Source organism: Molossus molossus, unplaced genomic scaffold, assembly GCF_014108415.1.
Source record: "Molossus molossus isolate mMolMol1 unplaced genomic scaffold, mMolMol1.p scaffold_m16_p_14, whole genome shotgun sequence".
Lineage (NCBI taxonomy): Eukaryota > Metazoa > Chordata > Mammalia > Chiroptera > Molossidae > Molossus > Molossus molossus.
The window spans coordinates 57,231,008-57,519,365 of NW_023425349.1; the positions used below are offsets into that span (position 1 = coordinate 57,231,008).

The window sequence follows — 288,358 nt, forward strand, 5'->3', positions numbered from 1 at the left end:
TTCGTTTTATGAAGCCAGCATAATTCTAATTCCAAAACCAGAAAAAGACATTACAAAGAAAGAAAACTGCAGGCCAATATCCCTGATGAACATAGATGCCAAAATCCTGAACAAAATACTAGCAAATCGAATCCAGCAATAGATAAAAAAAAAATTATTCACCATGATCAAGTGGGATTCATCCCAGGGATGCAAGGCTGGTACAATATTCGCAAATCAATAAATGTGATACACCACATAATTAAAATGAAAGACAAAAATTCTTTATCGATTTTAGAGAGGGAGGAAGGGAGAGGGAGAGAGAGAGAGAGAGAGAAACATCAATGAGAGAGAACATCGATTGGCCGCCTCCTGCATGCCCCCCACTGGGGATCGGGCCCACAACCTGGGCATGTGCCCTGACCAGGAATCGAACTGGTGACCTCTTGGTGCATGGGCCGACGCTCAACCCCTGAGCCACACCGGCGGGACTATCTGTCATTTCTTTAAAAAATTTTGGTGATTACTTATACAGAGTCCTTTTTTTAAAAAAAAACAAAACACGTTTGTAAAGAAAATCTAAAAGCCACATCCCTTCCTTGTTTCCCTTCCTTTCTCTCCTTCGCTTTCTCAACTGTAAAATTAGAATGACACTAACAGTAACTGTCTCTGCTGATGTGATGACATTATGAGGAATTTTTATTTTCCTTATTCACTTTCTGTATTTGTGTAAATGTGTATTTCTAAACACATTTAACATTGTAAATCTGAAAAAATAATATTTAAACTTAATGTCTTAAATTGTCTTATTTAATTTAAGCTGCAAAACTTCTTTAATATTTGAAATGTAGGGAATGTATTGTCTGTCTATTGAAAATCAAGTCACACAAATATCAAATATAGTGGTTTTTTTGCCAAAATTTTTATACGTACAACCCATGTTTTTTCCCTTACGTCAGGTGCAAAGTTTCACCTGTGTTTTTAACGGAATCTGAAGTGAAACTAAAAGATAAGTCTACTAAGCGAAAGTTCGAGAAAGCACTGGGTTTGCCAGCGTCCTGTCTGCTCAGTCAAATGTCACATTGGCGCCTGCACACAACGCATGACTGGGCTGTGAGGGGCATATGACACGTATGTGATGGGATGGGCCACTCCGTCTTTTCAAGTCGTGCTCTGGGGAGTTGTCCTCAGCACCACCCTCCTAAAAGCAGAAGATTCTAGGGGAGGGAAGGAGATGGGTCTTTCCAAAGCACAAAATCATCTTTGAGTGTTCTAAAATGAAGAGAGGGAAAGAATGGGGAGTGTTGGATGCTGGAACCTAACATTTGAAAGCTGTTAGGGAAAAAGGTCAGTCCGACAGGCTCCGCTACGGCCCCCAAGAGGCTAAATGAGAAGTTCAGGCTGAGGCTGACAGAGGCGCTGCTTTTCTGAGTGTTCATTGCTGAGATGGGGATTCACTGCACTATCCCAACAGCATTTCCTCCCTTTCACGGCTGTTGTGCAGAAAGGGCCCCAGGATCTATCAGGGTCTGTCTTGGGACTTTGAACCCCTATTTAGCACAGTGTGAGATACTACAAGGGATACAAAGTCTGTATTAGATATGCTCCAGCTTGAGGAATTCACAGGGAGCTGGAGAAATAATCACACACAGGAAAAGTTGTATAAAAAAAACAGGACCATATACAATTGAGTGTCTGATGAGTGGAAACAGGCCATAAGACTCAAAGGAATCCAAAGTGGGAGGGAGCTCCGCCTGGGAAGGAGGAGCACAAGAGAGCGGGGAGGGAATGAGAAATGCCCTGGACCTGGGAGATTTTCAGTAATGGGTAGAGAGTAGATAAGTAATGGGGGCAGAGCTGACATTCAAAAATGGCACCAACCTGCCCAGCAGTGGTAGTGGCCAATCAGAATGGACACTAATCCAAATGCTGGGGAGTCATCCTGGAAGCTCCTAGCTGAGCCTGGGGTTACTCCTGGGTTGTTAGGTCATGGGCTATCAAGGATCCTGGAGGAGGGACATGTCTCAGGAGATGGCCGTGGGGAAGCACTCAGGGTGCTTGGGGCACTGCTTATTTTCTATCCAGTTCTATCTGCCATAATGATGCGACCATGCCAGTAAGCATCTGCTGAAAATCAGCCTTGAATTAGGGTAAATGGTATAACAAGAACATTTAAAATATGCTTTCACCTAATGTTATTTCATTTGATCTACCTATCTGTCAGTCAGTCTACCTGTCTACCTAACTAGACATCTATCTATCTGTCTGTCTCTCTGTGTACAGATTTATCTGTGTGTTCCCGTATGTCTGTCTATCTAAATGTCCATGAGAGAATAAAAACACAGTAAAGGTACAAAGTGAGAATGAAGGTAAATCAGTCATTCAGTCATTCCTCTAACAAACTCAGTGTCCCCGGGTATTAGCTACCTAGCTGGGCCCTGAATTGAGGAGCCTGCCCAGGGTTGGAATTGTCACATGGGAACTGGGTGTCGTGCAACAAGTCTTGATGTATATCCAGGTCTGAAACTGAAAATGGCAACAGAAGGAAGCAAGAGAACCACAATCTGAGTATGGATCTATGCTGGGTGTCAGAAGAGGTAGGTCCAACAGGTAGGCGAGGGCAGATCAGAAACCCAGACTGTGCTGAGTCAGGAACTGATGGGCTAACAGCCATTGTAAACAGCAGTAAGAGAAGGAAGTCAGTCCTAAATCATTTGCACTCAACATCAGTAACAAATCATCATCATAATCATAATTTAGATTTCTGTGGCAAGTTAAAATTTGCAAAGTATTTTCAAAGGTCTTCTTATAGTAGCTGAGCCTTACTGACAGCTGGTAAAGAGAGTAGGGTAAATGTTCTCATTTTGTAGATAAGGAAATGGGTCAGAGAAGTTAACTAACTTGCTCAACTTACCCCACATCCTTTTTTTTTTCTTTTTCTCAGTGATAAATATTTACTAAACACTATTCTCAGTTATTGTTATACATTATTTAAAAATTAAGTCATAAGTAAATTCAGTTATTATTTCTCACTTTACAGATGAAAAACCAGAGGTTGAGAGAGCCTAAGTAACCTGTCCAGTGTCAGACAGTAAATGCTAGAATTCTAACGTAGTATGTCAAACTTGAGATAATTCATAAATCAGTGAAAGATTTGTACCTATCCCACATCTTTTAACAGTCTCTTTTACTAAATTTCTTTAATTTTGAATCTTTTTATTTTTATTTTTTATTGATTTTTAGAAAGAGAGGAAGGGAGAGGGAGACAAAGAGTGAAACATTGATGTGAGGGAGAAACATCAATCAGCTGCCTCCTGCACACCCCCTACTGGAGATCGAGCCCACAACCCAGCATGAACTCTGATCGGGAATCAAACCAGTGACCTCTTGGTGCATGGAACCACATTCAATCCACTGAGCCACACCTGGCTCTACCCCACTTATATTTTTTTCCACATTTTTTTTTTTAATCTTCTGATAGAGTAGGAGGGAGGGGGAGAGAGAGAGAGAGAGAGAAACATTGATGTGAAAGAGACACATCCACTGGTTGCCTCCTGCACAGCCCTGACCAGGGACAGGGACAAACTGCAACCAAGTTATGTGTGCTTGACCAGAATTGAACCCGTGAATCATTGGTCCATGGGCCGACGCTCTAACCGTTGAGCCAAACCAGCCAGAGCGCTATCTCATATCTTTTTAAGTAGCATTACCAGTCTGGTAGCTCAGGGAGATGTTATAGGCACAGAATATCTTGACTTTTATCACAGCACATCACAAAGCGTTGCACTTATATACATGCTAATAAGTCAATATGATTGGGAGAAGAGGTCAGGCTGAAAAAGCAACTACTAAAAAATTATCTGGTTTCTGTTTACCCCTCTCTTGCTGTAGCTGGAATGAAGACATAGTAGATTAGCTTATACCATATGAAGATGAATAAATCAGGGAGAATATTCAGTTAGATATATGAGAGTTCCCTAACTTAAGACGCCAAGTTGCATCTCTAGGTCAAGAAGGTAGAAAATAAAATCTTGCTTTTGATTCACATATGTAAGATAGAAAAAGCTTGGTTTCTTAGGAGTTAATGGGAAAAGGGAGCTTAATATAAAGTAATATACAAATGTACCACAGCTTCAAATGTGATCAAATTGAAATCTAATTGCTAAAAAGCTGAGGTGAACTTTAGCATCACTTACAGTAGGATACTGTTCAGAACTGGGAACAGATTGTCTTGCTGTGCCTACTATGTCTAGAACAGCCTGTATGTAGGGTATTTTGTTCTATTCTCTTCCCCACTTGCTAATTGGAACATTGATAAATGAGACTAGATCTGGGGGAGGCACCCAAGGTGGTGATGGAGCTGGAAACGACCATAGACTAGGAATACCTTCTTCTGTTAGGAGACGAAACTTTATGGTCTCCTTCTTACTCTAAGAGTTTATGATTTTTCAAACTAGTCATTTTCCTTCTTTCGGGGAGGGGTGGGATGAAATGGCTCTTGAATTCCCTAACAGTTCAACCCTTCTTCAAAGCACCTTGTTCTAAAGTGAACCTCACTCATGTTTTACAGCAATACCAGAGACAGGAATCTTTCATCTTCAACTTGGCTCCCAGTATCTTATCCTCGAATGAACTTTTCTCCATCAAGTGAAACAAGCCCTCAAAATCTTCTAGTCCATATATCATCAATGAGCCAGGTTTCCAAACCTCATTGGTATGTTTCCTTAAGAACTATGTCAACTTGCCATATTCTTTTCTCAATATTATTATTATTATTTTCCCAAATTCCCGTTTTTAAACTCAAACACCTTGTTTTTCAAAACTCTTTTATCTAGAAGGGTTGCTTTCACCTGGTGGATAATGTCAGGATTACAGAAGGGCTGATGCAAAATTTGGGGGTTGGTTTTGAGTCAGTAACTCGAGATGATATTGCCTCAACAAATCGCCTCCATACAGGTTTGCTAACTGCGTCCTGGTGTGCTAAGAGGGATGCTGGGAAGTCCCTACCCTTCCCCCTACACACCCCATTTCACCATCCTTCTGCCTGAACACTCACTTTAGAGAGAATTTCAAGCAGGCCTCAAAGTTGATTTAGATTTTAAGATCTTTAGGGGCTATTTGTTTATTAGTTCAACCAGAGCAATATACTAAGACTAGGGAGGAAGGGCCACTTTTAGGAGGTAGGGTCCAGGGATATCTTTCGAAGCTACAGGTATGGGAAACCAAACTGTTATCCTTTTTCATTTATTTTACCACTGATTTAGTGCTAAGCACTATCCTAGACGCTAGGGATGCAATGATAGTAAAGCATCATCTCTGTCCTCAAGAGACGCAGATCACAGGATCCTTCTCTCTAACCTTCTACACAGGTGATATGCCAAGTGAAAAGAAGAGATGGCACAAGGTGACCTAACTGGGGGAAGCAGCTGGGGCATGCATGGGGTGGGGCAGCCTAGGGCAGGGCCTTTACCCTGGTGATGGTGCCAGTTCCTTTAGTCACTAAGGCGAGTAACCAGAACCTGCTGGTTTAGTCAGTGGTTTGGTCAGGGTCCCAAATCAAGGAAGGGAAAAGTGATCTTCTAAGGACTAGATCTGAACCTCTCAGGGAAGTACTGGGCCATGGATTTTTGCTGTAGGGTTTTATGTTTTCTGGCAGTCATTTACAGAATTGAACAGGAGTTGCCCTGGGCAATCGTGATAAGGGTGAAGAGCTAAAATTTCCTCAGAGCTTTCTTTGGGAACCTCAGACAGCGGAAGGCAGAAGAAAGAAGTAGCCTGTTGCAGTGGGTCTCAGACTTTTTACCCAAAAACACTGAAAGATAATTTAACACTCCCCATTAGGAACAGCGGCTAATTTCTACAGATACTCACAACCATTCATGGCACATGGCAGAATGTCATGGGGAAGCAGGGCATGGGGAATAATTTCACGGCTTCCTAGTTGAAACATATTTTTAGGCTTATAGGTACAGGCCTGACTTGAAGCCACTAATCAGCTACCTAACCACAGACAGGTCATTCTCTGTGAGCTGTAGTTTCCTCATATATAAAATAGTGAATCTTACCTGGCAGCATTATTGAATAGATTAAAGATAACATCACAGTTAATATAGAGACATATAGCCAGAGCTTAAAAAATGATTAGCTTCTAGTATAGTAATTTGTCTTAAAAACCATATTGTGGGCCTGGCCGGTGGGCTCAGTGGTTGAGCGAGGAGATCAGTGCACCAGGAGGTCACCGGTTTGATTCCCAGTCAGGGCACATGCCCAGATTGTGGGCCTGATCCCCAGTGGGGGGCATGCAGGAGGCAGCCAATCGATGGTTCTATCTCTCTCTTCCTCTCCCTTCCTCTCTCTCTAAAAATCAATAAAGAAAAAAAAGAACTATATTGTGGTATAATAGAGTCTGCTCAGCCAGCCTTCAGGCAGCAGAGAAAATCCTGGGATTTGCAGAAAGTATCCTAACAGTAAATGCCCTATGTATTGAGGTATACCAGCTTAGACTGGGGGAAAGTATTTCATGAAATCTTTTCTTTTTCTTTTTAATCCTCACCCAAGGATATTTTTTCCATTGATTTTTAGATAGAGTAGGAGGAAGGACAGGGGAGAGAGACACACATACATCAATTGGTTGCCTCCCAGACAACCTTGACAGGGCCCGGAGGATCAAATCTATAACCAGGTATGTGCCCCTGACTGGGAATCAGACCCGTGACTCTTCAGTCTTTGGGCCAACACTCTACCAGCTGAGCCAAGCCGGCAGGGCTTCCATGAAATCGTAATTGCTAAAAATAGGAAGTTGGAGTGTAGAGGTAGAAGAAGCCGATATTTCCAAGCCACAGGATTTTTTTTTTTTTTTCATCCTCACCCAAGGACATTTTTCCATTTTTTTGTTCAGATAGAGTGGGAGGGAGCGAGAGAGAGAAACATCAATGTGAAAGGGACACGTTGAGTGGTTGCCACCCACACAAACCAACCAGGGCCAGGGACAAACTGCAACTGAGGTACGTGCCTTTAGCAGGAACCGAACCCGGGTCTCTCTGGACTGCCGGCTGACACTCTAACTGCTGAGCCAAACCGGCCAGGGCAAGCCACAGGATTTTTATTTATAGAAGGAAAATTTAATTTATAAAAAATTTTATATATGTATCTATTTATTGTTGAAGTAATATTGGTTAATAACATTATATAAGTTCTGGGTATACAACATTGTAATTTGGTATCTGTATATACTATAGTGTGCTCGCCACCAAAAGTCTAGTTTCCGTCAGTCACCATACATTTAACCCCCCCTTACCCATTTCGCCCTCCCCTACCCCCCTTTCCCTGTGGTAACCACCATTCTATTGTCTGTATCTATGAGTCTGTTTTTGTTTTGTTTTGTTTGTTCATTTGTTTCTTTTTGTTTGTTTTATATTTCATATATGGGGGAAATCATACATTTTTTGACATTTTCCATCTTACTTATTTCACTTAGTACCCTCAAGGTCCATCCATATTGTCGCAAATAGAATATTTCATCTTTTTATGTCAGAGAAGTATTTCATTATGACTGTGTATATTTCTTTTCCCTAAAATAATATGTCCCAATAGATTGTTGGGGGGGGGTAGAGAATTCAATAGCTTTTTAAATCACTTAAATGTAAAACCATGATTCTAATCTGAAATTGGAATGTTGAGACCATTCATTTATTTATTCATTCGCTGAACAAATATTTATCGAGCACCTGCTTTCACCCCAGGCCCTGTACATAAAAGACACTGATCATGTAAAATGGTTGAGTTTACTGTGAGCAGATTTGCAGCCCTGACACTGGGTTTCCTTGGGGTCACGGTCAATGGACTCCTGTCTGCAGGGAAACTGCTCCTTCCCACGTGGCAGCAGGATAGGGACCGATGGGCTCAGGGTGGGAGAAGCTGTGGAGGGTCCAGGTGGATATTCTTCTTTCCTGCGTTGCTATTCCTTTCCGTTATTCCCACATCTCCTTCAGTGAAATTGAGTTAAGTATGACAGTCTGCTCTCTGTTGTGAGGAACCACCAGGTGGTTCCCTGAAGGAGGCATGCCTTAGGAATCCCAGAAATCTGTGGGGAGAAGTCGAGCTGGCTTGCTTTTTTTTTAATCCTCACCCGAGGACATTTTTGCATTTCTCTTTAGATAGTGCGGGAGAGAGAGAGGAAGGAAGAGAGAGAGAGAAACATCAATGTGAGAGAGACACATCGAGTGGTTGCCACTCATGGCCCCAACCAGGGCCAGAGATGAACCGCAACCAAGGTACGTGCCCTTAGCGGGAATTGATCCCGGAACTCTCTGGTCCACGGGCCGATGCTCTAACCGCTGAGCCAAACCGGCCAGGGCGAGCTGGCTTTCTTGATGTCATGTGAGGGGATGCGGCTCAGAGTTATTTGGATATTAATTAGAAGTGTGACCCTTGGAAGGCTGCACACCTTTGTTACATGTTTGTCCCTGTGGGGGGCTTGAAGGAGCCTCACAAAGCGACTAGACACTCTCCCATGGTACCAAGTCCCGGGCACATTTCCAGGGGATCAAGCTAGGCAGCTCCCTCTCCACTAACGTGAATATTAAAAATGCAAGTTACTTCACATGATGGGGTAAAATGTCCTGAACCAGCTGACTTGGGTGGATTACAGATTGCCAATCCAAGCTTATTTCCTATGATTCCTGGCTTTTCCTTCTTCTTCTTTTTTTTTTTAATCCTCCCCGAGGACATTTTTCCATTTTCTGTTCAGGTAGAGTGGGAGGGAGAGAGAGGAATAGAGAGAGAGAGAGAAACATCGACATGAAAGGAATACATCGAGTGGCTGCCACCCGCACAACCGACCAGGGCCGGGGACAAACTGCAACCGAGGTATGCGCCCTTAGCGGGAACCGAACCCGGGTCTCTCAGGACCGCAGGCCGACGCTCTAACCGCTGAGCCAAACCGGCCAGGGCCTGGCTTTTCCTTCTTTACCTACCATCCATGCTTCTCCAAAGTTCTGGCCCAGTTGTCCACGTGAAACCGAAGAAGAAATTAATACACTGGGAATCTGCTGTGCTACACTGTGTGAGCTGTTCTGCATAAATTATTTCTTTTAACCCCTTATAACAACTTGGTCAAATAGGTAGGATTATCCCCAGTTTTCTGATGACAAATGGAAGCCGAGAGTTTGATGTCCAAAGTAATATACAGCCTTTAAGTAGGTGAAGTCCTGGGATCCTAATACTTCACACAAATCTCAAAGGAAAGTGTATTTTAGGACTAATCTAAGCAAAACATAAGAAATCATAAATAATTGCCTATCAGTGGACACTGACTTCCACTTGTAACTGAAACCAGAGCTGCAGGGGGCCCTGGTCGAGACACTTCCTCTCCGAGAAAACCGCCGCACAGGAAAAAGAAGTGAAAGGCAGCTGCAGGCAGATCATGGCAAAATCAACTCAAGTTTTTCAGGTGATAGGAGTAAAGGAGCCATATGTGTCTGTCCTGAGGAATCAAACAGTTGCCTAGAGGTTAATAGAAATCTGTGGTTTTAATCCAGGTTGTTTTGTACGTCTGGCCCAACAGTTTTTACTTAAAATATATATCCCCTACTCATGCAAAATTATGTTTACATATAATGGCAGATCTGTGGTCCACAGTTTGGTCATCCACAGCTCTCTTATGAAGGGCTGGCCAAGTAGATCCTTGCAGATCAGTGACCGTTTGTGGATTGGCTCGAATGCACAGATCACACCTGGAGAAGCACTGATACTACTTCCCTTTCTGCTACAACAGCCTTACTGTGGGTTACTTCTGAGATAAATCTAACCATTTGACTCTCAATGTGGTTGTAAGGAATTTAGCAGCCACCGCGAAGGGAAAACGAACCAGAGAGAGGCCAACAAAGTAGATAAAAACAGGTTCAGGTTTATTGGGTACACTCCGGGCGGGTTCACGGACTCGGGGGACAGGAGTCCGAGAAGCCGCGCTCAATGTAGGGGCTCATGTCTTTTATATCTGCCTGTTGTAGCTGGAATTTGTCCCTTAAGGTTTGGCCCTGCGGGGGCTATGCATGGAGCCTCTGGAATGTTAATCAATAAGAGCAAGATGGGAGTTAATCTACAAGCTCGAGGCAGGCCATTCAGGGTGGGAGGCAAGGCTGAGCAAGAGAGACAATGGTCGAGCACTTTGCCTGGTGCCAGTCCCCAGGCTATCGGACAGTGGTCTCTACCTATCAATTCATTGCCAATAATTTCTTTCCTCCTTCTCTTTTCGTCTTTTTTAATTCAAACAACCTGCTGGCCTGCTTAAAGCAGTCTTTAATTACTGAAGACTTTCTGAAGTAAATAAGGGAGATTAGAGATCTAGATTTTATGTTCTTTCCAATGATTGCTGTGTAACTCTGAGTAAGACTGTTATCTTTTATTAGTTCAAAAATTAAAGTTGTCTCTGACAGCACTAGGGTAGAACCTCAATATTTGCATGTTTCTTCTGATGTTTCCCTTTCCTGATCCTACAGTCACATTTTAGAGGCACCAGATACCCATGGGGGAGAGAGAGGGAACATGTAAGCAGAGCTACCAACTTGTGGTAAGCATTTAAATTGGTCTCTTTGTCGTTTTCTTGTAGAATTTGATTTAAAAGCCAAACCAGACACCACCCTCTTGACCTTCCCTTTGTCATCCTGTTTTGTGGTAACATCATTTTCTATCACAAAGTGATGATACCATTACAACCTTAAGGCATTCTATGCTGAATTACCAGAAACAGTTTGGGGGAATAGTGTTATTTCTCATTTGCTTCCTCTCCCCCAAAGGTCCCTTCTGTGCACCTCAAACTTATTCTTCAACCTGACCTCCTTTTGAGGGGAAATTAGTCAATGGTTTGTAAGGAGATAACCTAGCTTTGACCTCAGTGGCTCGCCAGGACCAGAGCAAGTCTCTTACTCAGTCAAATTCAGTAGTGATCTTCCACAGGTGCTGAAGTCCCACTTGAACCTGGATCCCCTTTAGGATTCTCTTTGGAGAAAAAGAATCAAGGAAATTCACATGCAGAGAGTTGAGCAGAGAACAGAAACTCCAGAGTCTTCCATCTTCAACTGTTCCTACTGTTCTGATGAACTGCCTGGAGCTGGAAAGGTAGAAGACCTAGCAGAGGAAGGATGATGGCTTTTAAAGGTTTTGGGGAGTGCCCAGCCAGTGTGGCTCAGTGGTTGAATGGCGACCCATGCACCAAGAGGTCACCGGTTCGATTCCCCGTCAGGGCACATGCCCAGTTTGTGGGCCCAATCCCCAGTGGGGGCCATGCAGGAGGCAGCCAGTCGATGTTCTCTCTCATTGATGTTTTTTTTTCTCTCTCTCTCACCCTACCTTTCTCTCTCTAAAATCAATAAGTAAAATAAAACAAAGGCTTTGGGGAGGGGATCTCTGGGAAAATGCAGGTATCAGTGCCTGACAGACAGTAGGTGCTCAATATATACATTAAATAATTGAATGGTTGAATGAATGACAGGGCAAAAGGGAAGAAGCAGGACTGATGAGGGTGAAGCAGGGCTGTGTACAGATGACACTCACTTTCCTTTCTTCCTACAATCTTTTTTAGGGTTGTTTCCATGTTTTTCCATTTGCTCCAGGATGCTGCCCAGATACCACCTTCAAGGTGACAGATTCTTGATCATTTCACTCTTCCAACCTTAGTAATTGCTAGACTAGGAGTTCTATACCTCCTAGGTAAGGGCTAAAATAAGCAAGCCTGGAGATTAAGAAAAAGGAGAGAAAAGGAAAGGGCAAGCAGGAAGTCTGCATTCTCTTCTTTCCATTTTAATTCGCTCATTGTTTGGGGCAAGTTACTTTCTTTGCCCCTTTGTTTTTCATAACTGTGAATTATAGGTAATATCATGGAGGTGCCCTGAAGGTAAATCTGTTGATGGTAGATTTGTGAAAGCATAATGAAAATACCATGTTTGGCCCTGGCCGGTTTGGCTCAGCGGTTAGAGCGTCAGCCTGCGGTCCACAGAGACCTGGGTTCGGTTCCCGCTAAGGGCATGTACCTTGGCTGCAGTTTGTTCCCGGCCCTGGTTGGGTCGTGTGGGTGGCGGCCACTCGATGTGTCCCTTTCACATCGATGTTTCTCTCTCTTCCTCTCTCTCCTTCCCGCTCTATCTGAGTAAAAAATGGAAAAATGTCCTCAGGTGAGGATAAAAAAAAAAATAGAAAAAGAAAATACCATGTTTGGTAATATTTAGAGAATATGCCTTCAAAGCAAATCCTTAATTCTCATCAGCTCTCACCTAAACCAGTACTACTCAGACTTTAACATGCCCATGAACCACCAGGGATCTAATTAAAATGCAAGTTCAGATTCAGTAGGTCTTGGATGGGGCCCAAGATTGTGCACTTCTAACAAGTTGCTTGATAATGACAAAATTTTCCTACAGAGCTATACTTTCAGAAGCAAGAACATAGAGTATAGGTCCTATATCATTGCTATACTATCTTTCAACTTTAAATTTTGCCATATCTCTCCCATCCCTACTGCTCCCCGCCCCACTTGGCACTCTGCCATCATCAATGACTTGCAGAGCCCCAAACATGCCATGTTCTTCAAACTTGTGTGGCTTTATGTATCTTCCCTCTCCCCTTCACCTCCCTTCACTGGATAGCTCCTTCATGTCTTAGCTTACATGTCACCTCAGCTCCAGGAAACCTTCCCTGGCTCCCTATCCTACCAGACATTCAGGCCCTCTCTCCTCTGCCCATCCCCCTGTACTATAACATGCTATTTACATGTGCAGGGTCATAGAATAGGGTTGCTCAGGGTATGCCTTTCATAAGGGTCCCTGGCCAAGGAGGCAAGAAGGGCCTGTTCTCCACTTGCCATGTTGAAGACATCGTGCAGAGCTGCCTCAGTCAGGAGGAAGGCGCCAATGGGCTGATAGCCTGTCTTTTCTACAGATGTGGGGTCCTTGAGGAAGGAATCAAATCCCATCCATCGCCGTCTCTCGGCCTGTCGGGATTGGTGCAACGCAATGAAACTACAAGCACATGCTGCTTGGAGTGAGGGGGAGCTTTGCAAGGCAGCAAATACTCCAGTTCTCTGGACGCAGTCCCATTTATTTGCATATTGATACACCCAGGTCACAAGTAGATTTAAGTAAATTATTTCCTTGAGATGGCATTACTGTAAACATACACCCTAGCTTTCTCTTTTGCTTTTTACGGGAAGAGACCTTGAAGCCAAAAGATAACAAACCCTTATTCACATGCAAATGAAGCACCCAATACACCTGGGTGGGCCAGGTCCCCCGCCCCCCCCCCAACCTGGGATTCTGAGAATGCATTAACACAAGGTTGAGAGTGCTTAAAACAAGGTTAAAAAACATCCATATTCCAACCCCCAAAACCCACAACCCATCTTTATGATTCTACCTCCTAGCACAGTGCCTGTCAATGAAGTGTTTGAATGATTCAATGATGAGAGAGAAAAATGAAGAGCTACTGAGAGGAAGGCACAGACATATAATATTTTCATTCAGTTGTAAAGGTAAATCAGCTGCATTGTAAGCAAGAGGTCTGGAATTTGCTATTGTGCTTCTGAAAAGGCAAGATTCTAAAAGCCCCGTTTTACTAAAAGGATTATCATAGGTATTAATGAAAAGAGGTGTACAGGCTGCAGACTCATCAGCACCTGGAGAAAAATAGAATGCCCAGAATCAACACCAAATTGTCATGTCTTTTTAGATCTAAGGGAAAATGAGAGAGACTTTAAGAATATTACTTGGTCATAAGATTTACAGGCTACTGAAGGCAGCAGTTTCTATAGCAAAACCATCCTGAGAACAAGAGATAATGACAAAACCATGAATTTGCCCAGAGAGGAGGAAGTCAGAAACAAAACACAGAATGTGTTAGTTAGTGAAAGTGAGGTTCCCACGACTGCTTAAGGGCCTGGGCTTGGTTAAAAAAGGCATAGCTCTGAACATAAGGGTACATATATTCTTTCTGATTGGTGTTTCAGGTTTCTTAGGGTATATTCCTAGAAGTGGGATCACTGGGTCAAATGGCAGTTCAATTTTTAACTATTTGAGGTAACACCATAGTGTTTTCCACGGTGGCTGCACCAGTCTGCATTCCCACCAGCAGTGTACTAGAGTCTCCTTTTCTCCACACCCTCGCCAACACTTGTTGTTTGATAATTTGTTGATGGCGGCCATTCTGGCAGGTGTGAGGTGATGTACCCCTATGTTCATAGCAGCACTATTTACAATAGCTAAGATCTGGAAACAACCCAAGTGTCCATCAGTGGATGAGTGGATTAAAAAGCTTTGGTACATGTACACAATGGAATACTATGCAGCTGTAAGAAAGAAAGATCTCTTATCCTTTGAGACAACATGGAAGGACCTGGAGAGTATTATGCTAAGCGAAACAAGCCAATCAGAGAAAGACAAATATCACATTATCTCATTTATTTGTGGAATACAATGAACTAAACAAACTGCTGAACAAAATTAACCCACAGACATAGAGGTGGGGTACAGACTAACAAGCCTCAGAGGAGGGGGGTTTTGGGGGTAAGAGATAAACCACAGAACTTGCATGCATGTATGCATGACCAATGAACATAGACAACAAAGCTGGGGATGGGGTGGGGGAGAGGAGAGGAGGGTGTCAATGGGAAAAAAATGAGAAACATCTGTAACAAAAACAAATTAATAAATAATAAATTAAAATTAAAAAAAAAAATAAAGGCATAGCCCTAACAAAGAAGTCTTGATACAGTATTTTGTATTATATTTCTTGGGGTGACATTGGTTGATAATATTATATCAGTGCCAGGTATACAATTATATGATACACCATCTGTATCTTTTTTTTCCTATTCTTTTTTTTATTAATTTATTTTTGTTACAGATGTTTGTCCTTTTTTCCCCATTGACACCCTCCTCCCCATCCCCCCACCCCGTCCCCAGCTTTGTTGTTCATGTCCATCCATTATGCATACATGCATATAAGTTCTGTGGTTTATCTCTTCCCTCCCCCCCATCATCTGCATCTTGCACTGTGTGCTCACCACCCAATGTCATCTCCTTCTGTCACCATATATTTGACCTTCCTTACCCTCTTCACCCTCCTCCCATCCCCCTTTCCCCTCTAATAACCATCCTTCTGTTGCTTGTGTCTCTGAGTTTGTTGGTTTATTTGCTCATTTGTTGTTTTCTGTTTTATATTCAGTTTTTTTTAAAGTTTGTTTTCTTTTATTTATTTATTTTTATTTTTTAAATCATCACCTGAGGATATTTTCCCATTTATTTTCAAATGGAGTGGGGTGGGGTGGGGCGGTGAGAAACACAGATGTGAGAGAGACACATTGATTGGTTGCCTCCCACACGATGCCAACCAGGGCCAGGGACGAACTGCAACCGAGATATGTGTCCTTGATCGGCCATGTGGGTGTCTCTGACAAGACTATAAGCTCCTGGAAGTTGGGACCAAGACTTAGACACCTTCTATTTTCCTGGGACTGTGTGATCTCTGTAAAGTGAAGTAGGTACTGGATTTGCAGGGAGTTTACCCTAAAATAAGGAAGTGCCAAGTGCTAGTAATCTTTAGTCAAAATATCCACAATTATACTTTGGGACTGTGATAGAGACTCCTCTCAGAAACATTCTGGTACCTTGCGAAAATCCAGCCTCTGCTTGGCCTCTTACATCATCTTGTTCTCATTAAGGCCAGTTTCTGAAGTCAAGACTGTGGTTCTGTAATAAGGGGAACTGAGAATCTTGAATACTGTATGCTATCATGTGACTTCAGGATAAAACGTTGTTCAAAACAAAACCTAAATTAAACACACACACAGACAGAGAAGTAAGATCTCCAAATTTCCATCTGTCTCTTATGAAAATTGAACCCCTGATCTTTATCATTTGGAGCCACTACAGCAAACACTTGATAAGAGTTTGAGAAGTGCCCTAGCCGGTTTGTCTCAGCCTTTAGAGCTTCGGCCTATGGTCCAGAGAGACCCGGGTTCGGTTCCCACTAGGGGCATGTACCTCAGTTGCAGTTTGTCCCTGGCCCTGGTTGGGTTGTGCAGGTGGTAACCACTCGATGTATATCCCTTTCACGTCGATATTTCTCTCTCTCCCTCCCTCCCACTCTATGTGAACAAAAAAATGGAAAAATGTCCTCAGGTGAGGATAAAAAAAAAAGTTTGAGAAGTGCTTTGGGCCTGATCTTTTCATTTGAAGAAATTTCTCGTCTAGTTATCTAGAACCAGATTATGTTGAGTAATTAAGTAAAAGAAGAGAGATAAGGCCTTTCTGACACAACATCGATAATTGCCAGATTATGTTGAGTAATTATGTAAAAGAAGAGAGATAAGGCCTTTCTGACACAACATCGATAATTGCCCAGGAACTGTGGGCTATCCTGGAGAAAAGAATTGAATAATTGCAAAATTTCCTCCTTTAAATGCAGTAGAAAATGCTGACTTGATGCGCTTATTTCCTGGGTCTTTACTAGAAGAAAGGCAGGATAGCGCATTTCTTTTTCCCTCCCCTAAAAAAATAGGCCAAATAACCAAACATCAATTGTTTAAAAGGCTTTCAATTATTTTCAAATGCAAGCTCAATTTAGAAAGCATGAATTCAAAAAAGGATCTCTCCAATGCCACCAACTAGCACAACCTTACTAATATCTTGCTGTAGATTTTCAAGTCATAGAGAAAATCAACACATAGAAACCTCATTCATGTATTCATTAAGTGGACCAAATATAGGCTATGCTCTTACACTCTGAGGACCAGTGGAGTTGGGTAAGTGAAATAATCTGGAAATTTTAAATGTCAAATTCAAAAAATAAGAAAATACATAAATATTGATCGTTATTTTCAATGAATAATTTGTCACGGGAGTTTGTTTTTTTTTTTTCAAACAGGTTGAAAAGGTTTTGACACTATTGTTTGCTGTTCTGAATCTTGGAGGAAAGCTAAAAGCACCTTCTCAGATATTGGTTGGCACCAATAAAAATAAAAAAAAAATCCATTCAGGAAAGTTAGGGAGATCTCAGAACATTATCAAGCAATTCAGATGTATCCTTTTGAAAAAGATTGACTCTGGAAATCTAATTCCTTAGAATGTCTGTTAGAAGCCATTTCTCCTGAATATCCATAACATTTTTTTTCTTCTGACCTGGTTCTTCCTTCTTGATTTCTTTACCCGGTTCTCCCAAGAAATCTGAAGTGATCTAACTCCTCTGGAGACCTCTAAATGTCTTACTCTATGATAAGGAATTGCTTTGAAGCTATAAAATAACAGCAACAATAATAACAACAAACATACAAAGTTCTTACTGGGTGTTAGGAACTATTCTTTGTGTTTTACAACTACTCATTCATTTAATCTTCATAACAAAGTCTTGTAACCTCCTGTGAGCTACATACCATTACTATTCCCATTTTCCAAATGGAGAACAGAGAGCAATTTTCCCAGAGGCACAGAGCTAGTAAGTGGCAAAGCCATGACAGGAACCTAGCAATCTGTCTCGGAGTTCATACCTCCAACCACTACACTTGATTGTCTCATTTAGCAATCTGTTTGCCCAGGTGAAAACTCATATTGACTCCTCCTCCTCCAGTTTATCCACTTGAGTAACTCAATGCCAAGTTTAATACGGCTGCATTCTCTAACAACGCTCAAAGGCCCACCGGAGAAGCTGGCTATTTGCCCATGAAGCTTTGGTCACTCCCTATTTGAAGAAGCATGATGGAGATGAACCCTGTTTGTGGTACTAGGGAGGGGAAGGTGAGAATTCTTGTTCACTTAGCCAGAAAGGTCTCTTAGGTTTAGGAATTTCCTTCCTCCTCCCTTCAATGTCACCAGCTACAGGTGAGAAGTCTCCTAGGTATTAATTTCACAAGTTCTGCCTCTGACAGAGACAGGTTATGTGCTCCAGATACAGCAACCCCTTGCCCCCAGCTTACTGCTAACCACACATTCATCTACAGGACGAGTTTAGGGAAATGAGCAGGAATTATAGCAATTTTGCAACTTGGTGATGTAGATAAATTGCATTGGCTTTCATTTTTTCATCTGGAAAGTGAAACCAAGATCATTAAAACAAAGGAAGAAACTGTTAATTATTGTATTACCAATTCTGTTCTTTGGATGAGACAACATGAAACCTTGGGATAATAAAGCTGGAATGTCATCGCCCATGTTTTACAGATAGGGAAACTGAGACCCAAGGGAATTCACGGCACGCTCATAACACAATTCATGTTTTACTTTAAAAATATATATATTTCAAGGGTCAATGGGGGAAAAAGGAGAAACATTTGTAACAAAAATAAATTTAAATATTTATATATACATATATACATGTATGTATATATGTATACATACACACACACACATATATATACACATATTTCCTTTTTGGCTTATTTTCTTTTTTAAAAAAAAGAACAAAATTGAAATTAATTAGCCTGTGTGCTCTCTGGACATGGTTCGTGGAATAAGCCTCCTGACATGAAGTCAGCATTTCACTGTTACACAAAGGAAACTGCGTTACCGCCCCCAGCCCCCAGAGGGATTGTTCTAGAGTACAGGACTCACCCATTGGCGTGAAAGTGGTCTTTGGCCTCTTAGCTACTGTGCCACTCGCTGCCCATCACTGGCTGGTCCTTTAGGATCTGTTGGGCCTTATTGTCCTTGGCAGGCTGCACAGATGCTCCCAGAAAGGTCCTCTCTTTTGGTCACAGGTCTGTCACAAGGGATTTTGCCATTGCTCTTGCCCAACTGCTCAGGCCAGGCCACCATAGGCATCTATCCACGCCTCTGCCCTCAGAGATCTCATCCTCTTTGGACACTGTGCAAAGTGCAGTCAGCTCCAACTCTTACAAAACCTACTGCAAATGGAACCCTCCCCACTCCCTATCCATGACCATCTCATATTCTCCCTCCTCCTTAGGATCAGGCCACTCACTTATACCCTCCCAGAGACTTTCTAAAGAAAGGTTATAATGCCTCCCTGAGGGTAGGAAGCCCGGACCTCCAGGACACAAAGTTGGGTTTATACTCTTTCAGGGGAAGTGGAGAGCAGAAAACAAAATCTCTGAATGAATTATTTGTATAATTGTATCTTTAATGTCTGACTCTCTAGATTATAAATGTCATGTATTGAAGATTAGGATTAAGAGTTAGATTTAGGATCCTCCCGTCTTTATTTTTTGCATCCTCTGTGCCAGCTCAAGGCCTGGTAAATAAGGGTCATACAATACATATTTGCAAAGGGAAGAAAGGGAGAGAGCAGGGAAGGGAGGGAGAGAGGAAGGAAAGGAGAGAGGATGAAGACTGACTGCAGTGGCCCATAGAAATAACAACAGTCTGATTGTAAGTAGTCCCAGAGGAAAAAAAGAAAAAGGGATGAAGTCCGGCCGGTGTGGCTCAGCAGTTGAGCATCAACCCATGCACCAAGAGGTCGCCGGTTCGATTCCCAGTCAGGGCGCATGCCCAGGTTGTGGGCCCGATCCCCAGTGGGGGATGAGCAGGAGGTGGCCAATCAATGTTCTCTCTCATCGATGTTTCTATCTCTCTCTTCCTCTCTCTTCCTTTCTCTGTAAAATCAATAAAGGGGGGAAAGGAGGGATAGAAATTAAGTTGAGAACTATTAAAAAGAAATAATTTACAGGGCTTGATAACAAATTTGCCATAAAAGATTTGAAGGATGATCCTGAGATTTTTTTTTAAAAATAGACTAACCTAATTGTGACATGTGGTGATTGTGAGAGGAAGACTGGGTTTAGTTTTGTTGGTACAGGGTGGTGGATGGTGGAGGGCTTGTGAACACAAGTCTAGTTTGGAATCTGGATGCTATCTGGGGAGGATGTCCAGCAGGCAGATAGATTTGTGGGTCTCATTGTTTTAAATAAGTACATGTGAACAGGAAAACAAAATGAAATTGTGAAGTGGGCAAAGTTATCTTTAGGAATTCCCTTCTATTTTAGAACCACTTTAGGTCTCCAGTTCCCTAATTTCTTCATCCACATCTGCTCTTAAACAATCTGATAATCTCAGGTAATCTCAGTTGAAAAGATAAACCATTGATGAGACACAGTTGGCTCTCTCCTGATGCACTTGTGGAGGGACCCTCAGCAAGATTAAAATCACAGCCCTGGCCGGTTTGGCTCAGCGGTTAGAGCGTCGGTCTGTGGTCCAGAGAGACCCGGGTTTGGAGACCCGGGTTTGGTTCCCGCTAAGGGCGCGTACCTCGGTTGCAGTTTGTCCCCGGCCCTGGTCGGTTGTGCGGGTGGCAGCCACTCGATGTGTTTCTTTCACATCGATGTTTCTCTCACTCTCTCTGTTCCTCTCTCTCCCCACCCCCACTCTACCTGAACAAAAAATGGAAAAATGTCCTCGGGTGAGGATAAAAAAAAAAGATTAAAATCACATTGTGCAAGTCACTGTAATGCTATGTGCTCTACAAGGAACTTACTTCAGATAATTTAATCTCTTTCATTTTCATTTTCCTCATACATAAAATAAGGAGAAATGACCCATGTACAAGATTACTTCTTGTAGGAAGTTTTTTAAATAGCAAATGACTGAAAATGACCTAAATGTCTATTGATAGAAGACTGGCTAAAACAATGACTGTATATCCATAAAATGCAATATAATGCAGCCATGAAAAGGAGTAAGTAAATCTTTATATACTACTCTAGAGTGACTTCTAGAATATATCATTACATAAAAAACAAACAAACAACAACTACAGTGCTAACCTGAATTTATATAGTGCATTACAATTTGAGTAAACAAGGGCAAGAGTAACATAAATATATTCATTTATGCTTCTATGGGCATACATACAGGAAACCTATGGTATTTGTTGCTTCCGGAGAACTGGGTGGGCAGGGAACAGAGAAATGAAGAGAGGGCCTGTACCAGTTCGGATCCCAGCAGGAAATACATGACACACTCGAAGGTGTAATGGAAAGGAGTTTAGTGAAAGAATGACATACAAAGGTGTGGACAGGGCTCAGGTGCCCAGCGAAGGATAGTGATATACCCATCCTTGAGCCAGCTACATTGGGGAGTAATTCCCATGCCTAGGCCCTGAGGGACAAGGTAAATGGTTACCTGAAGCCAGAGAGAGAGAGCTGTAGGTATAGAAAGGGCCACTGGACAGAAGCCATGGTCTTTTCTAGATAAACCCATAGCCAGCAGGGAAGGAGCTGGGGAAATAAATACCCTGACCACCTCTTCTGCCCTCGGGTCTCCTGCCAGTGCTGCTCCATGGGAGAACCCTACCAGAAGCCCAAGTTTGAGGACACTATCAGTGCAGCCTTAGAGATAAGCCTCTCCAGGCCCAAATGGACCTGGAAGGCAGACAGGGAATATCTACTAAAGAGACTGTAATACCCTTCATATATGAATAGATAAGTAATTTGAAAAGTAGTCAATTTTGCCCACGCAATAAAATCAATGTACAAATAAAACATAAAAGGAAGGATTAAAGCAGATGGTTTCTAAGTCTCCTCGTTTCCAAATTCTTTTCTTTTTCACCAAATCACAATCCATGGCGCCACCTAGTGTCAAAGTGGCGCTTCACTAAGTTCAGAGCACAACCTCGTTTCAGGGGAATCCCGGGACTTTCACTCTCTTCCCCCATGTGATAGTGGAAATTTACTCAAATTAAATTTTTAACTAAGTAGTTATGACTTCCCCCTATCTTTCAAACTGCTATATATAAATTTAGAGGTAAACAGCATGTGATCTAAGACTGTCCATCATCCATAAGCCCACTTTTGAGCTTGTCACTACCCTGTTCATGTCCTTAATGCAGTGGTTCTCAACCCTCGCCACAAAATAATATCCCCTGGGAAGTTTTAGGCAGCTCCTACAGGAGATTCTCACTTAACTGGTCTGAGATGGAACTCAGGCATCGATTTTTTTTTTAAAGCCCCCCTGTGGTTGTAATGGGCAGCCAGGGCTGGGAGTCCTTGCTTTTATGATTCCTTGCTGCCTACTAGGTGTGTATCCATCACTACTCAGGATGTGCCCTCTCTGCTTTAAACAAACTAGGTAAGACCTTTTCCCACCCTCTGCCTTGCTCAGGCTACACTCTCTTCACTGCTTTGCCCACTACCTCCATCTCAGCTGCAAATTCTAGTCCAAACCCCCTTAAGAGCTACCTCCTCCGAGAATTCCCCAGCCCCTCATTCCCACACAGATGCTTCTTCTTCTGTGGACCCATGAAGATTTTTTAAAATAACTTTTATTGTCTTTTTTTTTCTTAAACAAAAGTTAATGCAATAATAGAGTATTCTTTTTTATTTTTTTCTTTACTGATTTTAGAGAGAGGAAGGGAAAGGGAGAGACAGAAACATCAATGAAAAAGAACATCGATCGGCTGCCTCCTGCATGTCCCCCACTGGGGATCGGGCCCACAACCTGGGCGTGTGTCCTGATGGGAAGTGACTGGCGACCTCTTGGTGTATGGGTTGATGCTCAACTACTGAGCCACACCGGCTGGGCTAGAGAATTCTTTTTAATATCAAATCGACAACAATATTTCTCTGAGGAAAACAAGTAGGCCTTGTACGATGAGAGTGAAAATTGGTGTAACAGTTTTAAGAACAATCTGACAAAATGTGTCAGAATTCCCAGGAATTTATCCTACCCACATAATCACACATATGGACAAAAATGCCTGCAAAAGAAATACTCATTGCAGCATTGTTCATAATACCAAAAGATGGGAAATAATTGAAATGGCTCATTACTAGAATTAATTATGGTATAGCTATATAGTCGAATGCTGGTGAATCCCCCACCCCCCCAAAAAATTTGGTATATCTATATATGCAAAGATAGAACAATTCTAGGATATACTGTTAGTAGAAAAAAGATCCAATACAATGTTGTAGAATGCTTTCATTGTGGTTTTTATTTTTTTTACCAAAGAATAAATATGTATTAATCTGTGCTTGCAAATGCATTGAATATTTTTGGAAGGATATACAAGCAACTGTTAGCAATGATTGACTCTAGGAAATCAAACTATAAGTGATGAATCTGGGGTGTCAAAATAGCAAAATATAAATTTGTAAAATTTCCATATTTGAAGTTTTTTTTTTCTTTTTTGTTTATTAGAGACAGAGGAAGAGAGAGGGAGAGAGAGATAGAAAAATCGATAAGAGAGAACATTGACTGGCCACCTCCCGCATGCCCCCCACTGGGGATTTGGCCCACAACCTGGATGTGTGCCCTGATCAGGAATTGAACCGGCAAACTCTTGGTGATGGGCCAATGTTCAACCACTGAGCCACACTAGTAGGGCCCCCATATATTTGAAAATATTGAAACATACGTATGTTTTATAATTTATGTGTGAAAGAAGAAATGATAGTGAAAAATTTTAAATACTAAAAAGCTGAACAATAATAAAAAATATTACCTACATTATTCTGTAGAATACAGTTAAAATGATTACTTAAGGGAAATTTATTAATTTAAATGCTTATTTAGACAAGAAGAAAAATGGAAAATTAGTAAGCTATGTGTTCAATTTAAGAAATTAGGAAAAAACAATAGAAAAATCAAGTTGAAAACAGTAGATAAACACAGAAGTTCATGAAAAAATAAAGAAAGATACAAAGGAGAAAATACATAAAATTAAAAGTTCTGTTTTATAAATAAATATCTGCAGAGATTTAGCAAGAAGAAAAGAGAGAAAGAACAAATAAGCAACATTAGAAGTAAAAGGGACATAATCAAAGGTAAGGCAAAATATTTTTAAATGTATTGATTTAGGTCAACCATTTGAAAATTTAAGTGAAATGGACAAATTCCTTGAAAAATATAATTTATCAAAACTTACTTAAAAATAGAGAACTTGATTGTCTTATAACTACTAAAGAAATGTCATCAATATTTTACAGTCCTCTCACAAAGGAAATATTAAGCTCAGATACTTTTACAGATGACTTATATCAGGCTTTTAAGGAAGAGATCATTACAATCTTTAAAGCTGTCTCAGAGAACAGAAAAAGTGGGACTATGATGCAATTCATTCTATGAGATCAATGTAACTCTTATATCAAAACCAAGCAAGGACAGTACAATAAAGAAACATTATGGGCCCTGGCCAGTTTTGCTCAGCAGTTAGAGCATCAGCCCATGGACCAAAGGGTCGAGGGTTCCATTCCCAGTCAAGGGCACATACCTGGGTTATAAATTCAATCCCGGGCCCTGGTCAGGGTTATGCAGGAGGCAACCAATCCATGTGCCACTCTCACATCGATTTTCTCTCTCTCCCTCCCGCCCTTCCACTCTATCTAAAACTCAATGGAAAAATATCTTCAGGTGAGGATTAACAACAATAACAAAAAGAAATATTATAGGCTAATCTCAATAATAAAACAGCTACAAAATTCAAATAAAATGCTAACAAAACAAACCCCAGGAGTTTGCTTTTAAAAGGTAATAAATAGATCATAAACAAGTTGGATTTACCCAGAACATGATCATCTCAGAAGCTGCAACAAACAATACTCCTAGTGATGAAAAAAAAAGGGGGGGAGGGGGAGAGAAAGAGACAGAGACAGAGAGCAGACCCTAAAATATCAGGAACAAGATAAAAACCCATTTACTTCTATTAAGCATTATGCTTGATTTCCTAACAAGTGCTGCAAGACAAGAAGAAGTAACAAAGAACAAAGCTAGGGAGAAGTGGTAAAAGGTAGAATATTGAAGGTCTTTATTCATGAAGATATAATTGTCTACATGAAAAGCCCCAAAGAATCTGCAGGCAAATGATTACTAATAATAACAGAGCTCAGCAACATGACTAAAAGTAGACTAATACACATGATCAAATATATTTCTAAGCATTGGCAATAGTAAGAAAACAATTTTGTTCTTTTTTTCCCTCAGGATTGCTTTGACTATTCGAGCTCTTTGTGGTTTCATACAAATTTGATTATTTTTTGTTCTATTTCTATTTTTAAAAATGCCAATAGGATTTCTATGGTGATTGCATTAAATCTGTATATTGTTTTGAGTAATATGACCATTTTAACTATGTTGACTCTTCCAATCTATGAACATGGAATATCTTTCTATTTCTTTTAATAATGTCTTGTAGTTTTCAGTGTATAAGTTCTTTACATACTTTATTAAGCTAATTCCAAGATAATTTATTATTTTTGTTGCAATTACATATAAAACTGTTTTTTCTTTTTTTTTTCCTGAAAGTTTATTGTTAGTAAATAGGAACACAATAGAATTTTATACATTGATTTTGCATCCTGAAACTATATTGTATTTGTTTATTGTTTCTAGTAGCTTTTTGGTAGAGTCTTTAGGGTATATCACACTGTCTGACTTCAAATTATACTACAAAGCTACAATATTAAAAACAGTATGGCATTGTCAGAAAAACAGACACATAGATTAATAGAACAAAATTAAGAGGCCAGAAATAAACCAGTGTGTCTATAGGCAACTAATTTTTGACAAATGAGCCAAAAACATATCATGTAGGGTAAAAAAGCCTCCTCAATAAGGATGCTGGGAAAACAGGAAAGCTTCATGCAAAAAAGAAAGAAAGAAACTAGACACCCATTTGACACCATACACAAAAATGGACTCAAAATGGATCAAATACCTAAATATACAACCTGAAATAGTGAAATACATAGAGGAAAACATAGGCTAAAATTATGGACCTTGATATCACAGAAGATTGCATTAATTTGACCCCAAAGGTAAATGAAGTAAAGCAAAAATAAATGAATGGGACTATATCAAACTAAAAAAGCTTCTGCACATCAAAAGAAATCATCAACAAAACAAAAAGGCAACCAACCAAATGGGAGAAGTTCTTTGCAAACAATACTTCTGATAAGGGGCTAGTACCCAAAATATAAAAAGAACACATACAACTCAACAACAAAAACAAACAAATAACCTTATTAAGAAATAGGCAGAGGACTTGAATAGCCAAGAAGACATACAAATGACCAACAGATATATGAAAAGATGCTCAACTTCACTAGCTGCAGGAGAAATGCAAATCAAAACCAAAATGAGATACCACCCCACTCCTGTTAAAATGGTTATGATCAACAAGACAGGAAATAAGTGCTAAAGAGGATGTGGAGAAAACAGAACCCTCATATATTGTAGGTAGGAATGTAAATTGGTACAGCCACTATGAAAAACAGTATGGAGGTTCCAGAAAAATTAAGAATGGAGCTATCATATGAACCAGCAATCCCTCTTCTGGGTATTTACCTGAAAAATTTGAAAATATTTATTCATAAATATATATGTGCCCCTATGTTCATTGCAGTACTATTCACAGTAACCAAGACATGGAAACAATCTAAGTGTTTTTTGATGGATGACTGAAAAATATGTTGTATATATATACACAGTGGCATATGACCCATAAGAAAAAGATTAAATACTACCATTTGCAACAATGTGGATGGATCTTGAAAGTATCATGCTAAGCAAAATAAGTCACACAGAAAATCACAAGACCATATGATTTCACTCATGTGTGTGATATGAAATGGAAAGCAACAAACGAACAGACAAACAAACAAAAACCCCATAGACACAGAAAACAGTATGGTGGTTGCCAGAGGGGAAGCAGAAAGGTGGAAGTTGAAGAGGGTAAAGGAGGTCAAATATATGGTGACAGAAGTAGATTTGACTTTGGGTGGTGAGTGCACAATGCAATAACATGTGACATGTAATGGAATCATCCATTTGAAATTTATATAATCTTATTAACCAATGTTATCCGAATAAATCTAATTTTAAAAAACACACTTTTGAAATAAACTATAGCTTACCAGAATAATAAAAAAATATAAGCTACATCTAATGAGAGTTGTGTAAGACCTATATGGAATAAATCATAAAGCTTTATTTGATGAACATCAAAGAATACTTATTACAGAAATAAATAAGGAAGAACGTTCAATAGGAAGACTATAATAAATATGCCTGTTCTCCCCAATTAGACTCAACGTAATTTAATTCCAAATCTCAATGATTTTTCTCTCCAAAAATCTGATAAGATGATCAAAATATAACAAATACTCTTTTGGAGAAGAATAAGGTAAGAAGACTTTAGTTATAAAGTTATAGTAATAAAGAGAGTGTGGTACTGATGCAGCAATAGACAAATGGCAGAGATTCTGTAAGCAGCTCCACACATATATGGACATAATATATGACAAAAGGGGTTTTGTATACACCATGGAAAGAAAGGATTAGTCACTAAGTGGTGTGGGGACAACATAGGTAAAAAATGAAATTGCTTTCCTGCCTCACACAATATGTAAAAAGTCAATTCTAGATGGATTCAAGACTTTGGTGTGAAAGCTGGTGTGTGTGTTTATTTTTATTTTTAATTTCATTCTGATTTTTTTATTAATTTATTTTTGTTACAAATGTTTCTCCTTTTTCCCCAACTGACACCCTCCTTCTGATGCTGATTCCCCTACCCCACCAATATTGTTGTCTATGTCCATTGGTTATGCTTATATGCATATAAGTTCTTCGGTTTATCTCTCCCCACCCCCCCACTCACCATCCCCCTCTTCTGAAGTTTGTCACTCTGTACCCTACTTCTATGTCTCTGGGTCTATTTTGTTCATCAGCTTATTTTTCTCGTTATATTCCACAAATAAGTGAGATCGTATGATATTTGTCTTTCTCTGATTGGCTTATTTCATTTAGCATAACACTCTCCAGGTCTCTCCATGTAGTCTCAAAGGATAAGAGATATTTCTTTCTTACAACTGCATAGTATTCCCTTGTACATGTACCACTGCTTTTTTATACATTCATCCATCTATTGATGGACACTTGGGCTGATTCCAGATCTTAGCAATTGTAAATAGTGCTGCTACAAACATAGGGGTACATATATTCTTTCTGACTGGTGTTTCAGACTTCTTAGAATATATTCCTGGAAGTGGGTGGGGTCACTGGGTCAAATGGCAGATCAATTTTTAATTTTTTTTTTTTTTGAGGAAACACTGTATTGTTTTCCATAGTGGCTGCACCAGTCTGCATTCTCAGCAGAAGTGTACTAAAGTCTTCCTTTCTCCACACCCTCACCAGTACTTGTTTGATGATTTGTTGATGGCAGCCATTCTGGCATGTGTGAGGTGATACCTCATAGTCATTTTAATTTGCATCTCTCTGATGATTAATAATGTTGAGCATTTTCTCATATGTCTCTTGGCCATTTGTATGTTCTGTTTGGAGAGATGTCTGTTTAGGTCCTCTGCCTTTTTTTTTTTTATCCTCACCCGAGGACATTTTTTTCATTTTTTGTTCAGATAGAGTGGGAGGGAGGGAGGGAGAGAGAGAGAGAGAGAAACATCTATGTGAAAGGGACACATCGAGTGGCTGCCACCCACACAACCCAACCAGGGCCAGGGCCAAAATGCAACCAAGGTATGTGCCCTTAGCGCAACCTGAACCCAGGTGTCTCTGAACCGCAGGCCGACGCTCTAACTGCTGAGGCAAACTGGCCAGGGTGCTGCCTTTAAATGGGTTCTTTGTCTTCCTTTTGTAGAGTTGTATGAGTATTCTATATATTTTGGAAATTAACCCCTTACCTGATATCATTGGCAATTATATTCTCCCATATAGTGGGTTCCCTTTCCATTTTGATACTTGTTTCTTTTGCTATGCAGAAGCTTTTGAGTTTGATGTAGTCCCATGTGTTCACTTTTTCCTTTGTTTCTGTTGCCTTAGGTGATGTATAAGTGAAAATTCTGTGTGTGATGTCTGAAATTTTGTTGCTTACATTTTCTTTTAGGATTTTTATGAATTCACAAGTTACATTTAAGTCTTTTATCCATTTTGAGTTTATTCTTGTGTATGATGTAAGTTGGTAGTCTAGCTTCATTTTTTTGCATGTAGATGTCCAATTTTCCCAACACCATTTATTGAAGAGGCTGTTTTTACTCCACTGTACGCTCTCGCCATATTTGTCAAATATTAACTGAACATAATGTCTTGGGTCAATTTCTGGGTTCTCTGTTCTGTTCTATTGATCTATATGCCTGTTCTTGTGACAGTACCAGGCTGTTTTGATTATAGTGGCTTTGTAGTATAACCTGATATCCAGTACTGTGATCCTTCCTACTTGGTTCTTTTTTTCAAGATTGCTGGGGCCATTCAGGGTCTTTTTTTGGTTCCATATAAACTTTTGGAATATTTGCTTGAATTCCATAAAATATGTCATTGGTATTTTAATGGGAGTTGCATTGAATCTATAGATTGTTTTGGGTAGTATGGATATTTTAATGATATTAATTCTTCCAATTCATGAACAAGGTATATGCTTCCACTTTATTATATCTTCCTCTATTTCTTTCTTCAATGTCCTGTAATTTCCTGCAAATAGGTCCTTTACTTCTTTGGTTAAGTTTATTCCTAGATATCTTAATTTTTTTGCCGCAATGGTAAATGGGACTGATTTTTTAGTTTCTTTTTCTGTGAGTTCATCATTGGTGTATAAGAATGCCATTGATTTCTTGACATTAATTTTGTATCCAGCTACTTAGCCAAATTCATTAAGTCTAGTAGATTTTTAATGGAGTCTTTAGGGTTTTCTATGTACAGTATCATGTCATCTGCAAATAGTGACAGTTTCACTTCCTCCTTTCCAATTTGGATCCCTTTTATTTTTAATTTATCTCTAATTGCTGTGGCTAAGACTTACAGAACTATGTTAAGTAAGAGTGGCAAAGGTGGGCATCCCTGTCTTGTTCTCATTCCTAAGAAAAATACTTTTAGTTTTAGCCCATTCAGTATGATGTTGGGTGTAGGTTTTTTATATATGTTGAGATATGGTCCTTCTATTTCCACATGCTGAGCGTTCTTATCAGAAGCAAATGCTGGATTTTGTTGATTGCTGTTTCAGCATCTATTGATATGATCATATGGTTTTTATCTTTCATTTTGTTTATGTGGTGTATCACATTTATTGATTTGCAAATATTGTACCAACCTTGCATCTCTGGGATGAATTCCACTTGGTCATGGTGAATAATTTTTTTTTTGGTACGTGCCCCTAGCAGGAACCAAACCCGGGACTCTCTGGTCCGCAGGCCAGCGCTCTAGCCACTGAGCCAAACCGGCCAGGGCAATAATTTTTTTAATGTATTGCTGGATTCAATTTGCTAATATTTTGTTAAGGATTTTTGCATCTATGGTCCTTAGGGATTTTGGCCTGTAGTTTTCTTTCTTTGTAGCGTCTTTATCTGGTTTTGGAATTAGAATTACGCTGGCCTCATAAAATGAGTTTGGAAGTCTTCATCTTCTTGGATTTCTTGGAATAGTTTGAGGAGAATGGGTGTTAGCTCTTCTTTGAATGTTCGGTAAAACTCCCCCATAAAGCTGTCTGGGCTTGAGCTTTTGTTTTGCTGGGAGTTTCTTGATTACCTCTTCAATTTTCTTAGTTGTTATTGGTCTGTTCAAACTTTCTATTTCTTTCCAGTATGTTTTGGGAGACTGCGTGATTCTAGAAATTTGTCCATTTCACCCAGATTGTCCAAATTGTTGGCGTATAACTGTTCATAGTATTTTTTAATGATTCTTTGTATTTCTGTGGTGTCAGTTATTACTTCTCTTTCATTTCTAATTTTGTTTATTTGGGTCCTCTCTTTTTGTTTCTTGGTGAGTCTGGCGAAGGGTCCATCAATTTTGTTTATCTTTTCAAAGAACCAGCTCTTTGTTTCATTGATCTTTTGAATTTTTTTTTGGTCTCTATGTTGTTTATTTCTGCTGTGATCTTTACTATTTCTTTCCTTCTACTTGCTCTGGGTGTTTTTGGTTTGTTTTGTATTTTCTTTCTAATTTTTTAAGTTGTTAGGTTGATAGTCAATTAGAAATTTTTCTTGTTTCTTGAGGTAGGCCTGTAATGCTATGAACTTTCCTCTCAGGACCGCTTTTGCTCTGTCCCATAGATTTTGTGTTGTTGTGTGTTCATTTTCATTGGTTTCCAGGTTTTTAATTTCTTCCTTGACTTCCTTGGTAACCCATTCATTGCTTAATAACATGCTATTTAGCCTCCATGTGTTCAAATGTCTTTGCATGTTCTTGTTGCAATTGATTTCTAGTTGCATGCCATTGTGATCTGAGAAGATGCTTGATATGACTTCAGTCTTCTTGAACTTGTAGAGACTTAGTTTGTGTCCTAACATGTGGTCTATCTTTGAGAATGTCCCATGTGCATCTGAGAAGAATATGAATTCTGCAGTTTTGGGGTATAATTCTCTGTAGATATCTATTAAATCCATTTGATCTAGTGCATCATTTAGAGTCTGTGTTTACTTGTTACCTTTTTTTTTCTTATCTAGAGGATCTATCCAATGATGTCAGCAGGGTGTTGAAGTCCCCTGCTATGATTGTGTTGCTGTTGATTTCTCCTTTGAAGTTCTTCAGAAGTTCTTTAATGAATTTTGGTGCTCCTATATTGGGTGCATATATGTTTACCAAGGTTATATCCTCCTGTTGGATAGATCCTTTCAATGTTATGTAGTGGTCTTCTTTGTCTTTAGTTATGTCCTTCATTTTGAAGTCTATTTTATCAGATATGAGTATTGCTACCCCAGCTCTTTTTTCCTGTCCATTTGCTTGGAAAAATTTTTTTCATCCCTTCACTTTCAACCTATGTGAGTCTTTTGTTGTGAGGTGGGTGCAAACAATATATATATGAGTCATGCTTTATTATCCATTCAGCTATTCTATGTCTTTTGATCAGAGTGTTTAATCCATTGATGTGTACTTATTTATTGCCACTTTTGTTTATTATGGTTATGTTTCTCTTCCTATTCCTTCTGCTTATTACAGTAGTCCTTTTAACATTTCTTGGTGTGCTGGTTTTGTGCTAATATATTTCCTTAGCCCCCCCCCCCCCTTTTATTTTGTCTGGGAAGCTCTTTATCTCACCTTCTATTTTGAATGATAGCCTTGCTGGATAGAGTAATCTTGGATTCAGGTCCTTGTTTTTCATTACCTTGATTACTTCATGCCATTCCCTTCTGGCCTATAGTGTTTCTATTGAGAAGTCAGCTGATAGCTTTATGGGGTTCCTTTGTAGGTAACCTGCTGCTTATCTCTTGCTGCCTTTAGGATTCTCTTTCTGTGTTTATTTTTTGGGTTCTTTTTATTTGGAGCTCTTGGTGCTCATTGATCTTTTATGCCTTTTTTCTTCACTAAGTTAGGAAAGTTTTCTATCACATATTTCTTCAAATATATTCTCTAATCCTTATTCATTTTTTTCTTCTTCTGGCACTCCTATGATGTGGATGTTGTTATATTTCATATTGTCCTACAGTTCTCTTAGGTTGTCTTCCTATTTTTTAAACTGTTTTCTTTTTGGTTCTCTGATTGGGTGATTTTTTTTGTATGCTGTATTCTAATTCACTGAACTTATCCTCAGCTTCCTCTACTCTGCTGGTTATTCCTTCCAATGTGTTCTTTATTTCTGCTATGTCATTTTTCATTTGCAATTGGTTAATTTTCAATGTTTCTATATATTTATTCCTGCTCTTGAGCTCTTTACTTATGCTGTTGAGCTTCCTCATAATTATTACTCTGAACTCTACCTCTGATGTATTGCTTAATTCCATTTCATTTATCTCTTCTCCTGTAGAGTTATCTTGTTCTTTTATTTGGGATTTGTTTCTTTGTTTCACCATTTTGGCTGTCTCAGTGGGTTTTGACTGTCTCAGTGGGTGTTGGTGTTCTGCTGGTTGTGGCTCCCTCTATTGGTTTGAATGAGTGTAGGAGGACCCACATTAAACACCACTGTCAAATCTTACTTCCCGGGTAGATTTGCAGGCCAAGGGAAGGTTCAGTTATCCTCTAGCTTTTTGCCTGGAGGCTATTAACTCAGTTGAGCTTCGATTTGTAGCCCTTAGCTAATGAAAAATCCCTGAGGTGTAAGAGGGTTTTCAGCGGGTGGGGCACTTGCTTGCTGTCAGACTCTATACGTTAATTAGCCTCAATTTGCATTTCTCTGGCCTTGCCTGGTAGTGTTGAATTCCTGCTGGAGGGGCTGTTGCTTCTCTCCAAGGCTCTGGGAAAGGGCTCTTTGAGTAGGATTGCTACTGTCCTGTGAGAGAGTGATTCAGCACAAAACTCCTGGTGTCCTCCCCTCCAGCTCTCTCCTGAGCCAGGAGCTCTGGACTCTCTCCACACAGTTCCAGTCCAGTCCACACATCCTCTGCAAGAGCCCAAGGTGAATGGTTGTAGCTGATTTGGTGCTTTTTAAAACCCCTGCTTTCTCAGTGGGAAACGCTCACAGCTAAAACAGCCCTCAGCTGCTATCCATAGGCTCCTAGTTCGCCCTCTCGCACCTCCTCAGTTCCTAAAAGGCTTGATTTAGTGTCTGCTTTCTGTCCTTTTTATACATATTCTCTCCAGCTGCTTTTCAGTTGGTTTTTCCTCATGATTTATCTTTATTTTTGTTGTAATTCCAGTTTGGTCCTGGGAGACGGTGTGTGTCACTTCCATTCACTCTGCTGCCATTTTTCCTCTCTCCAAAGCTGATATTTTTAAACATCCAAAGAAAATATAGAATGGTATCTTTATGTCTTTGGGGTGGAAAAGAATTTCTTAAACAAAACACACCAATAAAAGCTTATCCAAAGCTAAAAATATTGACAAATTTGATCATATTAAAATGAATGATTACTGTTCTTCAAAAGACCCTTACCAAAGAATTTGTAGTCAAGCCACATCCAGTAGTATATATTTATAACATGTGTAACTAGTGCTGTCTGGTAAATATATAAAAACTAGCTTTCCAGGGGGAATAGCCATGATTTGTAGGGTTTGATTATTTCCATGGAGGAAATACTCCCATCAAGCCCTATTTCAAGCTTCCAACATAATGTTGCTAAACAGTTAGGGAGAGATTCACAAAAGTGCTCTTGTGAGACTGAATAGCCAGCTCCAGCACACTATTGCATATAACCTTAAAGGATTTGTTTCCAGAATATTTAAAGACCTCCTTCTGCATATCAATAATTAAACATCAAACAGTGCCATAGAAAAGTGAGTAAAAGATATAAAGAGAAAATATGAAGAATAGAAATGCATATAAAGGGGGAGTATGGGGTAAAAGGAGCCTAATATGTGGTGATAGAAGATTTGACTTTGGATGGTGGACATACAGTGCAATACACAGATCCTGTATCACAGAAAGCTATACCTGAAAACTATGTGATCCTGTTAACCAATGTCACCCCAATAAATTTAATTTAAAAAATAAAATAAATACATATAAAAAGATTCTCCATCTTTATTAATAATTATACAAATGTTAATTAATATTATAATAAGCCTTGGCCAGTTTGGCTCAGCAGTTAGAGCATCAGCCTACCGACAGAAGGGTCACGGGTTCTATTCTCAGTCAAGGGTACATTCCTGGGTTGCAGGTTTGACCTCTGGGCCTAGTCAGGGTCATGCAAGAGTAACCATTCAATGTGTCTCTCTCACATTGATGTTTCTCTTCTTCTTTTTTTTTTTTTTCTCTCTCTCTCCCTCCCTCCCTTCCACTCTATCTAATAATCAATGAAAAAATATCCTCGGCTGAGTATTAACCAAATTTTTTTTTATTATAATAAGAAACCATATTATACTCCTCAGATGGGCTAAAATTAAGAAGTATTACTATACTAAGTAATTGCAAAGACTTGGATCAAGGGGAACTCTTTTAAGAAGTTAAATACTGGTGTGAGTATAAATTAGCACAGCCACTCTAGAATGAATTTGACATCTTATAAAGCTGAACATTTGAATATCCTACAATGCAGCAATCTGTACTCTTAGGTATATATTGTAGAGGAATTCTTGCATAAGTGCACTAGAAAATACAAATATGAATGTTCACAGTGACATTTTTATAATAGTAAAAGCCAAATTAAAAAAAAAAAATTCAACCCAAATATATCAATTGGGGTTTGTTCAGAGAAGCAGGACCACTATGAAAAATAAACACAATAAGGGATTTATCATAGGGCTGTATGCAATTATGGAAGCTGGCAATACTGTCTGTGTGAAGTTAGTGTTCCTCTGTCTAGTGCTGGTGTGAAAGCACACAGGACAGGCAGTCAGGATGTGAAGTCAGGTAAACAAGGACACACTGGAACCCACAGGGATGGACTGGAATCTGCATTAGTCTCTCAGCACTTCTAAACTTCTAGCGCCATTCATGGAGTTAAATTTAAACACACATGATGCAAGAGCTGGAGAAGCTGAAGCAGATCTGAAAGGAGTTGGAGGAACTGTGGTCCTGCACAGACCTCCTCAGTATAAGGAAATATGGCTGTTCTTTCACTTCCATCTTCTGTATTGGGAACACAATGCCTCTTGTCTTTTCATGAGAGAAGCCTAAGAGGCCCAGAGGAGTGAAGTGACCTATTGTAACCTAGAAGCCTGTTTTAAAGAAAAATTCTTATGCATCTGAAACTCATCTCAAGAGAGTCCGTTATCAGTATCTTGGATCTGGGTACATGCTATTCTTCCTTTCCAAGGGACACTCCTGACCCATGTACCTGGGACTGTTGCCTTTGATGATATCACATAAGTAGACTTAGGTAGCTTTGCAGTAACAGATCAACTTATATTTGTATTCTCCAAAGGAAGTTCCTCATGACACTGCAAATAGATGTGACTTTTGGACTGATTTCCTCTGAATCTTTGTGATCTAGTCTTATCTAAATTTGAGCATTGTAGCCAAATGTTCATTTTATTTAAATATGAATTGCTGGCTTTGAGCTAAGGCCAAGTTCTCAAACTCTCTCCAAATCTAGTACAAAATTATCCATGCTTACTCTGTGCCTACTAAGCTGGGGTCGCGGGCACTCTTTGAAAGAAGAGTATAAGTAAGTTCCTAGCCTTCATTTCTCTATATTTGGCAACTCATCCAGGATAAAGTTTAAATCCACTACCAAAACAGAATATTAGTATTAAAATTATTTAAGGGAGAGAAGGATAAGTCTTTGCTGATGGATTTATTTTTGAGAAATAATACAACAAAGTTCCAGTACTGGGAAGGAGTTTGGCTAATTTCCTCAAGAACATTATAGCTACATATAACTGAAGTGACCTTTTCCTCCCTCTGTATCTAAAAACATTGAGCAAAAAGTAATTAATTAGAGTTTAATACAATTTTATATTTGATGTTTTGCTGTGGTTTTAGATTTTGAAAAACAAATACTTTCATTAAAATTAGTTCAGTGAGTGAAAAATCTAGTTTTATAAACAAATTGAAAGGAAATGACTTAAATTTGCAATATTTTTCTCTGCAAAACTATTTGTCATAAAAATCTTTTATTTTATTTTTTTAATCCTCATCTGAGAATATTTTTCTATTTATGTTCAGATAGAGTGAGAGGGAGGGAGGGAGAGAGAGAAACATCAACGTGAGAGGGACACGTCGACTTGTTGCCTCCTGCTCTACCTGGACCAGGGCAACTGAGTTATGTGCCCTTGACAGGAATCGAACCTGCGACCCATTGGTCTGCAGGGCTGATGCTCTAACCACTGAGCCAAACTGAGCAGGGCTGTCATAAAAATTTTTAAATATTGAGTTCCAAAACTGATTTTAAAATATGACTCAGTCCAATATTTCAGGAATGTGTTTTTTGCAAAGTGAGATGTATTGCTATTTCTTTCATTTCTATATAAGTCTCTTTATTCTTTTTTGCTACTTTACTTTGACTATTTTTTAAAAAATATGTTTTCATTGATTTTTTTTTTTTAGAGGGAGAGAGAGATAGAAACACCAATGTGAGAAAGAAACATTAATTGGCTGCCTCCTGCATGCCCCCCACTGGGGATCGAGCCAATAACCTGGGCATGTGCCCTGACCAGGAATGGAACTGGGACCTCTTTGTCCACGGGACGTTGCTCAATCCACTGAACCACACCGGTTGGGCTTGACTCTATTTCTAAGATAGTTTACAACAAAATGCCCTACCACCCACATTTTTATAAGCACTCACATTTGTGCTTATTGGGTTATGCTCTGATATGGTTATTATTCAGAGACCCTTTTTTTGTTCTTTTTAATTTTTTTATTCCTTTATACTGAATTAATTGGGATGACATCGGTTAATAAAATTATATAGGTTTCAGGTGTATAATTCTATAATACATCATCTGTATATTGTATTGTGTGTCCACCACCTAAAGTCAAGTCTCCTTTTATCACCATTTATCCCCTCTATACCCTCTTCTACCTCTCCCCACCTCCCTTTCCTTCTGGTAATTATCATACTGTTGTCTGTGTTTATGAGGCTTTTTTTGTTTGTTTGTTTTTTTGTTTGTTTGAAATCCCTTCAACTTTTTCACCTCCCTCCCCTCTGACAGTTGTCAGTCTGTTCTCTGTTTATGACTCTATCTCTATTATTTTTTGGTTATTAGATTCCATATATGAGTGAAATCATATGGCACTTGTCTTTCTTTGACTGGATTATTTCACCTAGCATAATGCTATCCAAGTTCATCCATGCTGCCACAAATGGTAAGATTTCCTTATTTTTTATGACCAAGTAGTATTCCATTGTGTAAATGTACCAAAGCTTTTTTATCCATTCATCTACTGATGGGCACTTGGCTGCTTCTGAATCTTGGCTATTGTAAATAATGCTGCAATGAACATAGGGGCACACATATTCTTTTTTTTTTTTGTACAGATAGAGTGGGAGGGAGAGAGAGGAAGGGAGACAGAGTGAGAAACATCGACGTGAAGGGTCACATCGAGTGGCTGCCACCCGCACGACCAACCAGGGCCGGGGACAAACTGCAACCGAAGTACGTGCCCTTAGCGGGAACTGAACCCGGGTCTCTCCGGACCGCAGGCCGACGCTCTAACCGCTGAGCCAAACTGGCCAGGGCGCACACATATTCTTTTGATTAGTGTTTCAGGTTTCTTCAAATATATTCCCAAAACTGGAATAGGATTGCTTGGTCATAAGGCGGTTCTATTTTTAATCTGTTGAGGTAATTTAAAAGAGAGTAGGTAAACTTCCTCTTGCAAGTGATTATTAAAACTACCAGTAAACTGAGCAAGAGATAGTTCCATATAGAGATCATAACAGTCTGTTTTGACTTCTTTTACTCTTTTGGGTTTAGACTTGAGGGTTTAAGGTGCTTAGATATGTACCTGCCACAGGGTACCTGCCACAAATTGGGTTCTCAGGGAAGCTGACTGTGAGGCAGAGATGAAGAAACAGGAAGTTTATTAGGAAGTGCTCTTGGGATCAAACCAGTCCTGGCTAAGGCCAATATTAAAAGAGAACAGTGTCCTCCACCCCAGCGCAGGGCAAGAATAATCAGGGGGATATAAGATCCAGAATTCCTCTCTATGTGGTGATTCTCCTTCAGTACCAGTTTTGAAGGATACGTGTTTAACCACAGAAGGCCACATTTTTTTTTTTATCAAGGTTCTGTAAATATTAGTAGCTAAACATTTAAAAATGTTTTCAATTTGAAATATAATCTTCATTATCAGGGAGTGATTTAGAAAAATACTTCATCGTACAAAATAAACTACATATTTATTATCTTAGAGAACTGAAACATTAGTGTTTTCTGTTTTTTGGAAAATAAGATAAATTTTCTCTAAGTTTCCTCTAGTTGTTGTTTTTATATGACTTCAAAGGGCTCCCCATGCCCTCTGCATCACTTCCCCAATCTGCTCTTGCTATTAGTTACTAGAGATATTCAGCAACAACAAAAAACCTAAGCGGGACCCACCATGCTTTTATATCCTGCATGGCTGAACTTTAATGAAAGTTTGAGTTTTTCCGAAAGTCTGGTCTTCACAACCGTGGAGGAAAAACAGTTGGGAAAAAAAAATGCTTTGAACATGTGAACCATGTAATTTCATCTGAACTAAGGAATTCCAAAAATACTTGCTTCTTGAAAGGGAAGTTGTATTTTTGTGTTGGAACTTGTTGTGGAGAGGGATAAGTACTAGTTCTTTCCTCCTTTCCTTTTTCTCATAAATGTAAAAATAAAAATTAAACACTGTCTGAGTGGCTGGGTAGGAAAATAGTGCGGAGAAGGTAAGTTGGACCATGAGATGGGCTTGCCCTAGACACTACTCCTTTTGTTGGAGATCTATCTATTCTTCTATTGAGCCCCACTCAGGCAGACAATTCTTCATGCCTATAATGATCATTTAGGGCAGTGGTTCTCAACCTTCCTAATGCCGCGACCCTTTAATACAGTGCCTCATGTTGTGGTGACCCCCAATCATAAAATTATTTTCATTGCTACTTCATAACTGTAATTTTGCTACTGTTATGTCTTAGGTGACCCCTGTGAAAGGGTCATTTGATCCTCAAAGGGGTCACGACCCACAGGTTGAGAACCGCTGATTTAGAAGACCCAGAAGTTTCATCAGTTTTGCTCACTGTTGCCAGTATAAATGTTGCATCAGTATCAAGACTTCTGGATCCCTGCTGGGTAAGCTGGTCAAGCAGAACATTTTAAGGACCTGTTTGGTTTTAGGTCTCTGTGAGATCACCAGGTGTTAATAATAACATTAATAGCTAGAATTTGGGGGAATATGTACTATGTGTCAGTTACAAGCAATACAGGGTACTTTTCCATGAATTACATTATTCAATCCATACAACAATCCTTTGTGGAATTTGAATCTTGGAAAAGTTAAGAACCCCAGTTTTGAAACCAGTCTGTCTGCAGTGTCTTTCTTCTTCCCTGTTCTGTGAGCCCTGGCTTTTGACAATGGGTCTCTGCACACCAGATTGAAATCTCAGACACCAGTGTAGCAGGTGCCATTGGGGCCCTGCCCATGTCTCCTTGGGGCTTTACCAACTGCCAGCAGCTGCAGTACCTGGCAATGGCTTTCTCTAGTTGCTAGAGGTCCAACTGTGAGCATGGAGGCTGGGTGTGTGGAAACTTAATGCCTCACAGAGCAGCCCTTAACTAACGATTGGTTAGAGTTGATGTACAGGAGTGGGCAAAAGTAGGTTTATAGTTGTGATATCAATAAATAATACAATAATAAATAAATAATAATACAAGCCCTGGCCGGTTTGGCTCAGCGGTTAGAGAGTCGGCCTGCGGTCCGGAGAGACCCGGGTTCGGTTCCCGCTAAGGGCACATACTTCGGTTGCAGTTTGTCCCCGGCCCTGGTTGGTCGTGTGGGTGGCAGCCACTCGATGTGTCCCTTCACGTCGATGTTTCTCTCTCTCTCTCCTTCCTCTCTCTCCCTCCCACTCTATCTGTACAAAAAATGGAAAAATATCCTCGGGTGAGGATTAAAAAAAAAAAAAAAAAAGTAGGTTTATAGTTGTGATATCAATAAATAATACAATAATAAATAAATAATAATACAAGCCCTGGTCCGTTTGGTTCAGTGGTTAGAGCGTTGGCCTGCGGTCTAGGGAGACTCGGGTTCGGTTCCCGCTAAGGGCACGTACCTCAGTTGCAGTTTGTCCCCGGCCCTGGTTGGTTGTGTGGGTTGCAGCCACTCGATGTGTCCCTTTCACGTCGATGTTTCTCTCTCTCTCTCTCTCCCTCCCACTCTATCTGTACAAAAAATGGAAAAATGTCCTCGGGTGAGGATGATGATAATAATAATAATAATAATAATATACAAGTATAAACTCTGTATCATGTACTCACAACTGTAAACCTACTTTTGCCAGCCCTTGTATAAATCTCCAGTTTCCTTGCTTCTCAAGCAGAGTAACTAAGAGGCATGGGTTCTACACTGATTCCCAGAATTCCCCAGAGGGACCAAGCACCTGTTACCCTAACATGCTTGGAAACACTCCCTTTATTGGCTGTCTTCCCTTCCCTGATGGCATTTCCTGAGATAACCTCCAAAATAAACTATTTGTATGTGTATTCTTATCTCAAGGTCAGCTTCTGGGAGAACTAAAATGAAGACAAAGATGAAAAGAAAGGTGGGTTTATGAAGAAAGAGAATCCTGGTGGTGGAGGTGCTGCATTACTGAGAGAGCACAGGGCTGCATCTGTGGGATGCAACCCCTCAGAGATGGTTCTCTGTTCTTGAAGGTGAAGTTCTTTGTGAAACAAATGAGAAAGGTTTTGGAGGATTATTGAATTTTGACACACTAGATGGTTCTTTGACTGCTTGGTTGGGTGGCGCTTTCTCTTTTGCTCTAGTCTTATTTTATTTATATTTGTCCAACGCTTAATAAACAGTAAGAGAAATGCAACAATTAATAAGTGAAATAATGAAACAAGATAGAAATGCCAACATGTTTGCAATAGAACAGTGAGAAAGGAATTATAAGGAAATGAAAGACTAAAAGTACATATTAATTTTGGAGGATTTTTAACTTCCCTATATAATCTGAATATAATAATGCCATGCTCTGTGTTTCACACTAACTGAAACTGAATTAAGCTTTCACCAACCTTACTACACTTAAAAGATAGTTTCTCAACTTGTGACTATGGTCTTTATTGATTAACTGGACTTCCAGTGGTGCCTAACATATATTCAGGGACTAACATGGGCTCTGGAAAACTCTTGCTTTGTTAAGGTTAATGGCATTGTAAAGTGTTAACTATTGCATTCATACATTTTAATTCCTTGACTGTCTTTGATGTCATACTGAAATTTGTCTGCATTAACTATGTTGTGCCTGAGACTAGACATTTAAAACACTTATTATATGGTCTGAATAAGTTTGTTTTGAAACTTCTGCTTGGAGGTATTGTTATTAGTTCTTCATGATGAACAAACTTAGAAATGTCCATTATTTTTATAAAATCTGTAGATAAGAGAAGAACTGTATGAGCAGTAGTAGGATATTTCGAGGTAATTTTTAGATCTCAGCACACATTCCGTATTCCTTGAGTCTTGAAGCATCCCAGTTTGCTACATTTTAACCAAACAATATTTTCACCAGAGATTTGGTTGGGTTAAGAGCTGAATAATCTCTCACTGCTTTTTAACATACATTAACAGGTAAACTGGTTTTTATCTGCTTCATCATGGAAGAATATGGATTTAACAAAAAAAAATATACACAGGCAATGGCCAACTTCCTTTTCTAATCCACATACCTGGCTGATCAAAGCCCAGGTGTTTCCCCCAACTCGGTCAAGGTAAAAACATTGCCATCCTTTGCAATTTTTTTGTCTTTACTACAGAGGAATCCTAAAACAGCCTCTGAGAACATTGTACTTGAGTGGCATTAGGGAAGTACAGATTGAGGGGAGAAGTTGGGACACCATGTTCTATTCCTCAGGGTGCTCTTGGAGGAGATTTCCTTCTCATGGGAAGCAACAGGCAAGAACACAATAGAATTCTCGGGATCTGTGAAGGAAAGTAAGAGAATGTAGAGTATTACATTTGGTATTTTTAGGAAGTGACTTGGGAAGGGAGAGAGTCTTCATTTGGTGAATCATATATTGAATGATGGGTTAATGTTATTAAAATACTATCCAATTTGTTAAGAGGTTAATTCCTTGATTCATTTATAGCCTTCAACATCATAGCTGGGTGGTGTGTTTCCTCCTTCCCCTTCTTCCTTCCACTGCTTATTTTCAAGAATTTACATAACCCTTTGGACACATTACTGTTTTAATTTATACTTAAGATACAGAGAATGTTATTCTCCAGGTGAATGTGGAAATCCTGATTTCATTCATTTTCTTAGAGTAATTTTTCTGCATGAAGGTTTGAGTAAGAAAAAATATTCTTAGCCCTGACCAGTGTGGCTCAGTTGAGCATTGTCCTGTACACAGAAAGGTCGCTTGTTTGATTCCCAGTCAGGCCACATGCCCAGGTTTCAAGTTTGATCCCTGGTTAGGAGTTTGAACCCTGGTAGGGGTGTGTGAGAGAGGCAACCAATTAATATTTCTCTTTCCCTCTCCCTTCCTCTCTCTAAAAAAATAAATACAAACATATGTTTTTAAAAACAGAAAGGAAAAAATATTCTTAAGAATTAAAAAGATAAGTTAGTTAATAACGCAGAAGTATTGTGTTTATTTAATTAGTGAGAAAATAAGTTTGTGAAAAGAGACAGTATAGTGAAGTTGTTAAGTGGTGAGGTTCTGGGTTCAAGTTTTGACTCTACCACTTCCTAACTGTGAACCTTGAGCCTTTCTAAGCCTCAGTTTCTTCATTTATAAAAATAGGGATAATAATAATTACCTCATGGAATTGTTTAGAGGATAAAAATTAAGTAATGTAAAGTGCTTAGAGTAGTATCTAGCACATGATAAAAGCCAAATAAATACTAATTATTATCATGATGATTATTTGTGTAACAGAACCAATCATTAGGAAGTTCTTCATGGCTAATCCAAAACGCACTGCTAAGGGCATGGATTACTCTGAGCTCTTGGTTTCTAGCATTTAAAAGAAAAGAAAAGAAAAGAAAAATCTGATAAGATAGGTATTATTACCAACTCCAATCTACAGATGAGGAACAGTTAAGGGTGGTTACTAGGATGAGGGTTAGTAGGGTCACATGAAGGTGATCACCATGGCCCAGGAAGCCCATCAGTATGGACTCAATCATGATTGAGTGACCTAAGGTAATTTCAACAACTTGATCTCATCTGGTCTCCATAGTAGAGTTGTTACGTCCTTCAGATAGCTCTTTCATCAGGAAGTCAAGAAAATTCAGATTTGCTGGAGGAGGAATCATGCCCCTACTTCCTAGGTATCCGGTGCACTTTCTGACTTGTTTATATGCTGACAGAAGAATTGGAAGATTTAGTAGGATTCTAGCCCACATATAGAGTAGAAAGAGGGGTACTTCAGCTTATTTACTCCTAATCAAAGCTTTATCAACCTTATTAGTATGAATGACAATCATCAGGGCATTTAGTTAAAATGCTCATTCTTAAGGGTGATGCTGACGAGTGATTCAGTGGGGAAGATTATTTCCACCTGGTACATGTGTATCATAGACTGGACTCTGATGAACCGAACTGTCAATTTATTAATGAAGCATGGCTTGTGTTGAACAAGATAAACCGGGTCAAACATTTGAAGATGCTATTGAGGTACTGAGGCAACATTCAACTGGAGATCTTCAGTACTCCCCAGATTACAAAAACTACCTACTTTCATCAACCACTGTCCTCATGTTAGAGGAAACCCCAGCTGCTGTGGTATGCTGCCTTCAAAGGAAACTGTGTATAACTGGAGGACGTTAATAGGCAGTGCTGCGGACCTCTATTTCGAAGGAAATATTCATCAATCTCTGCAGAACATCCCTGAAAACCAGCTGGTACAACCTCCTGTTCTCCAGCAAAAGGGAGGAAAAGGCAGGAAGACACTCCGACTGTTTGAATACCTTCATGAATCCTTGTGTAATCCCGAGATGGCATCTTGTATTCACTGGATAGATAAAACCAAAGGCATCTTTCAGTTTGTATAAAAAAAAAAAATAGAACAAAAGAAAAAAGAAAAAAAAAAAACTTGCCCAACTTTGGGGTAGAAGAAAAGGCAACCAGAAGGCCATGACTTACCAGAAAATGGCCAGAGCCCTGAGGAATTATGGAGGAACTGGGGAAATCACCAAAATCTGGAGAAAACTAACTTACCAATTCAATGAGCCGTTCTCCAAAGACTCACTCCATCTTATTTCTTGGAAAAAGAGATCATCTACTCACAGCATGTTAAGCCTGATCAAGGATATCTAAGTTGAAGTAACTGGAAGGCAAATTGTAATTAGACATATGCCAACTACCATGAGCTAAATTACCCTGATTGCTAAATATAGTCTTACATATTATGATTTTCTAACATCAGAAATCCCTGAACCCACAAGACAATAAAATTATAAAATTGCACACTTGAAACCTATATAATTTTATTAACCTTTGTTGCCCTAATAAAGTCAGTAGAAATAAAATAAAATAAAATAAAAAGAAATCCTTACAAATGTAAAAAAATAAAAATAAATAAATAAAATGCTCATTCTTGAGCTACATTATCAAGAAATTCTGATTCTGGAAGCCTGGGACTTAGCCAAGGAATCTGCATTTTAAATGTATCACCAGGTGTTTCTGATGTAGGTGATGAGGGAACCACATTTTTGGAAAACTAATCTCCTCAATAACCAATTAAAATAATGTAAAAAATGGCACCAATTATTTTTCTGATTATAAAAGAAAAAATTAGAAAATTCTAAGAATGAAAAAACATTAAAAGCATTCGTAATTATCCTTTTAAGAGATGACTATTGCAAACATTTTGATAGCTGTTTCTTTAATCTTTTCAAAAAATATGTAGCTGCCCTGGCCGGTTTGGCTCAGCAGTTGGAGCGTCGGCCTGCGGTCCAGAGAGACCCGAGTTCAGTTCCCGCTAAGGGCAGTTGTAGTTTGTCCCCAGCCGCAGTTGGGGTTGTGCGGGAGGCGGCCACTCGATGTGTCTCTCTCACATCAATGTTTCTCTCGCTCTCTCTCTTCCTCTCTCTCCCTCCCACTCTATCTGAACAAAAGTGGAGAAATGTCCTCTGGTGAGGATAAAAAAATATATATATATATATATACATATACATATATATGTATATGTATATATATGTATATATGTATATGTAGCCACTTTCTCATATCTCTTTTCAGGTACTTATAATCAAGTTTACTGAGTATTCAATTTAATAAATGTTTATTGTATATTCATCCTTTAGTGGTTTTTAGAAATTATTTCTATGTGTGAAATATATGTAAATTTACACTATAAAATTCACTTATATTTCTGTTGTGTCTGGAAATTGTACTATATAATATTTAAGGCCCATGGTGACTAAGAGATCCTACTTGTAAGATTCTTGCAATTCTTTGAACATAAGGATTAACTATGTTCATAATTGATGGAGAATATAAAATTACGTAATCTGAAACTTAAACTCAAAGTTTTGCCCTTGAGCTTTATCTTTTGGTGTACACCTGCTGATGTGACATAATATCAGAGGTAATATTTCTTAAAAAATGATATACAAATGGCCAAGTATGTGAAAAGATGCTCAACATCACTAATAATCAGAGTTATGCAAATCAAAACCACAGTAAGATATCATCTAGATGGCTAGTATAAAACAACAACAACAACAAAACCCAACTAACACATGTTGGTGAGGATGTGGAGAAATTGGAACCTTTGTGCTCTCTTGGTAGGATTATAAAATGGAGCAACCTTTATAGAAAACAGTATGGAGGTTCCAAAAAAATAAAAAATAGAACTACCATATGATCCAGCAATCCCTCTTCTAGGTATATATCCAAAAAAATTAAAAGCAAGAACTTGAATAGTGATTTTTGTGCACCAATGTTCATAGCAGCTTTATTCACAATAGCCAAAATGTGGAAGCAACCCAAGTAGCCATCACTAGATGAATGAATAATGAAATGTGAGATACACACACACACACACACACACACACAATGGGATATTATTCAGCCTTAAAAAGGAAGAAAATCCTGTCACGTGCTACAACTTTGACGACATTTATACTAAGTGAGAAAGCCAGTCACAAAAAGACAAATCTGTATGATTCCACTTATTTGAGGCATCTAAAGTAGTCACATTCACAGAAACAGAAAGCAGAATGGTGGTTATCAGGGACTGGGGGAGAGGGAAAAGAGAAGTTACTGTTTAATGGATACAGAGCTTCCGTTTTGCAAGATGAAAAAGTTCTGATGATCTGTTTAACAGCAATGTGGATATCCTTACGCTACTAAACTGTACATTAAAAAATGGTTAAGTCCTGCCCGGTTTGACTCAGCGATTAGAGCACTGGCCAGTGGACCAATGAGTCGCAGGTTCGATTCCGGTCAAGGGCATGTACCTCGGTTTTGGTTGCAGTTTATCCCCAGCCCTGGTTGGGTCATGCAGAAGGCAACCAGTCGATGTGGCTCTACCACATCGATGTTTCTCTCTGTCTCCCCCCCCCACCCCCTCCACTCTATCTGATAATAAGTAGAAAAATATCCTCAGGTGAGGAATAAAAAATAAATAAAAATGGTTAAGATGGTAAATTTATGTTTTGTGTTTATCACAATAGAAGAATATAAACTGTAAAAAAGTTAATAATAAAAAGAACAATGTTGCCCTGGCCGGTTTGGCTCAGCGGTTAGAGCATCGACCTGCGGTCCTGAGAGACCCAGGTTCGGTTCCCACTAAGGGCGCGTACCTCGGTTGCAGTTTGTCCCCGGCCCTGGTCGGTCGTGCGGGTGGCAGCCACTCGATGTGTTCCTTTCACATCGATGTTTCTCTCTCTCTCTCTCTGTTCCTCTCTCTCCCTCCCACTCTACCTGAACAAAAAAATGGGAAAATGTCCTCGGGTGAGGATTAAAAAAAAAAAAAAAAGAACAATGTTGCCTGGCTGGTGTGGCTTGGTGGTTGACTGTCAACCCAGGCACCAAGAAGTCACCGGTTGGATTCCCGGTCAGGGCACATCCCCAGGTTGTGGTCCAAATCCCCAGTGTGCTGCATGCAGGAGGTGGCCAGTAGATGTTCTCTCTCATCGATGTTTCTACCTCTCTCTCTCTAAAAATCAATAAAGAAAAAACCCCCAAAAAACAGTGTTGCCCTTTTATAATATTTTAGACTGTTACAAATCATAACAGTTAATATTACGGTTTAGTTTGATAAAAGTTTTATGGAACTTGTTAATTTCTACACTGTACTCATTTGGGGCTTATAATTCTTGAAGTTGTCAGATTAAATCTAGTGAAAAACATAAGAATACTGGATAAGAATAAGACAGAAGCCCAAACTATTACATACCAGAATGATTTGTTATAACCAGGCACTAAATTTGATTCTAAGCTCACTGATAAATACAGGAAATAATAGGATAGTGCAAAGAATATGAATTTTTGTCTAAATTAATGAAGGCATATTTGTCTGAATAGAGAGGGAGAAGAAGGAGGAAGAGGAGGAGAAAATAAATGTAGAGAAAGAGAAGGAGGAAATAGAGGTAGAGAAGAAAGAAGAAGAGAGATCTGATTAGAATTATGGTGAACTCTTTCTATTTCATATCATGGGGTTAAACAATTTATCTTTCCAACTCCTCTTGCTATTTTAATAAAGAATACACACAGAAAATTCATGTATAGCATTTTTATACTGAAGAACTCATTGAGACATGGTCAAGAAAAACAATTGTTATTGTTGGCTAATTTGAGTAGAATCAGGTCTGTTTCCAACAATTTAAAAAAATTTTGTTTTCTTTTATTGGTTTTAGAGAGAGAGGAAGTAAGAGGGAGAGATAGAAACATCGATGAGAGAGAATATCGATTGGCCACCTCCTGCATGCTCCCACTGGGGATCGGGCCCACAACCTGGGCATGGTCCTGACTGGGAATCGAACTGGCAACCTCTTGCTGCGTGGGTCAACGCTCAGCCACTGAGCCACACCAGCCAGACCAATTTTTAAATTTCTAAAAAGACTGGAGTTAAGAGAAGAAATAGTGACTTGTCTTCCATTTTGATTGATTAGGAACAATGGGCTTCTTCACTTGATTTCTAGTTTGTGTTCATACTCCAGCCAGAGAGTCTCATTTGCATCCATTAAGGCTTATTAATAATAAGTCATCCTGCCTTTATGGTTAATTAAATGTTTCCAAGTAATATTTAACACTATTTACTGTGAGGACAATTGTGGATAAGGTAGACTGGTTAGTCACATATGACTAGAGTTACTGAAATGTTCCTTTTTAATGATTTTTTTTTATTATTAAATTTTTTTGAGAGAGAAGAAGGGAGTGAGAGATGGAAACATCAATGAGAGAGAAACATCGATTGGCTGCCTCCTGCATGCCCCTCACTGGGGACCGAGCCCACAACCCAAGCATTTGCCCTGATCTGGAATCAAACAGGGACCTCTCAGTCCATGGGAGGATGCTTAGTCCACTAAGCCACATTGGCCAGGCTGTGAGATGTTCTTTTAATTTAAAGGTTTATACTTTCTGTTATTGAAACTTTCAACCATATATAAAAGGAGCATGAATTTCACAATAAATTCCTATGTATCCATGGTTTAGCTCCAAAAATTATCAACTCATGCCCTGGCCATTTTGGCTCAGCGGTTAGAGCATCAGCCTGTGGACCAGAGAGACCCACTAAGGGCATGTACCTCAGGTGCAGTCTCTCTCACATTGATGTTTTTCTCCCTCTCTCCCTCCTGCTCTATCTGAAGATAAATGCAAAAATGTTCTTGGGTGAGAATAAAAAAAAAAAATTATCAACTCATGGCCAACTTTGTTTCATATATATTTCCATCTTCTGCAATCACCCACAGATTATTTTGAAGCAAAACACAGACATCATATCATTTAAACTGAGATATTAATTACCAATCTTCAGAAGGGGATAAATGATAAGAGTCTGGCATAGAACTGTTTGTTTAAAAATATATATATTTATATATATGGAATATTCTAAATATATATTCTATATATATAGAATAGGGACATTTTCAGTGGTCACTTAACATATATGGTAGTGTGGTAGACACACACACACAGAGTCGAACCCAGAAGCAAATACGTCAGTTGCACATAATGAAAGTATAATAAGGTTGAATGTTAAAAGCATATTAAAGTCATAAACTAAAGCACTGTCATCTTCAGTGAATATTATCATTGGCTCTTATGGAAGTCACCAAATATTGGGAGTGATGTGCTCGGAAGTAAATTCTGGTCCCAGTACTGGGCCATCATCAGAAGTCTGTGATGCGTGAAGTACACAGGGCCTACTTTTAGTCTGGTGACTCAGGGTGCCTTTCCTCCTAATTCTCCCTTTACTAGTCTTGGGACTGTGCCTGAAACTTCACATTACTACATTATTCCCTTCGATCTGCCAGCACTGAATGCCCCACTGAAAGCAGGACAAGTGGGACATTTGCAACTTAACTCTGTTTTACATAACATTTTTTCCTTATTGCAAAAGTAATAAATTCATTAGAGACAACTTGGAAAATATGGGGAAAAAAAACAAAACCCACCAACGCCAAAAGAACATAAAAAGCACCTATAATCAGTGGTAAGCACCAATATTATAGTGCATTTTCTTCCCTTTTCTTTCCTAACCCCCTTTTTTTGTGTGTGAACATAGGATATTTTACATACTGTCTTGTTTTTTTTATCTTCACCCAAGGACGTTTTCCCATTTTTCATTCAGATAGAGTGGGAGAGAAAGAGAGGGAGAGAGAGAGAGAAACATCGACATGAAAGGGACACATCGAGTGGCTGCCACCCACACAACCCAACCAGGGCCGGGGACAAACTGCAACTGAGGTACGTGCCCTTAGTGGGAACCGAACCCGGGTCTCTCTGGACCGCAGACCAATGCTCTAACCGCTGAGCCAAACTGGCCAGAACTACATACTGTCTTTAATTTGCTTTCAATTATTTCATAGTATATAGTGAAATAATTCTATATAATTAAATATTCTTTCCTAACATAATTTTTCATTCTTCCAAAATATTCCATTGTAAGGAAAGACTATAACAAAGTCTTTTTGGGGACATTTAGATTATTTCCTTTTAGCTACACCTTTGTGGGGTACATTGTTAAAGTGAAAGCTCTGTACAGTGTTTATTTCCTTAGAAAATAATTATAGGAAAAGATAGTTGGGGCCAGGGGTATGCATATTTTTAACATCTCTTTCTTCTTTTCCTTCCTTCCTTCCTTCCTTCCTTCCTTCCTTCCTTCCTTCCTTCCTTCCTTCCTTCCTTCCTTCCTTCCTTCCTTCCCTCCCTCCTTCCCTCCTTCCTTCTTTCTTTCTTATTTTTTTATCCTCACCTGAGAACATTTTTCCATTTTTTGTTCAGATAGAGTGGGAGGGGGAGAGAGAGAAACATCGACGTGAAAGGGACACATCGAGTGGTTGCCACCCGCACGACCCAATCAGGTCTGGGGACAAACTGCAACCAAGGTACATGCCCTTAGCGGGAACCAATCCTGGGTCTCTCTGGACTGCAGGGTGACACTCTAACTGCTGAGCCAAACCGTCCAGGGCTTATTTATATTTTTACATAATTAATTTATTTATTTTTGTTACAGATGTGTCTCCTTTTCCCCACTGATACCCTCCTACCCCCCTCCCCGCCCTGTCCCCAACTTTGTTGTCTATGTCCAGTGTTCATACATACATGCATATAAGTTCTGTAGTTTATCTCTCCCCCACCACCCCCTCTTCTGGGGACTGTCAGTCCGTACCCCACTTTACGTCTCTGAGACTACACCGTTCCTCAGACTGTTATGTTCCTTATATTCCACAAATAAGTAAGATCATATGATACTTGTCTTTCTCTGTTTGGCTTGTTTCGCTTAAGATAATACTTTCCAGGTCCCTCCATGTCGTCTCAACTAACAAGAGATCTTTCTTTCTTACAGCTGCATAGTACTCCATTGTGTATATGTGCCACTGCTTTTTTATCCATTCGTCTACTGATGGACATTTGGGCTGTTTCCAGATCTTAGCTATTGTGAATAGTGCTGCTACAAACATGGGGGTACACATATTCTTTCTGATTGGTGTTTCAGGCTTCTTAGGGTATATTCCTAGAAGTGGGATCACTGGGTCAAATGGAAGTTCAATTTTTAATTTTTTGAGGTAACACCGTAGTGTTTTCCATAGTGGCTGCACCAGTCTGCATTCCCACCAGCAGTGTATTAGAGTCCCCTTTTCTCCACACCCTCCCCAACACTTGTTGTTTGATGATTTGTTGATGGCGGCCATGTAGGCAACAAAATTTCAGACATCAAACACAGCAGAATTTTCACTGATACTTCACCTAAGGCAAAAGAAACAAAGGAGAAAATGAACACATGGGACTACATCAAACTCAAAAGCTTCTGCACAGCAAAAGAAACAACCACCAAAATGGAAAGGCAAACCACTCTATGGGAGAGCATAATTGCCAGTGACACATCAGATAAGGGGTTAATTTCCAAAATATATAGAGTGCTCATACAGCTCAACAAAAGGAAGACAAAGAACTCAATTAAAAAATGGGCAGAGGGCCCTGGCTGGTTTGGCTCAGCGGTTAGAGCGTCAGCCTGCGGTCCAGAGAGACCTGGGTTCAGTTTCCACTAGGGGTACATACCTCAGTTGCAGTTTGTCCCCCGGCCCTGGTTGGGTCGTGTGGGTGGCGGCTACTCGATGTGTCCCTTTCACGTAGATGTTTCTCTCTCTCTCTCTCCCTCCCACTCTATCTGAACAAAATGTCGAAAAATATCCTCGGGTGAGGATAAAAAAAAAAAAAAGGGCAGAGGAACTAAATAGACATCTCTCCAAACTGGACATACAAATGGTTAAGAGACATATGAAGAAATGCTCAACATCACTAATCATTAGAGAGATGCAAATTAAAACAATAGTGAGGTATCACCTAACATCTCTTTTTGTTAAATGTATTGTCAACTATACTTTAGAAAAATTGCACCAAATTATATTCCCACTAAGTTTATAAATGTACCTCTGTTTCTGTGTACACTTACAAACATTAGTTCTTATAATTAAAAAAAAAAAAAGGCTGTTAGTTTGCTAGATGAAAACATGCACCTATTAACTTTCTTTTATTAGCTTAGTCTTAGTTTAGAACAGAGTTCAATAAATTTGACTAGAGAGAGATGTTGATAGGGTAGAGGAAGGAGAAGCAAGATACAGGGCATTGGAATTGCTTATGGATTTTACAAAATAAAGTTGGAACATGATACTTGAAAGTTGAAAAATCCATCCCATAAGGTTTCTACCACAATGGGAGGACTCTTAAGTAAGGGATCAAGGGGTCATGTAGAGTCAGATATTTCACCCTCTCACCACCACCCCACCCCACCACAGGGAGAAAGGCCCAGAGGATCTTCCTCTCTCCCTCTCACTGAAGGAGGCAACTACAATTTATTTCAATCCGTTTAAAAATCATTGGGTCTGTAGAAGGAAGACAAGTTCTTTTCAAACCCTGTGACTTCAGGCTCTTCCACCACTCTGGCCCTGCTTCCTTGTTAAGAAAGTGAGAATAACATCATACCCATTTTGAAGATTTACTGTGGAACTAAATGAAGCCATACATTTGAAAATATTTTGTAAACCTTAACTGTTACAAAGGAATGTAGCAGGGGAATTAAATTCTAAAGTCAGCGAAGCAAATCAAGTTAAACCTGAGTGTAACAAGTTACTCAGAAGATCCTTAAACTGTAGGAATACAGAAAGATGCTCCCACTCAGGAATTTGAGAACAAAGACCTCTGATCAAGAGCAGAGACAAATATACTCTCAGTAAAATTGCCAGTGGAATTGAATTGCTGCAATGTAACTTATTTTCATTTCTTCTCTCTTTCTGCCAAGTGCATAAATGAATCTGAGTTAGAAAAAAGTATGACGCAACTGTTATTCTTCTACAATTTTATATTGGCAAGCCAGGAGACCTAACTGGGCCTCTATTTTTCTAATGGTGTAGTTTAGCTGGATCAGGGTTTCATCCAGTATTTAATTTGACAATTATTCCAGTTTACTATTCTTTCTATGTTCCAGGCTGCTATGCTGGATGTTGGAAAAAAAGGAAAAAATAACACCAGAAAGGAGACACAGTCTGACCACAAAAGGCTGGCAAGTGGTGAGGCAGTTTCAACTTTGATTTGAGGAATCTGGTTCTTTGATCACTTCTGGGGAATGCAGTGAATGTTTAGAAAAATTATGGGAAGTTACATATTTGGTATGAATACCAACTACAATGCTACATTTGATATGGACTTTTTTTTTTTGGTATGTGCCCCTAGCGGAAACTGAACCTGGGACTCTCTGGTCTGCAGGCTGACGCTCCAACCACTGAGCCAAACCAGCCAGGGCCTAAGTTACTTTTTTTGCTGTTTATGTTGCTACTTTTTTATGTGAGTTGAGTTTTTAAAAAATGTTTTTTATTGATTTTTTAGAGAGAGAGAGAGAGGAAGGGAGAGGGAGAGAAAGACAGAAACATCCATGAGAGAAGCATCAACATAGATCAGCTGCCTCCTGCTCTCCCCCTAACCAGGATCAAGTCCACAATCAGGGCATGAGCCCTGACTGGGAATCAAACCCGAGACCTCTTGGTGCATAGGTCCAAGCTCAACCACTGAACCACGACAGGCAGGCAACTTTTGTTTTTAACCTGGGCTAACTCAAGTATTTTTGTTGTTGTTGTTAATCCTCACCTGAGGATATTTTCCATTTATTTTTAGAGAGAGTAGAAGGAAGGGATTGAGAGAGAGAGAAGTATGGATGTGAGAGAGACATATCCATTGGTTGCCTCTAGAATGACACCCACCAGCGCAGGGATCGAACCTGCAACCCAGGCACATGCCCTTAACCAGAATCAAACCCCAGACCCTTCAGTCCAAAGCCAATATTCTAACTACTGAGCCAAAGTGGCTAAGGCTTAACTCAAATATTTGCAATTGAAAAGTAATATAGCCCTGGCAGGTTTGGCTCAGCGTTAGAGCATCAGCCTGCGGTCCAGAGAGACCCGGGTTCAGTTCCCGCTAAGGGCGCGTACCTCGATTGCAGTTTGTCCCCGGCCCTGGTTGGTCATGCAGGTGGCAGCCACTAGATGTGTCCCTTTCACACTGATGTTTCTCTCTCTCTTCCTCTCTCTCCCTCCCACTCTATCTGAACAAAAAATGGAAAAATGTCCTCGGGTGAGGATAAGAAAAAAAGTAATATAAACATATGGAACTGTACAAAAAAGATACAGAATGAGAAGCCAATCTTTTATTCTACCCGTCCCCCACTCCTACTCCATACTCCATTCCCACTCATGCTGTCCTCCTATTCAATAGGCAATCACTGGGCAATCAATACTTTGAAATAAACAGTTGTTAAAGTAATCCCTGTGGTCCAAAAGTTAAAACACTTAACTACAGAATGTCTCAAGTCCAAGTCTAAAACGAAGTCCAAGTCTTTTCTGGTACATACCCCACTGAGGGTGCAGAAAAGACAGAGTCTCACCTTGTCTACCATTATGACTGGTAAAAGGACAGAAGAATTAAAAAATATATACTAGATTTAGAACTCCTGAAGGGCACAGTACAGGACTCAGGCACGTTCATTGTTGGTGGTTTATTTACGGACTGAATAAAGGTCCCCTCTAGGATGTAAACTCCATGAGGGCAGGGACTTCGCTGCCCGCTTTCACGGCCGACCTTGGCACACAATAAGGAATCACTGGGCCAAGGACCCAACAGCCTAGCACTGAGGCCTCTTCCAGGAGCCCAGGGTGGGAACGCGAGCAGGGAGAGTCACGTGACTCGCCCCGCCCCCCTACCCCCCATCTCTCCTTCCCCGGCCTAGCCTTCACCAGAGGCCTCACCAATCCACAAGGGAAGTCAAATTTGGCTGGGCCAGGGGAGGGCCGTGCACCTCAGGCCAAGACGTCTGGCGGCCGCGTCCCACCTGGCTCTGCCCACTTGCCTTGAGTCTCAGGCGATTATACCAGCCCCCGCCCCCGGCTCTGACTATTTGCTCCAGATTGCGAGTGGGAGGTGCAGAAAAGCAAGACGGGGGCAAAACCGCTTGCGTACTGACACTGCGCGGAAGCCACTCGTGAAGATTAGGGCGGAGCTTCAGCGGGCAGAGCTTGGAGGAAGGGAGCAGGCTCCAGTGCGCGCGCGCGCGACAGCCTTCCCACGCGGCGCGGTGTGGTGACGCCCGTGCGGCCCGCGGACGGGGCGGGGCCGGGGCGGGCCTCCGCGCTCCTCCCGCCCCCTCGTAGTCCCGACACTCCCTCCCCCCATCCCGTACACTGGGCCCCGTCAGCTCCGAGGTGCCTTCGTAGCCCAGCATCCCGTTGGCCCGGCCCGGCCAGCGGGCAGATGTCCCGAGCTGCCGCTGCCGCCGCCGCCGACTCCGCCGGTGGCGGTGTGGGAGGCGGGCGTCCGGCCCCGGGCCGCTGAGTGTGACGGACGGGGCCGGGGGCCGCCGGGCGCCGCGGCGTCGGCGGCTCCGCGCGGACCATGTATTTCCTGAGCGGCTGGCCCAAGAGGCTGCTCTGCCCTCTGGGGAGCCCCGCCGAGGCGCCTTTCCACGTTCAGTCGGACCCCCAGCGGACTTTCTTCGCAGTGCTGGCCTCGGCCCGCCTCAGCATCTGGTACAGCCGAGTAAGTCGAGCCGCCCGCCGCCCTCCCCGGCGTCCCGGTACCGCCCGCCCTCAACTTCCACCCGGAGTCCCCGACTCCTGCCCCTTCGCGCAGACCCTCTCGTCTGGGCTGTCCACCTCCTCGTTCCACCTTCTCGGACCCCGGGTCCGGGTGCGTCCTGCGGCTGGGGCCCCGGGCTGGATGCAGTCACTGCTGCTGCCGAAAATCCCTGTGCCTCCCCGCGTGGGACCGACAGCCGGGCACGGGGCAGACCCGCGCGCTCCTTCGGCCGAGCCCAGACTTGCCCTCCTCTCCCTCCCCCATTCCCCGAGGAACAGATTGTTTAAACTTTACACAATTAGAAATCTGGCCGCTGTTGTGCTCCCAGCCCTCTCACTTTAAAGGCCGTTGATTTGCAGTTAAGGGAAGCCTGTTGGGCTTCTTACCCAGTGCGAGACTTTACAGGCCTCGGATAACTTATTTCTAGCAACTACAGCTCAGCCAGAGTTCTTTATTTTCCCACTAAAGGTCTGGTTATACAACTCCTCGCCTCACCCCAGCATCTCCCCACTTTCTGGCTAGTCCTTTTCTTTGCTGTTCTTGGACTCTTCAGTAGAAAATTGTGTGTGTGTGTGTGTGTGTGTGTGTGTGTAAGTAAGTGAGGAGTAGAAGTAGAATTCCTATCTGTCCGCGCTCCACCAGGGTATTGACACCTGGAAATAATAAGATTTGGGTAGAACAAGAAACTGAGTTCTGTTTCTGCTTTCTGTGAATTTTTTTTTCTTTCTTTCTTTCTTGTATTGAACTACCGAGTAGATAAGAGAAAATCTTCAAAAATAAATAGTGATGGGTTACTCTATATTTTTCGTGAACTGCCGATAAAAGCTACAGAATAGGGTATAAAAGTGTTTTTGTTCTTTCTTTTTTTTTTTTTCAAAGAAGGCAGTACTAATCGATGTCAGAGTAAAGGGGAAAGTTTTTTTTTCTCCTTTCAGAGGTAGCTTGACCCTGTGGGAATAGGTTGTGACCTTGGCTTTATTAGATCTATGTGAAATACTGGCTTTAGTTAGTTAAAACCCTCAGCTCCCTGTGTTTAACCTTTTGAATGCCTACAAAGACCTTTGGCTATACTCACACACAACCCTGGTAAAAGTGAAGATGAGATTTAGACATTGCTGGTACTGTATCTCCTTTATATGACTATTATACTTCGACTGAAATCAGACTTTTACCATTAAGCTTTGGCTGATTTAAAATTTTAAAATATATATTAGAACAAAATAGGTTGTTATCAAGCTGACCATGTGACTTTTCTGTTTGGTACTTGATTGCATTTTTGAAATATATATATATCATTTGGTTCTTAAATGAATTAGATCACTTATATTGTGTATGCCAATTGAATATTTATGTTTGGGTGTATATAACTATTAAAGCACATGCAGGAAAAAATAATTATGACTTGAATTTTAAATTGTCTGCTGAATTTAGTTCACTCTAGTGTAACAAATTGTAAAGACTAAACTTTAGCTTTCCTTATCTCTAAAAAAGCAGACCTAACTTATTTATAGGCAGAACTCAATTTAATATGAGGAATGCATATACCAGAAGCCAGATTTCTTTAATCCTCTGTAAAAGAAACAAAAATATGCCTCAATTTTGTGAATATTGAGAATATCTGTTTTTTGTTTGTTTTTTGCTTTTGGAGTTACCATGCAAATACTATGTAAATCTAACGCAGTACTGGAATTTAAAACGACTTATATTCAAATTCCCACTCTACATATAGCTGCTTTCTATAGAAGTTTTGGGGCCACTACCATTGAAGTCCGTTGTACAAAATGTTAGGTTGTAGGGCAGCTATGGGTTCAGAAGTATGAGATAAAATGAAATGCAAGAATGCCTTAGGGGAAGCTGCAAAGTACTGTAGGTTGTGAATTGTTAATCTTGATCTTTGGCATCAGCTTTCTCACTTTAAAAAATGAAGTATTGGACCAGGTGGTTTTAAGGTCTTTGATTATATAAATGGGTGAATGGGAAGCAGGTGCCTGACTCTAGCTTCCAGTCTCCTCTTCCTCATATATGCTTTTTTTTCACTAAATCTAAAAGTTTTTATTTTGTTTTTTAAATTTCCAAACGTACTGAAACTATCTAAGTAAAAATAAATTTGGGTTAACAAACTTCTTTTAAATATGAAAACACCGCTGGCTAAATTGAGGAGCTGTCAGTGGCTCAATTGCGTGAGAACATGAAAGCCTTGATTTTGGAGAGGTTGTATATGCAAGTAATTTTATAGAATAAAGTGTTTGTTTTTTTTAATTCTCACCCGAGGACATTTTTGCATTTGTCTTCAGATAGAGAGGGAGGGAGAGTGGGGGGAGGGAGAGAGAGAGAAACATCGATGTGAGTGATTGCCACCCACACGACCCCAACCAGGGCCGGGGATGAACCACAACCAAGGTATGTGCCCTTAGTGGGAACCGAACCCGGGACTCTCCAGTCTGCAAGCCGATGTTCAAACCGCTGAGCCAAACTAGCCAGGGCAGAATAAAGTGAATTTTGAAGATCTAAAGGGTTTTATGGAGTAGTTGAGGTCTTAAAAGCTGCTTGAGGACTTTTGGAGACAGGGAGAGACAGAGAGATAAAATACAACACAATTTGCTTACTTCAAATTTTGGGTCTCTCTTAGTAAGTTAAACTCACTTAAGAGGGGTATATATATATTTTTTAAAAGCAATGTGTATTTATTAGTCTAAGCTGGTTAGTCATTAAACTATGGAAATGTTAAAGTGAAATCTCTAAGAATAACTTCTGTACTTTCATGGGTCTTCTAGTGAACTTTTACGTATTACTTATAGCTACTATTATATAGCCTAAGTATCTAATGGAGTCCCAGTGTTATAGAGTCATTTCTCTTCAAAACTCTTCCAGACTCCAAATTTGAGAAATACAGTGTAGAGTTTCAGTAGAAACTTTGCTTTTTTTAAATTTCATTTTTAGTGTGAGGGTATAGCTTGTTTCCAGTGTAACTTTATGTAAATTTGATTTCACTACTTAGTGATTCTACTTAGGAGTTCTAAAAACTACTCTAGTTTACAACAGGAATTATTTAGATATTTTGGAACCCCAAAAAAGGGTGCTCAAAAAAGATTTGGCATGTATATGTCAAATTGGAGTGGTAGAGGTGTGACTATTCATGGAACAATTGATGATGTATTTCTGCCAAGGGTATTATAAAAAGGACTAGTTTCAGCTTTGAGGATGAAGCTGTTATTAAAATATATTATGATTTATGATTGACATGGTTGTTTTGTGAAATGAATTGTGTTTTGTACTATACCAGAGAGACTAGAATCATTCCTATAATATACTATTAACTAATATGGAAGTCTACATATGTGAATGTGAATCACAAAATGATACCTTAGAATGCTGTAATTCTAAATTAGTCTTACCTCAACTTTCAAGTCATTGATTATTTCAAGTATGTAAATTAGCCTCAGCTGTATTTTGTAGTAGAAAGCATAAATGGACCATACATGAAATAGATGAAGGGGCTTATTCTATGTAGCAAAACATTTTATTCGAACATGTTAGTGTGTTAATATGATAAATGAAAATTTTGTGAGTTATTCACTGTGAAGATTGCTAATAAAGACAGCTTATGAAATAAATTATGTATCTTTGAGTAACTCTGAATAGAATCTTGTTCTTGTTGGTGTATGCTAATAATAGAATACAGTGAGATAGGTGTTCAAAGAAGCAAGTTGTAGGATCAGGTATCTGGTTAACTGTGTGACCTTAAGAAGGACATTTAATATGTATGTACCTATGTTTTCCCAACTCTCCCCTTTCTCACCCTTTCAAATCTATACTGTTAATTGCCTTCCTTATAAACCACTGCTTGGGCGTCTATTAGGGTTCAGCACTGGTTAAAGAATGAAGTTCAAACTCTTTAGTTTGATATGAGACACTCCCCTCTTGGAATGCTCTCTTGCCCCATCGCTGCCTATCAGAATATTATTCATCTTTTGCTTCTGTTGAAATTCTGCTTTCTATATGAGTCATTATTTATTTACCATAACCAGAAGTGTGCATTTTTTTAATAAACTCTGTTTATATTGAAGTTTGCCACACATTTTATTTCTCCTACTAGATTATAACTGGAGGGCAGAAATGATCTTATTTTGTATTATTTATAATGCTTTGTACAAAACATATGCTTAATACATATTTTTAAAATTAATGAATTCAGGATATCTGTCCTATGTGTAGCACAGAATTTTTTAAAAGTTCAATAATTGGAAGACTTTTAAGTGTAGACATGTAATTTTAAAAATATGGTATGATAAATTACAGTTCATCAGAAAAACTTCTTTAAAAAGTGTTATATAAGTACAAGTGAATTAAATACTATTTTTTACACACAGTCCAAATTATATTAGAAAAGTAGTTCATGTTATTCACAATAGCCAAGATATGGAAACAATTTAAGTATCTGTCAGTGGATGGATGGATAAAGATGTGTATATATACACAATGGACTATTATTCTGCCATGAGAAGGAAGGACATTTTGCCATTTGCAACAACATAGATGGACCTTGAGAGCATTATGTTAAGTGAAGTAAGTCAGACAAAGACAAATACTGTATGATATTACTTATATGTGGAATCTAAAAAAGCCTAAGTCATTGAAACAGAGGCTAGAATGGTGGTTACCAGGGTCTGGGTGGGTTGGGGAAAAGGGGATGTTGATCAAAGAGTACAGACTTCCATCTGTAAGATGAGTAAGTTCTGGGAATCTAATGTATAGCATTGTGATTATAGTTAATAGTACTGTATTATATACTTGAAAGTTGCTAAGGGCTTAGATCTTAAATGTTCTCACTACAAAAAAGAATTGGTAATTATGTGACTTGATTTAGATGTTAGCTAACACTATGGTGGTGATCATTTTGTAAGATACAAGTGTATCACACCAGCATGTCAATTATATCAGTAAAGCTAGAAATAAAAGTGCTACCTAATAAAGGGTTCTACTTTAATTATTAGATAATCTGTAGTTTACCAAAATTTAAATTGTTGTGCAGTCTTATAATCAGTGGGAACTGTTGGTTCCCAGTATGTTTATATAGACGTAATCAATGGACAAAATCAATGGACAAAGAAAGACACATAAAAAGGAAGTAGTATAAACAAATAAAGATATTTGACTCATCTTTAGGTATATAGTTGACATATATCTCACACATAACTTGCTTCCCAATTATATAAGAAATGCCCACAGTGCAATAAGAAAAAGGCAAGCGTCCCAACAAATGATCCATATTATAGCTAAACATTCATTCTGAGTTTTTTTGTGCACTTGATGCTTTACATGACGGGAAGCAGAGTTTCCTGATTTTAGGTCCTTCACATGTCTTATTCATGATTTTGATCTGTTCCCACATTACTCGTCCAATCTAACTCTTTTTTTTTTTTTCTTTATTGATTTTAGAGGGAGGGAGGGGCGGAGAGAGAGAGAGAGAGATACAAACATTGATGAGAGAACATCGATTGGCTGCCTCCTGCATGTGCCCCACTGGAGATTTGGCCCACAACCTGGGCATGTGCCCTGACCTGGAATCTAACCGGTGACCTCTTGGTGCATGGGTCAATCAATGCTCAACCACTGAGCCACACCAGTCAGGCTCCAATCTAACTCCTAAACTTGACATTATCTTTCAAAATATATTAATTTATATCCTGACTACAAAATGGAAAGCTAGCACCACTTCATGAATAGAGGGTTACTATATGAAATAATACAATGAAAACAGTGTTATGAATATCTCTTCCTGTTAAAGGCTCTTGCCCTTTTCTTAAAAAGAGCAGTTAGCAGAGAGATTTAAAAGTAAACTAGCACCTCTTACTGATTTCCTCCGTATCTAAATCAAAGGGTTAAAGAAGAATTAAAAAAATTATTTTCTCACTGTATGATTAAATATTTAATACAGTGTATGTATGTCACCTAAAATGGTGGTATAGGAAATAGTGTATTAAAGCATTTCACTTACTGCTAAATAAAGCATTAATTGTGCAGTTTATGAAATTAGAAAAAATAAATTTACAATTTAAAAATATTTTAAAATATTCTAGAATTCAGACTTGCTACAAAATGAGAAACATTTTATTTTTATTGACCAGCAAGCATCATTTGGTTGGAGTCAAGGTATCTTATTTTAAGTTGATTGTAATTGCTTTACTTGGGCTTGCCATTACAAATCTATCTGTCTCACCAACTGAGTTGCCCTATTTTAATGATAAATCATACATAAATTTACATATGAAATTTTGGATATTGTGGTTTTACAGTATTGCTGTGGTTTAATTTTTCTAACAGCTTTATTGAGGTTTATAAATATATAAGTGCACAGTAATTTTTAGTTAACTTATAGAGCTGTGCAACCATCATCACAATCTAATTTTAGAACATTTATAGCAACCCAAAAAATATCTCTATTTGCATTCAACCTCTGCTCCCAGTCCAACCCTGGGAACCATTGATTGGCCTCCTTTTTGTCCCTCTGGATTTGACTTTTCTGGAAATTTCATATAAATGTAATCATATGTGCTCTTTTGTGCTTGGCTTCTATTTAGCATAATGTTTTTGTGGTACTTCTTTTGTTTGCTTAATATTATTCCATTGTATGAATCTACCACAGTTTTAAAATCCATTCACCAGTTGATGGGTATTTGGGTTGTTTCTAACTTAGAGCCATTATGAATAATGCTGTTATATAAATATTTGTTTACATGTTTACATGAAACCTAGGCATGTGCCTTTGACTGAGAATCAAACCTGCAACCTTGCCCAGCTGGTGTGGCTCAGTGGTTGATCGTCAACCCATGCACCAAGAGGTTGCTGGTTTGATTCCCGGTCAGGGCACATGCCCAGGTTGTGGGCCAAATCCCATCGGGGGCATGCAGGAGGTGGCCACTCAGTGTTCTCTCTCATCGATGTTTCTAGCTCTCCCTGTCCCTTCCTCTCTCTCTAAAAAAAGGGAAAAATCAATAAAAGCATATAATTTTAAAAAAATCCTCACGGATATTTTTCCATTGCTTTTCAGATACAGTGGAAGGGAGATATATATATATATATATATACACACACACACACACACACACACACACACACCCCAATGTGAGAGAGACACATCAATTGGTTGCCTCTCGCACAACCCCTACCGGGGCCAGGGATCAAACCCGCAACCCATGTACATGCCCTTGACTGGGAATCAGTCCAAAACCCTTGGATCCACAGGCTAATGCTTCAACCTCTGAGCCAAACCGACCAGGGCAATATATATAATTCTTTTAATCTGCTGTTGATTTTGTTGAGGATTTTTACATTTATATTCTTCAGGTTTATTGACTTGTAGTTTTCTTTTCTTCTAGGATCCTTGGCTTTGGCATTAGGGTAATAATGCTAGCCTCAGAATGAGTTAGTATTCCCCCTTCAGTATTTCTGAAGAGTTTGAGAAGTACTGGTGCTACTTTTTCTTTAAATGCTGGTAGATCTCACTAGTGAAACAATGTAACCCTAGTCTTTTCTTTATTGGGTATTTTTTGGTTACTGATTCAGCTTCTTAACTAGTTATAAATTTATTCAAATTTTCTGTTCAGTGTTTGTTGGTTGTGGTTTTTGTTTTAGGAATTTGTCCACTTCATCTAGGTTGTCCAGTCTGTCAACATACAGTTGTTCATAGTACTCTCTTATAATCCTTTTTATTTTTGTAAACTCAGCAGTGCTATCCCCCTTTTCATTTCTGTTTTAGTTGAGTTTTTTTTCTTAGTCTACCCAAAGATTTTTCCATTTTGTTGATCTTTTGGAAGAACCAACTCTTGGTTTCTTTGATTTTTCTCTATTGTTTTTCTACTTTTCACTTTCTCTCTGCTCTAATCTTTATTAGTTCCTCCTTCTAGCTTTGGGTTAATTTGTTCTCCTTTTTGTATTTCCATTAAATGTAAAGTAAGATTGGTTTAACCTTTCTTTTTTAATGTAAGCATTTACAGTTGTAAATTTCCTACTTTGCACTACTTTTGTTGCATTTCATACATTTTAGTATGTTGTGTTTTCATATTTTCTGATTTCCTCTGTGAGTTTTCCCTTTCTCATTGGTTGTTTAAAAATGGATTGTTTAGCCCTGGCCGGTTTGGCTCAGAGGTTAGAGCATCAGCTCGTGTACCAAACAGTTACAGGTTCAATTCTGGTTGATGGCACGTACCTTGATTGCGTTTTGGTCCCTGCTCTGGTTGTGCAGGAGGCAACCAATCGATGTTTCTCTCTCACATCGGTGTTTCTCTCTCTCCCTCCCTCCCTCCCAGTCTATCTGAAGATAAATGGAAAAAAACATCCTCCATTCAGGATTTTAAAAGAAAATGGATTGTTTAATTTCCACTTATTTGTGAGTTTCTCAGTTTTGCTTTTGCTGTTGATCTTTAGTTTCATTCCATTGTGATCAGAAGAAATACTGAGAGAGAGAGAGAGAGAGAGAGAGAGAGAGAGAGAGAGAGAATTTAAGTTTATTAAGACTTACTATGTGGCCTAACTTACAGTCTGTCTGGAGAATATGTCCTATGCACTTGACAAAAAAGTGTGTTTTTCTGTTGTGTGGAGTTATCTGTATATGTGTATTAGGTCTAATTAGTCTGTAGTGTTGTTCAAGTTTTCTATTTTCATATTGATTTTCTGTCTGAATGTTCTGTTCTCTAGCCTCTTCTTTGAGGTATTGTCATATATGTTATATATATATATATCACTACAGTGTATTGTCTTTTTAAAAATTATTTTATAAAACCTAGTATATTTTAGAGAAATTAAAAAGACGAAAGGTAAAAACATTTATTCAGTTTTTTTATATTTATCCATTTATTTGCCATTTCTTGTGCTGTTTGTTTGTTCATTCGGATTGAGTTACCATCCATGTCATTAGTCACTAAAACTACTGCCTGGCTCAGTGATTTGCTAGGAAGACTCACAGGACTGAGTTTATAGTTATACTTATGTTTATGAGTTATCACAACAAAAGGATACAAAGCAAATATTTCAGAGGCTCATTGGGGAAAATCTGAAGGAATCACATGCAAGTTCCAATATTCCTCTTTCAGTTTAGTCATATAGAATGTGCTTGCTTCCTCTGGCATCAAATTGTGACAAGATAAGATATATGCAGTATTATGTACCAGGTAAGCTCATTATAGACTCAGTCGTCAAGGTTTTATTGGGGATGTTCTGTATAGATGTAAACAAAAACCATCTTCCTGTCCTTTTATGGTGTGACCTTTGACCAACCTCACTGTCCTTAGTAAGCATATCAAAGACTTCTAGTTAATGAGTATCTGTGTTCCTTAATTTTTAACCATAAATACTTTGGTTATTAATGGCCAGGATGATAACCAAGATGTATATCAAAATGGTGATAGTATGGCTCACCAGGAGGTATGGCCTTGGAGCTACTGCATTCTTTGTCCCATCAACCATTCATACTTGAGTTACACGATTTTTTTTTTTTTTTTTTTAAAGATGCAGTCACAGGAGTCTTTAGCAGAGAAAAATTGCAAAACTGCTGGGCCGACTGTGTTCAGGCCCAATCTTCTCTAATTAAATTGCCCTACAATGAATTCTGTTATGTTCTTTGGAGTTGCCTCCATGGTTTTTGGTATGTTTTGGTGGCCATTACATATTTGCCCCACCGTCGTATAACATACTAAATTCCATATTACATGTTTTAGCCTAAGCCATGTAGTTTGTACTGTACAAACAGTTTAGGCACAACTGGCTACTTTTATTAGTTAAGGAATGGTCAGAACGCTCCCCAAATCCCAAGTTCCCAGCTGACCAACCTTGCAAGCAGACCATTTTTAATATAGCAATCTCAGGCCTGTTTTTTTAACTCTTTTTTGCATACCATTTGATGTCATTTCCTTTTTTGGTATGCTCTGCCTATGGGTTTGAACAATAGTTTTGCTGGATACAGAATTCATGGTTGACAATTTTTCTGTTTTAGCATTTAAATGTGACACTTTATTGGTTTCTCGCCTTCATTGTTTCTGATAAGAAGTCAGCCATTAATTATATTTTTTGTTCTGTTGTACATGATCAGTTGTTTTATTTTCGCTTCTGCAACCTTTTCTTATTGTTGGTTTTCAGTGTTTGCGTATGGTGTGTTTATGTATGTATGTGTTTATCCCACTTGGGTCTTGTCAAGCATTGTTGCACTTAATGTTTTTCATCAAACTTGAGACATTTGCAGCCATTATTTCCTCAAATATTTTTTTTATCCCACTTTGTCTCCTGGAACTCCTCATTATGCATAAGTTGGTACACTTGTTGTCCCACAGGTCTCTCTCCACTTCTATCTTTGTATTTCAGATTAGATAACTTTACAAAATATTTTCTTTTTTCTTTTTTTTTTTTTTTTTTTTTTTTATCCTCACCTGAGGATATTTTTCCATTTTTTGTACAGATAGAGTGGGAGGGAGAGAGGAAGGGAGAGAGAGAGAGAAACATCGATGTGAAGGGACACATCGAGTGGCTGCCACCCGCACAACCAACCAGGGCCGGGGACAAACTGCAACCGAAGTACGTGCCCTTAGCGGGAACCGAACCCGGGCCTCTCCGGACCCCAGGCCAACGCTCTAACCGCTGAGCCAAACTGGCCAGGGCTTCTTTTTTCTTTAAATTAATTTATTTTAGTTACAGATGTTTCTCCTTTTCCCCACACTGACTCCCCCCTCGATCCCCGCCATGTCCCCAGCCTTGTTATCCATGTTCATTGTTCATGCATACATGCATATAAGTTCTGTAGTTTATCTCTCCCCCACCAACCCCTCTTCTGGGGATTGTCAGTCCATACCCCACTTCCATGTGTCTGGGAATACCTCATTCAACAGACTGTCATGTTCATTATATTCCACAAATAAGTGAGATCATATGATACTTGTCTTTATCTGGGCTTGTTTCACTTAGGATAATACTTTCCAGGACCCTACATGTTGTCTCAAAGGATAAGAGATCTTTCTTACAGCTGCATAGTACTCCATTGTGTATATGTACCACAGCTAGCTTTTTTATCCATTCATCTACTGATGGACACTTGGGCTGTTTCCAGATCTTAGCTATTGTAAATAGTGCTGCTATAAACATGGGGGTACATATATTCTTTCTGATTGGTGTTTCAAGCTTCTTAGGGTATATTCCTAGAATTAGAATCACTGGGTCAAATAGAAGTTCAATTTTTAATTTTTTGAGGTAACACAATATTGTTTTCCATAGTAGTTGCACCAGTCTGCATTCCCACCAGCAGTGTACTAGAGTCCCCTTTTCTCCACACCCTCGCCAACACTTGTTTGATGATTTGTTGATGGCGGCCATTCTGACAGGTGTGAGGTGATACCTCATTGTTGTTTTAATTTGCATCTCTGATCATTAGTGATATTGAGCATTTCTTCATATGTCTCTTAGCCATTTGTATGTCCTGTTTGGAGAGGTGTCTATTTAGTTCCTCTGCCCATTTATTAATTTGTTCTTTTTGTCTTTCTTTTGTTGAGTTGTATGAGCCCTCATATATATTGGAAATTAACCCCTTATCTGATATACCATTGGCAATGATGCTCTCCCATACAGGGGGTTGCCTTTCCATTTTGATGATTGTATGTTTTGCTGTGCAGAAGCTTTTGAGTTTGATGTAGTCCCATGTGTTCATTTTCTGCTTTGTTTCTTTTGCCTTAGGTGATGTATCAGTGAAAATTCTGCTGCGTATGAAGTCTGAAATGTTGTTGCCTACAGTGTCTTCTAGGATTTTTATGGAATCATGAGTCACATTTAAGTCTTTTATTCATTTTGAGTTTGTTCTTGTGTATGGTGTAACTTAATGGTCTAGTTTCATTTCTTTTGCCTGTAGCTGTCCAATTTTCTCAACACCATTTATTTATTTATTTATTTATTTATTTATTTATTTATTTATTTATTTATTTTATCCTTACCCGAGGACATTTTTTTGAAATTTTTTTCAGATAGAGTGGGAGGGAGAGAGAGAGAGAAACATCGACGTGAAAGGGACACATCGATTGGTTGCCACCCGCACAACCAAACCAGGGCCAGGGACAAACTGCAACCGAAGTATGTGCCCTTAGTGGGAACCGAACCCAGGTCTCTCCAGACCACAGGCCAATGCTCTAACCGCTGAGCCAAACCAGCCAGGGCTCAACACCATTTATTAAGGAGGCTGTCTTTACTCCACTGTATGCTCTTGCCACCTTTGTCAAATATTAATTGAGTATATTGCCTTGGGTCCATTTCTGGGTTCTCTGTTCTGTTCCACTGGTCTATATGCCTGCTCTTGTGCCAGTACCAGGCTGTTTTGATTACAGTGGCTTTGTAGTATAACCTGAAATCTGGTAATGTGATCCCTCCTACTTTGTTCTTTTTCAAGATTGCTGTGGCTATTCGAGGTCTGTTTTGGTTCCATATGAACTTTTGAAATATTTGTTCCAGTTCTGTGAAGTATGTCTTTGGTATTTTGATGGGGTTGCATTGAATCTATAGATTGCTTTGGGTAGTATGGACATTTAAATGATGTTAATTATTCCAATCCATGAACAAGGTATGTGCTTCCACTTTTTTTATATCTTCCATTTCTTTTTTCAATGACCTGTAGTTTTGTGCGAATAGGTCCTTTATTTCTTTGGTTAAATGTATTCCTAGGTATCTTAATTATTTTGCCACAATGGTAAATGGGATTGTTTTTTTTAGTTTCTCTTTGTGAGTTCATCATTGGTGTATAAGAATGCCATCGATTTCTTGACGTTAATTTTGTATCCTGCTACTTTTCCAAATTCATTTATTAAGTCTTGTAAATTTTTGATGGAGTCTTTAGGGTTTTCTACGTATAGTATCATGTCATCTGCGAATAATGACAGTTTCACTTCCTCCTTTCCATTTGGATCCCTTTTATTTTTTCCTCCTGTCTGAATGCTGTGCCTAAGACTTCCAGTATTATGTTAAATAAGAGTGGCGAAAGTGGGCATCCTTGTCTTCTTCCTGTTCTTAAGGGAAATGCTTTTAATTTTTGCCCATTGAGTATGATGTTGGCTGTAGATCTTTCATATATGGCCTTTATTATGTTGAGATATGGTCTCTCTATTCCCAGTTTGCTGAGCGTTTTTATCAGAAATGGGTGCTGGATGTTGTCAAACGCTTTTTCAGTGTCTATTGATATAATCATATGATTTTTATCTTTCATTTTGTTTATGTGGTGTATCACATTTATTGATTTGCGAATATTGTACCAGCCTTGCATCCCTGGGATGAATCCCACTTGGTCATGGTAAATGATTTTTTTGGATGTATTGCTGGATTTGATTTGCTAGTATTTTGTTCAGGATTTTGGCATCTATGTTCATCAGGGATATTGTACTGTAGTTTTTTTTCTTTGTAGTGTCTTTTTCTGGTTTTGGAATTAGAATTATGCTGGCCTCATAAAATGAGTTTGGAAGTCTTCCTTCTTGAATTTTTTAAAGTAGTTTGAGCAGAATGGGTATTCTTTGAATGTTCAGTAAAATTCCCCTGTGAAGCCATCCAGTCCTGAGCTTTTGTTTGCTGGAAGAGTCTTGATTACATCTTCAATTTCTTCTGTTGTTATTGGTCTGTTCAAGTTTTCTATCTCTTTCCGGTTCAGTTTTGGGAGACCATGTGTTTCTAGAAATTGGTTCATTTCGCTTAGATTATCGAATTTGTTGCCATATAATTGTTCATAATATTTGTTAATAATCCGTTGTATTTCTGTGGTGTCAGTTATTATTTCTCCTCTTCCGTTTCTGATTTTGTGTATTTGGGTTCTCTCTCTGTTTCTTGGTGAGTCTAACTAAGGGTCCATCAATCCCATGTTTATCTTTCCGGAAAACCAGCTCTTTGTTTCCGTGATTCTTTGAATGATTTGTTTGGTCTTCATGTCATTTATTTCTGCTCTGATCTTTACTATTTCCTTCCTTCTACTTGCTCTGGGGTTTTTTTTTTTTGTTTCCTTTCTAGTTCTTCAAGTTGTGAGGTTAGATAGTCCATTCGAAATTTTTCTTGTTTCTTGAGGTAGGCCTGTAGTGCTATGATCTTTCCTCTCAGGACTGCTTTCGCTGTGCCCCATAGATTTTGTGTTGTTGTTTGTTCTTTTGCATTGTTTCCAGGAAGTTTTTAATTTCTTCCTTGATCTCCATGGTAGCCCATTTATTGTTTAATAACATGCTATTTAGTCTTTGTGTTTTCAAATGTCTTTGCATGTTCTTGTTGCAATTGATTTCTATTTGCATGCCATTGTGATCTAAGTAGATGCTTGATATGATTTCAATCTTGAACCTGTAGAGACTTAGTTTGTGCCCTAACATGTGGTCTATCTTTGAAAATGTCCCATGTGTACTTGAGAAGAAGGTGATTTCTGCAGTTTTGGGGTGTAATTCTCTGTAGATATCTATTAAATTCATTTGATCTAGCGCTTCATTTACAGTCTGTGTTTTGTTAATTTTTTATCTAGAAGATCTATCCAGTGATGTCAGCGGGGTGTTGAAGTCTCCTGCTATGATTTTATTGCTGTTGATTTCTCCTTTGAAGTCCTCCAAAAGATTTTTAATATATGTTGGTGCGCCCTGGCCAGTTTGGCTCAGCGGTTAGAGCGTCGGCCTGCGGTCCTGAGAGACCTGGGTTCGGTTCCCGCTAAGGGCACGTACTTTGGTTGCAGTTTGTCCCTGGCCCTGGTTGGTCGTGCGGGTGGCAGCCACTCGATGTGTCCCTTCACGTCGATGTTTTTCTCTCTCTCTCCCTTCCTCTCTCTCCCTCCCACTCTATCTGTACAAAAAATGGAAAAATATCCCGGGTGAGGATAAAAAAAAAATATATATATATATATATATATATATATATATATATATATGTTTGTGCTCCTATATGTTTATCAAGGTTATATCTTCCTGTTGGATAGAGCCTTTCAATATTATGTAGTGGCCTTCTTTGTCTCTAGTTATGGCCTTCATTTTGAAATCTACTTTATCATATGACTATTACTACAGCTGCTTTTTTTATTTTTATTTCTGTTTGCTTGAAAGATTTTTTCCATCTCTTTCCTTTCAACCTATGTGAGTCTTTTGTTGTGAGGTGGGTCTCTTGTAAACAACATATACGTGACTCATGCTTTCTTATCCAGTCAGCTACTCTGTGTCTTTTTATTGGAGCATTCAAACCATTCACATTTAAGATGATAATTGATATTTACTTATTTATTGCCATCTTTGTTTAGTGTGGTTCTATTTTTCTTCCTATTTCTTCTACTAATTACTTCAGTCCTTTTAGCATATCTTGCAATTCTTTTTTGGTGTTAATATATTCCCTTAGCTTTTTTTTGTGTCTGGAAAGCTCTTTATTTGTCCTTCTATTTTTCATGATAGCCTTGCTGGGTAGAGTAGTCTTGGATTCAGATCATTGTTTTTCATGACCTTGATTACTTCGTGCCACTCCCTTCTGGCCTGTAGTGTTTTTGTTGAGAAGTCAGCTGAGAGCCTTATGTGGTTTCCTTTGTAGGTAACCTGTTGCTTATCTCTTGCTGCCTTTAGGATTCTTTCTTTGTCTTTAATTTTTGGCATTTTAATTACTGTGTGTCTTGGTGTGGGTCTGTTTGGGTTCTTCTTACTTGGGGCTGTCTGTGCTTCTTGAACTTGAATGCCTTCTTCCTCCACCAAGTTAGGAAAGTTTTCTGTCACTATTTCTTCAAATATATTCTCTAACCCTTGCCCATTTTTTTCCTTTTCGTGGAGTTCCATGATGTGAATGTTATTACGTTTCCAGTTATCCCATAGTTCTCTTAAGCTGTCTTCCTGTTTTTTAATTGTTTTTTCCTTTTGGTTTTCTGATTGGTTGATTTTTTTTCTACCCTGTCTCCTAATTCACTGATCTGGTCCTCAGCTTCCTCTACTCTGCAGGTTAGTCCTTCCATTGTGTTCTTAATTTCTGCCATGTCATTCTTCATTTCCACTTGGTTGGTTTTCAACGTTTCTATATATTTACTCATGGTGCTGATATCCTTACTCATGCTGTTGCGCTTCCTCAAGATCATGGCTCTGAACTCTACATCTGATAATTTGCTTAGCTTTATTTCATTTATTTTCTTCGATAGAGTTCTCTTGTTCTTTTATTTGGAATTTGTTTCTTTGTTTCACCATTTTGGCTATCTCAGTGGTTTTCGGAGCCTGCCAAATATTCCCTATGGGTATTGGTGTTCTGCTGTTTGTGGCTCCCTCTACTGGGTTTGGATGAGCCTTGGGGGGCCCACATTAAACATCACTGTCAAGTCTTACTTTTGCCGGGTAGAGTTGCAAGCCCAGTAAAGAATCAGTTATCCTCTAGCTTTTTCCTGGAGGCTAATAGTCTCTGTTTCTCAATGCCTTGGAATGTCGCCCTGGTTTTCAGTGTCCCTGGTCCTGTCCTGCTGCTTTTCTGTTGCTTTGTTCCGAGGATTTGTCTTTATTTTAGTTGTAATCCCCATTTGGTCCTGGGAGATAATCTCGTAGCTTCTATTCACTCAGCCTCCATTTTCACATCCTCTATGCCTATCTTGTGTGCAGCTGGGTCGCTCAGGCCTTTCTGGTGCCCCCACTAGCTGCAGGTCTCGTGGGTAACTGGATTGCACAGAACCTTTGGGGACCCGGCTCTGCCTATGTTATGGGCTGCTGAGTCACACAGGCTTCTCTGGTGCTTCAGCACCTTTCAGGTCCTGCTGGTAACTAGATTGCAAAGTCTCTGCTGTGTTGCACAGGCCTCTCTGGTGCCCCAGCACCCTGCAGTGCCCTCGGGTGGGTAGCTGGATCACACCAGTCTCTCTAGGGCTCTGGCTTCTCACTGCTTTTGTGGGCCACTGGACTGCACAGGCCTCTGTGGAGCCCCAGGTCCTGTAGCTGGTGTCTGGGGAGTGCTGCTGTCCTGCAGGGCTCAACTTCTGCTCACCCTTTCCTGTAGTCTTTGGGGAAGGGTCTCAGCTGCTGGTCTGTGCTTCTGTTGCTTGAGGATAGATATCTGCTCCCCAGCCTCTGTTGCTGGATATATCTAGACTCTGATAGGGCTGTTACTATGGGGGATGGTGCTGGGCTTCAGGCTGTCTGTGACTTTCGCAACCAGCACCTTGGGAGCTCCACTACTGTGCACTGGTCTGTGTTGACACAGTGTGTCCACTGGTCCGATGGTGCCAGGTATGCTGGTGGGCTCAGGTTGTTGGGCCCTAGCCGCTCCTACTGCCTCCCCTACCAGGGAAGACCTGAGATCTTCCAAAGTGTTGGGACCTCCCTGTGGCGCAGGGAGAAGCATCCTGAAGAGCCGCTTACCGAGGTAGCCGGCTTCTCCCGTCCAAAGCACAGGAACTTTCTGCTCTGTGACTCTGCAATGCTCGGGTTTGGTTGTCTACCTTCATTCAGTTCCACTCACACTCTCACATAGTCACTTACCCTCTCACACACTCACCCTCCCTCTGGTCCTGGCAGCCGCCATCCTGTCAACTTTATGAAATATTTTCATGTTTTTGGATTCCTTTGCCATCCCAAATATGCTGTAGAGCCTATATAATGATGTTTCCGTTTCAATTTTTCTACGTTTAAACTCTAGAATTGGTTAATTTTTATTTCTTTTTTGAGATTCCCCACATGCTGAGACATAATCATCATATTTTCCTTTGATTCTTTAAGTATGCTTTCTTTAGTTTCTTTAACATATTTATTATGGTTGTTTTGAATTTGTCTGCTATTCTGGGCCCACTCAGAGATAGTTTCTTTTTCCTTCAGTCTGGGTCACACTTTCTAGTTTCCTTGTATTGTTCTTTTAAATATTTACCCAAGTATACTTTTTCATTGAATTTTTAGATAGAGTGGGAGGGGAGAATGGAGAGAGAGAGAGAGAAAAGAAACAACCATTGGATGTAAGAGGGACACATCGATTGGTTGCCTCCCACACAACCCCAACCAGGGCCTACGATTGAACCTACAACTGAGGTACATGCCCTTGACTGAGAATTGAACCTGTAAATCTTTGGTTCGAGAGCTGATGCTCTAACCACTGATTCAAACTGGGAAGGGCCTTTGCATTGTCTTTTAATTGATTAATTAATTAATTTATTTATTTAACTAAAACCACCTTTATTTTAGTCTTCAAAGAGCAAACTTCTTTTTTCCAAGATAGTTATGATTAACTTACAATAATGGCATTTACTCCCGGCTGGTGTGGCTCAGTTTTTGAGATCGACCTATGCAGGAAGAGGTTGCTGGTTTGATTCCTGGCTGGGGCTCATGCCATTGTTGTGGGCTCAATCCCCAGTAGGGGTTGTGCAGGAGGCAGCTGATCTTTGTCATCAGTGTTTCACTCTCTGTCTCCCTCTACCTTCCTCTCTCTCTAAAATATCAATAAAAACATTTTTTTAAAATGGCGTTTACAAAAGTATCCCCTTTAATGGAAAACTTAGTTTCACAGATCCAGACATTGAAAGGTTTAAAAAAGATTTGCAATTATTTGTCATAAGACAAACCAGAACCTCAAGGGAAATCCATTCTTATTTTAGACCCTTCTCTAGGAACCAGCATTGTTATATTATTTCCATTTAGCAAAATCTGGTCTAATTTAGTATTTGTTTTCCCTTCTGGTGTGATTTCAAAAGTCATCAAATCCTGGAAGCATGCCAACAGTTTCCTTATCACTCTTCATCACAGTGTGAATTCTTTTATTTTTTATTTTATTTGTTTTTCAATCCTCACCTGAGGACATTTTTTCCGTTTATCTTCAGATAGAGTGAGAGGGAGGGAGAGAGAGAGAGAAAAACATCGATGTGAGAGGGACATACGATTGATTGTCTCCCACACCACCCTGACCGGGGCTAGTGGCAAACTACAACCGAGGTACATGCCCTTAACTGGATTTGAACCTGTGACTCATTGGTCCACAGGCCGAAACTCTAACCACTGAGCCAAACTGGCCAGGGCACAATGTGAATTCTTGAACCTATACACTTGTCCACAGCTCTAGAGGCAGTAGCTGCAACAGGTTAGTAGTAATGTTAGCCAGTATGGCTACACCGGAAGTGATGTGTATCCATCAATGTTGGAATGGCAAGTTTTTCATAAATAAAAGGTTCTTAATTTGTTGTTTGTCTTTGGTCAATTTTCAGATATTTGAAATGTTTGTTTTGACTTTGTTTGGTTTTATGGTTGTGTTTTTGGGAGAGGATTTGCCAACCTCTACACTACCATTGTTGGAAGTCCTTGTGATTTGACCTTTGCTAGGCAGTTTTATGTTTTAATGTCTTAGTGGGGTAAAACTGATCAAATTAGTTATTTGTGTCATAATTCTCAGTCATACATTTAAAAGAAATAATGCCTTAATTTTTCTCTTCAAGCCTATACAATTTTTTTATGTAATTGCTGCTGTCTTGTCCTTTGGGAGACTGAGCTGTTTGGTTCTGTTGTGTATGTGTCTTATGGAGGGTAGGTGATAGGGAGACAATATATTTTAAGTTTGGTTATTTATAGTACAGTAGTCAATAGCTGTTAGGTCTCATTTGTTTGCCGTTGCCATAATTGTTATCACTTCCTTTCCAGCATCAGTTTTACTTGTTTCTGAAGCACAAGGATGATAGAATTTTTGTTCACTATTAATCATATGAATTATAAATCCCATTGACCTTAAAAAAAGGAAAACAAATACAAACTAACAGGTAATGAATTCCTATTATGTTAATCCCTTTTAAAGATTTTTACCTGTCTTATTTCATATAATCTTTAACTTTGGGAGATTGGTCTTAATTATATTTCCACATAGGAAAAGTGAGACTCAAATAAAGTAATTTTATGATAAAATTATTCAGTTGCAGAGCTGAGATACTAATTCACATTTAATACTAAAACTTATTTTGTGGAGATTGTTCCATGCTGTTTCTCATATAAAATAAGAACAATAAAACTTGAAACAGTCTTAGCAACAGCTGACTTTTAAAAACATATTCAAACAGCCCAGCTGGTGTGGCTCAGTGGATTGAGCATCATCTCATGGACTGAGAGGTCTCAGTTCGATTCCTGGTCAGGGCACATGTCCAGATTGTGGTCTCCATCCCCAGTGAGGGGCATGCAGGAGGCAGCCGATCGATGTATTTCTCTCATATCGATGTTTTTTTCCGTAAAAAAATCAAAATCATTAAAAAAATAAATTAAATAAGAACATTCATAGTTATATTCACATTAAAGATTGTTTAATAAATGCTAATTAAATTCTAAGCACAGTGCTCAGAACCTTTTAGTATATTATGCCCTTTAAATGAAATGATGCTGTGAAGTGGAATAGTTTTCTTTCCATTATAAACATTTCCTTTTCATTTTATAAATGAGGAAACTGAGACCTTAAGGCAGATGGTTGGTAAGTCTGGTTTTCACCATTATTGTGTTGAACTGAGGGAAAGGTTATGAAACTGCATTGGGAAGAGGGTATGTAGGAAGAAGAAAATTCTATTGACATGGATGTATATTTCAAACTAAAATAATGTATATTATTTAGTATATTTTTAAATGTTTTTTTTTTTTTTTCTGGAATAGGAAAATTAGTTAGTCTTCCCTAAGTTAATTTTTCAGTTAACTGATTCTGTTAAAGAAACTTTAAGTCCACTTAAAAATTACCCAGTTCTGCCCTGGCTGGTTTGGCTCAGTGTTTGGCCTATAGACCAGAGAGTCCCAGGTTCGGTTCCTGCTAGGGGCATGTACCAAAAAAAAAAAAAAAATTACCCAGTTTTGACAAAACTCTTTCTGAAGTCTGTTAAGTATTTTTCTTTATATAGCATGTAAATAATACATAATAGTGAAGACTCTAAGCCATATAGTACATAAGACTTAGAGTATTCATTATTAATATCATGGTGTGCTGTTGAGGTATGTTGTCTTCTGACCTGCAGTTAACACCTAACTATTTTGTAGAAAATTGAGATAAATTATAGAGATTACTTGCCTTCAGCTCTATATAGAATTTGTGTGTAGAAATTTCCACCTCTAATTTTGTCCAATTGTGTACATACATAGCATTTAACTAAAATGCTTGTAAAAGGACCATTACAGACATACTCAGAGATATTTGTGGGTTCAGTTCCAGACCAGTGAAATAAAGTGAATATTTCAATAAAGTCACATGAATTTTCCCCTCATGTATATAAAGGTTATTTTACAGTATATACTACAATTTATTAAGTGTACAATAGCATTATATCATTTAAAAATGTACATACCTTAATTAAAAATACTTTATTGCTATAAAATGCTTACTATCATGAGAACTATTTAATGACTTACAATTTTTTGCTGGTGGAGGATCTTGCTTTCATTTTGTAAAAAACAAAAACCTGCAGTACCTGTGAAGTGCAATAAAGTGAAGCACAGTAAAGCAAAGTGCAATAAAATGAAGTATGCTTGTACTAGTTTCTTTACTTCATCAAATATATTGTTTACTTATTTAAGAAAATACAACCAATAACCCTTATTTTCTTTATAAAGGTTTATACAAAATTTAAAACATACAGAACACCTGGATACTAACCATTTGGGGTTAATTGTCAACAGATTGCCATATCATTTATTTGCTTGTGTGTGCATGTCTTTATGTCTGTGTGTGTATATTTGTGGGAGCTATTGGAAAGTTTAGACATCAAGACACTTCACTGGTACCTAAATACTTCAGTGTGCATCATCTAAAAATGACATTCATATACATCTTCATGATATAAAAATTAATACTTCCCTAATATCGCCTAATAAGGAGTTTGACTTTTTAAAATTTCCTCAGTATTCCTTCCTTCCTTCCTTCCTTCCTTCCTTCCTTCCTTCCTTCCTTCCTTCCTTCCTTCCTTCCTTCCTTCCTTCCTTCCCTTCTTCCCTTCTTCCTTCTTTACCTTCTTCCTTCCTCACCCGAGGACATTTTTCCATTTTTTGCTCAGGTAGAGTGGGAGGGAGAGAGAGGAACAGAGAGAGAGAGAGAAACATCGATGTGAAAGGGACACATCGAGTGGCTGCCACCCACACAACTGACCAGGGCCGGGGACAAACTGCAACCGAGGTACGCGCCCTTAGCGGGAACCGAACCCGGGTCTCTCAGGACCGCAGGCCGACGCTCTAACCGCTGAGCCAAACCGGCCAGGGCGTTTCTTTCTTTCTTAAAACAAAGATCTGCTCAGTGTTCTATTGGGTTATTAGTTGTATTTTGTTAGTCTCTTAACCTAGGACATTTTCCCCTAGGACATTTTTGCAGCTGTCCACCACACTATGAGTTTGTCTAGTTGTTAATGTTTTCTTGAATCCGCTATATTTCTTATAAACTGGAAGTTGTGTTTGAAGGTTTGATTAAAGTTAAACATATCTAATGTGAATACTTTGTGATGTTGTTATGAAATCATTCATTCATTCATTCATTCATTTATTTATTTTTTATCCTCACCCAAGGACATTCTTCCACTTTTTATTCAGATAGAGTGGGAGGGAGAGAAGGAAGAGAGAGAGAAACATCGATGTTAAAGGGACACATCAAGTGGCTGTCTCCTGCATGACCTAACCAGGGCTGGGGACAAACTGCAACCGAGTTACATGCCCTTAGCGGGAACCGAACCTGGGTCTCTCTGGACCACAAGCCGATGCTCTAACTGCTGAGCCAAACTGGCCGGGGCTATTTAATTTTTAATTAATTAATTTTTGTTACAAATGTTTCTCCTCTTTTGCCCAGTGACCCCTCCTCCCGATCCCGTCCCCGCCCCCAGCATCGTTGTCCCTGTCCATGGTTATGCATACCTGCATATAAGTTCTGTGTTATATCTCTTCCCTCCCCTCCTCACCGACCCCCCTTATGAGGTTTGTCAGTCTGGGCCCTACTACTATGTCTCTGAGTCTATTTTGTTCATCATTTTGTTTTGTTCATTATATATCACAAATAAGTGATATCATGTGATATTTGTCTTTCGCTGATGGGCTTGTTTCGCTTAGGACAATACTCTCCAGGTCCCTCCATGTCATGTCAAAGGATAAGAGATCTTTCTTTCTTACAGCTGCATAGTATTCCATTGAGTATATGTACCAAAGCTTTTTTATCCACTCATCTATTGATGGACACTTGGGCTGATTCCAGATCTTAGAGATTATAAATAGTACTGCTATGAATGTAGGGGTACATATATTCTTTCTGATTGGTGTTTCAGGCTTCTTAGGGTATATTCCTAGAAGTGGGATCACTGGGTCAAATGGCAGTTCAATTTTTAACTTTCTGCGGTAACACCATGTTGTTTTTCATAGTGGCTGCACCAGTCTGCATTCCCACCAGCAGTGTACTAGAGTCCCCTTTTCTCCACACCCTCGCCAGCACTTCTTGTTTGATGATTTGTTGATGGCGGCCATTCTGACAGGTGTGAGGTGATACCTCATTGTTATTTTAATTTGCATCTCTCTGATGATTAGTGATGTTGAGCATTTCTTCATGTGTCTCTTGGCCATTTGTATGCCCTGTTTGGAGAGGTGTCTCTTTAGGTCTTCTGCCTAGACCACTAATTTACACCGTACACAAGAATAAATTCAAAATGGATAAAAGACTTAAACGTGACTCATGAATACATAGAAATCCTGGGAGAAAATGTAGGCAACAAAATTATAGACATCATAAGTAGTAGAATTTTCATTGATACAATGCCTAAGGCAAGAGAAACAGGAAAAAATGAACACATGGGACCACATCAAAGTAAAAAGCTTCTACAGAGCAAAAGAAACAACCGTCAAAATGGAAAGGGAACCCACTATATGGGAGAGCATAATTGCCAACGATACATCAAATAAGGGGTTAATTTCCAAAATATATAGAGTACTCATACAACTCAACACAAAGAAGACAAAGAATCATGAAATTAATTTTAAAGACATTTTCATTTAAGAACACTTGTTAAGTGAGGTAATATTACACAGGATAAGGAAAAGTAACATGGTGAAAGAAAAAACAGTCTGATTTCAAGAGCTTAAACATGAGAATCATGTATTATTCATTTCATATGGGAGAGAAAGAAAATAGCCAAAGTTGATGGGCTGGTCCCTTCCTGTACATTAAGTTGACCTTCTCAGTTTAATTTCGGTCACAGTCATTAGCTATTACCCTTAAATAAAGTAATGCTTTAGAAATTGAGGAATGTTTGGAAGCATGTAGTTAATTATACATTATTACTGACACAGTATCAGTAGGAGAAGTATATGTTACTGATAGAAGTGCCTTGTATCTACTTTGAAAACAATACCTATACCTAGTGGATTGCCAACAATTAACCAGAAAAGTTTTTCTTGAAAATCATCTAGTCCGGCCAGTGTGGCTCAATGGTTGAGCATCAATCCATGTCACTGGTTCGATTCCCAGTCAGGGCATGTGCCCAGGTTTTGGGCCCGATCCCAAGTGGAGGGCATGTAGGACTTGGCCAGTCCACGTTCTCTCTCATAGATGTTTCTATCTATCTCCTTTTCTCTCTCTTAAAAAAACATTAATAAAGAAAAAATATTAAAAAAAGAAAATAATCTAAAATATGTTAGTAATCTTTCCCTACTAAAGTAAACAGAACTCAATATGTATGTATTCTTAAATAATGGCTTACTTATTTACTTTTGGACTTCTTTTTTGAGGTAGAATTTATGTGCAGTGAAATGTTGATCTTGAGATTTTTATAAGAGTATATACTTATATAAACCACTATTTCAGTCAAGATTCCGGACATTTTCATCACTTGGGAAAGTCTTGTGTGCCCACTTCTAATATGTCTGCTGCCCTTTCCTCCTGTTTGGTGGTTTTGCCTTGGCCCAAGCTCTGTCCTGCCAGAGAGTTTGACAGTTCTTGTCAGTGACTAAGTTATATATAGTAGGGAGTGAGGATATGTTACTGTTCTCTTAAGTAGGAATTTTGAATAAATTATTTGTAAGAAGCAGTTAGGAATTTTGTTTTATAGTATTTTAATACATCATCTGTATATTGTGCATTCACTACCCCAAGTCAAGTCTCCTTCCATCTCTATTCATTCCCCCTTTACCCTTTTCTAGTTCCCCCTTCCTCTCTATTAATCATTATATTGTTGTCTGTGTCTGTGAGTATTTTTCTTTTTTTGCTTAATTCCTTCACCTTTGTTTTATAGTATTTTTAATTAGGTGATCCTGAGACATTAAAATATTAAAACTGCACTGCAACAAATAATGTTTAGATTTATTGAGTGCCAGGCACTCTGCCAAGCAATGTTCTATTTCGTTAATCTTTGCAGCAGTGGGATACAATGAGATGGGTTCTGTTGTTACATTTAAAGATGCAGAAACTGGAGGAATTAAATTGTTTGTTCATGCTCACAAAGTTAGAATGTTAGTTGACCTCACAGTCAGACTTTAGAGCCTATATTTTTCTCAACCACTACATTTGTTTTTCCTATTAGTATGTGTGAGCTGAACAGACTTTCCTGAGCTGGTCAGGGAAGCCAATCAACAATTATAATTAATTTTCTTATAGAAATAAAATTTCCAGTAGTTGACTTGAAAATTCAGGTTGTAAAAGCTCTTTAAAAATTGGTGACTCCAGTTAAAAAAAAACAAGCAATGAGTTTGAATAGGTATTTCTCCAGAGATGATACACTTATGGCCAATAAGCACATGAAAAGATGTTCAACATGAGTTAGTTTTTAGGGAAATGTAAATCTAAACCACTAGATACCACGTCTCACTTGCTAGAATGGCTACAATAAAAAGACAATAACAAGAGTTGACAAAGATGTAAAGAAATTAGAACCTTCGTGAACTGCTGGTGAGAATGTAAAATAGTGTAACCACTGTAAAAAAGTTTGATAGTTCACAAGAAGTTAAACATAGCAGTTCTATTTTAGGTATATACCCAAAAGAGTTGATATCAGATGTTCATACAGAAATTTGTACATGAATGTTCATAACAGCATTTTTCACAATAGCCAAAAGGTGGAAGCAACCCAAATGTCCATTAGCAGGTGAATGGATAAACACAAAGCGGTTTATCCATACAAAGGAGTATCATTGACTCATAAAAGGAATGAAGTACTGATACATACTGCTACAATGGGGATAAATATTAAAACATTACGCTAAGTGAAAGATGCCAGACATAAAAGGCCACATATTGTGTGATTTTGTTTATACAAAATCTCCAGAATAGGCAAATTATATACAGGGTGGAGCGAAAGTGGGTTTTATAGCCCTGGCCAGTGTGGTTAAGTGTTTAGAGCCCCACCCCACACACTGAAGGGTCTCGGGTTCAAGTCCCGGTCAAGGGCACATACCTGGGTTACAGGTATAATCCCTGGCCCCTGTTAGGTGCGTGCAGGAGGCAGCCAATTGATGTGTCTCTCTCACATGGATGTTTCTCCCTCTCTCCCGCCCTCCCTTCTACTCTCTCTCTCTAAAAGAAAAAAAAAAATCAATGAAAAAAATATTCTTAGGTAAGCATTAATAAAAAAAAAAAGTAGGTTTACAGTTTGTATGGAAAATAATACAGTAAATAATAAAAGAATAAACTTTTGTGTACTCACAACTGTAAACCTACTTTTGCCATACCCTGTATGTAGTTAGTTTGTAGGAACTGGGGGAAGGCAAGAACAGAGGATGACTGATAATAAGTACAGTTTCTTATTGGAGTGATAATAAAATGCTCTGGAATTATATAGTGGTGACTATTGTGCAACTTTGTGAAGATACTAAAAACCAATAAATTTATGCACTTAAAATTTTTTAAACAGGCTTTTAAAAAGCTGATGACATTTAGTTTATCAGATATATTACCTATCTATACCTATATAAAAATGTAGAATAGAATTTTCTGAAGACTGATATAAGGGACTCTTGATACTATGTGATAATATAGGGGAAATAAGTTTGGGAAATAATACATACTGTGTTCTATTGAAGAGTTACAGTGTACATTAGCCTGCTGAAGATTTCCTAAACTTCTATAATGAAATTTGTTGAACTTTAACATGGCATATTTGAAGCTGAATTGGTCTCCAACCCTTTTATATAAGCAAATAATCACCAGTTCTTCTGTATATCCAGTATGGAAATCACTATCCACATTATTACAAATTTGGGTTTATTAAGAACTAAGTAAAAAAAAAATCAATTCCTTACACTAGCCATATTTCAAGTGCTCAGTAGTTACATGTGACTACTATGTTCTTTATAGAACAGTTAGATAAAAAACATTTTCTCATTGCAGAAAGTTTGATTGGATAGCCTTAGTATAGACATACAGCATGGCATACAGTCATAGGATATTTTTATTTACTCTTAGTACCTTAAGTCTCAATATTATGGAGCATTTACAAGGAAAGAATGTTAAGGGTTGATGCAGGTACCTACCCCCCAACCCCCCATAAAGATATGTTGAAATTCTAATCCCCAGTACAGAAATGTGCTCTTATTTGGAAATAGAATCTTCATAAAGGTAATCAAGTCAATATGAGGTCATTAGGTTAGGCCCTAATTCAGTATGACAATGTCTTTATAAAAGGGATCTTTGAACACAGAGACACACATGCACAGTGGGAAGACACTTGAGAAGACATATAGGGAGAAGATGATTATGTGACTGGAGTGATGCTTTTATGAGACAACGAAACACAGAAAGCTAGACAAGGCAAGGAAGGATTTTCCCATAGAGCTGTCAGAGCTGGCATGGCCCTGATGACACTTTGATTTTGGACTTTTGGTCTTCAGACTGAGACTATAAATTTTGTGGTTTTAAGCCACCTAGTTTGGGGTATTTATTTTTTTTATCCTCACCTGAGGATATGTTTGTTGATTTTGGAGAACGAGAGGGAAGAAAGGAGGGTAGGAGGGAGGAAGAGAGAGAGAAGCATCAATAGGTTGCCTCCTGTATGCGCCCTACCAGTTGAACCTGAAACCTGGGTATGTGCCCTGTTGTTTGGGAATTGAACTCACAACCTTTCGTTGTATTGGACCATGCTCCAACCAACTGAGCCACACCAGCCAGGGCAGTTTTTGATATTTATAACAGCAGCCCCAGGAAACTAATACAGAGAACATCCTATATAAGTAAATAATCTCTAATGAGCCAATTTTAAAAACACAGTGTCTTATAAAATTTAAAAGGTCAATCTGAAATCTCTTTTACAAATATATACCAGGTACAGTCATAATCATTAATCTTTAAAAATCAACAAAAAGTACTAGAAAGATGTAAACATCATAGGTTTGCAATTCTGTTATGAAAAGAAATGAGCCATATTTACCATAGGTTTATAATAGTAGTGCCAGTTGTATTCACCAAGTTTTATAATTTAAATAGTATATTGAATTGGACTGTGTAAGGTCAGAGACCCCTTCTCCACATTATTTCTTATTTTGGAACTAACTTTTTTAAAATCAGAAAAATTAATAAATTCTTTTTATGCATGCACATGTTTTCATCAGTAGGAAAATGTGTAAATGAATTGTATTATATTAATAATTCAGTACAAGAAGTCAATAAATTACAGAAGAGCAGGAATATAATCACAAAATTAAAGTTGGTGGTTATGCCCTGGCCAGTTTGGCTCAGTGGTTAGAGTGTCAGCCTGTGGACCAGTGAGTCTCGGGTTCAGTTTCTGCCAAGGGCAGGTACCTCAGTTGCGGTTCATCCCCAGCCCTGGTTGGGGTCCTGCGGGAGGCAACCAGTCGATGTGTCCCTCTAACATGGATGGTTTTCTTTCTCTCCCTTTCTCTCCTCTCTCCCTCCCACTGTATCTGAAGATAAATAGAAAAATATCCTCACCTGAGGATTAAAAAAATAATAAATAAAGATAGTGGTTATATCTTGAAGGGGTACAGGTGTATGTGGTGAGGAAAGAACACTCAGAGCTTCAAAGTATTGATGATAACCCAGCCAGTGTGGCTTAGTGGTTGAGCATTGACCAGGCACCAAGAGGTCACTGGTTCAATTCCCGGTCAGGGCACATGCCCAGGTTGTGGGCCTGATTGCCAGTGGGAGCATGCAAGAGGCAGCCAAGAGATGTTCTCTCTCATCGATGTTTCTGTCTCTCCCTCTCCCTCTACTAATATCAATAAAGAAAACAAAGCTGCAAAGTATTTTTGGTGAATTATTTTTGTACCTGGATGATGGGTTTGTAGGTATTTTTCTTACTTTTCATACCTTATGTATACTTTATTACTATTTTTTCTTTATTAATATTTATAGAGAGAGGAAGGGAGAGGGAGAGAGAGAGATAGAAATATTAATGAGAGAGAACATCGATTGCCTGCCTCCTGCATGCCCCCCACTGGTGATCAGACCCACAACCTGGGCATGTGTTGTGACCAGGAATCAAACTGGTGACCTCTTGATGCATGGGTATACACTCAACCACTGAGCCACACCGGTCGGGCTATACTTTATTTTTTAATATTAGATATCTTATTAAAATAAACTTAAAACAACTGTTTGGAATGTAGGATTACTGAGAATTTATCCATGTAGGTCCTCATTTTTTTTGGATATTCAAGGAATATAAAATCTAGGATATTAGTTGATGTAAGAAAATTAGTAAGAAAATCTGCTTTAATAGTATGAAATTTTATACCAAAAGATTAATTCATATCCTTGGGTTTCTGTTTACTGTGTTGCAATGCATTATCTAATAGACTTCTTTAGATATACATGTATTTAAAAACAGTGTGGTAATGAGTAAAATTGTGTTCTAGAAAAGATTTTCAGAGTTGGTAATTAATTGAGGGCCTTTAAATATGGTGATTTATGCTATATACAGAGTCAAAGTAGTGTTTCTTAACATCTGTGCAAAATATAAGTCACTAGAGGTGAGATTAAAGACTGATAGTTGTTTGCTTTACATAAAAACTTAGCCGTTTCATAAGCCCACATTATTGTATATTTTTCTTTTATTTTAATATGGGTGCAGAGTGAAAAACCCAGATATGGCATGCCTCTTACTCCCAAATTAGAGGTTATTCATTTTTAAAAGTGAAAAGTTTATAAAATATATAAATATTGGAATACTTTGAAATGAAAAGTTAGTAAACATACTATGGTTTTATTTTTATTTAAAATTTTTTTTTTCTTTTTCCTTTATTGTTTTTACAGAGTGAGGAAGTGAGAGGGAGAGGGAGAGGGAGAGGGAGAGGGAGAGAGAGAGAGAGAGAGAGAGAGAGAAAGAAACATCAATGAGAGAGAACATCAGTTGGCTACTTCCAGCATGCCCCCAACTGGGGATCAGACCTACAACCTGGGCATGTGTTCTGACTGGGAATCGAACCAGCGACCTCTTGGTGCATGGGTCGACACTCAACCACTGAGCCACACTATCTGGACCATACTGTGGTTTTACTTTTGTGATGAAATATTATCACTCTATTCAACTCTGACTTTTATCTACCTTTATTAATTCATAGGGACGTTACTGCTAATTCTAACAGTAGAAGTCTGTTTTAAAAACTCTTTTTCTGAACTTCTGGTCAAGATGGTGACACTAGAAGCAGCCAGCCTTGGTTCACAACTTGGCCTTTCCTGGGCACTTCCAAGCCCAACACAAGAAGCAGCCATCTGCAGACAGCTTTGTAGCTTATGCTTGGTGGGCCCAGGTAGAACACAGGCAATGGCTGACCTTGCCCCAAAACCAGCACACCCAGTGGACAGCTTCAGAACACTGCGAAGCATCACCATCCGTCCACCTCTACACGTGACATACTCAGGAAATGGATTCAGTGGGCCCCTGCAGAGCTGATCATCTAAGGTAGTCAGAGGTCGGTGGATAGTGGGCACAGCCAGTCCTTGCAGCTGATCAGCCTGAGTAAAACCTTCTCATTGATGTACCAACAGCAATCAAGACTCAATTACAACAGAAGGTTGTAAAGTCCACACAAGGGGTGCACCTCGAGGGCCCAGCTAGGAACCCAGGGAGGCTGTGCCACTGGACCCGACAGGACTCCTACTATAATAGGCCACCCTAGGAAGCCCAGAAGACATGCAACTCTACCTGATACACAGAAACAAACACAGGGAGGCAGCCAAAATGAGACAAAGAAACATGTCCCAAATGAAAGAACAGAACAAAACTCTAGGAAAAGAACTAATAGTAATGGAGATAAGCAATCTATCAGATGCAGAATTCAAAACACTGCTCATAAGGATGCTCAGTGAACTTAGTGAGAACTACAAGGATCTTAGTGAGGGCCTCAAGAGCCTAAAAAAGGACTAGTCAAATGAAGGAGGCACTAACTGAAATAAAGAATAATTTACAGAGATTCAGTAGTAGAGTAGGTAAAGCCAAGAAGCAAACCATCGATTTGGAATATAAGGAAGCAAAAACACCCAATCAGAACAGCAAAAAGAAAAAGCAATCCAAAAAAATGAGGATAGTGTAAGGAGCCTCTGGGACAACTTCAAGCATACCAACATTTGCATCTTGGGTGCCAGAAGGAGAATAGAGACAAGAAATTGAAAACCTATTTGAAACAATAATGACAGAAAACTGCCCTAACTTGGTGAAGGAAACAGACATACAAGCCGAGGAAGCACAGAGAGTCCCAAACAAGATGAACCCCAAGAGGCTCACACCAAGACACATCATCATCAAAATGCAAAAGGTTCAAGACAAAGAGAATCTTAAAAGCAGCAAGAGAAAAGCAGTTAGTTACCTACAAGGGAGTTCCCATGAGACTGTCAGCTGATTTCTCAAAAGAAACTTTGCAGGCCAGAAGGGAGTGGCAAGAAATATTCAGAGTGATGAAAAGCAAGAATCTACAACCAAGATTGCTCTATCCTGCAAAGTTATTTAGAATCGATGGACATATAGTTTCCCAGAAAAAGAAAAAGCTAAAGGAGTTCATCACCACCAAACCATTACTATATGAAGTATTGAAGGGTCTTTTTGAAGAAAAAGATAAAAAATATGAACAAAATGGCCATAAATATATATCTATCAACAATTGAATCTACAAACAAAATGAACAAACAGAACTGAAACATTCTCATAGATATAGAGAACATTTTGTTGGTTTGCCAGATGGGACAGGGTTTGAGGGAATGGGTGAAAAAGGTGAAGGGATTAAGAAGTGCAAATTGGTTGCTAGACTGACAAACCTCAAAGGGAAGAGGGGTTGGGGGGTGGGAAGAAATAAACCAAAGAACTTAAATGCATTTATGCATAACCAATAGACACAGACAGTAATATAGGAAAAGGCAGGAGAGGGGGTGGGAGTGGGGAGGAGTGGGTCAGTAGGGGAAAAATGAGGAACATCTGTAATACATTCAATAATGAAGATACGTTTTTTAAAAAACAAACGCTTTTTCTGATTGAACTGATTAATCTTGTCTCTTTTGTCACTAACATTAGAAAAACAGTCGTTCTCTTTTTTGTTTATTATCAATTGATTTTGAGAGAAGAAGGGGAAGAAGAGGAAGAGAGAGAAAGAGAGTAGAGGAGAGAGAGAGAAACATGGATTTGTTGTTCCTTTATTTATGTATTGATTGGTTGATTCCTGTATGTGTCCTGACCAGGGATTGAGCCCGCAACCTTGGCATATTGGGACAATGCAAACTGACCTACCAGGCCAGGAAAAATATAAATTATAAAAATAAATAAATATAAAACAATTTAACTTGTATCTAATGTATATGCATTTTAGTTGATAGCAAATACAACTGTTTTTATCTTCTTTCTGCCCCTCCTGTCTTCTGTCATAGTTGAGGTGTCTGCTAGGCTTTTACAAGATTCTAAATAGGTCTCCCTGTTTTTCTTCCTTTAATGAGTTCTTCAAGAAACTGTCGAAGATAATTTGTTGTAAACTTTTTAAACAGCTTTCCTGAGATATAATTGCAATAATATAAATTATGTTCACAGTATAAATTTGATTAGGTTTGGCATGTATACACCCATCAAACCATCACCATAATCATGATAATGAACATATCTATTGTCCCCAGATGTTTCCTTTTGCCTCTTTGTAGTTGCTGCCCAATGACCTCGCATCTCTAGGCACTCATCTGCTTGCTTTCTCTCACCATGGACTGGTTTTCATGTTCTAGAATTTTATATAAGTGGAATCATGCAGCATGTACTTGTTTTGTGTTGTGCATCTTTCACTTAGCATATTATAAAGAAGAAATTAAAGGGGGACAATATTATTAACTAAAGTGCAGATCTCATTGAGATTTTCCTCAGTTTTTGTACTGATGTTCTTTTTCTATTTTAGTTGTTATTTCTTAGTCTCTTGCATTCTGTAACAGTTCTTCATTTTTCCCTTGTCTTTTATGACCTTGATCCTTTTGAAGAGAACTAACCAGTTATTTTGTAGAATCTATCTGCTTGGGTTTATTTGATTTTCTCATGAATGGAATGCGGTTATATATCTGGCAAAAATACCATAAAATGTTGTGTCCTTAGTATATCATATCAAAGAGTTTATGATGTTTACATATATTATTATTGGTGATATTTACCTTGGTTAGTTGGTGTCTAGGAGGTTTCTTCACTGTGAAGTTAGTGTCTTTCCTCTGTAATTAAAGAATGATTTAGGAGAAACACTGTGCATATCCTGTTTTTCCTGAAACTTTTGCTCACTGTTTTTAGCATCCAGTACTTGATTTTGTCTGCAGCAATTTTGTGGTGTTCACCTAATGATGATTCTCTATGTCCCTGTTTCTTCTACATTTATTCATTGGAGTTTAATGTAAGGAAGAGCTGTCCCTTTCATTTATTCAGTTACTTATGTCAGTATGGTTTCATAGATACTTAATGTTAAAAATTCAATATTGTAATTACTTTGCTTGAATTTTTTGCTTACTTTTAAAAACTGACAGTTTATTTTCTGAGTTTTAAGATTTCTTTGTATATTTCTGGGTACACATCATTGATGCATGTACAGATTTGCAAGTATTTGTCACATGTCTATTTATTTTTAAGAGTGTCTTATTGACGATATCTTTTCATTTATTTTTAGATGGAATGGGAGGGAGGGAGGAAAAGAGAGCGACAGAAAGAAATATCGATGTGAGAGAGAGACATGGATTGGTTGCCTCCCACATGACCCCAACTGGGGCCAGGGATGAAATCTGCAACCCAGTTACATGCCCTTGACCCGGAATCAAACTTGAGACTCTTTGGTCTTTGGGCTGATGCTCTGCCGAGCCAAACCAGCCAGGGCACTTTTCAGAATCTTTTGTGGTTCTATATGAATTTTAAATTGTTTTTTCTGTTTCTGTAAACATTACCATTGTGATTTTCATAGGGATTGCATTGAATTTGTAGATTTTTGGGGAGTAGTATGGACATTTTAATAATGTGAAATTTTCCATTCCAGAAACATGGGATGTTTTCCCATTTGTGACTTTTTTTTTTTTTTTTTAAATCCTCAACCAAGGATATTTTTCCATTTATCTTCAGATAGAGTGGGAGGGAGGGAGAGAGAAAGAAACATCAACATGAGAGGGATACATTGACTGGTTGCCTCCTGCACAACCCCGACTGGGCCTGGGGACAAACCGCAACCAAGGTACATATCCTTGACCGGAATCCAACCCTGCAACTCTTTGGTCCACGGGCCAGTGCTCTAACTGCTGAGCTAAACCAGCCGGGGCCCGTTTGTGTCTTTTAAAATTTCTTTTATCAGTGAGTATTTTGTAGTTTTCAGAGTACAAGACTCTTAGGAGCTCATTACAGTAGTTTTTAAAAATTAATTTTTGGTGCTATTCAAAATGGGATTACTTTACTGATTATTTTCTTTTCAGATTTATTTTTATTAGTGCTAAGACTTTGTGTGTTTTTTTAAAAAATGGAATCTATAGTGTTTTCTATATATAAGATAATGTTGCTTGCAAATAGGGAGAATTTTACTTCTTTGTTTCTGAGTTGGATGCCTTTTATTTATTTTTCATGACTAAATTGTTCTGGCTATGTTGAATAGAAGTGGCAAGAGCAGGAATTATTGCCTTGTTCCTGATCTTAGAGGATGCACTTTCAATTTTTACTGTCGGGTATAATTTACCTGTGGGTTTTACATATGGCTTTTATTATGTTGAGGTACTTCTAGTCCTAGTTTGTTGAGAGTTTTTATCATGAAAGGGTGTTGAATTTTGTCAAATACTTTTTCTACATCTATTGAACTATCATGTGATTTTTATATTTTGTTTGGTTAATGTATCACATTAATCTATTTTTGTTTGTTGACTTTTTTTTTAAATCTTTATTGTTGAATGTATTACAGATGTTCCTTATTTTTCCCCCATTGACTCCCTCCTCCCTCCTCCCTCATCCCGCCTCCCTCCCACCATTTAACACACTGTTGTCTCTGTCCATTGCTTATGCATATAAGTTCTTTGGTTTATTTCTTCCCACCCCCCAACCCCTTTCCAATGAATTTGTACTTCTTAATCCCTTCACCTTTTTCACCCATTCTCCCAACCGCCCCCCCTCCCATCTGGCAACCAACAAAATGTTCTCTGTATCTATGAGAATGTTTCTGTTCTGCCTGTTCATTTTGTTTGTAGATTCCATTGTCGATAGATATGTATTTATGGCCATTTTGTTTGTTCATATATTTTATCTTTTTCTACAAAAAGACCTTTCATCATTTCATATAATAACGGTTTGGTGGTGATGAACTCCTTTAGCTTTTTCTTGTCTGGGAAACTCTTTATATAGCCATCGATTCTAAATGACAGCTTTGCAGGATAGAGTAATCTTGGTTGTAGGTTCTTGCTTTCCATCACTCTGAATATTTCTTGTCACTCCCTTCTGGCCTGCAAAGTTTCTTTTGAGAAATCAGCTGACAGCGTTATGGGAACTCCCTTGTAGGTAACTAACTGCTTTTCTCTTGCTGCTTTTCAGATTCTCTCTTTGCCTTGAACCTTTTGCATTTTGATGATGATGTGTCTTGATGTGGGGGTTCTTGGGATTCATCTTGTTTGGGACTCTCTGTGCTTCCTGGACTTGTATGTCTGTTTCCTTCACCAAGTTAGGAAAGTTTTCTGCCATTATTGTTTCAAACAGGTTTTCAATTTTTTGTTCTCTCTTCTCCTTCTGCCACCCACAAGATGCGAATCTTGGCACGCTTGAAGTTGTCCCAGAGGTTCCTTACACTATCCTCTTTTTTTGGATTCCTTTTTCTTTTTGCTGTTCTGATTGGGTGTTTTTTGCTTCCTTATATTCCAAATCAATAGTTTGCTTCTTGGATTTATGTACTCTAATGTTGAATCTGTGTAAATTATTCTTTATTTCAGTTAATACCTCCTTCATTTCTGACTATGCATCCTTCACTTCTGTCTGGTCCTTTTTTATGCTCTTGAGGCCCTCACTAAGTTCATGGAGCATCCTTATAAGCAGTGTTTTGAACTCAGCATCTGTTAGGTTGCTTATCTCCATTTCACTTAGTTCTTTTCTTGGGGTTTTGTTTTGTTCTTTCATTTGGAACCTGTTTCTTTGTCTCCTCATTTTGGCTGCCTCTCTGTGTTTGTTTCTGTGTATTACTTAACCAGAGGTATGGGGCTATCTGAGACCAGATGCTGCATGTTTGAAAAAATTTAAGAAAACCTGAAGCAGGATCCAAGACAGGCCAATCCTTCCAGAAAGCAACTGGCAACAGCTTGGGTGGGCCTGAAAGTTGGGTGGTGTGGGGACTCAGGGAATCACAAGGGCGGGCCTACCAGTGTGAGCCAGGTTGCTGGAGTCCCAGATATGGCGACTGTCTGCCGCCCCAGGGAAGGGCGCACCAAAGGAACAAAGGCCTCTGACAGTGCATTTGTCCTGGAGAAAGCCCCCTCTCCAGCCCTCGCTCCAATGCCAAACAGGTCAGTTCTTCCCTGTATGTCTCTGGTGCCCCTCAAGCTGCCTCCCCTCCAAGCTTAGAGGGAGTGAGTCTGATCAGTTTGTGCATGGGCCCTTTAAGGAGCTGCCTGGGGCTCCAGCTGCCTCAACCTCCCTGAGCCTCAGTTCCCGCTGGTTTTTCCAGCCAGAAATTATAGGGACTTCCCTTCCTGGCACTGGAACCCTGAGCAGGGTGTCTGGTGTGGGATGGGGACCCCTCAGTCCTCAGGGAGTACCTTCCCAGCCGAGGTAGCCTCCTGATTTTTATCCGCCACACGTGGGTGTGGGACCAGCCTGTCCGCCTCCGCCCCTCCTACCAGTCTCGATGTGTCTGCTTCTTTAATTTCGTAGTTGTAGGACTTCTATTCAGCTTAATTTCAGGCGGTTTTGAATGAGGGTTCTGTAGTTTAGTTGTAACTTTGATGTGGTTGTGGGAGGACGCGATCTGTTGACTCTTTTTTTTGTACATTAACAATAGTTTTTTTTTATTAATTTATTTTCGTTACAAATGTTTTTCCTTTTTTTCCCCTTGACACCCTCCTCCTCATCCCCCCCACCCAGTTCCCAGCTTTATTCATGTCCATCGGTTATGGTACGTGCATGTAAGTTCTGTGGTTTATCTCTTCCCTATCCCCCACTCTTCTGAGAGTTGTCAGTCCGTACCCTACTTCCACGTCTCTGGGTCTACCTTATTCCTCAGACTGTTGTGTTCATTATATTCCACAAATAAGTCAGATCATGTGATATATGTCTTTCGTTGCTTGGCTTGTTTCGCCTAGGATAATACTCTCCAGGTCCTTCCATGTCTCCTCGAAGGATAAGAGATCCTTCTTTCTTACAGCTTCAGAGTTCTCCATTATGTATATGTGCCACAGCTTTTTTAATCATTCGTCTGCTGATGGACATTTGGGCTGTTTCCAGATCTTAGCTATTGTAAATAGTGCTGCTACAAACATGGGGGTACATATATTCTTTATGATTGGTGTTTCAGGCTTCTTAGAGTATATTCCTAGAATTGGGATCACTGGGTCAAATGGAAGTTCAATTTTTAATTTTTAGAGATAACACCATAGTGTTTTCCATAGTGGCTGCAATAGTCTGCATTCCCACCAGCAGTATACTCAAGTCCCCTTTTCTCCACATCCTCGCCAACACTTGTTTGATGAATTGATTTTTTTTTTTCTTGTTCAGATTGACTGGGAGGGAGGGAGAGAGCGAGAGAGAAACATCGACGTGAAATGGACACATCGAGTGGTTGCCACCCACGAGACCCAACCAGGGCCAGGGACAAACCGCAATCGAGGCACATGCCCCTAGCGGGAACCGAACCCGGGTCTCTCTGAATTGCAGGCTGACACTCTAACTGCTGAGCCAAACTGTCCAGGGCTGATGATTTGTTGATGGTGGCCATTCTTACAGGTGTAGGTGATACCTCATTGTTGTTTTAATTTGCATCTCTCTGATGATTAGTGATACTGAGCATTTCCTCATATGTCTCTTAGCCATTTGTATGTCCTGTTTGGAGAGGTGTCTATTTAGTTTCTCTGCCCATTTTTTAATTGGGTACATTGTCTTCCTTTTGTTGAGTTGTGTGAGCACTCTATATATTTTGGAAATTAACCCCTTATCTGATGTATCATTGACAGTTATGCTCTCCCATACAGTGGGTTCCCTTTCCATTTTGATGATTGTTTCTTTTGCTGTACAGAGGCTTTTGAGTTTAATGTAGTCCCAAGTGTTCATTTTTTACTTTGTTTCTGTTGCCTTAGGTGATGTAGTAGTGAAAATTCTACTGCATATTATGTCTGAAATTTTGTTGCCTACATTTTCTTCTAGGATTTGTATGAATTTATGAGTCACATTTAAATCTTTTATCCATTTGAGTTTATTCTTGTGTATGGTGTAAGTTGATGGTCTAGTTTCATTTTTTTGCATGTAGTGTCCAATTTTCCCAACACCTTTTATTAAAGAGTCTGTCTTTACTTTATTGTGTACTCTTGCCTCCTTTGTCAAATATTGATTGAGCATAATGTCTTGGGTCCATTTCCAGGTTCTCTGTTCTTTTCCACTGGTCTATATACCTGTTCTTGTGCCATACCAGGCTGTTTTGATTACAGTAGCTTTGTAGTATAACCTGATGTCTGGTATTGTGATCCCACCTACTTTGTCTTCCTTTTTCAAGATTTCTTGACATTAATTTTGTATCCAGCTATTTTGCCAAATTTATTTATTAAGTCTAGTAGATTTTTGATGGAGTCTTTAGGGTTTTCTATGTACAATATCATGTCATCTGCAAATAGTGACAGTTTCACTTCCTCCTTTCCAATTTGAATCCCTTTATTTTTTTCTTCCTGTCTGATTGCTGTACCTAAGACTTCCAGTACTATGTTAAATAAAAGTGGCGAAAGTGGTCATCCCTGTCTTGTTCTTGTTCTTAAGGGAAATGTTTTTAGTTTCTGCCCATTGAGTATGATGTTGGCTGTAGGTCTTTCATATGTGGTTTTTATTATGTTGAAATATGATCCCTCTATTCCCGCATTGCTGAGTGTTTTTATCAGAAATGGGTGCTGGATTTTGTCGAATGCTTTTTTAGCATCTATTGATACGATCATGTGGTTTTTATTCTTCATCTTGTTTATGTGGTGTATCACATTTATTGATTTGCGAATATTATACCACCCTTGCATCCCTTGGATGAATCCCACTTGGTCATGGGAAATAATTGTTTTTGATGTATTGCTGGATCCAATTTGCTAGTATTTTGTTCAGGATTTTGGCATCGATGTTCATCAGCGATATTGGCCTGTAGTTATCTTTCTCTGTTGTGTCTTTTTGTGGTTTTGGAATTAGAATTATGCTAGTCTCATAAAACAAGTTTGGAAGTCTTCCTCCTTCTTGAATTTTTTGAAATAGTTTGAGCAGAATCGGTATTAGTTCTTCTTTGACTGCTCAGTAAAACTTCCCCATGAAGCTGTCCGTGACTGGGTTTTTGTTTGCTGGAGATTTTTGATTGCATCTACAGTTTTCTTAGTTGTTATTGGTCTCTTCAAGTTTTCTATCTTCTTGGTGCAGTTTTGGGAGACTGTGTTTCTAGAAATTTGTCCTTTTTACATAGATTGTCGAATTTGTTGCCATATAACTGTTTATAGTATTTGTTAACGATCTTTTGTATTTCTGTGGTGTCGGTTGTTACTTCTCTTTCATTTCTGATTTTGTATATTTGGGTTCTCTCTCTTTGTTTCTTGGTGAGTCTAGCTAAGGGTCTAGCAGTCTTGTTTATCGTTTCGAAAAACCAGCTCTTTGTTTCTTTGATTTTTTGAAATTTTTTTTGGTCTCTGTGTCATTTATTTCTGCTCTGATGTTTACTATTTCCTTCCTTCTGCTTGCTCTGGGGTATTCTTTTTGTTTGCTTTCTACTTCCTTAAGATGTGAGGTTCAATAGTCTATTAGAAATTTTTCTTGTTTCTTTAGGTAGGCCTCTAGTGCTATGAACTTCCCTCTCAGAACTGCTTTCACTGCATGCCATAGATTTTGTGTTGTTTTGTGTTCACTTTCATTGGTTTTCAGGAAGTTTTCATTCTCTTCCTTGATCTCTTTGGTAACCCATTCCTTGTTTAATAACATGCTGTTTAGCCTCCATGTGTTCAAATGTCTGCATGTTCTTGTTGCAGTTGATTTCTAGTTGCATGCCATTGTAATCTGAGAAGATGCTTGATATGATTTCAGTCTTGTTGAACTTGTAGAGACTTAGTTTGTGTCCTAACATGTGGTCTCTCTTTGAGAATGTCCTATGTGCACTTGAGAAGAATGTGAATTCTGTAGTTTTGGGGTGTAATTCTCTGTAGATACCAATTAAATCCATTTAATTGGTCGAGTGTTCATTTAGAGTCTCTGTTTCCTTGCTAATTTTTTGTCTATAGGATCTATCCACTGATGTCAGCGGGGTCTTGAAGTCCCCTGCTATGATTGTATTGCTGTCGATTTTTCCTTTGACGTTCTCCAGAATATTTATAATGTATTTTGGTTCTCCTATATTGGGTGCATAAATGTTTACCAAGGTTATATCCTCCTGTTGGATATATCCTTTCAATACTGTGTAGTGACCTTCTGCTCTGCCCAGTTTGGCTCAGCGATTTGAGCATCGGCCTGTGGTCCAGAGAGACCCGCGTTTGGTTTCCGCTAAGGGCATGTACCTCAGTTGCAGTTTGTCCCCGGCCCTGGTTGAGTCGTGAAGGAGGCAGCCACTCGATGTGTCCCTTTCATGTCAATGTTTCTCTCTCTCTCTCTCCCTCCCACTCTATCTGAACAAAAATGGAAAAATGTCCTCGGGTGAGGATTTAAAAAAAAAAATTATCTAGTGACCTTCTTTGTCTCTAGTTATGGCCTTCATTTTGAAATCTATTTTATCAGATATGAGTATTGCTACCCCAGCTTCTTTTCCTTTTCGTTTGCTTGGAAGATTTTTTTTTTCATCCCTTCACTTTCAACCTATGTGAGTCTTTTGTTATGAGGTGGGTCTCTTGTAAACAACACGTATATGTGAGTCATGCTTTCTTATCCAATCAGCTACTCTGTGTCTTTTTATCGCAGCATTCAGTCCATTTACATTTAAGGTGATTATTGATATGTACTTATTTATTGCCATTTTTGTTTAGTGTTTTTCTATTTTTCTTCCTATTTCTTCTACTAATTACAGCAGTCCTTTTAACATTTCTTGCAGTGCTGGTTTGGTGCTAATGTATTTTCTTAACTTTTTTTTTGTCTGGGAAGCTCTTTGTTTGACCTTCTATTTTGAATGATAGCCTTGCTGGGTAGAGTAGTCTTTGATTCAGATCCTTGTTTTTCATGACCTTGATTACTTCATGCCATTCCTTTCTGGCCTGTAGTGTTTTTGTGGAAAAGTCAGCTGATAGCTTTATGGGGTTCCTTTGTAGGTAACCTGTTGCTTATCTCTTGCTGCCTTTAGGATTCTCTCTTTGTCCTTATTTATTTATTTATTCAGCTGATAGTTTTATGGGGTTCCTTTGTAGGTAACCTCTTGCTGCCTTTAGGATTCTCTCTTTGTCTTTATCTATCTATCTATCTATTTATTCATTTATTTATTTATTCATTCATTCATTTATTCATTCATTCATTTATTTAATCAATCCTCACCCGAATACATTTTTCCAATTTTTGTTCAGATAGAGTGGGAAGGAGAGAGGGAGGAGGAGGGAGAGAAACATCAATGTGAGAGAGACACATTGACCGGCTTTCACCCACACAACCCCATGGGGCCTGGGACAAACTGCAACTGAGGTACATGCCCTTAGTCGGAAACAATCCCAGGACTCTCTGGTCCACTGGCTGATGCTCTAACTGTTGAGCCAAACCGGCCAGGGCTGTCTTTAATTTTTGGCATTTTAATTACTATGTGTCTTGGTGTGAGCCTGTCTGTGTTCTTCTTACTTGGGGTTCTCTGTGCTTCTTAAACTTGAATGCCTTCTTCCTTCACCAAATTAGGGACGTTTTCTGTCACTATTTCTTTAAATATATTCTCTAACCCTTGCTCATTTTCTTCTTCTTCAGGGACTCCTATGATGCGAATGTTATTACGTTTCCAATTGTCCCACAGTTCTCTTAAGCTGTCTTTCTGTCTTTTTTTTTTTTTTGGTTTTCTGATTGGTTGATCTTTTTCTACCCTGTCTTCTCATTCCCTGATCTGGTCCTCAGTTTCCTCTACTCTGCTGTTTAGTCCTTCTAGTGTGTTCTTTATTTCTGCTATGTTATTCTTCATTTTTTTCTTGGTGGTTTTATTTTCCATTTGCTTGATTTTCCATGTTTCTATGTCTTTACTCATGGTGTTCATGTCCTTACTCATGGTGTTGAGCTTCCTCAAGATCATGGCTCTGAATTCTACCTCTGATAACTTGCTTAACTGTATTTCATTTATCTCATCTTCCATAGGGGTCTCTTGTTTTTTCATTTGAATTTCTTTCTTTGTTTCACTATTTGGGCTATTTCAGTGTGTTTTGGAGCCTGCCAAATTTCTCTCTAGGTGTTGGTGTTCTGATCTTTGTGGCTCCCTCTACTGGGTTTGGATGAGCATGGGAGGACCCACTTTAAACACGACTGTCAAGTCTTACTTTCCTGGGTAGAGTTGCAAGCCCAGGAATGGTTCAGTTATCCTCTAGCTTTTTGCCTGGAGGCTATTAGTTGTAGTTACTTGAAGAGCCTTAGGCTGTCTGTTGAATGAAAAACTCCCTCAGGTGTTCCGCATAAGAGGATTTCCCTAGGGTGGGACAGATGCTGGTTGTTAATGAGCCTCAATTTGCATTTCAGTGGCCCACCTGGGGGGGGTTGAGTCTTCAAGGGAGGGGCCGCTGCCTTTCCCCAGAGTCCTGGGAAAGGAGTAAGGGCCCTGTCTGGCTGCAACTCAGCAAAAGCTCTGAGTGCCCTTCAAATCCTAAGTGTCCCGAACAGTTCCAGTTTAGTCCATCCTCCCTCTGCTGGAGCCCAAGGTGAGTGGCTGTGGCTATTTTACCGCTCCTGTCCCCGCTCTGCACTGCGGAGAGGGTTGGGAGTTTATCCCCGAGGGTGCTGCTCACAGTTAAGACCACTGTCGCTCGTGGGCTCACCGCCCCCATCTCGTGCCTATGCAATCCTACCAGGATTGATTCAGTGTCCCTGGTTATATGGTCCTTGCAAGCTGCTTTTCTGTTGCTGTTTCCCTACGATTTGTCTTTATTTTAGTTGTAATTCCATTTTGATCCTGAGAGATGGTCTGTGTAGCTTCCATTCACTCTGCTGCCATTTTGGAATTGTTAGTTCATTCTTGCATTCCATGGACAAATCAAACCTGGTGGTTGTCTGATTCTTGTAATGTGCCATTGAATTCAATCTTCAAGTATTCTGTTGAGAATATTTGCATCTCTGTTTAGGAATATTGAGCTATGATTTTCTTTTCTAGTGGTGCCTCTCTCTGGCTTTGGTATCAGAGTAATGCAGGCCTCATAAAATAATTTTGGAAGTATTTTCATTTTTTCAATATTTTGGAAGAATTTGAGGATTAGTATTAATTCTTAAAATGTTTGGTATAATTTACCAGTGAAGCCATCTGGTCCTGGGCTTTCCTTTGTTGGAAGTGTTTGATCACTATGTTAATCTCCATACAAGTTATAGGTCCGTTCAGATTTTTTATTTCTTCATCATGAGTCAGTCTTGGTATGTTGTGTATCTCTAAGAATTTATTCATTTTTACTGGAATATGCAGTTTGATGCCTTACAACTGTTCAGAATCATTTTTAAAAAGTTTTTATTGATTTTAAAGGAAGAAGAAGGGAGGTGGGGGGGGGGAGAGAGAGAAACATCAATCTGTTGCCTCCCAGAGGCATCCCAACTGGGGGTTGAACCTGCAACCTGGGTATGTGTCCTGACCGGAAATCAAATTGTGACCTCTTGGTGCACAGGACAATGTTCAACCTACTGAGCCACACTGGCTAGGGCTGATCGTAGTCATTTTTTTATGATTCTTTGTATTTCTGTGATACTAGTTTTAATGTCTTTTTCAGTTCTCTATTTATTTAAATTTTTTTTTCTTAGTAAATCAGGCCCGGGCTGGTAGTGTGTGGGTTCTTGACTTTGTGTAAGAAAGATTTAACAATACAAGTCCATGTGATTTTAAGAATGTATTTATTAAAGCTGGGCACAGTGAGAGTTTAAGAGAATAAAAATAAAAAGTTCAGGCCTAAGATAAGGTGTGGGGATGTTCCAGAGAGAGACATCCTTTGTCTTGAGTTTTTTTTTTTATCTCTCTTTTGTTGTGGGAACCCTTGGGAAGGTCTTCTGGAGGGTTTCAGTAGAATATTCATCAGTTTTCCAGGTGTGTTCTTAAATATGTTGATGTACCACAATGAGTGCATGGAGGGACTAGGGTCATTTTCTATTGAGCTTTGTCTCTGTTTTGGATTTGTTTGACTCTAATTTTTTTGTTATTTACTCCCTTGACTTCACAGGTCTTTGGGTTTGGCTGTCACTAATGGCATTAATTGGGTCTTTGTAATCTGTCTCTCTGACCAAGGTGATTTAAGCTATTTACTCTCTGGTTAGGGAGGAGAGGTGTAAACTATTTGCATTCAAGTGTCCTTGGTTAGGGAAGATAAGCTCTGGCAATTCACTAGCTGGCTGTAAATTGCTTGACTTGTTTGGTCCTATTTATCGAATCATTTGGCCTCAGTTTCCCTTTTTCCACTTGTCAAAAAAATTCTCATATTTTACTGTCCTGCCTCAAGTCTAGCTATAGATTTGTCAGTTTTGTTTATTTTTTTAAAAAACCAATTGTTTTGCTAGTTTTATATTGTATTACTATTCTTTATTTCACTTATTTCTGCTCTAGTCTGATTTAACTTTGGACTTCTTTTTTTTCTCTTAGTTCCTCGAGTTATAAAATCGAGTTGTTTTGCAATCTTTTTAAATGGAGGCATTTATCACAATAACCTTCTTTCTTTCTTTTTTTTTTATCTTCACCCGAGGATATTTTTCCATTTTTTGTACAGATAGAGTGGGAGTGAGAGAGAGGAAGGGAGAGAGAGAGAGAGAAACATCGACGTGAAGGGACACATCGAGTGGCTGCCACCCGCACGACCAACCAGGGCCGGGGACAAACTGCAACCGAAGTACGTGCCCTTAGCGGGAACCGAACCCGGGTCTCTCCGGACCGCAGACCGACACTCTAACCGCTGAGCCAAACTGGCCAGGGCACAATAACCTTCTTTCTTAGTACTGCTTTTGCTGCATCCCTTAGATTTTGGTATGTTGTATTTTAGTCTTTGTTTATTTCAAGATATTTTCTAGTTTTCCTTTTGATTTTCTTCTTTGACTCATTTGTTGTTGTTCAGGAACATAGTTAATTTCCACACATTTGTGCATTTTTTAGTTTTTCTTGTTTTTTTTTTTTGTTTCAAGTAACATTCCATTGTAGTTAGAAAAGAGTTGACATGATTTCAGTCTTCTGAAAATATTTGAGACTTGTTTTGTGACCTAACCATTACAGTATTACAGTATTCTCTATTTGTCTACATATTTACCTGTATTAACCACTTTTATACTTCTTTATGCTATTCTATTGCTGTTTAGTGACCTTTTATGTCAGTGTAGAGAACCTCCTTTAGCATTTCTGGTAAGTAGGTCTAATGGTGATAAACTTTCTCAGTTTTTGTTTAGGAAAGACTATCTTTCATTTTTCAAGTACAGTTTTGCCGGATATAATAATATTTTTTGTTTGGCAGCTTTTTTTCCACAGCACTTCGAATATATCTTCCCACTCCTTTCCTGACCTGCAAGGTTTCTCCTAAAAAATCCACTTATAGTCTTATGTGGGTTCCCTGGTACATGACAAGTTGCCTTTTTCTTCTGTTTTCAAAAATATTCTCTTTGCTTTTACTTTTGACAATTTGTAATTTCTGTTAGTGTGGATTTGAGTTCCTTTTTGGGGGCTTCTTTGGACTTCTTGTATGTAGATGTCCATTTCCATTTTCAGTCATTATTTCTTTGAATAAGCTTTCTGGTCATTTCTCTCTCTCTTCTCTATATGTATATTGGTCTGCTTGTTGGCGTCTCATAGTCCCTTTTCATTTTCTTCACTCTTTTTTTGTTCTTGTGATTGAGTGATTTCAAGTGATCTTTCTTAAGAATTTGCTGATCCTTTCTTATGCTTGATCTAGTCTTTTATTGAACTCCTATAGAAAATTTTATTATCTCATTTATTATATTCTTTAGCTTCATGACTTCTGTTTGTTAATTTTTTATATTTTCTATCTCTTTGTTGAAATTCACTTTGTTCATCCATTGTTCTCCTGACCGTAGTGAGCAAGCATATTTCTGATGGTTATTTGGAATTATCTGTCTGGTAAATCATGTATCTCTGTTTCAATAGGGTTTGTTTCTGGAGAGTTATCGTCTTTCTTCTTTTGGAATATACTTGCTTGCTTTTTTATCTTCATTAACACTGCGTGTTGGTAAATGTATGTTACACAGAGCAGCCACTTTTCCCAGTCTTCACAAACTGGTCTCATATATTAAAAGACTTCCACTAGTCAGCTGGCCAGAGATTTCTGGTGGCCTCTCAAACATCATGTTAGTCCATTGTGCTTCCTTTGTTCTTTGCAGTCCTCAGGTGTTTAAGGTATGCTGTATTCCTTCAGTGTACTTCAACAAGTGAGACAAATCATTCATCAGGCAGTCTTCTGACAAGTTGAATCCAACTCTTTTCCTCCCTAGGTATAAGCTGGGAGCTGGGGTATTTTTACCACCTGCTCTGCACTGAGCTGGGTTGGGGAGGGCCTACAGTACCCCAACCCTCTGTCTGTCTCACTAGGTCCTTGGTAACCAGGTTAGCCAGGTCTCATCTGTGGCCTGTGAAAGGCAAGACAGTACCCTTCTTTGGGCAGCCCCAGAAAAGTTTGAACATTGCAGCTGTGGACTAACTTGCTCCCCAGAGAGAAGTTGGGAGGTGGGGTTTATTGTCCACTTGCTCTGTGCCAAGCCAGTGGGGGCCGGCTAAATCTCTGTTTCTATACTCACTTAGCCCCTAGATAGCTAGATTTTTCTAAATCCTGTCAGCACTCTGAGATAAGCAAGACAGAAGCCATTCCTTTAGGTAGCCCCCATAGAAGTTTGTGCATAGGACATGTGGACCAATGCTTTCTTTGCCCAGGAAAGAGCTTTGAACTGGAATCTTTGTTCTCTCTCTGCAGAGCTGTGGGGAAGAAATATGATGACTATTAATTCAAGCCACCATCTCTATTCTCCCTGTAGTTGGCTAGATTATGCTCATTCTGTCAGCCTTCCAAGACTGGCAAGACAGAAGCCAGTCCTCTGGGGAACTTCTGTGGAAAGATTGGGGCATTGGACATGCAGCTCACCTCTTTTGCCTCTTGGGGATAAGCTGGGTCCTAGAGAATCTCTTGGTACTATGTTGGGGGTAGGAATTCTGGCGAGAGGGTGTCCTGAATCTTTCTACCAGGTTTGATGAATCTAATTTCACATTCATCCAGCATTCAGGTGCCTTTCAACTAGTTTCTGGATTACTCAGAAGTGGAATTTTTTTTTTTCTGTGAATTGTTGCTGAGTGTGTGTGTGTGTGTGTGTGTGTGTGTGTGTGATGGGGGAAGAATCCAGGTCTTTCTATTCTGCCATCTGGCTGATGTCACTTCTCCCAAGGTACTTGTTTTTAACTTTTAGTACATATTTGAAGTACAGACAGCTAATTCTAGCAGTTTTAATGTGTTTGGAGCATTGTTAGTGTCTTAGAAACTTTTGTATTTCATTTTTAAAGACTAGAGAAAGCCTTTAAGGGGATGGTATATATAACTTCAGAAAACAGTGTTTTAACTGGTTATTTTAAGGCTAAAGTAAAAGGAGCTATCCATAAAAACTAGTCTAGTTATAAATTTGTTTCTTATAGGGATATAGTTAGCAATTCCAAACTATTCTATGTATATATTAGGGTTGAACAAAGAACTAAATTAATTGTAAGACATAATAGCCAGGTTTTCTCACTGTCAGAATAAGTTACAAGTAAATAAGGGAGAAAGAAGGCTAGAGTGAACTGCCATGTGCTTGATTATAGTCATATGTGTTTCTGTGTATAAAAACATGCATATATAGAAAGAAATATAAAGTTTATGTGTATATATATGAGTTAGTATAGGTACAGGAATTTTTCACTACAAGTTAGAGGCAACACCTCACTAGTAATAAGCATCTTGTTTCTAGATCTTGTTTTCTAAATACTATTCTGTAATAAAAAGTAATAGGAGCCCTGGCCCATTTGGCTCAGCAGTTAGAGCGTTGGCCCATGGACCAAAGAGTCGCGGGTTTGATTCCAGTCAAGGTCACGTACTTTGGTTGCAGTTCATCCCCCAGCCCTGGTCGGGGTCATGTGGGAGGCAACCAATCGATGTGTCTCTTTCACATCAGTGTTTCTCTCTCTCTCTCTCTCACCCTCCTACTCTATCTGAAAACCAATGGAAAAATATCCTCTGGTGAGGATTAAAAAAAAAAAAGAAAGAAACAGGAGTCCCTGGAAAAAATGGTTGATTCTAGGGCAAGGGCATAGAAAGTATAAGATGATCCTGTGGAAACTTCTTATGTGACAGAAAGTGAATGTTCAGTTATTCCAGCACCATTTGTTGAAAAGAGCATCGAATTTCTGTTGTGTTGCCTTTTTTCCTTTATTAATAAAGTCACCCATATATTATATGGGTTTATTTCTGGGCTATTCTGTTCCATTGATCTGTTTTTTGTTTTGTTTTTTGCCAGTATCACTTTGTCTTCATTATTATATCTTTATAGTAAGTCTTAAAGTTGGGTAATGTCAATCCTCTGACTTAGTTCTTTTCCTTCAACATTGTATTGTCCATCTGGGTATTTTGCTTCTCCATATAAACTTTAGAATCAATCTACTGATATTTCTAAAATAACTTGCTGTGATTTTGTTTGGGATTGTGTTGACTCTAGGTCAGGTTAAGAAAAACTGATACCTTGACAGTGTTGAGTCTTCCTATCTATGAACTTGGAATATATTTCCATTTACTTAGTTATTTCTTTTTTTGTTCATCAGAATTTAGTAGTGTTCCCTATATAGATCTTGTACATATTTTATTAGATTTATACCTAAATATTTTTTTGTTGCTAATGCAAATGGTATTGTGCTTTCAATTTCAAATTCCTCTTTACTGCTGATATATAGGAAAGCAGTAGATTTTTATATAGTAACATTGTATCATCCAACCTTGCTATAATCACCTATTATTCCCACAAGTTTTTTTTTTCATGGTTGTTGGTTCTTTCAGATTTTCTACATAGGCAGTCATGTCACCTATGAACAAACACAGTTGTCTTTCTTTCTTCCCAATATGTATTTCTTTTATTTCATTATGTTGTCTTATTGCATTAACTAGGATTTCAAGTATGATTTTGAAAAGGAGATGGTGAGAGGTGATGTACTTGTTTGTGATTTTAGCAGGAAAGCTAGTTTCTTACCAGTGAGTATGATGTTAACTGTAGGTGATTTATAGATGTTCTTTGTCAAGTTGAGGAAGTCCCCCTCTATTCCTAGTTTGTTAAGAGTTTTTATCATGAATGAGTGTTGACTTTTGTCGAATTAATTTTCTGTATCTATTGATAGCATCATGTGATTTTTCTTATCCTGTTGATGTGGTGGATTACATTAGTTAATATTCAAATGTTGATCCAGCCTTGCATACCTGCAATAAATTCCACTTGTTTGTATTTTATAATTCTCTTTATACATTGTTGGATTTGATAAACTAATATTTTGTTAAGAATTTTTGCAGCTGTATTCATGAGTTTGGATGATGCTATCCTCAGAGAGAGAGTTAGGAAGTATTCTCTCTGCTTCAATCTTCTGGAAGATAGTGTAGAGAATTTCTCCCTTACCTGTCTTCCGGAAATATTTGGTAGAATTCGCCAGTGAACCCATCTGTTTTTTGATGATTATTAATTATAGATTCAATTTGCTTTCTTTTTGGTTATTAGTTGATTTGCTTGGACTAATTTAAGCTAATGATTTAATATTAGATTGTTATAATTTATCGCACCTTTAGAATCATTAAAATACTTTGAGTACTTTGTGATAAATTATCTTAAATTTGTTTGTATATATTCTTATGAGACATTAATAAAACACAAATGTCTTTTTACAGCCTAGTGTGTTAATCGTAACCTACAAGGAATCTGCAAAATCGTCATCTCAGTTTGGATCCTACAAGCAAGCTGAATGGAAGCCAGATAGTACAATGATAGCTGTGTCAGTAAGTGGATTTTTCAGCTTTAATAGTGTTTTCTTATGAAATCATTATATTGCATTTAAACTTGATTCTCTTAGGTGACTTCCTTTCAATCTTTCATACCCATTAGTGTTTGTTTATCTTCTGTGATAGAAATTGCTGAACTAAATCTTCTATTAAGGTTATTTTTACTATGTCTTCTTTCTTGATTCTCTACTTCCTCCCATTTTTAAATGTAGTGCCCATATCCTTCTCTATTTATTCTTCTCACTCCCCTGTTTTGTGTTTGAAGTCTATTTAATCCAGATTTTTAAAGATTTTCTCTATATTCACGTAGTACTCCCAAATTTAAACAAGTCCTGCCCTCCATTTCCAAGGATGTCTCACAGAAATGGTCATCTTTATGTTTGTCATACTAATTCTCATCTGCATTTGGACCTATTTCTATATTTCTTTTTTGTTCCATTAATGTGCTTAATTTAATTTAATGTGGTTAATTTTACCATTTCAGTTTATGTTTTGTCATTGTCATCTCTTGGACTGTCTTCATTACCTAATTTGAACTAGTAATAATGTATATGGTTAAATATTTTATTAAGCACCTCCTACATAAGTACTTTTATAACTAGTTTATGTGGATCATCTCATTTAATCTATAAGTCAGCACTTTGACGTAGATACAGTTATCCTTCATAGAAGATAAGTTTATTGAGGCGCTAAGAAAATAAGTTTTATCCAAAGTTAGATAGTGTTTATTAAAGAGAAGGAATTTAAACTTAGGTACTCAGATTCTGTTTACTGTACTCTTAACTACTACACTACTCTCTCTGCTTTCTGCCCTTTTATATCTAAGCTACATAATGCTCACTGGGTTAATCATCTGAAAACGATCCACATGGTCAAAAACATTGAGTAGTTTCTCACTTCCCACAATATAGGTCTTGCAGGCTACCAGCTATACACACCAGGTCTACCCTGCTGCTTATTTATGTATGGACCATGAGCTAAGAATAGTTTTATGTATTTAAATGATTGAAAAAAATCAAAGAGGGAGAATATTTTTGACACTTTAAAATTATATATATGAAATTCAAATTTCATTGTTTATAAACATTTCTTGGAGCATGAAAATGGTAATTTATTTACATATTGTTTATGGATGCTTTTTTTTTTTTTTATCCTCACCTGAGGACATTTTTCCATTTTTTTGTTCAGATAGAGCAGGAGGGAGAGAGAGGAAGAGAGAGAGAGAGAGAAACATCGATGTGAAGGGACACATCGAGTGGCTGCCACCCGTGTGACCAACCAGGGCCGGGGACAAACTGCAACCAAAGCACGTGCCCTTAGCGGGAACCGAACCCGGGTCTCTCTGTACCTACCACAGGCCGACGCTCCAACTGCTGAGCCAAACTGGCCAGGGCTATGGATGCTTTTTAGCTGCAATAGCTGACTTGAGTAGTAGTCCTGACAGTGACCACATGACACTTCTACTCTTTACTCAGTGACACATTTATAAATTCAGTGTCTCAAGTGCCATGCCTATCTCCATGACATTTTTTTTTTTTTTTAATCCTCATCCGAGGACATTTTTTCATTTTTTTTTTTTGTACAGACAGAGTGGGAGGGAGAGAGAGGAAGAGAGAAAGAGGGAAACATCGATGTGAAAGGGACACATCGAGTGGCTGCCACCCGCACGACCAACCAGGGCCGGGGACAAACTGCAACCAAGGTACATGCCCTTAGCGGGAACCGAACCCGGGTCTCTCCGGACCGCAGGCGGACGCTCTAACCGCTGAGCCAAACCGGCCAGGGCTCTCCATGACATTTTATATTATTTTTATTACTAGTGCATAGCTCTTATGTCAGAAGAAGGTAAAAATAGACTTTGGAGTGTGGGTTATTTTATTATTGAATTAGATGGCAAAATACTGTATTTATTATGCAGTGACACTGTAATGAAGCTAAAAGAATATGACATAAGTTGACATTAGTACTAACTTAGGAAGTACTAATCACAGTATTTCCAACTCACTGAAATTAATAGTTAGAAAATTAGAAAATTTTAAAGGAAAAAAAAAATCTCATCATAACCAGGAATTCTTCACAAAAATGAAAATGAATGTGCAACCAAAGTAAGTTTGCATGGTTCTTGATGGAGTGACAAATGTTATAGTTTTGCTCAGTTTTTTATTTGAATAATCAATGTAGAGTGTGAAATGACTGAGAATTACTACCTATGAGTGTAGAATGGGTAGAACAACTTTAGAAAAGAAAACACTAATTCAGTCAGTACAAGTAGAATCTACTAAGGTATATTTTAACTGATGATGGTAAAAATATGTGTGGAACAGATAAAGGCTTATTTATTCTTTAGTGGGACAAATTTACAAAGTTTGTTCACATGTAAGCATTTAAAGCCTGTGGTTACTTTAAGTTATTGTCAGAAATAGAAGCTGAATATCCTGACTTGCTCAACCCCATAGCTGTTTGATGGCTTAGCAGTTAGTAGTAAAGGCTTATTGTGAATGTTTTGAGCTCAGGGGCTGAGATAGAAAAGAAATTTTTTTTAACTTGAAGAAGCACTTGCAGACACTTATCAGACAGTGACTTTGGAAGATAGCTGTTGCTGCATACTTGGTATTGTTGTCTGATGACTTCAATCTAAAATGACATAGCAAAACAATGCTTATATGTGAAATGTATATATGGTAAAGTCATCTGATGACAACTAATGTTTGAATCACAAGTAATGTCAGACTGATTTTCATACTTCCACTGCTTTTAAAAGTTAAGATAAAAGAAGTAAGATTTCTATTTCCAACAAAAATTAGAAGTAGATATATTTTCTGAGTCCAAACTATACCATTTTTTCAGACCTTGATGCAGTTGCAAAGAAAATTTCCATATTTCAAAATCATTTAATTGTGAAGATGAGGAGCTATTGTAAGTACTTTATGTGTATTAAAATTATTGTACTCCTCATAAAAGTCCTCTAAATGCAGGTAATTATATTATTCCCATCATACAGTTGAGGAAAGGTAAAGAGGTTAAATAACCTGCCCCTGATTACATAGCTATGTACCTAAGATTACATTACTGATCATGGAATTCTAACCCATGAAGCCTGGTTCTAGAGTTCCTAAGTCTTAATAATTCTGCTTTACTGCTTTTTCATGATTAGCATTGTTGTTTAATCCTACTAGCTTGTGAAATAAAGTTGAATCTAGGAGATACTTTGGAACTTGATTTTGTAAAAGGTCATTGATAGCATGTGTAGGTAGGCAAGGACATACAGTTGTATGACCTATAGAGCAATAGAGCATGACTCCTTCTGCAAGTTGTTAAGTCATGCCGAAGCAGCCATCCCCATGTCATTTTCTTACTGTCTGACCTCCCCCACCCAAGTATCATCAATGTATGCTCTGACATGTCAGTTATTTCCAGAATTCTATTTCTGTATCACCAACAGAACCACAGCTACCTCCTTATCACTTGTACCTTAAAGAGAAATCTCACTGACACTGTTTTTTAATGGGGTGTGGAAAGAAAATCCTTTACCATTTTAAGAATTGGTTCTTAGTGTCTGGGAGAGTGTTTTCTCTGAATATCAGAAGTAGAATATAATTTTTGTAAACATGATACCAGGCCATAATTATTTCTAAAGTTTTTCTAAATTTTAAACAATGAATAGCTATCCAGACACAAGGAGCATTAAAATCAGTTTTAAGTATGTCTAATTTCTAGGTCTATATCTGATAAATAGGAGCACCAGTGTATTTATTTTTATTATATTTATTTATTTAATTAGAGAGAGAGAAAACCATCGATGTAAGAAACATTGATCAGTTGCCTCCCACACATACCCTGATTGGGGATTGAACCCGCCATCTTTGGTGTATGGGGATGATGCTCCAACCAAATGAGCCACACCAATCAGGGCAGCACTAATGTATTTAGGCATATGTGTAAGTATTTTCATTATAACCTTGCTTATAATAGGAAAAAAACTCTGGCATCCTTTGATTCTGCATTCCCCTCTAGTCACTGATATATTGCTAAGTCCTGTCTCTAGTTTACTGTCATCCTCTTCTCTTTATTCTCATTGCCATGACCTTAGTAAGGGCCCTTTTGTATTTTATCTGGATTGCCTAGAACTCAAAACTTTTAGCTACTATTTTTCTTCACTCAAAATGCATCTTAATTATGCATATAGCTAAGTCACAGCTCTTCTATTATTCTTATTTTCAAACCTTTCATTGGCTTCCCATTGCATATAAATTGTGTTCCGAATTACTTAACCTGGTATTCAGGGGTCTCCTGTGATCTGGCCCCAACCCACCATTCCAGCTATTTCCCACTGCTCCCTTTAATATTCCCCTTCACACCCAGCTAAATGGAAGTACAGTCCGTTTTGCTGCAAGTTGAGTGTTACTGTAACATGAATCAGAACATAATTTAGAAAGATATCAGCTTGCTTTAGAATTCCTGTTGTTTCATTGTGATTTTTTTCCCTCTTAGCATGTTAAGGTATTGAGTCACCAAATAACAGCTGAAGGAAGAGTATTCTAATGGAGTGGAATATAGCAAGTTGCAGAGCAGTGCAATACTGTACACAGTACCCATTCATCTCACTTTTCCCCCTTCATTGTGCTGTGACAAAACTGTGTTTCAGAAGTGATTATTGTGTGATTCTCCTGGATCTCTTTGAATTTTACTTTTGTAAACTAATTTGGCATCCTTAACATTTCCTTAAATTATACTGTTTTTGTTAGGATTGTTATTTTTCACATTTTTTTTTTACTGAACCATTATCTTCAAATCTTAGTTAAGGACTCTAAAAAACCCACTTGTTTACATACACTCATCTCGTGATTTGCTCTGGGTTTGGTCAAGCAGTTCTTCTAGTCTTATGCAGGCACAGTCATCTGACCACTCCACTGGTGCTTAATGGTCCAAGATGCTCTCAGTCACATATTGAGTAGTTGGCTGGAGCTGTCCACTTTGGGTTTCTTTGTGACCTCTTATTCTCATATAGGTTATATGAGGCTTTTTTTTTTTTTATCCTCACCTGAGGACATTTTTCCATTTTTGTTTAGATAGAGAGGGAGGGAAGGAGGGAGGGAGGGAGGGAGAGAGAGAGAGAGAGAGACATCGACATGAAAGGGACACATCGAGTGGCTGCCTCTCGCACAATCCCAACCGGGGCTGGGGACAAACTGCAACTGAGGTACATGCCCTTAGCGGGAACCAAACCCAGGTCTCTCTGGACCACAGGCCGACGCTCTAACCGCTGAGCCAAACTGGCCAGGGCTAGATGCGGCTTTTTTAAGTGATAATAGAAAGTTCTTCAAGAGAGCAAAAGTTTCTGCTACAAGTCAAACCATCACTTCCATTTCTTTTTTCTAAATAGCTTTATTGAAGTACAATTGATGTTCAATAAATTGCACATATTTGAATTGTACCATTTGATAAATTTTGAAACCATTGCTGCAATCAAGATAGTGAATGCATTGAACATCCCCACAAGTTTCCTTGTGCCTCCCTCCTGTGATCCATCTTGCCTCCAAAACCAGCTACTTTCTGTCACTACAGATTAGGTTGCATTTTCTAGAGTTTTATATAAATGGAATCATACAATATATACTCTTTTTTTTTTTCTGGTTTCTTTCACTGAGTATAATTATTTTGAGTTTCATGCATATTGTCATGAGTTTGTAGTTCATGCTGAGTAGTATTTTATCCTATGGATATACCACAAGTGGTTTTTCCATTCATCTGTTTATGGTTATTTGAGTGTTTCTAGTTTTGGGCTATTCCAAAGCTCCTGTAAACATTCATGTACAAATCCTTATATGGACATACATTTCCTTTTCTCTCGAGTAAATACCCAAGAGTGGAACAGCTAGATCATAAATTAGGTGCATGTTTAACTTTTTAAGGAAATGCCAAACTTTTTTCAAAGTAGATATACCATTTTACATTCCTTCAAGCAGTGTATGAGAATTCTCATTCTTCTTTGCAAGCATTTGGTGTGGTATGCTTTTTGAATTTTAGTCATTCCAACAGTGTGTAGTGGTATCTCATTATAGTTTTAATTTGCATTTCTCTAATGACTGCTGTTGAACATCTTTCATTTGTTTATTTGCTCTTCTGTCTTCTGTGGTAAAGTATTCAAATTATTTGTCCATTTTATTTATTGGGTTCTTTGCTTTCTTATTGTTGGGTTTCTAGAATCTTTCATGTATTTTGGGTACAATTCCTTTATTACATATATGCTTTACAAAGGATTTCTCCTTATATGAAAGATTCTAGATATGTGTGACTTGTCTTTTCAAGTCTCTTAACACTGTTTTTTGAATGAATGAAGTACTTAATTCTGATTAAGTCCAGTTCATCAGTTTGTTTTTTTATAGTTCCTATCTTCCTTCTGTGTCTTCTTTAAGAAGTTTTATGATTTAGGTATTATATTTAAGTCTGTGGTATATTTTGAGTTAATTTTTGTATATGGTGCAAGGTATGGATCCAAATTCATTTTCTGCATATTGATAATCTAGTTGTTCCAGACAGGTTTGTTGAAAAGATGCAAAAGCATGCTGTGTAGAAGAGAAGGGATAACCTTTATTTTTTGTTAAATTAGTGCTCTGGTATAAAACAATATAATAGTATTAGGAATAGTAATTTTTGATGAGTATTCATATCAAAAGATATTCATCACCTATTTTTGAGAGTGAGATTATAATTGTTTATCATTTCCCATTTAAATATAATCATATGTGAGACTGCACAAAGTCTGAAAGATCATATAAAAGTGTTAGATCACTATTTTAGTGGTATCATTTGGGGTGATTAATTTTATGTATTTGAACATATATAATAAAGAAATAGCCCTGGCCGGTTTGGCTCAGCAGTTGGAGCATCGGCCTGCAGACTAGAGAGTCCCGGGTTCGGTTCCTGCTAGGGGCACATACCAAAAAAAATAAATAAATAAAAATAAAAACTACCTCTTTAAAAAAAAAAAAGGAAATAAAGCTAATGCCCGGCTGGTGTGGTTCAGTGGATTGAGTGTCCTCTTATGGACTAAAAGGTCCCGATTTGATTCCCAGTCAGGGCACATGCCTGGGTTGTAGGCCCAGTTTCCAGAGGGGGGCGTGCAGGAGGCAGCCGATCAATGTTTCTCTCTCACATTGATGTTTCTATCTCTCTCTCCCTTTCTCTCTCTAGAAAATCAATAAAAACATTTTTTTTTTTTTTTTTTTAAAAAGCGCCCTGGCCAGTTTGGTTCAGCGGTTAAAGCATTGGCCTGCAGTCCAGAGAGACCCGGGTTCAGTTCCCTCTAAGGGCATGTACCTCGGTTGCAGTTTGTCCCCGGCCCTGGTTGGTCGTGCGGGTGGCAGCCACTCGATATGTCCCTGTTTCTCTCTCTCCCTCCCACTCTATCTGAACAAGAAACGAAAAAAAATGTCCTCAGGTGAGGATAAAAAAAAAAGAAAGAAAGAAAGCTAAAACCAGAAAACATCGTTTATAAACCAGTGTAAAGAATTTAAATATGATAGTTCATTATTTCAGCCTTATTTGAAATCTGACATGACAGTCTTTATCTTGTAAATTATTATAGAAATCTTTGTGATGTATCATTTAGGTCATTGGAGCCAGATGTATAAATCTCTTTTTCTTCAGAATAAAAAGGATATGCACTGTGAGTTGGAATTTTGAAGTATCTAGTGAATTCATGTTAGGTCGATGCATTGGATAATGGTAGAGGAAGATACTGGGATGGCTGCCTATAGGTTAGGCTTTAGTTATATTTAGCAGTTGATTTGCCTCATGACACAGTTGGATTTAAATTTTTCCTGTTTACAGAAACTTACTATTTATAGTGTATGTGTCATGCATCAGTCATAAAATAATTTCATTTGGGTTAGCAAGGGAAAACTTCCCAAATGCCTAAACAAAACAAAACAAAACACAAACAAGCAATTAATAATAACAACTACCACCTCTAGATTTCAAACTCTTCTTTTTAAAATGTGGAATTAGCTGAGGTAGTTTGCATAGATTTTAAAATCTCCATTACCAGATTTGCAATTGAAAATAAGTGATGTTAAACTTTAATATTCACACCTATCTGATTGAATTTTTGATGAATTAGTAATGTCCTTTTAACGTATTGTTTATACTTTTTCTTCTAAATGGCATTAATACAGACAAATCTGTCTGTTCCATCCTCTATTTAAGTAGTGATTTTCTTACTGTTTCCTCTGTATAGCCTTTATTCTTATATATCTGTGACCCTAAGTCATGAAAATATGAAAGAAAGGGACATGAAGACTTATTTAAGTTGCCTACAGAAATTGTTGGGCCTCTATGATTAAAGCATTGCTTTGGAGAAAGAACAAAAAAAGAGGGAGATGGGATGATAACAGGAAAGAGAACTCTGAGGTTCTTTATTTTACTTTTTCATTTACTTAGAAGAAATAATTGAGTTTTGGAGGATGTGTGCATACTAGAAGAAGGTATTGGGACTGTTGCCTGCAGATTAAACAATAGTTAAAAGCTTATTTGCAATATTTTGGGTTAGGAAGAGAAGAGCCATTATAACTGCATAACTGCTTTAGTATAGTTAAATAAAGATGCTACTTTTTAAGGACAATTGTTTATTACCAAAACTTTTAAATTGACATTTTCATAAACAGTCCTGTCCTAGAATGATGATTAATGCCATTGAGATCTGGAAGTTACAGAATTTAATACACATGTGAAGCCATAGATACTTAGTAAAGATGATTGCTAAATGCTGGTGGAAAAATGATGCTATATTTTTCCTGGCATTGTAGTAAAATTCTAAGTATATTATTAGCTCTTGATATCCTGAAATGTTTGACCTTGAGTGACTGATATTCTGGACAGTATTTGTATGTTATTTGTCTAAGTACCAGATCATATTATTTTACTTTTCTAGCCTATATAAGGTAACAGTAGAGCTTACAAATTGTAAATAGTTGCTAATCTGTATGGGGTCATGATGTTTTTGAAACTTGATATGGTTTGATGGAATTCATTTTCCTATTGATTCCGTATTCTCCACATTAGAGGAATATAAAATTACACATGAGAAATTAGAATTTTACTTTTATTTGAAAGAATCTTAGCTATTTTTTCTTTTGTATACCAGTATGTTGAACTAGAGTTGTGGAATATATTATGAAATAGTAAAGTTTATGTCTTAAAAAAATCTGTCTTTGCTAAAGAAAGTGAATGTTTTCTCTGGTATTCCTTTAAGTAAAAAAACAGAAAGCCAGTACTGGGAAGAAATTTGTAATGTTAAATAGTGTTTTCAGTTTTCTTTGGTTCTACTCTGGGTGAAAGCCCACCTGCTTCTAAAATGATAAGAATTTAGCATTAGTCTAAAGTAGTTTAGGTAAAACACTTGCCACTTCACTCTGTTATGGCCGGAAATGTTTGGCTAGAAACAGCTACATAAAGTATTTTCTATATTTATATAAATGTAAACTGGCTATTTGAGCTTCACAAATCACAAATATGTGCCATGATCATATAATGGCACTGTTTCAATACAATTTATATTTTTAAAACATTTTGTTAAATAAACTGATGTTTAAATTTTGAAAATAGATATGTTCAGTTTTTCTTCTGTGTCACAGCGTATATTATATAGTAAGTTAGAGGCCAGTTAATTAATTTTGAAATATATAACTATGTTATTCTAAAAGTGTACTATACAAACTCTGAGTAGAATTAAGAATTTCATTATACAGTTACTATTTGGTGACATTGTTGCTTTTAAAATTTGGAAAAAATATTTGCCATATCTTAGAGTTCCAGAAGTTCTATATATTTTGCAAAAAATAATAAATTAATAGTATGTTTATTTTAGAATATTAATATCTAAGTATAATATGAACTATTCATTTCAATGACATTTATGAAATGCTTTCAAAATATAGAAATCCTTTTCATGGGTTATATGAAAACAAAGTCACTTTTAAAATTTGTGTAATTAGACCATAGCTCTTCTAAAGAGGGTTCTTAAAAGTGAAGTGTTTTCAAAGTAAGAATATATAAAATTAAAATTTAGGGTTACATTCAAACCTTATCCTTTAATTCATGGTAAATAAATTTATCTTTCAGACGGCAAATGGCTACATCTTATTTTTTCATATTACATCTACGAGAGGGGACAAGTACCTTTATGAGCCAGTGTATCCCAAGTAAGTTTGTCTTTCATTCTTTTAATATTTGATATGCATACTTTGTATTTACAAAAACATTACAGTTCTGGGTTGTCTGAGGTGATTAAAATAAGCTGAGCCAGCATTTCCAAAATAGTGTTTCAAATCTTACCAGGTCTTTGAACTGTCATTACTTAAATAAAAAATTGTGCAATGAAATAAGCCTGAGAATCTTGGATAAATGTACTATATCCCTTCTTGGACATTCAGAATTACTATTAATATACTCCAGATCTAGGATTTTCCATCCTTATCAGGGAGGAGCTAAGAGATCATTAGGGGAAGAGGTGAAATGTCTTAGTAAGCTAGAAGGACACTTTTTCTTGTATATATTTTTTTGTATATGAATAGAAGAGAATTTGAGAAAACATGGACTTTTGATCTTTAAACTATGTTATTTTATATATTTTGCATTGTTTTATTTCTTACTTTTTTTAACCTTAAATTTGAAATGAAAGGACATTTTATTGAAACAACTTTTGAAATAAAAACATATCATTTTAAAGCATAACATCTTTTTGTAAAAAGATCAAGCCGTTAAAGCTTATGAAAATATAAATAAATATCACATTTCTAGGTGGTGTAAGAAATTAAAGGGAAAATAGATTTTCTTATGTGAAAATTTAAATTTCAGAGAATTAACAGGAAAATAAACAACATTAAATGGGCAAGTAACAAATGGAAACATTTTGCAGTAAATTGGATGAAGGCTTACTATTTTTTATAAAGAAAACATAAATTGCTGAGAAACAAAGATTTTAAAAGATAAATAGGTAAAAGCAATCTCGTAAGAGGAAATATAATTAACAAACATGGCAAACCTATGTTAATTAGTAACTCGAAACATTAAATAACTCAAGACAAAGCATTCAATACAATAATTTTTTTTAATTACATTTCAGTAGTAAAAAACAAAAAGAAATAAGAAGTACAAATTGGTTGTTAGACTGATGAACCTCAAAGGGAAGGGGGAGGGGCCGGTAGGATGAGATAAACCAAAGACCTTTTATGCATATATGCATAACCAATGGACACCAACAGTAGTGTGATGGAAGGCAGGTGGAGAGCGGGATTGGGGAGGGGGGTATCAACAGGAGAAAAAAGAGGGTGACATCTGTAATACATTCAATAATAAAGATAAGTTAAAAAAATAAATAAAAATAAAAAACAGTTGTGGAAGAATAGTAAAGTGTTCTTGTACACTTCTTCTAGTAGATATATACAAAGGTAGGAGTCAACTGTGATATAGTCATCTCAAATAATATGCATCATTAAATATAGTTTCTCAGAAAAATTTATAAACTTGAGAATCTAATCATATAATGCCTAGTAAAGAAACAAAAGTATATATGTAATATGACCACAACTTTGTAAAACAAAACAAAAATCATCTAAAGAAAAAAGCTAAAATAATATATATATATATATAGTTACTACTCCTGAATGGTAGAACTGTGTGATTATTTCAGCTTCTTTTAATTCTTGAATTTTCCAAAAATTTTGATAATGCATATATTATATTTATTGTGGTAAAAAACAAAACAAAACATGTATTTGAAAAATCTAAAACAAAAAGTCCACAATTTCTTTATAAATGGCATTATGAAAGTGTTTCTTCAAATAACACTTGTTAATATTCTTGAGAATACATTTTGGGAAAGGTTAACATAATGTCTTGTAGCTCAGTTTCCTTTAGTATAGATTTTAGGAAACTATATAAATTTTTCTTCGTGCTATAGTCACTTCTTTTTGTAAGAAATACAGTGTTAATTGAGGTGTTCCTTAGTTTTGGAAGTCTTTTGTAAAGGACAGAAATTCTTTTGATGGAATTTAATTTGATTATTTTTCAATAAAAGTCTTTAATGCAAAAACCTTTGGTAGAAAAAATGTAATGTTAAAATGGTATGGACATTGTAATAGGACATTGATATATTTAGAAATTTTAAATTCAGTTTTATGGGTAATATACAGCTTACTATTTTTTCATTCTAAGTAATAATTTTGTGACCCTTATGAAGAACTTGTTATCAGTGTCTAAAATATCATTTACTTGTCCATTTTGAACTACTGCATTTAAACCCATTGTATTGCTCAATTTAGACATGTCCTGTCAATGAAAAACAGTAATCAGAATAATCTGAATTTAACTGGAATAATTTATACTGCTCTAGGTAGGCTGGGTAAGGAAATAACATGTCTTGAAACAGTAAAAAATACTGTTTTCTTACTAACATGATTTACATACACACATACATACATACAGATATACACACACAGTGTTTTGGAATAGTATTTTAAGAATCACTTTTGTATTCCAGAAAAGTTTTAAAGAGTTTCTTGCCTTCTGATTCTAAGATTCAAGAGGATGCCATCTAACTAAGTAGTAATCCTGACAGTGTATAAACTTTGCTATGTTTGACTGTGTATGTTAGGCTACAGAACTAATAAAGGGCATTATTTTTAATTTTAATTTGAGTGTTCTTCCATATATTATATTGGAGATTTGGGGTTTTAATACATGAGCTCAATAAAATGTGTATAACCTTAGGGCAGCTTGAATAGTGGTTAAAGGAATAGGCTTTGGCATCTGATAGACTAGGAATTGAATGTCAGCTCTGCCTTTGTTCAGCTGTATGACTTCTATTAAGTTATTTAATACTGTTTCCTCATCTGTAGAATAAGATCACAGTAATAATTATTTCCTAGGATTAATTGAGACAGAACATGCATATTAAATATTCAGATAAGTGCCTAGCTCATGGGAAAATCAGTAAAAGACAGCTGCTATTATCATCAGTATATTTTTTTCCCCTCACCAAATTTTTACCTGATTTCTAATATTTCAAGTAATTTTACATATTATATAAGTTATATATTATATATTAAGTAATTTTTTATTTTTTTTGTATTTAACTGGATAATAATGTATCCCCCCCACCCCACCCCCCACCCCCGAGTTTTACTCCTAGTAACTGCTGTATAAAATTTTTTTTTAAATCTCTTGTAAGAGTTTCGCAGAGCGGAGCAAATTAGAGGATTTAGAGAGTCAGCCTGTTATATATTTGCATACTGGACTACATTCTAGTTGGGTTACTTAGACTAGTGAGTTTCTAATTTTTCTGTAGAACCTGTTTGTAAAATTGGAATAAAACTATTTTCTTCTTCAATTGTTTGGAGGATAATATGAGTTAAAGTTTTTAAAACCCGGAAAATAGTGGCCCATATATGGGTTTGAGGAAGGTTTTTAAAATGTTTACTTTTTTTTTTATCCTCACCCAAGAACATTTTTGCATTTATCTTCAGATAGAACGGGAGGGAGAGAGGGAGGAAGAGAGAGAGAAACATCGATGTAAGAGAGACACATTGAGTGGTTACCACCCACATGACCCCATCCGGGCCTGGGGACAAACCGCAACTGAGGTACGTGCCCTTAGCGGAAGCCGAACCCAGGACTCTCTGGTCCGCCGGCCAATGCTCTAACCGCTGAACCAAACAGGCCAGGGCTTAAAATGTTTACTTTTGGCAGTGTATCATTGTTGTTATTTGTGTCATTGTAAATGTTTATGCAGTTCAAGATGCTGTTCTAAGTACTTTTTAAAACAGGTTTAATTCCTGTAGCAGCCCTATAAGGTAATTAGGTACAGTTACTCTGCAAACTGCAGTAGAGAGAGGCCAAGTAACTCATTCATAGTCACACTAGTAAGTGGCACAAGATTTAGACATAAGTGTTGTATCTTCAAAGTCTGTGCTCTTTATGACTAATACTATATTGCCTCAACTGTATTTATACCTATCTAGCCATCTACTTTGGGATTTATTTGGAAAATAGGGAATCAAAAAGGGGAGATCTGGAATGATTTGTAATAGTCTTGAAGAATAGAAGCATCATAATTAAGGCTAGTAGTTTGTAGTTGTCTTCTCAATTATAGAAACTCTCTTGTCTTTTGTTTCTGTACTCTAAATCTTATGAGTTCATCACATAAGTTTTTCTAGAGTATCTCAACTCCCTGTATTATGTGACAGCATCTTAACCTCAGACCTCATATCATTTTCCAGTATGCTCCACTTGAGACAGATCAGATGCCCCTGTGATCTTCCATAGTTTCCATAGAGTGTCGTTTCCAGCATCCTTCCTGTTGATGTTGGGAGTCAGTCTTCAACAATGATGGCAGTCTATTAAATGACTTTCTATGCCTCAAAGGTCATTTTTTCTTTGATTAATGAATATTTCACCTTTATCTGTTACGTCTTTATAAACTCTGTTGTATATTAAACTATCCCTTCATATCAGTTACACAGACCAATGAATAGACTTATCTACTGAAGGTGGTCTGGCTTTTCTTTTGTATCGTGGAACTTGCAGTGAAATTAATAAATCAGAAATGTGTATTTAGCTTTAGAATGTGTTCATGTGTTTATCTTTAAATATGAGTTTAGTAGATCTTGAATCTGCAATCAGATTTCTTTCATTACAATGAAAATAATTTCAACAAATATGTTACCGTAATGTATACTTTATTGAAAGCAGACATTTTCCCCCATATTCTTTCTGTTTTTCACTCCTACTGTTAACCTCTTGTCAGAGACCCAGCCTATTGACACCAAAGTTTGTGTTTTAAAAAGTACTAAAATTCAGTACATTTAATTATCAAATGTTAAAAATATAGATATTATCTCACTGGAAAAAAAATCTCTCTAAAACAACTATCAAAGCTCCCCATGTCTCCCATTCCCAGTGTATTTCATTAGATTGTGAGACCTGAGCAGACAGTTGATGAATTAATGCTAGGTGGAAAGCAAGAAAAGAATAACTAATCAAGGTTTGTGGTTTCCAACCTCCATACAATTTACTCTTTCAAAACTCCAGACACATATACTAAAGTACATCAAGTTTAGAGGAGAAAAGAGAAAAGAGGTCTGAATTACAAATGTGAAAGTTTCCCTCAACTTTTTTTTTTTTTGCTAGTAGGTTTTGAGTATTAATTGTCTGGAGAAGAAACTAACTGCTTTTCTTTATTTTCTTGTTCTTCTAAAAACATCACATATGTACTTTGATTTCAATATGTATGTATTCTGTAAATGTACATATGTAGCCTTTAGCTATTGAAATTTGTATATTTTATATATCTGTTAACTCACATCATAATTGCATGAGCACTTACTAATAAGATTGTTAAGAATGTTCTTATATAAAATCTGGGCAATGAAACTACTCCCCTGTTGACCATAGTTTTGAGACTGGCACCTAAATCCAAAGAATTATAGAAGTGTTCAAGGATCTGTCCAATTCAGAGAGCATTGTTCTTATCAGACTGAAGACTGTCTGGATGTGTGATTATAAACAAAAAGCTTTGAAAACAAACAAACATATATATAAAGCCCTGGTGATAAGGGTACCACCTATTTCAGAAAACCCTTCTGAAAAATTATTTTCATCTATCCATCTCTCTCCATTTAAGTATTGAAGTTTTTTCAAGCTCTGTGACTGTTGTGGATACTGGGGATGCAGCAGTGGACAAAGGAAAAAATAAAAACTCTACGCAGAGAGCTGTTCTTCTAGTAGACAGATAAATAAGTAATATACATTACAAATTAGGAGATACATTCTGTGGAGAAAAATAAAGCAGGTAATGGGAATAGAGACTGGGGGGACAACTCGAAATAGAGTGGTCAGGGTCTTTGCTGAGATGATAACATTCAAAAAGATCTGGGATGAGGGAATAAAATATATACCCAGGGGAAGATCATTCTGGATTGGTGAGATTTAACAGGCAAGAAAGTTAAGATATTATTGTAATAAATTTTAGGTCCTATCTATTAACTTATAGTTGAAAAGTCAGAATGGAGAAATTTTTTGTTAAGTGTAAAATTTTTTTTTAAATCTTATTTTTAAGTAGCTCAATCCTGGCAAAGCTTATTATGGCCAATTTCCTTTTTCTGTAAGTGACACCACCATTCACTTGAGTTTATTTGGCTCTACCTAATAGCCAGTGTAGCGGGTCCCTTCTATTCTACCTTCTGTAGGTTCTGTGCATTCTACCTTGGATGTATCCCTCATGCCTTGTCCCTCTTCTAGCAACCCAATAGTAAGCCCTCGACTTTGTGGACCTCAATTTAACAGACTTCAGATTTAACCAACAAAATTTCCGTTCCATACATCATCTGTGAAAATTAACATCCTGTTAATTTTAAAATGCTTTTAACCAAGATTTGCTTATAATTAAACTAACAGGTTATTTTGTTGTTATTAATTCACTGCTATTTTTAACAAATTTTAGCAAAAAGGCCGTATGTTGGAAAAAAACACTGTAGTGATTTTGCTGACATAAATAAATAATACATATTTACAGCTAGAGTCTACATGTTTAGATCCAAGAGTCACCACTTGTAAACAGCGTTCACAGATGATTAGCTTGTGCTCACACAGCATTGATAATTGGCTGTTATCCCATGGGATGACTTTCTGTAGCACTTTTAACATGCCCTAAACCATCCCAAGCAGTGTGCATCTGTTTATTTGAAGTGACTGGTGAATGCATGAATTTACTAGACTTAGTATAAATTTAAAGTTACAGTAATACATAGAGAAAACTTTTCTGGGAAATTTAACTTTTCATACATAATTTTAATTACAAATGTGTCTAGATAAGTAAAAACAGGTTAACTAATTTGTCAGTTTTTTAACATACATATTTGGAAAACTTACTTTATTATATAATAGACTTTTGGCTTTAACGGACAGCCCCTCACCTGAATTAGTCTGTGATATCGAAGTTTTAGGACTTTAGTTTGAGTTTTGCCACTTTCCTCCTGGATTGTTATAATGTCTTCTTAAACCATCTTTATAGGTTTCTCCTAAATGAATTTTCTAACGTAAAATATATAGGCCATTTCTCTACATAAAATTTTTTTAGTGGCTTTCCTTAGCTTTCAAGATTAATCATGTTGCTTTCTTTTATTTTACTCATCTGAAAAATAGAGTTAATGCCATCTACTTCATGAAAATGTCATTCATTAGGTTTAAATCAAAACCTTGGATTACTATCTAGTACCTAAATTATGCTCTAGTGTTCCTTAGGGGTTTGTTCTGTGTTCTAGTTTACATTTTAATTATTCAGTTTATGTGGATGAGCTCCACATACACTATTTCCTTACTGTAGTACCACTTTCTTAAGCTTCAGGCCTGCCTTGCAGGATATATCCAATTAGATGTCCCTATAGGTAACATCAGATTCATCGTATCTAAACCTAACTCATTTCCTGTAACCAACCCAAACATGCTATTACTTTTCTAAAATTGAAAAGTCAGGATCTACCTAAATTTGCTTTAAAATTCTTATAATACTTTTGCTCTAATAAATGAGAGTATTTAGATAAGTGAAATAGAGGGTTTTCATCTCTTTTCTTGAAAATAGCCAACAGAGCCCTGGCCAGTTTGGCTCAACGGTTAGAGTGTCGGCCTGCAGTACAGAGAAAATAGCCAACAGAACAAAAAGTTGAAATACTATTTCCATTTTTAATGAAAGCTGGTAGTATCTCTAACCCTTGAGCTAAAAATTGGATGAGAAAGAATGACTTAGGAAGAATATCAATCCCTAGTACAGATGAAAAGCAGCATGTTTGAACTGTAAAACCCTGGGAAGACACAGCATTAGTTGCACTAGTATCACGGAATATAGGAGTGAGCCAGCAGCCATAAAAAGGAAGATTATTTTAAAAATCTAAATGAGGAATAAGGATTTCTTGTTCCTACATCACAGGATACAGATAATGTATTGTCTGATTAAACCAGAGGCATTTCCACATTGTAGAACAAGGATGAGCTGCTAAACTGAAGATGGGGGTTGAGTGAAAGTTGTAATACTGAACAGAAGTACGACAAGCCGTTTTCCTCTGCTTGGCTTCAGACTTCTGGATTCTGTGCACAGATATCCCAGGCAGGATTGAGGGATCCTTCCCTGGGAGATTAAACCACTCCAGAAAATGACCCAGAGGGCACTCATAATTTGAATACCTTAACAAAAATGACAACTGGTCATTACCCTGAAGTTCACCAGTTGACAAACCCAGCTTGAACATAAAGAGTTTATAATTAGCTTGTTCTTGTTAACTTGTTAAATGTGAATGGCCAAGGATTATCAGCCATTTTAGGAAAGTCTCCAATGTAAAAGAGTGACATAACAGAAAAAAGGAAACTCAAAGAAAATAGGCAATGCAGGAAACAAAAACACTGAGGAAATGATGATTAACAACTTCAGACAGATACTATCTAATTAAAACAATAAAAAGCCATGGATGCTATAAGAAAAAGGGAGGTGAGTGAGAAAGTTCTGGAATAAAAAGTACGATAAGCAGAAATAAAAGCACTGGAAAAACAGTTCAGGAACTCTCTCAGGATATAGAACAAAAGACAAAGTACAAGAGAAAAGGAGAAGTTGATTTTCCCCTCAGTATCTAACTTAATAGGAGTTTCAGTGAGAGAAAACAGAATTGGAGAACCTCATTATTATATTAAAGAAATAAATGTAAATTTCCCAGACCTAAACCAAACACATCAGTCACTAGATTGCCACCAAGCTTCTATATGGAAAATTATCTAAAACTAGAAAGTAAGCAGAAAGCTTTCTGAGCATCAAAATAATTTTCACAAAGTATCTTGAAAGCTGTTGATCGTTAGATTCTTTGCACATAATTTTAATAGTATTGACAAATTGATTTCCAGGGTTATAGGTGACTGGAGAGGGAGAGATGACTTAGGCAGGCTAATTATTGCCAAGAGTAAGTGAGGGCGGATAATAAGAAGAGACAGATAGCTATTAAATTCCAGCACAGGCATTGAGAAAGATAGTCCTATGCCATGTGGAGATAAAGATTCCAGGACAGCTTTATAGTCCCTGTGAATGGTTGCATGATACAGCTTAGTTATGTTAAGACTGACCTAGCCACTCATTTAATGTCATGGAGTTTTCAAATTTAGCTATTTTGCTATTTATTACCAAGTTTCATGTGAAATGTCTAATTGTGTCTCTGAATCTGACCTAATTCTGATACATACCCAAAGGATAGAAATAAAGAATGAGGTACAGAGTAAGGTAAGATGAGGTGAGGATTTATTTAGATCACTTTGGACATAACACAATTAGAATGATGTATATCTTCCATAGTTGCCCATCTCAGAAAGAGCTGTCAGTCAATTTAAACAAAATGTCTGTTGGTTCTTTTGAGAGTTCACTTTTATCTCGTGTGTTTTTTTCACCTATGATTCTTTGCTATTCTCCCTTTACTCCCACCTCTCCAACACAAATTACATTGGTCAAACACATTTATTTCTAATTGATAAACAGATATGTCTGGTATAATGGAATTTAGGTCTGTTTTTCATCGGAGAACCTAAAGGATAAACACCTGATTTATAAGTCTGATTAAGTTTATTTAATTGGATGTATATTAGTCACAGAGTGAATGAGAATACAATTTCTTTTTCTTTAATCCCGTATGTTTGCTATTTTTTTAGAGGAAGTCCACAAATGAAGGGGACACCCCATTTTAAGGAAGAACAGTGTGCTCCAGCATTAACTTTGGAGATGAAGAAAATATTAGATTTGCAAGCACCCATAATGAGGTACAGTACTTTGGTTAAATATAGTAATTTGTGATGACAGTAGGCAATGTAGTTGATTAATCATATGACCAATAAGAAGGTTGATTTCATTTTTTTTCTTTGAGGATAACTTTTTTAGCATGAGAAATGCTTGATTAACCCTTATAAAAAAATGTGAGAATTTATAGATAATACATTAGTGTACTTAAATTGTAATGAAGCCCATAAATTGGATATACCAACTATATTATTATTTCAGAAGTTTATATTTTTTGTAAGATCTAGAATTGTTTGAATGATATGACATAGTCCTTGTTACTTAAAAAAGATGCTGATAATAATTACACAAGTTGAGAAAAAGAGAAAATGCCTTCATTTTTATAGCCTGTATAAGTTTTAGAGAAATATATTTACATTTGGAAGAAAGTTGAGCTTTCTGATCCAAATGTCAATAAAGGTTTTATAGTAAGGCCAGAGTACCAAAATACCCAAAGTTATTTTACATCCATTGGTAGAAAAAACAAATGACTGTACCTATAATTTAGCTTTATTTCCTTAATTGCTTCACATTTTGACATTTTAGTTCTCTGATATGTGGGGTCTTGTCATAAGTGTGCTTTTTATTACAATAATAATAATTATTATTATTTTTAACTCTCACCTGAGGAATTTTTTTCCCAATTGATTTTAGAGCAAGAGGAAGGGAGAGAGGCAGAGAGATACTTGTGAGAGAGCAACATTGATTGATGGCCTCTGGCACACCCCAACGGGGCTGGGATTGAACCTACAACCCAGGTATGTGCTCTGACCAGGGAATTGAACCTGTGACCTTTTCAGTGCAAGGGATGACACTATAACCCACTGAGCCATACCGGCCGGGCTCTTTCATTTTTTTAAACAGTTATTTTTAGCTGAATCCAGGATTAAAGTTGGACCCCCCCCAACAACCTTTAGATGTTATTGAGCCCAGTCATGTGCAATCATGAAATTATAATGGTAGTATTCCAACATTCTATGCATCAAAATGGCCAGCAGTTCTTAACTGTATTGCCCAGACTTGTTAGAAGAAAATATTGAGAGAAATTGGTTAAAGAAGTATTCTAACTCAAAATATATTTTATTAGAAGTCACTGAAACCTTCCTGTCAAAATGTCTGCAAGTAAACTTATGAAAGAAAACTGTCAATTCAGTTATATGAAAGTTTTTTAAAAACCTGCCTGGAAAAAAATAAATACACCATAAGTAAGATAAAAGGCACAAACTGAAAACAAGCAAATATAGTAAATATCACAAAAAGCCAATTTTCCTAATACATAGTTTCTATAACAAGAAAAAGACACAGTAGAACAAAGGGACAGAAAATGTAAACAATTTGTTTTATTTTTTATATTTCAGTTAATATAGTACTTAATAGATTTCCATTAGGACATTAAATAAATGTCTCTGATACTCATTATAAGCAGTTAGATAACATGTTGTCTTGGGGAGGGGATAGGGACATGAGAACTTTGGGAATATAAATTCATACCATATCACACTGGCTGGTGTGGCTCGGTTGGTTGGAGTGTCATCGCATTGAAGGGTCAAGGGTTCCATTCCCTGTCAGGGCATATACCTCACTTGCAGGTTCAGTCCACAGTTGGGGTACATACGGGAGGCAGCTGATCGATGTTTCTCTCACATCAATGTTTCTTGCTCTCTCTCTCTCTCTCTCTCTCCTCTCTCTCTCTCTGTCCCTCCTTCCTTTCCTCTCTCTCTCCCTTTCCCTTTCTTTCTCTAAAATCAAGTTTTTAAAAAACTTAAAAAGATACCATATCTATAAAAATTGATCAAGCAGTATCTATCAAAGTTACAAATGTTCATGACTTTGCCTAGCATTTTACTTTTAGAAATTAATCTTGCAAATATAATAATACATATTGGAGATGACATGCTCACAGGGTTTTTCATTATACATTGCTTACAGTAGTAAACGGTTGAAAACCACCTAAATAGCTATTAATAGGGAGCTGTTTAAACTTCTTACATCTGTACAATAGGAATAAGATGCATCTGTTAAAACAGTGAGGGTACTCTTCACTGAAGAAAACTTCCCAAATATGTTTTTGGTTGAAAAAGCAAGGTATACTATATATAATAATGCTACTATTTGTTTTTAAAAGGGAGCTGGTGGTGTTAGACTATGTATTGTTCTGGAAGAATACATAAGAAATTGAGCATGAGAACTGAGTGGCTGAGGGACAGTTTTGGTAAAAAGACTTTTTACTAGGTACTCTTACTAAATATTGAACTATATGGATGTAATATATAAATATATTGAACTATAAGAATATAACACCTATGTTTTTAAAATTCTTATTCACAATTCTAATAAAAGGTTTTTCACTATTTTTTTAGAATATAGTACAAATACTGGTACATATTAAATGAAATTGTTTGCAAGTGACTGACTATTGTCTTGCCTTGCTTAATCTATTCATAGAAAACAAATGCTTTGTTTTTGTTTGCTTAAATGTGATCAGGGTTACAAAAGATTGATTTCGTATTATCACCTTGGTCAAAAATTTCCTCTTCATATTTTATTTCAGCTTATAGATTCTTTTCAAGAATGTAACCTGTTGCATAAGAAATTTTGAATGTCTGATAGTACCTAACTAGGTGGAACTGTACAAGCATGATATTCTACCTCCACCTGGTGGTTAAAACTGTGTGGTTCATGGAGATGGGCATACAAAAAGGAGCCTTTATTTATTTATTTATTATTTTTTTTGATATTTTGTTCAGATAGAGTGGGAGAGAGAGAGAGAGAGAGAGAGAGAGAGAGAGAGAGAGAGAGAGAGAGAAACATCGATGTGAAGGGACACATCGAGTGGTTGCCACCCTCACAACCCAACCAGGGCCAGGGACAAACTGCAACCGAGGAACATGCCCTTAGCGGGAACCGAACCCGGGTCACTCTGGACCGCAGGCCGACGCTCTAACCGCTGAGCCAAACCGGCCAGGGCCAAAAGGAGCCTTTAAACAAAGCATTTCTGCCATCTTGTACTAGTTTAACTTGTCAGGTGGGACATTTTAATTTACAAATTTAGATAATTGAAAATCTTTATGGTTTCTGTCAAAGCGTCAGTAAAATAATTGCATTTCAGAGGAATATTATTAGCACCTGTAATACATACTTGCTGGATATTAGAGATTTCCTATTTGATTTTGGACTGAATGAGAAGATGTGAAACTTGGGCTTTATAACCAACTATTTTTCCTCCCACTACCAAAAATATAAGTCATATAAAGTTATGGATAATGGTTACACTGTGGCTTATAGGCATAAAATAGCAAGAGGACTGCCATCTTTTAATTTGGTGTTGAAAAAAAAAGGATTAATGTTAAGCATCCAACTTTGTTATTAATTGAGGATAGAAAGGTAAAAAAGTACTAATACCACATAATACTAATAAATATCATAGTTTATTTCATATCTTGCTGCGTTCCAGGCACTTAGGAAAACCCTATGTATTATATAGTATGTAATACTAGTTGGGTATTAAATATATTTACATGATTGATAATTAATAGTTATGAATTATATATTTTTTAAAACCTCTGGAATACCAGATAGCTATTGTAAAGCCCATGAAGTCAATGATTGGAGAGGCTTTCTGAGGATATAAGGAATATTTTTGTGTTTTTGTGTGTATTTTTATACCTAGGGGTAATTTTCAGCATATTTAAAAAACAGTACAGCATGAAAAAACATGGGATATTGATTATTGGTACTGGGTCCTGATATCCCCAGATGACAAGAACTAATCCTTTAGTAGTTAGATTTTTGTGAGGCAGAGAATCAGTGGTGGGCAGGCACTTGAGTGGCCGATTTACTTTTATGGAACTGTTCAGAACTTTAACAACTGACATCAGCCTTTGTTTAGTGTCAGTGAAATGAGGAGGCTGTATCTATTCTTTCATATAGATTTTTTATCATTATTATCACAGTTATTTTAAAGTCATTATCTTTTGATTTCAACATCAGGATCGTCTGTGTCCATTCCTGCTGATCGATTTTTCTCTTGACTCTTGGTCACATTTTCCTGTTTGCTGACATGTGTGGTCATCTTTTGTCACAGCATTATAGGTGATGATGATGTAGAGATTCTGAATTCTGTTAACTTTGTCAGAAGAGTCTTGCCTAGCAGGCAGTTAAGATATTGCAGGATAACCTTGTCATGTGCAGTGGTTCTAGGAATATAGGAGCAGGGGAGAGGGATAAAATAGTTTGAAAAAAACCTCGGCTGGCTCCTGCTGAATGAAAATCACTGGTAAAACAATGAGTGCTCTACTCACTTGCCTTTTTAAACTTAGTAGCAGATATAAAACAAGTTTTTGTATCCTGCTCACCACCTGCTACATATAAATTGTATCACAAAAATATAAATTTGAAGTAAAAGAATATATAATACTTTAAAAAGTGAACTTTAAAATGGGATTTTAGTTGACTACATATGCTCTGATGTTCAAGAGATGGATCTGGGTGACGGGACGTGTTATATTCTTTTTCAATATTTTTATAGTTTGAGGGGAAATATAGTAAAGTCCTGTATTTAACATGCAAAAAATTCATTTTATTTTCTATTTTCCATCACCATTTATCGCTCTATGTCCTCTTCTGCCTCCATGCCCCCACCCTTGCCTGCCATCACCACACTGTTGTCCATGTCCATGAATTTTCAGTAAATTCTTTATTGTCTCATATCATTGATCTCAATTTTCCAAAGAACTGAAGGTTTAAGAATTAAAATTTTTTTTTCCATTTTGGATTTAAATGTTTATGAGTTACACTCAACTTTTTAAGTGTGAAAGGGCATTTTTTAATTGTGTATATTAAAGTATATATTATAAACACGTAACATTTTATCATTCCTTTTTCTACTTTGATACTCTTGAATACTCTTTTTAATTAATTAATTTATTTTTACAGATGTTTCTCCTTTTTCCCCCCCGGACAACCTCCTCCCTATCTTGAGTACTCTTTCTTTTTTAAAAAATTTTGTTTTAAAATTCACACCCAAGGATACTTTTTTCCATTTGTTGTTGTTTTTTAATTTATCTTTATTGTTGAATGTATTACAGATGTCCCCACCTTTTGTCCCCATTGACCCCCTCCTCCACAGTGCCCCCCCCCCCCTATTATCAGTGTCCATTGCTTATGCATATATGTGCAGAAGTTCTTTGGTTTATCTCATTCCACCCTCCCTTCCCCTTCCCTTTGAGGTTCATCAGTCTAACAACCAATTTGTACTTCTTAATTCCTTCATCTTTTTCACCCAGTCCCCTAGCCCCCGCCTATCTGGCAAGCAACAAAACGTTCTCTGTATCTATGAGTTTGTTTGTGTTCTGCTTGCTCATTTTGTTTGTAAAAGATTCAATTGTTGATAGATATCTATTAATTGCCATTTTATTGTTCATATTTTTTTTTGTTCTCCTTCAAGAAGACCCTTTAGCATTTCATGTAATACTGGTTTGGTGGTGATAAACTGCTTTAGCTTTTTCTTGTTTGGGAAACTTTTGATATGTCCATCGATTCTAAATGATAGCTTTGCGGGATCCAGTAATCTTGGTTGTAGATTGTTGCTTTTCATTACCTTGAATACCTCTTGCCATTCCTTTTTGACCTGCAAAGTTTCTTTTGAGAAATTGACTGACAGCCTTATGGGAGCTCCATGGTAGGTAACAAACTGCTTTTCTCTTGCTGCTTTTAAGATTCTCTCTTTGTTTTTAACCTTTGGCATTTTGATGATGATGTGTCTTGGCGTGGACCTCTTGAGGTTCATCTTGTTTGGGACTCTCTGTGCTTTCTGTACTTGTCTGTCTGTTTCCTTCACCAAGTTAGGGAAGTTTTCTGTCATTATTGTTTCAAATAGGTTTTTAGTTTTTTGTGCTCTCTCCTCTCCTTCTGGCACCCCTGTGATGCATATGTTGGCATGCTTGAAGTTGTCCCAGAGGCTCCTTACACTATCCTCATTTTTGTTTTTTTTATTCTTTTTTATTTTTGCTGTTCTGATTGGGTGTTCTTTGCTTCCTTATATTCCAAATCAATGGTTTGCTTCTTGGCTTTACCTACTCTACTGTTGTTTCTCTGTAAATTATTCTTTATTTCAATTAGTGCATCCTTCCTTTCTTACTGGTTATATTTTATGTTGTTGATTTTCTCACTAAGTTTCTTGGCGTTCTCCTTAAGTTTCTTGAAGGTCTCACTAGATTCATTGAGCATCTTTATTAGCAGTGTTTTGAACTCTGCATCTGATTGATTGCTTATCTACATTTTGTTTAGTTCTTTTTCTGGAGTTCTTTTCTTTTCTTTTTTTTTTTTAATCCTCACCCGAGGACATTTTTCCATTTTTTTGTACAGATAGAGTGGGAGGGAGAGAGAGGAAGGGAGAGAGAGAGAAACATCGACGTGAAGGGACACATCGAGTGGCTGCCACCGCACGACCAACCAGGGCCGGGGACAAACTGCAACCGAAGTACGTGCCCTTAGCGGGAACTGAACCCGGGTCTCTCCGGACCGCAGGCCGACGCTCTAACCGCTGAGCCAAACCGGCCAGGGCTGGAGTTCTTTTCTTTTCTTTCATTTGGGACATGTTTCTTTGTCTCCTCATTTTGGCTGGTTCCCTGTGTTTGTTTCTATGTATTAGGTAGAGTTGCTATGTCTCCTAGGCTTTGTAGGGTGGCCTATTGTTGCTGGTGTCCTATGGGATCCAGTGGCACAGCCTCCCTGATCACCACAGTTACCTACACTGCCAGCTGGGCTCTAGAGGTGCACCCCTAGTGTGGACTGTACACCCTTCTGTTGTAATTGAGTCTTGATTGCTGTTGGCACATCAATGGGAGGGATTTACTCAGGCTGATCAGCTGCAAGGACTGGCTGTGTCTACTGACCACTGGCCTCTGACTGCTTTGGCAGATCAGCTGTGTAGGGGCCCACCACACAGAGCAAGACTTTCTTCAGCAGGGCTCTGGTACCCACTGAGTCCACTCATTGAGTGTGTCACTTGTGGAGGTGGTTGGGTGGTGGTGTTTTGGTGTGGTCTGAAGCTGTCCACTGGGTGTGCTGGCTCTGGGGCAAGGTCAGCCACTGCTTGTGTTCTACCTGGGGCCACCAGGCATAAGCTACAAAGCTGTCTGCAGATGGCTTGCTTCTTGTGCTGGGCTTAGAGGTGCCCAGGAAAAGCCAAATTGTGAACCAAGGCTGGATGCTTCTAGTGCCAGGCCTGGGTCCACTTACTAAGAGGTAAGGGGCTTGCTGAGACCAGATGCCGCTTGTTTGACAGATTTTAGGCAACTCTAAAGCAGGATCCAAGACAGGCCAATCCTATGGTAAAGCCACTGGAAACAGCTTGGGTGGATGCAAAAGTTGGGTGGGGCAGGGCCTCAGGTGTGAGCCAGGTTACTGGAGTCCCATATATGGCAGTTGTGAGCTGCCCTGGGGAAGGGCTCACCAAAGGAATAGAGGCCTCTGCTAGTATGTCTGTCTGAGAGAAAGCTGCCTCTTCAGCCCTCGTCCCAAAGCCAAACAGCTCAGTTCTTCCCTGTATGTTACCGGTGCCTTTCAAGCTGCCTCCCCTCCAAGCAAGTTCATGCCAGGGCCCTTTAAGAGGAGCTTTGGATGCCAACAGCCTCAACCTCCCACAGCCTCAGTTCCTGCTGGTGTTTACAGCCAGAAGTTATAGGGATTTCTCTTCCTGGCACTGGAACCCTGAGCTGGGTGCCTGGTGTGGGACAGGGTGCCTGGTGTCCTCAGGGATGACCTTCCCAGCCAAGATACCCTCCTAATTTTTATCCACCACACGTGGGTGTACGACTAGCTTGTCTGTGCCTCCGCCCCTCCTACCAGTCTCAAAGTGGCTGCTGCTTTAATTTCATAGTTGTAGGACTTTCATTCAGCTCGATTTCAGGTGGTTCTGAATGATGGTTGTACTGTACTTTAGTTGCAATTTTGATGTGGTTGTGGGAGGAAGCGTTACCGCAGTTACCTACATTGCCATGTCGACTGGAAGTCCCTTGAGTACTCTTTTTTAAATCCATCTTACTTCCTTGCTTTCTTGATACCGATTTCCACTGTTTTTTTCCCGTTTTCTTTTTCTTTCTCTCCCAGTACTTTTGCAATTTTAGTTATGGTTTCCCCTTTCTCCTCTTTTTTTTCTTCCTCCCACAAACATTTAATGTCAGATATAACTAGTACTACCCTAGGGACTGGGTGTATAAGAGCAAACCAAGTAGGCATTTATTTGCCATTAGGTAAGTAAATGTTAAATGTTAAATCTCTTTGCAAATACCAATGAATGCTGAGATCATACTACATAATTACTTTTCAATACTTAATCAACTGAGAGGTCTTCTGAAGGGAGAAACTTATTTTATTGACGTTGGAATCTTCAACAGAGAGCATAGCACCTGCCACAGAGGATAGACTTAATTTTTGTTCTGTGAATGAACAGTGTGAGATTCATAATAACCCTTGAAATACAGTGGTCTAGAACTATGCTCTCCACTATAGTAGCCACTAATTGAATGAACTTATTTAAATTTAAATTAGTTAAAAGTAAACAAAATTTAAACTTTAGTTCTTCTGTCACACTACCCGTATTTCAAAGGTGCAATTACTATGTGTGGCTAGTGGCGACTATGCTTGATAGTACAGATACAGAGCTTGCTTTTTTTTTTTTTGGTATCTTCACCCGAGGACATTTTTCCATTTTTTGTTCAGATAGAGTGGGAGGAAGAGAGAGAGAAACATTGATGTGAAAGGGTCACATCGAGTGGTTGCCCTCTGCACAACCCAGCCAGGGCCGGGGACAAACTGCAACCAAGGTATGTGCCCTTAGCGGGTACCAAAGCCAGGTCTCTCTGGATCACAGGCCAATGCTCTGACCGCTGAGCCAAACCGGCCAGGGCCAAATACAGAACATTCTTATCACTGGTGAAAGTTCTGTTGGACAGGGCTAGAGGATTGTAACTCTATACTTAATGACTCCAATTGTCATTCTTTTCATTAATCATTCTTTTTATGGGTTATCTGCCTCTTTTCTTGTCAGCTGTCACTTATCATTCCATCTTCTAATTTGTTGTGTCAGTATTTCTAGTTTTTAACTCAGTTCATCAAATTTGTGACTGTGGCTTCCCAGTCTTTCATTTCTGATTCTGGATTGAATTATACATAAATAAAGCTACTCTATAGCTACTTTGTAAATAAATGATAGTTTTGTAAGTGGTTTCATTATCTTCTCTGAATATTCTCTAGGGCAATTATATTCATACTCATTTATTTCCCAGTATGCTCTCTTAAAAGGTAACTGATAATAAATTGCTTGCTTCCCTACAGTTTGCAGTCTGTGCTGGAAGATCTCTTGGTTGCTACTTCTGATGGACTTCTTCATCTTATTCACTGGGAAGGAATGACAAATGGAAGGAAAGCTATTAATCTTTGCACAGTACCCTTCTCAGTAGATCTGCAGTCATCTAGAGGTAGTTATCCTTTCTGCATGGGGTAGAATCAGATATTTAATATTTGATATAATCTAGTTATATTTTCTATGGATGAACATTGATTTTTGTACTTTGAACTTAATTATGCAAAGGAGGTGTGTGTGTCTGCGTAGGAAGGAAGTAGTTGTGTTGTTTAGTGTTTTTAGGTCATTGTTTTTGCCCTTTTAACTGTCCTTACAGAGTTTGTAAGCAAAAATGTGAGGGATTATTTACTATATTTATATTCATATTTCATGTGCTCATTTTTTCATCAGCAGGTTCATTCCTGGGCTTTGCAGATGTGCACATCAGAGACATGGAGTACTGTGCCACTCTTGATGGGTTTGCTGTGGTGTTTAATGATGGTAAAGTTGGATTTATTACACCAGTGTCCAGTAGATTTACTGCAGAGGTATGACTTACTTTCTTTATTGTGCATTGATTAATTTTAGTTTTGTTACTGAATCCCTCCCCATTTTTTATTTATGATTTTAGAGGTTGTTAATAATTTTTAAAATCAAAACTATATGTATGAAGTAGGCCAATAATTATCTATTAGTATGCTGAAGAAAAAGTAGTTCCTGCTTTCCTGCTTTCTTCACACCCAATTTTCATTCTTGTAGGCAATTGCGTTTTATTTCTTTACTGTTTATTTTGCTATTTATCTTCACTACTCTGCATATTTCCTTTACTTTTTAGTTTTTGGCTGTGTTTACATACCTCCCACTGTGAAAATGACCATGTACTTCCCTTTCCCTTGTTCCGCCAGTACTTCCCAATATGGCTATTCTGGTTTTGATTAGATTACTATCCATTGTTTACATTGTTACTGCTTTGCATTCTTATATTAGTCCCCGCCCTATGTAAGATGTTATGATTTTTTTTTCCCCTGCAGATTTTTCCTCCAACATGGAATTAATAATTGTTAGTTCTTTACATTTGCTTAGTTTTTATGTATTTATCACTAACTCAACCCCTGTCTGTTGGCTGTGTAAATTTCCTCTCAGTTCTTTCAAATGCATAGGTGTCCTGTCCATTTCATCTTCTTGAAAAAATTTCTCTTGGAGCCTCTGGCCTGCTCCAATCTGGACTGCTTGCTCACTATACACACCTTTAACACAGTTGTATTTCGAGGTTCTCCATCATCATCTGGAGGATTTTCTTTATTCCTTTATGTGTATATAATTATTTCATACTTAATGGTTAATTCATATATGATTAATTTATGAATTTGGTTGCTGTGATAGAAACCCAAAATAAAATTCTGGATTCATTGATAAGCTCTGTGGGGTTTGGTTGGTTATGATCTTTATTATATGCTGTGTTAACTGGATTGTTTCCTTTCTTCCCATCTCTGTAACCAAAGTTCATTTGAGGCAAGTCTTGTAGTCCTTTTCAGAAAATATGTACCTGGCTGACCCAATATTCTAGGATTTGAGTTATGGAAGAGTTAGACTAGAAGGTCCAGAATCAGGATGTAAACTTTTACTTATCCCTATTTTCACTGTGACCCAGAGACCACTGGAGTTCTTTGTTTGTTTTTCTTTAAGGATAAAGCTCCGTTTCTCTGTTAGAGTTAGGGTGTTTCTTAGCAGCTCAAATTGGGGAGGTACTCCTGGAAGACTCAGCTGCTTCTTAAATAGGCTTTGAACCAATCCTGCTTTCAGTTCAGCCTTCCAGAGACATTTTACTTCCCAAGCCTTTTGTGTGCCTTGTTATAATGTAAATTTTGCTGCTTCCCAATATTCTTTTTTTTTTTTTGTCCTCACCTGAGGACATTTTTTTCCATTTTTTGTTCAGATAGAGTGGGAGGAGAAAGAGGAAGAGAGAGAGAGAGAAACATCGACGTGAAAGGGACACATTGAGTGGCTGCCACCCGCATGACCAACCAGGGCTGGGGACAAACTGCAACCGAGGTACGTGCCCCCAGTGGGAACCGAACCCGGGTCTCTCTGGACTGCAGGCCGACGTTCTAACCGCTGAACCAAACCGGCCAGGACCCAATATTCTTTATAGCCAGTTAAGGATTCTGCCCATCCTTATATTTCCCAGCTTCCAGCATTTTCTAATACTACCTCATCTCCCATTCTTTGTCCTTGCCAGTTTATGCTTTTTGAAAACAAATATTTTCTGTTATAATAGAGAAGCTAAATACTCATTTTCAGTGTGCTTTTTTTAACTGGAAAGGTTTTTAAAGTTTTTTGTGGGGGGAGGGTTTGAGGGTATATTTTTTCTACATGGTATCAGCTTTATTGTTCCTAATACTTATTTTTCATTACCAACTTTATTCAGATAGTAAGGAACTAAATAATCTATTTGTAATAACATGTCAGCATGTAAATAAGAATAAAAATAAGCTTTTGAAGAACCTAATTTTTTTTTTACAAGGTACAAATATATTTATAATTATGTTTGGGATTTAAATGTTTTTACCGAAAACAAAAATACTAGAGCTGAAAAAATTATTGACTCTTTTCTGAGTATCAATTTTTATTGGTATTTGGTTAAAGATATTTTCTAGTCAACTAAGGGTTAAATATAATGGGAAGTAGATGGGCTTAATTAAATATTATAAATAGAAAATATAAATTACAAGAAAACAATACACATATCTAGTTAGGAAATTACACTAGTGGCATCTTTATATTAGATTATTTAAGTCCTTTGTAAAAACTCGCTTGGCACTGTTTAATATATTTAACAGATAAATTAAAATATGTCATATTAGGCCATTTCTCTGCTGAGAACCCCTTCAGTAGGAGTGTATAATTAGGACAAAACCTGCTGAGGACAGCTAGAAAAGCTGAAGAAAAAATATTTTAAAAATGTGCTTAAAGGTTTTGGAGAGCTAATTAGACAGTAAAGAATTACCAGGCTAGGGAGGCCAGAGGCCCAATGAGCTTAGCCCAGTGTTTGAAGCTACAGTGAGCATGAACAAACAAGGCGTGTGCAGCAGCATGGATGGATCTCACAGACCTGTTGGGTGAAAGCAGCTGGACACAAGAGGATATGTGCTATGATTCTATGTTATGTAATTTTAAAGGAGAAATAAAAACATAGGCAGTTCTGAATTAGAGTTTGTATGGATACATGTTTAAGTGGTAATGGTTTAAAGGAAGAGAAGGAAGGATCGCATGTAAGTCTGGATGTTGGTTACTTTTGTGATAGGGGTAAGGTTATATTGATCAGGAAAGACCCGGGGGAGTTTTGGGTACTGATAATTCTTGGCCTGAGTGGTAATTATGAAAGTGTTTACTTTGTGGTGTTATTGAGATGTATATTTTTATTTTATGTATTTTTCTCTAATGTATTTATAATTCATAATAGAAAAGCTTGAAAAATAAAAGCACGTCAATGATTGCCAATATATAAATGGAAGAAAAAGCCCAAGTTTTCATAGTGGTTTTCAAAGCCCTATAAATCTGGCTTCCTATTACATTTGTTACCTCATTTTCTACGTTTTCTTCCTTCATTCCACTCCTTCTGCACAGGTCCCTTTGATATTCTTTGAACATGCCAGAAATGCTGTCTTTGGTGTGACCTTTGTACTTGATATATCTCTTCAGTACTTTCCTCAAAACATATGTTCACAGGGAAAATCATTTAATGTTACATCCTTTTCCCATACTCCCTTTTCCCCATAATTGCTTTATTATATTTTTCTGTAGCATTGCCAACTGCCCACATACTGGATAAGTGTTTTAACTTGTCAGCCTCCTAACAAATGTAAGGCAGGAATACAGGTAGGGATTTGGGTGTGTTTGAATGTCTGCCATTTCTTCAGCACTTAGAGTAGTGCCCGGTGGAGAGTGGGCAAATGAAAAGTACTTGTTACAGGAATTAATTTCAATCTAAGCAGTCAACCAATGAAATAGTGCTTTATGCTATCTTTACTGTTTTTTGTAACCTAAAATAATGCCAGTTTTATTATTAAAATTAAAAAATAAAATTTCTACAAAAAAGCAAATATTCCATGTTTAGATAGTTGGTGATTAAATAAAGTTGGCAGTATTATATTTCAAAAAGTTGTAATTGGATCTTCTATGTTTACTATTGGGATCGTCTAAAAATAAAGTATATATGGAGTGTGCTATTTTTCTGTGCTTACTAAACTGTCATGATAAGCTTTGCCTTAAGATTTATAATCTAAGATGGCCTTGATTTGACAAAAGCCGACAGTGGAGCTGAGTCTATTCTATATCCATATTCAAAATAAAATAGCATATAAGTTTAATAATAATGTCATTCATTTATTGAATGCTTAATTTGTTGAATGCTAGGCTTTGTATTAAGTGGTTTACATGTATGTACATTCTCATTTAATCTGCAAAACACTCTGAGAGAGAAGTAATTTACAGATAAGAAAACTGAAGCTTGGAAAGGTGAAATAATCATTTCAGAAAGTGAGTGGTAGACCTGAGATATCAGGCTGCCAGATATCATGCTATTAACCATCATACTGTAAAGTAAGGGAGTAATAGAGAATAGTAAGCAATTGATAAATCGTGAATTCTTTCTAAGAATATACCAAATAACGGGATGGATGTAAAGTACAGCATAGGAAATATAGTTAATAATATTGTAATAACTATTTATAGTGCCAGATGTGTACTGGAAATATCAGGGGGGGAACACTTTGTAAAGTATGTGATTGTCTAACCACTATACTATACACCTGAAACTAATACAAAATTTTTTTTTTTTTTTTAATCCTCACCCGAGGATGTTTTTCTGTTATCTTCAGATAGAGTGGGAGGGAGGGTGAGAGAAGAAAGCATCGATGTGAGAGGGACACATCGACTGGTTGCCTCCCGCATGACCCCGACCAGGGCCAGGGACGAACCGCAACCGAGGTACGTGCCCTTGACCAGAATTGAACCCATGACTCATTGGTTCCAGGGTGGATGCTCTATCCACTGAGCCAAACCGGCCAGGGCACAAAATAATATTTTTTAGAGAAGAATATACCGCCCTGGCCGGTTTGGCTCAGCAGTAGAGCGTTGGCCCGTGGATCAAAGAATCTTGGATTTGATTCCATCCAAGGGCAGGTACCTCAGTTGCAGTTCATCCCTGGCCCTGGTCGGGGTCATGCGGGAGGCAGCCAGTCGATGTGTCCCTCTCACATTGATCCTTCTCTCTCTCTCCCTCTCTCTCCCTCCTATTCTATCTGAAGATAAATAGAAAAATATCCTCGGGTGAGGATTAAAAAAAAAAAAAAGAATATACCAAATAAAATGTATTGTTTCCCACTGATTGGGAAGTTGAGCACTATGTGCTAGGTGACCACGAGAATAATTATAGTGAGCAAGGTAGATGCAGTTTGTGCTATCAAGAGGTTTATGTCCTAACAGGAAAGTTATCTTTATTTAACTTGAATTTGGCAATCGAATGTCCATTTTTTAGTGTTTTATATATAGGTCAGCACTGGACTGAGCACATTTGGGAAATATTTATTGAAATAATTAATGAAATTGATGTTTTAAGGGAGAAAATTAAGATAGTAGTCCTGATGGAATATTTTTCTATCTAGTTGAAACCAAATAAGATAAAGCCTTATGAAACTGTATGTTTATTGAAGGAGAATTGTATCGATTTGAGCATATTTTGGAGAACACTTTTTAAACCCTGTTTGTCTTTATTATAGCAGCTTCATGGAGTTTGGCCACAAGATGTCATTGACGGAACTTGTGTGGCAGTAAATAACAAGTATCGACTAATGGCGTTTGGCTGTGCGAGGTAATTGATACAGACTGCTGCATTTTAAGTGCTATTGCCAAAAATAATGGGTTTTTAAAAAAAAAAAATTAGATGTTTCTAATACACTTGTAAACTTTGTCATTGCATTGTAATTTATGAATCAGCTTAATATAACATCTAACAGTATTTTGCCCAGCTGGTGTGGCTCAGTGGATTGAGCGTCGGTCGTCCCATGCATGGACTGAGAGGTCCCAGTTCGATTCCTGGTCAGGGTACATGCCCGGTTGCAGTCTCGATCCCCAGTAGGGGGTGTGCAGGAGGCAGCGGATCCATGTTTCTCTCTCTCAGCAATGTTTCTATCCCACTTTCCCTTCCCCTCTCTCTAAAAAATCAATAAAAACATTTTTTTTTAATCTAACAGTATTTTATTAGATTGAAACAAATCTAAAAGGCAGATTTTAAATTATCTTAATTTGTAAAAGTGAGCTTTTCAGTGGTAGGAAATTAAGTTACAAGTTTAAAAAATTAAATCAGTTAAAATTTAGGGTCTTTATTGTTTAACAGGATTAGGAAGATATTTTCTTTTTAAGACATCAGTGTTGACATTGTCTTTGAATCAGTGGGTGTGCTTTAGTTAAGTAACAAATTTAAAGCTCATCCATAAAATCAGTTTCTTGCTTTAATTCAAATAATGCATGTTTTAGAAGTAAAATAGAATACAGTTATTCAACAAATATCTGTGTGTACCAGGCATAAGCACTTGGGATATATTTGAAAACAGCGAAGAAATCTGACTGTCAAGCTTATAATTTGGCTCAAGTAAAAAGATTATACAGGGTGGGGCAAAAGTAGGTTTACAATTGTGAGTATTCTAAACACCATTTATTTGTATTACTTATTAACTTTTATTATTTTCCATATAAACAACTGTAAACCTACATTTACCCCACCCTGCCTGTATCAGATAGTTACAGTAATGCCTTACAGTATGTATAGTGCTCTTTGGTCTTCAAAACTTTCTTAAATATAAAATTCCATTTTACCCTAAAAGTGAGACTTAGTGTTTTTTTCTTTTTTTAAGAAGTATATTTTTATTTTTAGAGAAAGGGGAAGGGAGATGGAGAAAGAGATAGAAACACCCATGTGAGAAAGAGCCATCAATCAGCTGCCTCCTGCACCCCCCCCCACCCCCCCACTGGGGATCAAGCCCAAAACCCAGGCATGTGCCTTAACCAGGAATCAAATTGGCGACCTCTTGATGCATAGGTTGACACTCAACCACTGAGCCACACCCACCGGTCAAGACTTAGTGCTTCTGTAGAACATATATCTAGTATAATCTCCAGCTATAAGTGTCAAAGTATCTTTTTATTATAAATAATATGTATAAATCACCACTTTCATTACATTCAATAATCTCTTTGTAAAGTGAGGAATCTTCATCCTCATCATACTGCTTCTTTACTGGGGAGGTAAGTGTAGAAGTAAATTTAGCTTCGTACAAGAAAGAAGAAAAAGCATTTTTTTTCCATTTTCATGGATTTGATTTGGTCACGTTTTATTTAGAATTTTAAAATCTTTGTTCATGCCCTGGCCGGTTTGGCTCAGCGGTTAGAGCATTCGCCTGCGGTCCAGAGAGACCCAGGTTCGGTTCCCGCTAAGGGCACGTACCTCGGTTGCAGTTTGTCCCCGGCCCTGGTTGGTCGTGCGGGTGACAGCCACTCGATGTGTCCCTTTCACATCGATGTTTCCCTCTCTCTCTCTCTTCCTCTCTCTCCCTCCCACTCTATCTGTGCAAAAAATGGAACAGTGTCCTCGGGTGAGGATAAAAAAATAAATAAAATAAAATCTTTGTTCATGAGTACATTTGCCTGTAATTTTTCTTATTCTCTTGGTTTCTAACTCTCCTTGTTGAGGAATGGTTTGTTCCTCTCTTTATCTTCTTTGTTCATCTTTGAATGTGTGGTCAGATTTGTCAGTGAACCCATCTGAGCCTAGAATTATCTCAATGGGAATTTTTTTGTATTACTGGTTTAATTCAGTTTTAAGAATAGATTTAAGAAGATTCAGATTTTCTGTCTTTTCCTAAGAGATTTTGGCGATTTATATTTTTCTAGGAACTGGTTTTTTGCATATACATTGTCAAATTTATGGGCATAAAGTTTATAATATCCTTTTTAACTTTCATATTGTAAGTAAAAACATACAGGAAAGTGCATATTTTACAAATAATTTTAATACAAACACACATCTATTCACAATTGGGTCAAGAAATAAAACATTGCCAGCCAATATAAATTGTACCCTTGCCACATCCTAATCATAACTTCCATCCTTTCCCAGTTCACTCAGAGGTAACCAATTTTCTGTTTTGTGATAATCATTTTCTTGTCTTTGTAGTTTTACCACTCATGTATGTGTTCTTAAAGAGCAAAATCAAGTGAATTTTATATGAATAGAGTCATATTCTATGTTATGTATCTATCTTGCTCCTTTCACTCAACATTGTGAAATGTATCCATGGTCTTTGCCATTAGCTGAAATAGTTTTTGATTGATTTATAAATACTGGTCTTTGCCAGTAGCTGAAATAGTTTTTGATTGATTTATAAATAGTGTTCCAGTTTATGAATATACCATAATTTATCCGATTTACATGATTTCTTGGTTTCCAAAAAAAAGAGACATTCTTTTTTTTTTTTTCAATTATTTTTTCTTTATTGATTTTAGAGAGAGGAAGGGGGAGAGAGAGAGACATGAATGAGAGAGAACATTGATTGGCTGCCTCCTGCACGCCCCACACTGGAGACTGGGCCCACAACCCGGGCATGTGCCCTGACCAGGAATCAAACCAGTGACCTTTTGTTGCATGGGACAGTGCTCAACCAGTGAGCCATACCAGCTGGGCAAAAGAGACATTCTTTCATAAAAACCCAATACCTTGATCTCACATGAGAAAATTAATGATAGATCCCCACTAAAATCTGATACTCAGTTCATGTGGAAATTAACCAAAATTTCTTCTATAGCTACTTTGTTCCAACCACAATCAATCAAATTCATGAATTATATTTGGTTATTATCTCTCTTTAGTCACCTAAAGGTTCCGCTTAAACATTTTGGCCATATATGATACCGTGTATTTTCTATGGCATTATGTAGCAGTAATGTCGAGTTGTCCCAGTATTAATGCAGCTAAATTTGATCACTTATGATGATAATTTCCATGTCTCTATTATAGAGATATGTTTTTTTGCTTTGAGATTAGTAAGTGGTATCTTTTAATGAAGAAATTTTCTCTTACAGTGGGCTGAGAAATAGAAAGAAAAATAATTTAAAGAGTATAGGCACTATAGAATATTTGTAAGTGTTGACTTAGCTCCTACTTATATTGGATTCCTCACTGACTTGTTAGAGCTCAGCCACTAAGAGTTAGTACTTGACAGTTTGTCAAATGTAAAACAAAAACCTGCTAGACACTTAGTGTCTTTCAGCCAGGTGTTTGGTTGGGCAGGTAGTCAGAAATGATATGTTCTAGGCATTTGGCTTCTGACTAAGATGGAGTAACACATCAGAAAATAAAACGAGAGTAGACAAAAATATGAAACAGGTGTTTTGAATTCAAGAATTAGAACATCAGGCAGCTAAAAACAGTGATCTCTGAAAGATAAGAAACAAAATACAAAAACTCTACATATGTTCCAGCTTTAATTACTTTGAGAGAGTTTCCATGGCATAGCATGAGGTTGGAAGATAGAGCCTGGCAGATTTTCTGAGTTGAGTACTTGAAAATGGGAGTCTGGGGAGACCAAAGCAGTGAAGGCTCATGGGAAGACACCAAAGAGGGAGTGGCACGAAGAGAGAACTCTAGAGATCTGTAGAGGGTCCCTTTTGAGTAGTAAACTGAAACATTGGAGATGTAAAGAAAAGATTAACTTGAAGAATATGGCAAGAGGAATTAATCAAAATAAAACACGGAGAGAAAAAGGTTAAAAACAGAGCATTAGTGAGCTGTGGGGTAATGTCAGGTGGCCTATTATTGCAGGTATTTTATTTTGTTCTGTTCCTAACCCTTGAGAAGAGTTGGACCTGGCTAGAAATGGATCAGAGCCACTGTGGGGAAACCTGCTGACTCCTACCAGAGGAGCATGCATAAGTGTCAAAATATTCTGGTGGTCCTGAGCCAGTGTCATCCTGAGGTGTGCAAAAGCAGCCTTGGAGTTAAAATATTTTACAAATAATATTTGTGTTAAATTTTTTACCTGAAAACTTCATAAGCAGAAATTTTAATGTTCTTTAAGTTTAGTTTTGAAATGTACTTTAGAAGTAATACACATTTTGTTTTGCTTTCTTGCCCTTCATAAATTTGACCCTTGTAAAGATGTTTTATTGTTTTTGGTTTTTATCCTCACCCGAGGACATTTTTTTATTTTTTGTTCAGATAGAGTGGGAAGGAGAGAGAGAGAGAAACATCGATGTGAAAGGGACACATCGAGTGGCTGCCACCCGCACGACCCAACCAGGGCCGGGGACAAACTGTAACCGAGGTACATGCCCTTAGCGGGAATGGAACCCAGGTTTCTTCAGACCTCAGGCCAATGCTCTAACCGCTGAGCCAAACCGGCCAGGGCAAGATGTTTTAAATGAAATAATTACATATACCACATACACAAAAGAACATGTATCATGTGTATAGATTTAAAAAGGAATGTTATATAAAAATAATAAAATTAAAATATTTATAAATTACCATCTAACGTGAGAAATAGCATATTACCAGTGCTGACGAAGCCCCTGCTCGCCCCCTTCTTTTTACCCCTTTCTTCACATCCCTTTCTTCACCAGCGCAGTCATTAATCTGCAAATAGCATGCACTAGGTCTTTGTTGCATTTTTACCACCAATATATTTACTCTGATTTTAATGCTTTTTACTGTGTAGCAACAGAATTATACTATATATCTATGCTATCTATTTTAATGCATGTAACTAAATTTCATTAATTTTATAAAATATTTCTTTATTGATTTTAGAGAGAGAAAGGAAGGGGGAGGGGGAAAGAGAGAGAAACATCGAAGAGAGAACATCAGTTGGCGGCCTTCTGCATGTCCCTCTCTGGGGATTGGACCCACAACCCAGGCATGTGCCCTGACCAGGAATTGAACCAGCGACTTCTTGGTGCATGGGTTGATGCTCAACCACTGAGCCACACCAGCCAGGCTAAATTTGATTTATTTTTAATGCTATATGGTATGTTACTATATGATTATACCACAGTTCATTTTTTCTTTCTCTTATTGCTGAACATTTAGATTTTTATTTTTTGCACTTACAGAATACTATAATGGATATTATACATTACAAGAATATTTTGGGATATAGCTAGAGGTGAAATTGCTAGATCACATAGTATGTATTTAAATTTATGAGATGACTACAATTTATTTACGCAATTGTTTTGTTCTAGTTTACATTCCTACATAAGAGTTCCCATAAAATGCTTTTTATATTTGTATTTATCTTTTTTCACTAAAAGTTTGTTTGTGTTTTACAGTGGTTCTGTACAGGTTTATACAATAGATAACACCACTGGAGCTATGCTGCTGTCTCATAAACTAGAGTTAACAGCAAAACAATATCCTGGTGAGTCCTCTTTTTTTCTTCTTCTTATTTTAACATTTTTAATATACAGATATGTTTAGTGAATGCATGCTATAGGTCAAATATTGTTAAAACATGCAACGATATCTATGTGATCCAAGGATTTCTGTGTAACTAGAAAGGCTCCTGGGATATTTATTTTATCCCTTGATTTAGTTTTCTCTATCTTTACTTAGTTTTAGCCCCTGTGTTCCTCTGGACTTTGCTCTATTCTCTGACCTGATTTTATTGTTCATGTTATTTTATTCCTTCCAATTCAGTTTATTCATTCAACAAGTACTTACTTAGTACCTACTATAGGACAGACACTGTTCTACATGTTAGATACACAACAATAGACAAAAGTCTCTTTCTGAACCCTTTAGTGACTCTTTAATGAATCCTGTCCACAGGATTAAGTTTAAAGTCTGTGTCATTGGAAATGCTTTTGACTGAAACTAACAGAAAATCCAATTTATTGTGGCTTAAACAAATAGGATTATTTTCTCAGATGGCAAGAAGTCCAGAGGTAAGCTGTTACTAGCATTCATTTGGCCTTTCCTTCACAAGATCACAGGTAGCTCCTATGCTCCAAACCTTACTTCTGCATTTGAATCAAGAAGAAAGAAGGAAACAGGTCATACCTTTAAAAAAATTTTTTTTGGTGGTGGAGAGGTTAGGAAGGCAAAATTTCTCTTAAAAGCAACTCCACCTACTACCTGCTTCAGCTATCTTCCGCTTACATCTAATTGGCCATAATTATATCACATAGCTACCTTAGGCTTTTCCGAGCCTTCATGGCAGAAATGGGCAAAAGAACGAGGATGGGAATAGATGTTGGATTAATCAGCCAGCAGTGTCTACCACATACATAGCATGTGAAGTCTTTAACCAAATCTCTCTTATATTTCTTGGTTCACTCTGGCCTTAGTGTCTCCATAATTAACCTCTATGTTAAAAGAAATACCAAGAGTACCACCCTGGCCAGTTTGGCTCAGCGATTAGAGCATCGGCCTACGGTCCAGAGAGACCCGGGTTAGGATCCCGCTGGGGGCATGTATCTCGGGTGCAGTTTGTCCCCAGCCTGGTCGGGTCGTGCGGGTGGCGGCCACTCGATGTGTCCCTTTCACATCGATGTTTCTCTCTCTCTTTCTCTCTCTTCCTATCTCTCCCTCCTGCTCTGTCTAAACAAAAAATGAAAAAATGTCCTCGGGTAAGGACAAAAAGAAATACCAAGAGTTCTGTTTATTAAGTAGCTAGTTCTAAACAACTCAAGTATCTATGTCCTAGTAGCAATTTCAAAAAGTAATACACATACAGGGAAAGAAAAATATTTTAATTTTCTTTTTCTTTTTTTTGGCTCTTAATCAATTTATTAATTTATTTTTGTTACAGATGTTGCTCCTTTTTTTCCCCTTTGACACTTCCTCCACATACCCCCACCCCGTACCAGGCTCTGTTGTCCGTGTCAATCGGTTATGTGTACATGCATATGAGTTCTGTGGGGTTTTTTTAATCCTCACCCGAGGACATTTTTCCATTTTTTTTTTTTTTTTTGTTCAGGTAGAGTGGGAGGGAGAGAGAGAGAGAGAAACATCGATGTGAAAGGAACACATCGAGTGGCTGCCACCCGCACAACCGACCAGGGCCGGGGACAAACTGCAACAGAGGTACGTGCCCTTAGCGGGAACCAAACCCGGGTCTCTCAGGACCGCAGGTCGACGCTCTCACCGCTGAGCCAAACCGGCCAGGGCTGAGTTCTTTGGTTTATCTCTTCCCTCCCCCCACGACCCCTTCTTCTGGGGGTTGTCAGTCTGTACCCTACTTCCATGTCTCTGGGTCTACCCTATTCCTCAGACTGTTATGTTCATTATATTCCACAAATAAGTGAGATCATGTGATATTTGTCTCTCTCTGCTTGGCTTGTTTCACTTAGGATAATACTTTCTAGGTCCCTCCATGTCGTCTCAAAGGCAAAGAGATCTATCTTTCTTACAGCTGCATAGTACTCCATTGTGTGTATATACCACAACTTTGTTATCCATTCGTCTACTGATGGACACATGGACTGTTTCCAGATCTTAGCTATTGTAACTAGTGCTGCTATGAACATGAGAGTACATATATTCTTTCTGATTGGTGTTTCAGGCTTTTTAGGGGGTATATTCCTAGGAGTGGGATCAAATGGCAATTCAATTTTTAATTATTTGAGGTAATACTATATTGTTTTCAATAGTGGCTGCACCAGTCTGCATTCCCACCAGCAGTGTATAAGAGTCCCCTTTTCTCCACACCCTTGCCAACACTTGTTGTTTGATAATTTGTTGATGGCGGCCATTCTGACAGGTGTGAGATGATACCTCATAATTGTTTTAATTTGCATCTCTCTGATGCTTAGTGATGTTGAGCATTTCTTTTATTTTTTTATTTTTTTAAATCTTTATTGTTGAATGGAGAATGTATTACAGATGTTCCTCATTTTTCCCCCATTGACCTCCTCCTTCCCCCTTCCGCCACCCTCCCGCCTTTTCCCACACTATTGTCTGTGTCCATTGGTTATGCATATAAGTTCTTTGGTTTATTTCTTCCCACCCCACCCCCCAACCCCTTTTCCTTTGAGGTTTGTCAGTCTAGCAATGAATTTGTACTTCTTAATCCCTTCACCTTTTTCACCCATTCCCCCAACCCCCCTCCCATCTGGCAACCAACAAAATGTTCTCTGTATCTATGAGAATGTTTCTGTTCTACCTGTTCATTTTGATTGTAGATTCCATTGTTGATAGATATGTATTCATTGCCATTTTGTTTCTTCATATAATTTATCTTTTACTTCAAAAAGACCCTTCATTTCATATAATAACGGTTTGGTGGTGATGAACTCCTTTAACTTTTTCTTGTCTGAGAAACTCTTTATATAGCCATCGATTCTAAATGACAGCTTTGCAGGACAGAGTAATTTTGGTTGTATGGTCTTGCTTTTCATCACTGTGAATATTTCTTGCCACTCCCTCCTGGCCTGCAAAGTTTCTTTTGAGAAATCAGCTGACACCCTTATGGGAACTCCCTTGTAGGAAACTAGCTGCCTTTGTCTTGCTGCTTTTAAGATTCTCTCTTTGTCTTGAACCTTTTGCATTTTGATGATGATGTGTCTTGGTGTGGGCCTCTTGGGGTTCATCTTGTTTGGGACTCTCTGTGCTTCCTGGACTTGTATGTCTATTTCCTTCACCAAGTTAGGGAAGTTTTCTGCCATTATTGTTTCAAACAGGTTTTCAATTTCTTGTTCTCGCTCTTCTCCTTCTGGCACCCCCAAGATGCAAATCTTGGCACGCTTGAAGTTGTCCCAGAGGCTCCTTACACTGTCCTCATTTTTTTGGATTCTTTTTTCTTTTTGCTATTCTGATTAGGTGTTTTTTGCTTCCTTATATTCCAAATTGATGGCTTGCTTCTTGGATTTACTTACTCTACTATTGAATCTGTGTAAATTATTCTTTATTTCAGTTAATGCCTCCTTCATTTCTGACTGTGCATCCATCATTTCTGACTGGTCCTTTTTTATGCTCTTGAGGCCCTCACTAAGTTCACTGAGGTTCTCACTAAGTTCATTGAACATCCTTATAAGCAGTATTTTGAACTCAGCATCTGTTAGGTTGCTAATCTCCATTTCGCTTAGTTCTTTTATTGGGGTTTTGTTCTGTTCTTTCATTTGGGACCTGTTTGTTTGTCTCCTCATTTTGGCTGCCTCCCTGTGTTTGTTTCTGTGTATTACTTAACGAGCGGTATGGGGCTAGCTGAGATCAGATGCTGCTTGTTTGAAAGAATTTAGGAAAACCTGAAGCAGGATCCAAGACAGGCCAATCCTATAGTTAAGCAAGTGGCAACAGCTTGGGTGGGCCTGAACGTTCGATGGGGCAGGGCCTCAGGGAGTCACCAGGGTGGGGCTACCAGTGTGAGCCAGGTTGCTGGAGTCCCAGATATGGTGACTAACTGCTGCCCCAGGGAAGGGCTCACCAAAGGAACAAAGGCTTCTGACAGCACGTTTATCCTGGAGAAAGCCCCTTCTCCAGCCCTTGCTCTGGTGCCAAACAGCTCAGTTCTTCCCTGTATGTCTCTGGTGGCCCTCGAGCTGCCTCCCCTCCATGCTTAGAGGGAGAGAGTCCGATAAGTCCGTGCGCCGGCTCTTTAAGGAGCTGCCTGGGGCTCCAGCCGCTTCAGCTTCCCTGAGCCTCAGTTCCCGCTGGTTTTTCCAGCCAAAAGTTATGAGGACTTCTTTTCCTGGCATTGGAACACTGAGCGGGGCACCTGGTGTGGGACGGGGACCCCTCAGTCCTCAGGAAGGACCTTCCCAGCCAAGGTGTCCTGATTTTTATCTGCCACACATGGGTGTGGGACCAGCCCGTTGCGCCTCCACCCCTCCGACCCTCCTACCAGTCTGGATGTGGATGCTGCTTAACTTTCATAGTTGTAGGACTTCCATCCGCTTAATTTCAGGTGGTTTTGAATGATGGTTGTTCAGTAGTTTAGTTGCAACTTGATGTGGTTGTGGGAAGACGCGATACCGCATTTACCTACACCGCCATCTTGCCCGGAAGTCAAGCATTTCTTCATATGTCTCTTAGCCATTTGTATGTCCTGTTTGGAGAGGTGTCTATTTAGCTCCTCTGCCCATTTTTTAATTGGGTTCTTAGTCTTTCTTTTGTTGTGTTGTATGAGTACTCTATATATTTTGGAAATTAACCCCTTATCTGATATGTCATTGGCAGTTATGCTCTCCCATACAGTGGCTTCCCTTTGCATTTTGATGGTGGTTTCTTTTGCTGTACAGAAGCTTTTTAGTTTGATGTAGTCCCATGTGTTCATTTTTTTTCTTTGTTTCTGTTTCCTTAGGTGATGTATCAGTGAAAATTCTGCTGCGTATGATGTCCGAAATTTTATTGCCTAAATTTTCTTCTAGGATTTTTATGGATTCATTGGTCACATTTTTTTTTCTTTTTTTAATTTTATTTTTGTTACAGATGTTTCTCCTTTTTTACCTCATTGACACCCTCCTCCCCACCCCCTTAACCCCGTCCCCAGCTTTGTTGTCCATCTCCATTAGTTATGCATACATGTATATAAGTCCTGTGGTTTATTTCTCTCCCCCCCCCCACCATCCCGTCCTCTGAGGGTTGTCAGTCTGTACCCTACTTCCGTGTTTCTGGGTCTACCCTATTCTTCAGACTGTTATATTCATTATATTCCATATAAGTGAGATCATGTGGTATTTGTCTTTTTCTGCATGGCTTGTTTCACTTAGGACAATACTTTCCAGGTCCCTAAATGTCGTGCCAAAGGATAAGAGATCTTTCTTTCTTACAGTTGCATAGTACTTCATTGTGTATGTACCACACTTTTTTATCCATTTGTCTACTGATGGACACTTCGGCTGTTTCCAGATCTTAGCTATTGTAAATAGTGCTGCTATGAACATGGGGGTACATATATTCTTTCTGATTGGTGTTTCAGGCTTCGTAGAAGCGGGATCACTGGGTCAAATGGAAGTTCAATTTTTAATTTTTTGAGGTAACACCATATTGTTTTCCATGGTGGCTACACCAGTCTGCATTCCCACCAGCTGTGCACTAGAATCCCCTTTTCTCCATACCCTCGCCAACACTTGTTTGATGATTTGTTGATGGCGGCCATTCTGACAGATGTGAGGTGATACCTCATTGTTGTTTTAATTTGCATCACTCTGATGATTAGTGATGTTGAGCATTTTTTTATATGTCTTTTGGCCATTTGAGTGTCCTGTTTGGAGAAGTGTCTATTTAGCTCGTCTGCCCATTTTTTAATTGGGTTCTTTGTCTTCCTTTTGTTGAGTTGTATGAGTACTCTATTATTTTGGAGATTAACCCCTCATCTGATGTATCATTGGCAGTGATGTTCCTCCCATACACTGGGTTGCCTTTCCATTTTGATTATTGTTTCTTTTGCTGTGCAGAAGCTTTTTGGTTTGATGTAGTCCCATGTGTTTTTTGTTTGTTTGTTTGTTTGTTTACTTTGTTTCCGTTGCGTTAGGTAATGTATCAGTGAAAATTCTGCTATGTATGATGTCCGAAATTTTGTTGCCTACATTTGTTCCAGAATTTTTATGGATTCATGGGTCACATTTAAGTCTTTTATCCATTTTGAGTTTATTCTTGTGTATGGTGTAAGTTCATGGTCTAGTTTCATTTTTTTGCATGTAGCTGTCCAGTTTTCCCAACACCATTTATTAAAGAGGCTGTCTTTACTCCACTGTATGCTCTTGCCACCTCTGTCAAATATTAATTAAGCATAATGTCTTGGGTCCATTTCTGGGTTCTCTGTTGTATTCCACTAATCTATATGCCTGTTCTTGTGCCAGTACAAGCTGTTTTGATAACAGTGGCTTTGTAGTATAACCTGATATCTGGTATTGTGATTCCACCTACTTTGTCCTTCTTTTTCAAGACTGCTGTGGCTATTCGGGGTCATTTTGGTTCCATATGAACTTTTGAAGTACTTGTTCTAGTTCTGTGAAATATGTCGTTGGTATTGTGATGGGGATTGCATTGAATCTTTAGATTGCTTTGGGTAATACGGACATTTTAATGATGTTAATTCTTCTAATCCATGAACAAGGTATGTGCTTCCACTTTTTTATATCTTCCTCTGTTTCTTTTTTCAATGTCCTCCAGTTTTCTGTAAATAGGTCCTTTACTTCTTTGGTTAAGTTTATTCCTAGGTATCCTAATTTTTTTTGCTGCAATGGTAAATGGGATTTTTTTAAAATTTCTCTTTCTGTAACTTCATCATTGGTGTAGAATAATGCTGTCGATTTCTTGACGTTAATTTTGTATCCTGTTACTTTGGCAAATTCATTTATTAAGTCTAGTAGATTTTTGATGGAGTTTTTAGGGTTTTCTGTGTATAATATCATGTCATCTGCAAATAATGACAGTTTCACTTCCTCCTTTGCAATTTGGATCCCTTTTATTTTTTCGTCCTGTCTGGTTGCTGTGCCTAAGACTTCCAGTACTGTGTTAAATAAGAGTGATGAAAGTGGGCATCCCTGTCTTGTTCATGTTCCTAAGGAAAATGCCTTTAGTTTCTGCCCATTGAATGTGATGTTGCCTGTAGGTCTTTCATATGTGGCCTTTGTTATGTTGAGATATAATCCCTCTATTCCCACATTGCTGAGCGTTTTTATCAGGAATGGGTGCTGGATTTTGTCAGATGCTTTTTCAGCATCTATTGATATGATTATGAGGTTTTTATTCTTGATTTTGTTTATGTGGTGTATCACATTTATTGATTTGCGAATATTGTACCAGCCTTGCATCCCTGGGATGAATCCCACTTGGTCATGGTGAATAATTTTTTTGATGTATTACCGGATCCGATTTGCTAGTATTTTGTTCAGGATTTTGGCATCTATGTTTATCAGGGATATTGGCCTGTAGTTTTCTTTCTTTGTAGTGTATTTTTGTGGTTTTGGAATTAGAATTATGCTGGCCTCATAAAATGAGGTTGGAAGTCTTTCTTCTTCCTGAATTTTTTGAAATAGTTTGAGGAGAATGGGTGTTAGTTCTTCTTTGAATGTTCAGTAAAACTCTCCCGTGAAGCCATCAGGGCCTGAACTTTTGTTTGCTGGGAGAGTCTTGATTACCTCTTCAATTTCCTTAGTTGTTATTGGTCTGTTCAAGTTTTCTATCTCTTCCTGGTCCAGTTTTGGGAGACCATGTGTTTCTAGAAATTTGTCCATTTCACTTAGATTGTCGAATTTGTTGCCATATAAATGTTCATAGTATTTGTTAACGATCCTTTGTATTTCTGTGGTGTCAGTTGTTACTTCTCTTTCATTTTTGATTTTGTGTATTTGAGTTCTCTTTGTTTCTTGGTGAGTCTGGGTAAGGCTTCATCAATCTTGTTTATCTTTTCGAAAAACCAGCCCTTTGTTTCCTTGATCCTTTTAATTGTTTTTTTGGTCTTTATGTCATTTATTTCTGCTCTGATCTTTACTATTTCCTTCCTTCTACGTGCTCTGGGGTTTTCTTTTTGTTTGCGTTCTAGTTCCTTAAGTTGTGAGGTTCAATACTGTATTAGAAATTTTTCCTGTTTCTTGAGGTAGACCTGTAGTGCTATGAATTTCCCTGTTAGAACTGCTTTCGCTGCATCCCATAGATTTTGTGTTGTTCTGTGTTCGTTTTCATTGGTTTCCAGGAAGTTTTTAATTTCTTCCTTGATCTTCATAGTAACCCATTCATTGTTTAATAACATGCTGTTTAGCCTCCATGTGTTCAAATGTCCTTGCATGTTCTTGTTGCAATTGATTTATAGTTTCATGCCATTGTGATCTGAGAAGATGCTAGATATGATTTCAATCTTGTTGAACTTGTAGAGACTTAGTTTGTGTCCTAACATGTGGTCTTTCTTTGAGAATGTCCCTTGTGCACTTGAGAAGAATGTGAATTCTCTAGTTTGGGGATGTAATTCTCTGTAGATACCTATTAAATTCATTTGGTCTAGTGCTTCATTTAGAGTCTCTGTTTCCTCGCTAATTTTTTGTCTAGATGATCTATCCAGTGTTGTCAGCGAGGTGTTGAAATCCCCTGCTATGATTGTATTGCTCTCGATTTCTCCTTTGAAGTCCCTCAAAAGATTTATAATATATTTTGGTGCTCCTATATTGGGTGCATATATATTTACCATGGTTATATCTTCCTGTTGGATAGATCCTTCCAATATTATATAGTGGCCTTCTTTGTCTCTAGTTATGGCCTTCATTTTGAAATCTACTTTATCAGATATGAGTATTGCTACCCCAGTTTTATTTTTCCTTTTCTGTTTGCTTGGAAGATTTTTTTCCATCCCTTCACTTTCAACCTATATTTGTCTTTCGTTGTGAGATGGGTCTCTTGTAAACAACATATATGTGAGTCATGCTTTCTTACCTAATCAGCTACTCCTGGTCTTTTTATGGTAGCATTCAATCCATTTACATTTAAGGTGATTATTGATATGTACTTATTTATTGCCATTTTTGTTTAGGGTGGTTCTATTTTTCTTCCTATTTTTTCTACTAATTACAGCAGTCCTTATAACATTTCTTGCAGTGCTGGTTTGGTGTTAATATATTCCCTTAGCCCTTTTTTTGGTCTGGAAAGCTCATTGTTTGACCTTCTATTTTGAATGATAGCCTTGCTGGATAGAGTAGTCTTGGATTCAGAACCTTGTTTTTCATGACCTTGATTACCTCATGCCATTCCTTTCTGGCCTGTAGTGTTTCAGTTGAGAAGTCAGCTGAGCGCCTTATGGGGTTTCCTTTGTAGGTAACCTGTTGCTTATCTCCTGCTCCCTCTAGGATTCTCTCTGTGTCCTTAATTTTTGGCATTTTAATTACTATGTGTCTTGGTGTGGGCCTGTTTGGGTTCTTCTTAGTTGGGGCTCTCTGTGCTTCGTGAAGTTGAATGCCTTTTTCCTTCACCAAATTAAGGAAGTTTTCTGTCACTATTTTTTAAAAATATATTCTCTAACCCTTGCTCATTTTCTTCTTCCATGACTCCTATGATGCGAATATCATTATGTTTCCAGTTGTCTCACAGTTCTGTTAAGCTGTCATCCTGGTTTTTTTTTTTTTTTATTTTTTTTTCCTTTTGGTTTTCTGATTGATTGATTGATTTCTACCTGTCTTCTAATTCACTGATCCATCCTCAGCTTCCTCTGCTCTGCTATTTAGTCCTTCCAATGTGTTCTTTATTTTTGCTATGTCATTCTTCATTTTTTCTTGGTGGTTTTTCATTTCCAATTGGTTGATTTTCAGTGTTTTTATGCCTTTACTCATGGTGTTGATGCCCTTTCTCATGCTGTTGAGCTTTCTCAAGATCATGGCTCTGAATTCTAGCTCTGTTAACTTGTTTAACTGCATTTCATTTATCTCATCTTCAGTAGAGGTCTCTTGTTCTTTCATTTGCATTTTATTTCTGTAGTTCACTATTTTGGCTATCCCAGTGGGTTTTGGAGCCTGCCAAATTTTTTCCTGTGGGTGTTGGTGTTCTGCTGTTTGTGGCTTCCTCTACTGGGTTTGGATGAGCATGGGAGGACCCACGGTACACATGACTGCCAAGTTTTACTTTCCTGGGTAGGGTTGCAAGCCCAGGAATGGTTCAGTTATCCTCTAGCTTTTTGCCTGGAGGCTAGTAGTTGTGGTTACTTGAAGAGCCTTGGGCTGTCTGTTGAATGAAAAACTCCCTCAGGTGTTCCACATAAGGGGATTTCCCTAGGGTGGGACAGTTGCTGGTTGTTAATGAGCATCAATTTGCATTTCAATGGCCCACCTAGGTGGGGTTGAATCTCTGAAGGAGGGGCCGCCACCTCTCCCCAGAGCCCTGGGAAGGAGTAAGATGGCCATAGTCCTGCATGGCGTCAACTCAGCAAAATCTCTGAGTGCCCTCCAAATCCTGAGTGTCCCCACTCAGTCCCCGTCTAGTCCACCCTCCCTCTGCTGGAGCCCAAGGTGAGTGGCTGTGGCTGTTTTAGTGCTCTGTCCCAGCTCTACGCTGTGGAGCGGGCTTGGGAGTTTATCCCCAAGGGCCCTGCTCACAGCTAAGACCAGTGTTGTCTGTGGGCTCCCAGCCCCCCTCTCACACCTATGCAATCCTACCAGGATTGATTCAGTGTCCCTGGTTATATGGTCCTCGCAATCTGCTTTTCTGTTGCTTTTTCTCGACTATTTGTCTTTATTTTAGTTTTAATTCCAGTTTGGACCTTGGAGATGGTCTTTGTAGCTTCCATTCACTCTGCCGCCATTTTGGAATCCCTTATTTTATTTTTCAAAACTATTTTTTACTAGGATCTCTGTGCTTGTTGAACACTCTACAGTTTCTCAAACCTTAGCGTCAGATTCAGTACAATCACCCATATTTCCTGTTCCACATTGATTTTTCACACACTTCAGTTTTTTTCACAGCAACTCTCCTTTGCACACATACAACAAAATCAAAATGAATGTAGCACAACCTAATGTTACAGCTGTGAACTACCTGGGGCTAATAGCATACATGTGTCTAACAGATACTATGTATCATTGTTTTTCTCTTGAAAATTATCTCATGGACCCTTCTGTGAGTTTTCCACAGTGCTGTGGGATACTTTTGCACACTGGCTAGGAACTGTAGTCTTACACTTTATTTAACTACCAAGCTGGTCCTTGAGAATTAGCCTTTGTCTCATCTTTTCTCTTCACCTGAGATGTCCCATATTTCTATATTGAGGGTATATATTCATCTTTTAAGATACAGCTTAAGTGAAATCTTCAGTTTTTATCATTCTTTTGGTATTATTGCCTTTAAAGTTCTGTGTAAAGTATTTTTCTCTATGGACAGGTTTTGCAGCAACTTACAAGAACAGAGTAATGTGTATTTTGATTGTGTTTTTTTTGCCCTTGAAGGGGTTTTTGTTTATTTTTTTATTTTATTATTTATTTTTTATCCTCACCCGAGGACATTTGTTCCATTTTTTGTTCAGATAGAGTGGGAGGGAGAGAGAGAGAAACATCGACGTGAAAGGGACACGTCGAGTGGTTGCCACCCACACGACCCAACCAGGGCCAGGGACAAACTGCAGCCGAGGTACATGCCCTTAGCGGGAACCGAACCCGGGTCTCTCAGGACCGCAGGTCAATGCTCCAACTGCTGAGCCAAACTGGCCAGGGCTTGTTTATTTTTTTAAATCCATCTTTTTATTGTGCTGTCTAGTAAAGTAGCTATCAGCCATGTGGTTATTTAAATTAAACTAATTGAAATTAAAGAATATTAAAACATTATTTTCTCAGTTGCATAGTCACATCTAAATGTTCCACATGTAGCTAGTGGCTATTAGACTAAGCAGGAACAGAACTGCAGGAAGTTCTGTTGATTGCTTCCATTGAGCAGCACTGTATTGACTTTTTCAGTTTTCTTTACTCAGGTTCTTGGAGTGCCGGTTCTATCTTTGGTTATATATTGACTCTCACTCTTGTGGTCTTTGTTGTGGGAGAACCCTACCTGCTTGAGTTTTGGAACTTTGGGCTATGCACCTGCATAACATATAGGGAGACTTGTATTGTCCTCCTACATTTTGAATAGTGACAAGCATTTATAAGACATTAACATTTTTTTTCTGTCTCCTTTAGCTGATTTTTATAGGTTGATGCAGCAACTTCCATTCTGATTCCTAGACTCATGCTGGCCTGAGACCTCCTTTTTATTATTGTATATGGAATGTGAACCCCAGCTCCCTAGTCATTGCTAGGTCTCATCCCAACCTTCTATCCCTGTATTTCCAACCTTTCTCCCGACCATCCATTCCCACCTTAGGCTGCCTTAGTTTAAGCACTAACCAATCTCGCTTTCAGTTTCTCTTCCTTTTTGCTTCTGGAGATCTTTCTTTCTTTCTTGAAAGTTCAGCTCTGTAACAGAAAGTCTTTGGATTACATTTAACATTTTTCTCATTATCATAATCTATGTTCATTATAGGTTAACAGCTAGATAAATTTCCCATAATCCTGCCACCTGAAAACTAGGTTAACCACCATTAACATTTTGTTATAGATCTCTACAACTATATTTTAATATGTGTATAATGCTTATAATTAGATAAGCATATTATATGCATATGTGTGTATACATATTTATGTGGTAATACTGCTTAACTTGTCCTTTTCAGTCAACATTAGCATCTTTTCATGACAGTAGACATATCTAAACCTTACTTTTTTCTTGTACATGGGATTATTTTCATTTTGTAAACTTTGGTTAGATTTAGCGTGTTTCTTGGTTTGTGTTTCAGTTTCTCCTGGACAAGTATAAAGTATACTACTAAGTTATGTTTCTTTTATATGTTCCCATTTATTCTTGATCTACATAAATGATAATTTTTCATATACATGAATTATATTGGGAATCGCTAATGTGAGGCAGAGAAAAAAAGTTACTCTGTTAACGAAGCCTATCTTCTATAAGTTCAAATCGATATACCTTCCCTTTGTAGCAAATGTACTAATAGCAAATTTTAATAATACTGCAAATGAAAATAATTTTAATTTTAAAGCAAGTTATACCAGATATTTTTGACTTGCTGATGGCAATGCTGGCATGATTAATTTAACTTTACAGTAAAGAAACCTGAATTTTACTACACGTTGAAATTTTCTTCTTTAGTAATTGTATATGGATTGAAAGAACAATTATTAGTTAAAGGAAAATATAAACGCCTAGAATACCAAGAGTTTATGTACTTAATCCTAATACAAGATTAAACTTCAGTTTATTTTAACTTGGATGCCAATGATAATGCCAGTGGGAAAATATTTTACATTTTAAAACACCTTATACTTGGTAAAGTACTTTAACTAGCATTCAATGTTAAATCATTCAAGGGAGCCCTTATCCCAATTTACAGAAACGAATTTGCCCAAAGCCAAATACTTTTTTTTTTTTAATTTTAGAGAGGAAGGGAGAGGGAGGAGAGAGGAGAGAGAGACAGACGGACATCAGTTGCCTCACACACATCCCAACTAGGGATGGAACCTGCAATCTGGGCATGTGCCCTGGGTGACAAGGAATCAAACTGGCGACGGGGTGACACTCAACCACACCAGCCAGGGCCAAAGCCAAAGATGTTTTTATTGATTTTTTTTTTTTTTTAGAGACAGAAGGAAGAGAGAGAGAGAAACCTTAATGTAAGAGAGAAACATCAAACATTGATCTGCTGCTGCCTCCTACTCGACCCAGCTCAGTCCACTGAGCTACACTGGCCGGCTAACGTCAAAGACTTTTAAGGCTACATACACAATTGTAGTTATTCAAGCTGATACTCAAAATGCTTTCATTTCTTATAAATTGGGCACTGAGTTTGTTTTGTTTAGGTCAGGTCAAGGATAATGTTCTTACGTTTTTAAATAACTTTATATGAGCAGGATTCATCTCATTATTTGAAGCAGCAATGCCTTTTTGCTTATTTCAACTTGAAAAATACAGACTAAAAAAATAATGATTTCTGAAGCAGTCATTTTATTTTTAACTCTTCTCTCAATTTCTTAACAGATATTTGGAACAAAACAGGAGCTGTTAAGTTGGTCAAATGGTCTCCTGACAATAGTGTTGTAATAGTGACCTGGGAATACGGAGGCCTTTCTTTATGGAGTGTGTTTGGCGCTCAGCTGATTTGTACACTTGGAGGAGATTTTGCGTGAGTCAATAAAGGCAGATTTTAGATAAAATAACTCCACTGTCTCTCAGATAACACACACACACACACACACACACACACACACACACACACACAAACTTTATGACATATGGATACCCTTTTGCCTTATTTGATTTACCCCATACCCCAAAAACAATTTATAAGGTTCGGAATTAATTTGTTTAGAATGTGTTGATCCCACAGCATCCATCCTCTTAAAACGTACTGTTTATTCAATAAAAATGCAGTTATTTATTGAATCCCTGTTGTGTATGTGATAGCATGTTAGAGTAAAGGCTAAATATGGTTCTCTTCAAGTAGCTTATTATTTAATAAGTGTGGTAAGCTATACATTTAAGTAACTAGTAGGAAGTGGAAAATTGCATTATCTCATTGGGTTAATGTAGGTTAATCCACTGGATTAACATGAGTGGGTTGATATGTCTGCCTACTTCATATACTACTCTGAACCTCAGTCCTGACAAAATGAACATGTTGCCAAAGTGCATGACCCTGTCAAGAAGTTACTTAAGACCTAGAAGACTGTGCCTCTAGTAGACCTAGGTGTATTAAACAGCGTTCTTATATTTCATGCATTATTATGTATTTCTATTTTGAAGGAACAAAATCAATTCGATTTTTTAAAAAATTAAAGCAATATAGTATATGTAATTAGAAGACTCTTTTTAATTAAGTTTTTATTCTATTTTAGTTATAGGTCTGACGGTACCAAAAAAGACCCTCTTAAGATCAACTCAATGGTAAGTACTGTCTATCAGATACTGGTACAGTGTGGAAAACTTGGGTTTTTTCTCATCTTGATCTGATAAAACTACAAAACTATTTTAGTCTTAACAGAATTTCTTATGTAGTTCTTGCTTTGAAAAAAATGGGGATTTTTGTTTTTTTTTTTTAAATCAGGAGGCTGTTCAACTTTTAATATTTGATTTTGGTTTTGCTTAGATGTGTCCAGCAAACCCGTCAGCTTTGTGAACATAGTGCCACAGTGAAATGAGACCATTGTATTTCCTAAGCATACCTCCATTTCTTGTGTGATTCACTAGCACCCACTTCTCATGACCTTCCTTTTAACATAAAATGAAATGCTCATTGGCTGGTTTTCCTGGAGGACATGCACTTGTGCATTATTGAAGCATATTTTAGAACTTTTCCATAAATGTATATCAAGAGAATTATAGTTACTTTTATAACAATATTTTTGTAACCTGTTTTCATGTGTTTCTTCAGAAAGCAGTGAGATGTAACCCATCTTTACATTAAAGCATTTTCTCACTACAGCCCTTCTGTATACCATTTTTGTGGAATTAGTGCTTATGAGTGCTCTACATAGGAGGAAATTTTCTGACCTTCCATTTCTTGAAGAATTAAAACTACCAAGGTTACCTTGAATAGTGGTTTCCAACATTTCACCACCAAGGACCCCATTTGATGTCTAGTCCTACCTTCATATTTTTAAAATAGTTTTTGAACAAATACTGTTTCTGTAAATGCCAGTCAGTGCTCCTGAGTGGCATGCAACAACCAATGCTATCAGTCTCACTATGTTATTTCAGTCACAAACTAAGAATCTAAGCATTTTAGTTAGATTGTGCAACTTTTATCATGGGGAAGCAAAACTTCTATTACACTTTTGAAATTTTGTAATACTTCTTGGACTCCCCGTTACTGTTTTCTTGGCCTTGCAATTGGAAGTCATTAATGTAAAATATATATATATAAAATGGAATTTACTTACAGAATATTAAAATTGACTGGGCCTGGAGAATTTATTTGAACTTCCCATTTTACAGAGGAAGAAACTTATATGCTGAAAAACCAAATACGTTGGCCAAGCTGGAATGGAAACCCTAGTCTCATAGCTTCCAATTTATTGTTCTTTGCTCTATACAAAACTGCACCTGTTTTGGGTGCTTTTTTTTTGGTCAAGTTTCAGGTAGGTTAAATGGGTCTTCCTCTTTAAGGAATTTCTTTGTATATGAGAGTCAGAGAAGAGTTAAGATTGGTATATAGTGTTCACTATTATAGGTAGTTTCACTTAGTGGTAGTTTCCACTAAGATTGCTAAGATGTAGTAGATGTAGGTATTTGTAGTAGATTCAGATTCTTGTCTGTGTTGTCAGTTTCTCTAACCTTCACAAGTCATTAATAATGCTGTTGTTGTTTATTTCATAATTTGAATATATGAAGCTAGGAAAGGATAACAAGAAACTTTTTATTGTTTTTCCCCCCTTTTCCTTCTCTTACTCCCTCTTCCTCTTTCTCTTAAGAGCTGGGGTGCAGAAGGCTATCATCTATGGGTAATCAGTGGATTTGGTTCTCAAAATACTGAAATTGAGTCTGAGCCCAAGAGTATAGTTAAACAGCCTGGCATTCTGCTATTTCAGTTTATTAAGAGTGCACTCACCGTAAACCCTTGTATGGTAAGTTTATTTAATTAAAACTGTTTTGGGGGGGATATTTTTAAGTGACTTTCATATTAGAATCAGACTCTTCTTATGACACAGATGTGTTGAATATACTCTTACAATTGGCATATTATCTTCTTTGTATATTTTCTCTAATTTTGATGTGTTTATTTTTAAATTTCTATTAAATTTATGCCAAAATTTTATTTCCAAGCAGGTTTTTTTTTTTTAAATAGGATCACAAGCAATTTGGTGAAAAGCAGTGTTTACAGATTTACTTAAATAACTTGAATAAAATTTAGTCTTTATCTGAATAGCATTTCCCATGGTGTGTTCCTCCAGAAATTATTCGAAATATCAATAGCAATTACACAGAATAAGAAACGGTTCTATTGTCATGTAAATGTAAAATAAAGGAGGGAAAACTATAGAGATTTTTTTATTGTAGGTCTCCGGGGTCTTTTACATACTAGTGTTCATTATGAAAATCCAGGAGTTTGTATATAAAAACCAATGTTTCCCAAGCTTACATAACTGAATTTTTAAGGAACGCCTTGAAGAAAATGTGCCTAGGAACCTGCTTTGGGAAGAACTGCCCCAAATTATAATGTCAATTTCTCATGTTTTATTAATCTGAAATAACGTGTGTTAATATTATATATTGTTAGTATGTAATAATAGTATATGTTAGGTTAGCTGTACATATCTAAATATTTGCCACCAATGGGTGGTTTTTTGTTTTGTTTTGTTTTTTTATCCTCACCCAAGGACATTTTTGCATTTATCTTCAGATAGAGCGGGAGGGAGACAGGGAAGAAGAGAGAGAGAAACATTGATGCCAGAGAGACACATCGATTGGTTGCAGTCCACACGACCCCAACTGGGGCCAGGGACAAACCGCAACCAAGGTACGTACGTGCCCTTAGCGGGAACTGAACCCAGGACTCTCTGGTCCCCAGGCTGACCCTCTAACTGCTGAGCCAAACAGGCCAGGGCTGCCACCAGTGGGTTTTTAAAGATTTGGTGCGGTTAAAATTTACAACACATTTGAAGGGATGTGGAAATAGCCTGAATCTTTTATCTTATTACTATAGTTGCAGAATAAGGATCCCCAGAAAAACAAGAATAGAGTATTTCTTTCTCCCCTCATTCCTTGAGTTTTATGTCAAGACATTTGTACTACAGTGGAAGGGTGAGGAGCTCTGGGGTGCTGATCTGTCTGATTTGAATAACCAGTGAAGAATCTGCCCGTGTTTAAGAACACTGCCTTCTAATTGAAAACCAGTAAGAGAAGAAACTGTCTTCTTTGTCTGAATATCTTCAGAACCTGGCATAATTCTTTGCGCTAACCAAGCATTTACCAAGTGATCATTGAATTGTTCTGAACCAGGACCATGGACTTAGACTATCGTTCCTCCTCCCCATGGTTTAAAAGATCCTCCAGCATCGTGTTATCCCCATTCCTGATCCACCCCCTTCCTGCCATATGGGCACATGAGTGAGCACACACACAAACTCTTTCACAAGACATATTTTCTTACCACCATTGATGAGGTATTTTATGTGAAACTGATTTGTAAACTGTAGACAATAAGTAGTTATGGTTAGTTTCAGATGGAAGATCTCTCACAGCGTTGCTATATTGGAATAGTAATAAAAGATACTTCTATAGCAGTTCTAAACCTGGGCATGTTTTGGAATCTGTATGATAAAAGGACTTAAAGATTTTATTTATTTGTTTGTTTGTTTTTAATCCTCACCTGAGGACATTTTTCTATTTATCTTCAGATAGAGAGGGAGGGAGGGAGAGAGGGAGAAACAGATGTGAGAGAGATACATCAACTGGTTGCCTCCTGCTGACCCTGACCAGGGCTGGGACAAACCACAGCTGAAGTATGTGCCCTTGACCAGAATTGAACCCGCAACTCTTTGGTCTGTGGACCAGCGCTCTAACCGCTGTCAAACCGGCCAGGGCTTAAATATTTCATTTACACTGGGAAGTAATCATTAAAATATTGCCTGTTCCTTCTAAATATAACAGTGCATGAGATCATTTTGTAGTCATGTCCTCTGTGAGGAAAATCAACATTAAGATATGTGGTGCATTTCCTATAATAAAACTAAATTGATGTTATTTAACTTACTTTCCCCTACCTAATATTGAGTTGTTTTTATTTCCTTCTTTGCCCCTCTGCTTCCTTTCCCTTCATCTAGAGTAACCAAGAGCAAGTGTTGCTTCAGGGGGAGGATCGATTGTACTTGAACTGTGGAGAGGCCTCACAAACCCAGAATCCCAGGAGTTCCTCAGGACTCTCTAAACCCAGTCGCGAAAAGAGCTCATTCACAGACGAAGGTTTCGAGTCTCAGGGTTTAAGCACTTTACTTGGACATCGGCATTGGCATGTGGTACAAGTAAGTCTTCACTGGCTTTTGACTTAGTCCTTGGTAGGATAACACCTGGAACATATCTTAAATATTTCCTCTGTTGCTTAAGAAAACTGAGAAACTTTTAAACCTTTTTGACTGTCATGTTTATCTTCTGCTTTTCTATGTTCTTGTCTTCCTTTCTTTCCACTTGATGTAGAGCATATCTCCACCTGCTTTAAGTCCATTCGTAGTGAGCAGTTTCAAAAATTGGAAGTTTATATTTTGCCCTCTTACCGAGCAAAACTGTTTATTTTACTTCCAAACTTAAAAAAAATAAATAAGTTTAGCTGTGTAAATTTGCGTAGGCAAAAATGTAGTAATTTCATGGATGGTAACAATACCGATTTAGTATCCTGTGCAACAGCTGACCTTGTAGTCCTAATAGGGACATATTGAGGTTAACTATCTGACTTTAAACCAAAACTGCAGACCTGTGGTCAGTATAGAACCTTATTGTTAATAATTTTGTTATTACTTAATCTTGTTCCAAATTATTCATTCTGATACAACTTTAAATTAGCAGTTTCTTGTAGTAATTCTGATAAATTGGCATTTAATATTAAAATTCTGAATTTTGATACCAAATAAAATTAATTTAGGTAAATCAATAAGCCAAAGTTTCTTGAAATAAACTTTCATACATGGTTTCAAGCCTAAGTGTTTTCTTTCCCCTTTTGATACCAAATGTCTTAGGTGCATCAGTGCCTACTCTTGGATTATTGTTTTAGTCAGTTTCTATTTTCACAATTCTTTGCCTTCTACATTCTGTACTTTTCCCTTACTAGCTCACTTCAGCTCCCTTGTTACTTCCACTCGACTCTGAGTGGAGACAATGAGAGACAAAAGAATGGTCCTTATGTGAAAAATTGAAGGAGGAATATCTCCTACATTGACATGTGGCATACACTAAAATAAAGTGTATTTAACTTACATGAATAAATTCATAAAATCAAACAATGTGCATACCATTTTATAATTAGTAACAATTTTTAAATAAAACTGCATCAACTACTTCCTTGACTAAAATTTTCCACTGCTCCCTTCTCTCCTATAGCCATTTCTCTGCTATTTTCATTTCCCCATACTTTGAACTATTCATTCTACACTGACCTAGCATCAATGCCAGTTCTGCCTAGCCAGGTCTGTGTTGCCAGAGAGCCAAGTAGAGCAGAGGATCAAAGAAGGTAGGTCTGGAACTCAAAAATCCCTCAGGCTATAACAAACATTGACTTTCCTTCCAGCTCAAAAATTCAGTGATTCTGTGATTCTTAGCCATCTATGAAGCATCCCACATTAGAATCATATAACACTGATTTTACAACTTTAGACAAAGTAGGTATTAGCAAGATTCTTCCATTATTCTGTTCTTCAGGTATCTAAAATATTCAGAAAAATGAACATGTTTAACTCTAGCTTTACCTAATTTCTTTCAGTTTTCTTAAAACTAATAAAAATAATGCCAGAGTTGTATTCCCAAAACAATTAAGTTATAATAGACTCATAGAATTTTTAGAGCTGGAAGGACCTTAGAGATCATGTAGTCCAACTGGATTTTATACATGAGGAAACCGAAGCTCAGGGAAGTTAGGTGACTTGCCCAAGGTCACACAGCAGGGTAGTGTCAGATTTATCCTTATCATAATATAAATTAAAGTAAAAGTCTAACCTATTTTAAAACTTAAATACTAAATGTTGAATCATATATGCTGCTGACCTTGAGCTAAAACCTAGAATGTGCCTATTTGGCAGTGTTTTTACTTGGATTTGCTCTCTATTTTGTTTGCCGGCACCCCAGCCACATGAGTCAGTGCAGTGTTGTGGTATGTGGTAGGGTGGTTTACAGTGTTCATGTAATACTAATGCTTTACCTTTCAGGTTCTTTAGCCATTAGTAATGATTCTCTGAAGAAACAGGGTTGCCTGTTTAATTCCCTCTTCTTCAACAGATGCTCTTGATAGGTGCCCATATACTCCATCAGAGTGGCTTTGTTTGTATGCTTTTTGTATAGCTTAGAGTTAATCAGATGAGCTCCAGCTAATTTTGCTGCTCTGTCTATTCCTCATCTAGACTGCTGATGTTTTGTTTGTCTGTTTAAGCCTTAATTTCCTGGTCAGAAGATTTTATGGTCTGTTTTTTCCTTTGACTAAAACATCACAAATTCATACTTGTCAGAGGAGGGTTGGTAGCTGCTGGTAGAGATGGTGCTTTTTAGTTTGTTTCTTAAATTTTGTTTCCCTAGCTACACATTTAAATGATTTTGAAAGTAGTTTGTTGACAGATGGAGCACAAATAATCTAAAATTAAAAACAAAAGCAATGTCAGTATCCTTGTGGTGTTAGTGTATATTCCTTCTATTTGATTGCCATTTATTTTAATACTTAGTATTTTGTATAATACAAACATTTATTTCTGAAAGGTGCATGAATCATCATCATCATCCAGTGTTCTGATGTGTTGGTTTTATAGTTAATCTGGCTAACTGTTTGGAAAGAGTAAGCTTCACAAAATGGAGGAGATGAACACCTACAGTGTGTTTGGGCACTATATTAGGCAGTCAGCAGAGGATTTTAAAAACTATTTTATTTATAAATGATCTCTCATTCCTATATATGTACCAGATGTATTTGGGACAGATCAAATCTTCTAGGAAGAGGGCTCTCACAATCTCACCAGTTACAGATAAAAATAGTCTAGGCAGGAGACAGGGTTTTAGCAGAATGACTTTAAAGGAAGAAATTAGGTTCTTTGGGAGACTGAAGAATCCTCAGATGTTAAGAGTGGAGATTCCATACCCTAGCATTCAGTCTCTCAGTGGTGTGGCATGACTTTTGTGCCCTGAGTATGGAATCCTGACCTGAGTTTCTGCATTAATCAATGCAGAGCTCATTCTAATTAATCAAATGTTACAGTGTTCATGTAATGCTAATGCTTTACCTTTCAGGTTCTTTAGCCATTAATAATGATTCCCTGAAGAAACAAAAGTTGCCTGTTTAATTCTGCATTAGTTTCTGCATTATTCATTAGCTGCCTCTTTCCTTCTGCCTTTTCTTGTTCTCAGTATTAGGGGCAGAGCTCAAAATTCAGGTGGCATAGATCAGTAAAGGTGACCTACTGGGAAAAAATAGAAGTTTTTATTCTCATTTTATGACATCTTCAAGCAAAACTGCATGAGAAATTAAGCACTTCGAATTTTGAAAACAACCATTTGCGGCACCTCATACACTTTAGGAGTTAAAAAGAAGAAATAGTTTTTTCCTACAGATACTCATCAAAGTGTGATCATATGAAAAGATTTAACCTAGGTTCCCATGATTAGAAACTCTTTGTATTGGAATCCACTTTGGGAGTGAGATCCCACCTCATGCTTTACCCACCCACGGGTTTCATAAATACTTAGGAAACACCAAGATATGTGGAGGGGGTCTTTGTAGTGTCATGTGTACTCTAGATACATCCTTCTTCAAGTGACTGTTTTCTTCATCCAAAAAGGAAAATAATTTTGCTTACAGCCGCCTATAAAACTACTTTCAGCTTTTATTTTGCCACCTGATCATTACATTAGATTATCATTGTTCTGAACTAATTTCACCCATCATAGTGAATTTTATAATTGGCCTGAATGGTACAGCATATGCATTGAGGTACAAGTTAAGCATTTTTCAAGCATATATTGTGACACCATTATCTTTAATTCTGTAGGGTAGGCTTCCACAAACCAGCACTGGAGTTAAAAATTTTCTAATGTACTAAAAGCTATTAATGTATTTAGAATTTAGGTTGGTTTACTAGATAATAAGTGAAGTCTAACAAATGGCTTTGTAAATAAACTTTGTCAAGGTTAATGCAGATGTTTTCAGCATATTATTTTTACTTGGTTTTCATTTTGTCTTCATGTTATGCAAAAAAATCTTACTTGATTTGATGACATTTACTTGGCTTTTAAATTTAGCTTTGTTTTTTTGAATATGTAATATTTTTTCTTTGAGTAAAGTGAAAATAAATTTGAATAAATTGAAGATTCTCTTATTCCTGGATCAGAAGATTCTTCCCTTGTTCTCTCATTCTGTTCATTTTCACCCCACATTGATCACATGCTCATGAAAACTACTTAATCAGTAGGCCAGTACAGAGATCACAATCTCTATAAACTTAGAATTTATTTAATCTACGTTGATAGCTCATAGAAGATTTGTTAGGTTTAAAATTCTTGTTAGAGTGATACAAAAACCCTGTGTACAAAGATGTAAGATAACATGAGAAGGTATTTTTATTACTTATGTTGCATAGAAAGAGTTAATATGTGTAATATACTAAAAGTTCTTATAGATGAATACCCCAATAAAAAATAGTAGTTTAGACACAATCTTACATGTATATGGATGTTTGTTTAGAGCTAGAATAAAAACTACCTAATAATCCTGAGCAAGGCTATAACAGGAGAATTTAATTTTGTGCTTTGTACATTTTTATATTTAAATTTTATGAGCATTATTTATATTATATTGTTTTTTAATTCAGAAAATGTAAAAGTAATAAAAAGCAAAAACAATACTCTTGCTGGGGCTCATTTTATTTGGGAATAGTTCAGATCAGCAAGCCCACACTGTGTTCGTCTGCATAATTCTTGGTGGCCCTTGTGGATGCTTCTCTAAAAATCTTTTATCAGTCTGTGTTTACTGAGTGTTGAATATTTAAAACATATAAAAATAGTGTGAGGGGAGGGGAGAAAAGCCTGATGTCTAGAAACTTAAAATGATTAAGACAGGAGAAATATTGGCTGGTATGCAAATAGTAAATTCCAAGTACTCTGCTAATAATACCCATGTTTGGAAGCGCTTCAAACATAGTTATAAGAAAATGAATCTCATTGTGATGTTAATGCTTTAAGGTTCAAATCCATTTCTAAGTCTTACCAAACTGATGTGTTATTTTCTATAGATTTCCAGCACCTACCTAGAGAGCAATTGGCCTATTCGGGTGAGTTATTATTTTGTTGTTGTTACCTGTCATTGGATAGCATTTGCTGCAAAGAGTGTTCTGGGACTTGAGCCTTTCAGTGGATAATTGATAAAAGTAAAAATTTTAATACTTGATTCTTTGTACATTGTTAATGTATAACACCTATAATTTAGTTAAATGTAAGTTGTGTATAAATGTACAGATTTTTAATTTTAGCATTTTACATTTCATTTATTAATCATCTGTTTGCCTGCTGTAATATTAAGCTCTTTATATCTAATAAAGTATATAGGTTTGCACGGAAGAATTTTTAATTTTTTTAAATATTAGTTTTCAGCAATTGATAAGCTTGGACAGAATATTGCTGTGGTTGGCAAGTTTGGTTTTGCACATTACTCTCTACTCACCAAAAAATGGAAACTTTTTGGAAACATTACCCAGGTTAGTCTTTTTGAAATTAAAAACTGATTTCTCAAAGTATAAAAAGACTACAATATGAAATACTACAATGTAAATCAGTTTACTTATTTAGAAATAAAATCAGATATTTAAAAATGTTGGATTATGTCTAAGTTAATTGTGATAAAGTATTTGATACTTGAAGCATTTTGTATTGAGATATTTGGTTTGTCTTTAATTCTCTTCAAAATCAGACACAGTGATTCCAGGTTGAGTTAATCAGATATGATCAGCATAAATTTCCACCAAATTTGAGATCATTTTCCTGCTTGTTTGCATGTGATTGAATATTTGGGTAGCATACAAACAGATGCAGTTGAATTTTGCATGAATCAAATAGGAAAAGTGAGGACATTAACAGTTAATGGGTGACTACTGTATACCAGACACTTCAAGATGTGATCTTCATAACAATCCAGTGAGAGCACTGTTGTTACTTACCATTTAAAAATTTTATTTTCTTGCCCTGGCCAGTTTGGCTCAGCAGTTGGAGCGTCGGCCTGTGGACCAGAGAACCCCTGGTTCAGTTTCTGCTAGGGGCACGTACCAAAAAAAAAAAATTTTTTTTCTTTATTGATTTTTGAGAGAGAGAAAGGGAGAGGGAGAGAGAGGTAGAAACATCGATGAGTGAGAACATCGATTGGCCACCTACTGCATGCCCCTCTGTGGGATTTGGCCCACAACCTGGGCATGTGCCCTGACCAGGAATCGAACCAGCAACCTCTTGGTGTATGGGTTGATGCTCAACCACTGAGTGGCACTGGCCAGGCTGTTACTTACCATTTTTTTTATTTTTTTATTTTTTTATCCTCACCCGAGGACATTTTTCCAATTTTTGTACAGATAGAGTGGGAGGGAGAGAGAGAGAGAGAAAGAGAGAGAAACATCGACGTGAAAGGGACACATTGAGTGGCTGCCACCCGCACGACCAACCAGGGCCGGGGACAAACTGCAACCGAAGTACGTGCCCTTAGCGGGAACCGAACCCGGGTCTCTCCGGACCGCAGGCCAACGCTCTAACCGCTGAGCCAAACCGGCCAGGGCTATTACTTACCATTTTATAAAAGAAACTAGGATTCAGAGTGAAGCAGCTGATAAATGATGAAGCCAGAATGCAAAACAAGGTTTTAGTGTGGGAATATGCTGCATGGTCCCAATTACTTTGAATGATGTATTTTTTGTCTTACAGAAATGTTTGTTTTTTTCAATAGAATATGAATCAGTAATGAAGGCCCTAGAGTAATGCTTAATTGGGAGCATGAGACTAGAGCAGAAATAACTTCAGCTTTCATTATCTGTTTAGATATTAGTGTACTAGTGTATTACTTAATATAATTTCTGGCAGCATAAATAAAGGTAATTTTTTTTATTTTAAGGAGCAAAATATGATTGTGACAGGTGGCTTAGCCTGGTGGAATGATTTTATTGTCCTTGCATGTTATAACATAAGTGACCGTCAAGAAGAGGTAGGTTTTTTCTCTCAAAATCATATTGTTATGTTTTTAAGATATTAAGTGCTATTTGATTTTATATAAAAATAACTTATTGGAAAATAAACTTTATTTTTAATCAAGAATTAGGCATTTTCATTTAATGGGATTTTCATTTCTGGTTATTTAAAACATTTTAAAGGGATGATCAGGACTTCTGAATAACTTTTTAAAATGATTTTTAGCTGTTTGACATTGTCTATAAAGTTACTAAATAGTAAAAAGAATCAAAAGGAAAGTTCATAAGGGTGGCTGTGCTTAGAGATTTATTAATTTATTGATTTGTATGGGTTGTTTCTTTTTTGAGAAATTATTGGTCTCCTTATATCATGTCTAAAGATTCAGATCTAAAAGGAGTATCATTATAGTACATTCACAGTTTGGATCACTTCATCTTTTGATTATTTGTAGAAGGAGCCTTCCTTACTAAAATATAAACCTTATCCGTTTATTATTAATGCTCAGATTAGTCTTTTAACTCCTCTTAGTTGAAAAATGTCAGTAGATAAACAGCATGTCTGAACAGCAGGGATTTGGTCATCTTTGGTAGACATCTTGGTTTTGCAGCTTTCTTTATTTTTGTTTTCTTCAGCTGAGAGTTTACTTGCGAACATCTAATCTGGACAATGCCTTTGCTCACGTCACCAAAGCACAAGCAGAGACATTACTGCTTAGTGTCTTCCGGGACATGGTAATAGTATTTAGAGCAGACTGCTCAATATGCCTTTACAGTATTGAAAGAAAAGCTGATGGGTAAGTCCATAGCATATGACAAGTCACTTTTTGCTGCTGTGTATCGTGTTTCCTCTGTAGTTTTCCTTTTTCAAAACAGTTACCCTAATTTTATGTTTAGTGGGATTTTTGTTTGTTTCAGGAGTTTTTTTAAAAAAAGCAAGCGCCCTGGCCAGTTTGGCTCAGCGGTTAGAGCGTCGGCCTGCGGTCCGGAGAGACCCGGGTTCGGTTCCCGCTAAGGGCACGTACTTCGGTTGCAGTTTGTCCCCGGCCCTGGTTGGTCGTGCGGGTGGCAGCCACTCGATGTGTCCCTTCATGTCGATGTTTCTCTCTCTCTCCCTTCCTCTCTCTCCCTCCCACTCTATCTGTACAAAAAAGAAAAATATTCTCGGGTGAGGATAAAAAAAAAAAAAAAATTAAAAAAAAATAAAAATAAAAAAAGCAAGAAATTTTAATTGGTGACATTCATATGGTATTTTTTAGCTACCAAAATAAGTAAATAAATAATCCTGCATTAACGTCTTCAGGTAATTTTACTGGATTCATTTGAAAAAATTATCTAGTTTGGGATGAGGTAAACCTTTTAGATGCTTTTACACAATCTTGAAAACAAGTGGTTAGTAACTTACCAAACTTACCAATGTGTTCCAGACACTTAGGTAAATTTACAGCGCCCCCCAGCTTTAGGGCCTTAGGAAGTGTGTCTTCAACAGACTCACCTTTTCCGCTGAGCTGGATGGCTGTGGTGTGGGGCAGGAGAAGCTGGCAGTCCTGTTGCTGTTGCATGTTGCTGGCATTCTTGGCATCTGCTTGGCTTACAGCACTTAGATTACACCTCCTGAGTTTTATTTTACTCTCAGATTTTTGTTTCTTTGTTCCTTTTTAAGCATCCAGGAAGTGTGTATTTGGTGAAATAGCATAGTAATTGAGGAGTAATATGAAGATAAAAATAAAGAAATCTTACTAACCTAAATAGAACCTATATCCTTCCTCAAGCAGCTAATCTAGTCTTATAGCTTCTTCCCTTTTACATCTTATTCCCATTTTTTCCCCCTCATCTCCACATGTTCTTTGGATGCTTCAATCTTGTCGTCTATTGTTTAAAGGGTACTTGGGGAGGAGGGAACACTAAGTAGAAGGCATTTGGGTCCTCCATAAGTATGAAATCTAATACTGTTAGTAGTGGGCTGTGGGGGAGCAACCTTGTCAGCATTGTTGTTGAAGCGTGTGGGTTTCTTCTTTTTTTTGCAGTCCAAATACTACTGCCGGTATCCAAGTTCTTCAGGAAGTCTCCATGTCACGCTACATTCCTCACCCCTTCCTGGTAGTATCTGTCACTCTGACATCAGTGAGTACAGAAAATGGAATCACCTTGAAAATGCCACAGCAGGTACCATTCTATTATGAGCTCTTTAGTATTTTCATCTTAGTTTTTAATTTTTTTAAGTTGATATTAAGAACTATTTATTTGTTCCAGTAAATAAATACTTAAGTGTCTAGAATGTGCCTTGTATGTAGATGCTGAGTTATAGTGACAAACTAAACATGATTTCTGTTCAACAATAAAGAAGTGATTACATATATATGTAATTATCATTGTGATGTGTGCACCAAAAAGTAGTACAGGTTACTCGGAGTGTATAACAAAAACCTGGAGTAGTCTAAACAATCAGAGAGGATTTCTGCACTATTTTATTTGAAACCTGAAGAACAGGTGGGGTTATCTAAGTAAAGAGGGGGAATTTCAGGCAGAAGGAACAGTGCAAAGGCCCATAGATAAGAGAGAACATGACATGTGCAGGGAATTGGAAGAGTTTCAGAGTGACTGAAGCATAGAATGTCAGAACATGAGACCTATTGATAATACAGACTCAGACTTTATCTAAAGTGTTTTAAGCTTTATAACATTTACTCTAACTATAAGGAGGAAAATGAACTGCAAAAGGACAAAACTGGATTAGGGAGAGTAACTGGGAGACCATTGTAATGATCTAAGTGAATTGCATTAGTGGCCTTTGGGCAGTGACAAAAAGATGGAAGAAGTAGCCTGGCCGGTTTGACTCAGGAGTCAGAGCGTTGTCCTGCAGACCAGAGAATCCCGGGTTTGGTTCCCGCTAAGGGCACGTGCCTCGGTTGGTGTCACGTGGGTGGCAGCCACTCGGTGTGTCTATCTCATATCGATGTTTCTCTCTCTTCCTCCCTCTCTATCTGAAGATAAATGAAAAAAAAAAAAGATGGAAAGAAGTAGAATGAATATAAAGTTTAGAGGACTCCATTAGTTAATTATGAGGAAAGAGAAAGGAAAATGCCATAGTTTCTGGTTAAAGTATGTAGTGCTGCCACCAGTACCCAAGTTGCATAACTTCTATTCCAAGGCACCTTCAATTAAACCAATGGTTTTCAAACTTCATGTTAATATGGAACTCATTTTCATAGGAAAATTCTATGTAGATTTGTCATCCCTATCTGCTCAGTCTGTCTTTTGCTTCCTATTAAGGCACTTTCATTTAATGCCTTTAAAATATAGGTCCCATTTCCTCTGCAAACTATATTTTATGGTAACCAGATAATCCTAGTTGATAAGGGAAAGTTCTGTTTTGCAGATGAATTCTAGGTAAAAGATGGGGAAGAAATGTAAGGAGTAAAGAATCACCTGAGGAAATAACTGATTTGGGCAGTGGTTATTGTTAGATGAACACATCAGATGAAGGTTGGTGGGGAACTTTACAGTGAAAGAATGAGGTGGTCATACCTTAGTCTTATTAATAAATCTTATCATCAGTCCATCTGGTGTGGCTCAGTGGTTGAGTGGCAACTCATGCACCAAGAGGTCACCAGGTCGATTCCTGGTCAGGGCCTATGCCCAGGTTATGGGCCCGATCCCCAGTGAGGGGCATGCAGGAGGCAGCCAATTGTTCTCTCTCATTGATATTTCTGTCTCTCTCTCCCTCTCCCTTCCTCTCTCTCTAAAATCAATAAAGGAAAAAAATTTTTTTTTAAATCTTATCACTAAAAGTGAGAGAACGAGATGTGGCATGCTTTCTGGGGCAATGCAACGTGAAGAGTTACTGCCAAAAACATTGAACCTGAATTGTATAGAGTCATCTTCCTTTCACAGGAAATACGGGGATATTTAGTTTAACACCACAAGAAACAGAATGTAGACCATTCTATAGGACAGTTTCAACAAGTTAATAACGTGGGAGAAAAAAGTAAGAGGAGACTTCTAAATAAGACTTCAGAGCTGTAACAACTAAATGCAATGTGTAATTTGGTTTGTATCCTGATTCAAACTGGCTATAAAAAGACACTTAAAACAATTAGAGATACTTAAATATGGACTGAGAGATGACATAAGGAATAATTGTAAATTTTATTAGATGTGAAACTGGCATTGTGATTATGCAAACATTCATATGTATTTTAGAAGTGCAAATTAAGTGTATGGGATAAAATGGCATGTTATTTTTTATTTATTTTTTATCTTCACCCAAGGACATTTTTGCATTTTATCTTCAGATAGAGAGGGAGGGAGAGAGGGGGATGGAGAGAGAGAGAAACATCAATGCAAGAGAGACACATCAAGTGGTTGCTACCCACACGACCCCAACCTGGGCGGGGACAAACTGCAACTGAAATACATGCCCTTAGCAGGAACCGAACCTGGGACTCTCTGGTCCGCAGGCTGATGCTCTAACTGCTGAGTCAAACCAGCCAGGGCAGGCATGCCGTCTTTAAAATACTTTGGCAAAATAGATTTTAAAAAAGGGACAGATGGAGCAAATACAATACAATCTTGATACTTGTGAATCGGTGTTGGGAATATGGGGTTCGTTATACTATTTTTCATACTTAATATTATGTTTGAAGTTTTCATATTTGGGAAAAAAGGGACTCCTTGTATCTCAGATTTAATAGCAATCAGTAGCATGAATAGTGATGTGTGCCCCATTTTCAGAGGACCTTCACGAAGAGATGTCTGACCTGGTAAAGAGCAGATTAAGAAGTTGAAATATAATAGGAAATAAACTGATTATATCTTGCACAGAGGGAACACCAAGTTTGCTACAGCAAAGCTATTCTTAATATTAAAGATTTTTAAAAAGCTAACGAGAACTGTTCAACAGTGAGGTGGCCTCGCTCATGAGAGTGAGCTCCTTGTCTCTGAAACTCCAATGAGAATCATCTGCCAGGGATTTTTTTTTATCTTTATTGTTGAATGTATTACAGATGTTCCTCATTTTTCCCCCACTCACCCCCTCCTCCCCACTCTCGCCCCCCCCCCCCCCCCACCTTTCCCACACTGTTGTCTGTGTCCATTGGTGATGCATATATGCATATAAGTTCTTTGGTTCATTTCTTCCCACCCCCCAAACCCCTTCCATTTGAGGTTTGTCAGTCTAGCAACCAGTTTGTACTTCTTAATCCCTTCACCTTTTTCATCCATTTTCCCAACCTCCCTCCCATCTGGCAACCAACAAAATATTCTCTCTGTCTATGAGAATGTTTCTGTTCTGCCTGTTCATTTTGTTTGTAGATTCAGTTGTTGATAGATATGTATTTATGGTCATTTTGTTTGTTCATATTTTTTATCTTTTTCTTCAAAAAGACCCTTCAACATTTCACATAGTAACGGTTTGGTGGTGATGAACTCCTTCAGCTTTTTCTTGTCTGGGAATCTCTTTATATGGCCATCGATTCTAAATGATAGCTTTGCAGGATAGAGTAATCTTGGTTGTAGGTTCTTGCTTTTCATCACTGTAAATATTTCTTGCCACTCCCTTCTGGCCTGCAAAGTTTCTTTTGAGAAATCAGCTGACAGTCTCATGGGAATTCTCTTGTAGGTAACTAGCTGCCTTTGTCTTGCTGCTTTTAAGATTCTCTCTTTGTCTTGAACCTTTTGCATTTTGATGATGATGTGTCTTGGTGTGGGCCTCTTGGGGTTCATCTTGTTTGGGACTCTCTGTGCTTCCTGGACTTGTATGTCTGTTTCCTTCACCAAGTTAGGGAAGTTTTCTGCCATTATTGTTTCAAATAGGTTTTCAATTTCTTGTCCTCTCTCTTCTCCTTCTGGCACCCCCAAGATGCGAATGTTGGCACGCTTGAAGTTGTCCCAGAGGCTCCTTATACTATCCTCATTTTTTTAGATTCTTTTTTCTTTTTGCTGTTCTGATTGGGTGTTTTTTCTTCCTTATATTCCAAATCAATAGTTTGCTTCTTGGATTTACGTACTCTACTACTGAATCTGTGTAAATTATTCTTTATTTCAGTTAGTGCCTCCTTCATTTCTGACTGGTCCTTTTTTATGTTCTTGAGGCCCTCAGTAAGTTCGCTGAGGTTCTCACTAAGTTCATTGAGCATCCTTATAAGCAGTATTATGAACTCAGCATCTGTTCGGTTGTTTATCTCCATTTCTCTTAGTTCTTTTCCTAGGGTTTTGTTCTGTTCTTTCATTTGGGACCTGTTTCATTGTGTTGTCATTTTGGTTGCCTGGGAGTGTCTGTTTCTATGTGATAATTAATGAGAAGTATGGGGCTGAGACCAGATGCTGCTTGTTTGAAAGAATTTAGGAAAACCTGAAGCAGGATTCAAGACAGGCCAATCCTATAGTTAAGCAAGTGGCAACAGCTTGGGTAGGCCTGAAAGTTGGGTGGGGCGGGGCCTCAGGGAACCACCAGGGTGGGGCTACCAGTGTGAGCCAGGTTCCTGGAGTCCCAGATATGGTGACTGCCACCCCAGGGAAGGGCTCACCAAAGGAAAAAAGGCCTCTGACAGTACGTTTGTCCCAGAGAAAGCCCCCTCTCCAGCCCTCACTCCAATGCCAAACAGCTCAGTTCTTCCCTGTATGTCTCTGGCGCCCCTCGAGCTGCCTCCCCTCCAAACTTAGAGGGAGAGAGTCCGATAAGTCCGTGCGCGGGCCCTTTAAGAGGAGCTGCCTGGGGCTCCAGCCCCCTCAGCCTCCCTGAGCCTCAGTTCCCACTGGTTTTTCCAGCCAGAAGTTATGGGGACTTCTCTTCCTGGCACTGGAACCCTGAGTGGGGCGCCTGGTGTGGAACGGGGAACCCTCAGTCCTCAGGGAGGACCTTCCCAGCCGAGGTGTCCTCCTGATTTTTATCCGCCACACGTGGGTGTGGGACCAGCCCGTCGCGCCTCCGCCCCTTCTACCAGTCTCAATGTGGCTGCTGCTTTAATTCCGTAGTTGTAGGACTTCCATTCAGCTTGATTTCAGGCGGTTTTGAACGATGGTTGTTCTGTAGTTTAGCTGTAACTTTGATGTGCTTGTGGGAGGAGCGATACCACATTTACCTCTGCTGCCATCTTGACAGGAAGTCCAGGGATTTTTTTTTAGGGTAAGAGATGTGTGGGTTCCTTCAGATTGAGGGTTTTGAAGATACAGGTAGTCCCTGCTTTTATGTTATAGTAGGTTTCTGAAAAGTGCATTCAAGTTGCCTGAGAATGCTATTGTGGTCACCTGTTGTTACATATTGTGATATTATCAATAGAAAATGCCAAATGCATGAATACAGCTGAAGAAAAAGGGAATTTATTTTTTTAATGAGATAGTGTGAAGTATAGTGGTGAAATGACCATCCTGACACTTACAAGTGGGCAGTGTGAACACGAGTCATTGCGGTGAAGTGCAGTAAGTGCTCTTGCGGTGTTTGAGGGGTTTGTCCCCCTGCTGTTTTGATTCTTGTGTTTTAATGTTTGTTTTTCTTTTTCCATCTAGCTCATAGAGTTACACACACCTCTTAAAGTTACATTTTTCTTTTTCCTACCTCCATATTATTTGCTGTTTCTCGTGTGTTATGGACAGATAATAAAACTTTTAGTTTTCATGTTATTGTGTGCTAAATGGGGAAGTGAAGACTTCTTTCCAGTGAAATTCTTGGGCTTTGTGACAGTTGCTTGGAAATTTTGTGGGTTTTAGTTTTTTAATTTCTACTTCTTTGTAAATTAACAATTCATTTGACCCTTATCACCTACCTACATGTGATCTAAAGCAAAAATGATTGACAAAGTCCATAGATCTTCTGGACCCATTTCTTTACACACAATCCTTTGTAATGTCTGAAAGCAGTACAAAAGAGTGTTTTGTCTAACTGTGTATTTTGCCATTAGAATAGAATACCTAAGGTGCCTAAATGACATTGACAGTTTAAACTCTTCAAGGTAGTGTCAGCTGGAACGTAATCCCAAGTCTTCTGAATAATCATCCTTTTCTTTCTAAAAAAAATTTTAGGGGAGGGTAAGTGACGTTGTGCTCTCCTGTTTCTCTCATTATCTTCAAAAGCTTGGATGATAGCCCTCTGCTCTTTCATCCTTCTATACTTTGCCTCAGAAAACTCATGTTTCCTTCAGTTGACCATCCTCACCTTTATGGTTATGATTCTGGCGTATTCATCTATGGGTCAGTCATTCTCAATAATATTTTACTTGAAAGTCTTAAGATTCTTTCAAATTTTTTTTTTTTTTTTTTTTATCCTCACCCGAGGACATTTTTGCATTTTTTTGTTCAGACAGAGCGGGAGGGAGGGAGAGAGAGGAAGAGAGAGAGAGAGAGAAACATTGATGTGAAGGGACACATCGAGTGGTTGCCACCCGCACGACCAACCAGGGCCGGGGACAAACTGCAACCGAGGTACGTGCCCTTAGCGGGAACCGAACCCGGGTCTCTCTGTACCACAGGTGGACGCTCTAACTGCTGAGCCAAACTGGCCAGGGCAAGATTCTTTCAAATTTAATGGACAAGATAAAACCTCTGTTTTCTCCCTCTCTAAATTAATTTTTCCTCCTAACTTCTACTGGTGATGGCCTCAACTTCTCTAGCAGCTCACTTAGATTTGATACCCTGAAATCATCTTTGATTTACTTATCTTTTTCTACCCTTTATGTATAGGATATCAGTAAGTTTTTGTCTTGTTTTTAGTCAAATTGCTCTTCCTCTTTATACCTGAAGGTCACAGTGTTACCATCCAGTGTTTTCTCATAATACCCCTAATCTAGACAGATTGTTCTCACTTTCCTAAAATAATTGTTCTATCCTATCCATGGCATTTACATTACTTTCTTCAGTTACAGTACCAAACCTTTCCCGTCTACCCATGAATGTCTTCCTTATCCTTCAAGCATCACCTCATCCTTTAAGCCTTCTCTAGCTATGCCACCTAGATTACTGAAGTGAACTCTCATTTTTTTAAAAATATGCTTTTATCGCTTTTTAGAGAGAGAGAGAGAGAAATATCAATGTGAGAGAGAAACATCAATCAGCTGCCTCCTGCATGCCCCCCTACTGGGGATTGAGCCTGCAACCCAGGCTTGTGCTCTGACCGGGAATCGAACTGGGACCTCTCAGTCCATGGGATGACGTGCAATCCACTGAGCCCCACCAGCTGAGCTGAACTCTCATTTTTATGAACTTCTGAAGTTCTCTTAGTTTTTTCAGGATGATTCCCCTCAGCCTCAATTTTATATTAATTTGCATTATTTATTAATTGCATTGCGTTAAGCGTTTCCTACTCTAGCCAGAAAGCTGATTGTACATACCCACAGAGCCTACCAGAAGGGCTGTATACAGTGCACACTTAATAAATATTGTTGATCATTTAACCTGCAAACCTTAGGTTGCGGTGAGGAAATGCTGTGAACATACCTATAAATTAGTATGGATTCAATTTATTTTTCTTTCAGGCTCGTGATGCAGAGAGCATTATGCTGAATCTTGCAGGACAGCTCATCATGCTGCAGAGGGACCGGTCAGGCCCTCAGATCCGGGAGAAGGACAGTAACCCAAACCAGAGAAAACTGGTGAGTAAATGCATGTCATCTAGAATGTTAATAATGTATGGAATCAGGATAAAGGAATAAAATAATTTAAGAGGAAAGTATTGTCTTGTGATTTGGAAACTGAGAAAATATGTAAAATTAATCTTAAGCCTCTGAGTATAAAACAATTTGTGAAGGGTGAAGGAAGGATAGGGTCCCAAAGTGATGATAAAATGTTCCATACTCCAGATGTTATTGCTTAGGCATTATTTCCAAATTCTAATGGGAAAACAGTATAAACTGGTGAAGGTTTTGTTTTGTTTTTAGATTTAAATACATGTACTCTGAAAGGCCAGGGTACTGTTATTAACTCTAATTCTAAATAAATTACCCCAATTTTCCCAAAAAGTTATACTGTCATTTTGAAATTAGTACCTAGGAACTTAACCTACAGATTTCATAGGGAAAAAACTGATTCTGTCTCTCCTTTTGCAGCTGCCATTCTGTCCCCCTGTTGTACTAGCTCAATCTGTTGAAAATGTGTGGACTACATGTCGCGCAAGTAAACAAAAGCGCCACCTTCTGGAGGCCCTGTGGCTGAGCTGTGGCGGTGCAGGGATGAAAGTTTGGCTCCCTCTCTTCCCCAGGGATCACCGCAAGCCCCATTCCTTTTTGTCCCAGCGGATCATGCTGCCTTTCCACATCAATATCTACCCCCTGGCAGTTCTGTTTGAAGATGCATTAGTCCTCGGTGCTGTCAATGACACTTTACTCTATGACTGTCTGTACACTCGGAACAGTGCCCGGGAACAGCTGGAGGTGCTCTTCCCTTTCTGTGTTGTGGAGAGAACCTCTCAGATCTACCTCCACCACATTCTACGTCAGTTACTGGTCAGGAATCTTGGGGAGCAGGCCTTGCTCTTGGCCCAGTCCTGCTCCGCGTTACCTTACTTCCCTCATGTGCTGGAGCTCATGCTCCACGAAGTGCTGGAAGAGGAAGCTACCTCACGGGAGCCCATTCCCGACCCTCTGCTTCCCACTGTGGCAAAATTTATCACCGAGTTCCCACTCTTCCTGCAAACCGTTGTTCATTGTGCCAGGAAGACTGAATATGCCCTGTGGAACTACCTTTTTGCAGCCGTTGGAAACCCCAAGGACTTGTTTGAGGAATGTTTGATGGCTCAGGATTTGGACACAGCTGCCTCTTACCTTATTATCTTACAGGTAACAGCTCTGTTCTTATAAAGGTACAAGAATTAATGATCTTAAACTTCAGAAAAAAGAGAAATATCCTGCTTTGACACTATGATTGTGTTTAAGGAATTAATACAGTCCTGGTTTCTGTTCAGAAATGACAGAAAATTTCTTTCAGTATCAAAAAATAACATTGCTGGGTTTTTTAATTTTATTTTTTAGAGAGGAAGGGAGAGAGAAACATCAATTTGTTCTACTTATATATGCATTTATTGCTTGATAGTAACACTGCAGGGTTTCTAAAATCCTTCTCGTCCATACATAGGCCTAAAACAAACTAATGAGTTTACAATATTTTGAATAATACTGAAGATATGTATTGTATGTTTTTGTTTTTTGTTAACCCTCACCCAAGGATATTTTTCCATTGATTTTTTTAGATAGAGTGGAAGGGAGGGAGAAACATCAATGTGAGAAAGACACTTCAATTGGTTGCCTCCCATATGCTCCCCGACCAGGGCCAGGGATCAAACCTGCAGCCCAGGTATGTGCCCTTGACCAGGAATCGAACCTGCATCCCTTCGGTCCACAGGCTGATGTTCTCACCATTGAATCAAACCATTATATGTATTATAGTACATATAACTTGCACATATTATATAAGAAGGTTGAATATTACATAAGAAACATAACTATTTTTAATATTATTGGGTTTGCCTGAGCCCCTAGAATGATAGATTTGTCTCCTTGTAGTGAAGAGTTGATGAGGGGACTCTGATTAGAGCATGGGTCATAAAAGAGCCTTATATTAGGCTCCCCATAGCAGGTTAAGAAGACTCAGACCTGTCACAGTAATCACCCTCATAGCTGTTTTTCTCAAAATAATGGGTTCTTGGAGACTTAAAAATTTGCTTCATTATATATATTTGACAAGGGTGCTTGATAGTTTGTTGTTCCTGTCAGTCTGATGTGGATTTGACAAGCTGCACTAAAGTTACTTTCAAATGACTGGAAGTTGTATTGCTGATGTAAGAAGCTAACCATAAACCTGGTCTGAAACTGCCTGAAGCAGATTTCCTGTCTGCTTATTTGCCTCAAGACAACTGACTGAAGCCAGAGGAGATACGCGAGCAGAGGCTGGATGGCCATGAATTTCTGGTCCCTTGGTTAGTCTTAAAGAAAAAGCTATAGAGTCATAAAAATAGAAACAAATTAATGCAGCTGTTTTTTGTTTTGTACTTGCAGGGATCTCTGAAGCAATGGAATTGGAAACTTCTGTTCTATCAGAATTCCTAAATTGCTGTGGATTATCAAATAGTAATTACAGTTAAACTTGTCTGTTAGTCATCTTTCCATGAAGGTCAAGGCAGGCAGTAAGGTTAAATTTGTGAAAGAGCCTGGCCAGGTGGCTCAGTTGGTTTCTAGTGTCATCCTATATACAAAAAGGTTGCAGGTGTGATTCCTGGTCAGGGCACATACCTGCATTTCATATGGGAGGCAACTGATCCATGTTTCTCTCACTTTCTCTTCCTAAAATCAATAAACATATCCTTGGATGAGGGTAAAAAGTAAACTCGTGAAAGAATTATTTAGGATGCTGTTTGTGTAATGGTACTACATACTACTGCCCAAAGCAAAGATTTTATAAGTCACATCCTCAGAAAACTCTCTCCTAGGAGACAGACCTGAGCTTTTTTGGAGTCTGGCAAACCTAGATTTATATTCTTGTTTCAAAAGTTGCTTAACTCAGTTTCCTCATCTGTAAAATAGGAATGATATACTTATTTTGCAGATGCACTAGGAGAAATGAAAGAATATATGTAAGGTTTATATAAGCTACCTGGCATGTGGAAGTTCAGTAAATCATAATTATGTTACATGGCAGAGTATTCCCCTCACTTTTTCTTGTCTGGTACTTTTTTTTTTTATCCTCACCTGAGAACCTTTTTTGCATTCATCTTCAGATAGAGTGGGAGGGAGAAGAGAGAGAGAAACATTGATGTGAGAGAAACACATCGACTGGCTGCCACCCACACCACCCCATCCGGGGCTGGGGACAAACTGCAACTGAGGTACGTGCCCTTAGCGGAAAGCAAACCTGGGACTCTGGTCCGCGGGCCGACGCTGTAACCCTGAGCCAAACCGGCCAGGGCTTGTCTATTACTTTTAATGGTCCTTTTAATTTTACTGTTAAACTGTCCCCTATATCTCTCCTCTGGGTTTAGGGAACCATGGCGATCAAGAGTTGCTCATAGATTCCCAAATTGTTTGCAGTATGAAAGGAATGCTTGTCTTCCTTGATTTTTTTTTTAGAATATGGAAGTCCCAGCAGTAAGTAGGCAACATGCCACCCTTCTGTTCAACACAGCCCTGGAACAAGGCAAGTGGGACTTATGTCGACACATGATTCGGTTTCTTAAAGCCATTGGCTCTGGAGAATCTGAGACACCTCCATCCACACCTACAGCTCAGGTTAGTTGCAAAATTGCACAGCTTCTCTGTGCCATATACCTATGTGGCATCTTTCTCTAACTGTACCGCACATTGTATGTACTCTTAGGAACCCAGTTCAAGCGGTGGATTTGAGTTCTTCAGGAATCGAAGCATCAGTTTATCCCAGTCAGCTGAAAATGTACCTGCTAGTAAATTCAGCTTACAGAAAACACTAAGTATGCCATCTGGTCCTTCTGGAAAAAGGTAAAAGAATGAAAAGCTTTTAGGGCATTTAGTGACACATTGCATTTTAGGACATTTGTAAAGTTAGATCTCATGAAAACAACTACTTGATCCAGTTGTGCTTCTTTTGCAATTCCCGAAAGCTTAGAGACCACACACAGGACTTCCCTTTCTTCCTTCTCCAGAGTTCACTTCTCTACTCTTTGTACAGTTTCTGCCCCTTGCAGTAGAGTAGGTCTTGATATACCTGTTCTGAATGTAATTAACTTTAAATTACTTCTGATTATAGAATATAAGGATGACAACTAAGCTGCAGGTAATCCAGTCAACAGTTTTATCTTCCTTTCCAACTGTACCTTGACAAAGAATAAAAATTCGGTCCTGTGTACTTGGCTCTCCTGACTCTTTTGATCGGAGAAGTCATTAAAACAGTGGGAGAGCAAAGAGGAAGTGTATCTGGAGACTGAAACCTCCATCACCCATGGATGGGTTATTACTCCTGACAGGTTACAGACTCATACTGAACATAAAATAATATTTCCTTGGTCTGTGAGGTCCTTGTATTCCTTCTTGTGTCGCATGTTCTTGGCTCCTGTTTTTTCTCTTCCCTAATCCTGTTACATTGTTTGCATTATGTCTACAGTGCCTGGCCCATACGTAGAGCTTAATGAACATTTTTTATTGTGATATTTAACTGCTTTTTCTGATTATCGTGGCAGTTAATATCACCCCCACTTGTGACACACACACAGTCATGGGCTATATACAAGTGAAATTCAACCTGTAGACAATTGTCAGGCAAACAGGAGCTTCTCAGCCATTCCCTGAGTTTAAATACAGGCAAACCTCAGTTCTCAACCATCTTCCATCTCGAGCAATTCGTTTTTCTTATTTTTATTTTTTATCCTCACCCGAGGACATTTTTCCATATTTTGTTCAGATAGAGTGGGAGGGAGAGAGAGAAACATCGACGTGAAAGGGACACATCGAGTGGTTGCCACCCGCATGACCCAACCAGGGCCAGGGACAAACTGCAACCGAGGTACGCGCCCTTAGCGGGAACCGAACCTGGGTCTTTCTGGACAGCAGGCCGACGCTCTAACCGCTGAGCCAAACCGGCGAGTGTGCAGTTCATTTCTCAGCCTGACAGTCCTTTTCATGCTGATACCTGTATGATCAGTCACACGTCTCTCAGGGGACAAAGGAGAGAACGTATATGAGTCAGTTTACCACATAACCTCACATTGTTAACATCTCAGGAAATTGTGCTAAGAATAGTTTCATGGTTTTTTTTTTGCTTTTGTTGCTGCTTATTATTACTAAAATTTTCATTTTTTACTATACATTTCATTTCTCTTTCATTAAACTTTCATTTACATTTTATGTCCTTTTTGTTTTTAAAGTGTTTATAGAGGAAACAGTACATTAGATATGTATTGTATATAAGATAAGTTAAAATAGGGAATCATTTGGGGTCTGGAATGGATTAATTCAATTTACATGATTTCTAATGGGAAAAGGTGATTCAGTTTTCGAACAGCCTTCCAGAGCAAATGAAGTTCAAGAGCAGAGGTTCCACTCTGCTGGCTGGTGCACACTCAGTGCTCACTGTGTGTGAGGTGTGGTTCTAAGGATTTACACGTGTAGGTCTTTTCATTCTTCCAACTGTGAAGTAGGTAAGGGTAGATACTATTGCTACCTACGTTCAGGTGAAGAAACGGAGGCCCAGAAAATAAACGTGGCTATGTTCACACAATGAACAAGTGACAGAGCCAGGATCCGAATCCAGGCCGTCCTGCCCCAGCACTCCTGTCCCTGAGAGCGCCACAGGCCAGGCCAGGCGCAGACCTCGTCGGCCCTGTGAGCAAGGGGTCATAGACTGTATTTAGTGAAGTCATTACCTTTTTTTTTCCAATTTTTATTAATTTTGTTACAGATGTTTCTCCTTTTCCTACCCTAGACACCTCCTCAGCATCCTGCCCCCCCCCCCCCCCAGCATTATTGTCTATGTCCACTGGTTACACATACATGCATATAAGTTCTTTGGTTAACTTTTTAAGAAGAATTGTTATTTTATTTTTTGTGTTGTCTACATAACTCATTTTGAGAGACTTCTTTCACTTTTCTTCTCCTTAGTTTCTTTGATCTGATTTCCTTCCCTCTTTTCTTTGGTCTTTTCGAAGACAGCATTTATTTATTCCCTTTCTTTCCTTCAAGCAGTTATCACCCTCTTTCCCAGTTTGGCTTTGTCTCCTGTTTTTCCTATTCCACGTATTCATTCTACAAATATGTTTTAAGAGCCTACTGTGTTCCAGTTATTGTTCAACAGGTTGTGGTTTCACATGGAGGAGAAGACCCAATACTTTATTGTCCTCTTAAATCAGAATTAGATCAGAATTACCTCCTTATCAGCATTATCAGTACTACTGCATGAAAGTATGTGAAGTCTTCCAGTAAAGAATTTTCTGGACCTTACTTGTGTTCCCACTTACAGATGGAGTAAAGACAGCGACTGTGCAGAAAACATGTACATTGACATGATGCTCTGGAGACATGCTCGGCGTCTCTTAGAAGAAGTTCGGCTCAAGGACCTGGGTTGCTTTGCAGCTCAGCTGGGCTTTGAACTAATTAGTTGGCTCTGCAAGGAACGTGCCCGAGCTGCCCGGGTAGACAACTTTGTGATAGCCCTGAAGAGGCTCCACAAAGATTTCCTGTGGCCACTTCCCATCATCCCAGCCTCTTCCATCAGTTCTCCTTTCAAGAATGGAAAATTCCGAACAGGTAGTGCAGTCCTGTGTTACTTGCACAGGAAAGTTGTATGTTACTCTTAAGAATTCAGACATTTTTCTATTAGTTAATATTCAAAGAAGTATTTTCATCCCAAGCTCAAGAAGAGATAAAAGTTAACTTTTTGCACCTCAGTCAGATCATCCACCATTTGATCAGGGTTGTAAATCAAGTAGAAACTATGTCTCAAACACTTGTGACCTTGAAGTCTAATTTATAAATCTAACCATTGTTATCTTAAATTATCAAAAAGTTGAGAATTGACTAAATATAGAACTACCACACTTATTTTAATCAAAATAAGCTAAATTGTTACTTACCTGAAAGGACTCCTTCCAGAGAAATGGTAAAAATGTGTCTTTGAGCACCCATCTTCTAAACTAGGAGAAGACAGTGAAACTGCACTTTGGTGAAAGAAAAATAAAAATGTAAAAGTTGTTTAGTTCAGGTCTTTTTAAGGAAGACTGTTCTAATGATCATTTAAGAAAGTGCAAACAAAAGCCTTTTACTATGGCATTAGGAAATTCATGTCATCTTAGAACCAAGGAAAACCCCGTAAAAGATGAGCAGAATAAAACTTTGCCTAGCTCTAGTAAGATGATGCTATAAGACAACTTAGACGGCATTAGTCCATTTTGTCACAGCCCCCTGTCCCTGGTTTACAGGTAGATGAAGTAGTATAGGACAGCAGTTAGTCTTGAACTTCTAGTATTGGGGTTTGGGGGAGAAGCTGAAAGAACTGAATTGGAAACGGCAGTGTGTGCATCCTGAATTCCTATTTTTTTCTGTTTTCGGACCTGCGTTGCAGTAGGAGAGCAGCTGCTGAAGTCTCAACCAGCTGACCCTTTCTTAAACCTTGAGATAGATCCTGGCATCTCTAATGTCCAACGAAGTCAGAGCTGGCTCAGCAACATTGGCCCTACCCACCATGAGGTAGACACAGCCTCGTCCCACGGACCACAGATGCAAGATGCCTTCCTGTCACCTTTATCTAACAGAGGTCAGTGTCATTTACCTACTGGCTCTTCCTCAGTTCCTTTGGAAGGGAGTTGATGTGCGGTAGCACTTCAGAGACAGCTTCACTCTTTTCTTCAAAGATGTTTTTTGAGGATGACCCATCAGTATCCTCTGGAGAGGTGGAGAGTTACTAAAACAAGGCCAAATTGGCCTTGATTATATGTCACCATTATTTATTTTAGGTAAAATGAAACAGGCAAAATCGTAACAGATCAGCACTAATAGATGGACTTTTGCAGTTGATTTTAATGATACAGAAACACTACTTTGAACCTTAAGTAAGCAAAATGTTACCTATCCCCACATAAAAATTGCATTCTTCTCATAAGTATACCTATATCATAAAAAATTGTACTCAGTTATCTTATTTCATTGATTTAAAAATGTGGACATTTTCTATTTCTATTATAATTTCCTACAAAATATCCTTAATTTTGCCTCTTAGCCTTTAAAACCTGAAGTATTTACTATCTGGCCCTTTACCAAAAAACGTATGCCAACCCCTGTTCTTACAGTAATGGGTAAGTTAAAAATTGAGGAATTTTTTAAGTGATTTATGTTGCATAGGTTTATATAATTAGGAGCCTTAAGTAGCAATTAGTCTGATTTTCTGAAGTTTGCTTAATGGCCAGGTATTCATCTGTCATCATTGTTACCTGAGCTTTTACTATGTGGGTAGACTAATAGCTGCCTTCATTTTCTTAAGTGTGGTAGAATACACAAAAAATTTACCTTTTTTTTTTTTGGTTAATCCTCACCTGAAGATATTTTTCCATTGATTTTTAGATAGACTGGAAGGGAGAGAGAGAGAGAGAGAGAGAGACAGAGAAGGAAGACAGAGAGAAACACTGATGTGAGGGAAACACGTCATTTGGTTGTCTCCCTTATGACCCCTACTGGGCCGAGGATTGAACCTGCAACCCAGGTACGTGCCCTTGACCGGGAACTGAACCCGAGAGCCCTGGGTCCAAGGGCTGATGCTCTGACCTCTGAGCCAAACTGGCCAGAGCCATCTTAACCATTTTTAAGTATACAGTTTACTGTAGTAGTGTTTACAATTCACTTTGTTGTGTAACCAGTACCCAGATCTCTTTCATCTTGCAAAACCAAAACCCCTGTAACCCATTTAATAACAACTCCCCATTCCTCCCACCCCCAAGTACTGGCAAATACCATTCTATTTTCTGTCTCTATGAATTTCACTACTTTAGATATCTCATATAAGTGGAATCGTGCAGTATTTGTCATTTTTTTTATCCTCACCCGAGGACATTTTTTCCATTTTTTGTTCAGATAGAGTGGGAGGGAGAGAGAGAGAGAGAGAGACATCGACGTGGAAGGGACACATCGAGTGGCTGCCACCCACACAACCCAACCAGGGCCGGGGACAAACTGCAACCGAGCTACGTGCCCTTAGCGGGAACCGAACCCGGGTCTCTCCGGACCACAGGCCAATGCTCTAACCGCTGAGCCAAACTGGCCAGGGCAGTGTTTGTCATTTTTTAATTGGCTTGTTTCACTCAGCATAATGTTCTCAAAGTTCACCCATTGTAGCACGCATGTGAATTTCCTTTTTTTGGTAGAGTAATATTCCACTGTATGTATGTATGTTCCACATTTTGTTTATCCTTCCATCTACTGAGGGACACGTGGGTTGCTTGCACCTTTTGGTTATTGTGAATAATACTGGTGAGCATGGGAGTACATCTCTCTCCGACCCTGCTTTCAGTTCCTTGGGTATATACTCAGAAATGGGATCACCAGATCATGTGGTAATTCTCTTTAAAATTTTTTTTTTCTTTTTTGAGGAACCATCATATTTTCCATAGCAGCTCAATACCATTGTACATTCCCACTATTGTTGACAGGGTTCCGGTTTCTCCACATACTTATCAATACTTACTTGCTGTTTTTTGTTTGTTTGTTTTTCAGTAGTAGCCATCATAATGGACATGCAGTGGTACCATTGCATTATTTTTTAAGAAAACTTTTTAAAAAGATCATTTCAAACATGCTCAAGAAGTTGAGACAATAGTATAATGGATCCATGTATCCATCACCCAGCTTCAATTACCAACTCATGACCAGATTTGTTTCATCCACTTCCCCCTCCTGTGTTTTTTTTTTATCCTCACCCAAGGATATTTTTCCATTTTTTGTACAGATAGAATGGGAGGGAGAGAGAGAGGAAGGGAGAGAGAGTGAGAAACATCGACGTGAAGGGACACATCGAGTGGCTGCTACCCGCACGACCAACCAGGGCCGGGGACAAACTGCAACCAAAGTACATGCCCTTAGCGGGAACCGAACCCGGGTCTCTCCGGACCGCAGGCCGACGCTCTAACCGCTGAGCCAAACTGGCCAGGGCCCCTCCTGTATTTTTGAACAAGATCTAAAACATATATTTTATCTGAACATTTCAGGACTTTTTTTTTCTTTATTGATTTTAGAGAGAAAGGAAGGGAGACGGAGAGAGAGAAACATCGATGAGAGAGAACATTGATTGGCCACCTCCTGTATGCCCCCCACTGGGGATTGGGCCCACAACATGGGCATGTGCCCTGACCAGGAATCAAACCAGTGACTTCTTGGTGCATGTGTTGATGCTCAACCACTGAGCCACACTCAGAGTCCTGAGCTCAGGACTCGTTTTTTTAAAGAAAATATCTGTAATACCATTATCATCCCTCTAAAATTTTAATAATTCCTTAATACCATCAAATATCCAGTAAGTTTTCAGGTTCCAATTATCTCATAATTGCCTTTTATGTCTTGAATCAAGATATACATAAGGTTCATACATTGTGATTATGTTTTTAATTCTCTTTTTAGCAGTAGTAGTTCCCTTCCCTATCTCGTCTTTTTTTCTTCCAATTTATTCATTGAAAAAAACTGTATTTTGGTGATTATACCTTGCTGGTTAGTTTAGCAGTTTCCTCTGTATTTCTTGTCAATTGGTCATTGAATCTAAACACTTGCTGAGATTATAGCTATTTTTAAAATAGGTAGTAGCATGTTTTTATATCTGAAGGTACATAATGCCTGGTTATCTCTCTGATGGCTTTTTAAAATATCTATTGTTAATACAGCATGGGACTTTCAGCAGTGGATTTAATGTTTTGATTTCAAACTCTTCAGGAAAAATCAACATCTGAGAAACAGCCAGTATTTAATGTTAAAGTAAAACATTTTCCACGTGAAGTTAGTTGATAACTTTGAGCACTTCTTCATCAGGTGATGAATGCAGTATTGGTTCGGCCACAGACTTGACTGAAAGTAGCTCCATGGTGGATGGGGACTGGACAGTGGTGGATGAAAATTTCTCCACGCTCAGTTTAACTCAGTCAGAGCTAGAGCACATCTCCATGGAGTTGGCGAGTAAAGGGCCTCACAAATCCCAGGTCCAGCTTCGGTGAGTTTCTCAGCATTTTGAAAGCACAGAATGCTCACTTGGGATATTGGGGCAAATAAGGTACGGGGGCTACTTTCCTGATAACTATTGCTCTTCTGTGGATTCTTCTTAGTTCCGTATTTCCTTCTCAGTTATTTTGTTTCTGTTTATATATAGGTATTTGTTACACATCTTCATGGAGGCAGGATGTCTGGACTGGTGCATTGTCATAGGCTTGATTCTTAGAGAATCCTCAATAATCAACCAGATTTTGGTTATTATACAGACAACGGAGGTAGATGGAGAGATGTTACAGAACATAAAGACAGGGCTGCACGCGGTGGACCGATGGGCCTCTGCAGATTGGTAAGTGCTTGTTTCCGTGGGCTTGTTTCTTGGCTGTCCGTTGGTGAATCCTGTCCCTTCACAGTAAGGCTTAGCTCTGGTTGATTTATTTGGAGATTTTTAGGTTGGTCAAAATAAAAAGGCTTTCAAAGGCCCTTTTTTTTAAATTAATTTATTTTTTATCCTCACTCGAGGATATTTTTCCATTTTTTATTCAGATAGAGCGGGAGGGAGAGAGAGGAAGAGAGAGAGAGAGAGAGAGAGAGAGAGAAACATCAACATGAAAGGGACACATCAGGTGGCTGCCACCCGCACAACCCAACCAGGGCTGGGGAAAAACTGCAACCGAGGTACATACCCTTAGCAGGAACCGAACCCGGGTCTCTCTGGACCGCAGGCTGACGCTCTAACTGCTGAGCCAAACCAGCCAGGGCTCAAAGGTTCATTTTTAAGACTGTTTTCTTTAGTTACCATTGTATACCAAACACATAGATGAGTGATGTCCAGTGAGATGGCGTTGGTCATTTTTTCTTTATTGCTTTTAGAGGGAGAGGGAGAGAGAGATAGAAACATCGATGAGAGAGAATATCCATTGGCCGCCTCCTGCATGCCCCTACTGGGGATTTGGACCACAACCTGGACATGTGCCCTGCCAGGAATGGAACCGGTGACCTCTTGGTGCATGGGTCGATGCTCAACCACTGAGCCACACCAGCCGGGCAGTGTTGGTCATTTTAACATGGGAGTGTGCCCTGGCTGGTTTGTTAGAGCATTGGCCTGCAGACCATTAAGTTGCAGGTTCGATTCCAGTACGTACCTCGGTTGTGGTTTGTCCCCAGCCCTGGTCGGGGTCATGAGGGAGACAACCACTCATTGTCCCTCTCACATCAATATTTCTCTCTTTCCCTCTCTCCCTCCCTCTCCTCTATCTGAGGATAGAGAAATGTCCTTGGGTGAGGATTAAAACAATAATAATAAAATAAAATGGGTATGCATGTCACTGACTTAAGATTGAAGCAGCACAAGTGATCTTACAAATAAGACTGGAACTCGAGGTTTGTAGTTCTGTGGAATTAAAGATAAAAACCTAAAAACGTCTACTTAGAAAGATAAAAACGTAAAGTCTGTGTGAATTTAACATTCTGTGGAAGTTACTAGCAAGCCCAGGTAGTGGATGGGAGGACTTCTGGTCAAGGTAGCGGTGTAGAAAAACGCGGTATCGCGTCCTCCCCCAACCACATCAAAGTTACAACTAAACTACAGAACAACCATCATTCAAAACCGCCTGAAATCGAACTGAATGAAAGTCCTCCAACTACAAAATTAAAGAAGAAGCCACATCGAGACTGGTAGGAGGGGTGGAGGGGTGACGGGCAAGTCCTACACCCATGTGTGGCGGATAAAACTCAGGAGGGACACCTCGGCTGGGAAGGTCCTCCCTGAGGACTGAGGGGTCCCCGTCCCACATCAGGCGCCCTGCTCAGAGTTCCAGTGCCAGGAAAAGAAGTCCCCATAAATTCTGGCTGGAAAACCAGTGGGGGGGCTGAGGCGGCTGGAGCCCCAGGCAGCTCCTCTTAAAGGGCCAAATGTATGGACTTACTTGGACTCGCACCCTCCACACTCCAGCGTGGGGGAGGCAGTTTGAAAAGCACCAGAGACATATGGGGAAGAACTGAGCTATTTGGCATTGGAGCAAGGGCTGGAGAGGGGGCTTTCTCTGGCTTTTGTTCCTTTGGTGAGCCCTTCCCTGGGGCGACAGACAGTCACCATATCTGGGACTCCAGCAACCTAGCTCACATTGGTAGCCCCGCCCTGGTGACTCCCTGAGGCCCCGCCCCACCCCACCCAACTTTCAGGCCCACCCAAGCTGTTGCCACTTGCTTAACCATAGGATTGGCCTGTCTTGGATCCTGCTTCAGGTTTTCCTAAATTCTTTCCAACAAGAAGCATCTGGTCTCAGCTAGCCCCATACCTCTCGTTAAGTAATACACAGAAGCAAGCACATGGAGGTGGCCAGAATGAGGAGACAAACAGGTCCCAGGTAAAAGAACAGAATAAAACCCCAGGAAAAGAACTAAGCGAAATGGAGATAAGCAACCGAACAGATGCTGAGTTCAAAACACTGCTTATAAGGATGCTCAATGAACTTAGTGAGAACCTCAGTGAACTTACTGAGGGCCTCAAGAGCATAAAAAGGGACCAGTCAGAAATGAAGGAGGCACTAACTGAAATAAAGAATAATTTACAGATTCAATAGTAGAGTAGGTAAAGCCAAGAAGCAAACCTTCGATTTGGAATATAAGGTAGCAAAAAACGCCCAATCAGAACAGCAAAAAGAAAAAAGAATCTAAAAAAGTGAGGATAGTATAAGGAGCCTCTGGGACAACTTCAAGCATGCCAACAGTCGCAACTTGGGGGTGCCAGAAGGAGAAGAGAGAGGACAAGAAATTGAAAACCTATTTGAAACAATAATGGCAGAAAACTTCCCTAACTTGGTGAAGGAAACAGACATACAAGTCCAGGAAGCACAGAGTCCCAAACAAGATGAATCCCAAGAGGCCCACATCAAGACACATCATCAAAATTTAGAAGGTTCAAGACAAAGAGAGAATCTTAAAAGCAGCAAGAGAAAAGCAGTTACCTACAAGGGAATTCCCATGAGACTGTCAGCTGATTTCTCAAAAGAAAGGAGTGGCAAGAAATATTTACAGTGATGAAAAGCAAGAACCTACAACCAAGATTACTCTATCCTGCAAAGCTGTCATTTAGAATCGATGGCCATATAAAGAGTTTCCCAGACAAGAAAAAGTTAATGGAGTTCATTACCACCAAACCGTTACTATATGAAATATTGAAGGGTCTTTTTGAAGAAAAAGATAAAAAATATGAACAAACAAAATGGCCATGAATGCATATATATCGACAACTGAATCTACAAACAAAATGAACAGGCAGAACAGAAACATTCTCATAGATAGAACATTTTGTTGGTTGCCAGATGGGAAGGAGGTTGGGGGAATGGGTGAAAAAGGTGAAGGGATTAAGAAGTACAAATCGGTTGCTAGACTGACAAACCTCAAAGGGAAGGGGAGTTGCGGGGTGGGAAGAAATAAACCAAAGAACTTATATGCATAACCAATGGACACAGACAATAGTGTGGGAAAAGGCAGGAGGGGGATGGGAGTGGGGAGGAGGGGGTCAGTGGGGGAAAAATGAGGAACATCTGTAATACATTCAACAATAAAGATTAAAAACAAAAAAAAAGAGTAGTGGATGGTAATAGAACTCTAATAGGACAACACAGAATAAAGGACACAGGAGTTAATAAAAAGCCGTGGATTGAAGTTAGGAGCCTGGGGTTCTGGCCCATAGTCACCATTTATGTGTAGATTTGGGAGCTTCCCTTACTTGGATCTAGTTTCCCTTAATTGGAAAATCATTTAGGTTGTCTCCAAGTTCTTTTTCAAGTCTAAAATCCTGTTGATCCTTGCACTATGGAATATGATTTTTAATTGTGATACCAGATAATCTGCTCCTAGTGCTGGAAATGTAAGACTCTCACTAATGCCACCTGCAGCCCTCTGTGCTGGCCAGGGCCCCTAAGAAACCCTCCCTTCCTATCTCCCTGTGCCTCGTCCTCTCCCCCATAATCTGTCACTGACCTCACCGTATCCGTGTTCACTAGGAGTTTATCCATAATACTCTATGTAGGCCTTTTGAATATGGCAGATGAGAACTAATTTCCTTTTTCCTATACTTAGTCCTGGATATAAGCCATTTTTGAACATCATTAAGCCACAACTCCAGAAGCTCAGTGAAATAACAGAAGAGCAGGTCCAACCTGAAGCCTTCCAGCCAATAACTGTGGGTAAGACTCCTGAACAGACCAGTCCCCGGGCAGAGGAGAGCAGGGGCTCCTCGGGCCATGGAAGCATCCCCCAGGGTGAGGTTGGAGGTGGCAGTGTGGTCAGCCGGAAGGAGGAGAACACAACCCGAGCAGAGGAGGAGGAACCTTTCCAGGATGGGACTTACGACTGTTCTGTGTCCTAACAACTGGGGTGCTGTCACCATAGACAGTATTAATTAATCAGCAGCAGTGGGTGTGCAGCTGAGGACACTGTGACCTAGTTGGATGATTTAACCAGGGAGCTCAGCTCAGAGACTCTGATAAGGTATTAAATTTGAACTAACTCTTCTCTGAGAAATCTCTTTGACTCCATAAAAATGTGATATCAGAATAAATCATCTTTCATAAAAAAAATTTTTAAAGCTTCAGTGGAAAGTAATAAAGAATACTGTACAGATGTACATGAGGATATTTTGGTTTTATTCTTAAAGGTTAGTAGCTCTTCAAGCATAGGGATTGTTTTGCCCCAGGTGAGCTTGCTTTTTCTTACATATTTTCTGGTTCAGGGTGTGTCCAGATTGCTTTAAAAAAAAAAAATGCTAAGGTGCTTGCTGTAGCTCATCAGGTACCTGAGCTACCTGTAATGCCCCTTGGATTGAGAGCGCTGGACTGTACCTGGGCCTCCAGAACAGTTGCCTGCCTGGCACAACACATGTAGTATGATGGAGATGTGTCCCGTGGCTTTTCCAGCCTGTTAAATCCCCGTCCTGAACTGACGGGAGCTATTTACCTGTGACTCATTGTGAAGCTTGATTCCCACTAGATCAGCATGGGCGCGGGCCTGAGGGGTTCTTGTCAATTATGTTTAGAGACCACTAAACTATTTTATATCAAAGAACTTTATCTTTTTGTGGATACTCTTATGTATATATACTCAAAGGCATTGTTCATATTTTTAGGGCTTCTATTATTGTAATTTGTAAGATTTTATGCTGGATTCTGCATGGCTATATATACTCACTCTTGGAATAAAGACAGGGCTTGCTTGCTCTTCCAGATATGAGCAGACTTTATAGAGGAAGACAGGTTTATTGGCTTGGTCATAAAGTAACAAATGGTCACACTGATCATGAAATGAAACAGGTTTTGTGCAAATTAACGTAGTTTCTTATTTATTGCTTTTGTAAATTGAATAAAAATGGAGTTTTATGTAAATAGGCTGCTGAATCCTGTATTATCACGGCTAACTAAAAATTAGTATGTAAAGAATGCATTCTTCATTGTACTTTTTAAAATATTTTATGTATTTCTAGATATGACTTAATTTTAGTTTTCATACATTATGAAAACTGCATACTCCTTAATTTTCAGACTAAACACATATCCACTATATGTACTTCTAATTACCTTATAACAGTATTAATTTAGATAGCTTGTTTGTACTGTGCAATTTGAACAAAGGAATGCAATGTTATTTTTTACAAAAACAAACTTGTTTATTTTTATAACAATGTATTTGATGTGGACCAAATTCATACCACTATGTAAAACAGCCTCTCTTCTCTTAGTGCAATTAGTTTAGAAATAAATGGTCCTTTATCCTTGTTTTCCTAGCCAGGTTTCCTTTGAGGGGAAGCTCAAAACCATTTTGAAATTGCTTAGTTCAGAATTCATCAAACTGTTTTTAAATTATTTGGTTTGGTATTTACCATCAGTTACTTTTTACATTACAAGTGCAATAATTTCACATACTGAAACTCCTGAATGGATGGAATATGTGATTTCTGGTACCTGGTCCTTCTGGTGCTACCTTTATTTAAGCCTTTGTTTTAAACCACCTTTCCCTGAATCTTAAGATAGGAATGTTTCCCATGTGAGTACATCATGCAGCTCAGCAAGAAACAACTGAAATTTCCCGCCCTGCCCTAGTCCACCAGGAGAAGAGCTAGCGTTACTTTTGTGCTTGGTGTGAATATGCAGTCAATAAAAATGATTTACCATTGTAAACAGCTGTGATCTTTTCAAATATCCTAATGTGCTGCTGGGTTTATCTTGCACTCTCCAAAGCAGGGCATCAATAAGAGTTGTGTTCCTGTGGTTAATGCTATAATTGAATCATCTAGAAAATACTTAGTTTTTCAACTAATAGGAATGGGCCACCCAAGGCCAAAAAAAGCAAATTTACAGAAAATTTTTGTCAATTTGTTATATAATTTTTAAAAACTCATATTTTTGTTTGGTTCACATATTAACTGTTTAAGCCATAATTTTAACCAATGAATTTAAATATTCAATATAACTATTTGGAGTTTAAATTATTTGCTAGTACCAAAACGAGAAGTCATTTGGGGGTAGAGTCAACCTTTGCTTGTAATTAAAGTTGCTGCTACTTCTGTAATGTGTATTTTTTTACTTGGTAAAGGGCAATAAAACCATTACATGAACCTTTGTTTGTTCACAATCTCAAGTTAACAGCAAAAAGTATATGTATTAAAAGCCACATAAATATTCTTTTGATTGTATAATTCCACCTCTTAGAACTTACGGAATAACTTAGAAATTCAGAGACTTAATGTTTATTTATATGCAGAATTAGAGTTGGCAACATCCCAGATGTCTGACAGCACAAGATTGGAACAGACAGCCCATGTTGATAACATGGAAAGTGTTTGAAATGTAATTTAAAATGGTACAAAATCATGCATACCATGTAATTTCCACCAAATAAAACGATATGTAAAAGTGTAGAGGAGACGAAGTATCATCTCTAATAGGTGGGATTAACAATGATTCTGACTTATTCCTGTTGTCCTGTATTCCTAAATGTGCGGTCTCTGTGGATGTGCCTGTACTGGACATTTCATATAAATGGAATCATGTAATATGTGGCTTTTTCTGTCTGGCTTCTTTCACTTAGCATGATGTTCGTCTTTGTATATCAGTACTTCATTCCTTTTTAAGGCTGGATAATATTCTATTGTATGGACATACTACATTTAAGGAATTGGGTGGTTTCCGCTTTTTTACGATCATGAAAAATGCTACTGTTAACATTTCATGTTCAAGTAGTTTCTGTGTGGACATTTTCAGTTCTGTCCAGGAGTGGAAATGCTGAGTCATATGGTAACTAGTTTGAGGAAATGCCTAACCGAATCCCAAAGCACCTGTGCCGCTTTTTTAAAATTCCAACTAGCAGAGGAGAAGGGTTCCAGTTTCTACCATCAATATTTGTTATTGTTGCATTTTTGGTTATAGCTATTTGTATTAATATATGAAGTGATAGTGTCTCATTTTGGAGTTGCATTTCCCTTATGGCTACCTTTTCATGATTATTAGCCATTTGTCTATCTTTGGATAAAAATGTTCACATCTTTTGCTCATTTCACAGTTGGGTCATTTATCTTTCAATTGTTTTTGTAAGATTTTTTGTATCGTTTGGATACTAGATGCTTATCAGATACAGGTTTCATTCCCCCACTATCCAAAAGGAGTGTGTTTCTATGAAGCCTTTTGTAAACCGAAATGGCATCAAGCAAAGAGTGCCCTCTGCTTTCTGAAAGTCTGTGCTGTGGCATTTGGCTTTTTTGAAAGATCTACATTAGTACGTAACAGCTTTTTTCATAAAAGTGAAAATCCTGATTTCTTTGACTTAGCAAAAACATGTACTAATGCCAGTATTTTCTACTAAGAGTTTTATATATTTAGCTTCTATATGTTGGTCTTTGATGATCCATTTTGAGTTGATTTTTTGTGTTTTATGAAGTGAGGACCCCCTAACTTTGTTCTTTTGTATGTGAATATTCAGTGTCCCAGAACCATTTACTGAAGATTTTTCCCCAATTGAATTGTCAAAGCTCAAGAGATTATAAATGTATGGGTTTATTTCTGGACTGATTGTACTGCATTGATGTATGTGTCTGTTCTTAATGCCAGTACCACACAGTCTTGATAACTGTTGCTCCTTTGTAGGACGTATTGAAAGTGTGAGTCCTAAGTTTGTCTCAAGATTGTTTCGGCTATTCTGGGTCCCTTGCACTTCCATAGAAAATTTAGGATCAGCTTGTCAAGCTCTGAATGTGCACACACAAAAGACTGGCATTTGATAGGGACTATATTCAATGCATAAATCAATTTGGAGAATATTGCCATCTTAATATTAGGCCTGCCAATCTTGACCATAATGTTCAGCAACGTTTTACATAGTTTGCATTGTAAAAATCTTGTACTTTTGTTAAGCTTGTTCCAAAGTATTTTCTTCTTCTCAATCTATTGCAAATAGAATTATTTTTGGATTGTTCTTTGTTAGTATGTAGAAATACGATTTCTGTATATTGATTGGTATTGGATCCTACAACACAACTGAATTCATTTATTAATTGTTATAGTTTTTTGTGGATGCCGTAGGATTTTCTATATAGATCATATTGTCTGCATCTAATCTGGATACCTCCCACCTAACTGCCCTGGTTAGAACCTCCAGCACAATGTTCAACTGAAGTGAGCAGTGGATAGCCTTGCCTTCCTTCTGATCTTGGGGGGGAAGCAGCATTCCGTCTTCAAGCACAAATTATTTTTTCATAGATGATTTTTATTAGATTGAGCAAGTTCCCATCTATTACTAGTTTGTTGAGTGTTAGGCTTTGTCAGCAATTTTTTTGCATCTATTGAGATGATCATATTGTGGTTTATTTAATATGATATATTGCATTGATTTTTTTCAGGTATTAAACCAGCTTTGCATTCTTGGGATAAATCCCATTTGATCATGGTATGGGGTAAACTTGGAGAAAAGAAAGTATCAACATGTTATATTTTTACAAATCAAATAATGGAGTAGTATCAAAAATATATATTGATGTACTTCAAAATGGGTTAGGATGTTTTAAAAATAAAAAGACATAAAGAGGCATCAAGTGCATTTTGGCTTTATTGGCCATAAATTACACAAAGTGTATTAGGAATGTCATTCATATGTTACACCTTGTACCAAACTGTTTTGAGGAAATTCACTCAAAAAAATGAAGTAACTTGCACAGTGGGTAATCTGTTCCGGGGCGTGTGGTGCCCTTTCCTTGGGTGAAGATTAGAATGAGCTCTCTGAATGAAAGACAACGTCTTCCCTCCTATCTCTATCCCCCAACAAAAGACCATTTTTATTAGCCCAATGGATATGATTTAAGACTGCTGTAAATGTGTTGAAGCTCAACATTTACCAAATATCGGTCATTAATTTCTGTGAAATTCAGATGCACAACCTCATTCCACAGCAAAAAGGATTCCAGTTTAAGTAAACATTTCCATGTTGAGTTCTCTGCTCACATGAGCCATCTAGACCTTTAAACAGCTTCTTTTAAGAGAGACTTTTAAAAAGCTCTTTGACTTGAAATAACTTCAAATATGAGGACACAGACAATAAAGATCTATTTTTCTGTTAAAGATACTAACTAGTATATTAAAAACTTTATTTCAGTAACATTGTAAGGCAACAGTTAATCCTCAAGTCAACAAATCAGTGAAAAGAAATGGGTAGACATAATCATTCTTCCTATCGCTTCCTGAGTCAGCAGGCTGGGTATATGGCCCCCTCAGTGGTAATATTTTAAGAACCCTATCATGCTACAATCATTTTTAGGTCTACACAGTAAATTTTAAAGAATCCAGCCCAGCTGGTGTAGCTCGGTGGATTGAGCATTGTCCCATGGACTGAGAGGTCCCGGTTTGAACCCCAGTGCGGGAGACAGCTGAGTGTTTCTCTCAAAAAAAAAAAAAAAAAAAAAAAAATCCACATATTTAAAAAGGAAAAATAGTTATTCATTTGAAATCACAATTCTTTACACTTTCCCTGAATGTGCAATACTGTGCTATTTACATTTACATTTCATAGGAAATAATGTATTTTAGAATTTGAAAAGACTCTTTTAGAAATGAGTTCTTCAAATGATCAGATACTAAGAAAACTACTAAATTCATTTCAGAGGCTGCTGATCTGACAGTGGTTTGCTTATTAAAAGAGCCACGCATATTGAGTTACTTAACCATTTCTGCCACTTGAAACAATCTCCCAGAAACTAGTGAGCATATTGTTACTGACTTTGCATAATATGGAAGCTTTATAATGCTAAAGAAAACAAAAGAGAATGTTTACATATGAAGAAAATTCAAGGCAAAAAGAAAATCGTGATTGTTACTGATAAAAGGGAGTAACAACATCCTTCCAAGGGGAAAAAAAATCACAAGTTATAACACTTGGGGTTTGCCTTTTTTTCCAAAAATAATTTTTGGTAATCTCAGATTACAGGGACAAAAATATGCTTGAACAGTCATCCCTTAGACTCCAGGTGGGGTGGTGGTACAGCACCCCCTTGGATCCCAAAACCCACGATGCTCAAGTCCCATATATAAACTGTCATAGTATTTGCATAGAGCCTACATCCATCCTCCCATATACTTTAAATCATCGCTATATTACTTATACCTAATACAATGTAAATAGTAGTTGTATTGAATTTTTTAAGGACAAGGTAAAAAGTGTACATGCTTAGTACTGGTGCAACCATTGTAGACCTAACTACGCAGTATGCGTTAACAATAACTTTTTTCCCCTGAATATTTTCCAACCAGCAGATATGAAGGACTGTGTTTTGAAATTCTTGAGCTACTATATTACCATTTCTAACTTTTCCTCCACAACTTTGATTCCATACAAGCTATAAACACTTTATTCCACCTGACAAATTCAGAAATCTGGCCTGAGGAAGAAATGTGGCAGGAGTCAGGCACTTGGAGCCAGTCGTATGTGGTTTCTCCAACGTGAGAGAAAGGGAAGGCTCCAGTGTCCATGCATGTCACGACCAGAACGTTACCTTTCAGCTCAGATCAGGCAGCCAGTCTGAGGAGCGTGATGGAGAAACCACATGGGCACTGCACAAGCAGCTTCAAGAATAATAATGCATACTTACTATACTCTGTTAAAATGAATCCAAGTTCCAATTTTTAAATTTTTCCTATGACTTTTCTTTTAAAATGTTTCAGGGGGTGGGGGGAGCTATGTTTACTAAACTCAGATTTTGTCCAATTTTTTTTAACGGAAAACAGCAAGCTAGCAAAATTTACCACGGATCTCAGCAAACCCTCCCACTGCCGGAGCCAGGAGTCCGCCAGGCACCGCTGTGATTGCCTCACACACTGCACAGCACCGCCTCCCGGTCCTAGGGTTGCCGTTATGCAGGATCTGAACCCCAACAGCTCTAGGTACAGGGATATCAGTCCAGTGCAAGCCACAACTTTCAGGGAAGCCTAGTCTGCCGGACAGTAAGTTACTGAGAAACCAGTCTGTTCAGAAGATTGGAAAATAGACAAAAACAATGACCAAGTGTGTCAATAAAATTATGCCCTTAAGGATTAACCTTGGATAACAGAAAACTCCCTCCTACAAAACAAGACAATAAATATTTATAAAATGCTCTGCCACTATCACCCCACGCTCCTCCCCTCCCAGAATAGCCGCCATGGCAACTCGGTGCTCTGAGACAGGAAGTTAATTTAAGTTCCTATACTGGCACAAAAGTTCTGAACCAAAAGAACCTGTGAAAACCCAAGGAGAATACAGCATTGAGAAGGTAGGCAGGGGGACAAATAGGGAAACAGGCACTGAAACAGCTTTGGAAAAGTGTCATGACGATCAGGAACCACCAGCTGAACCACCAGCTGAGCACGGGCCTCCACATCAGGGGTCCTGGGCTCCACTGGAGACCAAGCACATGCCGGACGCTGCTCAAGCAGCACAGCTCCCGGCAGGGCTGGGACCTCAAAGCCCAGTGCTGCTTCCCTGGCCCTGTTTGTAACAGCTTCCTAATGACACAGACTCAAGGGGAATCCTCACTCCAGCAACTGACGATTTACCCACCATCCACCGCACAACAAAGGGTCTTGGGTTTTAATTGGAAATGTCATCTGTGTCATTAACAATGGTATTGTAGTACTTTCAACGTCTTTCATAACCCTCAGGGGACAAATGTTGAAGTGGTGTGTTGGCTTTTGTCCTTAGGTCATATAAAATGACGTGAGTGTAGTGGCAGTACCCACATGTGCTTAAGTGCCAGAAAGCGACATTTTCAAGTGTTGAAAAGACTATGTTACCCCACAGCATAACCACTATAGTGCTTGGCCCTGAAGAGTGTTAGCCCACAAAGATCTTTGGACATTTGCTCACTAAAATTCATTGACTTACATTACAAATATCCATGTAGCATAAGGACAAGCCATGTCACCCGACGTATCCCACTGGGAATTTACTTAGAGAGCATTCACAGGATTAAAACACATAAAGATTGTAGGTGCACACCCAGGCGGAAGGAAATGTCCAATCTGGGAACTTCTCCTTCAGAGCATCCAGCTGGGAGGATCTCTTGTCTTCCCCAGAAAGATAGTGGGCAGCAATGGCCAGAGTGACTACTCCCTCAGGCTGTTCTTCCAAGACCTGGCAGAGAAAATTAGTTTAGCTCTGTGAAGGCAGAATACGATCCCAAGTATTCGATACTTGCCAAATGCCACCTGGGAACCCAATCAGTATGCCAGCAGTGCTGGGAAATCCCCACCTGTACTTCTATCCAGAACTGCCACGCAGAGGCTTGGAGTCCATGGGAGTAAAATACAAAATAGTCCCCTCCTTTACTTGCGACGGGGGTACCATTGCCAAGAGACCACTGAGAAAGTGTTGACCCTTTGTGGGTTCGAACATACAATGACATATGGCTTGGTCCTGTAACATAAGAGGAAGAAACGTCAGTTATAACTATCTTTTAAAAAGCATCAACAAGAAAAGCAGTTAAGCCATCACTTGAAATGATACAAGTTTATGCCTTTTGTCACTTTAAAAACACTCATTGCGAACCAAATGGAGGTTTGCCAGTTTGGGTTGTCGGCGTATGTCAACAAGGGTAAGGAATGAGGTGCAACAGAAAAGCACATACAGTGAGAAAACCTGGGTTCACGTCTTGGCTGTTTCCCTCTCTCTCTCTCCCTCCCACTCTGTCTGTACAAAAAATGGAAAAATGTCCTCGGATGAGGATTAAAAAAAAAAAAAAAAAAGAACTAGAGCAAAATAACTGAGGCTGAGGATTTTAATATATCCAGATATATTACTAAGACAAATATTGAGGTGTGTGAGGATGGAAGACTAATGTACAAGTGCTGCGTGTAACAAACATGAGGGAAACGGAAGTCTCAGTAGCACACTAACCAACACAGATAGTGAAAGGTTAAATAATAAGTGATCAAAACAAAAAATATAAACTTTAAGTGCCAGAAAACATTTTTTAAAGAGCAAAGAAAACATCACAGAAAAAGGAATAAAACACTGATAAAGGCTGAAAGCATTAGTCATAACATGTCAATAGATGTAACTCAGCCACTAAAAGAAAAAAGATTTTGACTTAGCTTACAAAGCCAGACCTAATCATACTATATTCAAGGAACAAACTTAATGTAAGATTCAGAAAGGGTAAAAATAAAGGTATGAACAAAGGTATTTCAGGCAAGTGGACACAATGTTTCAAAAAAATTTTTCCTTATTGTTTGTCAGAGAGGAAAGGAGAGGGAGAGAGAGAGAGAGAAACATCGACGTGAAAGGGACACACCACCCGCACAACCCAACCAGGGCCGGGGACAAACTGCAACCGAGGTACGTGCCCTTAGCGGGAACCGAACCTGGGTCTCTCCGGACCGCAGGCCAACGCTCTAACCGCTGAGCCAAACCGGCCAGGGCTGTATCAAACTTTAAATGCTGATAATACAGAATATATCATCTCAAGTGGGCATAAAACATTCATAAAAATAAAATATTAGCGCTGGCCAGTTTGGCTTAGTGGTTAGAGCGTCGGCCCGTAGACCAAAGAGGCCAGGGTTCAATTCCAGCCAAGGACATGTAGCTCAGTTGTGGTTCGTCCCCAGCCCCGGTTAGGGTCGTGTAGGTGGCAACCAGTCAATGTCTGTTTCTCTCTCTCTTTTTTTTCTCTCTCTCCCTCCCTCCCATTCTGTCTCAAGATAAATGTAAAAATAAATAAATAAATAAATAAAACACTGAGGCTTAATAAAAAATAAAATATTAGGTCACTAAAGAATAAAGTAAATAACTGATCATAAGTCAATAAAACTTGAAACTATCAAAACAGCTGTCTACTTAAAATTAAAGGTCTTCTATTTAAAAGACTCATGGGTAAGAGAGGCAATAGAAACAATAATTATGGAATTTTTTTAAATGACAAAAATACTACACATGCCAGAAACTCAGAAACTATTGGATATGGGTAAAGCAGTGATAAGAGGAAAACCCATAGCAATAAACACTGTTTGCAGTACAAATAAAAGAATAAAATGAGAAGTAAAAAAGGACAAAGTAAAAAGAATGCACAAGTTAGGAAATACAGATAAAAGCAGAAATCAATAAAATGGAGAATAGAACAAATCAGACCCACCTTAAACAATGAAGTCTTAACAAGACAATCACTAGCTAACTTGATTAAGAAAGAGGGGCTGGGGGTGGGGAGTGAAGCAACAAACAAGCATGCAAAGAGAAATAAAAATTAAACAGAAGTCTATAAATCACATGTGACTACTTTGCAGACCTCTATACCAATAACTTTTAAAACACAGGTAAAAAGGATACTTTTCTAAGAAAATATAGGTGACCAAAACTGAACACATCTATAAAGCTTAAGCAGACCAAATACCCTAGAAAAAGTTATTTTTAAGAAGTTACCCCATAAAAAAGACACACCAGGCCCGGATGGTTTCAGAGAAATACAAGCCAACTTTTCAACCAGACAGTTCCAGTGCTTCATAAACTGTCCCAAAGCATTGAAAATTAAGGAAAACTTACCCAACCATTTTCATGATGTATAACATTTATGATGTTCTTACATTTATAATACATAACACTGATGCTTAAATCTGAGAGCATATAAAACACACACACAGGCCAGTATCATTCATGAGCACTGATGCAAAATTTATAAACAAACATCCAAGATCACATTAAGAAAATAACAGGCCATGACCTGATTGAATATATCATACTAAAATATCTAAGGAAGAAAAAATTATGATTATCTTTATAAAAGGCTGAAAGATCCTCTCACAAATTTTTTTTTAAAAAATTCAATAAAGAAAAACTGATGAATGCTTAATTAACATGACAAAAAATAATCTACCTTAGTCCTAAGGCTAGTGTCTTACATAATGGGAAAACACTAGAGACCTCTGTACTGATATCAAGAACAAGACAAGACTGCTATCTCAACAACTGTTCTACACTATGCTAGAAGTAGTAGCCATTTATACAAATCAATCAGAAGCATAAGAATTGGTAAAGAAGAAATAAAACTACATTTGCAGATGGTATGCCGTGGCCAGCAAGCTATACCTCAGGCCTATTTTTATATAACTCTCAGGCTAAGAAAGGTTTATATGTTTTTATCTAGTTCTATTTATTAATCTATTATTTTCAATTCTTACCTGAGGATATTTTTTATTGATCTGAGAGTGAGAGGGAGAGAGAGAAACCTTGTTGTGGGAGAGAAACATCAAGCAGTTGTGTCCCGTACATGCCCTGACCAGGATTGAGCCTGCAACCTTTTTGGTGTACAGGACAACGCTCCAACCAACTGAACCCTGAACCACCCAGCCACACTAGAGTGGTTTATATGCTTTTAAAGAGTGGTTGTTTAAAAAATGAATCTGCAACAGAGACATATGGAAAAGTCTAAAATATTTACTATCTGGCCCTTTAAAGTTTGGCAATTCCTGGTAAACCTGGAGAACCCTACAGTATCAAGATTAACTCAAAAAATAAAAGATTCAGTGAGGTAGCAAGATAAAAAACTGACATACAGAAGTCAATTGCCTTCATACATACTAATTATAACCAGTTAAAACATATACTGGTAGAGAAAACTTCAATTAAAATAGCAACAAAACCTCCATAGGAAAAGTTTTATAATACTCTTGAGAGACACAAAAGTAGGTTTGAACAAATGAAAGGACATTCCAAGTTCACAGATAAGGAGACTCAACTTTATAATGTCAGTTCTCCTTAATTTATAAATGAGTATTACTATATTCCTTCAAATACCAATTAGTACATTTACCATTAGAGTTAATACTAAAGTTCATAAGGAAAAACAAACCCTGAAAGACAAAAACTACAAAGGATCTTAACTGTCACAATCACTAATCTATAAGCTTCTATAATTTAAAGTGTGGTAACTAGTGCACAGATAGACCTACACATATACAGTCAATTTTTTTTTTTCTGATTTCTTGACGTGTAATCACAAAACACAGGGCGGTAGATGTGCAACTTGCCTGCCAGGAATTTGCATTTTAATGGAATTCTCCAAATTGTACATAAAGTATAAAGGTTTGGATATTTTTTGTGCTTCCTTTTTACAGGCTGGTGATTAAATAAAATTAGAAATACTTATTAGCATGAACAAGAAAACCAATAAGTGCAAAATAAATTTATTTCTAGTTAAATTTTAAAACCCTAGAGAATAAAAGTATTCACCTTCAAAAGTGTCAGCTAAGGCATTTAATTCCCATTAACTACCAAACAGAACCTTGACCTCTGGCCTCATATCATACCCAAAAATTAATTCAAGATGGATTATAGGCCTAAACATAAAGGCCAAAGCTATAAAAATTCTAAAAGAAAATATAACAATCTATCTTTGTGACCTCTAGGTAGGCAAGAATTTTTGGAGAGGTCATATAAACCTGATAAACTGGACTTCATAAAAATTTAAAACTTCTACAAATCAAAAGATACCATTAAGAAAATGAATGGGTGAGAAAATCTTGATAACATATACTTGATAAAGGGTTTTCTCCTGGAACATATAAACTCCTACAAGTCCATAAGCCCAATTTTTATTTTTATTTACTTTTTATTAATATTCTGCCTCTATTAGTCTTTTTTAATTGAATTTGTTGTGGTGACACTGGTTCACAAAATCATACAGGTTTTAAGGGTACAACTCAATAAAATATCATCTGCACACTGCATCGTGTGCCCATCTCCCCAAGCAGTCTCTTTCTGTCCCCATTCCCCACGCCCCTGTGCCCACGTCCACCTAGCCTTTTAAAAGGGAAAAAGACATGAACAAAGCAAGATATATGAATAGCCAATAAGCACTTGGAAAAGTATTACATGTCACTATTACAGAAATGCAAGAGGTACTACTAAACACCCACTAGAAATGAAAAATACAAACAACAGCATTAAATATTTGTGAGAATGGAGCAACTGGAACTTTGATATACTAGGGAGTGAAAAAATAAAATAGTTATAAAGTTAAACGTAAGTCTACCCTCTGAACCCAACAATTCCACTCCTAGATATTTTCCAAGAGAACTGAAAATACACATTCCTGTAAAGCCTTGTACAAGAATGTTCACAACAGCTTTATTCACATTAGCCCCACACTGGACACTACCCAGGAGCCCATCAACAGGAGAATGATAAATTATGGTCTATCCATACACCGAATATGACAGCATAAAAAGGAACAAAATACTGATGATGCTCAGAAACAACACAGCCCATCTCAAAAACATTATGCTGGATGACCCAGACCCAGAATGTTACATATGGTATGATTCCATTGCTATGAAGTTCAAGAATGGGCAAACGATCTGTGAATGTGGAAATCAGAAGAGTGGTTGCTACTTAGGGTCAGGAAGACTGAATGGAAATGTGTGTAAGGGAACTTTCTGGGGTGATAGAAATGTTTTATGTCTTGATAAGCATTACATGGGTACATGTATGCCTTTATGAAAACTAATGGAACTATATCAGATCTGTACATTTCACTATATATAAATTAGGCTTTTAAAAAGATCACTTTTTTGTTGTTAATCCTCACCCAAAAATATTTTTCCATTTTTAGACAGAATGGAGCAGAGGAAGGGAGAGACACATCTATGTGAGAGAGACACGTCGATTGGTTGCCTCCCGCATGACCTCGACGGGGGCTGGGGATCAAACTTGCAGCCCAGGTATATGCCCTTGACCAGGAATCAAACTTGAAACCCTTTGGTCCACGGGCCGACTCTCTAACCGCTGAGCCAAACCAGCCAGGGCTGGCACTGATTTTTAAATACAATACCGAAAGCAATAAATTTAAAAATGTATGCTCTGTGAAAAACATTAAAAGAATGAAAAGAACAAGAAGCCAGACTACAAGAAAATACTTGCAAAGCACTTATCTGATAAAGGATCTATATCCTTATGTACAAAAGAACTCTTAAATCTCAACAATAAGAAAAAAAACAACCCCAACCCAATTAATAAATAGACAAAAGACCAGAACAGACACCTCACCAAAGAAGATATACAGATGGCATATGAAAAGATGCTAAGCATCATACATCATTAGAGAACTGCAGATTAAAACAATGAGATGCCATAATGGCTAAAATCTAAAACACTAACAGCACTAAAAGCTGTTGAGAACGCAGAGCAACAGGAACTCTCCTTCACTGCTGGTAGGAAAGCAAAACGGTACAGCCACTCTGGAAGACAGGTTGGCAGTTTCTTACGAAGGAAAACACAGGGTTACCATACCATCCAGCAGTCGTGTCCTAGGTATTTGTCCACATAAGATGAAAACCATACAGAAGTCTATACAAAAGTCTGCACACAAATGTTTACAGTGGCTTTATTCCTAATTGTCAAAAACTGGAAGCAACCATGTTCTTCAGTAGGTGAATGATAAACTGTAGTACATTCATAATGTTATTTGGCAATAAAAAAATTTTAAAAAATGAGCTACAACCCAGCTGGTGTGGCTCAGTGGTTGAGCGTCTACCCATGCACCAAGAGATTGCTGGTTCGATTCCAGGTCAGGGCACATGCCCAGGTTGTGGGCCCGATCCCCAGTGGGGAGCATGCAGGAGGCAGCCAATTGATATTCTCTCTCATCAATGTTTCTCTCTCTCTCTCCCTCTCTCCCTTATTCTCTCTCTCAAATCAATAAAGAAAAAAATAAAAGAGCTATCAAGCCATTAAAACATGAAGGAACCTAAAATGCATATTACTAAATGAAAGAAGACAATCTAAAAAGGCTACACTCCTATATGATTCCCAACTGTATGATATTCTGGAAAAGGCAAAACAACAGAGACAGTGAAAAGGTCAGTGGCCTCCAAGGGGAGTAGGGAGGAAGTGGAGCATAGAGGTTTTAGGGCAGAGAGCCTATTCTGTATGATATTGTGATGGTGGCTACATGTCAAAACCCACAGAACTGGACAACACAACGAGTGAACTGAACCTTAATGTAAATCAAGGGCTGTAGTTAATAATAATGTGTCAATATTGGTTCATCATTTATAACAAATGTACCACACTAATGCAAGATGTTAATAATAGAGGAAGCTAACTGGGGGAGGGGGGGGCACAAAGGGGGAGGGAGATGTGGGAATTCTACTTCCTGCTCAATTTTTTCAGTAAACCTAAAACTGTTCTAAATATAAAGTCTATTAAATTTTCTTTAAGAAATCATAATCAGCAGCAATTGCTTTCAGAAACACTAAGCTAGTGGTCAGTATTATAAATTTGAGGTGAAAACATTCATGCTTATTTAAAAATTTAAGAACTGGCCTGGCTGGTGTGGCTCAGTGGATTGAGAGTTGTTGTCCCATGGACTGAGAGGTCCCCGTTTGATTCCCAGTCAGGGCACATGCCCAGGCTGCAGGCTCGATCCCCAGTAGGGGGCGTGCTGGTGGCAGCCGATGGATGTCTCTCTCTCATATTGATGTTTCTCTCTCTCTCTCCCTCCACTCTCTCTCTAAAGAAATCAATAAAAACATTTAAAAATAAAATAAAAGTTTAAGAACCGAAAGCAAGAAGAAAAAACTGTCATATGACTTACCTGATGCTTCAAAGGTCAACTTTATAGAATCCCACGGTGTCTGTTCTTTGGATATAAGTCTGAAATTAACAGGTTCTCTTGGAGAAACTTCTGGAGCAGGAAGATACCAGTTTTTCCTATTTGGAAAGGAATTCAATATTCAGTATTGCAAATATTTAGGATGCTTGTGTTAAGAATATATGAAACACATTTTAAGGCATGAAAATAAACTCTGGTGGATATAATAATGTCAATACCTCTAAATCCCAGGTTATTGCAGAATAAAACTTTCCCAAAGTTAAGAATAAAGAATCATAGGTGACAACCTTGATTCCATTACCCAAAACTATTTCTTCTCATCTAATCCTTCACTGTCAAATAATAAAATTTCCCAGAAATGAAACAGTTCACACTTGACACTTGATACTATCTATTAGATCAGTTAAGAGGGCAATCCTTTCTAACTATTGAGATTTCCAGAGGAAAGACTTTCTAAATTTGGAAAAAGCAAAATTACACTTCTTAGTGCTTCATCCCACTAAAGAAATAGAACTTTTGCAGTGATAGAAAAAAAAAAAGTGTAAACAGCACTTGACTTCTGTGTTAACCAGTTCAAATAATGAAGTGCTGATACAGTGATAGGACGTGAGAACAAACTAACCCCCAACTGCAGTAGGAGAGTAGTGAACCGACCTGATCAGAAAGTGCACTGGAAGGTACCACGGGAAACCACAGAGGGGTGCTTTCTCCTCACAGTGAGCTCGGATGGTGTCATTGATCTCCGGAATGTGAGGTGTGATGTGAGACATTCCGGTGTAATCAAACCCATTGATCCATATTCCAGAGTCCCGTTTAACTACTTTTCCATCCAAGTCATGAAATGTTCTTGTCATATGCTGAAAAGAACAAGACTAATGAGAAAACTACTGTTTCAACTCCTTCACCCACAATCCCCACTGCAGACTAACAAAAATTAGTAAATCTGACAATACCAAGAAATCAGGTGGCAGTGGAGCGCCAGGGACCCTCATACCACTGGAGGGAGCGTGTACTGCACAATCCCCTCAGGAAACTATTTAGCATTACCTAATAAAGCTAACATGCACATACCCTTCAAGCTAGCAATTCCACTCCTAAATATGTACCTTAGAGAAACTTTTGCAAGGTACAAGAGTGTTGATTCAACATTGCACATCACAGCAAAAACTGGAAACAACCCAAATGTCCATTAACAGTAGAATGAGCAGACAAACTGGGGAGTCATCCTACAACAGAAATCTGTTCAGCAAGGAAAAATAATGCACTATATTGACACAAGTCAACATAGAAGATTCTCACATGCTCTTGGGAAAAAGAATATTTATGGGATGGCTTTATATGTAAGAAATTCAAATACATGCAAAACTATATGTTGTTGTTTTAGGGCTTTATACATATGTGGTAAAATAAAGAAAAGTAAGGTAATGATTAACTCCAACCTTCAAGATGTTGGGTGAGTACTTTTTGGGGGGCTGGGGAGAGGGAGAGGCGGGGAAAGAGTTGGATCAAGAAGGGATGCTTGGGTTTTCTTAGGTACTGTTAATGTTTTTTCTTTTAAACTCAAAGATGGATTGTTTTATTATTTCTTACAAATATATTTTGGTTTTTTGTCTTACTTTTTCTTACAAATACATTTATATATTTGAATTTCATATAAAAGTTTTGAAAACCATGGACACTAGAACTCGTTTTAGATGAGGGCTTAAAACAAATAGTGTACACACACACCTTTCCCTTTCAGTGATACATGAGGCTAATTCATGTGCAGAGAAAAACAGGAATTACAGCTCACCGATATGACTTGTTAATCAGACTTGTGCCTAACAATTTTAGGGAGGGGCACCCTCTTCCATCTGGAATAGCTTTATTACCAACAGAAAGCAGCCTAAAGAATATCATGGGAAAGAAAAAGGATTGCCAGGACGGGTCAGTAACTATAGCCTACAAGCCAAATGGTGCACTACCATTTTTTTTGTTGTTAATCCTCACCCAAGGATATTTTTTCCACTGAATTTTAGAGTAGAGGAAGGGAGGAGAGAGAGTGGGGGGAGGGGTGGAGAGCGGGAGAAATGTGGATGTGAGAGACACATTGATTGGTTGCCTCCCAAACATGCCCTGACCAGGGGCCAGGGATTGGACCTGCAACCCAGGTACGTGCACTTGACTGGGAATCTAACCCAAGGTCCTTCAGTGCTCGGGGCAAACCCAAGATCCTTCAGTGTGCAGGCCAACGCTCTAACCATTGAGCAACACCCACTAGGGCTCTATTATTTTTATAGATAAAGCTTTACTGGAACATAGCCATACTCATTTTCTTAGGTACTTTCTGTGGCTGCTTTCACTTGTGAAAACAGCAGCTGCAACAGAGACCACCATGGCTGGAAGATCCTAAAATATTTACTATCTGGCCCTTTCCAGGGCAAGTTCACCAACTCTGGCACTGAGGAAGAAGCAAATCTCAAATCCAACCAGTACAGGAGTTTTAAAAAAAAAAAAAAAAAAAACCAAACCAAACAAACAAAAAAACCTGGCTTTTCCTAAATATTACTGATTTAATTAACTATAAAAGTTAGAAAGACATTATATTGTACACCGGAAACAAAATATTGTATGTTAACTATAATTTAAAAAAATTTTTTTTCAAAATTAGCATGTCATGGAAAACATTAAATCTCCTAAAAATCAGCTGTTCTTCACCAAGGGTTGTGCAAACTGTATACTGTCACATAAAATGTATCACTATGACCACTGGTGCAGCTCAGTGGATTGAACATGGGTCCATGGACTGAGAGGTCCCAGCCAGGGCACATGCCAAAGTTGCTTGATCCCCAGTAGAGGGCGAGCAGGAGGCAGCCAATCGATGTTTCTCTCTCTCTCTCTTGCCCTTATCCTCTCTGTAAAAAATCAATAAAAAATATATATATTTTTTAAAATGTATCTCTATGTTGGACATACTCCAGTATATACACAAGGAACAAGTTGGCTGTTTTTCAAAATCTCCTCTCTGATATTTAAGTTCAAATATTATTATTTATACAAGTCCTTGAATAATTATCTAGGTTGTGACTCTTGGCTTTTCTGTTGGGCCTCTCCATGACCTCTGCCAGAGAAGGTGACTTGAAATAAGGCAATAGTCTTTTTCCTACTGATAGTACCGGCTCTAAGAAGTTTACAGAAAAACCTGAAATCTAAGAAAATTCTAAATTTCATTTTATTAAACCCTTTCTAAATTATTATATTTTCATGGTCACATATTACTTTGAGCATATAAAATGTACCCTAAGATATCATTAACCCATGATACATATTTGCTCATTTTTCCAAGTTGGGTGCATTTTCACAATTTGAACAGTCATAAATACAACAAGCAGATATTTCCAATTTGGTCTCTTGGGAAATGTCTAGCTGGTAAGAATGCCTCCTGATGGTCAGTCTTTTCCTCACTGTCTTACACAGAACAGTCACGTACAACTAAATAGGTCAACAGAAGAAATGTCAGGTGGTTTTCCTGTTGACTAGTGAAGCTCAAAACACACAAGGCTTTCCTCTCCAGAATTTCAAATACCTCACGCAAAACTGCTCTTACCTGAAGAAACACTCTCTTTGGCTTCGGACTGGCAGGGTTGGAGCTGTACGGGAAAAACGTCCCACTGCAAACAAGCAGGAATGTAACTGTACATACCAAGGTTAAAGTCAGCATGGTTTTCTTTGTGCTTTTGGCAAGGTAGATGAAGTTAATCTAAAACATAAAATAGAAAAATTACCACTGGCAGAAACGTGGCTTTGACTTTATTTTGTGATGGGTATGATGTGACAGATAATGAAGAAAAGTTATCAGCATATGCTAATATACTGCAACACCCATAACAAGGCATTAATTGTAAGGGATTTCCATCACAAGTCAGAACCTAGCTAAATAAGAAATGTCCCCAACTGCCATGGTGGTGCCTTTTCTACAGGCAGCCAGACAGCAACAGGGAGAAGGAAACTGAAACAGTGTCTCTGCTCAGCGGGCAAAGAGACTAGAGGAAGTAGGTCCATCACCAGTCAAACCATGACCTCATTTTATTTCCTATTCTATCAATGTGCTGTTAACACCACACGGTAGACTACTTAACTACCAAAATATCACAGGCTTTTATTAAAGAAAAAGGCAAGCTTTTAAGCATAGATGGCCTAATTTCAATAAAACTCAAATTTCACTCATAATGCTTTCATATTGTGCTGAGGTGTTAGATTCCATTTAGATTAACTTTCAGGACTTTGCCTGTGCCCCTGTAAATGAGGAAAAACTGCCCTGTGGAGTCGTCCTGTCACACCCTCAGTGCTGGGTTTACCAGACTTGGGCAGGAAGAGTGTCTCGATCTGAAGGCAGCAACCAGAAAACGTGCTTACTAACTGTAAGGAAATCACTGAATTAAAAGTTGTAGGTGACACATGACTCAGATCCCCAGGTTCTGAAGGAACCACTGTGAGAGCCATGATCTAATCTCAGCTCCCCCTTTTGTCTTCTCCCCTTATCACCCATCCTCTAGGGTCCATAAGTAGAAACAAACATAAATATGAAAATATTTTTGAGATGAAAATATTAAGCAAATATTCATAGCCTACTATACACCTTACTACATAAAGTTAAAGAATTTTATATCTATAGTATAACAATATCCCATCCAGTATAATCTCCAGCAAAACAATACTAGTCATGGGTAAAAAACTTGTTTTCACACTGGGCATAGAAATAAGTTCCCAAGGATTCAAAGCAGTGAGTTGGCAAAACACAATTTGCTACCCCCCCATAACCATGTGTTCTAGCACAGGATAACCCCCAAGAAACTTGTTAACTGATCACTTGACAAGAATTTAACTGCTTGCTAGTAAATATATTTAATAAATCCCCAAGAACTAAAATGGGTTGGGAACCTTTTTTCTGCCAAGAGTCATATGGATATTTATAACATCATTCAAGGGCCATACAAAATTATCAACTTAAAAATTAGCCTGCTGTATTTGGTCAGGCTAATCTGGTGAGGTGTGTGATGTTAGCTGGTATTGATTTTGTGGGCCTTAAATGGTCCGAGGGCTAGACGTTCCCTACTCCTGGATTAAAAGAAAAGCTTTCTGAAATACGCATTGTGTTTCAATTCTCCATTACCCAAAGAGAATGAGCTCATTCTATTAATAAGTCACTGTCTTTAACTTTGCGACGCATAAGAAAATAACGAGGATAACCCACTGCATCAAAGAGCTGCAGAGCTATTTCACATAATGAAAATATGAGGTTTTAAAGTATTCCAAGAGGCACTCTTAATAAAAGCTTTCCTAATAAAATATAATTTAAAAAATAATATATTTTAATCCTCTTTCTTATGGTTTCCAAGATTCCATACTTTGGGGTAATTTTCAATTTCCACAGTGAAGTTTTCAGAGTTCATTTTGAATTCTTCCATGTGGAACAAAACTGAAATGCCCATTAATTGACTATGACTTAAATACTCTGGGGAGTCCAGTTCATAATTTAGCTGACTCTAGATTAGAAACTAATCTACATATGACAATATTCCACCACCTTTACTCCTCACAACAGCAAACCTATCTAGTAACATGTACAGAGGATATAAAGGCTTAATATTAAAACCAAAATAAGTAAATCTTAAAGGGAACAAGGAATGTTTTAGGATTTTCCCATCCATCTCTGCAAATACCAGTAAGGATTTAATCATTATATTAAAGGTGAAATGGCTGGAACTGGCTCAGATTTCTTTTAGGACTAGTACAACTGACCTCAAACAATAGTGTGCATAGGAATTACTCTACAGCACTGTTTATGCCGCTGCATATACAGCTATTTATTGGCTGCTACTTAAGGGACTTGTATGGATAATGCTGGTCATACATATGGTATTCTGATTGGTTGTCTCTAGATCCTAACATCCTCCACACAAGATGCCCTTTACTGTATCAATATGAAAAAGCTCACTATCATCTCCATGGAGGAAAGAACCATAATCAAGTCACTACTACTCTTGCTATTTGGTCCCCTAGCCTCAAATTTCAGAGTGTGCCTATGGGTATTCAGTAAGTACTTCTTGTTCTTAAGAATTCCAATGGCCCTGGCCGGTTTGGCTCAGCGGTTGGAGCGTCGGCCTGCGGTACAGAGACCCGGGTTCGGTTCCCGCTAAGGGCATGTACCTCGGTTGCAGTTTGTCCCCGGCTCTGGTTGGTCGTGCGGGTGGCAACCACTCGAAGTGTCCCTTCACATCGATGTTTCTCTCTCTCTCTCCCTCCTGCTCTATCTGAACAAAAAATGGAAAAATGTCCTCGAGGATTAAAAAAAAAAAAAAAAAAAAAAAAAAGAATTCCAATGAAAAGGGCCACACAACAGAGACCTGCCTCCCCTAAAGTGGCCAGGCCAGCGCCCCGAGTGCTAGAGAGTGTCTGCACCATGCCGAGAGCAGAACTCTGCTTGGACCCTGCTCCTACCCATGGGTCTGGTTGTCAACTCTGCATCATGTCTTTTCTTCCCTCTGGAGAGTCCCAGGGAAGAGAAACGGGGGTGGCAAAAGTAGGACTCTCTCACCCTGGCTGGTTTTGCTCAGCGGTTAGAGCATCAGCCTGCGGACCAGAGAGTCCCGGGTTCAGTTCCCACTAAGGGCATGTACCTCGGTTGCAGCTTGTCCCCAGCCCTGGTTGGGGTCGTGTGGGTGGCAGCCACTCGATGTGTCCCTTTCACATCGATGTTTATCTCTCTCTCTCCCTCCCACTCTATCTGAAGATAAAATGCAAAAATGTCCTCAGGTGAGGATAAAAAAAAAGTAGGACTCTCTGAGGGCAGAACACTGATAAAGCAAAATGACAAGCCTGTGATATTCTTTAGTTACTTGCTAAATAAAGGCATTTTAGATGTCGTAAGCGTACATCACTTAATAAGACAGACTCAATGAATTTGGCTGTGCTGTAGAAGTCAAGTAGTCTCATAATGGAAAAGCCTCATCAGAATTAGTCTTCCTTCACTAGCTCTAATAGCACTAATAAAACTACTATGTATTTATTATCACTGGCCTCTAATTAGTAAGTTCAAAACACACTATTAGGAATTATTCTAAAAACTCACCACCAAGCAATCTCTACCAATTCTCACTTAGTAAGCATTCTGCAAATTCACATTCAGGTACTTTGAAAAGAGGTATAATCAGAGGATTTGGGAGGGTGAGGGGGCAAAAATAATAACAAAAAGCCCATTCTACATTTTCTTACCATACCAAACCCACAGTATGCATAGTCATTTACTATTTCTTTTGTTTAAGAATTTCTCAATAAATTATAAGCAACACTATTTCATAGAATGATATGGCTAAATGCATCAGACATCTATATAAAAAATAAAGAAGATAATTAAAAAGCAAATTTTTCCTTACAAAATAAGAGGAGAGAATCATTGTACAACCAGCCAGAATGGAAGCCAGCACAACATCAGGTGGGATTTCTGAACCACTCCTCCCAAGGATGGGGGTAAACATCTCAAACACCGCCCAGATGAGGTACAAGGCATAAAGATATGGAATAAACATCCCCAGAAGGTAAAAGGCAATAAAGTTTCCTCGGGCACCTAGGGAGAGAGAGACAGAAACCACATATCTCTGAAATTCAAGAGTGAGATGTAGATTTTTATAGTACTGGTGTTCATTGGCACCTATCAGAAATTAGGTTACATGTGATTCTTGCCCTTTTGGTACATGTTATCTAGTGAGATAAACACTTTTACTCAGAGGCTAGAGTACAAATAAGAATTGAACAAAATACATTAAGTAATATATCAGCATGTGTTCATAAATGTGAAAATGGGATCAGGTATAAGGTATGAGGTAAAAATCTGCATGATCTAAAAAGTTTTTTTTAATTCAACAGTTTAGAAAACCTTCCCAAAAAGAACAAAAAAAGAAATAATCCCTGGAAGCCTTATCTTACATATTTTAAGGTATTTTTCCATTTGCATTAAAACCAAAAATACCCTACCATGCCGCTTAAAGTCCTTGTGCACGCAAAGCTTTGTGAGCAACGGAAACGCCACCCAGACAGCACTGATAAACGCAGAGCAAAATCCTCGGTAAGTGAAAGCTGTAAGGGAACCACAATGCACAAACAGCGAGATGTCAAAAAACACTTCTCCCAGATACTGGTCACTGGCATTCTGAAAGAAAGAAAAATACACAAGCAGTTTCATTCATAGGCCATTTGTAAAGATAACCTATTGTAATATAATTTCCACTGCTCAGAGAAGCTACACATTTTGCTTTAAGTAGGGTCTCTCCTTTAGATTAGACAAAGCTACCTCCTATTATGAATACATTCAAAATGCTGCACAGGAAAGGGACACTTAACAAGATGGGGGAGAAAAACATTATTACTTGTATATAATCTGTGCTTTTCCTCCACTGGGCTATAAGTAAACTTTGGAAATGTTATAAAATAGAAAAAGAAGTTTCCTAAAAACATTCACCTCTGTAAACTTTCCTACTTATACAACCTGCAAAGAATTTCAAGCCACCTAGAGAAATGACCTATGAAGGACAGTACAGTCAACCCTCCTTATCTGTGGGTACTGCACCAGATGGATTCAACCAACAGATCGAAAATATTTCTTTAAATGTTACATTGTTGCTGACGTGCATTGATTTTTTTCCTTGTCATTATTACCTAAACAATGTAACAACTATCTACATCATATTAGGCATTATAAGTAAAGTGGAGATTACTTAAAGTATAAGGGAGAATGTGCTTAGGTTGTGTGAAATACTATACCATGGATGTCTGGAAACCAATCCCCCAGAGGCACTAAAGGATGACTGTATAAGCTGCTGCAGGGCAACCAACAACACGCCTGGAAAACTGCAGCACCTTTTAAGCGAATGGCCATCTGAGATTTTGCTTGATTACTGAGTCTTTTCTATCTCCATCTGGTCTTGTAGTGTAGCAGTTTTCAAAAGGTGTGCCACAAGAATTTTGAAAACATAATACCTGACTATTTAGTCAGGGGCACTGACCTCTTTCCCCTTAGATTTTCAAATAAAAAAATGATGCCCGGCCGGTGTGGCTCAGTGTATAGAGTGTCATCCCATGGACTGAGAGGTTCCAGTTCCATACCTGATCAGGACACATGCCGGGGTTGCTGGCTCCATCCCCAGTGGGTGGCGTGCAGGAGGCAGCCAAGCAATGTATCTCTCTAACATCAGTGTTTCTCTCTCTCCCTTCCTCTCTCTCAAAAAAAAATCAATAAAGACATTTTTAAAAAAAATGATAACAGCCAACACAACAGCCATCCAATGTGAATGAATCAAAATTATACTGATTTTTTTATCATATAGGCTAAACATATATTTTGGGGTGTGCTGCAGAATTTCAGTAACTAGTTTATGTGTGCATTGAAATAAATTTTAAAAAGGTCAAAAATTACTGTTGTAGTGCAATTCTGCCCTGTCCTGAATTCCTGGTGCTTTCAAATAAAAAATGTGATCAATATTATTTGAGCTTTAAAATCTGAGTATTACTATGCAGCAGCTTGAGTTCTTCTGAAGAAAGTTGCCACATGAACTGAACACATTTTTTGTTTTGTTTTGTTAAACTTCACCCAAGGATATCTTTCCATTGACTTTTTAGAGAGAATAGAAGGAAGGAAGGGAGGGAGGGAGGAGAAGAGAGGTTGGAGGAGAGAGAGAAACATCGATGTGAAAGAGACACATCAACTGGTTGCCTCCCACACACCCCAACCAGGGCCGGGATCAAACCTGCAACCCAGGCATGTGCCCTTGACCAGGAATTGAACCCAAGAACCTTTGGATTGTGGGCAGCTGCTTTAACCACTGAGCCACATCAGCCAGGGTTAAACTTAATACATTTTAACATCTGCACTAGTAGTTCTGTTACTATAAACATGAAAGTTATTGTTTCAGTACAGAAATACCAAAATGGAATAGATATACTTTATTTTTTCTTTTCTCTGCCTTGTCACCTCTGAGTATAGCCCAGGGCATGTCTGTCTTTTTGGTTTGGGGTTTTTTTTTTGCACTTATCCTTAGATAGAGCAGGAGGAAGAGAGGGAAGGAGGGAGAGAAACATGGATGCGAAAGAGCCACATCGAGTGGTTGCCACCCACATGACCCCAACCAGGGCTGGGTACAAACTGCAACTGAGGCATGTGCCCCCAGCGGGAACCGAACCTGGGACTCTCTGGTCCACGGGCCGATGCTCTAACTGCTGAGCCAAACCGGCCAGGGCAGGGCATGTCTGTCTTAAGGGACCCTACCTCAAAACTCAAGAGTTTCAGTCACGCCCTGGCCGGTTTGGCTCAGCGGTTAGAGTGTCAGCCCGCGGACTAGAGTTTCAATCACATGTTTTCAAACCAAGTCAAAGTTCATTTGACAACACCCCCTGACTCCTTGGACAATGGAAGATAGTCTATTGTCCCTTAAGTACTTAGATGTTCAACACAGTGTTCATCAAGAGTCATGGTTTTTAAAAAGAGAAAAATAACTCTTAGGATTCAATTTGAAGCTAAATGTCACTCAGATATTAGAAACAAAGATCTCAGCAACAAAGACTATAACAACAAAATATTTTACATTGTTTCCAAATTGTACCCAAAGATCAAACATCCCTCAAATCTATTTCCTTTCTCCCCATCACTGTTGATCCTTCTCATCTCTGCCCATTCCAATCCATTCTATACACCGTTATCAGAGTTCTTGTACTAAATCACAATTGTTTCACTCACTATCCTGCTTAGAAAATTTTAATGGTGGTCCCATTAATATGTAGGGTCATACTCCAACTTCACCCTGGCCAGTTATGGCTATCAACCTTGCCTTCACCACAATGAACTGTTCACTAACTGTGACCCAAGTACATCTTGTACGTTCCCACCTTTGACTGCCCATCGACCTGTTCTCTGACACACTTCTACTCATATTTCAAAAACCCAGTTCAAATGTCACCACCTCCTTCATGAAGCCTTCCTGACTCCCACCCAAATCCATCTCTTCTGGCCCTGTGAATATGTCACTCTACTTCATTCACCCCAATGTATTGTAATCACTATGGTTTCTCCATCTTCCCAAATGAAACTGAGCTCCTCAAAGAAAGAGTCCACATCATTATAAATCTGTATCACCAGGACATTCCAATGCCACTGGGTAGCAGGCCCACTGGGTACTCAAAGCATATTTCTGAAATGAAAATGAAACACATTAGTGTTTCAACCGGGCTTTCAGCCCTTAGTTTTATGACTGGAGAACTAAAATTCGTCAAAGTAAATGTTGTTGTGCACTATGTAGTTAAGCCTACAATAGTTGCATCTGTACTGAACTAAGCATTCTTGTCTCCACCCCCACATACTCGGTTACATACTGTTGTACTAAGAATTAGCATGTGAAATTGAGCTCCATGGTGCAATTCTTTTGGAAGCTGGAGCCACTAAGATACAAGTATTACCTCAACCATAACTGGATGGCTAACCTCAGAAAGCCTTGTTTAACAGAAATTGCTAACAGGGAAGGGCTCCTCAGACCATATCCCAACATTAACTGAAACTGAGACCAAAGTTCAGGTACCAAAGACATCCTTATAGAAGGATGCTGGATTTTAGTCCTCCGGGTGTCTCCCTTCTAATCTCCAACAGGGCATACTGAAAAAACAGGTGTACAATGGCTGTCTTGAAAATAATGAAGCTAAGAAAGATGTTCCCTTTAACTCACTTAGAAAAATCAGAAACCAAAGCTCTCCCTGTAATTTTTAATCCTATTATTTCAACCCTAATTCCTCATTTTATTTTTACCAAATACATGTACAGTTAAAACCTTAACAATAAGGTAATACTGTCTAAAGTGGAATAAATCATTTTGGAACTCTACTCGCTTACCTCTTTTCTCCACAATGTGTCTTTAACCCCCATACCACATACACATGCTGTCAGAATCTGCGTCAACAGCATATAGGTTAAAAAGAAAAGTGAAGGAAACTGAAGAGAAAACTTGAAGTGCAGCTTTAAGTGCAATATTCTTTCGGGCAGCAAATACTCACTGTGTGTTAGTGCTGTGTGTCATATGCTGCCTGAGCACAGGGGATAATGAACAAAACAACCCCTGTCCTCCTGGAGCCTAAGTCCAGTGGAGAACAGAGCTTTTCTTTTCTTTTTTTTTAATTTTATTTTTGTTACAGATGTTTCTCCTTTTTTACCCCACTGACCCCATCTTCCCCACCCCACCCCCCAACCCTTCCCCGGCTTTGTAGTCCATGTCCATTGGTTATACATACATGCATATAAGCTCCGTGGTTTATCTCTTCCCAGCCCCCACCACCCCCTCTTCTGAGAGCTATCAGTCTGTACCCTACTTCCGTGTTTCTGGGTCTACCCTATTCCTCAGACTATTATATTCATTATATTCCGTATATAAGTGAGATCATGTGGTATTTGTCTTTTTCTGCTTGGCTTGTTTCACTTAGGATAATACTTTCCAGGTCCCTCCATGTCGTCTCAAAGGATAAGAGATCTTTCTTTCTTACAACTGCATAGTACTCCATGGTGTATATGTACCACTGCTTTTTTATCCATTCGTCTACTGATGGACACTTGGGCTGTTTCCAGATCTTAACTATTATAAATAGTGCTGCTATAAACATGGGGGTACATATATTCTTTCTGATTGGTGTCTCAAGCTTCTTAGGGTATATTCCTAGAAGTGGGATCACTGGGTCAAATGGAAGTTCAATTTTTAATTTTTTGAGGTAACACCACATTGTTTTCCATAGTGTCTGCACCAGTCTGCATTCCCACCAGCAGTGCACTAGAGTCCCCTTTTCTCCACACCCTCGCCAACACTTGTTTGATGATTTGTTGATGGTGGGAGAACAGAGCTTTTCAAACAAATAATTAGGTGAGCCCAGGGAGGGCTGGCAGATTCAGGATCATGATTACAAAAACTGCGGCAGCTTCAGCAGAGACCTGAAGGCTGTGCAAACAAGCCTTGCTGTCGCCATCACCCCAAACACCATGTACAGCTCTGTAACCTCATTTGAAGTCTGCAAGAACACCCTTAGAGTAAGAAGCCTTCCAGAAATTTAACATAGTTCTGAGAGCCAGTTTTCTATAACCATATCAAACAATTTTTCATAGTTCAAAAGACAAAATACAGTCATGTTTCACACAATGATGTCAACGACAGATCATATATGATAGTAGCTCCATTGCCACCTAGTGACATCATAGCCGTCGTAATGTCAACATCAGGTCTGTGGTGATGCTGCACAACCATTCTATAAAAGCACAGCACATGCAGTTACAGTAGTAAGTTATACCATCTAGGTTTGTGTAAGTGTGCAGGATGATGTCTGCACAATGATGAAATCGCCTAATGACACATTTTTCAGAATGTATCACCACTGTTAAGTGGCACATGACTGTACAATGAATCCCACTTGAGTTTGTCTTCGATCCTTGAAAGCAGCAAAATAAATCAATAAATGTGCCTAACACTTACCACATAATAAAATCGTTTTGCGAGGGTATGTATGAATATTATTTTGGCTAGAGCAGCAGTTCCATAAAGACAAACGGAGACATAGAAGTGGTTATACCATGACAAAGACTGTCCAATCAGAGAGACGAACACTGCTATTATGAGAACGGTCACCAGGCTAGTGAACCAGCTTATCAGAGTGATGCCAAGTCCACAGAAGAAGTCCTTCATGTAGTTAGCCACTGATGAAGAGAAAACACAATGTGGAGACCACCATTTTTATCAAACAATTTCATAACCAATCAGAGGTAAAGAGGCAAACATTAAAAAATAAAATGTACCATGTAATTGAAAAGTATTGAAATGGCCCAAGGATAAGGTTTGTTAAATACTAGAACAGGGAAGGTATTAATGAATAACATTCAAGTAACATTTACCGACAGTCTGTGGGTACTAAAGACTCAAAGAGATAAGGCTTCCAGGAATAGTTGAGATATATTCCTGATTGTGGAAGTGGGTAGTCTTAATCTTCATCCCTTTGGAATACTTTGTGTATCAAAATATCAGCAAGAATGGAAGACAAAGTTCCACATGAGGACTTGCTAAAAGAAGCTACCGCAGGAAAAGAACGAGCACAGGAAATAACTGATGATAAAGAATTATTTAAATTAACTGCTAAATGTTTCACCTTGTAATAGCACATACCAGCTTAGACTATAAAACATTTCAAGTAAAAGGGGACCAATTTAACTAGCAGCAGTTCATTCATACTTCAGAATAGTGTGCTATTGGTCTATAGTATAGACAAGGTGTTTCAATGGGACTTTTCACTAAAAGTCAATCTATACAAACTATTTTTCAATAGCTCCTATGTGGTACTTCTATGGAGTGCTTAAGTACATAAAAATTGCCTGCTTCACCAAGACTAAAAGTATAATGAGTATATTAATCTGTTATTCATTTAGAAGTATCTTACAATATAAATCAAACATTATTTTTCTTAGGACTTTTAACATCTTGGAAAGATACAAGCAAACTGACTAAAAACTTCAGGCACATACTGTACCCATGCCAGTACTGCCGTTCTAGGGGAAAGTACTTACTCTTATGTTTGGGCTGCAGAAATTTTTTGCCCAGGTAAAAGACAGCAGCCATTACCACCATGTAGTTAATTATGGAGCCAACACGAGAAGGGTAGGCAATGACAAAGAGGCCAAGCACATCAAAGAAGACCATGTTCCCATGTCGATACTTAGAAGAAGAAACCAACATATCAGATGTAGCTAGATATTTAAGAACTCCTAAAATGTTGTCACCTATTAGTAAAGAAAAGAAAGATAAAGTTGAATAAACCAACTGGTGTCCGAGCAAAGTTATACCTAGAAATAATGTGATAAGAAACAGCACTCTACCACCTTATTGCTCTATCCTACTTTTCTTACTAAGTTTTTCAAATAAGCTTCAAGCTCCTACTCTGTTTCCTCTCCGTTTAGAAACTCAGCCAACTAGCCTTCATCCTTTCCTATCTCTTAGAACTATTCTCTGATCAGTCGTACCGTCACTGCTGACAAACTCCACAGTTGTTTCTTAGTGCCTATTCATTTACTATATAGTTAACGCAGCAGATGCTGCTGCTGCTCTAAATACCAAAATTCAGTGGTGAGCCAAGAGACAAGGCCTCTCATGAGTCACTAATTTACTAAGAATTAATAAGGAATGTCAATTATATCTGAATAAAAATAATTAATAAGGACAGGTACTAACATTCCCCATGAGCATATTATTGGAGACTAATGGAGTTTGGGAAGTCAGAGGAGCAACCCCAAGAAGTGATATTTACAGCTCACTACAATGGGGGACAGTGTCCAGTCTGAGAACTGCATCGATGAAGGACCTGAGGAGGGAAAGTTCCAAATACAGAAACAAAAGTCATGAATGAGGAGAGAGATTATTCAGCAATGATGGGGAAAATCATTACAGACAGCACCTAGCACATTAGAGGTCTGTAATGAATATTTTTTATATCAGTGAATGAATGAAAGAGCTTTAACACAGGAGCAATAAAAAGCCTTGAATGATTAGGCCTTTCCTCCTGTTGTTCATCCCATCCTTGACTTTCTCTTCTTTTAGCTTAAGACACCACACTGTCTGACCACAGAATTTCTTACACTGGCTCCCCTGCCTCCCTAAGAATGTGTTAAGCTCAGGTTTAGTCCTTACCTTTGCTTTGCTCTTCCAAAAAACATTTCCATTCTCTACACTTTTTGTGGTATGCTCAAATTCCCAAACCCATAGACCAAGTTCTGAAAGAGCTCTACCACTGTATCTATATTTTCATCTGGTCAGTTCACAGACACCCTCAGTCTTATATGTCTGACACACTCATGGTTTCCATGCCGCTCTGCTCTGGATGAGGGTCACCTTCCCACATACCTGCTATAGTCAATGGCATTCTCTCTCCCTAGCCAGGTAGGCTTAATACTTTGCAATCATCTTTGCTGCCATCCATTTGATTCAACCCTTCTAACTTGTCAAGTCTTGTTGAATTTACATTCGAAATGTATCTAATTTTCCATCCCTCACCTTTCCTTTCTATCTTTTGTCAACACCACAGTCTAGGTCCTCATTATTCCACACTTAAGTTATTGTCTCCTGGCTTAAATTACCTGACTCATCGCTCTCCCCACCTTCCACCATCCACTCCAGACAGCATCATGAGACTAACAGCATTTAAAGAGCATGTAAAGCCATCATTCGTTCATGTACTCAGGCCTTTAATGGTTCCTTATTTCTATGGCATCTTCCTGCTGATTTTACAAACCTCCTACTATTTTCTCTACCCCTACACCTCATTTCCCTCTATTTCTGAAAATATAACTTCCACTACACTGTAGTCTGACAATCTACTCACCAACAACCACCACCCCCAACACACAAATACACCCTACCTATACTATGTTCTTTCTTGGAACATACTCTCCACTGGGCCAAATCCTACCAACTCTTTAAGGCTCAGCATCAGACTCCCCTCCCCTGATTACTCCACCTCTCTCTGGAGAGCACTTAACTCTCTTGCCCCTGTGTTGCCCTGATACATGTCCTGTAACCCTCTCACCAGTCCTCACCACCCAACCTTCGATCGAGTAACTTTTCTCCCCCTCGGCAAGCTGCCCAAATGCATTGGTGCCACCTCCAGTGTACAGCTTCCATTTTGGCTACATTCTCGTCACTCGGCAATCCTACTAGAGCCCTGGGTCAACGCCCTTTCCAATTTCCACAATGAACAATCGTATGCTCTTAATTGTTAAACTAGACTTCAAGGCTAAACTTTAAGCCCTCACATCTCTAACACCAAAGCCCCAGCTCATTCATACCATACACTGCCTCCCAAATGCTTAGGCCACAAAATATTTATAGATTTACAGGTCATCTCTAATATTCCATCTTACCATATATGAAAAGTCTGAATTAGAATAAAATCATCTCTAATATTCCATCTTACCATATATGAAAAGTCTGAATTAGAATACCAACCTGCTCTCTGAATGGAATCTGTTAGAATTCTGTCCGCTGTGTCATATTTGGTATGATAAATGTATCCATTCTCAATAAAAGCCAAGTCTATTCCTGAAACATATATTTAAAAGAGGTCATTTTGCTTTAAAGATCAACCTTGTTTTAGGCCTATTTGTTTAATGTATTAAATTTTTAAAAGACAAAATGTCAAAGCAGTGGCATGATTGCTTTGTCACAGTTTTGGAAGCAATTCTCTCCCAAATTCTTACAGAATCTATAGCTGTGGCACATAATTCAATACAGGAGTGAGGGAAGTTTACTACTGCACATTACAAGGTGCACAGCAAGGAGTAGGAATACTGAGCTTGGGAGGTCATCAAAACTTTGCCATCTATCAGAGCCAAATTTTAACTTCAAATAAGCTGTACAATCTACCAAGGGTGTTGGCAAAGCTAAATAGCAATAAAAAGTCAAAGAGCCTGCCTGGCCAGTGTGGCTTACTGGTTGAGCGTCAACCCATGCACCAAGAGGTCGCCAGTTCGATTCCCGGTCAGGGCACATGCCCAGGTTGTGGGTGCAATCCCCAATACAGGACATGCAGGAGGCAGCCAATCGATGTTCTCTCATCGATGTTTCTCTCTCTCTCCCCCTCTCCCCTCATATCTAAAATCAATAAAATAATAAAAAGTCAAAGAGCCCTGAAAGATCTGTTACCATCTTTTGGGAATGAACTGCTAAACAGTTCTTCTCTGTTCTTTTGTCACACTGTGGGGCAAGATGAAATGTGCTAAAAAAGCAAGCATTTAAACTAGATCAGGGTTTAAAAAGGAAAGGAAAATATCAGGAACTTAGTTTTAGTGAGGCAGAATACACAGCTCTCACATAGAGAATGTGCTCTCAGAAAATGCTGTTTATTCACAAACTTCCAAATGTAAAACTTGCTACTAATTAAGCATTGTCACCCAATAGCCCATAACAACGGACAAAACACCTGGAATGTTTCCAAAATCCCTGTAGATACGGAAATCAGTATCTGAAGGAATGATGCCACTCTGAAAAACCTCCTGGGCCACCACAGAAGCAAAAGGGTGTTTAGCTGCTGAAACATAAGCTTGGACCAACCAAGGATTTTCAGGACCTGAAATGAAACATGACACACAAGGTTAATATGTTAATTTTTTAACATACTAATTTTTTTGTTGTTGTTGTTAATTCTCACCTGAAGGTATTTTTCCACTGATTTTCAGAGAGTGGAAAGGAAGGAGAGGGAGAGAGAGAGAAACCTCAATGCAAGATAGACACATTGATTGGCTGCCTCTCACATGACCCCCACCAGGATCAAACTTGCAACCCAGGTACATGCCCTTGACCAGAATCGAACCCACAACCCTTGGTTCCATGGGCCAACGCTCTAACCGCTGAGCCAAACTGGCCAGGGTAACTTACTAATTTTTTAAGCACACCTAAAATAGTTACTGTGGTGGTTTAAAAGAAAGATCCAGAGAAGGTTTATTTTTTAAATCATTTTCTTCTGTATTTTCCTACATTTCTCTAGTAAATGTGTATGACTTTTAGAATGAAAAATAGCCCTAGGCGGTGCTGTTCAGTGGTTAGAGAGTCAGCCGGCACACCAAAGGGTTACGGGTTCAATTCTCAGGCAAGGGCATGTACCTGGGTTACAGGTTTCATCCCTGGCACTGGTTGGGGCCCATGCAGGAGGCAACCAATCGATGTGTCTCTCTCACATCAATGTTCCTCTCCCTCTCTCTTCCCCCGACTCCCTTCCACTCTTTCTAAAAAAATTAATGGGAACAATATCCTCAAGTGAGGATTAACAGAAAGAAAAATAAATAAGTAAACAGAATGAAAAATAACCTTTCAGAAAATAGAATTATTTTGTATTATAAAATAACACTATAAAGAGTTTGTTTAAAAATGAAAAACCACTCTAAAGTTCCTCGTCTTAAGATAAATGATCATTTTCATATTTTCAATTTTCAAAAAAATGTATGACTGTGTACATAGCTATACTCATAGTATATATACCCTCTGTACATTGCTCTTTCACATAACATTATATAAGCTGAATGCATCTTTTCAATGTGCTAGATATTATACTGGTCATTTTCATAACTGCAAAGCACTGAATTATACCATAAAGTCCCTTATTACTCATTTATAATTTTATAATTTTTATCATTAATAATTCTACACTAATATCTTCATGCATACACATCTTGTTTTCAAATGTGGCAGTCTTCTCTTTAGTATAGTGAGATAACTTGTATTATTATTCCCAATTATTCACTCCTCCCTCCCATATAACTTGTTAATGGCCTTCCTGTGGAAACAGCACATATACTTCTTCACCCTGTTCACTGCAGGCTTGGCCACATAGATTGCTTTGACAGATAGACTGTCAATGGGAGACATGAACTTCAACCATAAAGACTTTTAGAAGCCATCACATGGTCCATCCCTCTCATTAACTTTGGCCATGAGATCAATACATCCTTGATCGAGGCTTCTCCTTTAGCCTGGATCCCAGAATGAATAAGATACATGGGCCCTGGCCAGTGTGGCTCAGTGGTTCCAGGGTCGTGGGTTCGATTCCCAGTCAAGGGCATGTACCTGGGTTGCAGGGTTTTTTTTTGTTTATCCTCACCCGATGACATTTTTTGATATTTTGTTTAGATAGAGTGGGAGGGAGGGAGGGAGAGAGAGAGAGAGAAAGAAACATCGATATGAAGGGGACACATCGAGTGGTTGTCAGCCACATGACCCAACCAGGGCCAGGGACAAACCGCAACTGAGGTATGTGCCCTTAGCGGGAACCGAGCTGGGGTCTCTCCAGACCGGAGGCCAACGCCCTAACTGCTGAGCCAAACTGGTCAGGGCGGGTTGCAGGTTTGACACCCGGCCCCAGTCAGGGCTGTGTAAAAGGCAACCAATCGATGTGTCTCTCTCACATCGATGTCTCTCTCTCCCCCCCTCCCCCTCTCTCTCTCCCTCCCTCCCTTCCACTATCTAGAAATCAGTGGAAAAAAATATCCTCAGGTAAGGATTAAAAAAAAAAAAAGGCACATGGAACATAAAACCATGAAACATAACTGCAGTTATCCAGGAACCAAAATATAACATGAGGAAGAAATAAGCCTTTGCTATTTATAATAACCCACTGAGATTCACGGGCTGTTTGGTACAATAAAATTTAGCAAAAAGTTGACTAATGTAGACAGATAAAGTAATTGTATTTCAGAGAACCTAACACTATGAACACTTTAATAACTCTATAAATCAAACTGCTTTCCTACAGAATAAAATGGCCACACAAGAAGGGAGGAAGATGTAGAGAAACACTGTGGAACCAGTTACCCAGGTGACCCAGATACTGTGGTTACCAGACACAGATTCTTAAATAACTATGATTAATATGTTTGAAAACACAGATACACAGATGATAAGATTTTCACATCCTGGTCAGGCAGCTCAGTTGGCTACAGCATTATCCTGATATGCCAAGGTTACGGGTTAAACCCCTGGTCAGGGATATACCAGAATCAACCAATGAACCCTGGCTTGTGTGGCTCAGTTGGTTGAGTGTTGTCCCAGGCACTGAGAGATCACCGGTTCAATTCCCAGTCAGAGCACATGCCTGGCTTGTGGGCTCAATCACTAATAGAGAGTGGCAGGAAGCAGCTAATTGATGTCTCTCCCTCTCCTTTCCCCTCTAAAATCATATTTAAAAAAAAAAAAAAACAACCAAAATGCATAAATAAGTGGAGCAACAAATCAATGTCTTTATCTTCTCTCTCTCTCTCAAAATCAATAAATAAAATATAAAAAAAGAATTTTGACAGACAAGTGCAAACTCTTTTTTAAAAGAATCAAATGAAAACCCTAGAACTGGAAATCAAAATAACTGATGCTAAGAATTTTAATAGATGGTTTAATAACAAGGCTAAACACAGCAAAAGAAAGGATTATAGATCAACAGAATTAAAACACAGAAATAAAAAAGGATGGAAATAAGTATGAGAGACATATGGGATACAGTAAAAAAAGTCTAACATATGACTAACTGGAGACAGAATGAGGCAGATCAATGTTTAAAGAAATAATGGCCAATAATTTTCCAAAACTCACAGAAAATATAAAGCTTCAAATTCAAAGAACTCTACAAACCCCAAACAGAATGAATATAAAGATAAAACACACAGCACCAAGACCATTGCTTTTGAATGCCATTGTCGACTAAAAGGAGTAGATTCCCTTAGAGAAATGGCTAGCTCCAGACCTGAGGCTAGGAAAATACAAGATAAGTCAGAACATCTTGTGCGGAAAGCAAGAAAGTGCTCAAAGGAACATGTCAGAGAAATGTCAAAAGGTCTCAGGCACCAGGTGAAGGTGCTGCCTTTGGTCTAAACTAGAACAATCCATGCATGAAAATGATATAAACAATACATAATCTACAAAACAAAATAAAAATACTGAAATAAATACACAAATAAAGAAGAATAGGAAGCATTCCTTCTAGAATTCCAACTATTAACTATAGATGGAATGATGGAGCTAGAAAACTCAGCATCTGGCTAACGTTACGGTAAAAATGCTTCGGGACGAGGATAAATGATTGCTAAAAGTAGGATCCAAGTTTCATGAGAAACGGGATATTTAGTTTCAAAGTACCTATTACAAAAAGTAAAACAGTAATTTTACAAAGTAGAAAAACGTAGCAAAAGCCATAATTAAAGGCTCAAAAGTTAATGTCATCACGAATCAGACATCACGTGATGATGGGGAAACAGACTTTAAAAACATCATGTTAATGCCCTGGCCGGTTTGGCTCAGCGGTTAGAGCGTCGGCCTGCGGTCCGGAGAGACCTGGGTTCGGTTACCGCTAAGGGCACGTACTTCGGTTGCAGTTTGTCCCCGGCCCTGGTTGGTCGTGCGGTGGCAGCCACTCGATGTGTCCCTTTCACATCGATGTTTCTCTCTCTCTGTCTCTTCCTTTCTCTCCCTCCCACTCTATCTGTACAAAAAATGGAAAAATGTCCTCGGGTGAGGATAAAAAAAATAAATAAATAAAAAGAAAAACATCATGTTAAAATACTAGTATTAAAATAATAAAATTAAATATTAATAATTAAAATTATACTATTAAAACCATATTGAAAGACACATAAAGCTCAACTATGAAGGAAATAAAGTATAAAAACCAAAATAATCGAAATAATGGCTACTCTTAGGTAAGTGGTAGGGTGCTGTATTTGAGAAGAAGCAGGTGGGAGGCTGTAGTAAGTCTATTCTCTTTCATGAAAGGAGGTTAAAGGGGTACTCACCTGACAATAATTAAGTTTACACATTCATGGTTTTGTAATATATCTGATAAAATCTAATAATTACATGCTATGTTTGATCCTGAATTAGAACTCAGATTAAAAAACTACTAGGACATTACTGGAACAACTGGAGAAATCTGAATATTCACTGTTCATCAGATAATAGCTTTATATTAATGTCATATTTCTTGAGTGCTTTAAAGGTACTTGTATGAAGAAACATATCTTTGTTCTTTATCTTCTGAGATGATTATGGTGAGATGATTCTTCTCCTTAACTGCGATAATGTGGTGAATTATAGACTGATTTTCAAATATTAAGCCATCTTCATTTACCATTCAGTAAAGTTTCAGGACATAAAATCAATATATAAAAATGAGTTGCGCCCTGGCCGGTTTGGCTCAGCGGTTAGAGCGTCGGCCTGCGGTCCTGAGAGACCCAGGTTCGGTTCCCACTAAGGGCATGTACCTTGGTTGCAGTTGGTCCCCGGCCCTGGTCGGTCGTGCGGGTGGCAGCCACTCGATGTGTTCCTTTCACATCGATGTTTCTCTCTCTCTCTCCGTTCCTCTCTCTCCCTCCCACTCTATCTGAGCAAGGAATGGAAAAATGTCCTCGGGTGAGGATAAAAAAAAAAAATAAAAAAAATGAGTTGCACCCTGGCCGGTTGCTCACTGGTTAGAGCATTGGCCAGAGGACCCGAGAGTTCCGGGTTCAGTTCCCACTAAAGACACATACCTCGGTTACAGTTTGTCCCCGGCCCTAGTTGGGGTTATGCAGGTGGCAACCACTTGATGTGTCTCTCTCACATTGATGTTTCTTTCTTTCTCTTCCTCCCTCCCTCCTGCTCAAAAAAAAAAAAAAAAAATTTGAGTTGCACTTTATACACTAATAATGAACTGTCAGAACAAGAAATTTAAAAAAATACAGCAATAGACTTCCGGTCAAGATGGCAGCGTAGGTAAACACGGTATTGCGTCCTCCCACAACAACATCAAAGTTACAACTAAACTACAGAACAACCATCATTCAAAACCACCTGAAATCAAGCTGAATGGAAGTCCTACAACTACAGAATACAAGCAGCAGCCACATCCAGACCGGTAGGAGGGGAGGAAGGGCGGAGGCCCAACGGGCTGGTCCCACAGCCACGTGTGGCGGATAGAAATCAGCAGGAGTCCTGGCCAGTTTGGCTCAGCGGTTGGAGCCTCGGCCTGCGGTCCAGAGAGACCCGGGTTCAGTTCCCGCTTAGGGCATGTACCTCGGTTGCAGTTTGTCCCCAGCCCTGGTTGGTTGTGCAGGTGGCGACCACTCGATGTGTCCCTTTCACGTCGATGTTTCTCTCTCTCTCTGTTCCTCTCTCTCCCTCCCACTCTACCTGAACAAAAAATGGAAAAATGTCCTCGGGTGAGGATGATAAAAAGAAAAAAAAAAGGAGGATACCTTGGCTGGGAAGGTCCTTCCTAAGGACTGAGGGGTCCCCGTCCCACACCAGGTGCCCCGCTCAGGGTTCCAGTGCCAGGAAGAGAATCCCCATAACTTCTGGCTGGAAAAACCAGCAGGAACTGAGGCTCAGGGAAGCTGATGCGGCTGGAGCCCTAGGCAGCTCCTTAAAGGGCCCGCGAACGGACTTATCAGACTCACTCCCTCTAAGCTTGGAGGGGAGGCAGCTCGAGGGGCACCAGAGACATACAGGGAAGAACTGAGCTGTTTGGCACTGGAGCGAGGGCTGGAGAGGGGGCTTTCTCCAGGACAAACGTGCTGTCAGAGGCCTTTGTTCCTTTGGTGAACCCTTCTCTGGGGCAGCAGATAGTCACCATATCTGAGACTCCAGCAACCTATCTCACACTGGTAGCCCCGCCCTGGTGATTCCCTGAGGCCCTGCCCCACCCATCTTTCAGGCCCACCCAAGCTGTTGCCACTTGCTTAACCATAGGATTGGCCTGTCTTGGATCCTGCTTCAGGTTTTTCCTAAATTCTTTCAAACAAGCAGCATCTGGTCTCAGCTAGCCACATACTGCTCATTAAGTAATACACAGAAACAAACACAGGGAGGCAGCCAAAATGACGAGAAAAAAGAAAAAGGTCCCAAATGAAAGAACAGAACAAAACCCCAAGAAAAGAACTAAGCAAAATGGAGATAAGCAACCTAACAGATGCTGAGTTCAAAATACTGCTTATAAGGATGCTCAATGAACTTAGTGAGAACCTCAGTGAACTTAGGGAGGGCCTCAAGACCATAAAAAAGGACCAGTCAGAAATGATGGATGCACAGTCAAAAATGAAGAATAATTTACTGAATAATTTACTGAAATAAAGAATAATTTACACAGATACAATAGTAGAGTACGTAAATACAAGAAGCAAACCATCGATTTGGAATATAAGGAAGCAAAAAATGCCCAATCAGAACAGCAAAAAGAAAAATGAATCCAAAAAAATGAGGACAGTGTAAGGAGCCTCTGGGACAACTTCAAGCATGCCAACAGTCGCATCTTGGGGGTGCCAGAAGGAGAAGAGCGAGAACAAGAAATTGAAAACCTGTTTGAAACAACAATGGCAGAAAACTTCCCTAACTTGGTGAAGAAAACAGACATTCAAGACCAGGAAGCACAGAGTCCCAAACAAGATGAACCCCAAGAGGCCCACACCAAGACACATCATCCTCAAAATGCAAAAGGTTCAAGACAAAGAGAGAATCTTAAAAGCAGCAAGACAAAGGCAGCTAGTTACCTACAAGGGAATTCCCATTAGACTGTCAGCTGATTTCTCAAAAGAAACTTTGCAGGCCAGAAGGGAGTGGCAAGAAATATTCAGAGTGATGAAAAGCAAGAACCTACAACCAAGATTACTCTATTCCTGCAAAGCTGTCATTTAGAATCGATGGCCATATAAAGACTTTTCCAGACAAGAAAAAGTTAAAGGAGTTCATCACCACCAAACCGTTATTATATGAAATGATGAAGGGTCTTTTTAAAGAAAAAGATAAAATGTATGAACAAACAAAATGGCAATGAATACATATCTATCAACAATGGAATCTACAAACAAAATGAACAGGTGGAACAGAAACATTCTCATAGATACAGAGAACATTCTGTTGGTTGCCCGATGGGAGGGGGATTGGGGGAATGGGTGAAAAAGGTGAAGGGATTAAGAAGTACAAATTCATTGCTAGACTGACAAACCTCAAAGAGAAAGGGGTTGGGAGGTGGGAAGAAATAAATCAAAGAACTTATATGCATAACCAATGGACACAGACAATAGTGTGGGAAAAGGTGGGAGTGGGGTGGGAGTGGGGAGGAGGGGGTCAATGGGGGAAAAATGAGGAACATCTGTAATACATTCTACATTCAACAATAAAGATTTAAAAATAAATAAATAAAATAAATAAACTAATTAATTTTAAAAAATACAGCAATAAAAAACAATAAAATCTTACCACTAGCAACAACATGAATGGACTTAGAGGGTATTATGCTAAGTGAAATAAGTCAAACAGAGAGAGATAAATACCACATGATTTCATTTATATGTGGAATCCTAACAACAAATTAATGAACAAATTAAACAGAAATAGACTCATAGATGAAGAGAACAAACTCATTGTTACCAGATGGGAGGCTGGGTGAAAAGGTGAAGGAATTAAGAAATACAAATTGGTAGTTACAAAATAGCCACAGGGATCTAAAGTACAGCATAGGTAATATAGTCAGTAATATTGTAATAATTATGTACAGTGGCAGGTGGATACTTGAATTATCAGGGGAATCACTTCATAAATTATATAACTGTCTAACCACTATTCTGTATACCTGAAACTAATATAAAATATTGAATGTCAACAGTAACTGAAAAATATAATTTAAAGAAAGAAAACATTATATAGAACAAAAAAGACCCCAAATAGCCATAGCAATCTTGAAAAAGAAGAACAAAGTGGGAGGGATCACAATACCAGACATCAAGGAATACTACAAAGCTATCATAATCAAAACAGCCTGGTACTGGCACAAAAACAGGCATACATATCAATGGAACAGAACAGAGAACCCAGAAATTGATCCAACACACTATGCACAATTAACATTTGACAAAGGAGGCAAGAGCATACAATGGAGAAAAGACAGTCTCTTCAACAAATGGTGGCAGGGAAATGTACAGCTACATGCAAATAAATAAAACTAGATCACTAACACCATACACAAGAATAAACCCAAAATGGATAAAAGACTTAAATATAACTCATGAAACCATAAAAATCCTAGAAGAAAATGTACACAGAAAAAATCTCAGACTTCATACATAGTGGAACTTTCACTGATAGATCTCCTAGGGCTTAATAAATGGGACTACATCAAGCTAAAAAGCTTCTGCACAGCAAAAGAAACAAGCATCAGAATGGAAAGGGAACCCACTCTCTGGAAGAATATATTTGGCCAATGATACATTGGCTAAGGGGTTAATTTCCAAAATATATAAAGTACTCATACAACTCAACAAAAGGAAGACAAAAAATCCAATTTAAAAATAGGCAGAGGACCTGCCCTGGCCAGTTTGGCTCAGCAGAGTGTTGGTCTGTAGTCTGGAGAGACCCGAGTTCAGTTCCCGCTAAGGGCACGTACCTCTGTTGCAGTTTGTCCCCAGCCCTGGTTGGCTCGTGCGGGTGGCAACCACTCGATGTGTCCCTTCACGTCGATGTTTCTCTCTCTCTCTCCCTTCCTCTCTCTCCCTCCCACTCTATCTGTACAAAAAATGGAAAAATATCCTCGGGTGAGGATAAAAAAAAAAAAAAAAAGTTATAGTAAAATCAAAGGACAGATAAAGGGCTTTCCAGACAAGAAAAAGCTAAAGGAGTTCATCACCACCAAACCAGTATTATAAGAAATGTTAAAGGATCTTCATTAAAAAACAAAAAAGTTAAAAATACAATAAAGTGGTAATAACTACATATCTATCAACAATTACTTTAAATGTAAATAGACTAAAACTGACAAACAAAATAGGTCCAGAGGCATAAAAGAATGGGACCGACTGACAGACCTGGATGGGGTGGCGGTGAGGGAGAGCGGAGATGGGAAGAGATTAACTGAAGAACTATATATATCTATATATATAGATATATAGTCATGCATAACCAATGGACACAGACAATAGTGTAGTAAAGGCCTAAGTTGGGGCAGGGCTGAGAGTAGGGGTAAAGGTGGGGAAAACTGGGGGAAATCTGTAATACTGTCAACAATAAAAATAAAATTTTTTAAAATGTAAATAGATTAAACGCTTCAGTAAAAATACAGGGTGGCTGAATAGATGAGAAAACAAGACCCTCATGTATGTTGTCTACAACAGCCTCACTTCAGATCAAAAGATACACAGGGACTGACAGTAAAGGGATGAAAAAAGATATTTCATAAAAATGGAAACAAACAATGCCCTGGCTGGTGTTGCTCAGCGGTTAGAGCATCAGCCCATGCACAGAAGGGTCTCGGGTTCAATTCACAGTCAAGGGCATGTACCTGGTTTGCAGGTTTGATCCTCAGCTCCTGGCCAGGGCTCCTGCTGGAGGCAACCGATTGATGTCTCTCTCTCACAAAGATGTTTTTCTCCCCTCCCCCCCCCCTTACACTCTCTCTAAAAATCAATGGGAAAAAATCTTCCAACAAAGATAAGCCCTGGAACTGATTGCTTCACTGATGAAGTCTACCAAAGAGCAGCCACATTCTATAACAGCTCTTACCCAGCTCATTTGACTTGAGACATTCGCACCGAAGGGATGCTCTCCTGCTGTCTGCCTGTGTCCTGAGGCCAAGGCCTCAAAAGAGGCAGTTGTGAGAGTATGTTCCACCAAGACCGCCACTGGGCCCTCACTCAGCCCAGATGCCTGGGGCCCTTGTCATGGCAGGACCCAGAGGTAACACAGGGAGGCCCAGGGCAGTTTGGTTCAAGCCAGGCCACCACTGATCGCACCTAACCAGCCTATGCCCGTGTGTGCGTGTGCATGTGAGTGTGTGTAAGAGGGGAGGGCCTGCTCAGGGCAGGAACAGGCTTGGGGTTGGGCTTGGGAACAGGCTTGGGGGCTTGGGGTCAGAAGCCTAGTCAGCTTGTTATGTTCACACCCCAGGTAAAGGCTGGCTGGGTACACATGGAGTGTGAGGAGCACCCTTTTTCTGATGTTTATCCTGAGCCCTGGAGGTGAATCCCATTTCCCCCGGGGGGAGGTCTGTGCAGACACAGGGCTGGGCCTGATCCAGGAGCAAAGGGTCCAGTGGGCAGAAGCAGCAGCGACTAGGGCCAGGTAAGTTCTTGGGTCCTCCCAATCGGCTTTGGGTCCCTGTCACTGCAGAGTTCAACCCAGGACACAGAGGAGCAGCTAGTCAACAAGAGACCCCTGCCCCATATCCACCAGTGAGGGGCAAGTGAGCCACATCACTGAGGGCCAGAGCAGGCCCAAAGAGCATATGGCCACCTAGGAGTCTGGGGATGGCTGGAGAAGGACTCCTCCCCTGAAGCTGCCCAGGCTCCACAAGCCTCCAACCTCAAAGCCACTTAAGTCTCCACAGGCAGCTCTCCCTGGAATACCATGCTGATGTTAAACAACCCTGGATGGAGGACCTGGAGCCCAAGGAGGCAGAACCCAAGAATGAGAAGGTAGGAGAGGTGGGAGTGAAATAGGGGACAGAGATACATGCAAGATTATGGGGAAGGATTGGTGCCAGACACACAGGGAGCACCCCCAGAAGCTGTCCAGAAGCAAAGACTGGTCTCAGACCACCCATGTGCTGGATTTCCAATAGAGAGTATGCCTTGTGGTAGGTCCTGGGCTGCGGCTGTATTCAGTCTTTGGGGGACACATGGAAGTGCAGGCATATAGGTGACCCCTCGCAAATCAAATGCAGGGGCAGACCTGGAGGGGTGTCCTGTTCCAGAGGTTGTACCATCTCTAGCAGCCACTTCAGCTGCAGCTCTGAAGCTGAGGCTGGCCTGGGCATCATCTCCTGACCTGAAGCCCCACCATCCCTGACTGAAGAACCCCCGCCCCCACCCAGACCTACCCTGGTTCCTGCCACAGAAGGAGCTGTCTCTGGAAAATATAGATCAGGGTCAGCTCTGGAGCTGCTTGTTGAAGGTGCTCAACCTGTCCCATCAGAAGAATGTGCTTTACCCCCACTCACTGACCTTTTTCTTCTATTTTCCTTCTTTCTTATGTTTTTTTCTTTTTCTCTATGACATGATTAAGTTTTCTATTTTTATTATGTAGGAGTTTTGGGGGAGTTGCTTTTATTATTTTTTGTTTTTAGCCTTCATTTAATGTTTAAATTTTAAAGTAATGGATTCTATAACACCTTCAAAATTATTAAATCTAGCCTTCTTGACTCATGATATAAATCACTACTGGCTAATAAATCAAGGCATCAATCTTTTATGCCTTCTAGTCCTTTTTAAAAATTATATAGCAGTGATTATTCTAGTCACTAAAAACTCCCCAAATAAATGTCTCTCTCTGAAGTGACAATGGAGTACTACCGAATACAAACCCATTTTAACTAAAAAGTTGCCAGGGCAGGCCAAGTGCCGCTGCACAGGGAAAAGGGCCTGTTAAAGAAGCTGAGTCCGGAGCAATCTAGCATACACTCTCGAGAACTCCAAGTCCAGGAGGCCTCTATTCTCCTTTAGTCAAATGTGGCAGCAATAATTACCAGCTTTCTGAAAGCCACCCCCACAAAAAAGCTAGCCTTTCGTAGAGAGTGGCATCTCGAAGTGACAGAGATATAGGGAGAGGTATCGGAATGTCAGGAAGCACCCAGAAAGTTTTGGGGTATTCAGTTTAGCCACAAGAATAAGCTACCAAAACCTAGAGGGAAAACACTATATAAAAACTCAGAGAAAAGGAGAAATATTCTCTCCAAATCTTCTGTAGGATGCCCCTCCAGAAAAATTAATTTTGAAATGTGGGCATTTTATTTTAAAATGAGTAGAACATTTAAATTGTACATGTGTTGCCAACTAAAGTAATCACACTGCAATGCAAAAGTTTAAACAATACAGAAAACTGTGAAGAGTCTAAATAAAGCAGTTCTGACAGTTCTGGTTTTAAATACATGAAGCAATGGAGAGTTCAAACTAGTTTTTTACATGTTGCCCCATCCTCCACTCCAGTCACACCCACAGTTCTACCAACTCATACTCACCATCCAGCAGTGACTGTCACTATACAATTTGTTTAATTCCTTCCAGATAATGCAATTATATCTAAAATGTACACAATTGTAGAATTTTTACATAAAACAACCTACATTTAGTAAAAAGAGCATAGATTATAAGCTAATCAGACCTAGTGAAAGTGAGGACTCAATAAATGTAAACAAAGAAATGGACTTGGGTCTCGACCTCACTACCCTAGGTAAGTGTGTTTGAATCTCTCTGGACTACATATATACAATACACACACACACACACACACACAGAATATGTATGCATTAATATATATGCACAGAAAAAAATTCAGGAAAAGTAGACTAAACCTTAGGATTAGTTTTTCTTTAGGTTATAGGAGGATAAGGGGCAGAGAGCTGTGATGATAAATTAGAAGCACAGATAAAAAGGCATTTAACATATAATACACTTCCAAGAGGGAAAATATACAAAGACACACTCCTGCCCATGGGGAGCCCTGACATTTTCAACAGAGGAAAGAAAGATGCACTGTGTCCTCTCTACTTACAGAACTTTTTTTTTTGCTTTTTGCTCTGGTGGTGGTTCTATCAAACGTTCCCCCTATCCTGACTGAATCTAAGAATTTGAGAAAATGGATAATAGTGTAGCACCTACTTACTCATATAGCTATTAGATACCAGCTTCTTCTCATTAGCTGGACAAATAGTAAGCAGAAAGGTCTGAGAGTTGAAAAGAAAGTAGAACCTTGCTTCTGACCTCATGACCTTGAGATTCTCAAAGGTTTAGCTGAAGTGAAATATCCATATATTTTGAAGGGTGAAAATTTAAAATAAGTTATATGGCGAATATTAAAATATGGTGTTGTGTAATGTCCGGCTGGTGTGGCTCAGTGATTGAGCATCGACCCATGCACCAAGAGGTCGCCGGTTCAATTCCTGGTCAGGACACATGCCCAGGTTGTGGGTTCGATCCCCAGTGAGGGGCATGCAGGAGGTGGCCAACTGACGTTCTCTCTCATTGATGTTTCTATCTCTCTCTCCCTCTCCCTTCCTCTCTCTAAACTCAATAAAGGAAAAAAATAAAATATGGTGTTATTTAGATTAGAAAGACATAATCAGCCTATCTTCATAACTTAAACAATAGCATGTCTGCAAAGAATGCTAAAAATCAAGTTCCTATATCACCTTACCTCTCCTAGCTCATCTCATGCCTCAACACACTCATCATTATAAAACTTACAGCAAATGCCACATCTCTGGCTAAAATGCATTGCCCAAACAGGTGGGAATGGCATGGAATTTACAATATCACAAAACTAAGCTTTGAATTCTGCTAAGAATTATGACAACTGATCATTGATAAGTTATCCTTGTAACGTATAACCTTGTTATCTTTAGAAAAGTTTAATCATAAAACTATTCTCAGGCTGATGAAATATTACTAGATTTTTATGACATTAAAATTAATGAAAAATTTAAAGTCCTTTACAGGTAACTTTTCTCATTTTAATTCATGAAATGATTATCATTTAATATAATTTATATCATAATCACCCATAATGGATAAAATAAAGTTTACCAGCTATATGACAATCTGGTTAGTTGTTAAGAACAAGAGCTCTGAACCTGGACTAGGTTTAAATCCTGCTGTGTCATTTACCAACTGTGAAACTTAGGCAAGTTACAATCTCTTTTGCCTCAGTTTTTTCATCTGTAAAATGAGGACGACAGTATTTATCCCTCATTCTGTTTTGAGAATTACGTGATTTGAACGTATATATAAAATGATTTGAACATTTGGCATATAATAAGCACTATACAAGAATTAGGTGCTATTAATATTATTTGGTTAAAAATTTTAACAAAGACAAGCTAAAACTATCTCGTGCTTTAAAAAGAATGTTAATTTCATTAGAGAGATTACTTATTTTCAAAAACTTTCCACTTATAAAAACAAGAATCACATTAAAGTATACAATGCAATTGCATTCAAATATAAAATACAGGGTGGGGCAAAAGTAGGTGTACAGTTGTTCATATGGAAAATAACGCAATAATTAATAAATAATAATATAATTAAGTCTGTGTTTTGTGTACTTACAACTATAAACCTGCTTTGCCCACCCTGTATTTTATATCTGAATGCAACTGCCTCACATACCTGTTTGGAATACAAGTTCTTTCCCTCCTACACCTGCTGCTTCCAGGTTAATAAATGCACGAATCAAGTTAGCCCAGGGGTGCTGAGTAATGAAACCATGACTGGCCTGAAGGAGAAAGAAAGAAAACAATATACGTCAAATAATCTACGATTATCAAAGTCTCTATTTTGCTTATTTTACAGACAAAAGGGGAGAATCATTTTTTCAAAGGCAGTATCTAAGACATGTATCTGTTTCTCTCTCTATGCATAATGGCTGTGTGCGGTCTGCTGAGTGGAAAGTCACCATCACAGAAAATAGCCTGATTTCCATGAGTGGTGCCAAAAAACAGCCTTATTAAGTGTGAGGCTGCACAAAAAAAGGGACAAATAAGAGAAGGGATGATCCACATGGCTGGGTAGTCATGCTGTGTGCCTGCCTCAAAACATCTCTGAAACTCCAGTCAAAGAAAGCATCAGGTGAATGATTATGCCATCACAGAGCCCTTTTATAAATCAAACACTGACAAGATGGTCTGTTCTAAGTTGAGTTTTTGGATGTTGAACATGTGTACATAAGTGGCTGTAGAATTTTTAAATTATTTCCAGGTATAATATTTCCTTTGTACATAATTTTATACTATTCAAATGAAAAATCAAAATGTGTAAGTTATTATTATCACTATTCAAGCCTACTATATTTAAAACAGTAAAATCTCACCTGCAAAACATTTTCCTCAGCACCATTAAAGAGAAATATGATCGCATGATGCAAGGCTTCTGAAGATGTTGACAAGGTGTGAAGGACTTCCAGCATCACTGAACAGCTAACTGCATCATCACTGGCACCTTTAAATAAAAACAATAAAAACTTGCTCCTCAAATTTTAAGATCTTTACAGTATGACCACCAGGGCTAGAAATGGGGTTTTCTCTTTTTTTTGTTTTTTTTTGGTACATGCCCCTAGCGGGATTCTCTGGTCCGCAGGCCAATGCTCCAACTGCTGAGCCAAATAGGCCAGGGCGGGGGTTTTCTTATCAAGGGACCATCGCGTAGCTTACAAGACCAGAGGCACAGCTCGGTCTGTCACCATCAGGTGACAATCGTATCTACCAGCAGTAAACCCTATGAGAACAGGGATCTTAATCTGGTTTGCTTATTGACTTACTCTCAATATCTAGAACTACACCTAGCCCAGAGTAGTCACTTACCAAATATATTTGCTGAATAATCAACCAGATGGGACCTAAATTAATACTAAAATCTGTCATTCTCTGCCCTGGCAGGTGTTGCTCAGTGGGTTGAAGCATTGTCCCGTACACAAGTTCAATTCCCGGTCAGGGCACATACCCAGGTTGCTTCGGGTTCAAATCACCAGTGGGGCAGCGTGCAGGAGACGGCTGATTAATGTCCACTGGTACACAGATTTTTCTCTCTCCCTTCCTCTCCCTTCCTCTCTCTCTAAAATAAATAAAAGCATGTCCTCGGGTGAGGATTAGGAAAAATGAAAATAGTAAAATCTGGCATTCTCCTCAATCCAAACCAATTTGTTGCCTTCTTTATCCTTATTCCACATCCTCTGATATTCTCACTTCTGATATTCACAGCTTCCTAGATCATCTCCCCCTGCCACCCACTCCTTTCCTGCTTGTTTTCCTGCCAAAATTATAAAATCTTCAGATCACTCCACATTTACAGAGGGGTCAGTTTGGATGGTGTAGCATTTTTTTAAGGTTTCTCCAAGGAGCTGTGATAAAAAGTACAAAGAAGACACCAAATCTAATAAGAGAGGAAAAGAGACTAATGACCCAAGTAGTATCCCTGGCCCAGCCCTGATCAAGCAGAGGACTTCATCAAATCACTTAACTTCTTGATTCAGAAACTTTATAATTATATTAAAAAATTTTTTTTCCTTTATTGATTTTAGAGAGAGAGGAAGGAGAGGGAGAGAGAGATAAAAACAAAGATGAGAGAGAACATGGATTGGCCCCCTCCTGAAAGCCCCCCACTGGGGACTGGGCCCACAACTTGGGCATGTGTCCTGACCAGGAATCAAACCAGCGACCTCTTGGTGTATGGGCTGATGCTCAACCACTGAGCCACATCAGCTGGACTATAATTATAATTTTTTAATTTATAAAATTAAAAATGCTTGTTCTAGTGTTGTTAAATTCCACACTCCTTGCTCCTCAATAAGAAACTCCTTACTACCGATTATTACTTGTCTTGACAGTAATTACTGGATTGTATTTTAATCAAAGTGAAACTAAGTAATAACTACCTAACCACCTAGTTATTATCAAGCCAGAAGTATATGTAGCTATCAGTAAAAACTGGCACCTTCCAGGAACCAAATGAAATTAATGGTTTTTAACCGTGAGACTGTGAGTTACTTTAAAATAAAAATCAAGCCTGGCCGGTGTGGCTCAGGGGACTGGGCGTCATCCCATGGACTGAGAGGTCCCAGTTCGATTCCTGGTCAGGGCACATGCCTGGGTTTTGGGTTCAATGTCATTGATGTTGATCTCTCATCGATGTTTCTATCTCTTCCTCTCCTTTTCTCTCTTTCTACGATCAATAAAAACATATCTAAAATAAAATAAAATAAAATAAAATAAAAATCAAACCATAAAATTTTCCTTTATTCAAAGAAAAAGGGAAATTGAAAGAGACATATCTACACAGAGTTGATTAAAAAGTTAAACTGTCCATTTATCTTCCTTTCTGAGAACAGAACTAGAGAGGGTCAAATATCTTTGAGAAAGTGAAGGAAAGTTAGAGAACAGTATCTATAAGGCTGAGTAGTTAACCAACATCTCTTTCTATTTAGAATTAACCCTGAAATTGAAGCCACTCCTAAAATAGCTCAATGTCTCTTCTACCAGCAACCTGGAAACATGCAGCAAACCTAAGAAGATATTTAAGTCCTTTGTGTGGGTAACGTTACTTCTAATGAGTCTAGTCCTGAAGGTCCAGATGTGTTGCTGAGAAGAACTTTTAAAAAATGCCCATGTTTCAATTAGTTCATCCCCTGAAAGGATTTAAGTGATCATCTATTTTACGAGTATGTTTTTTTAACTATTTAGAACAATTTATTATTGACAGAAATGTTCTTGGTATAGGTAACCTCATAAAATTTTCATTTAAAATGAGTTCCAATGACCCACAAAAATGCCATCCTTTCATTATTGGATTCCATATATATATACATACACACACACACGACTTATAACATTTGGCACTCTGTTTCTAAAGTTGTATACAGAGCTTTTTTTTTTCCTTTTTTTTGTGGTATGTGCCCCTAGCAGGAACCGAACCCGGACTCTCTGGTCTGCAGGCTGACGCTCAACCGCTGACCCAAACTGGCCAGGGCCAAAGCTTTCTTATATAATACTCTTTAATAACCATGATGTTCATCTTTCCCTTCTAGAATTTAAGCATCGTTAAGAGTGGGCCCAGGGTGACAATTACTTTATTACTACTTTGAAATAGGCATACCTATGCACACAAAGATATTTCTGACTTAATAAATAGGTATATACTGATTTTTTTAACATGTTAAAAAATAATTAATAGAAACAAGACAATTTCATAATAAACAAGTCATTGGGACATTGTGCCAATATAGAAGTGAGGGAATGATGTCCTTTCCTTCTCATGTTACAAATGGATGTGAATCTCTCCTACCCTGAACAATTCACATTGGTCCTGCTGACCTCTCTACTGACAATCAATAACTCACATTTTTTCACCTTTCTGTACTCCATGGGCTCAAGTCACTGTTTTGTTGAAAACTCAAAGTTCTTTTTTTTCAAATCTAGTTGTTTTATCATGTACTCTTCTTGGAAATAGGTGTATGATTTTTACAAAAGTTTGTTACATTCTAAATGCAACTGACAAGCTTTCTAATTAAAGATATCCTAGGATGAATCATTTTATCAAGCAAATAAATGTTATTTTATATTTTGTGTAACTCTAGATTATCATATGGGGCCTGCTATAAATTCAAGCAATCCAGAAATGTTAATATTAAATAACAATTAATACCAAAAAAAAAAAAAAAAGGAGGCATTTTTCATGCCAGGCACTATTCTCTAACCAATGCCAATATGAAAGTACTATTATCTCCATTTTACAGATCAGAAACTGGGGGAAGAAAAGGTTAAGTAGATTGCCAAGGGGAGCATTCTTTCCTTCCTTTCCAATGTAGCTGAGAGAACTGACTGGCCAAGAAACCCAGCAACTGGTCCCACCTCTGTCTCTGATCAGTGATCATCAGCTAAGTTCATTCCTGTGTTAAATGAAGAAGCTGAACCAGATGCCATCTCAGGTCTTGTCTACCTCTAACATGCTATGATTACATTGTAAAATGACACAATTTTCTATTCCTCCCTATTTCCAATCTCTTTCATAATTACTAAAAACATTTTTCTGACGAATCCAAGTTTTTAAAATGAAAGTTCAGTTTAGGGAATTTCCATTCATTCAAAATATTTATTGTGTCCAGAACTGTCCTAAACATCAAGTGTTCTATTTTTTTATTTTTATTCTTCACCTGAGGATTTTTTTCTATTTATTTTCAGATAGAGTGGAAGGGAGGGAGAGAGAAACATCAATGTGAGAGGGACACATCAACTGATTGCTTCCTGCATGACCCCAACCAGGACTGGGGATGAACCGCAACCAAGGTACATGCCCTTGACCAGAATCAAACCTGTGACTCAGTGGTCCACAGGACGAAGCTCTAACCATTGGGATACCGGCCAGGGCAAGCATTCTATTTTGATAAAGTATTTTCAGAAAAAGATTTATTGATTAATAGTATGGCATCCCCAGTGGGCCAACATTTCACTTCACAAATCGACAGAAACTGCTAGAAAAGATGTCCTCCAAACCCTGTGCCTGTAAAGGCAAGGACTGCTCTTTTATCCCATATCCCCAAAGTCTAGTACAATACCTAGCTGAGTAAACACTTGAAGAGTCAGAACCTAACTCCAGGACTCAGGGATACATATTGGTAACACTATAAAGCTGCTTCAGTCTACCAGCAACATTCCATGTCCTGTCACTGGGCTGCTGGCACTAATGTTTAAAAAATAAGTAAAGCATTTGAGAATAGTGAGCTGTTAGATCTTAAACTAAATGATACTGTTCTAATTATCCTGCCAGTCTTCACTAAAAAGGTTTGTCCAAGAAAATGATGCCGCACAATTGCCCAAGCAGCTTGGCATTAATAAACTTTCTGGGCTGTGATGACTTCAAGATGACTAAAAAAGAGGTACATACCTGGTGAGTTTGCCACTGAGTCAAAATGACAGTTAGCCAGAACAGCATGCTGGGCTCCATCTCTGGGTTCCAGCTTTACCACAACATTGGTGATGTTATCATAGTAGCTTGTAAAACCTCCCAAAAAGTCAATGCTAAAGGAACCTGTGGGCCGTTGTACATCTACTGAAATCTTGTGAAGGCTGTTGCTTTGAACTTCAATCAGTTTAATCTGTTCCAAAAGGTAATGCACAGTCAGAATTTCATTTTCTGGACTTCCTGTAGTCCTGGGGCCAATGGATGTTATGTGTTCAAGATAATCCCTGAAAGCCACCAAACGAATGATGATTAACACTTAGCACAGAACAACTTTTCTTCTACAATTCCTCTCACCCCCTCTCCCCAAAACAAGTTCTTTGACTTTTCACATGAAAAGGCTGCCTTTGGGGGGTGGGGGGACACTTGAAGTATATGACTGTCTAACCACTATGCTGTACATCTGAAACTAATACAAAATAATATTGGATGTAGACTATAGTAGAAAAATAAATTTTAAATTAAAAAATAAAAAATCATTTTTTTAATCCTCACCCAAGGATATTTTTCCATTTGTCTTCAGATAGAGTGGGAAGGAGGGAGAGAGAAAGAAACATAGACGTGAGAGGGACACATCAACTGGTTGTCTTCTGCAAGACCCTGACCAGGGCCAGGGACAAACCACAACCTAGGTACATGCCCTTGACCAGAATCGAACTCATGACTCGTTGGTCCGAGAGCCAACGCTCTAACCATTGAGCGAACTGGCCAGGGCAATAAAATCATTTTTAAAAAGGTTGCCTTTTTATTATTTCAGAAAAATTCCATCATTTCATTTTGTTTCCCATGAATTCATCCCTTTAGAGTTTTCTCTACCCACCCTACTCCCTAATTCTCTCAATCCTCATACAAAGACTAGAGATTCTATTCAAAATGTATAAATGCTAAAAACTAGACAGCACAGAATGCAACTTCACTGTGCCATTCTGGAGGGCTACTGATTCTGGATTACTGACACCAACCAGCAAAGACAAGTCAAGAGGTTAAATAAACAAACAAACAAACAAAACTTTTTTATTGTAAGGAATTGACTCAGTCCTCCTAAGGTGCACACAAGGCCTAATAACTTCAATTCAGATCAAAAACAACTCTACTCCTAAAATAAACAAAAAAATGTTTTGTCTTTTTACTGCATTCCAAGTGGGGGAAAAGAAGGGTGGGGGAGGTGTTTTCCGGAAAGTCCTTAATAAAATAAGCTTCCAGCACATTGTATTCAAAAGAAAAAGTTTTTAAAATCACAGTGGCTGCTGAAAACTCTGCTTATCCTTTTAAGCTTTGAAACACTTATGTTACAATACCTTTGATTTCATCACCTTTCTAGCACACTATACGGTGTCTTTAATCTTATTTATTATTATTTTTAAATTAAATCTTACACCACCAGGGGCTCAAGGAGAACCTCCGGAAACCTGAGAACTTCTGCAGTTGTAAAATTTCGAAATGCCGTCTTTCAGGCTCAGCCTCCAGAGCTTTCAGATGTGAGGACGGTGACCCTTAGAAAGTCCACTGACTGCATGATCCCATTCCGACACCTCCTCAGGAACCGACTTTACAAAACTGGCTGGGTACACAAATTTCACGATCCTTCATTTCATTTGGAAAGCAGGAGGGTTAGCAAAAAGTGAAAGTTACTCCAGAAGGTGGGGGACGACTAACCAAACCATCTGCAGGTGGGGCAGAGAGGAGGTGGAAAGGCAGGCGCAGTCCCCTTGGCTGCCTCCACCTGCACCACCAGCTTACCAGGAGGCACTGCAAGCGCCGCGTCCTGTAAACTGGGACTCCAGAAGAGGGACGTGCAAGGCCACCGCACCCCACCGCACCCCACCTGGAGTCGGGCGGCGCCGGCGAGCCTGGGCGGTCCCGCAGAGGCATGTGCACTCAGGTGCGGGGCCCCAGCTCTGGCAGGGGACGCAAGGGGACGCGCGGGCAGGGCGGCAGTGGCCAGTACCTGGCTTGGCGCGCGTTGAACTCCCGGTGGTGCCCAGTGTCCCCACGCAGCACAAGCTGCTGTAGCGACAGCTGCACGAGCGTCCGCAGCGCGAGCAGGTAGAGCGCTAGCCCCAGCGCGGCGCGCGCCTCAGAGAGCCCGGTCCCCGCAGCCCCGCTCGCGCCTCCGCTACCCGCCGCGCTCCGCTTCCGCGTCCTCCCGCTGCCGCCGCACGCGTCCACCAGGGCCTCCAGCGCCCGGACCTCCCTCTCTGGTTGCTGCGCGGCTGCTGGGCCATCCCGGCGCTCGCCTCCGATGCGGTGCCGCCTCACGGCCGCCGACTCCGAACCCCGCTCCATGGCCACGAGCCTCAGACGCCAGCCCAACCGCCCAGCCCGCGACAGCCCCGGGAGCAGCCGCGGCCGCCGCAGCGCCTCCTAGTGAGCGGACGGAAACTGCAGAGGGCCAAACTTCTTCTGATTGGCCCGTGCCGCCGCGCGGAGACCCAGTCTCTACCGACAGACCGTCGGTGGGCTGCGCGGCAGGGCGGGCCCGGGCTGGGCGGACCCGGGCTGGTCGCGGTGGGTGTGCCTTCTCCTGCGAGGCATCCCTGCGGGTGTGGGACGGAGATTTCCAAACGGAAAGATACCCATAAACATAGAAACTTGAGAAAAGTAAGAGATCGCTTTTAAAAGAATGCACATGGTGCACAGATGAAGAAGGCAATGACCCAGCTTTCCTAAGGAGCATCAGAACAGGCTCTGGACGCTGCAGGCTCTTAAAATGGAAAATAGGGCTGCGCAAAGAAGGCCCAGACTCATGCTTCCGCATAATAACCTAATCCCAGATCTTAACTGTGTGAGGTAACCAGCACCATCATTGCCTTCATTAACAGTTGAAGAAAACTAACAGCTATTATTTATTGTACACCTGCCATGAGCCAAGCACTGTACTAAATTATTTAACACATTATCTCATTTGAGTCTCATAAGAACCTCGAAAGGGAAATATTTTTTATTCCCATAACAGCAGAGAAACTTACAGGTAACAGCTGAAGAACTTTATTTATTTTTTAATCCTCACCTGAGGACATTTTTCCATTTTTTGTTCAGATAGAGTGGTAGGAAAAGAGAGAGAAACATCGACGTGAAAGGGATACCCGAGTGGCTGCCACCCGCACAACCCAACCAGGGCCGGGGACAAACTGCAACCGAGGTACGTGCCCTTAGCGGAAACCGAACTCAGATCTCTCTGAACCGCAGGCCAACGCTCTAACCGCTGAGACAAACTGGCCAGGGCTGAAGAACTTTAAATCAGTGGACTCTCCAAACAGCATTCTATTCCGCTACTGAATATGGCATTCTGAAAAGCGACATTTAGTCTTCTTCCTGCTCGCTGATGCAGTGAGTCTCTGCTTCAAAGCTCTGTGTCTACAGCATGAACTTGCAGTAGCACCATGACCATTAACCTAGAGACCAACTGGAAAGGTACTACCCTACCTGTCTGCCCTACTACTGCTCAGGTCCTCCTGACACCAGGGTGTTCCTTATTCTCAGCTCTCCAGCTGGCCTCTTTTACAGTCCTTTCTGCTCACCACCTTTCCTTCCCCAACAGGATCTTTGCACATGCTGTTTGAGTTGCGTGGAATGTTTTTCCTCCCCCTCATTGCTTAGTTAACTCCTATTCAGCCTTCATATGTCAGGTTAAGTGGTACTTCCTCAAACAAGAATCTCCTAATCTAGTGAAGCCAGTTTCCCCTATTTGTAGGATCTCACAGCACCATGTGTGCTATGTAAATATTTAATGTTCTCTTCATTAGAGGGTAAGCTGCATGAAGGCAGGAATCATATCTGGTTTTACTCACCATTTTATTCCCTCCTCTGAACACAAAGCATGACATGTAGTATATAGTCAATAAATAGTTCTTTTTTTTTTAGTACGTGCCCCTAGTGGGAACCGAACCCGGGACTCTCTGGTCCGCAGGCCGATGCTCCAACCACTGAGCCAAACTGGCAGGACAATAGTTCTTGATTGAGTGAATAAATGAAAACAATTTTATAGCAGCAGCATAAGTTTAGCTTGATGAGGTCCTCTTTAGTCCGTAAGGTACATAACACCAAAGACAATGTCTACCTTATTTATTCATCACTATGTCCCCAGTGCTTAGCTCTGTGCCTAGCAAATGAATATATATTATCTTTTATAGGAATCTAGCTGTCTCGCTATTCTTTCCACCACAGCATAACAAAAAAATGGGGTCTCTAGTTCCCAGGCAAAGGGCACAAATGTCTCATGGATTTTTTAAGCTTTACTTATGTGATACTGTCACTAGCTGGGCTGTGTGGGTGTCAGAAAACCTAGGGATAAGGTGCACCTACCAGGAGCTGGGTTATTGGTTAAATCATTTGTGCTCTTTTACTGAATGGATAATGTAAGTTAAGATCTCTGACAATATTCCATGAGAGGTAGTATACCGTAGCTGATGAAGTCAGCTTCCTGAGTTCCTGGCTCAGGAACCTTTAATATACATGGCATTATGCAAGTTAGTCTCAGATTTGCAGTGTCCTTATCTGTGATCATGGAGATAACACCTGCCTTAAAGGGCTTCAATGAGGATTAATCAGCTAATACATGTGAAAGATCCTCACACATTTCCAGAAGTTTTTTCCTTATACAATCATTTGCAGGTGGGAGTAAAAGCTCTTTTCCTATCATGATAATCATAAAGCCCGAGGTGGGAGAAGTCAAGATATTATAATTGGGGCCTTGGAAGGCAGTTTTCTCTAGACTTGTATAAACAATGGTGTTCACATTTGAATATTTTTAAGCTACCAGGGGTTGGATATCTACTCTGTGTCAGATATTGATCAAGGTGGGAAAACACAGAGGAACAAATCAATGTTTCTGCCTTCACAGAGCTTACATTCTAGTGGGAAGACAATAAACGTGTGTGTGTGTGTGTGTGTGTGTGTATTTGTGGGTGAATAAAACGTCTATAAAGTGCTATGAAGAAAAACAAGCAAGGAATTAAGAACGACCAAGCTGCTGTTTTAAGCAGGTTTATCAAAGAACTTCTCTCTGAGGAGACGACATTTGAAGTGACCTGAATGAAATGAGGGATGGGGCCATAATAGCCTGAGGTGAGAATGTCCCAGGCAGTGGGAAATGAAATGAGATGTTCAGAAACAACAATGAGCAGGGCATGTGACTAAGGCAGACTGAGCAAGGGGGCAGTGACAGAGGCAAGGTCAGAGAGGTAGGCAGGAGCCAGTGCAAGGAGGGCCTCCTGGGTCACAGCAAGGACTCTGGGGCTGTTTTATTATTTTTTATTTTTATTTTTATTTCTTGGTCTTTAGAGAGAGAGGAAGGGAGAGGGAGAAAAAGATAGAAACATCAATGAGAGAGAACATCTATTGGCCGCCTCCGGCATGCCCCCCACTGGGGATTTGGCCCACAACATGGGCATGTGACTTGACCGGGAATCAAACCAGAGACCTCTTGGTACACGGGTCAATGCTCAACCACTGAGCCACACTGGCTGGGCTCTGGAGCTGTTTGAAACAATAAAAGCTCATGCTCCAACTTAAGTTTTATGACATCCCTCAGAGTCTTGGTATCAGGCAAAGCAGCACAATGACCACACCTAGATCATAGAGGCTAATAAAATACTTTGCTAATCTCTGGCCTTTGAAGTGTTTGAGGCCATCGAGCTGTAGTTTTATTTGTAAGGAAGTACACCACAGTGAATTGAAATACATACTCTAGTTTCCACATTTCAAATTACTTACGAGGACAGAACGAGATGTGAAAGGCTTAGGCTGCCCCATCTGATGAGCGATGGATCACTAGCTTTGACTCGATTCATCTGGCTTGGCAGACAATTATATTTTTCTTGTGTGTCCCTTTAGGACAAAGTGAGAGCTAGACCTACCTACAGTCACAGAGATGTCCCAAATCCCTTCTGTTTTGCCATCACTCCAATATTCCCTAGTAACTTGGTTAAGGTGAGTAAAAGGGAATGTGAGCTGTCAGGATTCTGGTAAATTGCCAGTCTCTGTCTTCCACAGAGGTTACCCTATGGCCTATGTGCGTCTTTCCTCAGAAAAGGGACTACTATGGCACTTGAAAGTTCTCTGGGACTGAGGCTGGCAGGATGCCTTTTACCTGATGTTACAGTGACATGAAAATCAAGATGTTGCATCAAGAGGTAACAAGACAATCCAAACCAGTTGCTAAAGACAGAAGCAGATGTCCAGAACTGATGAGCAGGGTGAGTTGAAAATTGAGAAATCAAGAACAAAGATTCCAAAGGCAAAAGAAATCTTGGGTAAATATTGCAGACAGGTACTGTTGCCTAAAGCTAGGTTTTACGTGCTTATGGAAGTGGTATGAGGGTCGTATAGCTTGTTTAAAGGGCCAGAAATGAAGGCTCATGTTTGGGGATGAACATTAGGTTTGTTTTTTTTGTTTGTTCGTTTTTTTAAATCCTCACCCAGGACATTTTTGCATTTATCTTCAGATAGAGTGGGAAGGAGAGAGGGCGGAAGAGAGAGAGAGAAACATTGATGTGAGAGAGACACATCGACTGGTTGCCATCCACACAACCCCAACGGGGGCCAGGGACAAACTGCAACCGAGGCACGTGCCCTTAGCAAAAACTGAACCTGGGTCTCTCTGGTCCGCAGGCCAACACTCTAACTGCTGAGCCAAACTGGCCAGGGCTGTTTTTTGGTTTTTGTTTTGGGTTTTTTGTTTGTTTGTATAGATCTCTTCAGGCTGAAGCTGAGGCTTCCTAACTACAGTGCTCTGCAATGAGACCTTCTGGACCTAGTGACAATGGTCAGATACAGGGAGCACCTCCTAAGAGCCAGGCAGCCTGGAAAGGGCAGTGCTGGCAGACAGGGGCATTCTAACAGGCACTTAGGCCAGATCTGTAAATCCCCTTTTTCCACAGAGCTTTTCTACTCCCAGGAGTCTAGGGAGAGCAGGATGGCACCCACTGTTACCTCCCTTTCAGTCACAGGTTGGTACCACCTGTTCCCTAGTTTCCTGTAGCTGGTAGCCACAGAGGAGTTAGAAAACCAGCCCAGCTGCATTGCTAGCTGAAACATGTCAGATCACCGTTTTCCATGGCCAATCAGAAAGGATAATCTCTGATTTTTGAAATAACTTATATCTAGCTAAAAAGGCCTTTTGGAAAAAAATAGGGTGGAGAAAATTAGCTCTTTGGTGGAAAGAAAATCAAATTGGAACCTCACATCCTATTTACACACCAATAATAATAATAATCAAGTAGAATTCAGAATTAAACAATTTTTTTAACTGATAAGAAATAAGGTAGCCCAGCCGGTGTGGCTCAGTGGATTAAGCATAGTCCTATGGACTGAGAGGTCCCGGTTCAACTCCGGGTCAGGGTACATGCCTAGGTTTTGGGCTCAACCCCCAGTGGGGGGCGTGCAGGAGGCAGCTGATTGATGTTTCTCTCTCACATGGATGTTTCTATCTCTCTCTCCCTTCCTCTCTCTCTAAAAAATCAATTAAAAAAAACACATTAAGGAATAAGGTAAATATAATTAAATAATTAAGACTCAAAATCAATAAGGACTCTAATTTAAAAAAGAAGTGGAAGAAATCATAAAGGGAAAAATCACATGCTGACTACACAAAATTGAAAACTTCCATATGTCAAAACAATCACCAAAAAAAAAAGTCAAATGACAAACTTGGAACATTATTTTCAACAAATTTTAAAAACAAGTGAATAATATGCTTTATAGTCTCTCTCTGTCTCTACATATAGATTTAATATATAGTGATATATTATTTTATATAATTTATTATAATGTAATATTTAATTTAATATATATTAAAAATCAGTAAGAAAAATACCAATGCTTCAACAGAAAAATATGCAAACTTTTTACCTTTTGTATTAAAGGAACATGTGAAAATGTGGACCACTTTGAACTCATCACATTGAAAAAGTTTTTTGTTTTGTTTTAAGTTGTAGTATGCTCTGCTGACACAATTTTAATTAATAGGCACTTTTATATGATGCAGGTGGTTAGGTATTAAAAGGACCTATCTGGAAAGCATTTTGACAAGAGAATTCACATTTTTTGATATAGTATTTTCACATATAGAAATCTACTGAAGATGTGATAAGAAAAAAAAGAGAAAAGTACAAAAGAATGCTCATCTCGCCCTGGACGGTTTGGCTCAGGGGTAGAGTGTGGGCCCTCAGACCAATGAGTCACAGGTTTGATTCCAGTCAAGGGCATGTATCTCGGTTGCAGTTCATCCCTGGCCCTGGTCAGTCATGCAGGAGGCAACAAGCCCATGTGTCCCTCTCACATCAATGGTTCTCTCTCTCTCCCTTTCTCTCCCTCTCGCTCCCTCCCACTCTATCTGAAGATAAATAGAAAAATATCCTCAGGTGAGGATTAAAAAAAAAAAAAAGAATGCTCATCTATAAAAAGCAAATATGTGGAAACTGCATCAGCATATAAAAATAAAGAAAAGGTCAAATAAATTATAGTACATCCAGAGTATGGAACATCATGTAGTAATAAATACAACATTACCAAAGTCTACTCAATAATGTGGGGAAATGTTCATGTTATAAATATTAATAAAAAGAAAAATTAAAGATATAAAATCGAATGAGCAATATACTGTATGAATAGTAAATACAGGGAAGGAAGTACACTGAGGCAATGCCAGTGGTTCTCTACGGGTGATTTTTTTCCCTTCCTTATTCATTTCTCTATTTTCTACCTTTTCTACCAGAGCTCAGTGTTCCCTTTAAGAGTCTCAGGCATGGGATCAGGTTCCTCAGCCCTGTGCCCAGGAAGACACTTAAAATCTACTGCATTTTGATCTTTAGGAAGGCAGTTTATAAACTGATTCCAACATGGATGTGATCCAACAAGGGAACACAATGTCAAAAATCTCATCCCTGGCCTGTGCCTGTCAAGCACATTTCTGGACTAAAAAGTTCAGGCTAAAGATTCAGCAATTAATCAATTGCTGAAGAAATAAACATTTTTGGAGATAATTTTCACAATTATTCTTAAATTCAGCCTGTGATGCAGAAGAATTGATACTTTTAAATGGCTTTCAATTTTGAATTTTATTCTCCCTCCTTCATAGCACAGTCCTTGGATTAGAGGGGGAAAAACCCCAGGAAGCCAAAAGTCTCTAGGGATTTATTTGAGGCTCACATTCCTAGGGCTTTGCATTTCTCTCTGAGCTGCAGGACAGGTGAGTGAGGACAGAGAGGGTGACTCAGCAGTTTAGGGGCTGGGGGAGGCTGACTCCAAGCTGAAGCTGGGTTGTTTTAGTCTACTAAAAAATTGGTGACCGTGTGCACTGCCAGGGCTTGGCACATTTAGAAGTACATTTCCAGAGACCCCATCTCTGCCCAAGCCCCACTCTGAGTATCTATCTCCTCCTGCAGCCCCTGGAACTCCTCTTGCAGGCTTTGTGCCTGGACAAGTTTCACTTGGCCTGTGAGCCAGTGACCTTCATCTGGTCCTTACTGGCTGAAAATAGCATCTGCAACTGCTGCTGTTCCAAGATGCTCAAAGGAGAATAGGGACAACAATGGATCTTAGATGAAAATGACAAATATCTCCCAGCGTTCCGTCTGAGGACCAGGTAGCACGAGAATCACCTGGGTACATACTAAAATCATCTTTCTGTTTTCTACTCACCCACTGCATCTGACTCTGGAGGTAGAGCCTTGGAGTCTGTGATTCCTACATAGGCCCAAGTGGTCAACCATGGTTTAGTTGAGAGGCTTCAGTCTCTGGCCCACATGTCTAAGACGGGACACAGACTGACTATGAGTTAGAGCCTGGGTCAGATCACCCTCCTTCACTTTTATGAAGATCAAGACAGCATCACTACCTTCTCCCTTCCTGCCATGCCCACCTCCCACCCCCCGACAATGGCCAGAATTGTGTACCACCTTGCTGCAGCACATCAGAAAACAGGGATGACAGAGGTGGAACAGTGCAGGGTTTAAGAGCCTGGGCTCTGCACTCAAACCACTCCAGTAAGTGCTGCTCTACCACCAAACTGCTGTGTGACCTTCAGTGAATTACTTACCTTGTCATGCCTCAGTTTCCCCAACTGAAAAGTAGGGCTAATAGGGTTGTCTTCAGGCCCTTGAAAGCTCAGACCAAGAGGTCTGGTTATAATAGTTCAAGATGTACCAGCTGTTGCTTCTATTCTGTAGTTTGGACCTTATCTACATGACATTTGGAAGGTGAAGAAATGACATTTCTGAGTCTCTGACTCAGTTTCCAAGTCCTCTAGTCACTCCTCTGCAGGTGGCTATGTAGGTGAAAGCAAATTAGAGAATTCTTGACCAAACTCCTCTATAGCAAGTGTGGAAAGCAATTTGCTACATAAGCCTGAGGGAAACATGACTTCTGTCTTTACTTAAAGGGCAACTATTTAGCTGTTAAGTGTTTGATACTGCTCTGCTCTCCCCACCCCTTGAAATGCATGCTTTCATACCCCTCCATGTGCATAACTCTTTATTCCTACCTTCTTGATGCAAAGGCTTGTAAAAGACCTGTTTTCTTCTCTCAAGTTACCCATGTTACATAAGCAATTAATGAGCAAGAAACCCGAAATACCAAAAACAGGTACTCTCCTTTTAAAAACAATAAAAGCTTAGCCTAGCCAGTGTGGCTCAGTGGTTAAGCATCACTCCATGCACCAAGAGGTCCCTGGTTTGATTCCTGGTCAGGGAACATGCCCAGGTTGTGGGCCAAATCCCCAGTCAGGGGCATGCAAGAGATGACTGATTGATGTTCTCTCTCATTGATGTTTCTCTCTCTCTAAAAATCAATAAAGAAAAAAATGTTAAAGAATAAATAAAATGAAAAAATAAAAGTTCATTCACAATATTATTCAGACAAAAAAGGGAAATCAAATGTTGATAGATGCTACAATATGGATGAACCTTGAAAAGAGTATGCTAAGTGAAAAAAGCCAAACACAAAAGGTTGTATATTGTCTAATTCTGTTCGTATAAAATATCCGTATAGACAAAATGCACATTGGTGCTTACCAGAAATAGGGAGGAGGGGAGAATGGGATCAGTTGCTTAATGGGTACAGAATTCCCTTTTGGGGTGACGAAATGTTTTGGAATTAGATAGAGATGGAAGCTTACACAATATTGTGAATATACTAAATGCCACTAAATTGTTCACTTTTAAAGTGGTTAATTTTTTATTATGTGAATTTCACCTCAATAACAATAATTTAACATTTTAGTCACTATTGATTATTCATAGCTGACTATAGTAAGTAGAATTTAAAAATAATTCTTGACTCCAGAGAAAGATGTCTGCACAAGTTCAGAGTTACAGTAAATGATTTGGTATTCTATTGCTATTGTTATAAAGTGTGATAATAATAATAAAGGCCTCAATAACCTTGTACTACTAAGCAACTCAAGTTAGGATTTCTGCACTCTTTATTCTATTATTTTTTAACTCATATTTATTGTTGAATGTATTACACTTGTCACCCGCTTTTTTCCCCATTGACCCCCTCCTCCCCAACGCCACCTCCCCGCTGCCTTCCCCACACCATTGTCAGTGTTCATTGGTTATGCATATATGCATATAAGTTCTTTGGTTTACCTCCTCCTGCCCTCTCTCCAAGCCCTTCCCTTTGAGGTTCATCAGTCTAACAACTAATTTGTACTTCTTAATCCCTTCATCTTTTTCACCCATCCCTCCAGCCCCCACCCATCTGGCAAGCAACAAAAAGTTCTCTGTATCTATGAGTCCGTTTCTGTTCTGCTTGCTCATTTTGTTTATAGATTCAATTATTGATAGATATGTATTGTTTGCCATTTTATTGTTCATGTTTTTGTTTTTCTTCTCATTCAAGAAGACCCGTCAACATTTCATATAATACTGGTTTGGTGGTGATGAACTCCTTTAGCTTTTTCTTGTCTGGGAAACTCTTGATATGTCCATTGATTCTCAATGCTAGCTTTGCAGGATAGAGTAATCTTTGTTGCACGTCGTTGCTTTTCATCACCTTGAATATCTCTTGCCACTCCTTTCTGGCCTGCAGTTTCTTTTGAGAAATCAGCTGACAGTCTTATGGGAGCACCTTTGTAGGTAACAAACTGCTTTTCTCTTGCTGCTTTTAAGATTCTCTCTGTCTTTAACCTTTGCCATTTTGAGGATGTGTCTTGGCGTGGACCTCTTTGGGTTCATCTTGTTTGGAACTCTGTGCTTCCTGGACTTATATGTCTGTTTCCTTTACCAAGTTAGGGATGTTTTCTGTTATTATTTTTTCAAATAGGTTTTCAGCCCTGGCCGGTTTGGTTCAGCGGTTAGAGCATTGGCCGGCGGACCAGAGAGGCCCGGGTTTGGTTTCCGCTAAGGACATGTACCTCAGTTGCAGTTTGTCCCCGGCCCTGGTTGGGGTCGATGTGTCTCTCTCATATCGATGTTTCTCTCTCTTCCTCTCTCCCTCTTGCTCTATCTGAAGAAAAATGCAAAAATGTCCTCAGGTGAGGATAAAATAATTTTTTTTAATTGAAATGAGTTTTTCAATTTCTGCTCTGTCTTCTCCTTCAGGTACCCCTATGAAGCTAATGTTGGCATGATTGAAGTTGTCCCAGAGGCTCCTAACACTATCCTCATTTTTGGGATTCTTTTTTCTTTTTGCTGTTCTGATTGGGTGCTTTCTGCTTCCTTATATTCCAAATCGATGGTTTGCTTCTTGGCTTTATCTACTCTACTATTGATTCCCTGTAAATTATTCTTTATTTCAGTTAGTGCATCCTTCATTTCTGATTGGTCCATTTTTTTTCTTAATTCTTGCCCAAGGATATTTTTCTATTTATCTTCAGGTAGAGTGGGAGGGAGAGAGAGGGAGAGAAAGGGAGAGAGAGAGAATCATCAATGTGAGAGAGACACATCGACTGGTTGCCTCCCCTTCCTGCCCCTACGACCCCAACCAGGGCTGGGCTGAACCACAACCATGGTACATGCCCTTGACCAGAATCAAACCTGTGACTCTTTGGTCTGCAGGCTGATGCTCTACTACTGAGACAAAATGGCCAAGGTGATTGGTCCTTTTTTATGTTGTTGATGTTCTCACTAAGTTCCTTGGAGGTCTCACTAAGTTCCATGAATGTCTCACCGAGTTCCTTGAGCAACCTTATCACCAGTATTTTAAACTCTGCATATGATTGATTGCTTATCTCCATTATGTTTAGTTCTTTTCCTGAAGTTTTGTTCTTTTCTTTCACTTGGGATGTGTTTCTTTGTCTCCTCACTTTGGCTGCTTCCCTGTGATTGTTTCTATATATTAGGTAGAGTTGCTAGGTTTCCTAGGCTTTGTAGGGTGGCCTATTGTTGTAGGTGTCCTGTAGGATCCAGTGGCACAGCCTCCCTGATCACCCCAGCTGGGCCCTCGAGGGGCACCTCTACTGTAGACTGTACACCTTTCTGTTGTAATTGAGTCTTGATTGCTGTTGGCATGTCAATGGGAGGGATTTACTCAGGCTGATCAGCAGCAAGGACTGTCTGTGCCCACTGACCCCTGGCCTCCGACTTCCTTGGAGGGTCAGCTGTGTAGGGGTCCACCACACAGAGCAAGACTTACTTCATCAGGGCTCTGGTACCCACTGAGTCCACTCATTGAGTGTGCCGCTTGTGGAGGTGGTTGGGTGGTGGTGTTTTGATGTGGTCTGAAGCTGTCCACTGGGTGTGCTGGATCTGGGGCAAGGTCAGCCACTGCCTGTGTTCTGTTCAGGGCCACCTGGCATAAGCTACAAAGTGATCTGCCGATGGCTGCTTCTTGTGCTGGGCTTGAAGGTGCCCAGGAAAAGCCAAGTTGTGAACCAAGGCTGGATGCTTCTAGTGCCAGGCCTGAAGCCACTTAACGAGAGGTATAGGGCTTGCTGAGACCAGATGCTGCTGGTTTGAAAGATTTTAGGAAATTCTGAAGCAGGATCCAAGACAGGCCAGTCCTATGGTAAAGCCTTTGAAAATAGCTTAGATGGGCCCGAATGTTGGGTGGGGCGGGGCCTCAGGGAGTCACCAGGGTGGGGTTACCAGTGTGAGCCAGGTTGCTGGAGTCCCAGATATGGTAACTGTCTGCCGCCCCCGGGAAGGGCTCACCAAAGGAACAAAGGCCTCTACCAGCATATCTGTCTGAGAGAAAGCTACCTCTCCAGCCCTCCTTCCAAAGCCAAACAGCTCAGTTCTTCTCTGTTTGTCCCTGTTGCCTTTCAAGCTGCCTCCCCTCTGAGCTTAGCTGCGGTTCTCAACCTGTGGGTCATGACCTCTGTTGGTGTTGAACGACCCTTTCACAGGGGTCATCTAAGACCATCAGAAAACACGTATTTTCAATGGTTTTAGGAACCGAGACACCGCTCCTCTATCCGTCTCCAGGCGAGTCCGCCCACATGCAGATACGCCCACATACAACTTGAGGTACTGTAATAAGGGGTCGCGGCTTTAGGAAGGTTGAGAACCACGGGCTTAGAGGGAGCAAGTCCAAGTAAGTCCACGTGCGGGGCCTTTAAGCGGTTCTGCCTGGGGCTTCTGCAGCCTCAGCGTCCCTGAGCCTCAGTTCCTGCTTCACAGCCAGAAGGTATGGGGATTCTCTTCCTGGCACCGGATCGCTGGTGTGGGACAAGGACCCTTCACTCGTTAGGGAAGACCTTCACAACCAAGGTGTCCTCCTGATTTTTATCTACCACACGTGGGTATGGGACCAACCCGTCCCCACCTCCGCCCCTCCTACCAGTCTTGATGTGGCTTCTTTAATTTCATAGTTGTCGGACTTCCATTCAGCTTGATTTCAGGAGGGTCTGAATGATGGTTGTGCTGCAGTTTAGTTGCAATTTTGATGTGGTTGTGGGAGGAGGCGATACTGCGTGTAAAGGCCACCATCTTGACAGGAAGTTGCACTCATTATTTTTTAAAAAATTATTTTTCTCTATTGATATTAAAGAGAGAGAGAGGAAGAGAGAGATAGAAATATCTATGAGAGAGAACATCGACTATCCGCCTCCTGCATGGCCCCCACTGGGGACTGGGCCCACAACCTGGGCATGTGCCCTGACCAGGAATTGAACCAGTGACCTTCTGATACATGGGTCGACGCTCAACCACGGAGCCACACTGGCCAGGCTGCACTCTTTTTTTTTAAAGAACATTCTTCAGAGAAGGCAAAGGAAGGAGTTTCATTCACAGTCTTGAGTTTTTAAAACCATTTCCTCCTGATTACTTCATAGCTCTAATATCCCTTAACACAAGTGATATTGTTATAATTAACCCAGTTATTAATTAATAACAGGAAAGGAGCAAAGTCGAGACCAAATAGACACATGCCCAGTAATGTCTGGGTGATATAGGGAAGATACTTGCTTTTCAGTCACACTTGGAAACAGGTTATTGGCCAGAATAGGCATGGCCCCTGCAAAGGATTTCCCCCTCTGGCTCTTGCTGCTTACATCTGACTCCTGGCTGGCAGGGCCCTCATGCTCTGCACTCGCCCACATGGCCCATAGCCATGTGGAACCCCCACACAATGGACTGATGAACTGTGACTAGCCAGATGCTACCCCAGACCCAGCTCCACTATGGATGGAAACTTTGGACACTGGCTTTGTTTCTAGCTTGGCTGAATCCGCAGCTGCATATCTTCTAGGACTGGTTTAAAAGAAATAGGGACTTTGCAAAAGCTGGGATGTAATTCCATGCAAATAAAAATCACTCCATCTTCCTATGTGAGTCTTAGAAAACTCTTTTTCTCAAGATATAATAACCGGACCCCCAGCACAGAGTGGGAAAAGGGATTCCCATTTCCACTGGTGGACACCCCATTTCCACTGATTACACAAGGAGCTACCAAATATCCTAGCCTGAAAGGCTGGGAGCCCAAATTGAGAGATTCGGGGATTAAAATCCAAGTGAAGAATAGACCTTGGTTATTCACATAGGCTACTGTGCCTGCAAGGTGGCTGTGACTTACTTGGAGTGACAGAATAGAGCATTTACAAACTGCTTCCTGATATGGACAGAGAAGGTAAGAATAAAACAGATCAGATCAGGATTGTAGGGAGCCCCACCTAAATCAGGAGCAATGACTATTGCTTTGTGGAATTTGGGGCTCAGCATAACCAGATCTTCTCATTTTTCAAAACAATAGCAGAAGTTCAGATATTTATGCAAAACCTTCCACTCTATTAATGTTCGAAACTAATTATACAAAGAGAAGATAGTTGCATGTGCCAAAGAGAACAGGTCTATAAACTGGATTCTATCCACCTTCTGCTGGTTAGGAGCCTCTGAGCCCTCACCTTTAAGCTGTCAAGGACACACTTGCTGAAGATAAAACATTTCCCTGAGAATCAGGTCATAGATAGAATTCTTATGCCTCAATTTAGGGGAAAGTATACAGTGCTAGAGTGGATCAGATATAGCTAGTCGTTTTCTTCTCTCTCTCAGATAAAAGGTGAGTCTTGTCAAAAGCTTCCCTTCCCACCCTCATTTCTAGCCACTGCTCCGTTTATTTGGCACCAAACAAGGAAGAAGTAGAGAAACCTTTCTGAAATTTTTGCTAATGCAGAGCTGAAGGTTCTAAACTGGACTATTCCCTCTCACCCCCGTCCTGTAACACAGTACACTTTTGAACACACTGAAGCATGAAACTGAAATGCGTAGTTAAACCCTTGTTCCACCCTCCTAAATTCTGCACCACACCTGGGGCGATGCAGCTGTATTTACTCTTCCTGTGTGTCCTATGGGGAGGAAGGAAGGGAAGAGCCTAGAATAAAGCCCACAGCTATGGAAAACAACATGCATTCCTCCACACTGCGGCCAGTGCTAGCAGTGCGGATCCTTAATTTGAAGTGGAATCTTCTGTAAACTATGACGGCGTTTCCAGGAGTTGAGACGCAATCAAACCTATACATTGGTTCTGATATTAAGGTAAATGCTTTGTTCTTAAAATTAGATATCCTGGCTTGGGAAACACTGGCATCCTAAACCCTGAACTTTCCTTCCTGCAGTTTTCCAGCTCTTTCCACCCACACTCAGACATAAGTGGCCAAGTAGCCACAGTGACCCAGCAGGGGAGATTAACTATAATTTTTGTGAAAGCTAAAGAGAAACCTCTACAGTCCACCTTGCTGAAACCCGACCAGGAGCCCCTGGGGTCAGACAGAAAGGAGCTGCTCCGGAGGAAGCCTAGGCCTGCGACCTGCATTCCTTCCCACCCCCGTTCTGTTACCTGTGGGCACATTTTTTCCACTTTATCAGCCTTTTAAGAAACCATACATAGATTTCCAGTTGACACTCATGCTTTCTGGTTACTTCAACCCCGGTTCTTCCTTCCAGAGACGCCATCCTGGCTGTACAGATAAAAATCAACAAATACCACATTCTTTCCAGCCAGTCCACCACAATAAACTGTGGCTGGATCGAGCATGTTGGCCTTCTGGTTTTCTCCAGAACACAGGTATGTCCTGGCCTCACTGGTGGTTTAGCAGGGTTTCCTGCTGCACAAACAGGAAAATGCCCCCTCCATGGTGTCCAGTCCCCCCTCGGGACAGTGTTGGGCCTTTGAAACTTAACACTCGCACTTGCTGAGCCCAAAACCTGTGTCCTGGTGTTTTACTTGTTTCTGTTTTCATCAGGCAACCTTCAGTGTTCTTTTTTGTGTTGGCTTAAAAAAAAAAAATTTGTTGTTTATTTTAAAACTGTAATGCCCCTGACCTGTGACCCTGAGAGGATTTAACAATTATTTGTGTTCTTAAAAAGAGGTTTCATAGAGTTTGGGGAAGTAAGGAGAAAAGAGAGAAAGCATGAGAATAAAAGAATAAATTTGCTCAAGTTATTTATCTTCTGTCTTTCTCTCTCATAAAACGAACTCCTGATTAAATGAGTACTTGAACTCTTCCTGCCTGTGGGTTAATCCCACCCCTCCTTCTCTCTCGAGCCTCCCTTTGCTGCCAAGTATCTTGTTATCTCTGCCACAGGGGAAGGAAGAAAAAATTCAAATTAGTTCTCTTTGATTGTACGAGAGGGGGTGGTGGGGTCCAATTCTTATCTCAGCCCTTCTTAGAACAAACAATGGGGTCGGTTCTCTCCTCTGAGGGAAGCACACCTGGCTGAGAGCTCTTTGGGTGTGTCTGTGAGGAAACCTCCTTGAGTGAACTCCCTGCGAGAGAGTGAGCCAGGCCTCCAAGGTTGGAGGGCTTGAGGGAGAAAATGAGCGGGACTCAGTGGGCCTGACAAGCCAGTGACTGTGCTTCCAGAGGGGTAGAGGAAATTAATGAAACTCCATTGTTTGGAACAGGGACAAGAGAAGCCACTCTGAGTGACAGGCTGGCCTGGGTGGGCAGATGCGGTAGGGCAGGGCCTCCTGAACGTCACTGTACAGAGGAACCATCCGGGATCTGCGTCTGGGGGTCCAAGGTCGGAGAGATACTGCATTTATAACAGGTTCCCTAATAATGCCGGTGCTGCCCTTACCACACTGGTTAACCACGATTTGTGAAGCAAAATGGTAGAATATTTTGGGAGCTAGAGACAGCAGGGGAGGTGACACCATGCAAAGCAGCCTGCACTCGCCATTAAGGCAACAGGTGGACAGAGTAGAACAAGACCCCCACCCCCGCCCTTGTGGTAGATAGATCTGGGTTCAAATCCTGACTCTGCCACTAATTTACTGTGACTTAAGGAACTTATTTCATCCCCCCTGAGCCTTAGTTTCTTCTTCTGTAAAAACAAGGATAATAAAACCTCCCTTGGCCACTTCACAGGCTTACTCTAAGGATTAGATGAAATAAATATGAAAAAACTTTTTTGATACCAAAGAACTTTGCAAATGTAATCTATGATTATGTCCTGACATTGCCAAGTTTCACCCACGCATGAGTAATAGCCACATCTAACGACTTTTCTCAGCGGGCTGGGTGAGCACTCACGCCTGTGAGTGTGAAGAGGCGCGGCTCATATCTGTGTCATCATCCTTCAAAGCCCTGGAGAGTACACAAACGCTGGTTCTTGCCCCGGGCATTTGCCATCTCTCTGGTTCAATATCAGTCATTTCTCTTGTTTTATTGGATGACCATTCCTTTCTGAAAAAATGAAGAACCTGTTTGTGTTGATGAAAACTCCTCTTTTCTACTTTGGACTAGCTCACATTTCACCTCCTTGCTGGGCAGAATAGTTGATTTTCCTGTTTGACACGAACTAGAGGCATTTTCTTTAGGGAACTCCAATGGGTAGGCTGCAAAGACTGTGGCAGGTGCCTTTTCCTGAAAACAGGGCTCCCTTTCCCGCAAGTTTGAGAGAATGATAGTGCCCCTCCCAGAGGACGCAGTACATCCCCTACCCCTCCGCGCCAACACACAGGTGCCCTAGGTCTCCTATCGCCCAGGGGAGAGGAGAAGGGGACTCTGGCAAATGGAAATTTCTGTTTAACTCACTGTTGTATCTAGAAAATATGCACCCCCCAATTCTTATCATTAAAAATCTCTCTAAAACATCGCTCTCTGATTTACTACCTTAATTAGCAGAACATTTCGAACACTTTAAGACTTCTAAAGATCAGGACTTTGTAACATCTGAGTCATCATCCTGAATATCATCACTGCCCTGGCCGGTTTGGCTCAGCAGTTAGAGCATCAGCCTGCGGTCCAGAGAGACCCGGGTTCGGTTCCCGTTAAGGGCACATATCTCGGTTGCAGTTTGTTCCCAGCCCCGGTTGGATTGTGCAGGTGGCAACCACTTGATGTGTCCCTTTCACGTCGATGTTTCTTTCTCTGTTTCTATCTCTCCCTCCCACTCTATCTGAACAAAAAATGGAAAAGTGTCTTTGAGTGAGGATAAAAAAAAAAAAATTTGGCTGAATATCATCACTGATTACACAGCGATGCTGAGGTAGATGACTGTAGATAGGCTCCAGGTTGATTTTTTTAACTAAAGCCCACATTTTTCTCCTGCATAAATAACATGTTCCAGGCTAGCAGTATGATACATGCTTAATAAGCACTACCTTATTTAATCCTCAAAACATCAACCAATCACAACAAAACAAAAAACCCATAAGGTTGATTTGTTATTAACCGTCTTTCACTCTTATACCTTATTAATAGATTAGATTTATATAGAATTGTTAGGCTTTAAATAATTTTCTCTGAACATTTTAAAATATCCTCACCCGAGAATATATTTATTGATCTTATTTACTTATTTATTTTTTTATCCTCACCTGAGGATATTTTTCCATTTTTTGTACAGAAAGAGTGGGAGGGAGAGAGAGGAAGGGAGAGAGAGAGAGAAACATCGACGTGAAGGGACACATCAAGTCGCTGCCACCCGCACGACCAACCAGGGCCGGGGACAAACTGCAACCGAAGTATGTGCCCTTAGCGGGAACCGAACCCAGGTCTCTCCGGACCGCAGGCCGACGCTCTAACCGCTGAGCCAAACTGGCCAGGGCATATTTATTGATCTTAGAGAGAGGAAAGGAGAGAGAGAAACATCAACTGGTTGCCTCCTGTACTCACCCCAACCAAGGATCAAACCTTTTGGTGTACAGGGCGGTGCTCCAACTAACTGAGCCACTGGACCAGGAATTCAGTTTATTGAAGAGGAAACCGAAGCTCAGAAAAAGGACCTCCTTCACCAAAGGTCGTACACACAATAAGTGGCCTTGGTGGGATTTGAAGGTAAGTCTGTGTGGCAAGCAAAATAATAGCTCTCTAAGGACGTCTGCACCCTAATCCCAGAACCTATGAATATTTGTCTTATTTGGCAAAAGGACTTTGCAGACATGCTTAAATTAAGGTCTTTGAGATGGGAGATTATTCTGGGTTATCTGGATGGGCCCAATATCAACACAACAGTGTACTAGGAAACTAATACGCCTACTGATAGGAGGGGTAACAGAAAAAAAAAGAGTCTCGTTTTGTCTATGAGTCATATATATGTTGCTGTTAGACACTTCTGGTTTTCCATGTAGATTTAGGGAATCATCATTATTTTTTAATGCTCAGAGCCTGAACTCTTAACCACTGAGCTGAATAGCCTCTCCTCACCTTTGCTCCCCCAAACCCCTTGTTGTTTGTAAGCTGGAGTTCTGGCTTAATAGGGATTGCTATACAGAGGCTACAAAGTTTATTTGTATTAGAAATTATTGGTGAGACTACTTGAATATCACTTTCTAAAAGAGTGAACAGTGTGAACAGGTTTACAGGGGTGTCACCTCTTGGCTAACCATAATCATACTGGGCGATTCTGACCTAGCAGAGAAAATGAATGGAGAAGCCTTTCTGAGCTTCTGTTTTGCAATCAGATAGTCACAGGCTGTGGGGAACAGAAGGAACCCCTGAGATAATAGTTCCGCCCCTTCACTTTCCAGATGAGGACATAGGTTCCAGGGTGGAGAACTGCCCTGCCCAAGGCACACAGTGAGTCCTGAGCCAGAACCAGGACCCAGACCTGGGCTCTGACTCCACCCGCTTTCCTCATATTGGCACTTGGTGTGTTTTGTGTACACTAACTGGGCATTTCACATAAACAAGGTCATGGTTTGCTCACTGAAGGTGATATTTGTAGACTCTCTCTCAGATTACCAAGAAATGTTCACACTTGGACGAGAAAGCCCATGCTGCTGCAACAAATTTATTCAGAGCCACATGTGGTATAAAATAAATCATTCTGTTGTAGCACAACTTTGGCTTGTTTATTTGCAGAAGTACCTATGATGACAGTGGCAAACTTAATCATCTGCCTGTTGGAGCATATATACGTCCACCTACATTTTGACATAAGATAGACAAAACTAGGCCAAAGGTCAGTCCTTTACCCAAGCCCCAACAGACTTGAAATGAATGAACCCAGAGACACAGGATATCCATCTGGGCTTGTGGATTTCAATCCATCCCCCCTGTACACACACACACACAAAATACATACCTACCACAGATATACTTAATTCTTTCTAATCTGCTTTCCAAAATATGAGGTCATTTTTAATTTACTTGAGTGTTTACTATGTGCCAAGGCATTGATCTAGGTACTGGGAATACATAAATGAATAGGTCCTAGTTCCTGGCTTGGTGGAGCTCCTATTCTACATGGGAGCCAGTTGGAAATTTTCCCAATGATGAAACAAAACCAGGGCAGGGGGTCATTAGTCAATGCAGCAGGTCCTGAGACAGCCACTGTGTCAGTTGTCTGGTTTTGCTGCTTTTCTGGGCCTGGGGCTGAAATACAACTGAGGCCTAGATGTTATCTTTCAGGAGGAAAAGGTCAGGGAATCTAAACCGCATAACCAGTGATATGCTAGGGGCAAGGTTCTTGTTTTCCCAGTTTTGCCCCCCAGGGCTTTCCACCCTGGTGAACGTCTGTACCTGGCCATCATCCTTGTTGTGCTCATGTCTGTCTAACTGCCTATAACATGTACACAGAACAACTATGGAAGTGAGTGGGGGCAAGAGAGGGGTCGAAGTCGCGGGAACCTTAGACAGTGTGATACTTCCCAAGTCCACTTGCTCATAGTCATTTCACAAGGGTCTCTAAAAGCTTCCTTTTGTAGTCAAACCCTTTAACATGTTCATTCTTACTCCAACTCAGTCCACTTGCTAAGTCAGTGGCCTAGCAGTGGGATACTAGGTATTCTGACTATGAGTCATTAAAAAAAGAAAATGAAAGAATGTCTTTCCTCTTTTCTCTGTCTCTGTCTCTCTGTCTCTCTCCCTCTCTCTCTCACACACATACACGCATACATACACACACTACAGAATTTATTTCATAACACAAAAATTGAGAAAAGGCTATAACACTATAAAATGATTTGCAAAGGAATATTGCTTAACAAATGCTTGAAGTCTATTCACAAATTTGGGAGATTTTGATTTCACAGTGAATCAGGGAGGCATTTTTTGTTGTTCAAAAAAATCTCATTCTTTACAGAAAAACGTTTTTGTTTTTATGACCTTTTAAACAAACAAACAAAAAATCTTCCATTTTTTCCTGGCCAGTTTGACTCAGTGGTTGGCGCTTCGGCCCATGGACATTTGATTCTGGTCAAGGGCACGTACCTCGGTTGCAGTTGTTCCTGGGCCTGATCGGGGTCATGAGGGAGGCAACCAGTCGATGTGTCTTTCTCACATGGATGTTTCTCTCGCTCTCTCTGTCCCTCCCACTCTACCTGAAGATAAATGGAAAAATATCCTCAGGTGAGAATTAAAAAAAAAAAAATCTTTCATTTTGCCCTGGCAGGTTTGGCTCAGCAGTTAGAGTGTCGGCCTCCGGACCAGAGAGTCCCGGGTTCGGTTCCCGCTAAGGGCACGTGCTTCAGTTGCAGTTTGTCCCCAGCCCTGGTTGGGATTGTGTGGGTGGCAGCCAGTCGATGTGTCTCTCTCACATTGATGTTTCTCTCTCTCTCTTCCTCCCTCTCTCCCTCTCGCTCTATCTGAGGATAAATGCAAAAATGTCCTCAGGTGAGGATTAAAAAAAAAATCTCTCATTTCAAAGTAAAAAGGAAATCCTGGACCATATAGACATTTACAGGGTTACGTTTATCTAAATGACATGTATTCAGTTGTAAGATGTTAACTAACTTTCTGGGATAATATGACCAGGAACAGTATAGGGAATGTGGGACCCTAAGGATAATGTGGTAGTCTCTAATTCTTAAGTCTTCACTTTAGATGCTGTTATTTATAGCACAGGTAAGTAGCAGAGTCTTATGACTCAGTCACTGGGATCTTTGGTTGCTGCCATATCAGCCAACCATTTAAATGATATTTTAAATGAACAGTTTACAAACCCCAACAATATCTATTTATTTTTTAACTTTGTAGTATTGGTATCTTAATAAACTCAAGTCTGCATTTTGAAATAAGGGAGATTATAAAAAAAGTAATAATAGCAACAGAAAAGATTCTATTCACCACACTGAGACATGTTTTTATAAGTGGGATAAAAATCTTTTCCTCTTTCAAAGCCACAGGGCCATTTCACCTGTCAGTCCTTTCACTGGTGGGGGGGGGGGTGAATTTTGTCTATTCTCTTAGGGTTTAGTCCAGTAGTCACTGGGACCTGTGAATTAAACTGACAAGACAGACTGACAGGAGAAAAGGCATGCAGATTTACTGATGTTAAATTAATATTTTTTTATTTTATTTTTTTATCCTCACCCGAGGACATTTTTCCACTTTTTGTTCAGATAGAGTGGAAGGGAGAGAGAGAGAGAAAAATTGATGTGAAAGGGACACTTCGAGTGGCTGCCACCCGCACAACCAACCAGGGCCAGGGACAAACTGCAACTGAGGTACGTGCCCTTAGCAGGAACCAAACCCGGGCCTCTCTAGACCGCAGGCTGATGTTCTAACCGCTGAGCAAAACCAGCCAGGGCTAAATTAATATTTGTACGTGCACTGAGGCTTCACACAAAAAAAGTGAAAACCCAAAGCAGCAGTTAGACTTGGGAGCTGATGTACCATTTTAACAAAGGGTGGCGTGGAGAAGTGGCTAGACAGAGGAAGGGGATTTGGGCTTCTAGTGGCAATGATGTGAGAGAGTAACTAGGACATAAATATATGGGGGAGACCAGTAGAAGACAGAGATCAGGGATATTTTACTAAGGTCTATTTATGCAGGTTCATCTTGGTGTTGACTTTCTGCCGATGGTGATGAGGTGATAAGGGTCGCTCTCCTCATCCTGGTACAGGAGGTCGGGGGAAATCGATGCCGCCTTCACAGAGGGAAATGCATGCGCTGCTTTCCAAAGTGGGGAGGGCAGAGAGCTCTTCTTACATCTGCTGTTTCTCAATTGCTTTCAGCTTAAAATAACCAATGTGCCAAAGTGGCACATTTGGGGTAGCATCTCCTGATATCCTTCTCCACGTCGCCGTCATCCCTCTCACCCTGGGCTGTGCTCAGAGATGCCTGGGCTTTCAGTGTTGAGCTCCCAGGAAAGTTATACTTGTCCTGTGAAGAATCACTCTGCTAGGTAAGAAATAGCCACCTGCATGGGGTTCAAAGGATTCTGCTCTCCAGTTGTGTGTGTTCCTGAATGTGCTTCTGCCTCCAGAAACAAGGGCCAGGAAGCTGGAAGTCAGGCAGAGGGACCACCCCCAGCCCCAGTTCTCCAGGAAGTGGCTCTCAAACTTACTGTGCATAAGAACTACCTGGAGGGCTTATTGAAAACACGGATTCCAGGGCTCTGCCTCAGAGTTTCCATTCAGCAGATCTAGGATGCCCAGCAATTTGCATTTCTAATGGGCTCCCAAGGGTACCCCTGCTGCTGGTCAGGGGACCACACTGAGTAGCACTGCTCTAGCCTCAGGACTATCCATCTTCCAGTTGGGCTGAAAGTGGAGAGAAAGGAGCTGCTGGGGTTAAAGACCCCCTCACGACTTGAGGGAGGAGGGGGACTCTGCTCATGTTGGTATCCAGGTGCTAGAAAGAAAACAGCTGGAGTTTTTCATAAACTGTCAGGATTCTGGCAGGAAACAGATGGCACACTTAAACGGGGTAAGAATGGAATGAATACAGGACCTGTCTACAAAGGTGTGGGCAGGATGCAGGGTAATCGGCAAGGGATGGCGAAGCACCCTGGGGCTAGCGTCAGGGGGCCTGTTACAGCCCTAGGCACCTAAAGGACCAGGAGAGGGAGCTGTGATCAGAAAGTGGAGGCAATAGCTCTAGTTCCAAAGAAGCTGCCCCATAGGAGCTGTGGCTTTTGGCAGATGGATGAAGTCGACCTCCTGTCAACCCAGCAGGTAGGAGCCTGCCTGGGGGATAAGTACAGTTGATTCACATTATTCAAGGTAGTTCTATCAAGTTGCTGCAAACTGAATTGGTGAATACTGAACCATCCCTCCTAGGGGACATTCAGGGTTAGCTTCCTGCAAGTCTCCACCCACATGGTTTTCGTCAACTGATGAATACATAATCTTGTTTCATGTGTGTTTCTATTTAAAGACATCTCATTTAATATACATTATTGATTCGTTAACTTTAAACTCATGATCAGTGGCACTATAATTCATGCCCGAATGAAGCTTTTTAACACATTATTTTCTCCATAAGGAACAGTAGACAGGCCGTGAGCTCGTTACTTGTTACGTGCTGTTACATTTTAAACAGTGAGATAGCCAGCAAAAGACACAGAAATGCAGAGAACATAGCATTAAGTAAACTGGACAGCACAATGGTTTATAGTATGAGCTGAAACGTCTCACTGATCTGTGTGTCTATGACTGTGAACACACTGTGAGTATTGATTGGGAAGTTACAAATAGATTTTAGCAAGTAGGCAAATGCACAACTACAGAATCTGCAAATTAGGGAGGACCAATTCTACCTAGTGACTCTTCTCCCTCTAATTCAGTGATTTTCAATGCGTGTACCACAAGAATGTTTGAAACATACAATAAATACCTGACTGTAGTCAGGGGTACTGACCTCTTTCCCCTTAGACTGTCAAATAAAAAATGACAACAGCCAACATAACAATAGCCATCCAGTGTGAATGAATCAAAATTATACCTTTTTTTCGGTCAGATTGGCAAAACATATATTTTTTTGGTGTGCCACAGAATTTTAGTAATTAGTTTATGTGTGCATTGAGATGGAAAAGGTTGAAAATTGCTGCGCTAATCTACTGAACCCAACCAGAGGGCAAGTGAATCTGTTGACACAGTTTTATGAAGCTCAGCTTTCTAGGGTATCAGGAAGGGCAGGAAAAGGTGGAGAGTGGATCTGGAGAGGATCTAGAAAATATTCCGCACATAACCTCTAGTTATTTTTAGCCTTTACTGGGATCCCTAGGGATCTACCCATTTTACAAGCCATTAATTCATTCATTCCCTTACTCATTTGTTCACCAAGCATTTCTTGAGCACCTAGCACTAGGCTATACACTATGACCTGTGTAGTAGAGGGTTAAAAAGTTAGAAGAGCCCTGGCCAGTTTGGCTCAGCAATTAGAGCATTGGTCTGCGGTCCAGAGAGACCCGGGTTTGGTTCCCACTAAGGGCACGTACCTTGGTTGCAGTTTTTCCCTGGCCTTGGTTGGGTCGTGTGGGTGGCAACCACTCGATGTGTCCCTTTCACGTCGATATTTCTCTCTCTCTCTCCCACTCTATCTGAACAAAAAATGGAAAAAATGTCCTCGAGTGAGGATTAAAAAAAAAAAAGTTAGGAGATATAGTTCTCATTGCGATAGTTGAACACCTCCTGCAAATGTCTTGGTGCCCAGGAAACAGCAGGACCCAGGGAGAGGCCCCTGCGCTGATCACCCACAGACCAGAGCAGGGGAAGACGAGTGAGGGAAGGACTTGCCCTGGGACGGATGGTCAGTGGAACTTGTCAGGGGAGCAGTGAGGGCTCCCAGATCTGAGTAGGGCAGGGAGGGTGACCACAGAGCAGTCAGGGAGAACTTTCTAGAGGCAGAGGAAAGAGTGTGGTTTGAAGGACTCAGAGTCAGTTTCTGGAAGCCAGAAAAGGAGAAGTAAAAGCGGCGAGGGATGAAGCCACATTTGTGCACAGATGTGATCCCACTATGTGTTCAAATGCTGAGAAGTGCGGGTGAGAGGGACAGGAAAAGTACCACGGGAACTCACAGGAGGGTGAGGTCACATTGCACTGGCCCTAAAAGGGCGTGCAGGGCTCGGGCACGTAGAGAAGGACCAGACAAGGTATTTCAGAGCTTCTAGAGTACCGAACAGACGGGCTGACTTCCTCGCTCCCCTTTCTCTGTGCTTGCCACACACAGTGCCCAGATGTCACCATTTTTCTTCTAGCCCACAGTTGCCTTTAATTGCCTGGGGAGGCCTACCTCCCCAACTTGAGCTCAGAGTCTGAGTTGTAAGCAAAGTTCCCTAAAGAGAGACTCAAAAGCTTAAAAAGGGTAAAATTATGGGACAATTGGGATACCGGGGAGCTATTCAAAGCACGTCATACAAATGGCCCTTTTTACCCTCATGGTGGCCTTGAGATCAGAGAAATCATTGCACAGACTTTCCTGGCTCAACATCAAGAGGACACACTCAGTAGAAGTTAGAAGGAAGGGAATGTAGCAAAACCTACATTCTCCCTTACTGTGCAGGACTGGGCTGGCTCCAAGCTGTGGTTCCTTCTGCTCACTGAGACCAGGAATTCACCACGTCCTACTGTGTGCCAGGCTCGGTAGTAGGTCCTCACAGACATGAAATCATTTCATACTTCCAATAACCCTGAGAGGTGGACATTGTTTCCTCCACTTAATGGACGAGGAATACGAGGCTCAGAGAAGCTTAGTCACCAATCCCTACTGCATTCCTGGCAAGAAGCAGATCTGAGACTTGAATCTAAGCCTCTGCCTCCAAGGTGTGACCTCTCTTTCTTTTTCATTTTGCTTCCTCTTTTCTTTTCCTTTTCCTTATTAGTAAGAAGGAAATCCTCTGGAAATAGTATCTTCCCTGTTCTAAACAGGACTTAATGGAGCTTTGCCATCTGGCAAAGATGCATTTTTGTTTTTGTGAATTCTGGGAATTTTTGCTACCCTCTTGGGAGTGCCTTGCTCTTTTAACCTTTCAAGCATTTCCCACTCCTCATACTATTTAAATCTCCTAAGAGCTGTATGGGAACAGTCAAAGGAAGTCATGATCTCCATTTTACAGATAAGTAAAACATGCTCAGAGAATTTAGTGACTTATCTCAAAGTCATGCACCCTTGATCTTGAAGGAAAATAAGAAAGGATCTTTAGACTCTAAGTCTCTTTCTCCTGGCCTAGGAATGGCAATGGAATATGTCTATGCCTATGCCTATGCCTATGCCTATGCCTATGCCTATGCCTATGCCTATGCCTATGCCTATGCCTATGCCTATGCCTATGCCTATGTCTATGTCTATGTCTATGTCTATGTCTATGTCTATGTCTATCTATCCGTATGTTTCTTTCTCTTAGAGAAGGATTCTGAGGCTAAGTTCAGGCTCAGTGGAAGAGACCTGCACTCGATTAGCGATGTCTGCCATGAGTAGGGAAATAGTTAAATGGAGGCACTATCTTGACTTGTAATAACTATTTCAAAGCCTTATGTTGTTTCTTAACTTCATAAAGAATTATGTTAATTCTATTAGTCTGGCACACAGTTGATGCTCAGTGCAGAGAGGTATTATCGTTTATTGAGTGACTGCTATTCATCAGGCACTGGGCCAGGCTATAAAGCTACATTTATAGCCACCCAAGGTGATCATAGGTATACATTCAGATTCAGCTAAATTTAAACTTGGTGAGCTGTTTGTACTCAATACTTCTAACCAGATCTGTGGTGTATTTCCCAACACCCCAAATGCTGTGGCTCTCTGGACACCGACTGGGTGCCCAACAATTCAGTTCAATTCTGACACTAACAACCCAGAGTTAGCAAAACCCCAAAGGAAGGGCTCAGTCCCACAATACAGCCCCCATTTAGATACCAGCCACAAGCCACCTGCACTTCTGACCACCTGGCTGTAATTTGGGGGTTCCCATGACCCCCTCCTTGGGTTCCATCATTCACTAGACTAGCTCACAGAATTCAGAAGAACACTTTACTTACATTAACTTGTCACTCAGGAACAGCCAAATGGGAGAGATTTGGGGGAAGGGGGTGGAGCTGCACTCTGGGGGTGGGGGTGGGGCCCCACCAACCCCAAGGCTCTCCAAACCCCATCGTGAAGTGTTTTTTTTGGAGGTTTTATTACTAGGCAAGATTGATTAAATTATTCCCCAGTGGTGATGATCTCAATCTGCAGACCTTCTCCCCTCCACGGTGGTCGGGGGTGGGTGAAAGTTCCAACTTCCTACTCATACCTTGGTCTTTCTGGAGAGGACATCAGCATGGTGGCCCTCAGCCACCAGTCATCTCATTAGCATACAAGACTCTTATCCCTCTGGTGATCACAAGGGTTTTAGTAGGTATGTGCCAGGAACTAAATATATATTTGTCACACGTGGCCTTAGATATATCTTGGAAAAACACATCTCTTTTATACAGATTTCAATATCAGAATGAAAAGAATCCTAATGAAGCTTTCTTAGTCACCCAATAAGCTTAAGTTAAATTTATAAAGACAACAGTTACATATGGGATAAATGCAACTGTCAGTATTTTAGATGTGAAATTTACTTCCAGGGCGCAGGGTGTCTGGCGGCTGTGGGCACTCAGAGAGAATGAGTGAGGCTGAGAGCCTTTTACTGATCCTTTAACGGGACCTGTCACATGTTCACCCTCTAGTGGCCATGAAAGTTGCCAGGACAATTTCTACACTCTTGGTCTGCATTTTCTTTGAAATTCTCCTAACAGGAACACCTCAAACTTCTAAGATCACTGGTGATGGCTTTCTTTGTGTAGGTGGACGGGGGCAAATGTGGTACCAAGGAGCAAATACATAAGTCAAGGGGTTCGTCCAGCATTCAGACCGATTGTTCCGTATGGGATGCCAGGCTCTGCCCCAGGGGAGGGAGAGAAAGCGGGGTGCTTTAAGTCTGGCCAAGATACTAGGTGTGGGCAGAGAGAACCATCCTGCCTGAGAGACTGATTCCAAAGCGTGAGTCTAGCTTGACGAGAGCAAAAAGAAGAGGGATGTCCCAAATCATGTTCGTGGGAAGTCTGAGCAACGTGTTCTTCATCCCGATACCACTTGTTTCTCAGCTCTCTGCTTGTGACCCTGGGCCGAACTGCTCAGGCAGGAGAAGAGAGAGGCTGGTGCAACGCGTGTCCGGCCCAGACTCAGGAAGCAAGAAATGCCATCTGCTCTATTCTTCAGTTTCTCAATTCAATTTCTAACCGCTGAGCCAAACCGGCCAGGGCTGAGTTTCTCAATTCAATTTCTGGGTCAAGTGCCCAGTCCCCCGAGTACTAGAAACAAACCTCACTCAACAGGGGCTCAGTTGGTCCACTGCTATTTGTCTTTGCCAATCCCTGCGGAGACGTCTGGGTTCTTACCTTCCTGGCACCTTCAACGGGGGGTGTCTCTACCCCGAGTCTGTCAGCTGGGGGGCACGGGGCTCACTCTGCTTCCTCATGCCTCTGGGAAGCCCCTGAAGCCCTGCCAGCCTGAGCCATCTCCGCAGGGGTCTCCTCTTGGAGGTCTTGCCAGGGGAGCAGAGCTCGGGGCTGGAACCTTTATCACTTGGCTTCTGTTGTTTGGCCCTCATTTTAAGTCAGGGAATCTTTTCCTAGTCTGGAGGGTGGTGGTGAGTAAGAAGCTGTGATCTCTGTCCGGATGTTTCTGCATTCCTTGAGAGACAATAAACACATGATAGCGTGCGTGCATGCGTGTGTGTGTAAAATCCAAGAAAAAATAAACTACCAGGGAGGGGAAAATAATCAGTTAATAACTCAAAGTAGAATCCCAGGATGTCATTATTGGTCTTAGGCTGTTGTGGATTTGAGTAAAAAAGGGACATTTAGCCCTGACCAGGTGGCTCAGTCGGCTGGAGCATCATCCCGTACACGAAAAGGTCATGGGTTTGATTCCCGGGTGGGGCACATACTTAGGTTGCAGGTTTGATCTCCGCTCAGGGCTTGGTGCAGGAGGCAACCAATCACGTTTCTCTTCTTCTCTCCCTTCCTCTCTCTCTAAAATTCAATAAAAGGATATCCTCAAGTGAGGAATTTTTAAATGGGGACATTTAAGGAAACAATTTAGCTTCTTTCTATTCAGGGTATATGACCGAGTCTTTATAATTGTACTTCCTGATTTTTTACTTCTTCTTTTGAGGTACTCAGGGAGGAGGAAGCAGGAGCCACGTGAATCAGTCTTGATTAAAGACCTACTAAAAGCAGGTTCATTTCCTTCTAAGGGGTGGACAGTTAACTGGAAACTCAGACCCACAAGGTAGGGCCTCTGGAGACCTGGCTAGAAAAGGAGATGGACGATACTGAGCCAGTGGGGAAGCCAAGGGTTTACTCCCTCCCAGTGTACACCGAGCTCACGAGTGTTAATCCTGGAGAAGAAACAAAGCTCCAAAGTCCAAGGACTCCAGTATGTGCAATAGCATTGCTGGAGCAGGACACAGCTCACTCCATGGCCCAGACAACCCTGGAGAGACAGCTCCTGGCCCCTCTCTTTTTATGGAGCCAGTGGATATAGTCCTTCCCATCAGCCAAAGTAGCCCGATGTTCAGGGGCTGCCTACATAGACACAAGCCAACAACTAATCCTTTAAAAATATAGAGCTAAAAGACAGTCATACTCCTCATTTCACATAGAGCATTGGTGCCTAAGCCCAAACTCCTGTATTAAAATCAAGAATCGTCAGCCAGCCCTGGCTGGTTTGGCTCAGTGGTTAGAGCGTCGGCCTGCGGTCCAGAGAGACCCGGGTTCGGTTCCCGCTAAGGGCACGTACCTCGGTTGCAGTTTGTCCCCGGCCCTGGTTGGTCATGCAGGTGGCAGCCACTCGATGTGTCCCTTTCACATCGATGCTTCTCTCTCTCTTCCTCTCTCTCCCTCCCACTCTATCTGAACAAAAAATGGAAAAATGTCCTCGGGTGAGGATTAAAAAAAAAAAATCGTCAGCCTATCTTTAAGGCCAATGGCTTTCACTATTTCAGGGCACAGGCCAATCACCAAAGCCAGCTCTCATTACAAAGGGGTATTTACGTGGGACCATGGGATGGCCCAGGCCCTATAAAGGGACTTATCCCAGTGGCCCCAACCAAGACAGTGTGTGACAAGCCAATGAAATACACAAGGAAAGCTCGAATCCGTATGTTTCCCTTAATGTGGCAGAGTCAATGGAGCAAAGGTTTGTGTACAAGAGGAAGAGACTGAAACAAGAGGAAGAGATGGAAACATCTGTTTCTGGTAGCACAGGGATTCAGAGAAAAAAATCTTTTGAAACAATTTCTGCTTTGAGTTTGGAAATAGCTCCCTGGGCAATGGAAATTCCACTAGTCTCCCATAATTATGGGAGTAGAAACTCAGTGCTCTTTGGGAGAGGACCAAGCCCCGCCTCTTAGACGGATGGCAGTCGAAAGGCCCCATTGGACACACCGTGTTAGTGACGTCACAGTTCTGAGTCGCATTTGCAATTCACTGAGCTGCAGCAGCATTTACAGGCAGGAGTTTCTGCAAATGTTGCCACATGACGACTTAAATATACTGTGTTATAATCTGAGACTTGGCAAATTCCAAGCATTGCTTTTCCATTACGAACGCATTTTTAAATTTTACTTTTTGATTACAGGTTGCATTCAGCCCTATTTTGTATTAGTTTCAGGTGTACAGCACAGAGGCTAGACATTGATATGCGTTACAAAGCGTTCCCTTCGTAATTCAGGGGCCCACCTGGTCCCATACACAGTTATTACAGTATTACTGACTGTATTTCCTAAGCTTTGCCTTACATCTCTGTGCCCACTGTGCAAATGTCAATTAGTACTTCTTAACCCCATCTGCTTATTCCACCCAGCCCCCTTCATTACCACCACATTTTCTTTTAATAACTAAACAACAGAAAAGCCAATTTCCCATTTTTACTCCTTGCAAGTTCCCTTCAAGACTGCGGTAGTTTTTACTGAGGTAAGAAAATGAAAGTGACAAGAATCGTGGGCAAAGCCTGCTCCACCCAGCAGTGTTGATGTGAGGGTGAGGGTATGTTGAGCTGTGGAGAGGGCAGAGTGCCCAGATAACCTTCTTCAGGACTGGCCCGGGCCCCCTCCCAAGTCTCATTGCTGACACATTCTGTAAGGACCAGGAGAAGGTCAAGGGCACACTTGCCCTTTGAAAGTTAAGCAGAGATTCTCAGAGCTTTCAAAAAATAATTTTAAAATAGAATTTTCTTATCACAGAAGCCAGACTTATTCATCATCAAAACTTAGCAAATTAGTTGTAGCTTTCCAGACATATAGGTGCCTTTTTATTTATTCATTTTTTAACAAAAATGGGATCATTCTATTCTATAACTCGTACTTTCACCTAATAATAGAGTATGGAAATTTCTTTTGTATCAACAAATATTTACTTACATCATTTTTGTGTGTGTGACTAATAGTCTAGTAATGTAGATCTAATATACTTTACTTGAAATCTTTTATCAGGTATTTTGAACATTCCAGTTTTTCACTTTTATAAATAACATTGCAGCCTAGTAAAATACATATCTGTTGTCTACACCTATTAAACAAAATTTATAATAGTCCTGGCCAGGTGCTTCAGTTGGTTGGAGTAGTGTCCTATACACCAAAGGGTTGTGGGTTCGATTCCTAGTCAGGGCACATCCCTAAGTTGCAGGTTTCATCCCCAGTGTGGGCATGTACGGAAGGCAACCAAATGATGTTTCTCTCACATCGATATTGCTGTCTTTCTCTCTCTCTCTCAAATCAATAAAAACATATCCTCTGGGTGAGGATAAAAACAAGAAAAAAACCTTATGATAGATATTGCCAAAGTGACTTCCACAATATATACTTCGTGCATTTTTACTAGTAATATATATATATATTTTTTTAAATCCTCACCCGAGGATATTTTTCCATTTTTTGTACAGATAGAGTGGGAGGGAGAGAGAGGAAGGGAGAGAGAGAGAGAAACATCGACGTGAAGGAACACATCGAGTGGCTGCCACCCGCACGACCAACCAGGGCCGGGGACAAACTGCAACCGAAATACGTGCCCTTAGCGGGAACCGAACCCGGGTCTCTCCGGACCGCAGGCCGACGCTCTAACCGCTGAGCCAAACTGGCCAGGACCATTTTTACTAGTAATAAAGTATCATGTTTCCAATTGGTGGAAGTTATTGCCCTGTTACTGCTTTAATTTATATCTCATTGACCCACGAGGTGGAAGTTTACTCACAGATTTGTTGTCTGAGACCATTTTCAAAAGGGAACAGAGCCTGTGAGTGAGAACTGTTACGTTCTTCTAGCCTCTGCTAACACAGTATCAGTGGATGCGGCTGTTCGCTCAGGCCAGGAAACGGGGCCCACCTGGGGAACACCGCAGGGCAGACAAACGCCTCACTGGGAGACAGACATCCTCCCAGACGGGTGCCACTGCCCCTTCCTCACCTACCAAAACCCACTGCCAAGGAAAAAATTGAAAGCTCATTTACAGAAGAGACTGATGGCAGTTTTGCTGCATGGCCCTGCCAAGGAGTATTTACATTACACATCTAAACACCCTAAGCTTTGGGTGGGGAGAAGCCAATCTTTCCAGACTTGTAAAGAATCTTAGCACCCTTCTTACCAGCAATGGTCTGGTCTGCTGAAGAGGGTGACCTTTGGACGGAAGGCTCCGTATTAACCTCTGTTCCCCTAGAGCCTCCGCTCTGGACGTCAGTGAGCAGGTGACCTTTGGCACCTTGCAACTCTCAGTGCCTAATGTGTGTGTTGATGCTGAGTTCCAGTGCAGTGACATGATATTATGACAAATAAGCTGGAAGATGTCATAACATGGGACCAAACCTTTGACTCAATAATATTTCTCCCGGGAATTGTTTCAGGGGAAAAAATTACTGTGGGGATAAAAACCTGTATTTATGAAGATGTTTATTGCAAGATAACTGGCCAATCATTTGGAAATGGAATAGTAAATGATGATACAACTGTTGGATTAAAAGTTAGACAATCACACACACACACACACACACACACACACACACACATGATTTAGCTATAAAAAGGCGGAAACTTGCCTTTAACAACATAGGTAGACTTGGAGGACATAATGCTACATGAAATAAGTCAGACCGAGAAAGACAAACATTGTATAGCCTCACTTATAAGCGGAGTGTAAAAAAGCCAAACTTATAGAAATAGAGAGTAGAATGGTGGTTGCCAGGGGCTGGAGGGTGGGAGAGATGGGGAGATGTTGGTCAAAGGGTACAAATTCCTACTTATAAAATAAATAAGATGTGGAGATCTAATGCACAGCAAGGTGACTATAATGATCAATACTATATTAAATACACTGACAGTTTTAAAGAGAGTAGATTTTTTTTTTTTTTTATCCTCACCTGAGGACATTTTTTGATAGTTTGTTCAGATAGAGTGGGAGGGAGAGAGAGAGAGAAACATCAATGTGAAAGGGACACATCGAGTGGTTGCTACCCACACGACCCAACCAGGGCTGGGGACAAACTGCAACCAAGGTACGTGCCCTTAGCGGGAACCGAACCCGGGTCTCTCCA

At 39.3% G+C, this 288,358-nt stretch overlaps 2 protein-coding genes and 2 pseudogenes across 8 annotated transcripts; 2 read left to right on the forward strand and 2 right to left on the reverse strand.

The window, feature by feature from the left end:
* Positions 1 to 43,988: 43,988 nt before the first annotated feature.
* On the forward strand, positions 43,989 to 44,758 carry LOC118629261 (annotated as a pseudogene).
* An 11,221-nt stretch (positions 44,759 to 55,979) lies between these two features.
* RIC1 (RIC1 homolog, RAB6A GEF complex partner 1) lies at positions 55,980 to 199,526 on the forward strand. Of its 7 annotated transcripts, none has more exons than XM_036260284.1 (26): positions 55,980 to 56,123; positions 106,731 to 106,838; positions 116,964 to 117,043; positions 126,579 to 126,686; positions 136,042 to 136,184; positions 136,460 to 136,596; positions 141,829 to 141,920; positions 147,434 to 147,522; positions 161,604 to 161,748; positions 162,461 to 162,509; positions 164,036 to 164,188; positions 166,388 to 166,585; positions 171,539 to 171,577; positions 171,890 to 172,000; positions 173,395 to 173,484; positions 174,101 to 174,261; positions 175,492 to 175,630; positions 182,932 to 183,048; positions 183,502 to 184,230; positions 186,514 to 186,672; positions 186,761 to 186,897; positions 189,371 to 189,657; positions 190,472 to 190,663; positions 193,915 to 194,092; positions 194,249 to 194,437; positions 198,178 to 199,525. In XM_036260284.1, exons 1-26 carry the CDS (start codon positions 55,980 to 55,982, stop codon positions 198,464 to 198,466), a joined length of 4,263 nt encoding a protein of 1,420 aa, XP_036116177.1. In that variant the 3' UTR covers positions 198,467 to 199,525. The 7 variants fall into 7 exon arrangements, with proteins under 7 accessions (XP_036116177.1, XP_036116178.1, XP_036116181.1 ...); XM_036260285.1 differs by having other exon boundaries at positions 190,475 to 190,663; XM_036260288.1 differs by lacking the exon at positions 55,980 to 56,123 and adding an exon at positions 65,289 to 65,332 and having other exon boundaries at positions 141,832 to 141,920; positions 198,178 to 199,526.
* On the reverse strand, positions 74,702 to 75,839 carry LOC118629945 (annotated as a pseudogene).
* A 6,606-nt stretch (positions 199,527 to 206,132) lies between the features above and the next one.
* Positions 206,133 to 254,534, reverse strand: ERMP1 (endoplasmic reticulum metallopeptidase 1). The gene is made up of 15 exons (XM_036260355.1): positions 254,197 to 254,534; positions 252,174 to 252,475; positions 247,609 to 247,736; positions 246,909 to 247,014; positions 232,226 to 232,372; positions 231,253 to 231,345; positions 228,822 to 229,034; positions 227,740 to 227,960; positions 222,224 to 222,398; positions 221,626 to 221,816; positions 217,797 to 217,949; positions 214,865 to 215,067; positions 214,193 to 214,308; positions 206,861 to 207,024; positions 206,133 to 206,742 (listed from the first exon to the last, which is right to left on the reverse strand). The coding sequence occupies exons 1-15, from the start codon at positions 254,532 to 254,534 to the stop codon at positions 206,578 to 206,580; spliced, it is 2,715 nt and encodes a 904-aa protein (XP_036116248.1). The 3' UTR covers positions 206,133 to 206,577.
* Positions 254,535 to 288,358: the final 33,824 nt, after the last annotated feature.

Excerpts from the sequence above, each read along its gene's own strand:
- RIC1 (XM_036260284.1), top strand. The coding sequence starts at position 55,980 with ATGTATTTCCTGAGCGGCTGGCCCAAGAGGCTGCTCTGCCCTCTGGGG. Across the intron at positions 117,044-126,578 it reads TATGAGCCAGTGTATCCCAA|AGGAAGTCCACAAATGAAGG; the intron begins GTAAGTTTGTCT and ends CTATTTTTTTAG. Across the intron at positions 190,664-193,914 it reads GTCACCTTTATCTAACAGAG|GTGATGAATGCAGTATTGGT; the intron begins GTCAGTGTCATT and ends CTTCTTCATCAG.
- ERMP1 (XM_036260355.1), bottom strand. The coding sequence starts at position 254,534 with ATGGAGCGGGGTTCGGAGTCGGCGGCCGTGAGGCGGCACCGCATCGGA. Across the intron at positions 231,346-232,225 it reads GGATTTTGGAAACATTCCAG|GAATAGACTTGGCTTTTATT; the intron begins GTGTTTTGTCCG and ends TATATGTTTCAG. Across the intron at positions 222,399-227,739 it reads CAAAACGATTTTATTATGTG|AATGCCAGTGACCAGTATCT; the intron begins GTAAGTGTTAGG and ends TCTTTCTTTCAG.